At 38.6% G+C, this 288,358-nt stretch overlaps 2 protein-coding genes, 1 long non-coding RNA gene and 1 pseudogene across 22 annotated transcripts; 2 read left to right on the top strand and 2 right to left on the bottom strand.

Moving 5' to 3' along the window:
* Positions 1-40,391: 40,391 nt before the first annotated feature.
* On the bottom strand, positions 40,392-45,008 carry CHD9NB (CHD9 neighbor). 4 transcript variants are annotated; one of them, XM_072750242.1, is made up of 3 exons: positions 44,271-45,008; positions 42,674-42,859; positions 40,392-41,728 (listed from the first exon to the last, which is right to left on the bottom strand). In XM_072750242.1, exon 1 carries the CDS (start codon positions 44,878-44,880, stop codon positions 44,722-44,724), a length of 159 nt encoding a protein of 52 aa, XP_072606343.1. In that variant the 5' UTR covers positions 44,881-45,008; the 3' UTR covers positions 40,392-41,728; positions 42,674-42,859; positions 44,271-44,721. The 4 variants fall into 4 exon arrangements, with proteins under 4 accessions (XP_072606343.1, XP_072606340.1, XP_072606342.1 ...); XM_072750239.1 differs by having other exon boundaries at positions 40,392-42,859; positions 43,797-45,008; XM_072750241.1 differs by lacking the exon at positions 42,674-42,859 and having other exon boundaries at positions 43,797-45,008.
* Positions 45,009-52,813: 7,805 nt separating this feature from the next.
* On the top strand, positions 52,814-270,921 carry CHD9 (chromodomain helicase DNA binding protein 9). 17 transcript variants are annotated; one of them, XM_072750232.1, is made up of 40 exons: positions 104,620-104,745; positions 128,729-128,939; positions 130,059-130,351; positions 168,551-168,882; positions 180,799-180,910; positions 184,570-184,716; positions 185,840-185,908; positions 185,990-186,045; positions 186,851-186,968; positions 190,283-190,369; positions 190,577-190,714; positions 196,842-196,963; positions 200,224-200,467; positions 204,146-204,322; positions 205,589-205,732; positions 205,852-206,107; positions 207,206-207,416; positions 209,226-209,421; positions 212,011-212,178; positions 212,961-213,140; positions 219,220-219,330; positions 224,343-224,539; positions 224,998-225,197; positions 229,431-229,590; positions 230,025-230,114; positions 235,828-235,931; positions 236,430-236,547; positions 237,178-237,235; positions 240,066-240,108; positions 241,277-241,496; positions 244,182-244,384; positions 247,918-248,826; positions 249,771-249,931; positions 251,286-251,558; positions 252,293-252,461; positions 258,977-259,116; positions 259,440-259,661; positions 261,298-261,426; positions 264,145-264,249; positions 267,406-270,921. In XM_072750232.1, the coding sequence occupies exons 2-40, from the start codon at positions 128,894-128,896 to the stop codon at positions 268,285-268,287; spliced, it is 7,590 nt and encodes a 2,529-aa protein (XP_072606333.1). In that variant the 5' UTR covers positions 104,620-104,745; positions 128,729-128,893; the 3' UTR covers positions 268,288-270,921. The 17 variants fall into 17 exon arrangements, with proteins under 17 accessions (XP_072606329.1, XP_072606324.1, XP_072606325.1 ...); XM_072750231.1 differs by having other exon boundaries at positions 249,768-249,931; XM_072750228.1 differs by lacking the exon at positions 104,620-104,745 and adding an exon at positions 52,814-52,895 and having other exon boundaries at positions 128,729-130,351.
* Positions 91,652-106,203, bottom strand: LOC140597969 (uncharacterized). Its single transcript, XR_012000064.1, has 3 exons — positions 106,140-106,203; positions 97,513-97,573; positions 91,652-91,789 (listed from the first exon to the last, which is right to left on the bottom strand). It is a non-coding gene; the product is annotated as an uncharacterized lncRNA (long non-coding RNA).
* On the top strand, positions 247,547-247,678 carry LOC112929678 (U4 spliceosomal RNA; annotated as a pseudogene).
* Positions 270,922-288,358: the final 17,437 nt, after the last annotated feature.

Below are 288,358 nucleotides of genomic sequence, written 5' to 3'. Positions count from 1 at the left end.
GACAGCTTACTTGCAAATGATTTTTAAAAAGTTATTTGAACTGTATTTTCCAATTTTTTATAAGTTTATGGTGTGTCTGTGTGTGTGTATGTGTGTGTGTGTAAGAGAACTGGAATTATATCTGGGGTTTTGCCCATAGCACATGTACATTGCTACATATGTCACATAGCTTAACTGAGCCTTCAGTTTCCCTACCTGAAATATGAGTATAATAATATGTACTTCAACGCATGTGATTACACATTGATAGTAAAAACATGAATAGGCACAACCTCTGTAGAGGACAGTTTTGCAGTATCTTCTCAAATTTTACATGCACTTACCTTATGGCCCTTATAGCCTAGAAATCCTCCTTCTGGGAATTTATCCTACAACAACATGAAATGACATGTGTAGAAGACAGTCGTTATGATATTGCTTTTAATTACAAACCCTGGAAACAATCCAAGGTTCACGAATAGGAGATGAATTAAAGGTTAGTACCTCCATACAATGCAGCTGGAAGAAAGAACTAAGAAGTTATGTATGAGAAAATATTCAATATAAGTTGTTCAGTGAGACAATAAGAACCCACCTCACAGCTGTCAGAATGGTTAAAATTAACAACTCAAGAAAAACAGGTGTTGATGAGAATGCAGAGAAAGGGGAACCCTCATACACTGTTGGTGGGAATTCAAGCTGGTGCAGCCACTCTGGAAAACAGTATGGAGGTTCCTCAAAAAGTTAAAAATAGAGCTGCCCTAAGCAATTACACTACTAGGTATTTATCCAAAGAATACAAAAAAAGTGATTGAAAGAGGCATCTGCATCCCAATGTTTATAGCAGTAATATCCACAATAACCAAACTATGGAAAGAGCCCCAATGCCCATGAATGGATAAAGAGGATGTGATATATATACATATATTTATTAAAATATTACTCAGCCATCAAAAGGAATGAAATCTTACCATTTGCAATGGCATGGATGGAACTAGCGGGTTTTATGTTAAGGAAACTAAGTCAGAGAAAGAAAAATATATGATTTCACTCATGTCGAATTTAAGAAACAAAATAGATGAACATAGGGAAACGGAAGGAAAAATAAGAAGAAACAGAGAGGAAGACAAACCATGAGAGACTGTTTTTTTTTTAAATAAAGATTTTTATTTTTTTATTCATGAGAGACAGAGAGAGAGAGAGAGAGAGAGAGAGAGAGAGAGAGGCAGAAACACAGGCAGAGGGAGAAGCAGGCTCCATGCAGGGAGCCCGATATGGGACTCGATCCCGGGACTCCAGAATCATGCCCTGGACTAAAGGCGGTGCTAAACCACTGAGCCACCCAGGCTGCCCACCATGAGAGACTCTTAACTCGAGGAAACACACTGAAGGTTGCCGGAGGGGAGGTGGGGTAACTGGGTGATGGCATTCAGGAGGGCACTTGATGGAATGAGCAGCGTGTGTTAAATGCTACTGATGAATCTTTCAATTCTATTTCTGAAACTAATACACTATATGCTAATTACATTGAATTTAAATTTAAAATTTTTTTAATTTTTCAGTGAGAAACACAAAATACAGGACATGTATATAATTTTCTACCTTTGAGTTAAAAGAAAGAAGGGAAAATAGGAATATATATTCATATTTGTTTAAAGAAAATCCTAAGGACTCACAATCAGGTGTTAAAATGTGTTCTTATTTTGGGGGAGGATTTTTTTTTGAAGTGGGAACTGGGAACATGGTGACCAAGAGCAAGATATTTTGCTTATAATTATATATGTTTTTATTTTACATTGTATGAATGTATTCAAAACATAAGCTTTGAAAAAGACAATGTGTGTAGTGAGTACATCCATGGCACATGGTACAATATAAATAATGGAGGTGGTTATGGTTCTTATTACTACTATCATCATGATTCTAGCATTATTCTCTAGATCTGCACTGTCCAATAGAGGAGCCACTGGACACTCGTGGCTATTAAGCATCTGAAATATGGCTGATCCAAATGGAGATGTGCTGTCAGTGTGAAATACACACCAGATTTCAAAGACTTAATGAGAAGAAAAGACACTAAGAACTTTTATATTGATTACACGCTGAAATAAAAATATTTTTGGTAGATTGTATTGAATAAGATATACTATTTTAATGAATTCCACCTATTTCTTTTTCTTCTTTTTTTTTAATGTGCCTATTAGAAAATTTAAAATTGCCCATGTGGCTCACATTTGTATCTTGCACTATTATTTCTATCAGATAATGCTGCTGCTCTGTGGCATCAAGAACTGGGCTCACACAGTGAAGAGGCTTCATACATGTTTGTTAAGGGAATGAGTGAATAAATATCCTATGACAATCTCATAATATATGATAAGAACACAGAGGAGAGTTAGCCTGTTCAAATGGCCTCCTTAGGTTGAAAAGCATTAAAGCAGAACAAAACTCCCCTCCTCATCAGGGCCACTGACTGCTGTCATCGTGGGTACACATGTGTAACTTTAATTTAACAAATTAAAATGTTCTCTCAATTATAATCAGCAATTTCCTAGCACAAAAAGGATGTGTTAGCTTCTTGGACTGGATGGTTTGGAGTTTTTCAAGCACAGCTGCCTGTAGAAAATGCTCCCCTTCCTCTAGAGGTCTGTGAAAGCAGAGAGCACTTGCAAAGTCCTATCCAGAAAAATATTTTATTCTTTAGTTCAGGAAATGAATCCATCTCATAAGCCTCACAGATGCCACACACATCGCTACATCGGATGTGGAGCAAATAAAGGAGGAAAAACATTGGCTTTGGGGTTGGACAAAGCCGATTTCAGATTTGGGCTCTGTGTTAGTTCCCTAGGACTCTGCAGCAAAGTACTATAAATTGAGTGGCTTAACAGAAATTTACCGTCTCATAGTCGAGGCTGGAAGTCCAAAATCAAGGTGTCAGCACAGTTGGTCCTTCCAAGGGCTGTGAGGGAAGGAGGGAGGGATTTGTTCCAGGTCTCCCTCCTGGGCACAGAGATAGCCTCTCCCTTATCTCTTTACCTTGTCTTTCCTATGTGCACACACCTGCCCCCCAAATCCCCCTTTTATAAGGTTTGAATTAGGGACCATGCTAATGTTTCCATTTTAATCTGATTACCTCTGTAAAGGCCATATCTCCAAATAAGGTCACAGTTTGAGGTACCCGTGGTTAGGACTTCACCATAGGAATTTGGGGGTGGGGAGATACGATTCAACACACAACAGGCTCTACCCGTACTTGCTGGGTGACCTTCACTAAACTTCCTGGAAGCTTGGTTTCATCACCTGTGGAATGAAGATAATAATAGGTACCTGGCACACTTGCACTGGAATGGAAGATTATACACGTAAAATCAGTTAGCCAAGCTGGTAACCCTGGGACTGCTGGGAGTCATCTTTGCCACCAATTAGGAACATCCTGTTTGAAAATAAAGCCAACACCAAGAACACCAGGGATGGAGAAAGAGAGAGAGAGAGAGCGAGCGAGCCTGAGGATATAAAGCATCTGAGTCCAGCCATGTCTGGCATCAGTAAGTCCACGGAGTTTTCAAATATGTGAACAAATACATTTCCTTTTCGGCTTGAAAAAAATTCAACAAATTTTAAGAAATAAAAGAAAAACATTTCACCAGTGCCTATGATGTAATCAGTCAGCCTTTATAAAATGATGTGTATTTCTCATGTTCTACATAAGAGTAGGAACATCGTTGTTGAGCCCCACACTGTCACTTGTAATTAGATGTTGCCCCTAAGCTTTTAGGCAAAAGTTCATCCTCTCTGGCAGCTCCACAAAAATACCAGTGTTATTTATATGTTTCAGGCACCCTCATGAGGATCCAAAACATTTGCCTACAAAAGCAGATATCTGCCTCTGTTCTGTGTCTTTTCTCTTTCTCGAACCATCCTTTCAGGCATTCAGGAACACGCCCCCTGTCCTCTTATTCCTCATCAAAATATCTATATTCTTATCTCCCATGGATCCTAATGAACAAATTACTGTTAACAACCTAAAATTTTCACCCAGGTGTAACTGACCAATGGATCTTCCAGAAATATTTGCACTTTCACAGGGAACAATACCCTGACTCTCTGAGGGTGGAGCTCCACAAAGAATGGAGAAAGAACCTCTGGCACACCAAGGCCTTTCTGATTTCAAAAGAGGAAGGAAACAAAATTGAGCAGGATCATGCTGTTTGTGTGCTTTGCACCAGGCTCCCTCATAAACAATCCCCGTTTCAACTTGTACACACACATTATAAATTAAGAACCTACAAAGCTGCTATCATGCCCATTTTACAGGTGCAGGCAGAGCTCAGACCACGTAGCAGAAGAGCCTGGATGTGCTGTGAGATTTTCCAGCCTATGCAGAGCATCGCACCTCACTAACCACCCCTGCCCTGCCTCCCTCATAGAGCCCTTCAGTCCTGAGCATCCAAACCATTCTGAAAACCGTCTGGAAAATAAATATGAGGCTTTCTACAAATGCAAGACACCCACATTAGGCCACAGATCAATCTCTCAGATTGTGATATGGTACCCCTACTGGAATCGGTGACCTCTACAGTCGCTCACAGGCCTGGAACTTTCTATAGCCGTTTATCCTGGAGCTCCACAATGTTGCCAAGATCCAGTTTTTCCTTCTTTCAGTTCTGTCTTCCTCAGTTCAACTACTTCTTAAAACCGGCTTCCCTTGCGGGCCTCACAGGCTGCTAGCCCGCTTCACAGCCAAAGAAAAGGAAGAGTCCTCCCCCACCCCCCCGGGATCCCCTGAAATGGTCCAGAGGTTCATTCTGGTTGGTCAGCCTTAAATGATGCTCACCACCGCTCAACCAATCACTGTGGCCAGAAGGATGAGGTGCAGCAATTGTCTCTGTAGATCATGTGCTATGCTCATGGAGCCTGAGAAGGAATCGTTGACCCCAAAACAAGAGTGATTCCCAAAACAAATTAAAAGCTACTGGAAAAGAGGAAGGAAAAAAAATGCTAGGAAAGTACTCAAAAGATGTCTACTGTGAAGCGTTTTTACCTTTTCTGATCCCACAATGCCTGATTTGGCAACTGGTTTGGAGCTTCCAGCACACCCTGATCCAGCCCCTCATTAGATGGATTGCACCAGATTTTCTCATCCACATCTCTGCTCGCTGAGCACATCAGTCCTCCACTTACTCACTTTATGATTCAAATTAGTAAGACCCTTTCAATAGCTTAAATCTCTCTGCAGAACAAGCTAGTCTGTTATCTGGAAATATATGGTCACATGAACTTATTCAAAACACAACATTTTCTCATTATAATGAGACATGATTATTAATGGCAGAGTGCCCATCAGAAATGAAACTAATCCTTCATTTTGTTCAAAATAAATGTGCTCTAAAAAGTACAGAGATGGTAAAATTAATTTGAGAGTAATCAATTCCTGCATTTTAAATGAACATAATTATGTAATCATTAAATTATTTAATGGGCTTCATTAGGCTTATTTCTGGCTTGGGTGTCACATTTTTTTAACCCAATTAGCTCAAGTGCTAAAATTAATTTTTTATTACTGGTAAGAGTACTAATCCAAGTCAGGATGAACATAACTGGGGTCTGGCCAGCTCTACCTAGGGGTTAAGTTGGGTCATCCTTCCCAGATTCGCTGTATCAGTACAAATACAGCCAATCAAGGTGGAAGAAGTAAGTAGCCCAGGCTGGTCTGTGGCAAATGTCTGATCTGCTTCCAACCAGGTAGAACACTGTCAGATTCAACTGGGTGTTCCTTAGAAAGTCTTGCAGAAGAGATGTCTCCCAGAGGAATCTGACATGGTAGCCTCATGTCAATGCTGTACTATCACCAGGAGTGGGGCCAGGCATCAGCTAGAACAAGAGAAACTAGGGCAACTCACAGACCTAGAGTAGGTTACGTGACACAAAACAATTTATGAGACCTCTCTGAGCCTCACTTTCTTCATTGGTAAACAGGGATGACGAAGAAGTAATAGTTACTCAGAGATGATTATGAGGATTAGTGCTAATGTGTACAAAGTGTCTGCCATATCGTATTCACTCAATACGTGGTTCTCATTCCTGTTATCACAATCAGACATCCACTTGGGGTGCCTGGGTGGCTCAGTCAGTTAAGCCTGAGTCTTGATTTATGCTGAGGTCATGATCTCAGGGTGGTGAGATCAAGCCCCCGTCAGGCTTCGAACTGGGCATGAGCCTGCTTAAGGTTCTCCCCCTCCCTCTGCCCCTTCCCCCAGTTCGCAAGATCATAAAAAACAAAACAAAACAAACAAACAAAAAACAATCCGACATCCACAGATTTAGTCTTCAGGGATGCCAAGGTTAAGACACAGACTTAACTTCTTCAATCTGAATGCTAATGATGAACTATATTAATAACAAGGGATTCTGAGTGGCAGCGTTGCAAAAGAAAAGATTCTCCACAAAAGAAAAAAATATGTATATATTCTTTTAAGAAGACATTAAAGAATGAAGGTGTGCATAATTCCTAGGAAAGAGAGAGGCAGTATGGCTGGGGATTAAGAGGCGGGTCTGGAGGCAGGCTGGCTGGGTTCAAGTGAAACAACTTTTTCTTTTACTTCCTAGCTATGGTACTTTAGTCAAAACACTTAAACTTTTGAAATCGGGTTCCTCATCTCAAATCGAGGGTAATAAGAGAATTATGTTGTTGTGAGGGTTAAATTATATAATGTGTAGAAAGGCATTGTGTGTTATCTATTACCAGTGTTATTCATTAGTAATAGTAGTTGTATAGAAATACAGGACACCATCAAATATGTTTTCCAGACTTTGGGAAAACAAATATTCTAAAGTCAGATTAAAAAGACAGATTTGCTCCATTAAGCTCGAAAAACAAATTTTATCCATTCATTGAACAAACATTTATTGGTACTCACTCTATGTCAGACATTGAATTTAATTGCATAACAGGAGAGAGATACTGTGAAATTTTTCAAGCTTTATTACTCTTAATCTGGCCCTTTCATACCTCCCAAGTCAGAACATTTTCCCTAGCATCTTCTCAGAAGGAGGTGATAGGAAAAGGTCGTGGGTAAACCATTCAGAAAGCTACCTTCCCTGTTCATACATCAGACTAGCCCTGAGGTCACAGTTAGAAATGCAAATGAGGAGCTCAGTGTCACAGCCAGCATGGCCTTTCAGTAACTTGACATAGCCACACCAGGGACCGAGTGCTTCTGTGTTCCAGAACAGGTTCTCTTTGTTTGTCTTACCATATTACATCCATTATGGATGTCTAACATTGAAGGGATCCATCAAAATTTAAATTACACACAAAAGCCTAAAAAGCAATAGTCAACCTTTTTTTTATGTCTCTCCCTCCTCTCACTTGCTCTCCCTCCCTCACTCTCTCTCTCTCTTTCTATGTTTCCCTCTTTTTCTTTTCCTTTCTTTTTAAGTTTTAAAAACCAGAATTGCTCCCAGAGCGCAGATGAGTTTCTCTAAATCAAATCAGATGCAGATCTTGGACAGCTGGCTGGCCATCATGTTCGAGAAAAAAGAGACAGCTGACAGACATTGCCTAACGCGGGCTAACCCTGCACTGACTTCCCTGTGAGCTCTGATTTAGCAGAAGAAAGGCTGAAGTTCTGTCCCATTGACTTGGGTTGCCAACAGTCACACCTGCCAACATTAATTAAATAAACACCCAGTGGCAAGGCAAGCACTGAGCAGTTCATATGATCAGTTCTGGGGTGTGATGAAACCCCAGCTTTCTGACCATTCAGGTGCTCCAAGCTTTCCCTGTATGAAAAGTTTGTTCAAAGCAAATTAGGGCAGATTTCTGCAATCACTGGTTAGAATCATGTCATCAGAAATCCTCCTACACCAATGGCTAGACACAGAACTGATTAAGGATCCAGTTCAGGTACCATCCCTACAGGTATAGCTACAAGCCTTGCTAGGTTCAAGCAAGGAAGGTGAATATCTCCAAACTACATATTTTAGCCTAAGCTGTATATACGGAGCTCATTTCAAACATTCATCAAACTAATTAATGCTCACTAGATTTGCCAATAAAAGTCCATTTTTTTGACCAGTGTGCTAATTAGCAAACCTGTTGCTGGCGATCTTGAAGGGATAGGAGAAGGACATGTAGTGACCACCTCTGGGGTCTGATTCCATGGGACAGAATGGTAGCTGTCCATCCTAGACTGTGCACACTGAGATTGGGTTACCTGACCACCAGGCAAGTTAACTGGCATGTACCTACTACCATATTTATTATGATAAAGTATTTTATATATTTTTAATATTTATGTTTTTGAGAGAGAGAGAAGAAAGGGGGGGCAGAGGGAGACAATATCAAGCAAACTCCACACTAAGCTTGGTGCAGTGGAGGGGGCTCGATCTCATGACCCACAAGATCATGATCTGAGCTGAAACCAAGAGTCGGTTGCTTAACCAACTGAGCCACCCAGGCATCCCAATACTAAAGTATTTGCAAAGAAATTTGGCAGACATTGTAACATGCTGGAGAAAGAATGCCTGTTTTTAGTGACTTTGCACAAGCCAGGTAGAGAGGAGAAGCCTCAGAATAACTCTATCCCTGGAATCGGAGGTCACCAAGTTCTGAAGGATAAGGGGAAAAGAATGTCCCTGTAGCCTCCCAATGGATCCAAGAACCAATGCAAATTTGGAAGGAGACACATAAGCCTCTTTCCTGGGTGGATGTGACATCTTTCACTGTCCTGCCACAGGATTTGGAGAAGTGCGCTAGTTTCGTGGATAAGCTTCCCCGACCCTTTCTCAATGGATTTATAATCTAAATCCCTGAATTAACAAATGAAAAATCACTGGGCTGGATTCTAGACATTGGTGCCTTCAGGACAGATCCCACCCAGCAGCCCCCAGGTGTTTTTACTAACCTGATTGGAGTCCACAGCAACCCACAACCACTATGTGTTAGAGAAAAAGGCAGCTGGAAGATGGGTCACATCAGGACTAGAAGACTATTTTTTCTCTTTCTCCATTTTTATATATCAACACGCTGGCTTATTTTCGCCCTGTTCTTATTTCTGTGTCTTATTCTTCAGAAAAAAAAAAAAAGTTCTCTATTGGAGATGTTGGAATATTCCATTAATTTGAAAGCTATGTAGGTTGTCACATTTTAAAGTAAGAGAGTCTAATAAATTCATATGGCACTAAAACTCTGATTAACATTTCACCCAACAGTTAGCAAATTTTAATAGATTTAGCAAGATCAAGATTCCAACAGAGCTGAAGGGAGTTTAAAATAGTGAAAGATACTTTGGAAATACTTATCAAGAGCCTTAGGGGGGAAAAAAGTTTATTCCCATTTGATTCACTGAATTCATACCTTTGAAGTGATCTTAAGAAATGTTTAGAAATGTAAGTAAAGATTTGTTAGAAATATAAGTAAAGATTTAAAGATATGCTCCTTAAAACCATATTAACCATCATAGTAAGTTAGAAACATTTCAAATGTCCAGTAGTAGGGAAACCAGTAAAGAAATTATGACACATCTGTCTTAGAGACTCTTGTGTAGTCATAAAAATCATGACTTTTAAAACAATTAAAACAAGAAAATGCTCATGAGATAATATATGAAAAAGTCAACATAAAACTACAAACATCACACGATCCCTATTTTGTTTTAATATTTGTGAACACAATGTGCACATGATTTTTAAATATCAGAAGAAAACACCTCAACATATTAGTAACTAAGCTAGAATTAATGATGATCTCATCTCTGTTTTCTTCTTATAGTGCTCTGTTTTCTAAATTTTCTGCCACAACCACATTGTGCATTTTACATACGTGTAAAATACATATGTATGTGTGTGTGTGTGTTCTCTTGTGCTTAAATTCATCTCCTTTGACAAAACAATTCTAGGTCTAAGCACACATCATAGAAAAAAGAGATACAGACAGAGCTTTATGCTTCCCAAGGTCACACACTGCATTGCAATGAACCACAGGTTATTGTGCTGTGAATATATCGTACAGACACTTTTATTTACAGGGGATTCTGGTTAAATATAAAGGCAGATGATAGAGAATAAGTGATTCCTTCAGAAGGCTGCTGAATTTGCTAGAAAGCACAAAAATCACACACCTGGGAAGTGATTGAGACCCTTGAGATCATCTACTCTGGTGGTTTCACAAATTTTTAAATCATAGAATCCTTCTTTTAAATAAAATCCTGGGAGAAATCTTCAATACATAAAACTGACATCAGAGCAGCTACTCTGTTTGCAGTGAGGGAAACAGATGTAGAACTCCACTCATTTGACATCTGCTCTGAGGAAGTACCGGCCTCTGTGGAAAACCTTTTGAAAGCCATTTGGGACAAGATAATCTAGTGATCTGCTAACTTTTACTTGTTTGGTTTATATTTTTCCCAAGCAGGTCTTGGTCTGATTGGCCATAACAGAAAACCCTAATGGGTAGCTTATTAGCAATCGAAATTTCTTTCTCACATTCTGGAGGCTGTGAAGTCTAACACCAAGGTGCCTCCAGATTCCATGTCTGGTGAAGACCCACTTCCTGAATCATAGATGGTTGTCTCTTTGCTGTGTCTTCACATAGCAGAAGGGGCAAGAGGGCTCTATCCAGTCTCTTTTATAAGGGTGCTAATCCCATTCGTGAGGGCTCCACCCTCATAACCTAATCACCTCCCAAAGGCCCCACTTCCTAACACCATCACATTGGGGATTAGGTTTAAGCATATGAGTTTGGGGGGAACCCATTCAGTCTATGACAATAGACCCTTTTGCTTCAGGAGTTGTTGTTGGAAAGTCCAAAACTCAACTTGTCCACAAGATACTTCTCTTCCTGGATCTTGCATAAAGCTTTGATAAGATTATACCAAGTGTAGGAGCACTTGGATGGCTCAGTGGTTGAGCATCTGCCTTTGGCTCAGGTAGTGATTGCCAGGTCCTGGGTTTGAATCCCACGTCAGGCTCTCTGCAGGGAGCCTGCTTGTCCCTCTGCCTATGTCCTGCCTCTCTCTGCGTGTCTTTCATAAATAAATAAGTAAGTAAATAAATAAATAAATAAATAAATAAATAAATAAAATCTTTAAAAAGGAAAAAAAGAGTATACCAAGTGTAGCAGGAGGGAAATACAAAAGAAGAGATTCCCCAGGTTGGGCACAGGATGGAAGTCAGTGAGTCGGGTCTCAGACCCTATTTCCTTAGGTGGTCAAGCCTCAAGTCACACCCAGGATGACTGGGGACTGGGCCACTAGAGTTTTCTGACTGCAAGTATGGCATCTAAAAAGAACCATATAGGCTGGGAAAATGGGCATCCCAGAGATGGCATTGGAGAATCAATGGTGTGGACACTGGAGCAGCCTGCCTGATGGGAGTGCATTCTGAGATGCCACGGCTTTGAACACAAGAAACAAGGAAAGCTCCAATAAGCAGAGTGAATTTGCCACCAAGAAGCAAGGTGGGGGCTCAGCAGCAACAGAATCAGGATGATTTAATCATATCCATTAAAAGAAAATCAAGGAAGTGATTTTTTTTGTTCATATGAAGTTGGGCACTGTCTAACAAGTTATGATGATTAATTTTATGTGCCAAATTGATGGGGCCATGGAGTGCCCAGATTAAACGTTATTTCTGTGCCGGTTTCTGAATGAGATTAACCTTTGAGTCAGTCATCTCAGTCAAGTAGATTGCCCTCCCCTGTGTGGGTGGCTATCATTCCAACCTACTGAGGGCCTGAATAGAACAAAAAGCAGAGGAAGGGAGGACCCCATTCCCTTCCTCCCTACATGTTCAAGCTGGGACATCAATCTTCTCCTCCTCTTGGACTGAATTTATACATTATATTGGCTCCCCAGTTCTCAACCTCCATAATCTCATCAATCAATTCCTCATAACAAATGTATATAGTTTGTTTTATATATCTTTCCTATTGGTTCTGTTTCTCAGGAAAACCCTGACTAATATACAAGTCTGATCCCTTGTGCTGCAGACATGGGTGGATTCTTTCCCCAGGTCACATGTAGAGCAAGTTGATGTAGTGTCGGGCCTGGAACCCAGGTTCCCTGATGCCCCACACCAGATTAAGGACATTTATGAACAGGACGAGCATTTTATTTATTTTTTTTTTACATTTTATTTTTTTTAAGATTTATTTATTTATTTGAGAGAGAACACAAGGGTACATGAGTGGGGGGAGAGGGAGAGGGAGAGAATTTCAAGCAGACTCTCCACTGAGCATGGAGCCTGACACAGGGCTTGATCTCATGACCCTGAGATCATGACCTGAGCTGAAATTAAGAGTTGGGACACTCAATTGACTAAGCCACCCAGGTGCCCCCAGGACCAGCATTTTAAAAAGAAAGGAAGAGAGGGAAAAAGAAAAAAAAAAAAACATGGTTGGCATAGTAACAGACCCTCTCGTGTCCATGTCCTAATCCTATAACCTATGAATATGCTATCTTATAACACTAAAAGGACTTTGCAAATATGATGAAGTCAAGGATCGTGAGATGGACTGATTATCCCGGATTATGCAAGTTGCCTGATGCAATCATGAGGGACCCTTATATGGGAGAGAGAGAGAGACAGGAGAGTCAGAGAAGATGTGACAAGGGAAGCAGAAGTCAGAGTGACATGCAGGGCACCTCAAGCCAAGGAATAGAAGTTAGTTTCTAGAAAAGATGAGGAAACAAATTATCTCCTAGAGAATCAGGAAAGAACACAACCGTACCAATACCTTGAGTTTTTAGTCCACTGAGACTTCTTTTTTTCTAAGATTTATTTATTTATTAAAGATGGATGGGGGGAGAGGGGCAGAGGAAGAGAGGCAGAGGGAGAGAGAAAATCTCCAGAAGACTCCATGCTGGGCATGGAACCTAATACGGGACTCAATCTCACAACTCTGAGATCATGACCAGAGCTGAAGGCAGAGTCTTAACCGACTGCACCCCCAGATGCCCCTAGTCTACAGAGATCTCTGACCTATAGAATGGTAACATAACAAATTTGTGTTGTTTTATTTATTTTTTTTAATTTGTGTTGTTTTAAAATGGTATGTTTGTGATCATTTCTTAGTGGCAACAGGAAACCAATATGTAAAGGAAGAAAGGAGGGGAAGAACTATGGGAAGGGAGGATAGTGAGGAAAGGGAAAAGCCTATCATGTCTCCCCAGGGATCTCCAAGGCTATGATCACTTGAGCCTGGCATCCGGCCTGTGCTCAGCTCATTATAGGCATTAGGTTCTTTTTTTTTTTTTAATTTTTTTTTTTTAATTTATGATAGTCACACAGAGAGAGAGAGACAGAGAGAGGCAGAGACATAGGCAGAGGGAGAAGCAGGCTCCATGCACCGGGAGCCCGACGTGGGATTCGATCCCGGGTCTCCAGGATCGCGCCCTGGGCCAAAGGCAGGTGCCAAACCGCTGCGCCACCCAGGGATCCCGGCATTAGGTTCCTTGAATCAAATATTAGCAAATACATACACAGCCCTCATGACTTGCCAGGTATGGTCTTAAAGGCTCTGTTTACATTAATAGATTCAGTCCTCACAACACTAGAAAGAAGATACTATTAATATACCCACTTTACAGGGGAGGAGACTAAGGCACTGAGATTCTGAGGAGCTTGCCCAAGGTTACACAGCTCGTAGGTGCAAAGCCAGGTTCAAACACAAGTAATTGGGCTCTAGTTTTTTGTTTTTTTAGATTTATTTATTTATTCCAGAGAGAATAAATAGAGAGCAGGGTGGGGGAGGAGCAGAGGAAAAGGGAGAGAAGAGTCCCAAGCAGACTCCCTGCTGAGTCCAGAGCCCAACACGGGACTTGATCTCACAACCCTGAAATCAGGAGCAGAGCTGAAACCAAGAGTCACACACTCAACTGACTATGCCACCCAGGTGTCCCTGGCTCTAGTTTGTATACTTTCTTACTACTGCCTGTGCCTCTGAAGGGAGGAAAGGAGGGGGAAAGGAAGGTAAGAAGAGAGGAAAAATAAGGCTTTCTTTCCTCCAGGGGTTTTCAGTGTCTATCTGGTTTCAAAGGCAGTCTCCATATTGGAGCCACTCCATCCAACAGGTCATGGAGCATGGAGCATGGGGTCACTCAACTCCAGGGGTTCTATCAGCGAGCCTGCTGGTATTTATTGCCCCCATCCAGGTGCCTGGGAGGGACTGAGGAGACCCTGGCACCCAGCTCTAACAAGCATGTGGAAATGGATGGGTCACATATAAGCCAATTACAGCTGGCAGCCAGGTTTGGGGAAATCACTTTCCCTGGAACCAATTGGGAGCCCGTTTTGGAGATAAAAGGGACAGCACATTAGTCTCTGTGGTCAGAAGCAGCTTTCATGCATTTCACGGAGCAAAAGGAACCTGAAACATTTTGAAATGAGAAAATGGGGTACGGCCAAATTGCTCAGTCAAGGCATTTAAAGGGTCTTTAGCGTGACATTCCATACAGGACCTAGTAGCTTGTTCACGCATGCAGGTAGAAACTAACATCTGTCCATCTAGAATGTGTGCATATTACTTTCCTTACATGCCTCACATATGTCATTTAATGTTGTTGTCATTAAGACATTCCATCACGTATCCATAGAAATGAGGAGTAGGGAAGCCCTAAATAATTGAAATTCCCAGGTAAACTGAAACCTCATTATTCGCAATTAAACTTTCTTTCCCATCTGAGGTTTTGTTTGTTGTTGGTTTTTTTTTTTTCATCAGCATCAATTTCAGAAAGTTAAATACTAGCACTTCAATAAAAGCCTATGTTTCAGAATCATAGACTCAGAGAATTGCATACTTGAAAGGAGTTAGAAATCATTAAATCTAACCTAGAGGGAGAGTCAGACTGAAATGTTTAGGGGAAGCTTCAGGGCAAATCTGGAACAGGATGAGCATTTTTAGCTTAGAGCTGATTTTTTTGTCTGAGAACATTACATGGCCTATAATAAGTGGCCAGTCAGCTTCTGCTTGAATGCAACCAGTAATGGGGAACTCATTACTCAAAATGACTCAATCCAATCCTGTACATCTCTAATCTAAAGAAGAAAAAAAATCCTTTCTTGTATCAACCACTTTGAATATCTCCAATGAGGTCATGACTTCCTAAGGACCAATTGACTTTCAGAAATTGTCTCCAAGATGTGCCTTTAGTGTCTCCCTAGACTCAAGGTCAAAAGTGTAGTCACCAAAATACACACACACACACACACACACACACACTCTATCTATCATCTATCTATCTATCTCTATCTCTCTATCTCTCTCTCTCTCTTTTACTGGCCTGACATCTCTGCAAATAACCAGCCCAATTATAACATTAAAGGAAGACAAACAAGATCAAGATGTAAAGAAAGGGAAAGTTGAAGGAGGAGAAGAGAGTGGAAGAAGGACAAAGAAGAAGGGAAGAGGAAAAAGAAGGAAGAATAGAAGAAAGAAAAGGAGATGGGATGGTGTGCAGTTTCACGAGACCATGTGGGCACTAAGCTGCTCCGCTCTATTAAAAGGGAAAGTCAGATCTGGAGGTATTATCATTGTCCATAGACATTCAATAGAACACTATACAGTCTTTTATAAAAATCATGTTTTACAGGGCGCCTGAGTGGCTCAGTAGGTTGGGTGTTCAACTCTTAATTTCAGTTCAGGTCATGATCTCAGGATCATAAGATCAAGCCCCATGTTGGGCTCCATGCTAGAACCTGCTTAGGACTCTCTCTCTCTCTCTCTCTCTCTCTCTCTTTCTTTCTGCCTTTCTTTTAAAAAACCATGTTTTTGGGACACCTGGGTGGCTCAGCGGTTGAACACCTGCTTTTGCCTCAGAGTGTGATCCTGCTGTCCCGGGATCGAGTCCCACATCAGGCTCCCTGCATGGAGCCTGCTTCTCCTTCTGCCTGTGTCTCTGTCTCTCTGTGTGTGTGTCTCATGAATAAATAAATAATATCTTTTAAAAACTCATGTTTTAGGGATCCCTGGGTGGCGCAGCGGTTTGGCGCCTGCCTTTGGCCCAGGGCGCGATCCTGGAGACCCGGGATCAAATCCCACATCAGGCTCCCGGTGCATGGAGCCTGCTTCTCCCTCCGCCTGTGTCTCTGCCTCTCTCTCTCTCTCTGTGACTATCATAAATAAATTAAAAATTTAAAAAAAAAACTCATGTTTTACAAAAACCAGTAGAAGAATAAATATTGGAAAAATTCATAATAATATATTCCAAATACAAGTCGTGTAGAGCATAACTTTGTTTTTTAGAGCTCTTTGTTATTTCTTCCTATCTACACACAAAGTAGCTATTATTATCAATAAACATAGATTTATCTATATATGCAGTAGTTCTCTCTGGGTAATGGGGTAATGGTAATGGGGTAATGACACAATGATCTGAATATATACATACATAGATGATATTTTTAGCATTGCTTTCTTTGTTTTTAAAACTAAGATTACTTTTATAATAACTTTTTAAATATTAATTTAAAAAATTAAACACAGGGGTGCCTGGGTGGCTAATTTGGTAGAACATGTGACGCTTAATCTTACATTATGAGTTCAAGCCCCACATTGGGCCTAGAGCTTACTTAAACAATTTTTTTTAAGATTTTATTTATTTATTTGAGACAGAGAGAGAGTGAGCATGAACAAGAGGGGAGAGACAGAGGGAGAGGGAGAAGCAGACTCCCTGCTGAGCAGGGAGCCCTATATGGGACTCGATCCCAGACCCCTGGGATCATGAGCTGAGCCAAAGGCAGACACTTAACCAACTGAGCCACTCAGGCACCCCAACAAATTTTAAAAATAATAAAAATTAATAAAAATTAATCCCATCCTGAGAGAGAGAAACATTCTGTACTTCTGCTCTATACGCTAAGTTATTTTTGATATGGGAAAAGGGGATCCAGCTATTTGGGGTCCCATCGAGAATTGAAAAATTTCAGTGGTGTAAGGTGATTCTATGATGGTTTCATTGAATCCTTTCAGAAACATTGCAAAATTGAGTTCCAGGAATATAAAGGACCTGCCCAAACTCACACAGCTATAGTAACTGGCAAGTCTCTTGTGAAACCAAGGTTGCAACCACACAAAGCCAAAATACTTCTCTTCTTCAAGCATTGTGTGAAAAATTCAATTCGTGAGGCACAGAAAAGGGACCAGAGGGGTATCCCTTCCAGCTAGAAATGATGCCTAAACATCTATGAATCTGTATGCCCCATTTTAACCATGTCCAAACTGTGGCACTAGCCTTTAAAGCACTTAGACCACTGGCCAGGATCGTGGCATGTAGCCCTAACAGATGAGGACAGGCAGTCTGGCTATGGCTAACATCTACACACCACTTACAGTGTCCATGCTGTTAGATTGTTCAGCACTCCCTTAGTGATGTAAGGAATTTTTTGTAGACAAATAGCAGGGCTAGCTCCAAATACCCTTCAGAAACCATCCTGAAGCTTCCCCCTTGAGTACCAAGGGAGAGATCTTCAAAGATAAGGGCATGATACTTAACATGCTAACTCCCCCTAAAAAGCTGCAAGTCAAATCTACAGCAGGTCTGTATGCAAGGTGAAACTGATCTGTTTCAAAACTTGCTTTCTAATCAAAAGCAACGATAAAACCTTAGTCACACCATGGCAGGACTGGACTGGATCTTGAAAAACATCCAGCCCATCTCTTGCTTTACAGATGAAGAAACTGAGATCCTTCACTTCTTAGAGTCCACATCACCTCCATTGAAAGACCAATGTCTGCTCTCTTAATAGACTGTAAACTTCCAGAAGAAGGGGGGGCCATGTCTTTCTTGTTTGGTGTGATGGATCCATGGATGGATTCCCAAGATTACAAAGCACATTAAAGTCAGAGCTGAGACTAGCATCCAAACCTTCTAATTTTCAGCCCCGTTGTTCCCAATATTTTATAGTCAAACCTCATTATGTTGAGGACCAATGTTGCGCATATTGGCAATCTACCACCTCAGAACACTTGACTTAAAAGGACTGTTGGCTACATCCAAAAATGAAATCTACCCATGAAGGATAAATAGTTTCCACTTGTTGGAGTTTCAAAAGAAATATACATTTATTCATTCATTCAACAGATACTTTCTGAACACCTAATATGTGCCAGATCTTATGCCAGGCAGTTGCCACATTTTGTTAGGGAATTAGGATTATATACGATGTTATCTTCATTTCTTTATTTTCTGAACATTCTATAATGTAATATTTTATTTATGAATCAAAAAATATTCAAAAAGCAATCGAAAATAAATAACATTCTATGTGTTCAGCAAATTTTTTTAACTTTCAGAATAATAACAATATCTTGGGAGTGTCCTGCCAGGTAACTATTGGAAGACAAAGTTCATATTGATCTGTAAGTACTGATTCAAAAGTGGAAAATGGGTATCCTGATCCTAGACACATCTGTAATATTCCACCAGCAAAACCTATTTCTTGACATGGGACCAGTCTTTCCTAATTCTATAGAAAGTGCCTCTGTCTGGGCAGCCTTGGGTGGCTCAGCGGTTTAGCACCGCCTTCAGCTCAGGTCGTGATCTTGGAGTCCCAGGATCAAGTCCCACGTCAGGCTCCCTGCGTGGAGCCTGCTTCTCCCTCTGCCTGTGTCTCTGCCTCTCTCTCTCTCTCATGAATAAATAAATAAATAATCTTTAAAAAAAAATGCCTCCGTCAGAAGAGGCCCAACTGAGGCCAGCTACAGGAGTGTTAACAGGAACTCAAGAATGAGCAACTGTTGCCACTGACTCCATGCAATGGGCAGAGTTGTTCTTGCTTGAAGATCTCCCGACATAAGAGATGAGCATTTTTCCCCCAAAGGCTTGAGAACTGAAAGGATAGAGAAAGGAAGGAAGGGAAGGAAGGAAGGGAAGGGAAGGGAAGGGAAGGGAAGGGAAGGGAAGGGAAGGGAAGGGAAGGGAAGGGAAGGGAAGGGAAGGGAAGGGAAGGGAGGAAAAGTGAATTTCAAAATAATCAAAGGTAATTGAAGAGTGCCAGAGAGGTCTTCTGAACCTTTCTTTGGAACTCTCCTAATCACCTGAAACTAATCTCTCCTTGCAATTCCCCTCCTTAACACCTGACATCCCACTTTTATATAGGCTTATTGCTTTAGATAAGGGATTAGCAAACTACAGCCCACAAGCCAGAGTTACACTGTATCCTGCTTTGTAAATAAAGTTTCATTGGAACACGGCCATGCCATTTCGTTATCGTCTATGTCAGATTTCATATTATAATAGCAGAACTGAATCCTTGCAACAGAGACCTGGTGGCCTGCAAAGTGGAAAACACTATCTGGCCCTTTACAGAAAAAGTTTTCTAAACCTCACTTTAGATCTTTCTCTTTTAAAATATCATTGGTATGCAACACTTTATTAGTCAGTTATACTTCAGCATAAATTAGTTTATCCCAAGGGCGCTTTGCTGTTTTGATAGGGGAAAGGAAGAGAGAAGTTGAGGATGCTAGCTGTGTTGGAGAAAATGTCTGAAGGCAGAAAATGAGCACAGAAAGGAGAAAATGGGAGTGTGGTAAATAGATTCCATCTATTTTGCAGTCCTGCTTGCTCTGAGATTAAAATGGAGATGAGTCTAAGAACTAAGGACTGTCAAGGTTTGAATAGTGAGAATGTCAGACTTCAGAATCAAACCCAAATGGCCCTCTTTTTCAATTAAAAGAAAACTCAATATTCTGATTTTTCTTTCACATAACAGGTCTGTCTGCTTTCAGACATGTCACTTTACTTCCATTTCTCTGTGTCCAGAGTGTTAAAGAAATTGTTTTAGATTCCACCCATCCCAAGTTACACACTTCTGATTTTTTTTTTCTCAACTGACCTCATTTAGCAGGGTGGAAGGCAGCTTTTCCTAGTCTATTAAGACTTCAATAAAATCATCCATTTCTAGTTAACTGGAATAGTATTCACATTTAGACCTGCATATTAATTGGCTGATAACGAGATGATAAAGCTGCTTTTCTCTGCAGGTGTACCAATCAATTTCAATGAAACTGAAAAAATGAGTTCTTTTCTTGTTGCATCTGAAATTAAAAAGTGATTTATATTTTCTAATAAAGTGCTTTTCATTGATCTCCTTCTGAAAATGTATGGTTTCATTTGCACCCTTTTAAATTATAATAGTTTCCGTTTGTAAAAGAATGATTTTCCAATATCATTCCTGCTTTCAATTGATGATTAACTTTAATATAGATTTGAAGGAGAAAGTGGGGGTGTAGGTTATTAAGAACCTCCATCCCCTCTCCCCAAAATAACCCTGCTATTTTTAATGACCTTAATATCCTCGGACTACAGAATTCTTTTCCTAAATACAGTGCTGTCAGTGGAAGTTATGTTTTTCCCCCAAGAAATTCATTTTTCTATTTCACAAGTTTCCTTTTGTCATAGAATTTTATGCCTGTGTCAACTGTTTTCCATTTCTGTTATGTCAGCCTGGCTTCAGGGCAAATGTGGAAAGAAGAGGTTTTTTGGTTTGTTGGTTTTTGGGTTGTTTTTTTGTTTTTTTTGTTTTTTAATTTCTTCCCCCGTCACTGACAACAAATTCTGACTTAGAGGTGCTCATGGAATCCTGTTGTTATCAGCTGAGTTCTGGCAGATGTGAAAACTGGCAGAGCAATTATATTTCACTTTAATTTAGTATTATGATCTTCTGAGCCATAATAATTAAGCAGCCATGAAAGGAAGCTATATTCTGAACATGTGATGGAAAATTGCAGAGTCCAGGGCTGGACACTGTTGAGAAAGCAGGGTCATCTCATTTATCACCCAACCAGAGGCACCTGAATTCATATTCAGGCTGGAGATTCTTTGCAAACAGGTGTGGAGTGAAGTCAAGAGACCATATGGGTATTAGATCTAATTTAAAACAGATACCGAAGGCTTTGTCTGTTTATCCACATAGGAGATAAATGTTAGCTGATGAATGGATTAATGGATGGATGGATGAATTTATGAAAGGAAGATTATCTTTGCAGCTCTCATGCACTGATCACTTTTGTGATATGATTTGAGTGCCCCTTACACAAAAATATTTCCCTCTTTCCAAGTCTCACAGTACCTGTTCAGGTAAACAATTCCCCATTAGTCCCAGATGTTTGTGTTTAGATTAACTATTACTCTCTTCTAATTTCTTTTTTTAAATATTCTTTGGGGCATCTGGCTGGCTCAGTCTGAAGAGTGTGACTCTTAATCTTGGGGTCGTGAGTTTGAGCTCCATGTTGGAGGTAGATTACATAAATATATAAAACCTTTTTAAAAAGGTTCCTTGAAAGGACAAGACTTGGATGGCTAATTCTGCAGCATGGATTTGGTCATCACCTGCCTTCCCATGTACCAGGAAACTGGACTACCTAATGACAATGGGCATGACAGCAAGGGCAGGAACATGGCAAAAGGTGAGAAAAAGTGGTGCAGGGGTAGGTGGTGATGAAGAAATCCTCTCAGCTTGCAGAGGACTCTGTTTCTAGTTACACTCCCCCGTAGACACTCCAGGTGCTTCCCTGGTCTCCAGCCATCCTTTATCTTTCAAAGAATTGTCCATCAATTTCTCAGATCCTAGACAGTCAAGATCAGATAGGATTTATGACTTCTGTTCCTAATAGGAATTTTTTTAAATATGAAAAAATATATAAACAAAAATAAAATATAATTATAAAATATGTTATAATTTATACAAATCACGGGATCCCTGGGTGGCGCAGTGGTTTAGCGCCTGCCTTTGGCCTAGGGCGCGATCCTGGAGACCCGGGATCGAATCCCACATGGGGCTCCCGGTGCATGGAGCCTGCTTCTCCCTCTGCCTGTGTCTCTGCCCCTCTCTCTCTCTGTGACTATCATAAATAAATAAATTTAAAAAAAAATAAAGAGAGAAAGAACAATTTGGCTAATAAGGAGCTTTAAAAAAAAATTTATACAAATCACATATACACATATAATTATTTATGTTACATAATCATATAAAACAATATCATTATGCAGTAGTAAATAATATATTATATATAAATAAAAAGAGGGAAACCTGGGTGGCTCAGTCAGTTAAGTGTCTGCCCTACCGCTCAGGTCATGATCCGAGGGTCCTGGGATCCAGCCCCACATCAGCCTCCCTGCTCAGTGAGGAGTCTGCTTCTGCCTCTCCCTCTGTGCTCTCTCTCTCTCTCTCTCAAGTAAATAAATAAAATCGTTTTTAAAAAGTTATAAGAGCCTGGGTGGCTCAGCAGTTCAGCACTGCCTTCACGCTAAAGTTTGAGCTCCACGCCAGGGCATGGTCCTGGAGACCTGGGATGGAGTCCCACGTCAGGCTCGCTGAGTGGGGCCTGCTTCTCCCTCTCTCTGGCCTGTGTCTCTGCCTCTCTCTCTCTCTCTCTCTCTCTCTCTCCCTCTATCTTTCATGAATGAATGAATAAAATCTTAAATAAATAAATAAATAAATAAATAAATAAATAAATAAAGTTATAAGAAGACATAAAAAGGAGAGGAAGAAGTTTCATTGAGCACTTTTTGTATGCCATGTGCATTCTGTGCATTATCTGCCTCAGTCCTCAACATAATGCCACTCCTGTGTCCATCAGGGGAGATGAGCTGTTCCCCCAGGGCTGCACAGCAAGTAAAGGATTTGAACCCAGAAACACATGACTCCCTGATGTTTATGCTCCAAATTCCTTTTCCACCTACTTCACGCTGCTATTAAAAATAAACACCTTAGGGAAGTTCTAATAGGGCAAATAACTCATATTTCTTCCACAGATGAATTGCAAGGATAAAAGGAAGGAGGAGAGGTGCCTGGGTGGCTCAGTCAGTTGAGTGGCTGCCTGGTGATTTTAGCTCAGGTCGTGATGTTAGTGTTGTGGGATGGAGCCCTGTATCTGGCTCCACACTCAGCAGGGAGTCTGCTTGTCCATTTCCCTCTGCACCCCCTCCCCTCTCAAATACATAAATAAAATCTTTTTAAAAAAAGAAAGGTGGAAGAATCTGTAAATTAAAAGGGAACTAAAGAGATCTATCAACCAAATGCAATATGGGTTTTTCTTAGATTCCTACTCAAACCACTCATTTAAAGAGAACAGAAAGTGGGGGGTACCTGGGTGACTCAGTTAAGCACCTGACTGTTGATCTCAGCTCAGGTCATGATCTCAGGGTTGTGAGATAGAGCCTCATGTCTGGCTCCTTGCTGGGTTTGGAGCCTACTCAAGATCCTCTTTCTTTCTCCCTCTTCCCCTCTCCTCCCCAAAAAAATAAATAAATAAATAAAAGAAAGAAAGAAAAGAAAAGAATGGAAGGAAGATGAGAGAGAGAGAGAGAGGACTTTATGGGTATTTGGTGGTATGGATATTTGATAATATGAAAGCATTCTTGTTAATATGTTCTGGTTGATAGTAATATCCTGCTTATTTTCTTAAACAAAAGAGTCATATTTCAGTAGTATTTGCAGTCAAAATGACGTGTTATCTGATATCAGCTCCCAAGTCAGCCAGCGGGAAGGGAGAAGATAGATAAACAAGGTCGGCCTGTGTTCATTATTGCTGAAGCAGGGTGTTGAGTACCAAGAGTTTCATTTTACTAATCTTTCAATTTATGTATGTTTGAAATTTTCTATAATATAAAGATTGTAAAAACTAAATAAAATGAAAAAATAAAAGGAAAAATTACACTTTTTAAAAATGGATTGATGCACAACTCTATGAATATAATAAAAAGCATTGAATGCAATACTTTAAAAGACTGAACTTTACAAGATGTGAATTACAGCTCAGGAAAGTTTTTTTTAATCATGTAAGTAAAGAGACTAATATGAGGTACAGCCAATCACATCACTTTCCCAAATTTTCTTTTTTTAAAAGATTTTATTTATTTATTCATTGAAAGACACAGAGAGGCAGAGACACAGGCAGAGGGAGAAGCAGGCTCCTTGCAGGGAGCCCGACATAGGACTTGATCCCAAGACCCCAGGATCACATCCTGAGCCAAAGGCAGATGCTCAACCACTGAACCACCCACGCATCTCATTTTCCCAAATTTTCATCTAATATCTCTTAGTACACAATTCTTAATAAGCAAACAGCACATACACTTGGAAAAAGAAAAAGAGAACAACTCTGCCCTATTCTGGCCTATCTCGTGAGTTCCGGACTGTTACTGAAATGCTTTGGCACGCATCCACCACGATGTCTTCGGGAACTTCAAATAAATTCCCAAACCATAAAAACAAATGAAATTGCTAAAAGCACATACATTTCTCATTCCTCTTTGAAAGGGGAGGAGCTGGTGGAGATTTGATGTGCCATCCATAAGAGGCTGGGGAAAAAGCTGATATAAGAAGGTGCCATTGTTGAGTGTGTGTGTGTGCCCAGCCCTTGGAGGAACTGCTAACATGCCCAGCATGCTCAGGGAAGGGATCAGTTTCTGTCTGATCCAGCATTCTTTGGAGTTCCCACCTCATGCCTGTGGACAGTAATAACCTCCTACCTGGTTTCATTTCCTAGTGACCAGCCTACTCACATCCCCCTCCATCACACCCTGCACTAATTAGAGCTCTATTAGAGGATCCTTATGCTCTTAAGATAAAGACCAACAGTGTAACCATGGCCTAAAATGTCCAGCATTGTGTGGTCTCTCTTTCTCCAGTGTCATTCCATACCCATGTCTATCTCTCTCCAAGCTCCAGGAACACTCACTGACCTTCTTCACTCAATAGTCAAAAGTCTTGCCACCACAGGGCCTTTGCAAATGCTGATCCCTCAGCATGGTTAACACCTACCCACTCCTGAGATATTGAGAGCTCAACACCCACAAAGCTTTTCTCAGAATAAGCTTCTCTGGTGTCCTGCAGTCAAACTCCCCCATTATTGGTTCCAACACATTTGTCACAGTTGGAATACCACATTTATTTATTTGACTATTTGACTAGTGTCCTGACAAGGATGTAAGCCTCATGAAGAGTGAAATTTTATCTCCTTTTGCTCACCACTCCACAAAGTCTGGTATATGGTAACCACAGAATGTTCATCAAATAAAAAAAAAAGGAATTCATGAAAAAGGAATGAATGAAGGGATGGATCAATGAAATCTCCAAATACTGACCTCTGTGATCACTCTTTGTTAAGAACTTATACAGTCTTCATGAGAATATGTCCTCTTGCAAATTGGATAGTTTTCCCCAAAGATGCCAAAAAAAAAGAAAAAAATTCCACCTCCAAAACAACCCACTAAAAAGAACTCATCAGTGGCCTTCTCTCTGTGGCAAAAATCGATTTCATGGAAAGAATTTTTAGTACTTTAATGATGCCTTTTCTGCCCTATAGCATATGACAATACAGAGCAATTAGCTCTACAACTATAATATGAAAAGGTTCAAATGCATTGAAATTGGAATTGATTCCTATTTAATCCATGTTTTCATGGACAAAACTCAGGCTTTTCTGAGCCAGCTCATTTAGAAAGGATATGTTTGTAAGGCTTTGGGGATATTGAAACTCCTCCTCTCCAGGAGAAGAAGGGCCAGAACTCACCTTCATTCTAGCTTGATTTTCCCGAGAGTTATTGTTCCCTCTACAGGTATGCCCTAAATTTGGATCTTGACTCACCTGGGTTGTAAATGTCTGTTCCCAACTGTGATAACCCCTTCCATCTTACCCATGACTTTCATCCTGACCAAGATTATTGGTCTTAGGGAATCTATCTTTGTATACTCCAGGGCAGGGGCCCCAACACAATTGGGTACTTTCATACAGGTTAATGTCTGCCAGGAATGATGACCAGGGAGTAGCTGAGTGGGTAGGAGTCATGGCCTCATCTCTTTGGCCATCCCAGATAATAAAGATACTGTCTATCTTTGGTGAAGTGCAGATGTGCAATGGAATCACCTATGGAGCATTTCAAACCTACCCCCCAAGTCTCAAACCAGACTTGCAGGTAAGGACTGGATATCAGTGCGCTCTTAAAGTACCCCAGGGGTGCCTGGATGGCTCAGTCAATTAGACGTTTGACTCTGGGTTTCAGCTCAGGTGATGATCTCAGGGTCCTGAGATCAAGCCCCAAGTCAGGCTCCATGCTCAGCGCAGAGTCTGCTTGAGATTCTCTCTTCCCTTCTTCCTCTGCCTCTCCCCCCCACTCATGTTCTCTGTCTCTCTCTAAAATAAATAAATCAAAATCTTTTAAAAAAATAATAAAGGACCCCAGTGGTTCTGATGTACAGCATACAGCTAACGTTCAGAGCCACTGATCTATTAGTCTGCATCCAGTAAAGATCTCTCACCTTAATCCTAAAGGGTTAGCCACAGAAAGTAATGATCACCTTCACTGCACAGATATGAAAACTGTGCCTCAGAGAGGTTAAGTGACTTGCCCAAGAACACACAATTTGCAAGTGGCCTAATCTAGATTCAAAAGGTTTTAGCCTCAAAGTCCTCTAGTCTAGAATGAACTGATAGTATATACTCAGTAACCAATAAGAATGATGATTAAAGACAATATAGCCTGAGACTGTTTAGCTGTGTTAGTAATAGGTTGGTAGTGATTTTAACTCATTTTCAAGTATTTTGGAGAATAATCCATTTCTTGTCACCCTTCTGAGGAAAAAAGGCCACAGGTGTTCCTTCCAAAAAGTTGTGGTTCATAGTTCATGACCTTGCTGCCCTGTCCACACCTCTGATTGTAGCACACAAGGCCACTTACAACCAGATGGATGGTGATGAATACTTGCTCACTACCTAATTACTACTAATCAGCAGCTCAAAACAGACTTTGGCATAGGGCATGTAAGGGCAAAGAGGTGGGAAAAGGCAGCAGAAGGGAAGAGGTAGTTGCTGGAAGACAAAAATAGAGGAAGAGCCCTTGAGAAAGCAGCAGAGACAGAAGCCCCAGCTCCAACAGTATCACAAGATAAAGGACTAGCAGGTGCCCACTTTTAAGGGGCGACCAGATAGTCAGGTCATTATTGCTGTTGTTCCATCCTGAAATCATTCCAGTTGTCTGAGCTGTTGGAGTGACTGCTAAGACAAATTTTTTGTCTCCTTCACATTTCTGAGTATTTCTAAGACTAGGCATACATGCTGTCCTCCTTGTACCAGCAAGTACTGACCAGCACAGTTAGGGAACGGCGATAGTAAGGCATGCTCCCTAAGTACTTCACAGGAAGCTGCTTTAGTCTCTGGCCTCCGGAGGGATGTCTGGATGGCAGGATGCTTCCCAGAATCCTTTTCATCTCTGAGAAACTGCCAGGCATCCACAGTTCTCCTGGACCACTGCCTGGCGGCTCCACTCTCCGTTCCTTTGCCTGTACTGCCCTCTAGTGCTCACTTCCTACAGCTATCTTTGGGCAACTATTCTCAGCTGCTGAGTTTAGGAATTCAAAACCTGGAAAGAAACTTCTAACAGGACTATCACTTTGTGAAAATTTGCTGAACGCCTATGACACGTTCGCTTTTCCACATGCCCTCAATGCAAAGTATTTTAAAAGTCTATCCATTCACCCATCTATGAAATATTTATTGAGTGCTACCTTAGGATAGGCCTCCTTTTAGATAATAGAAAAGACATTTAGGACATCCAAGTGGATATGAGCCCATTCTGGCCCTCATGGAGACCTAGATGGGGACATTGACAATAGACCTCATAAGTGAATGGAAAATGACACTGTGACAGGGTTGCAAAGGACAGGTTCGTGGAGAATCGACTCAGCAAGGGCGTCAGAGAAATGAAATATGAGGGAGGGGATCCCTGGGTGGCTCAGTGGTTTGGCGCCTGCCTTCGGCCCAGGGCATGGTCCTGGAGTTCCAGGACTGAGTCCCGTCGGGCTCCCTGCGTGGAGCCTGCTTCTCCCTCTGCCTGTGTCTCTGCCTCTCTCTCTCTCTTTCTTTCTCCCTCTCTCTGTGTCTCTCATGAATAAATAAAAGAAAGAAAGAAAGAAAGAAAGAAAGAAAGAAAGAAAGAAAGAAAGAAAGAAAGAAAGAAAAGAAGGAAGGAAGGAAGGAAGGAAGGAAGGAAGGAAGAAAGAAAGAAAGGAAGAAAGGTAGAAAGATGAGGGAAGGGCAGAGTTACAATGTCCAGAAGGCTGGAGGAGGAGCAAATGCAAGATCTCAAGAGGGAATGGGAGACAGATAAAGAAGAAAAAGCAGTTCTGTGTTGCCGGAATGTAAAAGATAGGGATGTAACCATGAGGAGAGAACAGGCTGGAGGGGTAACTGAGGGACAGTCTTTATATGGCCTTCAATAAGAATTTTAATATTTATTAGAACTATCAAAGAGAGTTTATGTGTTTTGTTCATTTTGTGTTGTTGGCATCCATTGTGCGGGGGTGATCAGATGTGTGCTTTGAAAAGATCCCACTGGCTGTGGGAGGAAGCTGGGCTGCAGCTGGGTACAGCTTCATTGGAGACTAGTTCAAAGATTATTAATATAATCCAGGTGAAAGGGAATGGCAACCCAGTCTAGGTGATTTTGGCAGAAGTAGAGGAAAGGAGATGGAGTCAAGACAGTAACTGGGCTTGGCAGTGAATTCACATCAGGAGGATGATGAAGGGTGGGATGCATCAAGAATGAATTCAGATCCTAGTTTGAGTGGTGCTGTTTCCTAAGAGAGGGAACACTGGGCAGAGAAACAGATTTGGGGGAGCAGGTAAGAGATGAGAGGAGCTTGAGTTTTGTTTGGGCAAATTGACTAATATGTCTTTAGGACATTCAAGTGGATATGTTAGCCCATTCATTCATTCAAGAAGTAATCAAAACAAGTCATAGTGAGTGCTTAATATGTTTTAGGCACTTTTATAAGCTTTTTCCTTTATAATGTTTACATTGAGCTCATCCCCTTGCCTCAGCATAGAATCCTGCCCACATGTCCCAGTGAAAGTGTTAGCAGTATGCCATCTCAAAATATGCCACTCTGGCATAAGAATTATGTCGAGCTGAATGCACATGCATGACAAAGAAGCTGATACAGGACAAGCTTTCTGCCCTGCCCTTGTCTAGTTGGAAGCAGAACATAAATTCCCCTGTGAAGGTGTCCCCCCTTCCCACTTCTAGTAACAAGAGGGAGAGAACAACCTTCCTACCACAGACAAGATGGTGCTGAGAGAGTCTACACAAACAAATCTTACTAACTCGGATCAACCATTAGATTCCCCATACTTACCTTCCCACAATTTACCAACCATAGAAGTTGAGTCCTTTTCTTTTGTCTTGTTGCTTCTCTACAAAATTAGTTATCCTTTGTTAAAATGCTATATCAATCCAAATTCTAAACATGCCTTTGAGTTACTCATCACTGCCACTTCTCCCTTGCCCTCTGCCCCCTCTCTCTACTATTGCTTTCTCTCTCAAGTAAATAAATAAAATCTTTTTTAAAAAAATAGCAAGGCAAAATCGACATACATAATAAAGAGCAAGGAAGAAGATGGGGAGGGAGGAGAAGCAGGCAAGCCACAGGTTGGGAGTATGGGAAAGAGTTTGAGGGAATTTGGTAAGAAGTTCAAGGTTAACTCTGGATGTGGGAGAATTGAGTAGGAGAAAGGAAGGAATTTGGGGGTTACTGTGAGTTTTGACATAGACCTTTTATCTTCAATAGAGATGGTAACGATTGAAATTCTTTTATAATTAATTTTAGTTCAACGATTCTTGTTTTGAGTTTGTTTGGTTTGTGTGTGTAGTAGGCTCCATGCCTAGCATGGAGCCCAACCTGGGACTCCTGGAACTCAGGAACCCAATATCAGGAGTCAAATGCTTAATCAACTGGGCCACCTCGTGCTCCAAACATTGCCATTTTTTTGAATGTCATTCAGCTAAAACTGGGCCTCTGGAGCTGTGGAATTTTGGAGTCCTCTCCACTGCAGGTGGGTATTAGTCCAGGGCATCAAATAAAGAAAACCAAAAATTGTGCTTAAAGGGGACCCAGATATACCACCTCGAAATATGCCAACTGGGCAGAATAATTATTTTGAGCTGAAGGTATTTGAGCTCCTGGAATCCCCTTATCTGCCTTGTTAAAAGAAAAGCTGAGGTATATTAAAAGACTTGCTTTTGGAATACCTGGGTGGCTCAGCGGTTGAGGGTCTGCCTTTGGCTCAGGATGTGATCCTAGATTCCCAGGATGGAGTCCCACATCGGGCCCCTTGCTTGGAGCCTGCTTTTCCTCCCTCTGCCTGTGTCTCTGCCTCTCTTTCTGTGTCTCTCATGAATAAATAAATAAAATGTTTAAAATAATAATAAATTTTTTAAAATACTTGTTTATTTGAGCAAAAATCAGTTCAACTGGGGCAGCACCAAACCAGAAGTGATGAGGAGCACTCCTCTGACAAGAGCCAGGGGAAAGACAGAAAAGGTCAGGGTGGTGGCACCTGTTGGCTCAAGTCCCTTAAGCATCCACTCTTCATTTCCAATCAAGTTTATTTTTTAATATTTTATTTATTTATTCATGAGAGACACAGAGAGACAGGCAGAGACACAGGCAGAGGGAGAAGCAGGCTCCTTGCAGGGAGCCAGACATGGGACTTGATCCCAGGACCCTGGGACCCTGCCAAAGGCAGACGCTCAACCACTGAGCCACCCAGGTGCCCCTCCAATTAGGTCTTGATCTCAAGGTCAAGAGTTCAAGCTCTGCCCTAGGGCTTAAAAAAAGGTGGGGCAGCAAAGAAAGGACAGGAGCTGATTGGCTATAGCTTAAAGATTAGTTGGCTGCTTGTGATGGGTGGTCCTTAGTGATTCAATTTCATAACCTTGAGATCGTTTCAGGCTTAGATTTTGGTGTGCTTGTATCAGCTGCTGCAGCATTAGAGCCCCCTCAGTCTAATGCCCTCCTTGTTTAATTAATTTGACAAGCCAAAAGCCAAACCTCCCCCAAAATTCCCCTCCCCAGAGGCAAACCTAATCCTTTCTCACCACCACATCCAAACACACATTGTCACAAAACCATCCTAGATCTCATTTATTCTCCTAAAAGCTCACTCATGTTTCTAAAGTCATCTCCGTTCTCATCAGCGCCCTTTCTGTTTCCAGCCTCCCAAGAAGTCATTTGTTCTCCAGAAAGTGCTTCTCTGCCCTGCCATATCCCCTCTTATATAAGCAGCAAATTCTAACAGCCTCCTTGAGTCATATTTTTCTATGAACTCTCCCCATACCCAAGTGAATAAAAACCTGGCTTTTTTTTTTTTTAAGATTTTATTTTTAAAAATCATCTCTATAGCTGACATGGGGCTTAAACCCACAACCCTAAGATCAAGAGTCACATCTCCAGTGACTGAGCCAGCCAGGGACCTGAAAAACCTGTCTTGTGAGAGGGTTCAGGGCATATTACCAAAGAATATGGCACCTTAGCATGTTGAATATTGTAAGCTGAAAGAGTCTGAGAAAACAGCAGAAGCAGAGACATCTCTCTGATCTTCCCTTCCCTTTCCCTCCTGAAGCAGAGAGAGATTCATAAAACCATCACGTGAGAGGTGCCCTCCAGATATTTTAAGGAGAGGAGCATCATTATCTCCTAGATGAAGAAGCACCTTGCTTATTTGTAAAACATAAGAAAATGATGGATGTTTGCATATTAAGCTTGTATCCTGCAGCTTTACTGTAATTGTTTATTAGTTTGAGGGTTTGGGGGGTTTTTTTGTTTGTTTTTGTTTTGTTTTGTTTTTTAGTTTTTTGGTTGATTCTTTTGTTTTGTTTTGTTTTTTGAGAGAGAGAAAGAGGAAGGAGGGGCAGAGAGAGGGGGAGAGAGAGCCCAGTGCAGAGCCCAGTGCAGAACTGGATCTCACCACCCTGAGATCATGACCTGAGCTGAAATCAAGAGTCAGATGCTTAACTGCCTGAGCCACCCAGGCTCCCCTGGTTGATTCTTTCAGGTTTTTCTGCATGGTCATCTCTGTGAACAGTCAGTTTAATTTTTCCCTTTTCAGTCTGTATATCTTTATTTCCCTCTCTTATCTTATTTTATCATATTTCATTAGCAAGGACTTCCCACTACAATGTTGAAAAGGAGTAGTAAAAGGAGATATCTTTACCTTATACCTTACCTTAGTGGGAAAACTTCAAGATTCTCACAAGATTAACAATGATGCTAACTGTGGGGTTTGTACATATTCTATATCAAGATGAGGGCATTCCTCTGTATTCCTAGTTCAGTGAGAGTTTTTGGTTTTTTTTTTTTTTAATCATAACTGGGCACTGGATTTTATCAAATCCTTCTGCATCTAATGATATGATCATGTGATTTTTCCATTTTAGTTTATTGATATAATGGATTACATTAATTGGCTTTTGAACATTGAACCATCCTTGCATAACTGGGATAAATATCACTTTGTCATGATGTATAATGTATCAGATTAGAGTTGCTAGTATTGTTTGAGGATTTTTGCCCATGCTCATGAGATGTATTCATCTCAGTTTTCTTGTAATGTCTTGGTCTTGTTTTGGTATTAGAGTAATGCTGGCCTTGTAGAGTAACTTAGGAAGTATTCTCTCTGCTTCTATCCTCTGAAAGAAATTGTAGAGAATTAGTATAATTTCTTCCCAGTATCAAACATTTAGTTTGACAGAATCAAGCAGTGAACTCACTGGGCCTGGTGCTTTCTGTTTTGGAAGATTATGAATTATTGATTCAATTTTTAATAGATCATCTGTTTAGGTAATCATCCATTTCTGATAATGATAGGTAAAAGAATAGGTCATCTGTTCTGATCACCTGTGTCTTCCTGTGTGCGTTTTGGCAGATTGTGTCTTTTAAGGAATTGGTCCATTTCACCTAGATCATCAAATTTGTAGGAATAGAGTTTTTCATAGAATTATTTTATTATCTTTTTAATGTCTGTGGGATCTGTAGTGATGTCCCCTATCATTTCTAATTATTAGTCATTTGTGTTCTTTCTCTTTTTTTGTTGTTGTTGATTAGCCTGGGTAGAGGTTTATTGATTTTACTGATCTTTTCAAAGACTAGCTTTTGGTTTTATATATTTTTCTCTATTGATTTCTTGTTTTCAATTTCATTCATTTCAAGTCTAACTTTTTATTATTCTCTTCTGCTTACTATGGATTTAATTTGCTATTCCTTTTTCTATTTTTTTTCAAGATTTATTTATTTATTTATTCAGAGAGAGAGAGAGAGAGAGAGAGGCAGAGACAGGCAGAGGAAGAAGCAGGCTCCATAGAGGAAGCCTGACATGGGACTCAATCCCAGGTCTCCAGGATCACACCCCAGGCTGCAGGTGGCGCTAAACTGCTGTGCCACTGGGGCTGCCCTCTGTTTCTATTTTCTTAAGGTAGAAAATTAGATTACTGATTTCATATCTTTCTTCTTTTCCAATACATGCTTTTATTGTTATAAATTATCCTTTAAGTGCTGCTTTTGCTACAACTCACAAATTTTGTAAGTTGTGTTTTCATTTTCATTTTGTTCAAAATATTTTTTAAATTACTTTTCAGAATTCTTCTTTGATCCATGCTTTATTTAGGATTGTGCTATTTACTTTTTATGTATTTTGGGATGTTCCAGTTACCTTTCTATTATTGATTTCTAGTATAATTCCATTATGGTCTGAAAGTAGACATTTCATGATTTCTATTCTTTTAAATTTATTAAGATGTGTCTTATGGCTCAGAATGTGATCTCTCTCAGTGAATGTTGAGAAGAATATGTATTCTGTGTTCAATGGAGAAGAATACATACTCTGCTGTTCTTGGATGAAGTAATCTGTAGATGTCCATTATGTTTAGTTGATTAAGATGCTGTTTAGTGCAACTGTGTCCTTAGTGATTTTCTGCCTGTTGGATCTGTCCATTTCTGATAGAAGGGTGTGGATATTTCCAATGAGGATAATGGATTTCATCTATTTCTCCTCACAGTTCTATCAGTTTTTGCCTCCTGCAGTGTGATACTCTGTTGTTAGGCACATACACATTAAGGATGATTATATCTTTTTGGAGAACTGATGCCTTTATTATTATGTAATACCCTTCTTTATCCCTGATAACTCCCTGGTTTGAGGTCTGCTCTCTCTTAAGTCATTATAGCTGCTCTTGCATTCCCTTGGTTAGTGTTAGCATATTTTTCTTCATTTATTTACTTTTAATCTATGTGTATCTTTATATTTATTTATTTATTTTTTGTATCTTTATATTTAAAATGGGCTGTCTGGGGTACCTGGGTGGCTCAGTTGGTTAAGCATCTGCCTTCAGCTCAGGTCACGATCCAAGATTGAGCCCCACATCAGGTTCCCTGCTCATTGAGGAGTCTGCTTCTCCCTCTCCTTCCCCCTACTCATGCTCTCTCTCTTTCTCTCTCTCTCTCTCTCTCTCTCAAATAAATATTTTTAAAAATTAAAACAAAATGGATTTCTTACAGACAACAGTTAGGTCTTGTTTTATGATCCACTGTGCCTATCTTTATCTTTTAATTGGTGCATTTAGACTAATGACATTCAGGTGATATTAATACAGCTGGATGAATATCAACTATATTTGCTTCTGTTTTCTCTTGCTCTTTGTACTTGTTCTTGTCTTCTACTCTTTTTCTGCCTTCTGTGTTTTTTATTGAACAATTTATATGATTTTATTTTCTCTCCTCTCTTAGTACCTCAGTTATACTTCTTTTTATTATTTTTCCTTTGTTGACTAGTATTTACAATATACATTTACAACTAATTGAAGTCCACTTTCAAATATCAGGCTGGTCTGAATGTAGTGAGTTATCTCAATTGACTGTTCTGTCAGTTACAGATTGCAGTCCTTGTTCTACTTTTTCCCTGCTTCTCATTACTGCACTTGACTAGTCTTTAAAACACACACACAGACACACACACTGTACCACTTCATAAGTTGTGTATCTTATAACAAAATAATCTTAATTTTTATCTCTCATCCTTTTTACCATTGCTGTCATTCATTTTGCTTATATAAAATAAGCACATATATAAGCATATATATACACACACACAATACATACATAAGCATACGTAATTGAATACATTACTACTACTATTATTATTTTTAACAAACTATCCTATGTTAGATCAACTAAGAAAAAAGAAAAATAAAAGTTTTTATTTTATCTTTACTTAATCTTTCAATGCTCTTCCTTTCTTTGTGTAGATTCAAGTATCTGATCTATATCACTTTCTTTCTCTCTAAAAGAATCTATTTTAATATTTCTTGCAGCCTAGTTCTACTGACAACAAATTACCTCAATTTTAGTTTCTCTGAAAAAGTCTTTATTTTTCTGTTACTTCTGAAGGATAATTTCACAGGGTACAGAATCTTTGGTTGATCTCTTTTTTTTTCTCTCAACACATTAAATATTCATTCTATGCTCTTCTTGTTTGCACAGTTTCTGGGGAGAACACAGATGTAATTCTTATCTTTGTTCCTCTATAAGTACAAATTTTCTCCCCTCTCTTTTCTTTCAGGATTTTTTCTTTATCTTTGATTTTCTGTAGTTTGAAAATTATATGCTCAGGTGTAGTTTTTGGTGATTTTTTTTTTTTTTTTTTTGCATTTGTGTTACTTGATGTTCTCTCAGATTCTTGGATCTGTGGTTTTGTGTCTGATGTTTATTTGGAGAAATTCTCAGCTATTATTGTTTCAAATATTTCTTCTCTTCCTTTTTTCTACTGGTATTTTCATTATGTGTATGTTACACTTTTTATAGTTGTCCCATAGTCCTTGCAAATTTGTTCTGGGTTTTTGTTTTGTTTTTTTTTTTCAGTATTTTTTCTCTTTTCTTTTTAGTTTTCAGGATCTATTGCTAATATCCTCAAGCTCAGAGATGATTTCTTCCAGCCATATTCCATGTAGTAATAAGCCCATCCAAGGCATTTTTCATTTATGTTGTGGTGGGTTTTCTTTTTTTTTAATCTCCAGCATTTCTTTTTGGTTCTTTCTTAGTATTTCCATCCCTCTGCTTACATGGTCTATCTGTTCTTGTATGCTATCTATTTTATACACCAGAGCTCTTAACACATTGATCATAGTTGTTTTAAATCCCCATACTGATAATTCCAACATCCCCACCATGTCTGGTTCTGATGCTTGCTTAGTCTCTCCAAATTTTGTGGGGTTTTTTTTCTTTTAGTATGCTTTATTTTCTTGATAGCCAGACATGATGTACTGAGTAAAAGCCATTGTTGTAAATAGGTTTTTATAGGTAGTAATGTTTCAGTAAGGTGTGAGGAGAAGGGAAGCATTTTATAGTCCTATGATTATGTCTTGGTTTTAGTATGTGTGCTGCCTAGTGCAAGCACCAGGTCTCAGTCTTTTAATGACCCTGTGCCATTGAACTGTGACCTTCACAAGTGTTTCTCAGTTTTTTTCCTTCCCCTTTGAGTGGGAAAGGATGGCTATGGTGGGCTGGAGTTTATCCCTTCACCCAAGTGGAGGGCTAGAACTGACTAGCATTGGTATTTCCCTTCCCCAGGTCAGTTAGGATCTGATAATACCTCAGCAGGTTAAGCTCTGGTTAACCAGTTTCCCATGAGGACAGACCTTGTTGTGGAGGCTGAGAAAAATCAAGGCCATTCCACCTCAAGTTTAGCATTAGCACAAGTATAGTCATCTTAGGCCCCTGTGAATAAGAGGTGAACTTTATAGGAAAAACTGCAGAATGTCCTCAATGTCCTTGCAGGGAATCCCATATCAGAAGGACAACAGAGCTCAGAATTGCCCTCAGCAGAGAATCCCGTATCAGAAAGACAACAGAGCCCACACCCATGGTAGAAAGTCCCATATTAGAATGAGAACAGAGCTCAATGCCCTTGAAAGCCCCATATCAAAATGTAAACAGAACTTGAGAAATTCCTCCATCCCTTCTGAAATTCCCCTAGACCAGCCTATAAAAAACCCAGCGGCAATCCACTTCGGGGTCCAAGTCCCTGCTCCTCTGTGTCAGGTATACTTGGACCTAAAGCTTGCTAATAAACTCTCGTGCGCTTGCATCGGTGTCGGCTCCTCAGTGGTTTCTCAGATTCGCAATCTTGGGCACAACACTTGTCAACAGAGTATTCTGACATATTTCAAAATGATTCCTTTCCCCTCCCCATACAGGAAGCCTGAGGGGCTTTTTCTCTGATATTTACTGTGAGAACCTAGTTGAGTTCTTAGAGGTAAAATTCATGAAAGTGGGAAGACACTCCCCCGCCCCCCCCCCCAAAAACTGGCTTCCTCTAGAGTTTTTAACTCTCAGGCCTGTCCACATTGAGCTTCCAACAATTCATTAATTACAAGTTCAGGTTTTCCTTCCCCTGCACTCATTTCGAAGGCAGCTTCTATCCACAAGTCTCTGTTCAAGATAAACTGTGACTCCTGCATAAACCGGTCTGTCTCTCCAATCTTTGCAGTTGCAGCTTGCCCTGTGTCCTCTCATCATGGATCTAAAGAGTTGTTGATTTTTCAGTCTATTTAGTTTTGCACTTGTTGTTAAGATAGAGTGGCAACTTCCAAGTTCCATGCAGAACTGGAAACTGGAAGTTATTCCTTTTAATGAGAAAAAAATTTAAGTTCATGTAATAATAGAGAATCTCCGCATTTTCATCAGCATAATGAGGGTGTTTTCTCATGTTTTTGGGGGGTGCAGTTGGAGGTTAAGAAGAGAAGGGGACATGGAGACTTTCCAAAAAAGATTTAGAAGAAGAAAAGATGTGTCAGGAAGTTGTTTGACATTATTAAGTAACCTTCTTTTCAAAGTCTGAGTTTTGATGTTCAGTTGATTTGCTAACCAGTCCCTGGGCACAGTCATTCATATTTGCTCTTTATTGTTTCAAAAGGTGGAAGGAATAGGACAACACAGGCGACCTCTCTGGGAGGAAGCAACTATCCATAGAGCCCAGAAAGGGCCCAGTGGAATTACTCTTTTATGGAAAGAGTCTGTCTCAATTATCCTAATTATTAGCCCCATGACCAACCACAACCCACACACATCAGAAAAGGCCTGATTTAAGTCTCCCCATTATGGATAATGCTCTTGAGGTGAGTTGAATGCATGAATATGACACATTCTCATCACAATCAGTGGCAACGACAGCCATGGTGTGGAGGGTGACAAAAATTCTCTTTGACCTAACTAATCAGACTTCTCCAAGCCCTCAAGCCCTGACTGTGAGTCCTATCATTGGCCATTTAGTCCAATTTTAGCAAGAATCTTGCTGGGTCAGTTTAGCAAAAAAAATCCCCCACTCCTGATATCTGATCAAATTACCCTAACTTATCACCCTTGTCTGCCTTCAGCCAGAATCTTATTGATTCAGTCAAGCAAGAATCCCCCAGCCTTGATGTTTCCTCTTATTTCCATCCACTAACCCTTACCTTGCTCTTTGGCAACAAATTTCCACTTGTCCTTTGTGTAGTCAGAGTTGAACCTGATCTTTCTCTCCCACTACAAAACCTCATTGTAGTAGTCCCCTGAGTAAGTCTGTCTTACCATATTTAACAAACATCACAGATAATTTTTTCTTTAATGAGAGAATAGGAATGAGTCTTCTCCAAATCAAGAGAATGAGCATGCATACCTTGAAGACGCCTCAAGTGTGATTCAGAAACCCACCTTTAAAGGGGCAGGCTCTTTCTACTCTCCTCCTATCCCAACAATCCATCCCTCCTCCTGGAATTCACTGACATCACTCTCTTTCTAGAGTCTTCTACTCTGAGAAAGCCAGTGATAGCATAGCAGTTTTATTAGTTTGCTAGGGCTGCCATAACAAAGTGCCATAAACTGGATGGCTTGAAACAGCAGAAATTCATTCTCAGTTCTGGATGCTGCAAGACCAAATTAAGGTGATAGCAGGACTATCTTCCCCCACCCCACCCCCCGACCCCCGAAGGCTCTAGGAAAGAATCCTTCCCTGTTTCTTCCAATTTCTGGTGGCCCCAGGTGTTCCTTGACTTGTGATTTGTTGGCTCCAACTTCTACCTTTATCTTTGTATGGTCTCGCCCATAATGTGTGAATTTTACCTGCCTTATGGAGCTATTAGGAGGAACAAATTAAGTAATTTTTGTAAAATCTTTGTGCACAGCGCCTGGAATTTGGTAAGGGCTCTACACAGGACAGCCACTGATTGTCACCTTCCATTGGTCTGATCTTTCATCCCTCTCTGGTTTCTTTGTGTTTTTTCCAGCCCACCACCATTTAAATATTGTTTTTTTCCAGAGACCTTCCCTTGACACGTGTTCTTCTGCTGTGGATAGCTCTTCCCCTCAGGGTATATGAGTGAGAGGAGAGGGTGCTAATCTACTCCCCTCAGGCTTTAACTGAAAGTATTCTGATGACTCTGTTGGGAGGAAAACTTTACCTCTCCCAACTTGGATCCAGTGTTGGGGGCCTGAAAATTTAAGTGAAAAAATACAGATTAACAGAAGAAAACACAAGATTTATCTTCACATGTGCATGCAGGAGAGCTCCCAGTAATGGAAAACTCATGGAGCTACCCAAAAGAAAGGTGTATGTATACCAATTTTTTTAAGATTTTATTTATTTATTCATGAGACACACAGTCACAGAGATAGAGAGAGAGAGGCAGAGACATGGGCAGAGGGAGAAGCAGGCTCCATGCAGGGAGCCTGATGTGGGACTCGATCCTAGGACCCCAGGATCACGTCCTGGGCTGAAGGCAGGCGCTCAACCGCTGAGCCACCCAGGGATCCCCTGTATACCAATTTTTTAAAAAGGTCTTTTTAGGTCTTCAGTGGGAGAATATGGAAGTTCTTTGATGCCAGTGGGAATGGGAAATCTACCTTCTTGGCAAATGAATTTTTAGGAAACCCCCTAGGAGAGGAGTTAATAGCAGCTGTATTTTCAGAAGGCTATGCTTTAGGTGATAATGGAAGTTCAAATAAGAACTTAGTAGTAGAGCTTAGTCAGTGAAGCATGTGACTCTTGATCTTGGGGTCATGGGTTTGAGCTCCACATTGAGTGTAGAGATTACTTTAAAAATAAAAAATAAAAAAGATTTCTCTCTGCATCTTCTGCATCAAATGTGTTCAAATATTTTTACTTTAAAACATTTAAGATTTATTTATTTGAGAGAAAGAGGGGAGAGGAGCAGAGGAAGGAATTTTCAAGCACACTCTTTGATGAGCTTGGAGCCTTACACAGGGCTTGATCTCTCGACCCCTGAGATCTTGACCTGAGCTGAAAGAGTCATACACTTAACAGACTGAATCACCCAGGTGCCTCTCAAATGTTTTCACTTTTAAACAATCTTATACCAACTCTGGAGGTCCAAGAGGGTTCCCACAACTCCCAAATAAATTCTCATCTGCTACCCAACCTGCCAGTTTTTAGCTTTGTCCTTGAAAGCTAAAAGACCTGGGGTAAATTATTTAATTCCCTGGGCTTTAATCTGTAAAGTGAAAATAGGGTGGTTGTGAGGATTGGAAGAGACCTACAAATAAAGCATTTGGAACAATTCCCAGACATAGTACGAGTGACATAAATGTTTGCTGTTTTTTTTTATTGAGGTATACTTGACATGTAACATTCTATTAGTTTCAGGTGTACAACATAATGATTTGATATGTGTGTATATCATGAAATGATCACCATGTTAAGTTAAATTAAATCAATCATCAAGTTATTATTTTCATTGTATGAGCATATCAAACTCAACCGTTCCAACACTCAACTCCTCACTCTCCCTCTAGACCTATCCCTCTGCCCAGAGTCCCTTTCTCATATTGTGGCACCATCATCAGCCCGCCACCTGAGTAGAAACCTTGATTCCTCTCTCTCCCTTAACCCCAATGAAAAATCAATCACCAAAACTGGTTGATTTTACCTCCTAACTATTTCTTGAATCTGTCCTCTTCACTCTATCCCATTTGTGTCAGAAAATTGTTTAGCAAACATTCCCTCCTCCACCTTCCATGCAAAAGGATACTTCCTTAGACTCAGTCTCTTGTGCTCCTGCTACTTGTCATGTGAACACTCCTCATGTAGCCTGATCACCTGAGCCACAGGTGATCCCACATTTCTAACCCACAGACATGTGATCAAAAGAAGAGAAAGTTTATGCTGTGTGCCACTGAGATTTTGTGGCTGGTTGCAACATTGCAATAAATACTAACAGCTATCTAATATGTCTTTATTATTTTGGGCATTTGTCTTCTAACTTGTATTCTTGCCTCCAGCCTTATCCCTCTCACCTCTTTCAAACAGCTACCAAGTTACTCCACCTAAAATACACATCTGAGTTGATGTGATATACCCAGAACTCTTTGAAAATGATAGAAACCAAATTCAAACCACTCTCAGTAAGAAAAAAAAAAAGTGAGAATATATTGGCTTGTGTTAATCATCCAGGGATAGCATTAGCTTCTAGCATGGCTGGATCCAGTTGTCCAAACAAGTTCATCAGGAATAGGTCTCCACTTCTCTCAGTCCCAATCTCTTCTATGGTTTCATTCTCAAGGCCTTTCCTAGTAGGGAATGCCACTAAGAGATTCCAGACTTAAATCCTACAATTTTACTAACTCCAAAAGAAAATGGACACTTCTTCACTAATTGCTTCAACAAAAGTCTGGACTGGTTTGGGCCGGATGATCTTCCTTGAACAAACCAGGTACAAGCAGCACTTAGCCTGGAGCCTGAGAATGGGATCATATAAACTGTGAGGGGAAAGAAAAGTGTCCTCCAAGGGGAGAAGATGGGCTTTGTTACCAGAAGGTAGGATCCAAGCAGTCAAAAGCAGTCAATGTTCTAGCACTATTCTTCTTCTGTGGACTCTTCATCAGCATTGGGATGATCTCTCAGCCTCTTGATATAAAATACAAGGCCCTGCAAGACATGATCCTTTTTACTTGTCATGCTTCTCCTCCCTGTTATTATGTGGCATGCCCTTCAGGCTCCCACAACACTACACATCATGCCCCATGCAGCTTTCTATCTTGGGTCATCCATTCCCCTTCTCTTGAAACACTCATCTTCTTTCTCTAGCTAATTCCTCCTTACTTGTGAAGCCTCAGCTCAGGCCTCACCTGGGCTGGAAGGATTTCTCTGGACCACCCTGTTCCAGGCTATGCTACTGGAAAGATGCACATCAACTTTTTATTAGTGCTAAGAAGTTTGACATAGGGTAGCTACCCAGTAACTGCTGAATTAATGAATGAATAAAGAAAGAAATGAATGAATAATAGAGAAAAGTAGAAATTCAATTAAGTATTTGTTTGAATGGGGAAATTTATTGCCTCATATAAATGAAAAATCCAAGAAAGAGCTGAATTGAGAGAATGAGTGAGTGAGTGAAGTGGGATGGATGGATGGATGGATGGATGGATGGATGGATGGAAAAAAGGAAGGACAAGTGGAAGAATATATAGATAGGTAAGTTGATTAGTAAACAAAGTCCTCCTCTTCTAGTAGTTTGGGAAATGGGCCAGAGCAATGGCTTTCAAGTGATGGGCGGAGTCTGTGCAGACCTGTTTTTTAAAAGGTTCAGGTTATGTTTAAGTGGACATAATTCTGACCGCTTCACCAGGCATTTGAGCCTCAGAGGGAGACAGATAAGTGGTACCAGGTCCCCATGGAATAAATGGAATATCTTCAAAAAGAAACTGGGTACTTTTTCCCATTATCAGATGAACTTCCTGGCAAAATGCAGATGCCTGTCACAGCTGATAGTGGATAAAAGAATCTTACTTTTAAAAGCCCTCAGAGATCTTGAATTTACTCAAATGAGCATTTTTGTACCATCCCTGAAGGAAACAGAACAAACCACCCTACTGTCTGAATGTTTAAGGCCCTGGAGCCTCCTTCCTTCATTTGATTTGATAAGAAGCAGAATCTGAGTCCCGCCTCTCAGTAGCAGGTGAGATGAGCACCACCCAGCCTCAAAGCATCACCAGCAGTTGAGAACATTCTCCAGGAGTCCTGAGGGTGCATTGTGAGCAGCTTCTTCCCAGGCAAACCCTGTTTTGCAGGATGAATTTCCATTAGGAGGGAGAAAAACAGAATTGTCTTTTTAAAAAATTTGAAAGCAGTTACCCGAGTTTGGCCTATCCCCAGTAAGCTGTAGAAAGAGGCCCCAAACTTCCTGATCCCCAGCTGCAAGCCCAGGCCTGTTTCCTGGCACACTGAAAGTTTACCACCCCCAGGGACAGAGCAGGGCCTTGGGCCAGCTGACGAGGCCCCGTCTCTCCTACACTGTCTTTGGAAAATGTCAGGCTCTGCTGAGGCAAAAGGAACCGTTTTCAGGCTGAAGTGCATTTTCAGGCTGAATGTCTTTGCTTCTCTTCCTTCCTTCTCTTTAGCCTGGTTGCCTTGTCATCCCCAAAGAATCTCGTTCAGTTTCTGAGGTTTCTATGGCTAAAAAGAAGGGTCATTTGCAATAGCTTGGGCTCACACTTGTTCCCTCTCTCTTTCTCTCTGTCCCCCTCGATCCCTCCTCACCCTTCCATCCATCTCCTCCTCTCCATCAGTCCCTCAAGGCACCCAAAATGTGCAGTGCACCGACACCTAGCGGACCAGTTGCCTACTTCTTCATAGGTGGGTACACCCAAATGAGGAAAGAGAAGTGGCCCCTGCTAGGTGCAGGCCTTGATGGGACTTGCATCTCCATGTATTCACAGGGTAGACCTCCACTTCCAACAGGACTCGGCAGTGATGAACAGCATAAATTCGGGAGCCACGCTGAGGGGCCTCGGCTCTGGGCTCTGCCCTGTCCTAGATGGCCAACCTCAGGCAAGCGACTTAACCGCTTGGTGCCTCAGTTGCCTCATCTATAAAATGGGAGCGGCCGTGCCGGTTACCATAAAGCACCCCTGTAAACTCGTCGGCGTGGTGCCTGGCACAAAAAGAAGACTCTAGAGCTTCTTTTCTCACTTCTGTTCCACAGAGTTACACCCACCCCTTCTGGCTGGCCCTCTCTTCTCACATCCGCAGGCCTGTCTTTCACATGTGTCTGTCATCATTTATTTGCAAACATGTCCATTTGATTTCCAATTAAAACGCTTTCGAATTAAAAACAAAACACACTCAGGATTGGTGGTGGGGGAGCGGGTGAGGAAGAAAGGCTGACAGGCATGTTAGCAAACAGCGAAATATTTCTGAGGGCTGGATTCGGATAGCTCAGATGCTATAGAGTCCAAATTGACAGACTTTTGATATGAGGAGACACAGGGGTGTCAGCAGAGGGGCATTTGTCTGGGGGCTTAAAAACCAGGAATATGCACCCTCCTCCTTCACACCAGTGCTCCGGGCTCCACTTCCAGGATGACCAGGCCTGCTGCCTCCTATTCACTCTCTTTACAGCCCGATCCTGATTGTTCCCATAATTCACAGACAATTCTCCCAGTTAAATATTAAATTATTCATCACCAACCGTGTGGAGCCAGCCAAACAAAAACGACCCTGCTGGGGATGTTGGCTCTTGGGCCAGCTCTTGAAGAGAAAGGAGAGAAAGAGAGCAAACCGACCCCCCACACAGCCCTGTGGACATTTAGGAGAGTTCGGAAGGTGAGGCAGCTGGGGGTCCCCGGACAGTCTCAGCTCAGTAGCACATGGCTACAGAACATTCTGGCTTGCCCGTCTGCAGAAGCTGTGGACAAGTCCCACGACACATGAAGACTTCTTTTGTCCTCTCCATAGAGAGCCAGGGAGAATAGGATTCCCCAGAGCTCCAAAGAGCAAAGCCTGAGGAGGGAACCTGCTGAGATTTCTCTCTCCTCCTTGTATTCGGAGCTTCTCAGGACTGGGTTTGTCTCAGGTTTCATAGGCCAAAGACAGTTCCAAGAATGAAGAGAGGGTCCGGACCGACTCGAGAGGAAAACACCTCAGCTCTTGAGTGCAGGGCCCCCATCCTTTGATGAGGTGTCTTTGCCATCTGCTGCCTCAGCGCCAGCCTCCAGATTTGGCTCTTCTCCCTCGGGCTGTTCTCCAGGTTTCTGGGATTCCCCCACCACCTTGGTGCTCTTGCTTGTGTGGCATCCCATCTCACTTTGGGAGCAGAGGGCCCAGAGTTCTGGGCTGTTCTGAGGAGGGTCTGTGCTGCAGCTACTCCTACAGTGCCAGATTTAAATAACCCTTCCTCAGAGCACTGTTGAAAGAGAACTGGTTGGGTTTCTATGGTCACGGGGAGACGCCAAGTCTAATCTGCATAATAAAACGCTGACCCTCATCCATGAGGGGGGCAGGGTCCCGAAGGCTGTCCTTCCTGACAACCCAGCAGCTGGTTCAGTGCACCAGGTCCCATTCATCTCACCAGAATTCCCTTCATTTAACCTTTAACTTCTTTACAGATTATAACTCCTCACCTAGTTACCTGTAAACAGTAGCCAGTCTCTCCATACACAAAGTTACTATGCAACTAGCTATGGCCTCATTCCCTGTCCCAGAGTCACATTCAGTTCCAGAACTCACAGACCTCCCACTTGGAGACCATCCCCTACCTTAGAATGCCAACTCCACCCATAGTTGAAGAATAGGGAGTCCTAAGACCGTGGACTCCAGGGGATACCCAAACATGTAATGAAAAGAACTAGCAAGTATAGCGTGCTACTCTGTGCCAAGCAAAGTTTACATTCATTATCTTCTTTAGTCCCTACAACAACTCTCCGAGGCCGATTATGTTATTTAAACATCATTTAGCAGATGGTGCCACTGAGACACAGATATGGTGAGTAATTTATGGAAGGCAGTCACTAACAGCCAGAGCGGGATTCGAATCCAGGTCATCTGGGATTCCAGTCCCTCCATCACTATGCTAATTATATCTATTTGAAAGAGCCCATCAGACCATCTTCACACACTGTCCTAGAGGTCATCCGTTTGGTAAGCTTGTCATTGCTCTTTTAATCTAGGACACATAGGTAAAGGTTTTGGGAGTTGTGAGTGAATGATCTCAAATGTAAATGCCTCTTGAATGAAGCCCACACAGTAATGGAAAGGTATGGAACTGAAGTTAGCCACTCCAGCACTCTATAGTACTCTTGGTTTATTCTCTGACCACCTATCTTTGCTTTTCCTAAATCTAAAAGGAGCCCGATTAGTGGTACCTTTTGATATGAGGAGACACAGGCCATGATGGGACTGTGTGGCTCAGTTGGTTAAGCATCTGACTCTTGATTTTGGCTCAGATCATGATCCCAGGGTCCCAGGATGGAGCCCCATGTTGGGCTCCCTGCTCAGTGGGTAGTCCACTTGAGAATCCTCTCTCCCTCTCCCTCTGCCCCTTCCACCATGCTGTCTCTCTCAAATAAATAATCAAATCTTGGATAAAATAAAACAAAAGGAGCCTGATAATCCTGACCCAGCTCCTAGGAAGCTGGAAAGAGGATCAAGCAGGTCTGTGAAGTGGCTTTTCAGAGAAGTACAAAATTTATTCTTTCCCAGGTATGTGCAGAGCACTCAAAAGTGACATCAGTCCCGGTGCTCTTACGGAGGGCGGATGCATGAGAGCCTCAGACACATTACAGAGTCTTCTTGTGGACTCCTTATGATCCAATTTTCCTGTGGGGAAGTATTATTAATTCCACTTTAGAGTTGAAATAATTTAGTCCAGAGTGGTTAGGTCAGTTGCCTTAAGGTCATGCACCTGCTTAGCTGCCTCCAAAGCCTGTGATGACCCCACTCCCTGCTCCCTCCCACCCTTTGCCCCCCAGTGCCTCTGGCTAATACCATTCATCCTCTTGGACCTGGGCATTTAGTGATCTGCTTAAATGTGGTAAAACTGCCCATAAATCACCTTTCTTTGAATGAGCTTCTTGCCAACTGGGCTGGCAGAGAGACAATTAGAAGACATTATGGTGTTGCTGATTTATCTCTCCATGTAAAAGCCAAAGTACAAAAGTACTTTGGGGGTGTCAGGATGGAAGATGGAGCTTCCATTTGCCTTCCAAGTAAGAGGCCCTAATTAAGGCAAATCCTCATTTAGATACTGGGATCCTAGAGCAACAATCCTCTTGTGAAGCCTCCAAATTAATCATGCTTAACCCAGCTCAGCACAAAAGACAGGCTCCAAGAGCGCCCAGGAGCCAGGTATAACCCTCAGGTTGCACTTGGGTTTGTCTAGAGCTGTGGTCAGTAGGACCACATGAGGGCTTTTTGCTAAATAACTTAGTGAGAAGCCTTGCCCTGCCTGTGACCTCCTACACCCTGGACAGGTTACATAATTTGTGGAGGCTCAGTGCAAAGTTAAAATGTGGATCCCTTGTTCAAAAATTATTAAGGTGTACCTGGGTGGCTCAGTCAATTGAGCATCTGCCTCCAGCTCAGATCATGATCCCAGGGTCCCAGGTGTTCGGTTCCTTGCCCAGTGGGGAAACTGCTTCTCCCTCTGTCCCTCCTCCTCCCCGCTACTTGTACTCTCTCCCCCCTCCTCTCTCTCTTAAATAAACAAATAAAATATTTTTTAAAAATTGTTAAAAATTTCAAGATGGTGACAGCAGAAATTTAAATGATGCACAGGGCTCCTGAGGCCAGCCCTGCACATACTTACCCTCTTCCTCAACATTCTCAGAAATGGGTTCACCTCTAATGAGGACTGTAATATGCCAATCACTAACTGGTTCTGCCTAGGGGAGGAGGGATCACCCTAGGGATAGAATGAGGCTAAAAGAAAGATAAGAACAGAGAAATGGGGTATGGATGACTCCAAAGATGGATGAGACCTCAGTAGGGTACTTCCAAAATATTTCCAGCTTCAAAATGCTTCCTTAGCTTTTACAACCTACAAAACATAGCACATTAAAAAAAAAAAAAAAAAAAAGTCAACACCAATAAAAACTCCCAACAGTACCATGTGTTGACAAGGTTGCAGAGTGACTGGAACTCTCATATGAGGCTGGAGGAATGCAAAATGGTACAGCCACTCGAGAAATCAGCTTGGCAGTTTCTTGCAAAATTAAACATACACTTAGCACAGACTATTTCGTTGTATTAATCTGCTCAAGCTGCTACAACAGAAGACCACAAACTGGGTAATTTAAACAACAGACATCTTCTCACAGCTCCAGAGGCTCAGTCCATGATCAAGGTGTTGGCAAATGTGGCTTCTGGTGTGAGGTCTCTTCCCGGCTTTCAGATGGCCACCCTCCTGATGTGTATCCTCATGTGTATGGCCTCTCCTCTGTGTTCACAAAGAGAGAAAGCCCTGGAGTCCCTTTCTCTTCTTATAAGAACATTAGTTCATCAAGATTTGGGCTCCACCCTTAGGACCTCATTTCACCCTAATGACTTCCACAAAAGCACTATCTCCAAGGCAGTTGCATTGAGGGTTGGGGCTTCACTATATGAATGGAGGGGTGTGGGATACACATTCAGTCCATAACAGTATCCAAGGGAAATGAAGACCTGTGTTCACACAATAACCTATACCTGGATAGTGAGACCAGTTCTATTAGTAATCAAAAACTGGAAACAACCCAATGATAATGTGAATGGATAAATAAACTGGTACATTCGTACACTGGAATACTACTCAATAATAAACAGGAACGAACTATTGCTTCATGTAAGAGTTCCAGTAAATGGCAAAGACATTATGTTGAGTGAGAGAAGCAAGTCTCAAAAGGTTCCCTACTGTTTGATTCCTTTATACCGCATTTTGAAAAAGACAAAGATGTAGGAATGGAAAACAGAGCGGTAGTTTCACTACAAAGTGATGGTTTGGGGGAGTTTTGAGGGTGGTAAAACTATTCTGTATTCTTTTTTTCCTTTCTTTTATTATTGTTATTTTTAAGTAGGCTCCATACCCAGCATGGAGCCCAACGTGAGGTTTGAACTCATGACCCTGAGATCAAGACCTGAGCTGAGATCCAGAGTTGGATGCCCAACTGACTGAACTACCCCAGGTTCCCTGGAGCCGTTCTGTATTGTAGTTGTGGTGGGAGTTACACAAATCTGTACATGGATTAAAATTCATACATTCATACAGCAAAATTTTAAGGAGTCAAATTTACCGAACGCTAAGTGAGGAAGATTTCAAAAAAAAATTTTAAAGATCATTCAAACAAAAAAATAAATAAAAACAGTCTGCCAGGAATCTTGGGGCTTATTTGCCATCTGGCCCTAGTTCTCAAGATCATTTAAATCCTTTTCTCCTGCTTCTCACTCACTCACTCACTCAAGCAAACAAACAAATACACCTGCCCCTAATTTAGCTCAACAGCTGTTTATTGAGCTCTATGCTACAAAGTTCCATTTTGGGTGTTGCACAGTTTCTAGAACCAGAGGCAGAGAGAGCTGAATACAGAGTGTCACCTTACAGCTGTGACTATAGGTCAGGAGAGTGGCCAGCCCAAGGCACCCCGCAGAAAGAGAGCTGCAGGGTGCACCCCCAAGCCACTCTTTGTCCTCCCTCTGGTCTCTCTCAGGGCTCTCACTGACCAAGCTCGCCTTGAAGCCAGGGGGCATAGAAGCCTTCGGTCTCGCAGAACTAGGTCCCCCTCCCAGAACTAACAACAAGGTGGAGAACAATGGAGAGTGGATGTGGAAAGGCAAACATACAATCCAGCACAACCCATGTGGATCCTGCTCTATAGGGCATAGAATCTGTCAGCGGAGGCAATATCTTCACAGGGAATTAAACTATACAAGGAAAAGGCTACACTGGAAAGGGAGGGCTTCTTTGAGCTAGACCTAGAAGGATAAACAGAATATTAGCTGGTAGAGGAGGGAAAGGACATCGTGGACAAAAGGAAGAAATGCAAATCCCTCCCCAGGAGTTCAGTTTAATTCACATTTACTTACCGGGTTTCAGCCTGAAAGGAACCTGGGATTGAATGCTAACTCTACAGGTAACGTGCTCCTGCTGTGTGGACTTCAGCTAGTTGTTTAACATCTCTGACTCTTAGTTTCCTGGACTTTGGGAAATCAATGAGACAGTATATATATTTTCTGCCATTGTACCTCATAACATCTGGCAGGGTTTGCAGGTACAATTCATGACCAGAAAATAACCAGGCTTACTCCTGCCAATCATAGGCACATCGTGACCCCCAAAGTCAAACTGTCATTCAGTCCACATGGCCAGCCTGCCAAGACCACATGTCCCTGGTCTCTTTCATCTCTACCCTTCCTGTGCCAGGGTCTTGGTGCCACCCTGTCCATGCCCCTGCTGCCCCCATGTGTGGGTCCTTTCCTTTAGGATTCTCACCCTCTTTAAATTTTTATTTATTCGTGAGAGACACAGAGGCAGATGCAGAGGCAGAGGGAGAAGCAGGCTCCTTGCATGGAGTCTGATGTAGGACTCGATCCCAGGACTCCGGAATCATGCTCTGAGCCAAAGGCAGAAGCTCAACCACTGAGCCACCCAGGTGCCCAGATTCTCACCCTCTTTAATGGAACATCACTCTGGAAGATAAATATGCCCTTTCCTACTGAAAATGGGTTGTATCTCATAACATAACTATGAAATTGTTAAGAAAAAAAATAAAACAAAATTCTATCTGAAGGAAAACATGGACAGAACAAAAGAACAAGAGGGATAAAAACAAGAATGTGTTGTCTATCCTGCCCCATATCTAAAACATAGTGTCTGGTACATAGTAGGTGCTCCACAAATGGTGGTGAGGTGCTCAAAGGCACATATTCTGCAGCTGGGCAATCCAAACTGAAGTCCTGACCACACCATTGGCTTACTCTTCCCCCAAGGGCAAATTACATCATGAGTCTCAGTTTCTTCATCTATAAAATGGGAAACGTAGTAGTGCCTACTTCACAGGATTATTGTGAAGTTTCAAATCAATAGTTGATCGGAAATTCTTAGCACCTAAGCCATTGCCAACAATAATACTTGTGATTATTATACACATGACTTCTACCTATCCAAACACTATGCTGTCCCTCACAGAGACACCCCCCGCCCCCCGCACCATGAAGAACCCACCAAGAAAATGGACCTGTTGATAATTGCAGTTTCTGAAACACAGTGACGAGTGGAATGAGTGAAAAGGCAGGAGAACTCAGAGGGAAAGTCCTTAGGAAAACCTTTAACCCCATCAGGTGATGCCTGACGTCAGAATTCTAGGACTTTGCCCAGGCATGCTCTGGGGCACAGTGGGGTGAGGGGGAGGGAGCTCTTGCAAGGACTGGGGCAAGAATGATCTGGAAATGACTCAGAGACACTTTAAAGTGAGAGAATGGGAAATGTCCTTGTCAGCACTTCTCTGACCGATTCACCTTCACCAGAGAACACCAGCCGGCCGTGTATAAGCTGGGGACCAGGCCATATCAGTCACACACACACACACACACACACACACATACACACATACACTGCCCCTTGCCCTTCCAGGCAGTGCCCACGGGTGATACGTCCCCCTCCTCTTCCTCTGCCTTCGATGGTCACTGGGGCCAGAGCCTACCAGTACATAGAGGCCAAATATGAGGCAGGCACTCACACAGGTTGGGGGTTGGCATAGATCTCACTTTCACAAAGTGTCTCTCATCTTTCCACTGGTGATATTATCCCCAGATGTCATCACACAGATAAATGGCCAGGATAAGAAGGCATTTCACATACCACCTTGCAAAACCTGTGTCCATCACCAGGCCACTCTGCCTTTGGTGCCCTACACATTCATTTTTTTGCATTGTAAATCCTGTACTGATCCTGTGAGGAGCTCAATTCCATCGCACTGCATTTTTGTGGATGCTAAAAGTGTTAATTTGTTACATTAAATCTGAATTCAGTGAGGGCAGAGATTTTGGGGGGTGTTTTGCCCTTTGTCATATCCCTTGTTTTTAGGAAAGTGTCTGGGGCATAGTAGGTGCTCAGTTAACATTTGCAAAGGGAAGAAAGAAATGAAATGTAAACCCTTTAAATAGTCCACCATCTTTGTAACCCTGTTTTGCCATGTCTTCATAAAAAAATAATAAATACCAAGGACACCTGGGTGGCTCAGCATCTGCCTTCAGCTCAGGACATGATCCCAGGATCTTGGGATAGAGGTCCACATCCGGCTCCCTGTGGGGAGTCTGCTTCTCCCTTTAACTATGAGTCTGCCTCTCTCTCTGTGTCTCTCATGAATAGAGAAAATCTTTAAAATTAATAATAATAATAATAAATACCAGAAGCCTCAGGAAAGGGAGGTGGCTTAGGGTCCCCACTGCTCTCAAAAAGCCTGATAGTGGGACTCCTCTGGACATTGCTTAATTATCAGCTAACAGGTCCCCAGCCTAGGGCAGACCTACTCTCCCTTCCCAGCCCCCAGTGACTAAGGGGTGGCTACGGGCATTGAGTGTCAGGGAGTCAGGAGAGGTACCAAGAAAGCCCCAACCCACCCCCCCCCAAAAAAAAGCCATTGCAGCCGGCCGAGAAAGATGACCCGGTTTGCCAAGTCCTAAGGGACCTGTGTCTCCCAACTCTGCACAGGCTCTGCCCCAGCCCGGGAGTCTAATCAACTTCAGCCCAAGAGCCTGGAGGGCACCAGGCAGGAGGGCAAGGGGGTGGGGGCTGGGGTAGGGAGAAGAGGAGAGGGTTGGTGGGAGGGGAAGGGCCGGTCCCCCGCCTGTCCGGGGCTCCCACATTATTTCAAAAGGAGGCTGTGCCAACCTGGGCTGTACTGGAAGCTGGGGCCGCAAAGGAGGATCCCGAGCGCAGCCGGGGACATCCCAGGACGGCTCCCGGCGCGGAGCCCGGGCCTGGCGGGCCCTCGCGGCCGGGAGAGGAAGTTCACCCGGTCGGGGTCCCGGCGCCCCCGGGGGGGGGGGGGGGGGAGGGGGCGGGGCGGGGCGGCGGGGCCGGGCCGGGGCGCGCGACGCGGGGGCAGCCGCCCACGTGGGCAGGTGGGCCGCGCTCCCGCCCCGCCCCCGCCCCCGCCCGCGCTCCCGCCCCGCCCCGCCCCGCCCCCGCCCGCGGCCCCGCACCGCCTCCGCGCGCCGCTGGGTGGCGCCTGCGCTCCAGCGGCGCCTCTCGGGCGCGGAGGGGGGGCCCGCGGCGGGGCCGGCGGCGGGCGGGCCCGAGCCCCAGGATTCCGGGGACTGGAGCGCAGCGCCGGCGGCCAAGGTAGGACCCCCGAGCCTCGGGCGTTTCCCCCGGGCCCCCGCGGCCGGGGCGGGCAGCGCGGCGGGGAGGACCCGACACGTCGGAGCGGCCGCACGTGCCTCGCCTGAAGGGACCCGGCGGGAGCGCAGCTCGCCGGCCCGCGGGTCGCCCCAGCCCGAGCCTCTGCAAAGCCCGCCCGAGGCCCCGCTCGGCGAGTCCTCAAAGGAGAGAGTTCCCGGTGCCCGGAGCCACGGCGGCTTTGCAGCTGAGCGCGGATCCGATCCAGAGCACCGTCCTCAAACTTGGCTGCACGTTGGGATCTCTTGGGGAGCATGAAAGGACGCTGGTGCCCCGTTCCACCGCCACCCTCCCCACCCCGGAGACGAGTGTAAGCGGTCTGGGTTGCAGCCTGAGCATCTGGACCTTTACAGGCTTCCCAGGAGATTGCAACTGGCAGCTAAGTTTGAGGTCCCTTGATGTAAGGTTGGAGAAAACCCCGAGGACGTGTGTCACAGCGCCGCCGAATGCGGATTCTTCTCCCCCCCCCCCCCACCTCCCCCTCCTCCTCCTCCCTCCTGCTTTTGAAGCAGGAAGTATCTCCGCCTTTGAGCTGTCAAACCCAAGATAACAACCAACACCTCCCCTCCAATAGGGCTGGTTCTGAAAGGGTTAAACTCAGCAGCGGGCAGGGGATGGGAAGAGGCTGATGTGGAATGTGAGAGAAGACTCCTGAGCTGCCCTCCTCACTTTGGTAAATGCAGCTGAGGAGGCAGAGTAAGCTCCCCTATAACTAGTAAAAATGATCCCGTGTATTCTCATGAAACAGCAGAGTCGTTACCAGCATGGGCTTGGAGTCCCCAGAGCCCCCTCAAGAGCTCACGGTATCACTTCTGGTCTCAGTTTCCCCATCTGCAAAATGGGCACGATGGTATAAACCTCCTAGAGTTATTGTGGGAATTATTAACAATTAAGGTCATGTTTCCTGCAGGTACACCTGCACCAGGTGCTGTGCTCAATGCTTTCTGTGCATTGTCACATTTGACTCCTCATTATGGCCCACAGGATAGTACCATAATGACCCCATATGATGTTTGAAAAACTGGGCCTCAGAAAGGCCAAGGGGCTTGCTCAGGGCTATATGATTAAGAAGAGGCAGATCCCAGGCAATCTGACTCTAGGACCCATGTGCAAAAGCAATCTGCTGTTTCCCTCATGTTGAGAATGGAGAGAGAACACTTAGCACAAGGCAGGTCATGGCGCATTTTCCATAAACAATGGCTATCATTACTGCCAACAAGGCACTTTCACTGAATTGACTCATTTGTTCGTTCATGGCATATTCATTATTAAGAGCCTACTGTGTGCCACGCAGTTTCCCAGATGTAGACATAAAATGGTGAGTAAGACAGAGGTTAGCCAGCTCTTGGTGAATTCACACTCTGGTGAATGAGAGAAATGAGAACAAATACAGCGGATCCTCATTTTTTGCAGATTCTGTAGTCATGAGTTCTACTCTGTACAATTTATTTGTGACCCTAAAATCAATATAGACAGCGCTTTCGTGGTCATGCATGGACATGGGCAGAGTGCCCAAAAATTGGAGCTGACAAACATGCACATTCCCAGCTGAGGTCAACACAAGGCAACACTCTGCTTTCTGGTGTTAGCTCTCATATTGTAAATGGGTGTCCTTTTTGTGATCTATTTCGTGCCATGTTTTCTGCATTTTTTGTGCTTTTTTTTTGATGATGATTTTCAACTTCTCTGTTGAAAATCGCCCTGAAGCATCGTGCTCAAGTGCTGACTAGTGCTCCTAAGCATAAGAAGGTTGTGATGTGCCTTACAGAGAAAATATGTATAAGATAAGCTTTGTTCAGGCATGAATTGTAATGGTTTTGGCTGTGAGTTCAATAAGAATGAATCAACAATATATATTAAATTAGGTGTCTTTAAACAGAAACACACATAAAACAAGGTTAGGTATTGATCTGTTGATGAAAATGTGACGAAAGTCTCCCAGAAACCTAACTTTAGGTTTTTTTCCCTAGGTGCAATGGTTTGGTATTTGCTAATTCCATATTCACGGCAACTTCTTGGAATATAGCTGCTGCAAATAATGAGAATCAACTTTAATTAGACATTACCACCTGTACAATGAAAGAATCAAGGTGGAGAGGCATACAGAAGGGGCCTGCCTTAGATTGGGTGTCAGAAAGGTTAGAAGCAGAACAGGCACCCAGTGGGATAAGGAAAGAGTGTTTCAAGCAGAGAAAGTAATATATGCAAAGGCCAGGAGGTCGCCAAGAGCTTGGCAAGGTCAGGAAACTCAAGGAGAGCCAGTGTGCAGGGAACGTGGTGGGCAAAGAGAGCAGGAGTGCAATAATAACAATAATAACAGAGGCTGGGGCCAGGTGGCAGTGTGTTTTGTGGGCAGCTCTCATTTCATCCGATTAGCACAGTAATCCTGGCAGGCTTGGAGAGGATGGTTTCCACCTCCTGCGGAAGATGAAATTGATGCCTTATGTAGTTAAACATATTGTCCAAAAGTACGCCACTGGTAAGCAGTACCGACCTCTAGTACCTCCCTCTTAATCTGATGCTGAACAGACGTTTGAGTATTGATCAGAGATCTTAGGTCACTAATCCTGGGCTAGAGATTTGGTTTGGTCTGGGGAGGAATCAGTAACTCCGTGGCTACAGAAGCCATTAAGCATGGATGAAACAACTTGGGACAGTGTGCAGAATGTGGAGAAGAAAAGTCCTCATGCGTATTAAAAATAAAAATATTCCTGGTATAAAACCATTTAATGCCTCAGTGAAAGACTCCCAGTTGCTTGTAGGGGCAGGGGGAGTAGTGAGGGTGGTCCCAAAGATGTAGAAAAAGGAAATGTGAAGGTCTGATCCAAACTATCCCTGAGGGACATCTGGGTGGCTCAGTGGTTGAGCATCTGCCTTTGGCTCAGATCGTGATCCCGGGGTCCTGGGATCAAGTCCCGCATTGGGTTACGTGCATGGAGCCTGCTTCTCCCTCTGCCTGTGTCTCTGCCTCTCTGTGTCTCTCATGAATAAATAAATAAAATCTTAAAAAAAAAAAAAAACTACCCCTGAAATACTAGGTCTGGCACTGGGTCTCCCCATCCATGGGACAGCAAGGTCTCAATCTGTCTCTTGTCCCTGCAGGACGATGATCTTAAGTAGGGGTCAGCAAACTTTTTTCTGTAAAGGGCCAGATAGGAAATATTTTGAGCTTTGTGGACCATACAGTTTCAGTTGGCATCTACTCACCTCTGTGGTTGTAGAGTAAAAGCAGCTTTAGAAGGTATGGAAATGAGTTGTGTTCCAATAAAACTTTATTTACGGACACTGAAATTTGGATTTCATATGATTTTAATGGGTCACAAAATCTTCTTTTGATTTTTAAAAACTATTTATAAATGTGGGGTGCCTGAGTGGCTCAGTCCATTAGGAGTCAGCCTTCGGCTCAGGTCATGATCCTGGGTCCTGGGATAGAGCCCCATGTCGGGTTCTTTGCTCAGCAGGGAGCCTGCTTCTCCCTTGCCATCTGACTGCCTTTCTGCCTGCTTGTGTGCTCTCTCTCTCTCTCTCTCTCTTCTGTCAAAAAAATAAATAAAATCTTTAAAAATAATAATTTAATTTAATTTAATTTAATTTAATTTAATTTAATTTAAAATGTTTTTGTAGGGATGCCTGGGTGGCTCCACGATTGAGCATCTGCCTTTGGCTCAGGGTGTGAACCCGGAGTACCGGGATCGAGTCCCACATCGGGCTCCCTACAGGGAGCCTGCTTCTCCCTCTGCCTATGTCCCTGCCTCTGTCTCTCTGTGTCTCTCATGAATAAATAAATAAAATCTTCAAAAAAAACTGCTTTAAGAACAAGTTTTTGTAAATGTATCAGCCATTCTTCGCTCAGGCAGTGGGTCAGTGGGCTATAGTTTGCCGACCCTTTATCTAGAATCATGGGACCTCAGTGACATAAGAATACTAAATGTCCATCTAGTTAAATCTTTACCTGACCAATGAATCCCCATCAACTATTCTCTGCTATTTCTTGAGTTCCCATCAATAACATGGAACTTACTCACTGGGCACCTCATTCCGTTGCTAGAAGTTTGAACTATGTCATAGTTGGGGTTTCCCCAAAAACAGATCATGAGACAATGTGAGTGCCAGGACATTATTGGGGAAGTGATCCCAGAAAGTGCAGTGAGAGTGAGGTGGACCTGGGGAAGGGAAGGAAAACCAAAGAAGGATGTGTTGATAAGTGAGTTAGCACCCCGAGCAACGGCTCAGTCTCACTGGGGAATACTTGGAGAGATTGTGTGTCTCATAAAGAGGCAAGGAAGCTGGGGTGTTTCCCTCCCTCCTCAAGCCTCCCCACTTCCGCGCACTCTATCTGGGGGTATAGGTTTCACAGCCAGAAAATACATTCAGGCGGGAAGAAGAGGTGGCAGGTCCAACTGTCCACAGCTGGCCTCCAGGGAGTGGTCACCAACATGGGTGGGCTACAAAGTGTTTCTGCTTTGGGTTTTTTTTAAGTGTGTTTTGCCTATCACTGGGGACCTAGTGAGATGATTTAGTGTGGAATGGAGTCATGGAGCTAAAGAACCTGAAGTCTCAGACTAGGATAGGTATTCCCTTTGTAAACTGCCTCTCTGATCCTGCCCTGCTGCTGGGGCTCCCCAGTCCAGGAGCTGCCGGCCACACCGGCCTTGTACTTTGTTGAACTTGCCAGCCTCTCTTCTGACTACAGTCAACAGAAGAAGTCTTAGTGAAGGACTAGACTGGCCCGTCTCGGTTTTTCATGGAAAAGACAGCAGCCGTCAAATTCAGGACATTGAACAGGCAAGCATGGTCAGCTTAAATTTAGAATGTTGTTTTGTGTATTTCTGCAGTTTCCACCTATACATGGCAAGTGTTTCTGGCTCCGCATTTACAGTAGCAATATGAAGTTTTCTTTAAAATACATTTAAGGAGTGCCTGGGTGGCTCAGTCAGTGAGGCATCTGCCTCCTGCTCAGGTCATGATCCCGGAGTCCTAGGATTAAGCCCCACATCCTTGGGGCTCCCTGCTCTGCAGGGTGTCTGCTTCTCCCTCGCCCTCTGCCCCTCCCCCCACTCATGCTCAAGCTTGCGCTCTCTGTCTCTCTCTCTCTCTCAAATAAATAAATAAAATCTGTGGGACGCCTGGGTGGCTCAGCGGTTGAATGTCTGCCTTTCACTCAGGGTGTGATCTCAGGGTCCTGGGATCAAGTCTCACATCGGGCTCCCTGGAGGGAGCCTGCTTCTCCCTCTGCCTGTGTCTCTGCCTCTCTCTGTGTGTCTCTCATGAATAAATAAATAAATCTTTAAAAAAATAAAGTAAAAAGGGGGTCAGCAACCCGCGGGCTGGGGGGGGGGGGGCGGGGCCGGGAGGAGAAGCGAAAAAAAAGAAAAAAAATAAAGAAAAAAAATAAAGTAAAATACATTTACATAATGTATCTACTTAAAGAAAAATATGAAAAATAGCATAGGTAGAATGAGAATATGATAAAAATGATAGTGGCACTTATTGAGCACTTACTATGTGCTGGATGTTATTCTAAGCCCCTATATGCATAATTTAATTACTCCTAACCACAGTTGCAAGAGTTAAGCATAGGTACTATTATTAGCTGAGAAAACAGGCATAGGGGAGTGAAGAAACTTGCCCAAAGTTGTATAGCCAGTAAATGACAACTGGAAGGTAAATCCAGGTTGTCCTGCTCCACAGTTTATGTTCTTTTTCTTTTTCTTTAAAGATTTTACTTATTTATTTGAGGGAGAGAGAGAGCAGGAGCAGGGGGAATGGCAGAGAAAGAGGGAGAAGCAGACTCCCTACTGAGCAGCGAGGAGCTGGACTGGATCCCAGGACCCTGAGATCATGACCTGAGCTGAAGGCAGATGCTTCACCGACTAAGCCACCCAGGCGCCCTACAGTTTGTGTTCTTAATTTCAGGATGACACTGCTTCTCACAAGTTTGACAAAAGAAAAAAAATGAAGCTATTATTTAACTTACTGATGGTAGAGGAAGCCTACTGTAAGAGGTTCCTCTTTCTCATCCAGCTGAAATCTGTCTCCCTAAATCTGCTGCCCTTTGGTTGTCATACTTTCTTCTGGAGCCTCAGAGAACAAATCTGTCCCCTTTCTGTTCCTACAGTCCCTTCAGATATTTGATGACAGGGAACCTGCTGGCCCTCCCGGATCTTCCCAGTTCTAGATTAAACATTGCCAGTTCCTTCTGCTTATATGCTATCCTGTGTTCTTGGCATCTTCACCCAAGCACAGGGCCTCTTTCTTCCTTATTCTTTTGTATCACACAGAAGCATTTATAGCCAATTCTGGGCTCAAAGTGGATGCCTGTAGTTGGGGTGATTGAGGAGGCAGAGAGCAGCTAACCAGTGATGCCCAGAGGGAGACTGTCACTGAGAGAGAGTCCCCTCAGCCCCAAGCTAGCATCACAAGGGACTGGATGCTGGTCATGCTCATTCTTTGCAGGCTAGAGATGGAGCTTCCCTGGTGCATATGGAGCTAATCAGGCTGAAAGGACAGACTAGCCAAATTTACAGGAGCCTGGTAAGGAAGCCAGACCACAAATATATTAAATCACAATGGGACAAGCACTTCGAGGCAGCCTGAAAACTTGATGTCAGCCTGGGAAGCCCACATGGGAAGCCATGTTCCAGGTAGAAGTTTGGTATTCATGGGACCAGACAAGGTGTGCAAGGTGAATGATTTTAATAGCCAGGACAGCCTAAGATCCTTGTATCCTCTGAGGGATACAAGAGTCCACAGTGGCAGTTCTGCTGACCTAGGTCCCCATCCCTGTTCTCATGGTAGACACGACTCAAATCAGTGACCAAAACTTTGCCTCCCTGGACCAACCTTAAGATCCTTATCAAGAGGGTATTCCAGGATAAGATCCTCATCAAGAGGGCATCCCTGGCCAGCCTCTGAGCTGTCTGTAATGCTCAAGAGTTTCCAGAAATCCCACTGCTCTGGACAATGGGAAATAAGACTCTCAGAGACTTCTCTTTCGTACAATTTTTGCTGAGCTCCTCACACTTCACCATCTCTGTCTAGCTAATATTCCTGCATCTTATGTTAATACAATTGACCTTTTTTTTTTTTTTTTACTCCTTCTTATTGTCAGGTCTTGATTTGATTTCCAGGCCCTGCTCTTCCTGCTTTGTCCAGAGGCACATCCTGTCCTGTCTTAAGAACTTCTGCAGATCAGTAATTACAGTTATTGTATGTGTGGATTCTGCTGATATACTCTCCCTAGATTTGGGGGTGACTTGCTGTGTACCTTCCAGTAATAACTTCTTGCAACTGAGAAAAAGCGGTTTTCTGGGATGCTGAGCTCCATTACAGAATTGACAGGATCCCAGTTACTACTGTTATCACTCGTCCGTGCCTGGGGTCTGGGGTGAGAAGGGTCCTGGAAAGGAAGCATAGGGCAGTCAATGATCAAAAGATCATTGAGTTTGCTGTTATGAGCATTGATTATACTTCTCTGAGTGTTGAGAGACTATTATTTTGAAGCAAACCAACTTTTTGCCAGCTTTTAAAAATGTACGTTTTTCTCAAAATACATATGGAGAATCTGTGGCACCTGGGGACACTATGGGAGGCCTTCTTGACATCTTCCAGAGGGAAAGTGGGCCCTGCCCTCAGGGGCTTCCAGGCTGCTCAGTCTGAGAGGGGAGACCCAGTTCTCATACTAGGAAGGCTGCCAGTCTGATGAGAGAGGTGCTATTCCCTAGCCTCAGGGAGTCCAATGGAAGAGAGGCTTACCATATCCTTGGTGTGAACTATTTCCCCACCCCTGAAGACATCACTGATATCTGAGGCTTGTCTTCAGTCCATTAATAGGCAGGGAGTGGGCCTGCTTCATTTACCACTCAGATACACTTGTGCAGAGGCATAGCAGAGGGTCAGGGCTTCTGAGGGTTAACTTGGGGATTTCTTTTTAATAGACCTTTTTTTTTTTTTTTTTTTTTTTTAGGCCAGTAGAGATTTACAGAGAAATCAATGATAGTATATAGAGAGTTCCCATATACCCCACACCCAGCTTCCCCTATTATTTTTTAAAAGATTTTATTTATTTATTTATTTATTTATTTATTTATTTATTTATTTATTTATTTATGAGAGAGAGAAATCATACAGGGAAGGGGCAGAGGGAGAGGGAGAAGCAGGCTCCCCTGCTGAGCAGGGAGCCTGACTGAGGTGGGGCTCCATCCAGGACCTGAGATCAGGATCTGAGTTAAAGGCAGACGTTTAACCCACTGAACCACCCAGGGACCTCCAGCTCCCCCTATTGTTAAGATTAACAAATGTACTGTGGTACATTTGTTACAATCAATGAACCAATATTAATACATTCTTAGTAACTAAAGTAACTTAGTAACTCCATAGTTTATTGAGATTATTCTTAGTGTTTACCTAATGTCCTTTCTCAATTCTAAGACATCCGCTAGTATCTGGTATCTCATTTCTTTGTCACATCATCTTAGGTTCCTACTGGCTACAACATTGTCTCAGATTTTCCTTGTTTTTGATGACTTTCACAGGTTTGAGGGGTACTGGTCAGGTATATAGTAGAATATCCCTCTCATGAAATCTATCTGATATTTTTCTCAGGATTAGAATGGGGGTATGGGTTTTGGAGAGGAAGGCCCCACAGTGGTAAAATGCCATTTTTGTCATGTCCAGGCAAGCACCCCTCACGTCAGTACCACCTACCACTGTTGATCCTGAGCTCAATCACCTGACTAAGGTGGCATTTGTCAGGTGTCTCCACTGTCAAGTTTCTCTCTTTCCCCCCTCTCCATACGGTTCCATACTGTTCTCTTGGAAGGCAGTCATAACGTGCAGCTCATCCTTGAGGGACTGGGGGGTTCTCTTCTCCCTTCTTCAGAGCAGTGTATCTACATCATTTATTTGGAATTCTTCTGCACAGGTGATTTGGCTCTTCCCTCCCATTTATTCATTTCTCATTTTATTTATAAAAGTGTGGACTCAGGGGTTTTATTTTATTTTTTATTTTATTTTTATTTTTTAAAATTTTATTATTTTATTTGAGAGAGAGAGAGAGAGAACAAGCAAGGCAAGCAGCAGAGGGAGAAGGAAAACCGGGCTCCCCACTGAGCAGAGAGCCCAACACAAGGCTTGATCCCAGGACCCTGAGATCATGATCTGAGCCAAAGGCAGATGCTTAACCAGCTGAGCCACCTGGGTGCCTGGGTTTTATTTTATACTCTTCATAATAATTATACTTTGTAATCCAATACTTCCTAGTCTTGTTGCTCAGATTCTTCTGTCTTTGGCCACTGAGAATGGAATTTATGTTTTTAAACTAGCTCCTGTGGCATTCTTTCTGCGTATTAGAGTTTGAGACCCACGTAGGTCTGGGTTCACAGCCCGAGCTCCACTACTTACTGGCCTTGTGTGTGGTCTTGGCAAGGCGCTGCACCACTGGGACCTCCGTTTTCTCTGCTGAAACTGGAGCTAATGTTGTTACCTACCACTTAGGGTTATTGAGTGAGATGTACAGAGGAAGTCCTCTGTACACAGACATTGTCATTATTGTTAGTTTGGCATTCAAATTCCTTCTGGATCTCCTCCAAGAGGTTACAAACCAAGGCCAGCTAGGCCTTTCCAATACTTACCTTCCAATGTGACAGGCTTGTGCGGCACATGTTCCTGTACCTTCTCCCCCGGTCACCTCCTCTTCCTGGCCAACCCACATTCTCTCCCAGTCCCTGTCTCTCAGTCACCCCACACTCCAGCCAAACAGACAACCCATCTAAAGTGTCCTCTGCCAGTTCACACAGACACATATCCTCATTCCTTCAAAGTCCCCTGAAACACCACTTCCTCTGTGATACCACCTGACAGCCAAACAAGAAGTCCCCTCTCTTCCTGCCAACTGCCAGAGTGCCTGCTGTGCCCACTCTTGCCTTACAGCCTTTATCACTTTAGACCCTGCACCGGAGCAAGGGGACTGTCCTTCCTGAACAGTCCTCATCTCTATTCAATCTTGCCATCCCACCTGCACACAAGGGGCTCCCCACACCAGCTGGTGGTCTTGTTTGCCTGTGGTAAGTTTTGACAAGACAACGGGAGTAGGGGAAAGGACATATCCTGGGTGCTGACTGTGTTTAACTGGACAGACAGCTGGTGAGGGCTGAACTCAGAGGTCGAGAGTCTGACCCTGGGTCACATATGTAGATGTGTATATAAACATGCTCTTCATATCATAGCAGGGAAGGGGGGTTAATATATATGTTAATTATGGGAAAATATACATGACATAACAGAGTGGTGACTCAGGGGGACCAGCCGCTAGCAGCTGGGCACCCTCCAAACCTTGGAACTGGAACCCCATGCGGGAAAGATGGATTCTCCCGCCTTACACATCAACACCGGGCCACCTGCTGGCTGGCCGAGAGTGACCTTCCAAATTCCTGAGCTTCAGCAATACGGGCTCTTAAATAAAACCCTTTTGGCGTTAAAAAAAAAAAAAAAAAGACCATTTTAACCATTTTAAAATGTACAGTCCAGTGACATTAAATATGTTTACATGGCTGTAAAACCAATATTCACCACCACTCATTTCTAGAACTTTTTCATCTTCCTAAACTCATGAAATATGGGTTTCACTGTTTGATTAATTTTTTAAAAATATTTTATTTATATTCATGAGAGACATAGAGACAGAGAGAGGCAGAGACATAGGCAGAGGAAGAAGCAGGCTCCATGCAGGGAGCCCGATGTGCAACTCGATCCCGAGACCCCAGGACCACACCCTGAGCTGAAGGCAGATGCTTAACCACTGAGCCACCCAGGCGTCCCACTGTTTGATTAATTTTAATCTCCTCCCTGTTGCCTCCTTCCTCCAGCCTCGGACAACCATCTTTCTACTTTCTGTCTCTACAATTTTGACTACTCTAAGTTCCCTGAACACATGATATTGTGCAACATTTGTCCTCTTGTGATAGGCTTGTTTCACTTTGTATGATGTAGCAGGTGTCATAATGTCCTTTTTAAAACAGAATAGTATTTTATTGTATGCATACATGGCGTTTGGTTTTATCCACTCATCTGTCCATGGACACTTGGGTTGCTTCCAAATTTTGACCATTATGAATAATACTGCCATGAACATGAATGTACAAATATCCCTGCTCTCAGTTCTTTTGGGTGTGTATCCAAAGTGAAATTGCTGGATCATAGGGTAATGCTATTATTTTATTTTGGGGAGAATTGCCATACCATTTCCATAGTGTCTGTACCATTTTACATTCCCACCAGCAATGCACAAAGGTTTCTATTTCTCCATGTCCTTGTCAACATTTGTTATTTTCTGGGTTTTTTTTTTTTTATAACAGCCATTCCAATAGGATCTCACTGTGGTTTTAATTTGCATTTTCCTGATGACTAGTGGTGTTGAGCATCTATTCTTGTACTTTTTGGCTATTTACATATCTTCTTTGGAGAAAGGTCTATTAAGTCCTTCGCTCATTTTTGAATCAGGTTGAATTTTGTGTTTTTGCTTTTGCTTGTTTGCTGTTGAGTTACAGACATTCTTTATATATTCTGGATATTCATCCCTTATCAGATATACGATTTGCAAGTATTTTCTCCCATCCTGTCTTTTCACTCTGTTGATGGTGTCCTTTGATACAGAAAAGTTTTTAATTTTGATGAAGTTTAATTTGTCTATTTTTTCTTTTGTTGTCTGTGCTTTTGGTGTTACTCCAAGAAATTGTTGTCAAATCCAATGTCATGAGGGGTTTCATCTATGTTTTCTCATAGGAGTTTATAGTTTCAGATTTTATGTTTAGGTCTTTGATCCATTTTAAGTAATTTTTGTATGTGTTTATAAAGTAAGTATCCAGTTTCATTCCTTTGTATGTAGATATCTAGTTCTCCCAACACCATTTGTTGAAAAGACTGTTCTTTCCTCATTGAATATTTTTGATCCCCTGTTGAAGATCATTCAACCATATTGTGAGGGTTGATTTCTAGGCTCTGTATTCTATTCTGTTGGTCTAAATGTCTGTTTGTATACCAGTAGCACACTGTTTTCATTACTATACCTTTGTCATAAAATCAAAAAGTATGAGTGCTCCTGCTTTGTTTTTCTTTCTCCAAATCATTTTGGCTATTTGGGGTTTCTCAAGATTCCATATATTTTAGTATGGATTTTTCTATTTCTAAAAAAAAACTGGCATTTTTTTTTAGAAATTACATAGAATCTATAGATCACTTTGAGTAGTATTAACATCCTAGTGTTAAGCTTCCATATCTATGAACATGGGATGTCTTTCCATTTATTTGTATCTTCTTTAATATCTCTCAGCAACATTTTGCAGTTTTCTATGTACAAGTCTTTCACTTCCTTGGTTAAATTTATTCCCGAGCATTTTATTCTTTGATGCTTGCTTCTACTTTTTGAGGATCTTGTTATATTGAAAAATGAAGAAATACAAAACAAGATGCTAGAATGGTGCTCAACTTAAACTATATAATCCTCTTCATGTTTCTCAGGGGTGACATATATAGACAGTAGTAGAATTATATAGTGTCAAAGTGTAACTTTGAGTCCTTTCATCAGTGTGAGATCCCCCTGTCCACTCACCCCCACCATGATGGGAGGAAATGGGCTGGACGGTTCCTCTTCCTGGGATAGGATTGGGAATAGCATTATATTCCTCCAGGTGGGTCCTGCTGAGGGATCCAGCAAAGGCCCAAAGTCACCATAAGCCTAATCAAAGCATCTCCCCAACATGTGTTGCTGAGAATATTCAAACACCTTCGAAGCCTCATTCCAGAAGACCTCCAAGCCCCTAAGTCATGCAGGCTTTCTGCCTGGAACTGAAACAGTCACCCAGAAATGCAGATAAAATAGAACAACCAGCTTGCCCACCCCCACAGTCTTACCAACCCTGCGGGGATTTTGTTAGCTGTGTTTCTGGCCCACATCAGTTTCAGTTTGAGGAGTTTTGTGAGGACAAAAGGTGAAGGAGCACAGAGTGTGAGGGCTAGGCCCTGCTCAAGCATTTCCTTACCCCCTGGAAGTCTTTGAAATAGCAAGCCTCTTCTCCTCTGTCATTCAACTGTCTTAGGGCTTTCTTGACCTCAGAGTCTCCGGTAAAACTCTGTTCTTTCTCAGGCAGTGATTTATTTTGCTTCTTGGTTTTGTTTTGTTTTAGTTTTTGTGCCTTTGGGGATGCACAAGCAACACACACACACACACACACACACACACGCATGCACCATTCTCTGTCACTCCACATGTCTGCAGAACTCCTAGGCTGCAGGGTCTGGAGACAGAGTCTCTGTCTCCTCTCTCTTCCTCCTCCTCCTCCTCCTCCTCCTCCTCCTCCTCCTCCTCCTCCTCCTCCCTGCTAAAGTCTGTTGTTGTCTTATCCCCAGCCGGAAGCCCCTCTGTCACAGGGCCAGGTTCCTGGCCACTTGTTCTACTCCAGCTGCTGCTCCTGCAGGCTCTAGCCAACTCCTATTTCCATAGCAACTGAAACTCATTTTTCCATCCCTGCAGTTCCACTTTGGAAAGGAAACCCATAATAGTCTTTTAAAAGAAAAAAAAATTGAGCTACATCTGGCATAATCAACTTGGACTCTACAGAATTCCTAGCTCCCCCAACTCCCTGGTCCCCTAAAGACCCTCCCTTACTTCCCTCCATCAGCCTCCACCCCTCTGGCTCCCCAGGGCTCCTGAATCAAAAGCAAGTCCAAGGAGAAGTCTGTGTAGGTCCTTTCTGTCTTTAAATTAATGCAAGATGACTTTATGCGTTGGCAACCCAAAAAGAGGAGGTTAGAGGCTATATTCCAAAGCATCAGGTGATATTAACCTGCATCACCAGGGATGCCTGTTTATTTACCTTCCCCTTGGCTGGAGGGGGTCAGAGATTGCCTGAATATGTCATGTCATCTCTAAAGATGAAATTCCTACTCTCCAACTCAGGCAGCATGTCTCCAGATTGTTTGAGCAAGATTTAATGCCTATACTCACAGTGTGGTGGTTTGGCACACATTACACATACAGGAACCTAGGAATATGGTGTGAAGGGGGTATCTCCTCTCTCCTATCCCCAAAAAGACTTCCCTTATTGACCTAGTCCATCTTTGATTCCTAAAATTCCACCATTGGCGTGCATACCATTGGGCTCACACTCTGTTTTCTATTAAAAATGTAAAGTGCATGTTAAGTTGTTGTCAGCTCAGATACTTCCACCCCCAGCACTATACCTTGCACATAGTAAGTGCTTAATTAACATTCACTGGATTGAATTAATGTTTTAGCATACAGTGGTTCAATAGACAACTTTCTAATCTGACATCTGGCCAGAAGCACTTCTGGAATTGAACTCTGGATAGGCACATTTTGGCAAGAAGGGATTTTTTTTTTTTCTTATTAACCAGTTTTCCCACAACACCCTACCATCCACTACCATCGGGATGGATAACTGAGAGTCACATGCAAAGTGCATAGGAATCAGTTTCTAGAATAGCCTTTCATTCTTAAGGTTGCTCAGAAAACAACGTGTGCTGGGAAAATAAGGAATATCATTAAACACCTCCAAGGGAGAAATGCTGTTTGTCTAAATATGGGTCTTTATCTCTAAAACATGCTACCCCCACTGGCTCCTGCTGCCCATGTGAGTTGGGCTTTTTGAGTCACTGGTGATGTGTTTTCGAACACAGCGTGGGGGAAGAGCCCCCATGGGCTGTTGAGCTCTGGCTATGAAAAATACAAGCTGCGTTTGACTGAATGACAAAAAGAAATCTGTTGAGCCAGGAAGCGTAGTAAATACCGTGACTCTCTGCAAATGTGCACAGCCCAAACAGCTTTTTCCAGTCTGGAAAAATGAAGAGATTTGTCTGTGTAAAACCAGCCAACTCTCTGCCCCTCCTCCCTTTCCACTGCTCCACCCCCACCTCCTGGCAAGGCCTCCCACCCTGCCCCAGACATTCAGTCATCTGCTTTCATCCTTTGTGACTTGCTTTGCCCCAGGAAATAACATTGCCCAGGCTCTGGGGAGATACACCAGCCTCTCCCAAGCATCTTTGAGAGATGTCTGTCTGGTTGGGTTTTGCCAAGTCATTTCTGACCTTGGCCAGATGTGGCTCACAGCAGAACTGTCCAGGAGGCAATAGGTCTGGTGTCTCCTCTTCCTGTGCTTTATATTCCCTCTCCCAATTCCCCCTTGCTTTTCCTTTGAAAGAACCTTTATCCCATCCCAACTTCCAGGAGACGGTGTTTAGAGGGAACACTTGCAAAAAGTGAGGGTTTAAAAGCACTCTCTTTAGGCTAGTACAGAGGGTGGAGGTGGAATGGGAAAATTTTCAGTGACTCCAAGACAACCAAAACCAGGACAACCATTTGTGGGTATGGTTTCTATATGGGAGGGACTTCCAGAGAAAATCTGGGCTGCATCTTGCCTTGAAGATACATTTGCATGGCAACTATACTGTGTTTTCTTTGATGGTATGTTTGCAGGTGGAGTGCAGGCATGGGGAGAAGGCAGGTGGGGCTGATGCTGAGAAAGACTGTGGGGCTGTAAACACTCACCCACGGGTGCACTGCCCCGGAGACCACATATCCAACCTGCAGTTCAGTGTATTGGATAGGGCACTGGGATTGGAATCAGAGCAATGGATTTGAACCTTGGCTTCTATGAATAGGGAGTATCTGTCATTCATTTCCATATCCACAGCACCTAGCACAAGCCTGACAACAGCAGGTGCCCTGTTAATGTTTGTGGCGTCAGTGAGTGAATGAATGAGCCAATAACCTTGGATACTTTTCCACTGTGAGCCTCAGTTTCTTGCTCTCTAATTAAGAAATAATATAAAAAATCTAACAATTACTCTACCTAGCCTAATAGGTCGGGGGGGGGGGGGAGAGAGAGAGAACAAAAGTTGAACATTTTTTATTCTCTGTAAAGTGGAATTCCAAAGTCAGTTTGGCCTCAGGTTCTATGCCTTACCTTTAGTGTATATAGGTCCTTTATCAGGAGGAGGGGCTGTACTCTAGAGGTTCCCCCCAAACACTTCTCCATCCTATCATCTGAGTACCTTGAGGACAGGAGGGCATTTTGGGTGCTTTTAGCAAAGCAGTTTAAATCTGACAACAATGACTTTTAAGGTTCTCAAGTCTTGGTTTATAGCCACTGCTACATCAGTCCTATACTGGTCTCAGAATTTCCATGAAACCGTCCCCAAGAAGGCCCATGCCTGAGCTCAAACAGCAGATTTGCACCAGCAGGTGCTGGGGGAAAATCTGCCCCTGGATCTTTGTCCATGCTGGTTCCTTTGCCTGCAGCACCCGCCTTCCCTTGCCCTGGTCCAGCACCAACTGGACCTTCACATCCCAGCTTAGATCTCATTTCTTCCAGAATGCATTCCCTGACTTGTCCTCTCTGTCATTCAAGCTTAGCCTCTTCAGAAATGCCCTCTCCAGGTTCACTTTAGCTGTCCAAGTGCTTGCCCACTGAAGCACAATCTCCCTTTCACCTGTCTGCCTCCCTCTTAACCGGTGGGCCCCCTGAGGACTGGGACCAGGTCTCTCTTGTTCATTGTGGTAATCTCAGTGCCAAACCCCAGAAAGGTGCTCTGTAGATGAATGTTAATGAAATGAATAGCCACAGTGTGTTGAAGGAGATGGGAGACAGAGACCCGAGTCATGCAGATTTTCCTAGGAGGGTATTCCCCTGCCGCATAAAAACACTTCTTCCTACCAAAATGGCTTGCATACAAACTAAGTATGTGAATCTGTACACACCCAGAGAGATGCATGCACACACCCTGCTGCAGGCAGTCACTTGTGCAGAGCACTTTCCCTTGCTCTGAAATGTCTCTTTGCTGTCCTGTCCCACCCCTCTTCCTCACTCCCTGTGTGTAAGGAATTGCAGGAATAAAAGAATTTAAGTGGCCAAGTAAAGGTAATGCCAGGGAAAGAGATTTGATTAGCATGCCTTGACCTATCATCTTTCCTCATCTCTCTCTCCCTCTCTCTTCCTCTCTCCCTTGCATTATAGATTACACCCCACTGTAAAGCAATTCTACTTATCTCTCTTATGTTATAATTCAGGAAGACATCTAAACTTAAAAAAAAAAAAAAAAAAGCTGAGTACATGGTTCCCCTAGCTCTTTGGAATCCTGCCAAATAAATGTATCTTTAGGCAAATAGCTTTCAACTCTGTGCCTCAGTTTCCCTCTTATCTCTCCCCGGAGATGAGGACCAGAAGCTATCCTTCAAACACAGTATGTTTCTTGGTGAAAAAGAGCTCCTGAAGTCCCCAGAGTCACTGGTCATGATTTTGTCAAGTACGAGAGAAAGGAAGGGGTTATTTAATTCTTCAACAGGCAGGTGAATTATAAGTTGTTTTAAAAGTTGACTCCGATTTGGTCAGAGGTGGAGGTAGTGGCATGCCTTGCCCAAAGAGAGAGGTCTGGACTGCCACATGACCTGGCCTTGGAGAGGAGGAGAATGTCTGAAGCAGGTGGGAGGGTTGCTGGGAGGGACCCAGCTGGCCACAGATGCAGCGTGATAAAATGACAGAAGTCTGAAAGTGTCTCGTGAGCCCCGGGAACAGCAAGCAGCCCTACATCCTATGTGTGCCAGCCAAGGCTCTTGGCCATGTGGCTTCATCTGACCTCCTCTGGCCTCTTCCCAATGCTGTCTGCCCTGCGGCAGATGTAGAGGATCCGCTTCCTAGGTCAGGGTGGCAAGCGGAGTGTTGAGGTGAATTCAGACGGCTAAACATCTATTTGGCTGAAACTGTCAGCCTTAACAAAATTTTTCATTTAAATCCATTGTCAAGCTGGGAGACTTCATGTCAAATCCCAATCTCCACGTCCTTGAGAAACTGGAAGATCTGGCAACCCAGGGCTCACCTTCTTGAACAGCAATAACCAGCTAGAGGTGAGTAGCTGCAGCCCTTTCCAGGGAGGACTTGCTGTCTCCAGTCCCCACTGCCACTACCCACTGCTCCTCCTGGCTGAGCAGGGTCAGCTGCCTTTATCACCTTATCCCACAGGCTGTTTATGTTACCTGATGGGCAGCCGAAGGCACTTGATGGTGTGTGACCTCTGCCTGGGTGAGGACCTTGTGTCCCCTAGGCCCTTGCTGATGCATGGAACTGGCTGACCTTCCTGGGCCCGGTTGATGTTGATGTGCACGGTTTCAGGGCTGAGGGTTGGGCTTTTTCTGCCCAGAAGGGGTAAGGTGCCATTATTGTGAGGAAATACAAGGCCATGGGCTAAGGAGCAGGCCAGGACCTGTTCCTCCCTTCCCAGATAACACACTCCCACTTCAGCAGTAACCTTCTGGGAATTGTGCCTGCTTGTGACTTTTCTTGTCTCTATTCTATCAGTGACTTTCAAAAAGGACATTTCAGCCAGCTAAAGGGAGCAGATGGCACTGTATCAGGCCTCCTGCAGGCTGACTATTGGGGGGGGGAATCAGGGTTTTCCTGTGATTAGTTCTTGTACCTGGTAAGCTTTGATCTCTCAGGCTGTTGAGGTGTGTTCTCCCAAGGAAGGAATCAGGCCATGCTTAACCTTGATCACCGAAATCACTGTTCTCCTTGCCCTTCTTTTATAAACAAGGAAATTGGAACAGAGCTAAGAGAGGCTTTTTTCATACACTTTAGGAAAGAATGAGCAATGGAAAAAGGAAATTGAGAGCTTTGGGGAGTTTATAGGAGAGGAGCATTTGAGTTTGAAATCGGAGCTGGGAATCCATATGTTTGGAGGAAAGAAAAGAAAAGAACAGCCACACGCACCGAGCTTCAAGGGGAAGTGCGGAAACAGTTATGGGAAAGGGGGCAGGGAAGCCCACGTGGGTCTCCTTTTATCAACCCCAGATGCTCAGGCAACAGTCCTCAGGATGCCCATGAAAGGGTCCAGAGCCTGCTGTGTTAGACTCGGTGCTTTCTTAACTGCCAAGGAGCACGTGAATTCAGTGGCAGGGAGCTTTCTCCTGTGTGCTCCACGACTCCCTGAGGCCCCATGGGGGTCTGCACCACACCCATGGTACAGAGCCCAGGCTACCTCTAGAGATGGAAGTGGACAGCACTGGTTCACTGGGCACCCATCCCCGCCTACCCACCCCCATCAAGCAGGGGCCGCCCAGCCTGCCTCTGTTGACCCATGCCCCTGACTAACCCAGGTCCAGCTTGCTATTCCACCTGCACAAATGACTTAGCCTCTCCAGCCTCAGTCTTACCATCTTTAAAATGGGGGGGGGGGCATCGTTGGTGAGGTGCCTAATGAGATATGTGTAAAGGGTTCTAGAAAGAGTAAAGCACAAAACGTTTTGTCGGCTATTCATTATACTTTAAAAATTACTGTGGAAATTTCAAACATATGTGCAGGTAGACAAGATAAACCCTCCTACATCCATAACCTAGCTTCAGGAATGATTGACTCATGGCCAATCTTAATTCTTCTATATCATCCACTTTCCCCATCCCCGTGTTATGCTGAAGCAAATATAGGAGGGGTCTGGGAGGTATTTTATTATTTCATCTCATTATCAGATGTGTATCGCTGACTTGATCCTTCAACAGTTGAAACTTACCCACTCCTGAGATGTCCCTTTCTGCACCTTTTCCCCCTTTCAGCGTGCCACATCTACCATCCCCACCAGGCACCAAAACCTCTCAAAGCCATTATTCCTACAACAGTCATGACTGATCCTCATCACAGCTCAGGTTCTAAGCCCTGGGAGGCCTGGGATGTATTTGCATTTTCCCAGACTGTAGTATCTTCAGAAGAAAGGGTGGAACTCTAAAAGGGGGACACTGAAGCATCAGTAATCGAACACCTCCTCTTATTGGTACTTTTCTTTCAAGGAAGGAGTACATGGGGCAGAGAACACCAGTGGAATTATGGTGTTCAGCCATTGGCTGCAGGATTATCGGGGCTCTCCTCTCCCAGCAGAAGCCCTGTTGCTACTGAAGTATATGATGCAGCAGTGAGACTCATTCCTTCTCAAATCCTGATGGAATAGATAGAGTGCAGGTTCCAGAGACCCGGAGACCTGGTTCAAATTCAAGATTAAATTAGATAATGCTGTATCCATTAGGACTGTCTTGGTAACAAGGGACAGAAAGTCCAACCCAAGGTGCCTTTGGAAAAAAAAAAAGGAATATGGGGGCTTACCTTAAATCAAAATGTCCAGGAGGTGGTACTAGGGATGTGCATCCAACTTCCAACCTGTGTGTGGTGTGTGTGTTTATGGTTGGGGGAGGGGGAGGTAGTCCCACCACCAAGGAATTCTCCAAGACACCAGCATCCTACAATTCAACTCAATTCTAACATTATTTCACATGGAGGTAGTGTCAGATGCGTCAGATTAAAGGCTCAATCTTATAAGACTGCCCCCTACCCCTACACTTCAGAGGCCACTCACAAGTCCAGGTAGTCACCTGTGCTTCTGACCGATCAGCTATAAATTGGAGGTCCCCACAACCCCCTCCTTGGGTTTGATTAATTTGTTGCAGCAGTTCTCAAAACTCAGAGAAAACAAATCATTCACTTACTAGATTACAAGTTTATTATAAAAGGTTATAACTCAGGAATAGCCAGATAGAAGTGACCCCATAGAGCAAGATACTAGAAAGGGCACAGAGCTTTCATGCTCTCTCCAAACACATCAGATTTCCACATGTTCACCACTATGGAAGCTTTCCAAACCCAGTTCTTTTGGGTTTTTATGAAGGCTTCATTACATAGGCACAATTGATTAAATTGTCCGTTGTTGATTGATTCAACGTTCAACCTGCAGCCCTGTAACTTCCCTGCAGGTCAGGGGATTGGAATTGAAAATTTTAACGTTCCAATCACAAGATTGGTTCTGTTGGCAACTAGCCTCCTTTCTTAGGTGCTTTCCAAAAATCACTCATTAACAGAACAGAAGACACTAACCACCACCACCCCCATCATTACAGGAGATTCTAAAGGTTTTTAGGAGTTGTAAACCAGAAGCTATGGTGGTCAAGCACCAAATATATACTTCTTACTATAAATCATAACATCACAGGTGGACATGGCTTGGTATTTGGGATTCAACTGTCAAAATCAGGACTTGGTTTCACTCTACCTCTTGGCTCCAGATTTGTTTCAACTTTAGTTTGGGGTTAATGTGGTAACAAGACAGCAGCATTCTTCCAGGATCTCCATGGAGAATCTCCTTCCCAAAAGTTCTAGCAGAAGTCTCATTGACCTTGATTGGGTCACATGACCATCCCTGCAAGTAATCACTGTGGTCTAGGAGAGTGAGAAGCTCTCATTTGTTTAGGCAGTGTCCTGGATCTACCGGGACTGAGAGGGTGGGAGGAGGCGTGGTCCCTTGAAGGGAACTTGCAGAGGGGGCTGGGCATGGTTACCCAAGTGGAGGTCCATCAGTACTGGTGACAAAACTGAAGATGCTCGCTCCTAATGCTTAGCAAGTCTTTGAGTACATTATGGAAGCTCATAAAATAATAATTCCCTTCTATTTCATGGAGCCTTTTTTAAATCCCTTTTCATATAACTTCTACATATTTGATCTCATAACGATCCCATGAGACTGACAGGAGTGCAAGTAATATCTTCCCATATTACAGATGTGGAAGTCAAAGCACAGAGCAGGTAAAGACTTTGCCCACAGGGTGCCTAGGGTGGCTCAGTAGCTTAAACATCTGCCTTTGGCTCAGGTCACAATCCAGGGGTCCTGAGATCTAGCTTCTGTCAGGCTCCCTGCTTGGCAGTGAGCCTGCTTTTCTCTCTCCTTCTGCTCCCCGCCCCCACTGCTTGTCTGTGTGTGTGTGTGTGTGTGTGTGTGTGTGTGTGTATGCACAAACATTCTCTCTCACTCTGGTCTCTCTCTGAAATGAAATCCTTTAAAAGTAGATAAATGAAAATTAAAAAAAAAATTTTAAAGACTGCCCACAGTCACAAAGCAAGGTAGTATGAACTTGCCCTAGAGTTCCACGGAAACATAAAGGCCTCGGAATTGGCTGGCAGATCCACTGGAACTGGAAACTGGGATATATAGGGCCTGACATGGGGTTTATTTATATCAGCTACTAGGGTTCGTTCTAAGTTAGCCAGCTAGACTGGTAGCAGCCTGGGTGGCAAATACCCATTGTCGATGCCCTCACAGGTGGCAAGGGAAAGAGCTGGTTCATAGGCTGAGACACTGCCACCCCAGGGAAACCCTCTTGTGACTGACCCCCTTTACACTGGGAAACTGCGGACTTGGTTTCCCTTGTCCCAGAAAAAAACCCAAAAAACAAAACAAAAAAAAACACGCCAGTCCAAAAAAAAGCGTGGGGCTGGAGAGGCAGTGCTAGTTGCAGGGCTGACTCCTCCTAAGGGAAATTGGTCCTGGAGCCAAGAGTGTCCTTTGCCAAGATGTAGAGGGGGAGCAGAATCCCCTGGTCCCCTGGTCGATAGGAGTGGTTTGGCTGGAGCTCTCAGGATCCTCCTAAGTGTTGTTGGGATCTCCAAAGAGCCTTCCAAAAAACACCCCTCTTCCGCACCAGGTTCTGAACAGATTGAATAAAAAGACAAAGGAGTGGCAGAGAGCCAGAGTACCACCTCGATTGTCACTAGAGCTAGCATGGAGGCTGTAGCTTAGTGTAAGAACAAAATCGCCTTCCTAAGGGAGCCCAGAAGAAGGATGGAGCAGAGCAGATCATCGTAGTCAGCCTTCCAATCAGACAAGCCATCCCATTGCCGTGGGTAGTGAAAGTAAAGACCAAGAGCGAGTTTTAGGGAAAATCCCTCCTCACAGAAACCGGAAGCCAGGAAGACATGTGACCCTAGCAAGTTATTAATCTGTCTGGGCATTATTTTCTTCTTGGGTAATGTGGGCACCATAACAGAATGTCCCTCACGAGGAGGCAGGGGGGTTCCCAGGGATAAATGCGTCTGGCAGCCCTGGCATGTAGTAAGCACTCCGTGAAAGCTGGCTGCTTCTGTGTGCCGCCCAGGTCCGTGGCAGGTGGCCTCGTTGCTTTCTTCTCCAGCACGAAGCCCAAGCCCCCCCACCCATGTCCCACCGTGCTTGTGTTCTCTCTCCCCAGCTATAAAAATTCATGCTCATGTAGGTGTGCAGTGGCTTTTCCGTTCTTGGCCCCTTCCCAGGCTGTGTTCTCCCACTGGAGGGGGGGGCAGGGGGGGTAGGAAGAAGGCAGACGTCCTTTCACGGTGGTGAGTGCTGCTGCCACCTCTCCATGCCCTGTTCCAGCAGATCCTGGCTCAAAGTTCAAAGCCAAGGTGGCTTTGTTGAGTAATTCAGTGACACGGCCTGCCCACCCGCCATCCGCGGGTAAGTCTCACTCCCACACACCCATCTGCTGAGCATCTGCTGCCCTGTGTTTTGTGGTGTGGAGGCTGGGAACAGGCACGCCGCCCCAGCTGACCGCGTGGAGGCTGAGCTTCCTTCCTCCCCCCCCAACCCTGCTGCCCTTGGGCTCAGTCTCTCTCTCTCTCTCTCTCTCTCTCTCTCTCTCACACACACACACACACACACACAGTCCTGAACAGTGAGGTTTCAGATCCGCTCCCAGGCTGGTTGGCGCTGACTGCATCTGGATTCACACCAACCTCTTCCTCCTGGGGGTTCACAGTGTTCTTGGAAGGAAGCCTGGGAAGGGAAAGGCCTTCCCCAGCATTCCCCATGCCGCGGCTGGCTGACAGCACGGCCGGAGCTGCCAAGAGCAGTGGAGTCAGACAGACCTGAGTTCAAATCCCTGGGTGACCTTGGGCAAGCTGCTCTCTGCTTCAGTTTCCTTATCCATAAAAAATGTGATAGTAACAGGATCGGTCTCATAGGATAATGGCCAGGATTCAGCAAGAGGCTAACCATGGAGCACTCGCTCCACATCTGGCACACAGGACAGGCTTGAGAGGTGGTAGCCCTTGACCATCAGCGGGGTACCCCCTGGCTCCCTGGGGGGGGTACTCATGGAGAGGAAGTGAGTGCCATCTCCTTGGGCGCACCCTACCTCCCACATTAGACCCCTACCCCAGTTATCTGATGGGACCAAACTGATTTGCTCTTATGTACAATGTCTCAGTTGTCCAGTAACTCCCATGCCTGGTGTGGTGCCTGGCACTTCAAAAGCACTAAATGTTTGCAGTAAATAAGTGCAAAGTAAAGGGCGAGGGAGTGGCAGGCAGCATCTGTTCCAGGACTGTTTTCTGAACTCTAGGCTGTTCTTTCTGTCCCTATCTCCTCCCTGCCCCACCCCCCTTACCCCCCCACCCCCGCTCCCTCTTTCTGACCTTCCTCTTCAGACCTCTCTCTCTTTTTTTCTCGGAAGGAAATAGCTTCCTTCTTTCCTTTTCTTGTAATATCCAAGCTGCTAGAGCATCCCTTGAGAGCCCTTCACCCAGCCGAGAGCTGCGATTCCTCTTTCAAATTGAGTCTGTCCCCTGACTCATTCATTAAAATGCATAGGGCATGTGACCAAACTGCATAATGAGTCTCTCATGAGGAAGGCTCAGAGGCAAGAGGCAGGGAGATGCTGCCAACTGCAAGGCAAACGCTACCCCCTCCAGCCCCCAGCTGTGGATCAGGCTCATTGGCCGTCGTGCCCTGGGAAGGCTGGGGGCTGCCGTTCATCTCAAGTAAATCAGCCAAGTCCTGGAGAGCTGCAGCTTGGCAGTCTTGGAAGCTGTGTTGCTTTGGAGAGTCCAACCCATGACCTTTGCTCAACCTTCCCCCACTCCCGCCGCTTGAGTTTTTCATTTATTCAAATGTATTTCTTTTTTTTTTTTTTCAAATGTATTTCTTAACTACCCAGGTAACATGTGAATACATTTTTATCATAAAAAATTCAAACATAAAAGTGAGCCCCTTTAACAACTCCCAGTATCATTGCCCAGCTCCAAGACACCTCCTGGTCATAAAGCTGTTTACCTTCCGGGGTTTGGGCTGCTCCATCACAACCACCCCATGAAGGCAATATGGGGGCCCAGACAGCCTTTGGCCCTCCTGAGGTCCTAAGCCAGTTCTCTACAAAGCAGTCAACATGCATCTTGGACTCCATCTCAGCTCCCTTCCTGGCAAGTCCCCTGTCTGCCACATAACCACCACTCGCCCCATCAAATCCCATCCCTACAGAAGACCCTGCATTCTGAACTAAGGAAGCCAAACCAGATGATTCCCTGATTAGAAATTTAGGTTGAACTGCTTTCCAGAGGCACCTGCGCTTTAGTGTTGGAGTCCTGAAAAGTGAAAGAAGTGTCAAAATCCAGTGATCATCACGGTGGCTCCTCAGGTACTAAGGCCTCCTGAGCTCTACCTTTGGATGGTGAGCCTCACTGAACCCACCAATTCATTTCACTTGGCTTAATGACCTATTCCACAGTGGCCTGGGGAAAATCACTAACTTGCCTGAATCACATTAACCCACCTGCAGAATGGGAGTAACACTCATGCCTCCTTCATTGGGTTGTGAAGTTCAATGCAATTAGCTACATAAAGGTAACAGCATTTTGCCTGGCACATGGTCAGAGCTGCAATTAATGTTAGCAGTTGTCATACTTATCAGGATTTTTACTCTGATCTGTAATACTCTCATTCATTCATTCAAGAAGCATTTTTATGGAGCACCTACTATGTGCCAGGCACTGTTCTTGATTCTGAGAGGATAGCAGTGAATGAGTCAGACATGGCTGCTGCCCTCCATGGGCTCGTATTCTAGCACAGATGCATCGCACCTTTTTTTTTTTTTAAGATTTTATTTATATATTCACGTGAGACACAGAGAGAGAGAGAGAGAGAGAGAGAGAGAGAGAAAGGCAGAGACATAGGCAGAGGGAGAAGCAGGCTCCATGCAGGTAGCCTGATGTGGGACTTGATCCCGGGTCTCCAGGACCATGCCCTGGACTGAAGGCGGTGCCAAACTGCTGAGCCACCAGGGCTGTTTGCATCGCACCTTTTGATGAATGTTTGATGATGTTTGATAAGTGCTTTGTCTCCTATTGTGTCATGTGGTCCTCACTAATGTCTTTAAGTGAGGCAAAGGCAATATGAGTGTCCCCATTGTACAAATAGAAAACTAAGGCTCAGAGTATTAAGCTAATGAGACTGCTAGAAACTGGCCAGTTACAACCTGATCTGGGGACTGATTCCAGTTTCTGTGCTCTCATGCCATAGGCATTGATCATTATTCTGGGGTGCAGGAGGAGGGGGGCATGAAAGCAGTTCCCAGAGTTCTGAAAGCCTGACCCCACCAGCAGGAGCACAGAAAAGAGGTAGAACTACCCTTTGTGTGCCTGTGAGAGTCCTGGTTAGTTCTGTCCCTGAAGCGAATCAATCAACAGGGACTGACCCAATATTCCTCTGCCTGGTGCCAGTCTCAGAGACCCGAAGGAGATATTTTTCAATGAAAAAGCACTGTGGGGGCACCTGGGTGGCTCAATCAGTTAAGCATCCAACTCTTGGTTTTGGCTCGGGTCATGATCTCAGGATCGTGGGATCAAATCCCATGTCAGGCTCTGCTCAGAGTATACTTGAGATTCTCTCTCTCCCCCACTCTCTCCCTGCTCATGTGATAGAAAGAAAGAAAGAAAGAAAGAAAGAAAGAATCTTTAAAAAAAAAAAAAAAAGGAAAGGAAAAGCACTTGCTCCAGCCTGTAGTCTGTGGCCATGACAGCTGGCAGCTCAGAGGTCTGAGAACACTTCCCCCTGGGGTCCTCACACAACAGGAGAGAAGATGGCTGGGACTGTGGGCTCAGTGACCAAACTGCATCATCTTGGGGTGGCACCTGGAATTCAGAGCTGTAAGAGGGTTCTCTATCCATACCCAGCATCCCTCCCAGTCAAGGCTGGGCAGAGCAGAACTGGTACCATCTGAGAACACCACACACAGGAACCATGTCTGTATTGGGGAAAGTTGTAGGAATAGGTCTGGCAAAGATCCTTGGGAGAGGGCACTGAGGGCCAGCCATTGCATAGCAAGACCCATGACCTGAATAGGGCTCAACCAGGGCATTTCCCTGACCCCATCACAGTGACAGCTCACGCCTACCCTCTGACCGCAGGTGGTAGTACTGAACCCACACAGCATTATGTGACTGACAAAGGGGTCTCCACCTCCAAGGTCATCTCTGCCCAATCCTCATGGAAACACACACAGCCCTGCCCTTCTTTAGAATCTTTTACTTGCTTTCTCTCTTGACATGCCTATACCCTCCTGAGGTATCTCTGTACCTATCCCAAGGGTAGATTTGTTTTCTTTTTTTTTTATTTTAAGATTTTATTTATTTATTCATGAGAGACACAGAGAGAGAGAGAGAGAGAGAGAGAGAGGCAGAGACACAGGCAGAGGGAGAAGCAGGCACCATGCAGGGAGCCCAATGCGGGACTCGACCCCAGGACTCCAGGATCATGCCCTGGGCCAAAGGCAGGCGTTAAACCACTGAGCCACCCAGGGATCCCCTCTGTTTTCTTTCTTATTAAATCTAAGCACACAGGATTATTCATGATCGTTAGTAAATAACATTCTTTCATCTTCACTTAGACCTTGCACAAAATTATTTATTATTTATCTATGTTTACTTATTTGATTATAATATGGTAGACACCTGTGAACCCACTGCCCAATTCTTCCTGTGTGTTCCTGCCCTTTCCATCTCCCTTTGTCTGCACTTTGTCTCCCTTACCCCATCCTGAATCTTTTTTATTAAACATTTATTTATTGATGGGGGGAGGGGAGGAGAGAGAGAATCCCAAGCAGGCTCTGTACTGAGTCCACACTCAGCTTGACTCCATCCCAGGACCCTGAGATCACGACTTGAGCCAAAACCAAGAGTCGAATGCTTAACTGACTGAGCCATCCAGGTGCACCGCCCCCCCATCCTCAATCTTGAGTTTACCGTTCCTTTGCTTTTCTAATAAATAATCTTTAGTGTATTTTTCTAAAAGGTATATTGTTTAGACTTCAGTTTTCACCTTACACAAGAGAATATTCTGCTGTATGTAGTCTTCTAGAATATATTTTTTCTCATAATATTATATTGCTAATTTTCATCCATACTGTATTGTAGAGCTATGGTCCACTTGTTTTCATATTATAATCATCTCTATTATGTTCTAAATGTATTTATTTATTGGTCTGTCACTGGACATTCAAGTTGTTACCAGCTTTTCATTACTTTAAACATTCATGCACATGTCTCCTGGAAAGCAATGTGAATGTAGCAATTTACAATCCTACCACCAACAAATTTATAGAGATCCTATTGATCCGTACATATTCTTTCCAACACTTGGCATTATCAGACTTTGTAATTGTTTCCAACTGAAAGGTTATTAAATGGTTTCTCATTGTGGTCTGTTCATTTTTATTGGCTATCCCAGTATGGTTACAATGATCAGTGGTGAGGTGGGGATCACCCCACAAGGCAGCCATGAGGATATAATGAAGCACAGTAGGCTTGCAAAGCCTCTCCCAATTGGGATCATGTCATTGTCTTGTTCAACTCTGGGCTCCCAATAGCCCACGCAGGGCCTGGTACCTCATCATTATCATTATCATCATCAAAACAACAATAAAAATAATAGATAACATTTACTGAGTGCTTACTAAGTGCCAGGTGCTATGCTACCAAATACCTTTCTTTACTTTTATTATCTCATTTAATTGTTCCAGAAACCCTGCAGGTAGATTCTTTATTACTCCCATATGAAAGATGAGGGACTGATATTAAATATCTTCCCCAGAATCACACAAGTAGTAAATGATGGAGCCAGAATCTGAACCTTGGAATTTGATACCTGAGCCCTTACCTGTTCTATTAGAGGAGTCCAATCAATACCTGAGCGGTGCCTTTACCTATCCATAACGAGAGGCAGGGTCAGATGCCGCAGCACTTTTTATCGCCTATCAAATATATTTAAAATGTACCCAAGTTCTGCTTATAAACAAAGCTTAAAGATTTTTATAATTTTACTCTAGTCAAAGATAACTCATTTAATTTCTGATTGGCTAAAATTTCTTGGCAATCATTACACAGACAGAAAACTCTCACTGTCTGAGAGATCTAATGTACAAATTGTTCTCAAATGCCATGAGATGTTATAAATTCCTCCTTTACCGACAATTCCCCTAAAATTATTGTTCTATTTTTTTCCCTATCGATCACACTTATTATCTCGAACCTACCATATCCTTTACTTATCAATGTGTCATACTATTGATGCACAGGGCCGGAATAGTTGTCTACTTAGTTCGGTCTATATCTTTCATTGGTTTAGTACGTATGTATCCCTAGTACCTAAGATTGTGCCTGGCACAAAGAAATAGCCAACAAATATTTGCTGATTGAATTGAATAAAGTATGCTTCCGGGAATGAATGAATGAATGAATGAGTAAGTGGGTAAATGAGTGAGTGAATAAGTGAATAAATGAATGAGCGAGTGAATGAATTAATGAATGCGTGAATGAACTAATGTCTACTAAATCGAACAGTTAATGAAGATCGACTATATTATTTTGTTTTGTGGTTTTATTTTCCATTTTGAAGCCAATTATTTTTTCAGGTGTCAGGTTTCAAACATTTCTGTCAGCTGGGAGGCCTGAGATTTGGTGCCCGTATGCCTAAAGAATAGAACAGTCCTGAAGATTCAAAACAATGTTTCATTGCCTTTTCCTTTATCTCTTAAAAACCAACATCAACAATGAGCAGCCCGCCTCAAATGAGACTGTTTGGCAATGAGGCAGGAGGCTCTTAAAAACAAGGCAAAACAAAAAATTCCTGGCAGCTTGTATCTGGCGATTTTTCTAGCAACGTACATTGGTGTCCAGGTCCAGTGCACCTCATTACGTACGCAGGGCATCTGACAGATGTGTAACAGGCCCAAACCCCTGGCTGTTCCTCTTTCCAAACTGGGGTGCACTAGATAAATGCAGGAATCAGGAACCATCCCTCCTCGTCAAGCGTCTGTGGCTCAGTTCCCAGAGCCGGGCCAAACGGGTAATTATAGCTTCCCTCTGTGGTGTGCAGGGCAGGAGGCTGATTTAGTAAAGGAAGCCTGCTGTCTGTCTCCAGCCTGGCTCTGACTCATGGAACCAGGGAGTCCCAGAAGCGCTACCCACAGAGGGTGGTGAGCAGCTGGGGGGTGGGAGGTGAGGGTGGCCAGCGAGCAAGGCTGAAAGCCCCGAGAATGAGGAAACTCCCCGCTTGGCCTGGAAGAACCTGCAGCTGGAGCCAGAGGAAGTGAGGCTCAGACAGAGCAGCTGCTGTTCTAGCAACTGCATGGCCACGGCTGCAGCCTTGAAAGGGGGCCCCTGCCATGTGGGGATGCAAAATCAAATGGGTTAGTAATTCTCATATTCAAAAGTAATTGGGGGGAAAACCCGAATTGCCTCTACGAAGGATGGCTGCCTTTGTGTGATATGCCAGTGGCTTTGGTTTCTTTCAGGGAGGCTGGGTCCATGGAGTCTGGAGTGATGAGCACTCTGCTCGTTCGATTTCCCCCCTTTGGCAGGAGAGGCAGCTAATTAGGTCTTTAGGAGCCACAGAGGCAGACTGACCTGGGAGTGGCTTCAGCTACAGGCAGGGTAACAGGCCACTCTGGCAGGGATTTAGATGCCACCTTAGATAGGTCACCAGAGGTCATTTACCCTTCCTTCTGTCTCCAGCAGCTTCTTCCTCCTCCCCCGACAGGCAGCCAGACCTGACAGTCAGCCAGACAGAGACAACTTGACCTCCTCCTGCAGGCCCTGCGGGCCAGGAGATTCCGGCTCCTATCCCTCCCTTTCCCGCTGAGTCACCCACCTCCCAGTCAGGTGATCCTCCCCTGAGCCCTTCTGAGAGCACCTTGACCTATATTGCAAGCTCTCCATTACAGCAGATCCTAATTGTCCCGAGAGAAGGCCTGCCAGGCCAGCGGGCAGGATGCCCGAGTGTCGCCGGGGGCAGCCCCAGGCTCCAGACGAGACACCCTGGCCAGTGGGAGGGGGCCACTCCCACTCCCAGAACACGAACAACACCAGACAGGCCTGAAAGTGGAAAGCTGGGAGGCTGGAGGCTGTGTGTGCAGGGCGGGGGCGGATGGGGCGGTGAGAGTTAGCTGGGAAAGCTGACAGCCACTGGGAGACACGCCTCCTCCCCTCCTGCTCTGGGCTCCGTGGCTCTGGGCCAGGCCCTGAGTGAGCAGGCTGCTGGCTACCAGCGGTGAGGGGCAGATGCAATCCCCCTCTGGGGCTGGGTGACGTTGCTGCCCACGGGCAGGGGAGAGGTGAGAAACCATGCAAATCATGGGATAAGCCTCAATGACTCATCCAGATCGTCCCAGCCCAGAAAAATGGAGAAAACGTTCCCCCCAGCAGGGAACAAGTTCTTGTCCCCAAATTATCCACAAAATGGCCTCTATGGATTTTGTCTATGGGTTCTTTGTGCTGTGGTTGCCTGGGCAGTCTTTGTGTCCTCTGGATGTGGGGGTAATGGGCGGAGTGGGATGGGGTGGGGGAGAGCTGTAGGAAGGGAATTAAAAGGGAAGCGTTCAGAATCAAACATTAAGCCTTCATCCTTGGGCGTCAAGCCTGTACAAAGCGGTATTAACTGAAGATTCCAGTTCCTGTTGAATTATAACGTGAAGTCATTCTTCAAAGCCTGACTTTCCCAGTTAGTAGCTCTGTGACCTTGGCAAGTCACCCTAAGGCCTCAGTCCCCAATCTGTCTTATGGGTGTTTAAATAAGACTGTATTAGATCTGATAGCATGAGCACTAACATCAGGTGATGTGTATAAAAATATTATACCAATTATATAGAGCTATGCACAGCTACGTAATAGTCTTTTCTCTAGATTGTGAAGCCCCTCCACACTCTCCTCTGAGAGGATTATTTTTTTTGAAAGATTTTATTTATTCATGAGAGAGAGGCAGAGACATAGGCAGAGGGAGAAGCAGGATCTATGCAGGAAACCCGAGGTAGGACTCAATCCTGGGACTCTGGGACCACGCCCTGAACCAAAGGCAGACACTCAACAGCTGAGCCACCCAGGCATCCCAGAGAGGATTATTTTATTTGTTGGATGTCCCAAACGTAGAAGAGCCTACCTCTGTGTATGTTTCCAAATGTAAATAGGAAACCATAGTCCCTGGTTCTAGGAGGGTCTACCAAGGCTAACAGCCCCACATAGCATGTTTGCACATCACCCAAAGATTAGTTGTTCATCACTTTATTCTCTTAGATCAAGAAAAGCTATGCATTTATCATAACTTAGATTAAGAAAAACCTGCAGAGTAAAGCAAAGTCCTGTGTTTTTTTTAAGATTATTATTTTATTTATTTGACAGAGAACACAAGTGGGGGGAGGGGCAGAGGGAGAGGTAGGCTCCCCGCTGAGCAGGGACCCTCCCCCCCACCAAAGCAGGACTCCATCCCAGGATCCCAGGATCAAGACCTGAGTCGAAGGCAGACACTTCACTGACTGAGCCCCCCAGGCACCCCAAAGTCCTGTTTTTAAATCAGAATGTAAACATACGAAGTTATTGCCTGGTGCACAGTGGAGGCTAGATGTCAGAATGGGTGCCTGTGAGCTGGCTGGAAGGGAAGAGGGGTTGAAGGAGGGATGGAGTAGAGGGAGGGAGAAAGTTCAGCATCTCTAGGAGCACAGTTGGATTTACCAGGAAGTTAATTATGCTTGAACTTCAGGATACTTCACTTACATGTCTCCCTTTCAAGGCCTGGTACCTCATTTTGAAATCATGGATTCCTTTCCTAAAGAGAGCCCCTGGGGTTGTATATTCTTCAGGCCCTAGATCTGTCCCTCTATAGTAGTTCTCTGAAAGACCTAACCCTTGTTTACGTTAAGGATACATAAGCACAAAAGAAATGCAAGTGGCCTATGGGAGGTGGTGCCTTCATACCATCTCCACATCTGCCATTTGCAGGAAGATCCACATGTAGAGGGGCAAGAACAGCACCATAAGGAATGGGATGAAGAAAGAGGGTGGAGGTCAGGAATGTACAGAATTATGGGACCAATTCCAACTTCCAGAATCCCCTCTGGTACTTCCAGGGCTCTCCAGTTTGCTGGCTTGAGTCTGGTTGCACAGCATGGGGTGGTAGAGAAATGACTTGCAATCTGGAATTCTCTCAGCTAGTCCTGACTAGTCTTCTGGAGTCCTCGTCACTAACTAGCTGTAGTGGCCCTGGAGTTACTTAACCTCCTTGGGCCTACCATTTCTGGTAATGGTAGGTGATTGCAGAGCACCTTGCTGAAACTGCCTTGTCCACCACTGTATTCCCATGAGCACGGTGTCTAATAATTATGGTTTTACATTCATCGCACAAATTTACCTAGTGCTTCTAGATGAGAAAACTGAAGTAAGAGCTGTTACAGACCCCAGGTTACCCAGCTAGTAGGTAGTAGAGCTGTGATTCAAACTCACACAGTCTGGCCCCAGAGTCCCCATTTCCCTATCACTCTGCCCTATACACTCAATAAGTAACAAAGTCAATGGACTTTACTTTTTAGAACAGTTTCAGATTTACAGAAGAATTGAGCAGATCTCACAGAGAGTTTGATGAATGAAGTAAATGGAGAGTCCCTTGACTGAGACCATGGTTCATTACCCAGGGTACATGGGAAGGGAGCTCATGCTTGTGAGCTCTCTGCATGCCCAGTATTTCAGATGAGTTGCTCCACTTAATTCTCATAGCTGCCTCATTAAGTAGGTAACAGTCACCCTATCTTGCAATGAAAAAACTAAGGCTCAGAGAGGCTCAGGGGCTTGCCCTAGGTCACACAGCAGATGAAGGGTTAGGACCAGGACATTCTGATATGTCTGACCCTAAAGATCACATTTGCCCCTCTGAAAACCTCATAACAATCAGCAAAAAAATATTGCCTCATGTTTATTAACCTAACACTCCTCTCTAGCGCCTTGTCATTTAAAAAATACTTTGTAAGCCTTTTTGTCTTTTGGTCCTCACTACTGCCCAGGAAAGTAGGTGAGGCAGTGGTCATGATTCCGTTTTATAAAGGAAGCTATTCAGACTTCAACAATTAAGGTCATGAAGGAAACACAAATATGTTGACTCTTAGGCCATGTTCTGCTCTTCTCACTAATCCTTCCCTCCATCATATACTTCATTGTACATCAACTCTTACTTAAGCCTACACAGAGGAAATACCTTCCTTGTCAGATAAGAGTCCTCAAGGGGCTACCCCTCTTCCCAAGGGTCTTCCAAGAGAATTCTTCCAAAATCTAAGCTTTGACTGCACATAAGTCCTTTCCTACATGTTTGGCATTTTACCTGCTCTGTTGCCAAAGATTGGAGGTGAAGGGTTGACTGTGATATTTTTTGCTTTTCCCCTATATTTAACCAACACAAGAAGGAGTTGGCCATTTTCAGCTAAAGAAGGTTGTGTCTCATTCTTATGGCACACTCAGAAATTGCATTGTGGGACACCGGGGTGGCTCAGTGGTTGAGCGTCTGCCTTCAGCTCAAGGCGTGATCCTGGGGTCCTGGGATCGAGTCCTGCATCAGGCTCCAAGCAGGGAGCCTGCTTCTCCCTCTGCTTATGTCTCTGCCTCTCTCTCTGTGTTTCTGATGAATAAATAAATAAAATCTTTAAAAAAGAAAGAAAGAAAGAAAGAAAGAAAGAAAGAAAGAAAGAAAGAAAGAAAGAAAGAAACTGCATTGCCAACAATGAAAACCCACTTCATGGCAGGAAAGAAAGAATTTCCATTCTGCCCTCCACACTCAGGCCAATGTAAGTATACCTCTGAAGCAAGCAAATTATCTTTGACACTTCCCCTTTCTTGACAGCCTCTAGCTGGAGTCATTCAACTTATGACCCTAGAGCAGAGGATCGTGGTGGGTTTTTTTGTTTGGGGGGTGTTTTTGTTGTTTGTTGGAGGGTTTTTTTGGTAGTCATTCTTAGTTTGAAAAAATTTCAAACTTGTAGAAATGGTATAGGAATGTTACAATGAGGTCTCTTTTCTGTAACCTTTAGGTTAAGAGGAGTTTAATTAATTTTTTAAAATCTCATTAATGCAATTTTATTTCTCTTAAAATACTAATTTTATTTATTTTGAGCAGGAATTACATTTGTTCAAAATTCACAAGGATATACAGTGAGGAGTGTTCCCTCAATCCTTGTCTCCCATTGTCCAGCGCCCTTTTCTAAAAGAAATCAGTGATTTAGTGTAGTTGTAGGGTGCCTGGCTGGCTCAGTCATTAGAGCATGCAACTCTTGATCTCAGGGCTGTGACTTCAAGCCCTATATTGGGTGTGGAGCCTACTTAAATTTTTTTTTTTCATTTAAAGAAAATATAGTTGTATGTATGCATTCTTATTTTGCCCCCTATACACACCTTGGTTTTCTCATTTGAAATAATTCTAATTCAGATCATAAAGAATGTTTTCATTTTTAAAAAATGATGTTATTGTGTTCCATTGCATGGGCATTCTCTCAGTCTGGTTAACTAGGTCTCCAAGATAGCCAGTGAGGTTGTTTTTGAACTTTTATCATTGCTGCCAGTACTACATTGAATGACCTTATGAATCTGTTATTCTTTAGGATAGTTTGCAACTTTTAGTAAAGACCAGAGCTGAGATTCTACTATGAGGTTATGTTGGAAATGTCATCAGTTCAGGTACCTAGAAGGTAGGTCATTTCTCATCTCTAGGCCATATTCCCTTGATCTGAGGGTTGGTAACCTAATCTGACATGCTCTGGGCCTTAAAATTTTCACTGGTGATACCAACGGTGATAATTACTTTTCTCAATAGGCTATTTTCTTGCTCTGAAATGGTCTGTTTCTCACTGTTCTTCTGAGCCCACTTCTGCTCAACACGTTGGGCCTGTTAGTTCAGTACAGATAGCACATACACTCTGCCACCAGGAATCTTAACTGGTCTGGGATCTATCAGTCAATTTGTGTGCCAGGTTAAAACACTTGAACCAAAAGTTTGGATTTCATAATGTTTATATTTGGGAAATAAATCAAGGTCCCCCAAGTGTGCTGTTTGAGGAATTCAAAGAAGCATAGTAAAAAGGTATAAATACCAACAAAAACTCCACAATAAATAGCTCTTTCCCAAAGGACAGCTGGAAGGCAGTGCTGCAGAGTTAAGTAGCCAGGAACATCCTCTGCTTCGTTTTCAAAGTAGGTCTTAATACATGTATTTACTAGGACACATTTCAGATAAAGAACTGAACTCCATTATTATTCACTCAGAGGAAAGGAAGAAAAGTTCTAGTTAAAGATGCAACTGCCACACTACACACACACACACCCCTTACCTATGTTGTGGTTATACTGTACCATTTTGAAAAACAAAACAAAACAAAAAACTCATTCAGTGTTCTGCTTCCCAGATAAGCTACCCTACATCTAGTCTAGATTTTTTTAAAAGAAGAATGTAGGGGCACTTGGGTGGTGGCTTAGTTGTTGGGCATCTGCCCTCAGCTTGGGTCATGATCCTGGGGTCCTGGGATGCAGCCCCACCATCAGGCTCCACGCTCCATGGGGGAGCCTACTTCTCCCTCTGCCTCTGCTGTTCCTGTCACTTGTGCTCCCTGGTTCTCTTTGTGTGTCAAATAAATAAATTAAACCTTAAATATATATATATATATATATATATATATATATATATATATATATATATATTTTTTTTTTTTTTAAAGATTTTATTTATTCATTCATGAGAGACTGAGAGAGAGAGGCAGAGACACAGGCAGAGGGAGAAGCAGGCTCCTCTCAGGGAGCCCGACATGGGACTCGATCCCAGGACCCCAGGATCATGCCCTGAGCTGAAGGCAGACGCCTAACCGCTGAACCACCCAGGCATGTATATGTTTATTCCAAAATATGTGTACATAAAGGAAAGACAGCACCAAAACTTTTGATGTCCCTTCCAGCTTTTAAATATTCATCCACTCTCATCATCAAGAAGTGCTACTTTGTGTCTGTTAATTGTTGAAGTAATTGTCATCCTGGGCCTTGGGCCTGACAAGCCCATTTATTTAACAAGCCTTTAAGTGAGCATCTGCTATGGACCAGATACTGCCAGCACTGAAGATGTAAGGGACAGACAGAAATCCTTACCCCATGGAGCTTATGTTCTAGTGAAGGTAGAGGAAAAATATAAGTAAGACAGAGTGAGTGTATCATCTTTTGCTAAGTGATATGGAAAAGAATGAAGCAGAAGAGACACCAGGGAGGATGGGATGGAGGGAGGAGGGTCACAATTTTAATTTAAGGTGGTTAGGGAAAGCCTCACTGAGAAAGGGCTATTTGAACAAAGTCCTGGAGGAGGAGAAGGATACAAGGGTGGCCTTTTGGGTCAAGTAAATAAACCCCAAGGCACTAATTTGAGAATGAGGCCTTTTAAATCTCTAAATGTTCTTTCCACCTACTAATCTCCATCCCTAGAATTCTATTACTGGCCATACACACTTTTAGGTTGAAATGCTAAAGTAAAAATATACAGTTATCAACTATGGAAAGCTTTGAATTCGTTTATCTGACCCTTTTGTAAATACTAAGGAGGGAGGAGAGCAAGGTGATTGGACAAGAGGAGGTGTGTGTGGAGGTAACAGATCTGGGCAAATGCAGGGAGGAAGGCAGACTCTGCCGGGAGAACCTGGCTTGCCACTGCTGGAGAACGGGGCCTGAACCACTCTTCTTTCTCCTACCATGGCGGTGTGGCCCAGTCTTGGGAATGGTCCTGGGGCCCCTCAGCTAGCTCCTTCTCACCTAGGTGTTGTGGGATGCAAGGACAGGCTGATGTGTGGTCTAATAATGCACCTCCTGAGGGGCTTGGAACATTTGGAGTTGTGATGTAACTAGGGATACACAGGAAAGCGGTTCTGGGACTTGTAACTCTATTAGTGTATGGTTAATTTAACAGCCCTCAGAAAATAAATGAGTCAGGAAACTGTGAACGTTTCCTCTTTAATCAGTGCAGGAAAGCAGTATTCTTTATGATGACATCCACCTCATCTTTTGAAATTAGATCATCCCCTATATCTGTATCCTAGGTTTACCTTGTTCCTAGAAGTTCAGTTCTCAAAAATGCTTCGATAGACATAAGCTCTGGACCATGGATCACATACTCCGATACCTACAGGGAACAGACACCAGTGGCCAAAGCAGGTAGGGACCAGTGGGGATTACTACAAATGGGAGAGTGCCGGCCTCTCTCTACTCAGCTCCTGGGGATGTTACTGAGTTTGAGAGCTCAGTGTTGCTAGAATGTCTCATTCTCAATAGAAGGTGGAAATCCAAAGTTTTAGACAAGACCTTCTGATTTAAATATTGGCAACTAATTCAAGGTAGTGAGATGTACTGTGCAGACTGATTTATTGATCTCCAATGTAAACGGATAATTTTGGTACATCACGGAACATGATAGGAAAGGGGGCAAAGGAGGGACATCTCATCAACCTGACAGTTTGAGAAGGTCAATTTTTTAGAGAGTTGACCTTTGCCAAGCTGACCCCTTTATCAAGGGTTCTCCTTCATCTGTTTAACCAATGGGTTATTTTGGAAAAAACTAATAACATCTGAGTAGCCCTCATGGAGGGGGAGAAAATTCTGAGCTAAGAAGCCACAGTCCTGCTGTTGATTCTCAAAACTCACTGTGCAACCTTGGGTAGGTCTCAACCTCTCAGGGTTTCATTTCTTCGTCTGCAGAATGAGGGGCTGGATTTAAGGGTTTTCAGAATGTGTCCCTCCAAACCTAGGAAGACTTCAGAGATGCCTTTGAGGGGTGGGGAAGGGTGGAAGGATCCCAGGGCTGGCAGAAAGACAGCTCAGCCTTTGTTCTATTTTCTCTCTGGGGCTTCTGCTTTTCTGTTTTACATCTGGAGCTTCTGCCAAAAAAAAAAAAAAAAAAAATTAAACTTCTTGAAGAGCTTTCCCGCTTTCAAAAAAAGTTTCAAAATCACTGAATTAGTTTATCAGCTCTAGTATAAAGAGTTACTAGTTGGGGTTTGCAAACCATGAAGCCTGCTGCTAATTTGAAGGGTAGGTCTTTCATCCATTTGCCTACCACTGCTTGTCTGGTTACATTTGCTGCTTCTGGCTCCAACCTGAGGCATAAATCAAATCAACAAGTAGCCAACAAATATTAGGGGGGAGATTCTGACACATTACCCAGTTCAGTGCCTTGTTTGGGGGGATTTTCTTTCTTTATTTTGGTGAACAGATGTGTTCTTTTTGTGCTATTATCTTAATCATATACAATATAGTCATATTTGCTTCTAAAATACTTTTTCAGGTTCACATGGGTTGATAAATTTATTAACATTCCATAAGTTTGAATATCGCTCAACTTACTCTTAAAAATTAGTTATAATTTATTGATAACCTAATAGGTGCTGCCTTTGTGTATATCACCACTAAGCTTCAGACTATTAACCCTGCAAAGGTGATATTTTTGTGTCTGTTTTACTGACAAACAAGGAAACTGTGGCTAGGTGAGGTTAAAGACTTTCCTGGATCACATAGGTATTCAATCCATACCTGTCCCAGCAAATTCTCAGGCAGATAATCTCTCTAAGTTTGTTTCTAGCCTTGAGAAGTTAAGAGAGAAGAGCTCTGGGTACTTTAAGCTGTTCTAGGATCAACTGCAAAACTGGTTGTCAATTTTCAACTCCCCAGTGCCTCTCATCCACTGAAAATCTTGAGTGGAAGCTTGTTGAATATTTCTGGACTTGGCTAAGCTGAGTTCCTCCTGCTGCAAAGGAAATGGCTTTCCCTGTTTGTTGATCTACCTACGGTTCTGGTCTAATGGATTCAGTTTTCCCAGTAGTGGGTATATGCCAAGAGTGTGGCACAAGGCAAGCATTGATTGTGGATGATTAGTTTTTTGAGTTCTTTTGTTGTTGTTAAGCACTTTGCTGGGCACATAGTGTATCCAAATCAGTGTTTTTAACTACTGTAACCACTGGAATTTATTTTTTCTTAAAGGCTCACCTGCAAGACAGAAGACAGTAATTTTCGTTTGTACACTATAGCATTTTCAGAGAATGTTTGTGAAAAAGCAACAGTGTTAGACAGCAAAGGAGTTATGATTCTCGATTCTCATTTCCCAGGCATGAAAAACTGCTGATCCTTCATTCACTTGGTGAGTGGGAGAGCCTAGACCGTAATTCAGATATTTCTGCTTTGAATCCTGTGTCCTTTCCATTTTATTATACTCATTTGGCTCTTAAAACTGGAGGGGAAACTAATTGAGTTTTCAGCATCAACCTAGTTTTTGTTAACATCTCTGACGGTGATTTTGCAAAATAAAGAAAAAAGCTAGTTAATTAATTGCATGGCTTGAGAAAAACAACAGAAACTATCGTTTTTCCATTAAAAAAAAAAAAAGTAGAGGTCCTAATTATAAGTAAGGTCTTAAAGTTTAGAGTTTGCCATTATGAAAAATACGGGCAAGTGTTTCTAAGCCTACTACTACCTGGCCTCTGTCTCCACCAGAGAAGAGAGCAGAATTTAGATACTTCCCTCTTTGGGGAGCATTGGTTGTTGTTTGCTTTGTAGCCCCAATACTTGATTGATTGATTGCCTCTGACTTCTACAGCTATGTGAAGGGGTTTGTGTATGGCTTTCTTTTATGAAGTAAGTAGGAAGTGTGCTGGAACTTGCTCCCTTTGCTTTAAGGCTTTCAGAGCAGATACTAACAGATGAACCTAGGTTATTTGGATGCCTTTTCTCTTTTCTTAGAGGATTATTTTTCAAACGGTTTGTGCCTAATTCTGCCTCTCTGTGATAACGAGGCAGGTATTTAGAAGCCACAAGAATAGTCAGAAGAACACTTTGGGTTGCCCTAGACAGAGGTGACACAAGCAGGACTCACCCAGAGGATAAGAATTTGGTATTCAGGTGATCATTCAGTTCCATGTCACTTAGAGCAGTACTTTGCTACCTTGACTACACAAGCAATTATACAAAGAGCTTTTCAAATACACTAATGCCTGAGACTCATCACCTGTCGGTCAGGAAGGGCTCTTAGCAAAGGTAATTTTTAAGTTTCCCAGGTGATTTTTTTTTAAGATTGTATTTTTTTTATTTGAGAGAGAGAGAGCACAAGTGGGGGTGGGGTGCAGAGGGAGAGGGAGAAGCAGACTGCCTACTGAGCATGATGCACCCTCCATCCCAGGGCCTTGAGATCATGACCTGAGCTGAAATTAAGAGTCAGACACTCAACCAACTGAGCCACCCAGGCACCCCTCCCAGGTGATTCTAATGTGCAGTAAGGTTTGAGAATCTCTGAAAGAGGCTCCTAGTATTTCAAAATCAGGTGGGATAGTCCCAAGTAATAGCAGTTTATTCTGCAAGAACATTACAGGTATGTTGGATGGACAGTTCGTTCATTATAAAATACACATTTATTGAGCACCTGTGTTCTCAGTGCTTAGAATACTTCCAGGAACAAGACAGCCTGTCTCTGCCAACAGATGCTTTCTTTCTAGTGGGTGGAGACAAAAAATAAACACACAAACAGCGATAAGTATTAGGAAGAAAGCAAACTGTGGGTAGGGTCAGGGAAGGACTGCCTGAGAAGCCATTTTTTGCAGGACTTAAGGGAGCCAATGATAAGGCAGAGGGAATGGAAGGTGAAAAGGTTCCAAGACAAGGAGAGTGGTGTGTTTGAGGAACAGAAAAGACTGCAGTCACTTTCGTTTATCTAGAAAGAGGAGTGGCAGATAGTGAGCAAGTGCCAGCCTGACATTTCTTATAGTTCACACAAATCACTCAGTATGTTCTTGCCAAATAGGACACACTCTGCCAAGGAAACACAAAGAGAAGTATCCTCCAGGAGCCAGGGCACTGTGTACTGGACAAAGAAGACTCCGAGGTATTAGCCAAAAACTGCTGACTATGAGAAAAAACTCAGCAGTTCTACATGACACTGAGATAAGCTATGAAAAGGAAAAAATTCAATTATACATTTGATATCCAGAGGATTTGGCCTAATTCTTTAGTCTTTTATCTTGTTGCTAACCATCACTTGAATGCAGCCTATCAGTGTGGCAGAACTGGCCTGATTTTAGGACACATTCAGTTCTCTGACACAATATTTTTGAGGTCTCTACCCAACCAAACTTTCTGGAAGGAAGAATGCTTGTCAAATATGTGTAAGGTTGGAGAAGTCAACTCTCTGCCTGTATGAGACCTACATAATTCTATGAATTTCTTGTTTGAAGAAACAGAGACCCAGGGATGCCTGGGTAGCTCAGCGGTTGAAGGTCTGCCTTCGGCTCAGGGGATGATCCCGGAGTCGCGGGATCAAGTCCCACATTGGGCTCCTTGTGTGGAGCCTGCTTCTCCCTCTGCCTGTGTCTCTGCCTCTCTTTCTCTCTGTCTGTCATGAATAAATAAATGAAATCTCAAAAAAAAAAAAAAAAAAAAAACAGACCCAGCTCCCTTCCTTATTTTCACACAATATTTCTACTTAAATTGGGCAAGCTCACTAACTTCTTAACACCTAATGACAACCAGAGAAAAGAGCTACACTAATTTATTTTAAATCTTACTGTTTTTTTTTTTCTTAGTAATCTCTACACCCATTGTGGGGCTTAAAAGTCAGGACCCCTGAGCCAGCCAGGTGCCCCAACACTTATTTTTAGCAAAACTTTCTGAGGTCTCTCTGCTATTAAATTTAAATTGTTTTTTCAATCATATAACCTGGAATTAATTTTCCTGGTTGGCATGTTATTACTCATCCTCTATAAAACAAACCATGGGGTTAAATGCAAAGGAAAACAACTATAATTAATATATCTCCTCAACCAAAATGTCTAAGATTTCCAATAATTTCCAAATGCTTTTGCAAAAGAGCTCATAATGATGCCTTGATAAAATAGGAGTGCATTAAAAGATGATCTTAATAAGAAAGATAACCCTTCTTAAATTCATATGAGGCAAGAAAAACTTACCCATTTATATTTTTAAATGACTGTGGTAATTATTAAGGGATTTCTTTTATTTCTAACAATATGAGTTTTATAAGCTCTTCCCATGTCATAAGTAGGGAGCATGCAACTCAGCCAATGGGATCATGAAAAGATGGTCACTGGATCATAGTCATGGCTAGTATGAATGAAGAAAAACAAGTCAGGAAAATATTCAGAGGAAACCTAGTACAGTTTTTTCTTTTTTGAAGCTTAGATGGATTTAAGACAAGACAAGATGGATCTAAATTGCATCATGAGGGTTTTCTTCTTGAAATATGATGCCCCTAATGGGGGATTCCTGGGTGGCTCAGCAGTTTAGCGCCTGCCTTTGGCCTAGGGCATGATCCTGGAGTCCCGGGATCCAGTTCCGAGCATAGGGCTCCCAGCATGGAGCCTGCTTCTCCCTCTGCCTGTGTCTCTGACTCTCTCTCTCTGTCTATCATGAATAAATGGGTGAAATCTTAAAAAAAAAAGAAAAAAAAGATGCCTCTAATGCCTATAAAACAAGCCCGTTGATAAGATATATTCATGTTTATGGTTTCCATCAATTCTTCAGTTATGTTGTAGAGATCACATATGGCTTTTTAAGCACAACAATTATAGTACCTGTAAATGAAGGTTAAGTATTACCAAAGTTAATAAAAAATAGTTAATTAGTGGGTATTTACATCACAAAATAATTGTCCATGAGGCCAGAGGACCCTGTCTGTCTTGTTCATTGTTTTCCCAGCACCTAGCACTGGACCTGACACTTCACGGATACTCTTCTAATATTTGTTGAATGAACTCATTTTTCAAGTAGCAGCTGCATTGCACGCCTTGATCTCTCCAAACTTAATTTAGAAGTAACTTCTCCTAAAGGAGTGCTTGCCTTACCCAAAGAGAAGCAGATGCACAAAAAGAGGGAATGAAATGCTCAAGGATGAGCAAGGATGCCTTATCAAGGAAAACAGCAAAAACTCTTTTTTTCCTGAAGACCTTTTAAGATTAGGACAAGCAGTTGTGTGTAAAAGCAGGACGGTGGAAGATTTGAACTGTCAAGCAGGATTGTGCTTTGAAGTATATTCCTGGCTAAAGCAGGAGATAAACTAGATCAAACTTAGAGGCTCTAAGATCTGTCCCTGATTAAATAGGCCTAAGAGTAGAGTCTGAAGAATGGCTGCCTGGCACAACACAGCCTTTGAATATTGTTATTAGCAGCAGCCTCCAGATTTGAAAACAGTGCTATACACATGCTTTCAAACGATCTTTGAGGTGCTTTAAGTTACAGCTGAAAGCTTACCTAGCCTTCTTTTCTGTTTCCTTGAACAAGAACCTGAAAAAGAAGGTTAAAGAGCTTTCTAGTGATGTCCTTCACTCCTGTCCTAAAAAGAACCTCTGTTCTTCACTGAGTTAAGGAGATTTCACAACTCCCAGAGGATAATGTGAAGTTTTTGCTCACTGCTGAACCAACTAAAGTTCCTTTCAAATTATTTTCCTGGACTGGAATAGTGTCTGAGCTCTTCAAGCTATATTCATTATTGCAGAAAGATGGAAATTATGTTATATTATATAATATAATGGGGCATAAAACATTTAAATAAGAATTTAAATTTAAATTGACATAAAATGTGTAAAAGGTTAAAAAAGCATACCTTAGCGTTCACAAGTACTTATCATTGGTCTGTGAAAGAACATTTTCTTTAGTGCCTCAACCTGTAAGTGAAAATCAATAAAGATGAATGAGAAGATATTTTATACACACAGTTTTTCATATATATTTTATGACATATTTATTATTAATAATTTATTATTTATGTGGGGATAGTAATCCCTTCCATAATTGATAGTGCACCCAGCCTTGTACACATATATGGTGTAGGTATTAAAATGCATGTAAATTAAGTAAATTATACCAAAGTCACAAAACTGGCAAGTGCAACTTGAGAAGTAACAGTGCTACAATCAGCAATCTTCAGACTTAAAAACATTATTTGCTGCTTAACTAATTTGAAAAATTAATTAATATATGTCTGCGCCATTTGTCCCAACATGTGTTCATATGTGTGTGTAAATAAATATATATATATACACAGAGCCTATATATATGGATTTAATGTATATAATGCTAAAACAAAGTTGGAAGTTGCTGGCTGGGCATCACTTTTTAAAATAGCTTTATTGAGGTAGTATTCACTTATCATAGACTTCACACTTCAGTGGTATTTGGTATATCCATGGACTTGTACAACCATTATCACAAACTAATTTCAGAACATTTTCATTCCCCCCAAAGTACTGTTACCAACCACTCTCCATTCTTCACCCCTTCCCCCTCGACAACCACTAATCTACTTTCTGTCTCTGTAGAGCTTATTCTGGACATTTTACATAAATGGAATTATTCAACATGTGGTCTTTTGCATTTGGCTTTGATCACCCTACATGTTTTCAAGTTTCAGCCATGTTGTACCCTGTATCAGGACCTAATATTTCTTTACAGTTAAATAATATTCCAGTGTGTGGAAAAACCATTTTTGAATATCTATCCATCAGTTGATAGACATTTGGTGTGTTTCCATTTGGGGGCTGTGATGAATAACGCTGATATGAAGATTTCTGTGCAAGTTTTTGTGTGAACCTGTTTTCATTTGGGGGGAAGGTGTTGATGGAAAACTTTTCAAAGAATTGTTTTCCAAAATGGCTGCACCATTTCACATTTCTACCAGTAATATATGAGGGTTCCAACTTCTCCACATTCTCATCAACACTCGTTATTACCTGCCTTTCTTATTAGAGCCATCCTAATGGATGTAAAGTAGTATCTCATTGTGGTTTTGAGTTGCATTTCTCTAATAACTAATAATGTTATGCATCTTGTGCATATTGGCTATTTGTATATCTTCACTGGAGAAATGTCTATTCAAAGTACACTTAAAATACTTTATTTTTACATTGGGTTATTTATCTTTTTATTGTTGAGTTGCAAGAAGTCTTCATACATTCTGGATTCTGGACCCTTATCAGATGTATGATTTGCAAATATTTTCTCATTCTGTGGGTGTCTTTGCACTTTCCTAATAGTGTCTTTTGAATCATAAAAGTTTTTCTATGTTGATGTTCAGTGTATCTATTTTTTGGTTGCTTTAATTTTAATGAAGCCCAATTTATCTGTATTTCCTTTTGTTGCTTGTGCTGTGGTGTCATGTACTGTGTACAAAACCATTGCTAACCCGAGGTCCAGAAGATTTACTCCTATGTTTTCTTCCTAGAGTTTTATTTTTACCTCTAGGTCCATGATCTCTCTCTCTCTCTCTTTTTAAAAGATTTTCTTTCTTTCTTTCTTTCCTTCTTTCTTTCTTTCTTCCTTTCTTCCTTTCTTCCTTCCTTTCTTTCTTTTCTTTCTTTTCTTCTTTCTTTCTTTCTCCATGAGAGACAGAGAGAGAGAGAGAGTCAGAGACACAGGCAGATCCTGGGATCATGCCCTGAGCTGAAGGCAGATGCTCAACCACTGAGCCACCCAGGGGCCCTATTTATTTCTTTGGGAGACAGAGTGAGAGAGCACAAACAGAGGAAGGAGCAGAGGGAAAGGGAGAAGCAGACTTCTTGCTGAGCAGAGAGCTGGATGCAGGGCTCTATCCCAAGATCCTAGGATCACGAATTGAGCTGAATGCAGACACCTAGCCAACTGAGTCACCTAGGTGCCATTGATCCATGATCCGTTTTGATTTATTTTTTTCTGTATGGTATAAGGTAGGGATCCAGCTTCATTCTCTAGCATTTGTATATTCATTTGTCTTTCTCAACTTGCATGTCTTAGCACTCTTGTTGAAAATAAATTGACCATAATGTAAGTTTATTTCTGGACTCTCAGTTCTATTCCATTGATCTATATGTCTATCCTTATGTCAGTTCCTCAGTGTAGCATTGTACGTTACTGTAGCATTGTAGTAAGTTTTGAAATCAGGAAGCATGAGTCCTTCAACTCTTTTTTTTTTTTTTTTTTTTTGATGGATTTTTTTTTTTTTTTTGATGGATTTAAAAAAATTTTTATTTTTGTTTTTTAAGTAACCTCTGTCCCCAGTGTCAGAGACACTGAGCTCACAACCCTGAGATCAAGAGCCACATGCTCTATGGACTGAGCCAGCTAGGTGCCCCAAAGGATTTTTCTTTTAATCCAGTGCAGGTAACATACAGCTATATTCATTTCAGTCTTTTTTTTCAAGGATGTTTTGACTATTTTGTGGGCCTTCTTTTTGCAGGTCCCACTGAGATAGTGTCTAATGCTGAGCTTTGCAGGTCTAGGCCTTTAAAAAAATTATTGAGGTAAAAAAATGAAAAAAAATTATTGAGGTATGATTGACATATAACATATTGGTTTCAGGTAATGATAATGATTACCTGAAACATAACAATGATTCGATATTTGTATATATTGGGAAATGATCACCATGTAAATCTAATTAACATCCATCACCATACATAATTACAAACCTTTTCCTCTTGGGATGAGAAGATTTATTCTTTTACCAATTTTCAAATATGCAATACAGTATTATTAACTGTAGTCACCAGGCTGCACATTACATTCCTATGGCTTATTCTGTAACTGGAAGTTTGTACCTTTTTTTAAAAAGGTTTATTTATTTGAGAGAGAGAGAGCACATGAATGGGAGAGCCTGAGTCAGCCTCTGTGGGGAGTGCAGATCCTGACTTGGGGCTCAATCTCAAGACCCTGAGATCATGACCTGAGCCGAAACCAAGAGTCGACTGCTCAACTGACTGCATCACCCAGACACCATGGAATTTTGTATCTTTTGAACCCCTTCACCCATTCTTCCCATCCACTACCCCCTCCTCTGGCTGCCATGAGTCTGTTTTCTATATGTATGAGTTTGGTGGGACTTTTTTTTAAAATTTATTTTAATTTTAATTTTTATTTTTAAAATTTTTTTGGCTTTTTGGTTTTTTTTTTAGATTTCACACATAAGTGAGATCATGTGTCTTTCTCTGACTTACTTCACTTAGCTTAATACCCTCAAGATCCATCCATGTTGTTGAAATGGTAAGATTTCATTCCTTTTTATGGTTGAATAATATCCCATTGTGTATACATACCACATTGCCTTTATCTGTTTCTCCATTAATAGACACTTAGGTAAGGGCACTTGGGTGGCTCAGTTGGAAGAGCACTGGACTCTTGATCTCGGGATCTTGAGTTCAAGTACCACGTTAAGGGTAGAGATTACTTAAATAAATAAATAAACTTAAAAAAATAGATACTTGGGTTGTTTCCATGTCTTGGCTATTGTAAATAATGCTATAGTGAATAGAGGGCTGGGGGTGCAGATATCTTTTCAAGCTAGGGGTTTTGTTTTCTTCAGATAAAAACCCAGAAGAGGAATTGCTGGCTCATTTGGTAGTTCTATTTTTAATTTTTGAGGCACCTCCATACTGTTTTCTATAGTGGCAGCACCAATTTACATTTCCATTGACAGTGCACAAGGGTTCCCTTTTCTCTGTATCCTCTCAACACTTATTTCTTGTACGTTTGATAATAGCCATTCTAACAGGTCTGAAGTGAGTTTTAGGATATCGAGTATATCAGTTGTCCCCAAATGTGAACAGGTGCCAGAGCATTGGTTCATATTCCTCCAACTTGCCAGAAAACGTCATTTGATGTATGCATTTTGGGATATTTCTTTCTTGGTGTCCCGAACCAGAATGCCTACCCCCCCCCCTTCTCAGATGCCAAATTAATAACCAAGAGGTTGCTTACTAAACATGGAATCAGAAACTATGGCTGAAGGGAGGGATATAGTATAATGGTTAAGAGGTACAAGCTTTAGGACCAGACAGCTCAAAGTTTGAATCCTACCTCTGCTACTCAGTAATTGTGTAATCAATGCAAGATTTTGGTTTTATTCATCCATACAGTAGGAAAAAATCATCCCTTCCTTATAGAGTGGTTGTGAAGGTAAAAGTGAAATAATAAGTGTAAACCCTTAACACTGCCTAGGACTAATTAAATTTCAGTAAATGGTACCTATTGGACTTGAGTGGTTTTCCTGCAGAGTATGAAGAACTGCTCTTGGTCATGATACAAGCTTTCTGGGGACTTGAATCATTGCATCTGCAAATAGAGGACTTTTTTTGGTTTGAAAGTCACTGGGAAGAACTAGAGCCATTTTTACTCTAGAGTGGAATAGAGGAATCTGGAGAGCATTGCTACCACCGGCCTCTGGACATTCCATTGCCTGATAGAAATGGTAGGCCAGTGTTGCTAGATTTTGAGGTTGTTGATGACAATTGATTTTTGTTCATGTAAATTGCAGCGGGTAGGGTCACCTGTCTGACTCAGTCAGAAGAGAATGTGACTTTTGATCTCAGGGACATGAGTTTGAGCCCTCCATGGGGTATAGCTATTGCTTAAACAAAACTTTAAAAAATAAATTGCAGAGGATAGTATTTACTGATCTGGCTTCTTAATTCTGGGATTTAGAGCTATTCTTTGCAATAACTTTTTCAGGATCCATATACTCAGAAACCTCAGTTACCAAGTTACCAAGAATACCACTAAGAATAAGAAATAAGTTGAACAAAATAGATGTCACAAAAACGCACTTGTTAACCCAGGAGAGAATCTCACAGAAAATCTTTACTTAAAACCAGAGTCTAAACTAATAAAAGTTTATCAGTGTTTGTTTATAGTAGGATAGAAGGAGGAAGGGAGAAAAGAAGGAAGGAGAGGTTGCTAGATTAAAAAAATAGAGAAATATCAGTCCAGGAGTGAGGAACGAGACATAGAAACAGGCAGAGGTAAGTTTAAAATAACAACAGCTATCTAGAGGCCATTTTTCATAAGGACAAATAGATCTACATATTTCTGAGGGCATTCATTGATCATAATAGAACACAATAATGCTGATACTGATAATGATGCTCTTTAATCCCCAAGTGTAAGTCATGTTCAAAGATTCCAGGAAACATGAGTTTTCTTGGGGAGAAAATTCTGTAAAAAAAAAAAAAAAAAAAAAAAAAACCAAAAAACAAACAAACAAAAAAAACAAGTAGCTGAAGTTTTAGACAAGATATGGAATATCCTATTCTCTTTTTGATGCCAGATAAATGAGATGTTACTGGCCTTAAATTCGATTCAACAGGTTGGATTTGCAAATGAAAGCAGTATCCAACTAGGAAGTACCGTGGGGAGCTCAGGGGTGGACTGTGTCTGTGCATTCTCCTCTTAGTGTGTGGTTGTTATTAAGCATCCTTGAGGGGAATGGAAGCTGTAATTGTAAGGTCTCTCTCAGCAGGGTTCCCTCCCAGGCCCTTCAGCATCTGAGCTAAATAGACTTGTGTCGATCCAAGCTGGAGGGCCTGCTCGGGTACATAGAGAGTGAAATGGCCCGGGGGCGGGGGGGGGGGGCTAGCACTCTGCCTCCCGTAGCCATTCCCTTCCGCTCAGGCATCAGCAACCCCAGGGGCACTGCTCTGTGCTTCTTTGTGGACTCCACATTCCAGACACTTCCGTCCCCTGCAAGGTGAGTGCTAAATATCACCCACGGTGGATCTGAAACAGTGAACAGCCTCCAACAAACATGAGGCAGACTCCAGTCCCTCCCAGCATCCCCTTATTTTGTCTATCTCTAATTCCAATATGGATTTTAAAGCTTTAATTAGACACTAAAAGCCAGCCCAGGGCCTGAAAAAAGAGACCCACAGAATTTTAGAGCTGGAAGGCTTTTTTTTTTTTTTTTTTTTTTTTTTTTTTAGAAAATGTGTCCAGCCTCTTCATTTTACAGAAGGACCCGGGTGTCCCCACAGGTGCGTCGGCCAGTGGTTTTCTACTAGGCCACCTACTCCTACCCCAGTGCCCCCCCCCCCCCCCCCGCGCCCTTCTCGTTCCTTCTTTCTCTCCCCGCACAGCTGTGCAAGTCGGGCCGCGGGCCTGGACCTCGCGGAGACTAGGTGTCCGCCGCGTGGGGGGCGTCTCCTCAGCCCGGCGCCTTCCCCTAGCAGGTGCTCGGCACCTGGGCGGAATCGCTGCATCATCGCGGCGCCCCTCTCCTCGCTCCCGGTTTCACGGCACAGGCGCGTGCGGCGGCGGGGTCAGAGCGGAAGAAGACACGGCCCCGGCTCCACGCTCAGGACACCTGGCCCCGGGCGGGCGGGCGGGCGGACCCGGTGCCCAGCGCGTGAGTGACCTCGGCGCCGACCCCGCCGCCGGGCCGCTCGCGGCCGGGGCGCGCCTGCCGGGCCTGACGTGGCGGCGGGGCCGCGGGGAGGGGAGAGGCCGTCGCGAGGGCGCGGCCTGACGTGGCGGCCGCGGCGGCGCGGCGAGGGGAGCCGGGGCCACTGCACTGCCCCGCGCTCCGGCCAGAGGGCGCCCGGCCCCAACACTTCCCCGCCCCGGGGCCGCCCGGGCTCCCGGAGTAACCGCACCGGCGATTGGGTCGGCGGCGCGGCGGGGCCATGTTGGAGCGCGGCGGCGACCCCGCCTCCCGCCGCCTCCCGCCGCCCCCCGCCGCCCCCCGCCGCCCCCGGCCGCCCCCGGCTCCGGGTCGAGCCGGGCCGCGGGGGGAAGCGGCGCGGCGAGGGGGGAGCCTCCCTCCTGGGTCGCCCGACGCGGCGGGAGCGGCGGCGGGAGCGGCGGCGGTCACGGCCGCCCCCCCCAGCCCGGCCAATCAGCGGCGCGGGCACAAATATGCAAATGGCGCGCCGGTGCTGCCGGAGTGCCGCTCGCAGGGGCTGGTGGGGTCGCGCTGGGGGAGTGCACCGGGCCAATCAGGCGGGTGCGTGGCGGCGCGGGGGAGGCGGTGCCCCTTCACTCCTCCCTCCGCTCCCTCCCGGCCCCGCGCTGACAGGGGGGCCTGGCCGCGCCGCCGGTAAGTGCCGCCGCCGCCGCCGCCGCCGCCGCCCGCCGCTGCCACCCGCCGCCGCGGGCGTGGGGAGGAAGCCCGGGGGCACCGCAGGGCAGCGGCCGCTGCTCAACTGGTGGGGAGAGGTGGGGGCGGGTTCTGTCAGCCGGGTGGTCGCCTGAGGCCGCCCCCGCCCGGCCAGCCGCGCGTGTCAGTCTCGGTCGAGGCGGGGGGCGGCGGGGGCGCCTCAGTCATGGCGAAGCCCGAGAGCCAGCGAGCGGCGGTGAGTACGTGCCGCCAACGCCGCCGCCCACGCCGCCGCCCGGCCGGGGCGGGGGTGGGGGTCGGGGCCGGCCGGGCCGGGGCCGCCGCCGCCGCTGCCGCCGCCGCCGCCGCCGCCGCCGGAGGTGAGGGGCCCGCGCCCGGGGGCGGCGGGGCGCGCGGGGAGGCCGGGGAGGGGGCGCTGCCCGCACGTGCGGCCCAGCCCGCCCGCGGCCCGCCCCGCGCCTGTCATGGCTGCGGGCTGCTGCCCCCGCCCCCCGGCCCGCAGACCCCGGGGTCGGGACCCGGCCGCCGCGCCTGTTGCGTCGGGCGGAGGTGAGGGCAGGGCGGGCAGGGCCCGCTTCCCCGCCGGGCGCGAGGTCGGGGCGTGGGGTCAGCCCGCTTCCCTCCATCCTGCAGCCTCTTCCCCCGCCCGCCGGCTCTCGCCTCCGTGACTCATGACAGGGCGTCCCGCGCGGGCGCTGGTGCCCCCGAGCCCGGGACGCCCCGGCGCCCTCCCGGGCCTGGCCTGCCGGCCGCGGCCGCGCTCCTGCCCTGGGAGGCGGCGCCGAGGGGCGGCCCCGGGGGCCTCTCCGCGCCTGCGGCGGGGTCGGGACCCGCGGCCGCCCGGCTCTCTCGGGCGCCGGCTGTGGGACGCGGTGGGTGGTTCCAGGGCTGCCTTCGCGGACATCCATCCCGAAGCCAAGCGCGACCCGGAAAGCCTGGGTGTCTCGCTGGCCTGTCGTCGCAGTCGCCAGCTCAGAGTGGTTTCTGTCTGTTCCTTTTTTGGTTCTGTTTTCCTTTTTTCTTTTTTTTTTTTTTTCTTTTTTAAGAAATAAAACTTTTTAGAACAAAGTAGACGAAACATTTCTCCAATTGTGATACTAACAGTGTTGTTACACAGTTACTTTCCTGGGAGTCTGGGATTGGACATTATGATGACTTTTCTCCATTATGTGAAATACTCCTAACTATACCCCAGGATTGCCCCGTATTTAAATAAAGTTTATTTTCATTAATAAAATCACTATCACAGTTTAGTTTCTCAGTTTTGCATGCTACTTTTCACCATTTCTTTTTCTCTGATTTCAAACTCCAGTTCTACTTAACCAACTAGGATCTTGAACAGAAAAAAAAACAACAACAAAAAAAGGGCTTACCTTGTGTAATGTTGCTCTGCCTGAACTGTGCACAATTGTACAGGTACTTTGTAAAAGAACGGCCAGGTCTGCAAACACTTAAATGTACAGAAGGTGAACTTACCCGGTCAGGGGCGGGGATTCCACATCGCGGAGGGGAGGGTGTGTGTGTGTGTGTGTGTCCAATCACAAGTGTGTGTGGATTTTGGGTTTTGGGGGGAGGGGGTTTCAGTGCAAAAGAATTAACATAGTGTGTCTTCATTTCTGTTAGATTTACAGAACTTGAAATTAAGTAGGAGTTTTTGCTAATAGCACAGAGCCTTCCATAGGATAGAAACCGGATAAATATTTGCTCTAAGCAAGTTAAACATGTATTCTGTATCTTTCAAGATTTTGTCTCTGCTTTTATTGCTTAGACATTTCATATTAAGTAGGTATAGTGTACTACAAGGTATTAATAGGTCTCAGTTCTTGGTGAGTTTCCTATAAACTACAGGTCATATAATATAGACATGAAATGCTCTGGGGGAAGAAAAAGTAGTTGCCTCCCATATTTGGTTGGGGTATCTTTGTCATCCTGGACAGTTTCAGGGGAGTGGGTGTTGTAAAGTTAGAAAACAAAAAACCTTGTGATTGATTAACTAGGAGAAGATGTCCTAAGGACATAGGAAATAGCAATCGGAAGAAAAAAATTGTGCTGGTGTAACTAGTAAAGCCTTCTTGACTTGAAAGGAGTTCTGATTGGAGAGAATCAGGACTTTGTCACTTTACTAGCTATGTAGTAGTCAAGTCTCTTAACCTCTGTGAACCTAAGTTTTCTTGAATTTTACAATTCTCTGATTATGAACGCCCCATTGGATCTGTCCTCTGAGATATAAAAATTATGCCTGGGTTTAAGTGTAAGAAAAGGCAGAGGTTTTGAAACAAATTGTGGTATAGTTGGACTTACCTGAAAAGAACATTTTTAAAAGAATAAGCTCAAGTAGGCAGGTATGAATAAAGAAAGCAGTGTTGTTTAAAAGGAAAAAAAAAAAAAGCTCATGACAAGATGAGATTAATAAAATCCTAGAATTTTCAACTTGGAAGTATCTTTTAATTCCAAATCCCTTTTCTAATGTAACTGAATGCCTTCTCTAAGACATTAAGCTGGACCTTGGCATAGAACTGAAGGAGAGAATGTATAAATTTAAAAGGTACCAACTGAAAAAGCATTGCAGACTTTAAGATCTATTGAAGTTTCAATAGTAAAATAAAAACTTTGGCACATGTGAACATATTAGTTACTCTGAAGAGTTAGATGTGTTGGGGATCCCTGAATGGCTCAGCGGGTTAGCGCCTGCCTTTGGCCCAGGGTGTGATCCTGGGGTCCCGGGATCGAATCCCACATTGGGCTTCCTGCGTGGAGCCTGCTTCTCTCTCTCTCTCTCTCTTTCTCTCTCATGAATAAATAAAATCTTTAAAGAAAAAAAAAGAGATGTGTTAATCATTCATGTAAATGTAGTGGAAGAAAAAGTCAACTAAATACTTTGATAGAGAAGACAAAATTCTGGAGAGGTCAAAGTATAAAGGAAAAATAAATATGACTGAAATAATCTGGGGAAATTCCATTATATTTTAGTATAGTGAGTACAGAACATTGGTAAGAATATGGAAACTTATGGCATTTGGTTAGAGTGAAATGAATTATGAAACTAATGTCATAAATGTTTGAAAAACTTTGAATGCCAAAAATTGGAATCAGAAGAGATTTATGGACACTGAGAAGATAGAACCATTTTATGGTTTTATTGTAACCTTTTAAATGTTTTGTAGCTGTTGTGGTCTTAAGATGATAATCCTCTTAACCATACAGATTTCTTTTCTTTTTTTTTTTAATTTATTATTTATTATGGTCACACACACACAGAGAGAGAGAGAGAGAGAGGCAGAGACATAGGCAGAGGGAGAAGCAGGCTCCATGCACCGGAGCCTGATGTGGGATTCGATCCTGGGTCTCCAGGATCGCGCCCTGGGCCAAAGGCAGGCGCCAAATCGCTGTGCCACCCAGGGTTCCCAACCATACAGATTTCTTACATAATAGAAGACTTAGCTTTTTTTCACTTATTTACTTTGTGAATGTAAGTTGCCACATTCCAGTTTTATAACTGTCTTCTAACACTGTGTTTCTGTTTACTTGTTTGGCCTTCACTCCCATCCATTCTACCCCTGAATTTTACCAGTCCGTGAATATTGAGGTCAAACTCCACTTTGCGAATAAGATAGTCTCTTGTCATTGTAGCCCCTAGGGATTTCTCCTTCCCATGAGACTATAGTGTTATTATTTGTCTCACTTATTTGACATATCACGTACAACTTCCTGACCTTCCCTCTACTGTATTGCTTTTAATTTTGCAGGAACACCTTCTGCCCCTCCCTTTTAGAAACAGTTGGAAAGCTGATCACGTGATGAGGGAAACTCAAAGAAGTGGAAGCTACTTTTTTTTTTTTTAAGATTTTATTTATTTATTTGACACAGAGAGCACAACTAGATAGAGTGGCAGGCAGAGGGAGCGGGAGAAGCAGGCTCTCTGCTGAGCAAAGAGCCTGATGCAGGGTTCAATCCCAGGACTCCAGGATCATGACCTGAGCTTAAGGCAGATGCCTAACCAACTGAGCCACCCAGGTGTCCCATGGAAGCCACTTTGAACTATAATTCATTCTCTGAACTCCAGGTCACTCACATCCATTCATTCATTAAACCAATTAACTTATTGTTTCCTTTATTAGTCAATTTCTTATATAAATTTATTAAGTGATTCCTACCTTTGTAGAATTTATAGTTTAATAGTAGAGACAGGTAATAGGCAAGTAAATAACAAATGTAAAATTGCAACTTGTGATGAATTCAATAAAGGAAGAGAACAGACTGTTGTGAAAGAAAAATGGGGAGGATTGTAGACTGCGTGGTCAGAGAAGGCCTCAGGTGACGATATTTAAGTACAGACAAAGAATAAGAAGCTAGATAGAGAGTTTCTTGGAAGAGAGAAGGGTATGTATGAAGGCAAGAAAGAGCTTAATATGTTGGAAGAAATGAAAGAAGTTCAGTGTGGCAGGAGTATAATAATAGAGGAAACTCATGCAAGTAAAAGGCAGAGAGCAGATCATACAGGGCCTTGCAGGGCGTGTTGAAGACCTGGGTTTTACTAACGATGATGCAGTCAATCACTGATGATTTTGAAGTAGAGGAGTACTATGCTTTCCATTTTAAGAATGACACTGGTTGAGAATGGATGGAGGAAGGCAAGGGTGAAAGCAAACACTACTACAGTTGTTGAGGTAAGATGATGGTGGCTGGCACTAGGGTAGCAGTATAATCTCATGGGAGTGGCAGGGGCATTGACAACTTCATGACGGATTGGATGTTAAAGGAAAGATGTCAGGGTGACCTCCAGGTTCCCGGCTTGAAGACCTAGAAAGGTGATGGTAAGATTTACTGAGATGAACATGAGGGGAAGAATAATAGGTTTGGCAAGAAATTAAGTTTTGAATACCATTTCCAGACAGGAGCATGGCAAGGGGATGTCCTACCTTTATCTGAATGAATGAGAGATGCCTCAGTCAGAATAGGTTTAACTATATATGTGATGCCATATTATGACATAACGTATGTTTTGAGAAGAGGCAGCTTCATATTTGTGTTGAAGGATTAGTAACTGAAATGATCTTTTTAACAATACAGTTCAGTTTTTGAAAGTTTATTTGTGAAAATTTCCTTGATATAGATAATATTAGATAAAGTTTGAGGAAAAAAATCTGTATTAGATGGGTTCTGATATTTGGGTCATGGTGCAGAATTCAAAAGTCTTATAATCTTTTATGTTTTCAAAAAATGGCACTCTTCTAAGTTATTAGCTTGTAGGCAGCCTGATATTTATCATTTTTAATGAGGCTTCTGGTGCTTATGAGTAAAAATTATAAGTGCAGGCCATTAAGGAGCTATTATTCATCAAATAACTGTAGATACTGATGTTTCTGTTTAATTTGTCATTATTAACTAAGCAAATAGTAACTTTTTTTATTGTACTTTAAAACTTTTTAACCAGTAATTTTAAATGTTATTGCTACGAAGAGAGACAGTTTCAAATCTGAAGGGAAAAAAAAGAAAGATTATTTTTCTTGTTCAGTAGTCATTTCAGTTTAGTTTACCTGACTAAGCAGCTGCAGTGTAAAGTATATTAAATTTTATTCTATTGGAAATCAATGGCTGTGCTTCTGAAAGATAACTGCTAATATATTTTATTCTTTCATAAGAAGAAGGAAAAAATAGGATAATGGTTAGGCTTCATATATTTTGTATAAAGTTTGTTTTATCTTAAGGTTTTGTGGTTTATTACACATTACTCAGTAAATTCAAAGTTATCTTTTTAAACTAGAATTCATATAAATGTATTTATATTTTTGGCAGGTATTTTACAGTGTTTATCTTTTTTTTTTTTTTTTTTTTTTTTTTATGATAGTCACAGAGAGAGAGAGAGAGGCAGAGACACAGGCGGAGGGAGAAGCAGGCTCCATGCACCGGGAGCCCGATGTGGGATTCGATCCTGGGTCTCCAGGATCGCGCCCTGGGCCAAAGGCAGGCGCCAAACCGCTGCGCCACCCAGGGATCCCTACAGTGTTTATCTTTAAAACAGCAATTAAATATTCATTAAATTTTTTTCTTCAATTAAGGAACTGAACAGCTTTACATAGTGTAAATCTAGAAATTCAAGATTATAGATTTGGTACATTTATTTAGTCTGTCTTACAGATGAAGAAACAGAACTACAGAGAAATGGAGTTGCCTGAGCTTTCTAGTATTAGGGACTATTTTATTTTGGAGGTTGCTTAACTCACTGAATTCACTATATATCCAAATAACAAGAATACATTTAGTTCTGATTTGGTAAACATGTATCCAGATCAGTATACAGAGTTTACTTAAGTCCTTTCAGAAACCATCCTATATTTGCTTACCAGTATTATTTTGAGTGGCATGTACTCTAAATGGTAACTTACAAATATTTACTTTTTTATGATTCATCTTGTTTCAATTAGGTTTTTAGTTTTTTTTTTGATAAGTTATGACATTCAGAAAAGTATATATCATACGTTTATAACTCTGTAATTTATTACAGAGTAAACGTATCTCTGTAACCACTACCTAGACTAAGGAATAGACGCTCCTCTCATACTCCCTTGCAATCATCACTCCCTTTCAGCCTCCCAGAGATAACTACCATGCTGACTTCTAAAACTATAGAGTAGTTTTGGCTGGGTTTTGAGCTTTATGTAAATTAATTCATATACTATCTGTTCTTTTGTTTAATATTATATCTGAGACTAATCTGTGTTTTTCCATATAGAAATAGTTCATTCATTCTCATTGCTGTTGATTCTAATGTAGGATGAACATGTTTTCAGTTTGGAACTGTTATGAACAATACTGATAAGAGCATTTCTGTATGTGGCTTTTGGTGAGCACAGATGTACACACATTTCTGTGGCATATGTTTTTCTAGAAGTGGAAAAACTGGTTATGGATATGTGTATATTCAACTTTACCAATAATGCCGGATCATTTTCCAGATTTGTTGTTCCAGTTTATATTTAACAGTGTATGAGAATGCCAGTTGCTTTATATTCAATTATGTAGTTTGATAAAACACCACTATACAGTATTTGAAAAATCTTGTGCTCTTTTTAAAAAGTCTCCAAAGATGACTTTTTGGTGATGGATAGCTATTTCTACCTAAAAGAGACATAAATGAGGACCTATGTTGTGCCTATTGGATTACAGTATATTCAAACAAAGCATAGCTTTTTGTTTTCAAAGTTATAACCAAATAAGATATTGTCTTTTCTCAATCCTTAAAAATGTTTGGTTTGAAATACAGTGACTAGTACAGCATTATAGGGGCTATGGTTTGGAAAGAACAAAAAAATAACATGTATCTATAACTTAAAGAAATTTTGAGGGAGATAGGAAAAAACCTTCAGTCAAAGTGAATTTCATAACTATTAGGTGCACGGTACTTTAAAATAAGACCCTGGGGAAGGAGGAGGGGGAAGTATTATAAAGATCTATATTATTCCTGAAATGAATAGTGTTATGTCAGAAATGACCAAAGCTCCCAGGGCTACTGTGATAGGGTTTTGCATCATTTTGTATATAGATAGGGACCCAGGCTATTGCTTTCTCGGTATGCTTTTGGTCAAAGACTTCAAGGAAGGCAATGAAATGCTCTATGGTCTCATTAAAGTATTGGGGAATTGAATTTTATATCTTTATTTTATATAGTAAGAAGACATGTTTTTAATAATTTATGGTATTCCAAGAAAAAATGGAATTGAGTTTCTAAAGGATTTGAATGTTGAAACCACATCTTAGAAGATATGTTGAGGAAGAAGTGTCAACATTTGACTGAATTTGAAATGCTAAGTAAATGGATTTGATAGAAATGAAGTTACTGCATAGAATCTTATGCCTATTAAATTACTTTAAATGAATCAGAAAGGTAAGGAAAGCTATAAAAAAGAAAATCTAAGATAGTGTAGTATCCTAGAAGCAGAGAGAATCCCCAGAAAGCAGAGGGGTTACTTGAACTGAGTTCAGGAAACATGTAAACAGCTTTTGTTATAGGCCAGACAGGGTAGTAGTTGGTACCGCAGATGAATAAGTCATGGGCCTTGTTCTTGAAGCATCCATTGCCTAAATAGTATATGATAGATGAGATGCATGGATGATTGGAAGCATCATATAGAAGATGGCATTTTTGAGTTTAGCTTCTGTCACTTTTTGTTAGTGGTGGCAAGTGTTTCTTAGTGGTCAAAGACAAGGATTGAGAGAACACTTGGATTTGTCCAAGAGCTCATTATTCACCCTTGAAAGTATAGTTGCAGTAATTTTAACAAGAGGTTAACAGGCAAGTGGGTATTTGTGTCAGTATTTGTCATTGAATGAAAGGATAGATATAAGATGATTTTGTGTGTACATTTTTGTTAAGGTAGGAGAAACACTGCCTAAAGTTAGAAGGGAAGCAGGTTATTTTAAGGGATGATTAAAGATCCTAGACAGAGATGGAATGTATGTGGGTGTAAGCTAGATGAAATGGTATAAAGAGGTGAAAGGTTTATCTTTGGAATAAAGTTATGCTTCCTCTTCTGAGAAGAGCTAGAAGAAAACAGATAGAAGCAAAGAGAGATACCTGCTTCTGAAAAGATGACTGGTGAGTTTCAGTTGGGAAACCTTGCAAGAGTAAGAGGCAGAATTTTCCTTGGGTGAAATTAGGGAGGTTAGGGTTGAAGGCTTGAGGAAATAGCCTAGAAGCATAGGGAAATGTATTTAAACACTTTCTAAGCAAAAGCAAGGACCACATTGAAGGTACAGATTGTTATTAACCTTGTAACAATACTGTGCCAGGGTGCCGGGCATATAACAAATATTATAAATAGGCAGAAATGTTCATTGAATTGGATTGAGGTCTAGAGGTCACATTACATTGGTGGTGTTAATAGAATATGGTGGGTTGAGTGAATTGAAAATGGTCACAAGCATCCCTGAGTGGCTCAGTGGTTGAGTGTCTGCCTTCGGCTTAGGGTGTGATCCCAGGGTCCCAGGATCAAGTCCTGCATCAGGCTCCCCACAGGGAGCCTGCTTCTCCCTCTGCCTGTGTCTTTGCCTCTCTGTATGTCTCTCATGAATAAATAAAATCTTAAAAAAAAAAAAAAAGGAAATGGTCACAAGGGTATTGAAGCATTAAAGATTATTAGCAGAAGAATCTGAGGCAGTCTGGAGAAGCTTAAAAGTCATAAGAGAGTTTGAATGACTCTTGGGAAATCAGGAGTGAGATGACAGGTATGAGAGGAAAAGCTACATTTTATTAAATGCTTTCTATATTTTAGGAACTTTGTATTTCTAAACCATGTATATTTCTAAAGTGTGCAACAGCCCTGTGAATTAGGTGGTAATAGTTGATGTGTGTCTCAATTTTTAGTGTATTTCAAACTTTGGAAAATTGTGCATTTAAATAAATTTCCTTTTTAAAATATTAATTGAAATTTATTTGGTTTTATAATATGTATTTATACGTAACTTGGCTAGGGGTATGATTGATGTTCAGGACTACTTCAATGAGACAACTTGCCCTGACTCATTAGCAGCTAGGAAACTTACAATCTATTTTCAGTATCAGCCCCAAATTAGTCTCAATCATCTTTTACCAAGAGTAGAGATGAGATTATGTTTCAGAAATTTCTCTGTGAGATTTACACTAAATTAAGTGTGAATGCCAGCAAACTAAGTAATTGAATTTAGTAAATCACTATCTGCAGAGGGAGATGTTAATATAAACATTAAATAACTGCATTTATTACTGATTTTCAGGTCTTTCAAAAGCAAGGAATCCTTTTTTTTTTTTTAAGTAATCTCTACACCCAGTGTGGTGCTCAAACTTACAACCCTGAGATCAAGACTTGCATGCTCTATCAACTGAGCCAGCTAAGTGCTCCAGAATTCTTTGTTTTTTGAAACTCCTACTCAAAAGCTTAATCTGTAAGATATATAAAGGCTGAATATTTAGGGTGAAATCTTTTGTTGGTGAGGAAATGGAGGAAGGTGAGATCTGAAGCCCTCTCTTCCTTTCAGTGGCTAAAGATTACCCAGTACTCCAAAGAGTATAGATTGAAGACTGCTTTCATGGTGTTTTATGTGGTTTATTTTACAGTAGTTCTATGAGATCAATACCGTTACATTCCTCATCTCGATTTTTTGTGTGTGGTAAAAAATATATAACATAAGATACACTATTTTAACTATTTTTAAGTGGACAGTTCAATGGGACCTTCTTAAAGTCATAAAAATGACATATTATTGCTTAAAATAATGAATCTCTGCTTTTGGAGTGATTATTAAGGATTGAGGAGTTTTGTTTTATGTTATGACACTGTTGAATTTTGAAAACATTTGAGCATTTCCTATGTGCCAGGAATTGTACTAGTAGATGCTAGGGGTACAGAGATGAATAAGAACCAACCTCTGCACTCATCTTTAGTAGGGAAGACAGATTTAGTAAATAAGATCTACTAAGTAGACATTCTAGGTGTACTACTAGACCAAGAATGATAATATGGTGTGTAATGTGTGAGACGCAAAATATGAGTGCCTACCAGTTTGAGGAGTGTGTGTGTCTACATGTACTTGTAGGCTTCCTAGAGATGGTAGGACTTGAGTTTAATCTCAAAGACATTACTTTATCAAATGGAGGAAGGTGGGAGGTGGAGGGCAGTGTTATAGGCATAGAAAACTTATACATATTAATGGAGATGTGAGTATGTTTGAATTCAGGCAATATTTCAGCATGGTTGAGCACAGGTTACCTATGGGAGAATAGAAGCAAAAAGAGGTGGATGTCTTTAGGAAGGGAATAAAATGAACAAGTATATATGTTGGGAGGGCAAAGACAAATTTAGGCATGTGATGATACCATTGATTTGTATAAACATTTTCTGAATGAGTTGGAAACTAAGTACAATTAGATATAACAGGCTTGGGTCTTTGTAATTTTTGAGCAAGTTAACATAAAATTCTGATCTATATTCCCACTTCTGTGGGCCATTGAGAGTGAAATACATATTTACCAAGCATTTACTATGTTTTGGGACTTTGGATATATTCTTCTGAACTCTGCAGTAGTTGCCAAGTAGATGATTATCTGAGGAAAGTGGACTGAGAGATTCCGAGAACTGCTCAGGGTTACACAGTTTAGAGAGATGGTAGAAACCTGGGGTTCTTCAGCTACGCTGTTACTCATTTATATTTGCCAGGTATTTTTCTAATTGACAAGTGAATCTTTTATTATTAAACAGTTGAAGTTATATATATTGTAGTGAGATTAATCCAAAACATATGATACATAGAGCAGAGTTAAGGATGGGACTTAATAGAATAGTGTAGAGATTGGAATATATGACATTAAAGTCTATTATCAATGTGGGCTTCTGTAATGATTTTGTGTATTAATAGAATGATCTAGGAACTTAATTATTAGTTCGCTGTTGGAAATAATTTAGAAGGATGTCCATCTGGACAGCTATTTCAGATTGGTTTATATTTCTCTTGGGTTCTAATTTTTGCTAGTATTCATGTTGTTATATGTTAAGGTCATATTAGCCTGAAAATTTTTAAAAATGAGGATATTCCTACAACCTAATATAATGACTACCTTTGACATACTTTTAAAGGGAATTTTAGGTATAGAACCCTGTGATTGGGACATCTGGGTGGCTCAGTGGTTGAGCGTCTGCCTTTGGCTCAGGTCATGATCCCAGGGTCCTAGGATCAAGTCCCACATTAGGCTCCCTCCTGGTTGGGAGTCTGCTTCTCCCTCTGTCCATGTCTCTGCCTCTCTGGGTCTCTCAAGAATAAATAAATAAAATCTTTAAAAAAAAAAAAAAACGCTATAATCAATGTCTTCAGGAAGAGAAAAAAATTGTGGTCTTTTTTTAAATTAAAAAGTATTTTAAAAATTTAATTTTGGCTAAGTTTTTATTTTAGAAGGGGGGACCCACTATTTTATGTCTTCTTTGCATTTATTCCTTAATGAGAATTTTAAGCTTCTTTTTCCTGATGGAGCTTATATCTCTAGTTTTGTTGAGATAGGTGTATATTTTTTCATTCCTTTCTTGGAAGTCTATAGAGTTTTTAAACATTTATGAACATGTGAATGGAAAATAAACTATAGTATAAAATGTTGAGTTATAAGGTAGCTTTAGGAGCATCTCATCCAAACCTATCATTGATGAGGAAACTGAAGGCCAGAGAGCTAAATATGTCACACATTCAGTTAGAGATTACAATTTTGGTCTCCGAATAAGGAAAAACAAATAATATCAATAGGTTTTAGTCGATAGTTTGGGGTAATGAATTTTCTCTTTTGGATCCTTTTAGCCTATTTTGAAAGTGTCTGCTTAGGTTTATAAGTAACTATTAAGTAAATTAAGCAGAGATACAGTTGATGTCCTTATTAAAGAATTGCTTTCAGAATACTTTGGTTAGAAGTTTTCCAAGTAAAGACTGAAAATTGGGTCACAGTTTGTGATTTGCTATCCAACATTTTTTACTCCCATTAAAAAAAAAAAAAAAGAAAAAGGCTAAATATACTACTAAAGGGTAGATTCTATAGCATATCATGCTTCTTGTTCAAAATGAACTTGAGAAATATTGAGGGAAAAACAATAAAAACCAGACCATAATATACATACAGTGGAATATTATTCAGCCTTTAAAAAATGGACACTTCTAACACATACTACAGCATGGATGGGTCTTGAGGAAATTATGCTCAGTGAAATAACCCAATCACAAACAAATACTATATGATTCTACTTATATCAGATATCTAGAAAAAAAAAAGATATCTAGAATAGTCAAATGCATAGAAAGAGAAGATAGAATGTTGGTTGCCAGAGGTAGCGGGTGGGGAAGATTGAGTGTTTAATGGACGCATGGTTTCAAATTTGCAAGATAAAAAAGAGTGGTTGCACAATGAATATACTTAGAAGTATTGAATTGTACACTTACACATAGTTATGGTGTTTGTTTTATTATCTATGTTTTACCACAATTAAAAATAAAAAAATGTTTTTTACATTGGCCATAAACTCAATGTCCAGATAACCAATGTTGTCATTTTATTTATTTTTTAAAAGATTGTTTATTCATGAGCCACACAGAAGCAGAGACATAGAGGGAGAAGCAGGCTTCTCACAGGAGTCCCAATGTGATACTTGATACCCTGACCCAGGATCACGCCTGAGCCAAAGGCAGACCCTGAACCGCTGAGCTACCCAGGCATCCCCCAATGTTGCCATTTTTAAAAAGTTTCATGTAAGATTTTTTTTTAATGATAAAACAATTTCTGCCTTATATATATAGCATTCCCTCCTCCCAACCCAAAAAGAAAAACTTATTTGTCCATTCCATGAGTATTTATTGACAACTTACTGTATTTTAGATACTGTTTGTTTAAGAAGTACCAGGGGTACATCAAATAAAAATTTTTTACTTAGAACTTATATTTTATGGGAAGCATAAGCTTTAAACATGATAAATGTGTAAAATATATAGAATGTTAGCTAATATGAAGGTAGAAAAATAAAACAGGGAAGGGGAATATTCAGTGTTGGATAGGAAATGATGACATTTTAGAGAGAGTGGTCAGGAATGGCCTCACTGAGAAAGTTACTTTTGAAAAAAGAAGTGAATGAAATGAGGGAAGAGTGTACATAGCAAGTACAAAGGTCTTATGGAAGGTATGTATCTCGCTCTTTTAAAAATGAAAATTAAAAAAAATAAAAATGAAAATTATTGTTAAATCTGATTTTTTAAATAATGTGTTAAGTGTGCAATTTAGTGGCATTCTACTCACAATATTGTGCAACCATCTATCTTCCATTTTTTTCCCACTCCCCCAACAGAAACCACTTATTAAGAAATAAGTCCTTATTTCCTTCTCCACAGCTTCTGGTAGTGTCTAATCTTTTTATCTCTATAAATTTGCCTATTCTAGTTATTTCATATAAGTGAAATCATATAATATTTTCCCTTTTGTGTCTACTTATTATATTTACCATAATGTTTTCAAGGTTCATTCATGATGTAGCATGTATCAGAACTTTATCCCCTTTTCACAGTTGGATAACATTACATTTTAGGTATCTACCAGATTTTGCTCATTCATCTGTTGATGGATGCTTGAATTGTTTTTGAACTTTTGGCTATCGTGGATAATGCTACTATGATGGACATCTGCGTATAGGTATTCAAGTCCCTGTTTTTAATTCTTTTGGGTGTATAGTATATGTCTAGGAGTACAATTGCTAGGTTATTTGGTAATTCTTTGTTTAACTTTTTGAGGAACCACCACACTTTTCCATAGAGGCTGTGCCATTTTATATTATTAACAGCAATGTATGAGGTTTCCAATTATTCCACATCCTTTCAAATACTTGTTATTTTTCATTTTTGAAATAATATTTCTAGTAGTTGTGAAGTGATATCTCATTGTGATTTTGGTTTGCATTCTCCTAATGAGTGATGTTAAGTATTTCTGTTTGTTGGCCATTCCTGTATCGTCTTTGGATAAGTGTGTATTAAAGTTCTTTGTCCATTTTTAAGTTGGGTTGTTTATCTTTATAGTGAGTTCATAGGAGTTCTTTATAAATTCTAGATATTAAACTTTTATCAGATATATGATTTGCACATATTTTGTCCCATTCTTTGGGTTGTCTTTTTATTCTCTTAATAGTATTCTTTGGTGCACAAGTTTTTAATTTTTATGAAGCCTGATTTATCTGGGTTTTCCCCCCCTTTTTTTAACCTATGTTTTTGGTGTTATATTTAAGAAACCATTGCCAGTCCAAAGTCATGATTTGCCCCTATGTTTTCTTCTAATAGTGTTATGATTTACTCTTAAATTTAGATCTTTTGATTTATTTCAGTTGATTTTTTTTTTTTTTTTTATGGTATCAGGTAAGAGTTCAAACTTGATTCTTTTGCAGGTGGCTAATCTGATTTTTCCAACATCAGTTATAGAAGAGACTGTTTTTTCCCTATTGAGCGTTCTTAGCACCCTTGTCAAAAACCATGGGAGGGTTTATTTCTGGGCGTTCCCTACCAGCCCATTGGTCTTTATGTCTATCCTTATGCCAATAGCACATTGTTTTGATTACTGTAGTTTTGCAGTGAGTTTTGAAAGTGGAAAGTGTGGGTCTTCCAACTTCGTTCTTTTTCAAGATTGTTTTGGCTATGCTAGGTCCCTTGGAATTCCATATAAATTTTAGGATGAGTTTTTCTACACATGCAAAAAAATCATTGGGATTTTTATAGGAATTGCATTGAACGCGTAGATTGCTTTAGGCAGTATTATCATCTTAATAATATTAAATCTTTCAATGTATATACACACGATGTCTCTCCATTTATTTAGATCCACTTTAATTCCTTTCAGCAGTGTTTTGTCTTCAAAATAATGTACAACTTTCAGTGTACACATCTTACATGTCCTTCAATTTCTTATTTTTTTTTTTAATGCTATTGTAAATCAAATTGTCTTCTTTTTTCCTTTCTGGAATGTTAATTGTTGTCTTACAGAAATACAACTGATTTTTCTGCAGAGATTTGTATCCTACAATTTTGCTAAATTTATTAGCTCTAACAGTTTGTGTGTGGTGTGTTTTATTTGGTTTTCTACATATTAAGATCATGTTATCTGTGAACAGAGATAATTGTACTGCTTCCTTTCTAATTTAGATGCCTTTTATTTTCTTGCCTATTTTTTCTGGCTAGATCTTTCAGTACTATTGGATAGAAGTGGTAAAATTTGACATCCTTGTCTCCTCCTGATCTTGGGATGAAAGTTTTCATTCTCTTACGTTGACTTTGATGTTAACTATAAGTTGTTCATACATGGCCTTTGTCATGTTGAGGAAATTCCTTTCTGTGCCTGTTTTATTAAGTGTTTTTATTATGTAAGGGTGTTGGAAGGGTGTTAGATTTTGTCAAATTCTTTTTTTGCATCAATTGATGTGATGTGCTTTTACCTTTATTCTATTAATGCAGTGTATTACATCGATTGGTTTTTGTATGTTAATTACCTTTACACACTAGAATAAGTCCCACTTGTTCATATAATATACTGTATATGAATGTCTATGTATAATATGCTGCTGGATTTGGTCTGCTAGTATTTTGTTGATAATTTCTGCATCTACATTCATTAAAGATATTAGTCTTTAGTGTCTTGTTCTGCTTTTTGGTTTTGGGGGTTTTTCCCTTGACATTACAAGGGAAATGGCTTCATTATCAGGGTAATGTTGGCTTCACAAAATGAGTTCGAGAGTACTTCTAACTTTTCATTTTTGTGGAAGAATTTGAGAAGAATTGGTATGAATTCTTTAAATATATGATAGAATTCACCATTTAAGCCATCTGGTCCTGGGCTTTTCTTTATTGGGAGGTTTTTGGTTACAGATTCTATCTTATTTGGTTTAGGTCTATTTAGGTTTTCTACTTCTTTTCTGATCAATTTTGGTAGTTTATATGACATACAATTTGTCCATGTCATCTAGGTTTATCCAATTTGTTGGTGCAGTTCATATTATTCTTAAAAGGACTTATGATTCTTAGGTAAAAAAGGACTCATAAAGTCTATATTGTAAAGTAAAAGTCTGTATTAATATCTTCTTTTGATTCTGTTTTTAGTAATTTGGATCTTCTGTCTTTTCTTAGCCAGTCTAGCTAAAAGCTTGTCAATTTTGTTGATATTTTCAGAGAACTAATGTTAAATTTAATTGATTTTTCTCTATTGCTTTTTTCTTCTTCATTTCATTTATCTCCACTCTAAGGTTTATTATTTCTTTCTGCTTCCTTTGAATTTAATTTGCTCATTTCCTTAAGGTATATACTTAGGTTATGAATTTGAGATTTTTTTTAATGTAGTTGTTTACAAGTATGACTTTCTCTTAGAGCATTGTTTTTGCTGCATCTCATAGTTTTGCTATGTTGTATGTTCAGTTGTATTCATCTGAGGGAATTCTCTAGTATCTCTTTATGTTTTAGATAAGATTTTTCACATTTCAATAAGCTGGAAATATTTTGCCTATAACTTTGAAAAGAGAAGGTATAGGGAGACCTAAGTCTTCAAGAATTTGAAAGTTGCCATTATTAGGTTTATTTTAAATAATCTCAACATAGATGCCTAGTAAGGCAGGAGGAAAATTGAATATTTATCTATTTATTTATGAGAGACACAGAGAGTGAGGAAGAGACATAGACAGAAGGAGAGGCAGGCTCCTCTCAGGGAGCCCAATGTGGAACTCGATCCCAGGTGTCCCAGAAAATTGAACTTTTAAAGAACTTTTTAACAGGTATTCAAGTATAGTTTGGATACCTTTACAGGTGTTGTTCTAGAAGTTCATAGACTTTTTTTAAACAAAGAAATGGTGAATTCAAATTTGCCAGCTTTTGGTTTTGCCAAGTAAAGATATTCCTTAAAATGATAGATATCTCCTATCATTATCATTGTATTCTTTTTTTTTTTTTTTCTTCATTGTATTCTTTTTAAAACGTTTTCTGGGTACAACTTAAGTGTTTTAGTCACTGTCATTGAGAGTTGCTATTTGCTATCTAAAAATAACTTCAAATGTTAATAGCCACCAGTGATAATAATTTTACCACAGTAAAAATGTTAGTCAAGTATTACACCAGAGAAGAAATTTTAAACAGTGCAATAGCTCCCTATTGCCTCTAGGATAAAGTCCAGATTTCTAACCTGGCTAATTCAAAGCCTTGAATATCTGACCTCTGCTTGCCTGGACATCTCTGTCTGATTGGTAGTATGCTCTGGCCACACTATACTATTGAGTGGCTCTCGAAATGCTGTGTCCTTCCTTACCTCTGGCCATTTCTTGTAGTGTTCTTAACTCTTATCAGTTTTAGGAATACTGCAAGACAGTAAGGGGATTGTAAAAGACCTATTTCTTCTCCTAATAGGAGTTACTGCTTCTTTTATTTAGTACTTTATAATTCCCCTTTGAGGCTGACAGGACTGTAGTTAATAGTTTATGTTGTTATTTTTTGTTTTTTTTTTTTTTTTTTACAGATGAAAACAAATAATATGTGGTTTTTCTCAAAGTCCTACAGCTAGGAGGCAGAAGAGCCAGGACTCAGGTCTATTTTTTGTTTTGTTTTGTTTTGTTTTGTTTTTATTTAAATATTACATTCTTTCTAATCCCTAAGCAGTTATTCATTGATTTAGCAAAAATTTATTGTACATCTGCTATGCTAGGCAACATACTAAGGATACAAAGATGACAAAGGTGTTCCTTTTTTCCAAGGCTATAGAGTGGAGAGAAAAAAATCTAATACATTATTATATGAAGTGTTATTTGTAGTATGTACAGGTTATGACACAGTTGAGTCAGAAGAGGCCTTCTATAGAAATTGAATTCGAAACTGAATTTTCTCCAAGTATAAATTTGAAATAGCTATGAGTAGCTCATAATAAAGTAAAAATTAATGTAGCACAAATTTAATACTGTACAGAAATGCTGAAGAGATGACTAATAGAAAACTGAATAATTTGGTAGAGCTCAATGCTGTAACTCAATGTGTGGAACTTAACCAAGAAGACTAATTCATTTAGTAGAAAAATATTGAGGGATTTCTTTGGAGAATATAGAGATGTCTTAGACAAAAAGCCACTACTAGACATTCAAGATGTCAACTTACCACTGAAGAAGGTGTGTGTGTGTATGTATATATGTATATATATCCTGTTTGGGAACATACTCAGTAATTTTATTTTTACTCTGAAGGCCTAGTTCAAATGTTACCGCATCTCTATGCCTTTACTCATCTTTCCCGGAAATAATTAATTACAATCTAATCTGTGCTACCATAACATAGTGCCGTGTATGCATCTCTGCTAAGGCATATGCCACTTTTTTGTGTGTTTTCTTCCCCTCTGGATTAGGACCTTTGGGAAGGCAGGGATTCTGTCCTATTGATGTATAGTCCTCATGTCATCTGCATCCAATAAATGTAGAAATGAAGATCAACAAGTAATTTTATTTTGATTCTAAATACTCATCTCGGCCTTAGAAGAATTCTTTCCCCCAGATATTATTTTACTGTGCTCAATTGATAAAGTCCCTACAGCAGTGCTCCAGCTTACATTTTTGCCTTTATTTTCTACTTTTCTCCCTTTGTATACCCACTGCAACAGTTGTCCTGTTCCCTAAAACTTCCTCTCTTGCTGCTCCAACCTTATTCCTGAAGTCTTTGGCCTTCCCTTCTAATCCTTTTAGAAGACTCCCTCAAAGGTGAACTGTTGGAAGAAGCTTTTCCTAAGTAACTTGCCACGTATGTTCTTTTAACTTTACAAGTTATCTTACAGATGAACTTGTACCTCTCTTCGGCCATAATTATCGTATTTTATTCAATATGTAATGTGCTTTTCTGGTACATTATTCCCTGCCTCCATTTAGATTCTTAACTTCTTGAGGGCAGAAACTTTTGTAGTTTCCACAAAGTTGCTTTGGGATGTAGTGGACAGTCCATAAGTATTTGCCTAATTAAATAGCAAGTTAAAATTAGATTGACGTGCTATTTTCGTAAAGTTAGAAAATGGTACCTTTATAGAATGAATTACAGCAATAGATCTTTAAGTGGAACTTAAGGAGCATTGTGTCAGTTGTAGAATAAACTGTTCAAATCAGAAACAAGGCTTCATGAGATTTTATGGGCATTTTTTTCATTGTTTGCCTTTAGTCTCTATTTTTATAACTAAGTTGACTACTTACAAATACCTTGTCACAAATGGAATGTGTCTCTTCTTAACATAGTATTGGTGTCTATATTCATTTTCTTAACCATGAGGTGTTCCTTTTTTGTACTGACTTTAGCAAAGCACAAGTAGCATGTACTGATTATGTTCTAGTTACATGTCTCAATTCTCTTTCAGAGATCAATTTTAACTCATCATCTAAGGGCCTGGAAGTTCTTTATCAATAAATGTTTATTGAGTGAAAAAATAGCAAAACTGTTTTTTTGTTGTTTATTTTTAGATTGTATTTATTCATGAGAGACACAGAGAGAGAGAGGCAGAGACACAGGCAGAGAGAGAAGCAGGCTCCATGCAGGGAGCCTGATGTGGGACTTGATCCCGGGACTCCAGGATCGCGCCCTGGGCTGAAGGCAGGTGCTCAACCACTAAGCCACCCAGGCGTTCCACAAAACTGTTTTCTTAATTAAAATTTCTTTACCTCTCTCATATTTTAGGTAAGCCTCGGGTTACATAAATGTAGAAAACACTCCACTTGAGCACCATTTGCCATCATGGGCAAAAATTCGAGGACAATACCACTTCTTTCCTGTATGGACTATTATTACTGCTCCGATGCATCATATATTTCTTTCCAGGGCAATTCCTAAAGATTCTTTAACTGTTTTTTAGGAATAAAAGAAGTGCATAGACATGTAGCAAATCTTTATAAATTCAGAATGTTTTCTATTTGTGTTTAAGTTCACTGTTAATCACAATAAATAGAAATATATGTCTTATCTTTCCAATAATTTACTTTCAACATTCAGTTGGGCAGTAGATTTTTACAGTTGTGGGTTCTGAACTCTTAAATTAATACATTCTAATTATTCAAGAAATTACTTTAATCATTCTAAGATGTATATTTTTTTCCCCACTTTTAATATCTCTGAAACTGGTGGGGTGCCTGAGTGGCTCAGTCAGTTAAGTGTCTGGCTTTTTATATCAGCTCAGGTGTGATCTTCGGGTCGAGATTGAGCCCTATGTGAGGCTCTGCAGTCTGGAGTTGGCTTGAGATTCTCTCTCTCTCTCTCTCTCTCTCTCTCTCTCTCTCTCTCTCTCTCCCTCCCTCCCTCCCTCTCCATTTGCTCTCACTCTCTCCCAAATAAATAATCTTAAAAAAATCTCTGAAATTGGCATGTGTCTCAGTATCTGTCACGTGGGGATCATGGAGCAAGTTGTGCGTACACACATGGAGTCATAGTTATTTATATATATACATTTTTGAAGACCTTATTTATTTATTCATAGAGACACAGAGAGAGAGAGAGAGAGAGAGAGGCAGAGACACAGGCAGAGGGAGAAGCAGGCACCATGCAGAGTCCAACAGGGTCTCCAGGGTCATGCCCCAGGCTGCAGGCGGCGCCAAACCGCTGCGCCACCAAGGCTGCCCTATAGTTATTTATATTACCATCACTTCAGATGGGCTGTGTACATTAGTACTACACATGTTTGTTATTTAAAATGTCTTTTTTCTTTTTAAGTAGGCTTCATACCCAGCAAAGAACCCAACACAAGCTCAAACTCACAACTGTGAGATCACCCTGAGCCAAAATCAGGAGTTGGGCACTCAACGACCTGAGCCACCTAGGTGCCCCTAAAATATCTTTAAATAAATACACTACTTTTCAAGTATTTAACCAAAAAGCTGTTGATTATGCAGAGGCACAGAAACAGGGTCACAAAGCATAAATTTAATATTAGCGAAGCAAAAATTTTTGTGGAAGAAATGACAGCAATTCACATTTACTTACAGAGCAACAATCAAGTATTTTTGGATCAAGCAGAGTACCTCCAGGGGGAAGAAATTGCCAAATCCTTTGGAATAAGATTAAGTCTAAACACCTTTGAAATGGTATAATGCCAGTCTGGCAATATTTTTTTTCATGTTGTATCAACTAATGTGCCTCATATTTGATGACATACTGGACTTGGTAACTTTCATTATATTTCTTTTTTTGTGTTCCTCTTGACAATCATACAACCATACAGAAACATAAAATATTACTTTCCTGATTAATAACTTAGGTGTACATAAATATTCCCTAGTCTGGAATCTGAAGCAGAAATTAAGATACGTTCCAGAGGAGTGATTTAACCTACCTTCTGTTTTGCTAAGGGCTTTGTTCAATTCAGACTACATAGTCCTTCATCTGCTCTGTCTCACAATTATAAGATCTGGAAAAATAATCTTTTTGTATTTTACTTATAAAATCATGTTTGTTAAAGGATTTAGGTACATACTAATGTAATTGATAATAAGTCCGTTTCCAGTTAAAATTAATATGGACTTTGGTAGTTTTTCTCAGAATTTTTCAAAAGTATTTCTACATTAAAACAGTGAGCATTTGGGTGCCTGGGTGGCTCAGTGGTTGAGTGTCTACTTTTGGCTCAGGTTGTGATTCCAGGGTCCTGGGATCTAGTCCCACATAAGGATCCCTTATAGGGAGCCTGCTTCTCCCTCTGCCTATGTCTCTGCCTCTCTGTGTTTCTCATGAATAAATAAATACAATCTTAAAAAAAAAAAAAGAAAACACAGCATTTTGTTAAGGAGATTTTTATTTCCTGATACCTCTCAAAAAAGAAGTTCTGAAAAAGTTTCTTAGGCCTTTGCTAATTTTTAAATAAACTAATATGTAGAGGAACAGGAACCTCCATTTGTGATTCTCTATGCAAGACGATAGGACAGAGCCATAAATTACCTATGTTAAAAATGTTTGTAATAATACAGGCCTAGAACAAAATGAGCCAGCCATTTCATATTAACAAGTAACCTATTAGATCCTTTCCACACATAAATAGCATGTATGTGTATGTATACATATATTCACATAAATATATCTCTTTCTTTAAACACTATAAGACTAATTCATTGCTTAGCTCAAGCTACTGTTTATTTTTGCCTCAGCTTGATTATCACCATACATTTATTTATTCTGTTTAGTAAATAAGCAATATTTATATTCCAAGTGATTTAATGAGGCCAGGGAGAGACTAGGGACAGAGTAATGTATATAACCATTAACAGGAAGGTCCTTGCTTTTGCTGTATAAGTATCAAAATCAGTTGGCTTTGGGAAGGCCGATCCAAAAAAAAAAAGGAAGGCTGATCTTCCATAGAGATGAGCACCACAACCATGGTAGCAATATATGGGAACATACCCAACATATCACCTGTCTGCATTGTCTGTCACCTGACCAGATGGCTAACTCCTCTCATTTGGCCCGGTTTAATATGACTTCATACAATAATAATAATAATGTCGTTGTCGTCTTCTTCCGATTTTTTTTATATTTATTTATTTATTTATTTATTTATTTATTTATTTATTTAAGAGAGAAAGAGTGAATGGGAGGAGGAGGGAGAGAGAATCTAAAGCAGACACCACACTGAACGCAGAGCCCAACACAGCTTTATCCCCCAACCACAAGATTGAGATCAAACTCTTTTGGTTTGAGTTGAAACCAAAAATCGGACACCCAACTGACTGAGCTGCCCAGACACCCCATACAATTGTTCTTCTTGATGTATTTCCACATGTACTGTATAAAAAATAAGATTTATCTGCTTAAGAGGTCTACAGCAAAATATCACAACACACTTCTTAATCTGAGAAGGTCTGGTAGCAGCTATCTAAACATACCAGAGCTGCTGGGCTGTGATGGTCATTTCATGGTATAGGTGAGAGCCTGACATACCATTCTCAAGTTTGCATTCTGTCATCAAAATACATGAGCTTTGGCGGTGCCTGGGTGGCTCAGTCAGTAGAGTGTCCGACACATGATCTCAGCTCAGGTCTTTTTTTTTTTTTTTTTTTCCAGCTCAGGTGTTGATCTCATGGTTGTGAGTTCAAGCCTTACATTGGGGTCCGTGCTAGGTGTAGAGCCTACTTTAAAAAAAAAAAAAGAATATATATATATATATATATATATGTATGTATGTGTGTCTAAATATATATATGTATAAGTATATATATATTTACATCAAAGTGAAGTAATAAACCTTATTACTTTTAAATGCATACAGTCATGTCCCATGCACCAGAATTTTTTTCCTTGTAGGGAATATCAATGAGGTTTTTGCAATTTTTTAATCATTCTGCCAAAAAATACTGTACACTGAGATTGTATATTTTTTAAATCATATATAAACTTTGGAGAACTTTAATAAATACTCATCATTAAACTTTAATTGTTTTTCTTATTTTCCTAGGATTCTGACACTTCATGACATGTCATTATCTAGAGCAATAATGAACATTGACCTGTTTCGGATTAGTTGATGACCTTTGGAAATGATCCAATAATATCCACTACAGAGAAGCCGAATATACTTCATTTGGAGTAAGCAGTGCAGATTGTCACTGGATTTTTCAAGATGACAGATCCAATGATGGACTTTTTTGATGATGCCAATCTTTTTGGTGAGACCTTAGAAGGTTTGTCAGATGATGCATTTGTACAGCCAGGACCTGTTTCACTAGTTGATGAATTGAACTTGGGTGCAGAATTTGAACCTTTGCACATAGATTCACTGAACCATGTTCAGGGTACTCCAACACATCAGAAGATAACTGATTATGAGCAGTTAAATCAATTTGATTCAATGAAATTTCACCAAGTCAATCAGCCTTTTGGTAGCCCAGCTGAACATGTGTTATCTCCACACTCTCAGTTTAATTGTTCCCCGATTCACCCCCAAAACCAGCCCAATGGTTTGTTTCCAGATGTAGCAGATGGCAGTCCAATGTGGGGCCATCAGACAGCTACCAGCATTTCCAATCAAAATGGGTCTCCTTTTCACCAACAAGGACATTCTCACTCTATGCATCAAAACAAAAGCTTTGTGGTACACCATGACTTTGCCTTATTTCAGGCCAGTGAACAACAAACACAGTGCACTTCACTACGCTCACAACAAAACAGAAATAATCTTAACCCAGGGCAGAATTCTCTCAGCCAGTCTAAAAATTTTATGGATGTTAATGTTTCTGGTCCACACAGAGTCAGTGTTAACCACCCATCACAAATCACTAATGCATCTACATCACAACAGTCTCTTTCAATGCAGCAATTTTCCCAAACTTCAAATCCTTCAGTTCACTTCCTCAAGTGTAGCAACCATCAAGAAGGGAATTTTAATGGACCTTCTCCAAATATGACTTCTTGTTCTGTCAGTAATTCACAGCAGTTTTCTTCACATTATTCCTTTTCCAGTAATCATGTCTCACCAAACAATCTTCTGCAGGCCTCTGCAGTGCTTGCACCTAATCATACAAATCAGACTTTATCTGATTTTACCGGAAGTAACTCCTTTTCACCTCATAGAGGAATCAAGCAAGAATCCACTCAGCATTTGCTAAATACCAATACATCGTTGAATTCAAATAATTTCCAAATGTTGCATTCATCACATCCTCAGGGTAATTATAGCAATTCAAAATTATCTCCTGTGCACATGAACTTCCCAGATCCTGTTGACTCAGGAACTCAAATGGGCCATTTCAATGATCACGTAGAAACTAATGGCTTTTCATCTTTAGAAGAGAATTTACTTCATCAAGTGGAATCTCAAACTGAGCCATTCACAGGACTTGACCCAGAAGACCTCCTTCAGGAGGGTCTCCTTCCCCAATTTGATGAGGCAGCATTTGGACAAGATCATTCAAGTCATGTTTTAGATCATGACCTTGAACGGCAGTTGACTTCACATCTTGTAACTCGGCCTTCGGATATGGCTCAAACTCAGCTGCATGGTCAGGCTCGGAGTTGGCACTCCTCCCTTTCCAATCATCAGCATTTACATGACAGAAATCGCCTTTATTTACAGCGACAGGTATGTGGCTCTTTTATTTTGGTGATTTGGGGTAGGATGGGCTTTTACTCATTGAGTTAATTTTGTATGAGACACATCTCCGACTTCTCCAAACTCAGGCATATTTTGACATTGGTTTCTATTACTTTAACAATTTTATATTTGAAAGTGATTTACTGATGTGCTCAAAGCAATACATTAACTTCTATATGTAGAAAATTATAGTTTTAAGACCTTTTTTGTAACTTTCAATTATAATTGCTTTTAACAGAATGATTTATTATCAAAAATGAAAACGTAACCACAATTAAAAGGTCAACAATAGACTGAAAACATTTTATTGCAAATATAATGGACTTCATGTTAATATTCCTACAAAAAGCTCATATAAATTGATAAGCAAACTTTTAGGACTTTACTTGATAACTAGTTAAAGCATGGGAGCTAGAATTCACAGAAGGGTAAATTGAGTTAATAAACAGAACATTCAGAATAATATGTAACTAATAATTCAGTTTGCAACATGATTTTATTTTTATGTATTAGAAAAAATTGTTAATGCTTAATGCTGGCAAATTTATGGTGAAGTGAGAATTTATATAGCTTTGTTGTTTGATTCAAATATTTTGAAATATAGTTTGGTAGTAAATTTGAATGTAAAAATACTGTATTACAATACCCCAAGCATAGCAAAAGTAATATTAACCCAGAGATATTTATCTTACACTATACAGGACAACTGGAAGCAGCGAATTTTATCATAACATATTAGGTGGACTATTAACAGGCATTAAAAAGTTTGAAGACTGGGCAGCCCGGGTTCTCATCGGTTTAGCACCGCCTTTGGCCCAGGGCGTGATCCTGGAGACCCAGGATCCAGTCCTACATCAGGCTCCCTGCACGGAGCCTGCTTCTCCCTCTGACTGTGTCTCTGCCTCTCTCTCTCTCTCTCTCTCTGCCTCTTATGAATAAATAAAATCTTTTTAAAAAAAATGTTTGAAGACTAACACTGACAATATGTTAGTGATGGGGGAAAAGCATAATTCAAAATTAAGATCACAGTAAAGCGCTTAAGAGTACAGGCTCAGGTACCAAACTACCTGGTTTAGAATCTTGGCTACTGTTACTTATTAGCTCTGTGACTTTTAACCAGTTAGATAATTTCATTGTGTCTCGTTTGCTTCATCTTTTAAATGTGGAATCGTAACAGGATCTACTTAATAAGGTTTTGATAAGGATTAAAAGGGTTATAATATGTGAAAGTACTTAGAACTGTGCTTAGCATATAGTAAGCAATTAATGTTTTTATAGGTACACTTATTTTCATAGCAGTATGAAAATATGCATATGGAAAAAAATACTGAAAGGAGATAGGTTGTTTTAGGGTCTTGCCATTATACTTTCCTTTGTTTTCTGTAGTTATTGTCACATTACTGTGTTGTTTCTATAATAAAAATATTTAATGTAACATGTTACCATTTGTCTGAAATCTTGTTATATTAAGGATTCCTAAAATGCTTCAGAACCTTGGTTACCTGTGAGATCTGATGGACAATGTAATATATCACAGTACTTGAAATTAAACATTTAGGGACCATTATTCATTTCAACGCCTTGAAATGTTTGAAGAAGATAAAAATCTTTATCTTTGTCTTTAGCTTGATTTTATTTGTTTCAAATGGTATTTTCAGTACATTTTTTTAAATGTCTAGATAGATCTTAAGATACTTAAAAGGTACTCTTAAATCCTCCCTCCTATTTTTGTGGCCTGAGTAGAATATTATGATTTTGCTCCCTCTACTGGAAGAGGATCAAGCATCTTCTTTAGAAAGACCCTGGGAAAAACCTCTACTGCTTGAACCTGGGGTCAACTATCCATGTAATATGTAGATTTCTGACTAATTGGACTAGTCATTTTGTCTAGCATATACTTGAAGGTATGAAGCCCAAAATTTATTTACTTTTTACTTTTCTAGGGCCTTTTCATCATTTTAGTTTTTTTTTTAATTCATGTTTTCCTAAACATGTTCTACAGATTTAGAATGAATAAAGGGTAATTATAAATAACTGAAGTAGTTCCAATGCTAGCATGTAGGTGGTGTTATCTGAGAGAAATTTTTTCAGACCCATCCTAAGCAACCTTTCATAAATCATCGTACTCAACTGATAAATTCATAAGGCTTTGTTTCAATGTACTTACCTTTTTGTTTCAACATTTGCTTTGTATTGCTAACTTCTTGTTTATATTAGATGTTCAAAAGTAAGTAAAGGACAATTGGTTTGGGATACTTTTTTGACTTATTAAGAAGCTGTTTTTAAGTTTCCTGTTATTCTTAGTGCCAAGAATGGTATTTGAGGAGTTGTTGATTGTGAGGGTGAAAAAGAGAGATGGATTTGGTAGAGAAGGTAGAGGATTACTATGATTGAGTTTCATGAATTGTATATAGATTTTATATGTACTGAATTATAAGTCACATGTTGTAAATATGTGAAAAATCAAATGATTTAATGTATGTAATGTTTCACAAATTTTGGCAGAGCTTACAAATTGTTTAATTTTTGGCATGTTCTGAATGGTTTTGGTTATTACATAGCAAAAATGTATTGATAAGGAGCTCTTCTACATTATTATGGTCCTTCCTCAGATTCTATAGAAATAGATTTTTTTCTTTTAGGTTTTTCTTAAACTGTCTTAATTGAAGTAATTTCATTTCAGACTAAATTAGCATTGCTAAATATGTATAGACGTTTAGAGATTAAAAAATAAAGGGGCGCACAAATCTTGGTTTATCAAAATCAAAAAATGAGACACAATTTGTTATAGCGAAAACAAGATACTCTTTAAACTAATGTGTGAAAATTCATGATGGCACTCTATTCAGAATTCTAGAAAGCTTCAGTGAGAATGTTGGATATGTAAAGAATACTTCTAAGCCTTGCTTTTTCTTATTTCCCAGCTGAGGTGGGGTGGTCATGGATATAATTTCAAATGTCTTGATGTAAGTACTCTTAAATCTGTGTCAGTCATTAAAAACAGCGAATATTGCTGATAACATTTCTTCTATAATTGACTCTAGAATTTTACCACTAAAAAAGGGAAAAGAAAAAAGGTAAACTAGCAAATGTTCCTAAGTATAAGTGCTCACAAAACATAGTACAGAAAATACTAGACTTGTTTTCATGTGTAATTTTTAGAGCAAAGGAATTTTGAGAAAATAATTCAATAAACTTTTCATTGCTACCTTATGACAAACATTTTCTGCTATTTTGTAGCACAAAATCTTTCATTTTTGTCTTATTAGTGAAGTAGACATAGAACATTATGTGATCTCTCAAAGTTTATAAATTTAATGTAAAACTTAGTGGTAGAGAAAAATATGTGGGATAGCTAAAATAGCAATCAAAACAGAAAATAGAACTTTAAGATATACATAATTACACATAATTCCTTGTGGGCTTTGTACTCTGATGAATTTATTACTTTCTTTAGTATCTTGAATTTTTATTTCATTTTCTTCCTGAATATAGGGTAACCTAACATTACTGATAGGCTTTTAAAGAAAGAGAAAGACAGGTTTGAACAGCCTATGTAAGACAGTTTTTTTTTTAAAAAATGGATTATTTTCTGATAAAAAATACATAGTTATTTAAAAATTGGCCCATGTAGAAAACAAACAAATGGAAAATAAGTTGTAATGTCACTACCAGTGATACCACTGTTGATGTTTTGCTGTATGCATTTCCAGTGAGATCTGTGGTCTGTCTCATCCCTGTCCTCCAGTGACATATTTTTGCATTTTTAAGAAAATCAGAATCATAGTTCATGCTTTTTGGCAAATGGCTTTTTTAACCTTCCAATTAATGTGTTGCAGACATTTTTCATGTCATTACCTGTTTTGCTAAAAATGATTTTGAATGAGTAGTTTACCATTGTAAGGTTGCTAAAGTACCATGTAAAAAATAAAGTTATTATGGAGATCTGGAAAAGTCTGAATCAAGTTTAATTAAAATATCTTTATATTTTTCTTGCATATTTTACCATAATTCAATTTAATGTAGATGCACAGCAATAGAAAAAATTATAATGACTAATACAGAGTACGTTTACTTTGTGCCAAGCACTATACAAATATTTAACATATTATTAACACCTTGATCCCTCACAACATTCCTTTTATTTGGTTATAGTTATTTCCTTGAATTTCCATGGGAGGAAACTGAGGTACAGAGGAGTTAAGTAATATATCCCAAGTCAGACAGCCAGAGTGAAAATAAACCAGTGGCCAGACTAGATTTAAACAAGTTTGATTCCATTATATATGGTCTTAACCACTTTCACTTTCCTTCAAAGTAAGTTAATAAATATGTTGTAATATATAGTAATAGTGTACTAAACAATTCTTCCGTACTCACTCCTACCCCTTTCAAAAAGTCTACCCTACTGGTGAGGCAAAAAATTGCTTTAGAATCTTTAGGTGGAAAAGAGAACATGCATCTCATGTTTTCTGGTTATGTTGGCAAATAGTTTATCCATTACCAGAGGGGAAAACAATCCCAAAGCAAAGAGAAGTAAATCAAAATAGCTATTGCTTCCAAAAGTGTTGAGTCTCTTTTTTTTTTTTTTAAATAAAATTGCATATAAGATAACAAATGCCGTAAAGGTAAACCTGATCATTATCTTCAAGTGTTTGAAGAACTTCAGAGATCAGAAATAGGCCTACTAAGTAAAAGTTACAGAAAAGCAGATTATCATGTGATATTAAGAAGTTTGAAATAAATCCCTTCCAATGAAAGCAGGTAAATAGAATGGCTCAGATGGGTCACAGAAAGAATTCCTGTAATGGGTGTAAAATGGACTAAGTTTAAGTTGGTAGGTTGTTTTCAACTCTTAAGACTCCGTGGTTGTAATTTTGGGTTTCATTGCAAGACACATCATTCCTATTGCCTAGTTAGCTCCTCAGTGGTGATTACAAATAATAAAGAAAGGTAAAGAAATATGACAAGTTCTCTGCTATCCAGCAATGTCAGGAATTTATTATAGATAAGTAAATTTTCCAGATAGTTGAAATGTATTCTATTAAGCGTGAAATTCTTTAATTTATATGGCTCTCCCTTTGGCCCCCAGAGGGCGATGGTGATAGGGGTTGAATGCTTGATTAGGAAAATATCAGGAGAAATAAGAGTTTTATAGGGAGGTCTTGGTATGTTCAAATGTGTAGTAGTTATTCTTACACCTAAGAACACTTACATAAAAATCTGTCAGAACACATTAGATATATAAAAATTATCTTAAGCAGAAACATAGCTAATTCTGTGTATAAGCAGAGTTCTTTTAAAAAAAAGAGAAGTGGGGCAGCCTGGGTGGCTCAGTGGTTTAGTGCCGCCTTCGGCCCGGGTCTGATCCTGGAGACCTGGGATCAAGTCTCACACCGGGCTCCCTGCATGGAGCCTGCTTCTCCCTCTGCCTGAGTCTCTGCCTCTCTCTCTCTCTCTCTCTCTCTCTCTCTCTCTGTGTGTGTGTCTCTCATGAATAAATAAATAAAATTTAAAAAAAAAAAAAAGAGAAGGGGTACCTGGGTGGCTCAGTTGGTTAAGCATAGGACTCTTGATTTTGGCTCAGGTCATGATATCAGAGTCGTGGAATCAAGCCCTTCTTGGCATTCAGCATGGAATCTCCTTGAGAGTCCCTCTCCCTCTGCCCCTCCCCAACTTGGTCATGCACGGGTGTGCTCCTGTAAGTAAGTAAGTAAGTAAATAAATAATTTTAAAGAGAGAGAGGAAAATCTATGTAAAACTAAAGCAAAATAAATAAAATCTTTAAAGACAGGAAAATTTATGTAAAAAAAAAGAAAAAGATTCGCTGTATGTTGCTCATACTCCTTGAACTCAGAGGGTCCCAAGTTCATTGCTGGGCTTTTTTTTTTCCTCCCAGTGGCAACTTTTCCAAAGTTAAAAAAGCAACAGATATATGAACAGTTAAAAAACTTGTCACTCCACTTATGCTCTAGACAAAAGAAGAGAAAAAACTAAAGAATTTTTAGATTGTCTCTTTGAACTAATTAAAAATCTTATACCATCCCTCTATCAGAGTTTACTTAAATCTTTATGCATTTGGCGTGGTATTGCTTATAAGAAGTTTCAGAATTCTTAGTTGTCTAAGCCAAAAACACAAAATAGAAATTCTGTACAGGAATTTCCCGTTTAGTTCTTTTTTTTCCCCCCGCTCTGTTAAAGTGGACTAGTTTTTGGTTTTGATATTTCTGTCATGTCCTTGGGATTAAAATATTCTATTTGAATGGGGAAATTTGTATAATATTAGCTAGTTCTAAAATACAATCTTAATTATTGAGCTATGTACTATGTATTGGAGAAGAGTTGAGCTCTGCCCCAGCCTGCCAAGAATCAGAGTAACAGAAACTCCAGTCCTTTAACAGTAGCTTTAAGGCTGTTGACCTCTACCACGCATACTTAAGGGTGAGAGGTGAACAGGAAGTGAATTCCAGGGGTGGGGAAGAAGCAGCAGTTGGTGAGAAATTTGTGGATTAGTGCAGTATGTGAAGAGCATGAGATCCAAGCCAAACTTCAAAGTAGGTCTAACAAAATTTTGTTGTATTTAATTTTATTGCTGCGATTCATTCCCAGCTACCTTAGGGACTACTCAGTCATTTACTTATTAATGTCTGAAATTGAGAACAATGTGTTAGGGCTCCTGAGCCATCAGACTTTATACCTATTATGATAACATGAATACACAGTTGTTTTGGAGTACTTCAGTATGGGTGATCAGATTTCTTCATTTGGGTATTTGGGCTGAGATTATTTTAAATTAAGGGAATATTTTAGCACAATGCGTCATGGGTAATGTATGAAAAGAGTAAGCGCATAGTTGGGAAACTTGGATTGCAGTTTCATTTAAATAAAATCTGGTAATTTGCTATGCTCGACTATGCAAATAATACGTTGCACATTTATTATGCAAGGAGTACTTTGCAAATTATGAAAGGACAATCTTTAAAGCAAGGGTTTTTTTTCCTATATGAATATATTTCTATACTTGAAAGCAGTACAGGTTTACATTGACCATTTCATGAAATCATAGGATTTTAGAGTTGGAGACGATTTTACCCTATTCTAAAAAAAAAAAAGAAAAAAAAAAGAAAAAGAAAAAACAGTATTAGAGAAGTCATAACTTACTAACTAGTTAGCAGATTCCCTTTGTAGTTTAAAGTCTACAATGTTTTAAGAGTGATCAAAAATGAGTGATACCACAGTATGGTCACTTACGTTAACTGTATTGTGTTATAAAGTACAATTATAAGTGGTTGTCTCCAAATTGAGAAATATGTTGTTTTGAGGTTTTTTGTTTCCTTGTTTGGTGTCTGTAGCTTTTAATGTGCCATAAATTTTTAACTATATCTTTAGTCTTAAAAAAATGCACCCTTATTGTTATTTGCCAAATGTGGGTATAAATTGTATATCCTAAGTTTTACATAACATCTGTGTTTTGGAAGTGTTGCATTTTTAATTTTTATTTGTTCAGAATTCACTATATGTTCCTAGGTGTATAAGATTATGCTGGCCGTGAAGTTGCAAAAATGAACAATATGACCCTTTGCCTTTGAAAAGCTCACATTGAAAATTAAGTCATACTTTCCTATTGATCTATATTATAATTTCAGAGCTGTTTTCTTTTAATTTCTGATTCAGTTTCAATGAACAGGTTTCCAGCACTTTCCCTTAGCCCTCTAGCTAAGTGACTTGGAATGAGTGATTTACAAATAAAAAATTAATTTCCTTGACCTACCCTGTTTAAAGGTGTTGTAGTTTCTAGGTTAGCTCCTTGTTACATGATGTTTTAGCAATCTGTCATTATTTGATTCTTCATATACATATAATAATATATGTGCTTATAATATAGAACTGTCTGAGGTCCAATTGCTTTATAAATGGCAGATCTAAGAAAGCAGACCTTTTTCTTTTGAGCTTCTAATATATTTATTACAAACTATTGCTTAACCCTTACAAAATTGTGTGATGTATTCAACTTTGAGCACTATTTTTTTGGTCAAAAAGACATTACTAGTTATTGACAGATATACTTAGAAGATGATATTGCTAGATAATAAATTTCCTAGTACTTTTTTCTCTAAATACCTCAAATGAAAGTAAGAAGTATTTTTTTTTTATTCATGAGAGACACAGAGAAAGAGGCAGAGACACCGGCAGAGGGAGAAGCAGACTCCCTGCAGGGAGCCCGATGTGGGACCCCCAGCATCACTCTGTGAGCCAAAAGGCAGACACTCAACCACTGAGCCACCCAGGTGTCCCGTAATTTTTAAAAAATTCATATGGTTAAACATTAAGAGCATGATTAGAGAAAGAGATAGTAAAATTTTCAAGGTATTTTAAAAAGTGTCTTTGTTAACATTATTGGAGTCTTTTAGGAATAATGGGAGGTGTATACAAATCAGTATTATTACCTAGAATTTGCAGGTCAAGTATTTGAGGTGTTGGGAGGGAAAACAACTTGTCTGAAATCAGACCGCTACTAAATTGCTTAGCAGAAACAACACATGTTCCTTGAGCACATGCTATTTGTATATCAGGTGCTATGCTAAGTTACTAAAAGTACAAACAGAAGGAGACTTCTAAGGGTAGGCCTATACTTTTGTTATTTTACAAGAAAAAAAGAAGCTCCAAATTAGCTTCAGTGATATTAGAAATGTCAATATTATGAATTTCTCCAAACTATTTATTTTGAAAGTATCATTTATTTTTTCTAACTTTTTATTTTGTAAAGGTAATTTAAACTTACAGAAAAGTAAAAGAATAATACAATGAACATCCATATTCCCATTTACATAGATTCACTAATTGTTCATTTTTACCAAATTTGCTTTCTTGTTTTATTTTTATTTTTAATAAAAGGTACTTTTACAAAGTGTTATTATTTAGCATCACCAGTAATGGCATATCATGACACTTTACCCCCAAATACTTTAACATGGCTCTTCTCAGAACAGGCATATTCTCCTATAAGAATGCAAGCCTTTTATCACAATCAGGAAATTAGCAGATAGTAATAGTAAATACCATGCTAATCCAATGTAGTCCTATATAAATACTACACAGTCCAAATTCAAATTTCTTAAATTATCCCATAATATTCTTTAGAGATGTATTGTTGTTTCAAAATCCAGAATCCAATTAAGAGCCAGGCAGTGCATTTAGTTTTTCTGTCTCCTTAAATCTTTAACCTAATACAGATTTTCTGGGCCTTTTTGTTGTTCTTTCCTGAACAAAATTGACATTTTTTAAAAGTCCAAGCCAATTCCCTGTATTTGTCTAATTGTTTCTTCATAATATAACATAAATCTTTTTTTTCCCCTTTTGGTAAGAATGCTGCATAGATGATTTTGTGTACTTCTTTCTATTGAATTACGTTGGGGGCATGATGTTAGTTTGTCCCATTATTGGTGATGCTAAGTATTATCACTTAGTAAAAGTACCTTTCCCCTTTGTAATTAATAAGTGGAAATTTTCTATCAAGGGTTGGACCCTTAGATTTAGGAAAACACTAAATATGTTATAAGCCATTGCCCTGCTTATTCTTTTTGAATATTCGGCCAGTGAGAATGCTTTCAGGCCAACTCCATGCTCTTTTAACATGTCCTCATCAGTCTCTAATTCCTTGTCTTCTTTCTGGTGCAAGATGTTTTTAATTTCCCTCAGGCCTGGAATCAGCCATTTCTTTAAAGAACTCATTTGCTTTGTTTATCCTATGTAATGCCATGACCTCTCAGAGTACTGTTGTGTAATTTCTTAGCCATGTTTTGTGTTTTGGAAGCTTGTGATCATATGAACAAATTCCGGAAATCTTTTATTCAGTTTCATAAGTACTTTGTCAACCTCTGTGATTTTTGCATGGTGCTGTGCTGTGTATGAAATAAGAAATGATCCTTGCTTGGCATTTGATTTAAGTTAAATATATATTGAAGAGAGGGATTTAAGTTTCTTAAAAAGTTGAATACAAACTTTTGAGAACATGCTGCGTGCTAAGCACTGAGGTAGTTGTAATTTTAAGGCAGTTTTGTCTATAAGACATTCATTTATTGATGAATCCAACAAGTATATTTTTAATACCTGACACATACAAGACAGTATGGTAGAGGCATTCTGCTTTTTTTTTTTTTTTGTAACTCACAAGGGATATACGACCCTTATAATAAATAGGCATGAGCCTCCCAAATCATATATTGTCAATAGTATATGCCTAGACATGATATATAAATAATAAAAAATGGTGGTGGATACAAAAATACTAGTTTATATAGCTTTGTAAGATATTTTAGTGTGTTTCTTCTTTGGGAATTTGTAATAGTTCAGATTTGATAATGAAAATTATTTCTGGCATTTACTGACTACCTAGTATGTGAAGAGATAGAGACATTTGACAGCTACAAAAGTAAAACATGTTCATTGAAAGTACTTAGAAAAAATTTAGAAAGTACAAGCAATAAAAGACTCCCCCCATCACGCCAACTAGAAATAATCTATTTTTATATTTGAGAGATCTATACTTTCAGTCTTTTATTTTTTGAAGTTGAGATACTGACCCACAGTATATGTTTTTAGTCTTATGTTGTATCTATTTACATATTTTCTGTATCAAATTTTCGGCTGTTAAACTGACATATAATGAACTGAACATATTTAAAGTGTACAGTTTGCTAAATTTTGACATACATATACCAGTGAAACCATCATCACAATCAAAATAATGAACATACTCATCACCCTAAAATGTTTCCTGTTGCCCTTGTCTTCCATTTTCCATCCCTTTGCCCCACCAGAGATAACCACTGATCTCATTTCTGTCACTGTAGATTAGTTTGCATTTTCTAGAATGTTATACACATGGAATAATAAAGCATGCTCTCTCTTTTATCTGGTTTCTTTTACTCAGCATAATTGCTTTGAGATTCATCCAGTAGATGCAGGTATAGTAGTTTGTTCCTTTTTATTGCTAGATAGTATTCCATTATATGGCTTTACCACAATTTGTTTATCCATTTGCTTATTGGGAGATAATTGTTTCTAGTTTGGGATTGTTGTGAATAGAGGTGTTATGAACATTTATGTACCATTTTTATGGGGGCTACTCTTTTTTTTAATTTTTTTTTTTTTTTAGGACTAAGAGCATTTTATTTCAACTACTGCAAGATTCACATCTTTCATGTTTTAAGACCTCTGAAACTGGGATACATCTTTCAATTCATGGCATTTTATAATCTCTGTTAGGGAGATGGCAGTTGTGAAGTGATTGGAGTCACCTGTGTGTGGATTCAAAATGTCAGAGTGTCAGCAGCATGGAAGAAATCCCAGAGACAGGAGCAGAGAGCACTCTTTTAGAGTGGTAGAAACCAATTGTTCCAAGTGCTGGCAATATTTCTAGAGCCAGAATCAAAGAAAATTAGCTCTATATATTTACAGAACCATGTTCAGGAGACTCAGCAGAGGCTTTTCATGATATTACAGGTTATTTTAGGACTTCTCATCACTAGCACTTCTCATGGCATGGAGGATAATTTTATGTGGCAGAACTTGGATATTGAAGACTCTAACTGGAAAAGTGATAAAGAATTAGGACTCTGAATTTGGAAGCAGTTTTTAGGAATACGTTCACCGATTTATTTCACTTATATTTTCCTTCATGTGTATGCACAAAGATGTGGCTTACGAATTAAAAAAAAAAAAATCTATGTCTGATTAAACCAAAACTCTGCCTTTCATTTTGGATTTTTTGTTCTGTTTTGGGATAGTTTTTATTAGAATATATTCACCACCCTTTCTTCTGTTGTGTAATCCCCATCCAATGTATTTCTTAAATCTTGTTTTCATTCATTATAATGTCTTATACGCCTCTACTTAACATGCTCAATCTTTCCTCTAACTTACTGAATATTTGGAAGTATAATTATAACAGTTGTGCTACTATTCTTGTCTACTACATCTATCATTGTTGTCATTTCTGAGTCTACTTTTGATGATTGATTTTTCTCCTCAGTATGGTTTGTGTTTGCTGCTTTGCATGGCTGATAATTTTTGAAAGGATGCCAGACATTTTGAATTTGACCTTGTTAAGTGATGGAAACTTTTACATTTCTATAAATACTCTTGAGTTTTGTTCTGGGATACAGTTACTTTGAAATTGGTTTATGTGTATAAGATTTGTTTTTAGGCTTTGTTATGTTGGACTAGAGCAATCTTTAGGGTTAATTTCCCCCACTACTGACACAATAGCCTTGTGAGTTCTCTGTCCAATGCCTTGTGAAATACATGATTTTCCACTCAGGCTGATGGGAAGATGAGCTATTCTTGGTTCCAGTGAGATGTCAGCTGCTTTCAAGTAGTTTGTTCTGGGCTTTGGGTAGTTTCTCCACAAACTAGTAGTACTGATCAGTACTTACCTAAAGCCTTTGAGAGGGGACTTCTGAAGCTCTCCAGAGGTGTTCCATGAGGCTCTCTCATCTCCAGAACTTTCCCCTGCAAACAGGCTGGCTTGGCTTTCCTGGACTTCCAGCTCTATCTCCTCAACTGAAGGAGGCTGTAAAATTGTATGTGGCTTCCTCCTTCCCTGTCCCGCAGCTCGGAAACCCTCTCCTTGAAGTAAGCTGGGATAGGAGGCAGTCTTAGCTTATTTGTTTTCCTTCTCTCGGGATCAGTGTCTTGGGTTAATTGATGTCCTGGGTCTAAAAACTGTTGTGTTACATATTTTGCCTGGTTTTTCAGTTGTTTCAAGTATGAAGGTAAATCCAGTTCCTGTTACTTCATCTTGGCCTTAATTGGAAGATTTACACTGCCATTTTAATGACTTCGTAATTATTTATAATGCAGAAGAAGTACCATAATTTATTTAACTAGTTTATTATTCTTGGATAATATAGTAAACACCTTTGTAGACAAATTGTTGTGTATACCCGTGATTAGACAGATTCCTAGAAAATTAAGGTAAGTACACAGACTTTCCTTTTAAGGCTTGTATAATTGTGAATAATAATAAACATACTAATAACCAATAAACACTGAGAAGTTATACTCACATTCAGGGCTTTACATATGTTTTCTCCTTTAATTGAAACAATTCTGTGAGGTAGATCTTATCATTTACTCTTTTTATAGATAGGAGCTAGAAGCATGGAATGGTTAAATAGCTTGTTCAGGGACATACAGCTAGTAAATGGCAAAGCAAGGTTTCAAATAGAGCAGTAGGATTCTGGAGCCCACACTGTCCTCTGTTGCCTTAGAGTTAGTAAATAGTAAAGCTGGAAGTGACCTGTAGTTATGTAGCAGTTTCTTATTGTTGCTGTAACAAATTATCACAATTTGGTGTCTTCAAGCAACATTAATTTATTATATTATATTCCTGGAAATCAGAGGTCAAAAATGGATCTCACGACTAAAATCAAGGTGTTGGCAGGGCTGCATTCCTTCCTAGAAACTGTACAAGAGAATCCATTTTCTTGCCTTTGCCAGTGTATGGAGGCTGCCCACATTTCTGTGGCTTATGGCCCCCTTCCAGCAACGGCTGGTCAAGCTGTTCTCTCATTGTATGACTGTCTTCTGTCTCTGTCTTCCACTTATAAGGACCCTTGTGATCATGGTGGGTCCTTGGACTATCTAGGATAATCTCCTCTGTTTCATCTGCAATCTGAATTCCCTTTTGCACTATAACAACATATTCACATATTTGGGGATTAGGAGGCTGATAGGGTCATTTTTCTGCCTTCCACAAGTCATGAGGCCAATTTAGAAGATATAACTTTAAAGAATGCATCGATGCAGGGAATTATGCTGAGTGAAATAAGTCAATCAGAGAAAGATAGTTATCATATGGTTTCACTCATATGTGGAATATAAAAAATAGTGAAAGGGACCATAAGGGAAGGAGTGAAAAATTAGAGAGGAAGACAAACCAGGAGAGACTCCTAATTCTGGGAAACAAACAAAGGGTTGCGGAAGGGGAGTGGGTGGGATGATAGGCATTAAGGAGGGACACATTGTATGTGCACTGGGTGTTATACTATATGTTGGCAAATTGAATTAAAAATGAATCAACAAGGGCCTATTTTATGACTTTATTACCTCGCCTTACAAAAAGTCTGTTTGAGTAACTTACCCTTCAGTCTTTTCTGCTTCTTGTAGCTAGGAATTATCTAGGGAATCTAGATTGCAATGATTTGTAGTTGACTATCCAAAACATAAAATTTCAGATTTCCTAATAATGCATACTTAACTGATTTAATAAGTTCAAAAAATTTTTAAGAAAAACAATTTTTTACTCATTCAGCAATTACTTAGTAAGCTCCTGTCCTCTCCCAGGCATTTCAGTGGGTACGTTTTATATGTCACCACATTTTATCTTCACAATGATCTTATGATGTTAATAGTGGCATCTTAATTTATAAACGAGGAAACTGGACTCAAGGTAGCATAGTTCATAAATCACAGACCTAAAACTTGAACAAAGATTCACTAAAAGTAGGTATTGAGAAAAGATAAAGAAGTTATGATTTTGTAACATACAATCTGCTATTTTTACTTGTTTTAATCATTTACATTAATATTGATTACAAATGATTTTACACAATTTCAGGTTAAGTCATTAGGTAACTATAGTACTACATGAATTGGTACTATTTTTTCCCCTGGATAATCTGATTTCCAAAGTGTTGCTAGATTTTATTTCTAACAATGCTATTGTTGATTCTGTTGCTTTATATCATGTGCTTTTAGCACTTTCTTCAAGTTATTTGTGTGGTTGTATCTTACTGAATTGAGGTATAATACCTGAAAGTTGAAATGAGCTATTTATGAAAGAGCGATATAAAATTTTATCTTTGTTCTTAGCATTAGTCACTTGTTTCTCAGTTCGGTGTAGGACACCAAATCTTTTGGAAGAGGGTTTTCAGGTGGAAGTTTTTTGATAAAGTGGAAAAGGCAGTGCATTTAGAGTCTGGAGGACTGGGTTCAAGTCCTGATCCTGTCATACTATCATAGGAGTCTTAGGCAAATTACCTTCCTTATAGTTTTCTCATCTGTAATATGTGGATATACATTTTTGGAATTTCTGGTTAATATGACAATGAATTTGAAAATGGTTTTATAAATTATTAAGTCAGCTTGTTTAATGATTCCTTGTTTTAAGGACTTTTTTTTTAACTTGAGAACTAGAAGTAGTTTTAATCATGAATCAATTTGTTTAAAGTTTACATTTGTAGAAACTGAGGCCCAAATGTAAAGTTTAATTAGCTTTCTCGTGGTATAGTCTGAAAATGATTCCCTGATCCTATTTCCTTTTTATTGTTTTTTTCTTATATAACCATTTCTTTTGTATGTAGCCTTGTCACCTAATATTTGTGGGTCTCAAAGAAAGGACAAATGGAAGCTCTTATTGTATGTCAGAATATTTAAAAGTTGTAAATAAAGCCAACAAACTGTTAAATATGTTCTTTCCTTCTTCCTTGACAAACAGAAGCACTGGTTTGAATTAGAATTCTTGAACTCTCTGGGGTTCCACATCCAGAATACAACAGAAGTGGACCATTCTACTTCCCTTCCAGCCCTGGTTTTATCCTGCACTTTAAAGGGCCTCGTGAACACACACATGGACTTCTCAGCCTCCACTACAAGCTCCACCTCCCTTGCCACATCTCTTTGTTCTAAGCAACACATACTGGCAATATATGTTCCTTGCCCTACAAAGAATTCCTTGAGAGAATAAACCTAGGGAATAGACCCAGATGGGTTCCGCAGGTAGGTATGAGACTGTATTAGGTAGAGAATTCCTGCATTCCTGGAGCATGTTTTGGAGGAGAGGAGGGATAATATATCTTTTTGGCCCTGAGGAGGAGTGTAGCAAAGAAACCAGACCCTCTAAATTGTGCAGCCCAAGGAAGAGGACCCTTCTTGCCTGATTCAAGTGGCATAGATTTGTTCTGTTAGTTGGTGAGAGCTGGTAAATTAGTGAGGATTGTGGATAGCTTGTTTATGACCAGGAGAATTATTTTCTCTCTGTGGAAATCATTATCTAAACATTGGGATCTGTATCAATTCAAATATTGTCAATTTATGAAATACTTTTAAGAGTTTATGGATGACCATACAGTTTTAAAATTTTCCTAAAAACAAAACTGACTATGTTCTTGGGATTCCAGACTTTAAAGTGAAATCGTCCTGAGAAAACATGTATTTCCTCCAGTCAGTGAGTTGTTAGTATGGCAGCAAGTCAGGAAAGCTATTTTCTCTGTTTTTTTTTTTTTTAATGAAAAATATTCAGTATCAAAAAAGAAAGAAGTGTTCAGTATCCAGAAAAGTAAATAAGTGAAGTAAATAAATGAAAGAATAGTAAATAAATGCATTTCACTTGAATAAAATTGTTAATGCTTTGCCATGTTTGTTTTATTTTCAATTATAGATGAGTATGTAGATTTTGTTGGTTTTGGCTGTATGATTTGAAAGTAAATTGTAGTCATGAGACTTCTAAATACGTCATCACCCATCTCCTGAGAATGAGATTCTTCTATACAACCAGTATCACAGCTATGTTAATTAATAATTTTACATGTCATCTGAATCTAATTTATATTCAAGTTTCCCCACTTGTTAGGACAAGCTACTTCATTTTTTATCATTTTCACTTAAAATATGCCAATGAAATGTTTTAACCCTCTAGTTTTGATCATGACATAAGAATTTAAAATATGCCCAGTCTTATTTTGTCATTTTAAAAAAATTACTAAGTAAGCCTGGCAGACAGATTTTTATGTATTTTCTCATTGTTAGGATATCCTTTGAGGAGCAGTAGTCTATAAATGACTGAGTTTCTCTCTCACATTCTTGAAATCTGCTCCTTACCTTTATTTTAATGTACTTTCTAAATTTACTTTATCTTTCAGGGAAAATGTTGGCTAAGACTGGGATAAATTAATGGGATTTGCGTAATTTGAGGAAGACAAGTGAGTTGCCAAGGATCTCTTAGATTTGTTTTACCTTTAGGGGAGAGAAGAATGAGAGAGATACATATCTGAAAACTGTTAGTGATATATCAAGGAGAAATACAGATGACAGTCCTTTTAGTGGGAGAAAGCATCTAGACTTGTCAAAATCTACATAAGGGATACAATTGGTTTTCAGCACTGTGGATTTCTGAAGTGCATAGCAGCAGCATCCTAATATTTATTAATGATATGGTTATTGAAATGGATATCTTTAATGAGTATGAAAACCACAATCTCTTGAATTTCTCATTTTAGAATTTTAATTTTTGGCTTATTCTATTTTTGCTTATCCTATTTTTAGGATAAATAAATTGTACTTGTCTTGTAAATTTTTTTAGGAATAGTAATTACTGTCGTGTAATAACTCATACTTAAGCAAAAATTGGAATGATTATATGACAGTTATAGGAATAAGCAGAGTGATATAAAGACTAGAAAAGATTACAACTAAAAGAATATTTATCTTTTGCTCAATTACTGTATAAACCAATTTTTTTTTTTTTACATTGTTCAGATACACTTTTGAGTATTAAATTGCCTTAATGGAGGAGGCAAGATGAAATGCTTCTTTAAAATTTTTTCCTGGGGGCAGCCCAGGTGGCTCAGCGGTTTAGCGCTGCCTTCAGCCCCGGGCCTGATCCTGGAGACCTGGGATCGAGTCCCGCGTCGGGCTCCCTGCATAGGGCCTGCTTCTCCCCCTGCCTGTGTCTCTGCCTCTCTCTCTCTCCCTCTCTCTCTCTCTCTCTCATTAATAAATAAATAAAATATTTAATTTTTTTTTTTCCTGGGGCACCTGAGTAGCCCAGGTCATTAAGCATCAGACTGTTGATTTCTGCTCAGGTCATGATCTTAGGGTCATGAGACCAAACCCCACATTAAACTTTGCTCTCCACACAGTCTGCTGTCCCTCTCCTTCTGCTCCTCCCCTCGCTCATGCGTGTACATTTGCTCTCTCTTTTTCTGTCTCAAATAAACAAAATCCTTTAAAAAATAAAATTTTTCCTATATGTAAAACAAGCTTAGTGTTTCAGCATGATATTGGATGAGTTAACATCTAAAGCACTATTTAATTCCTTTAGTTGATAGTAATAATCCTGGAAAAGTTTTTGAGAAGTGTTATCTCTAATTAAAAATGGTAAAACAAATATTTTACTAGGCATGATTAATTAACCACATAGATTCTCATTATAATTTGTTACTTTAATTATATCAGGGTATTTGCTATTGTGAAACATTTGATGGATTTTTTGTTTTTAATTGTTGATTTTATTCCTAGTTGGTTAGTCTGATTTATTGTAACTTCAGAGGATAATATTTTGGAGATATTTTCATGGAAACTGATGTTGTTTTGGAAGAGTATTGATAAGCTCTGTACATTTGGGTTTAATGTAATTTGTGTTGTCATTTCCATAATATATTTTAGTTAAAGTTCCTTATATTCTAGATGAGCCAGATGTTTTTTACATTTCTGATTTTTAGAAAAGCCCTTCATTAATCAGTCTTCAATACTTGTATGTACATAGAAATCAGTCTTTAATACTTATTGTATGTACATAAGAATTTGAGCTAGGAAGAAAAAATCTGGCCTAATTAGATGAAAAAAAAGAGTTTATATTTTATAATTATTTAAAAGGATATTTCATACATTTATGTCCTTAATTCTATGAATAAAGCATTAAGTATATAAAAAGACCTATTTTTCATTAAAATTTATTACATGGAATTCTAAATCCCCAGTAAGATTAAGCATTTTAAATTAATACAGTGTATATATGAGAATGTGTTTATTAGCTAACTTTGTTTTATGAACACAAGTCCTTTCAACAGTTACATTCAACAACCATCCACCTACTACATAATACTTTTTTAAAAGCTATTGGGATCAGGGGCACCTGGGTGGCTCAGTGGTTGAGTGTCTGCCTTTGGCTTAGGTTGTGATCACGGAGTCCTGGGATTGAGTCCCATATTAGGCTCCCCCATAGGGAGCCTGCTTCCCCCTCTGCCTGTGTCTCTGCCCCTCTCTGTGTGTCTCTCATGAATAAATAAATAAAACCTTAAAAAAAAAAAGCTACTGGGATCAAAATGATGTGCCGCTTAAAAATATCCATTTCTAGACTAAGCCTTGAATCAGCACATATCAGCATTAACCTATATTTTCGTACTTTTAAAGAAAACTTAGCTGTACAAAAAAACATAAGAATATAGAAGTATTATACAGATACCCAAAAATCAACCACCTAGGTTTAACAAATATACTTGTTTGAAACCTGTTTGTTTTTTAAGAATAAAACACAGTGGGTAACCATTGAAATCCCCAGTCCCATTCCTCTTTCCAAAGCAAGCCACTATTCACACTTCACCATGTCTTTTCAATATGTGTTTCTGTAACTTCATTACAGAGGTATATATATCCATAAACATCTGGGGAAAGAAGGGAATGGGCAGAAGAGGAATAGTTATATAACTTTATTTAAAAGACATTTAAACTAAGGCAAATATTAATATCTATTTAATTTCATTTCATGGGTGTTTGTTTTCTCTATGTTAGAAATGTTATATAATTCAACATTAACAATAAAACAAAATAGTGACTTTGGAATTAGCTTTGAGTTTAAAACTTGTTTCTTGGGATCCCTGGGTGGCGCAGCAGTTTAGCACCTGCCTTTGGCCCAGGGCGCGATCCTGGAGACCCGGGATCGAATCCCACGTCAGGCTCCCGGTGCATGGAGCCTGCTTCTCCCTCTACCTATGTCTCTGCCTCTCTCTCTCTCTCTCTCTGTGTGTGTGTGTGTGTGTGTGTGTGACTATCAAAAATAAATAAAAATTAAAGAAATATATAATAAATAATAAAAAAAAAACTTGTTTCTTCTGCTACTTACCTGCCATGTAACCTTGGGCAAGTTTGTTCATCTTGCCAGACTTCATTATCTTCATCTATAAAATGTGAATAATATTGGTACCAACCATGTAAGATTGTTCTCAGTATTAATATAAGCTAATCCATGCAGTGCTTGTTGTGATACTTAATGGTTTTTTGTGTGCCTATTTTCTAAACTCTTTATAAATTATTCTGTTTAATCTTATATTTATCAATCACTAAAACATGAACAGAACTAAAAGGGTGTGTGTGTGTGTGTGTGTGTGTGTGTGTAATTTGTAGTTAAAGATTTTTAAAGGAAGGGAAAATATATTTTAATGAATGAGTGATACTTATAGAAGTGAGAGATGATTTGGGAAGTTAGCTGGGTGCCATGTGTAAGACCTTAAATGCTGGGCTAAGTGAAGACTTAGGGTAGGGAAGAACCTACTATTAAGTAGCATTAACCTGCTATTGAAACGGAACAGAGCAAAGGCAGTAAGACTGCTTTAGGTGAAGAAGTCTACATTCCACTGAAAAATGTAACACTAGATTTCAGAAGATACTTACTTTGCAAGTATCTACTACAAAGTGATGGTTTGAAGGTATGATACATAATATGGTAACTGTATAGAGTGAGAAGACAGAGTTCTGGCCAGAATCCTGGGGAACCTGCACTTGTGGGGTAGGAGGAAAAAAGAAGAAACCAATAATTAAAGAAAGAATAATTAGATCTAAGACCTTGTAGTGTTTTGGAAGCAATAGAAAAAAGTGATGAGCAACAATGTCAAAAATTAAGATGCTGAAGTGGTAAGAAAAGATACCATCAGTAGACCACTCTTGAGATACCAGATATGAAAGGAAAAAGAAAAAAGAGTTTTCTTGAAGGTTGAAAAGATGAGAAAAGTAGAAATGAGTATTTTAAATGTTAATATATACTAAACTTCTAGGGATATGATATATAGCTACTAAGTTAACATTGAAAGCTTCTGATTTCTGTTTTGGGAAACAAAATATATAATGCTATATTTATGCAGAAGAAATTAATCTTGGTGTTTTGTGCAGTCTTGCTTCATTTTACCATATACTTGAGTAAGTTACAACTTTTAATTTGAGATAAAGGTTATGTAGAAAGGCCCTGTATGTGAAACAGTTTCTTTTAATTACCAGGGAACTTGCTTGGTATTTAAGTGATTAAAAGAATACATTAGAAAAAAGAAACACGGTTATTTAAATGACCATAACAATACTTTATAGGAGAAACAATGTAAATTCTGTGTAACTTTGCAATCCTCAACAAAGCAGTAAGAATAAAGTTATTTTATTCCCACAGAATTCATTATTGTAATTAAAGCCCTAATGAGATATAATTCATGTATTGTACAATCTATCCATTTAAGGTATAGAAATCAATAATTTGAGATGTAATTCATGTATTGTACAATCTATCCATTTAAGGTATAGAAATAATTAATTTTTAGTATATTCACAGAATTATGGGTCTGTTACCATCATCGGTTTTAGAACATTTTCTGTACCCCCAGAACAAACCCCATACCCATTAACAGTTACTCTCTAGTTCCCTCACTACTTCAAGCCCTAGCCAACCACAAATCTACTTTATGTCTATGGATTTGCCTATTCTGGACATTTGAAATAAATGGGATCATACGACATATGGTCCTTTGTGACAGGCTTCTTTGATTTAGCATAATGTTTTCAAAGTTCATCTGTGTTGTAGTATGTATTGGTACTTCTTTTGTTGTTGTTGCCAAATATTCAGTTGTATGGCTAGGCTGTACCACATTTTGTTTATCCATTCCTTAGTGACGGATATTTGGGTGGTTTCCACTTTTTGGCTGTTATGAATAATGCTACTACAAACATTCATACAAGTTTCCATTTCTGTTGGGTATATGTCTAGGAATAGAATTGCTGGATCATAAACATAATTCTGTGTTTAACCTTTTTGAGTAACTTTCAGACTATTTTCCAGTGCAACTAACTACACCATTTTACATTCCCACCAGCAGTATATGAGGGTTCTAAGTTCTCCATACTTGCCAACTCTTCTCTTTCTTGGTGTAGCCACCCTAGTGGTTGTGAAGTGGTACTTCAATGTGGCTTTGATTTGCATTTCCCAGATTGTTAAAGATGACTATCTTTTCATAGGCTTATTGGTTATTTATATTTCTTCTTTTTGGAGAAATGCCTATTCAATCTTTTGCTCATTTTTGAATTGGGTTGTTTGTCATATTGTTATTAGTTGTAGGAATTCTTTATATAATGTAGATCTAAGCCTGTCAGATACGATTAGCAAATATTTACTTAGGTTTTTTAAAATATAAAAGATCATGTCTTCCACGTATAGTGTTGCTTCTTGCTTTCCAATCTGTATGCTTTTTCTTTATTTTTATTTCCTAATTGCCCAATAATGAATACAAATGGCAAGAGTAGGCATCCTTCTCTTGTTCCTGATCTTAGGGAATGTATTCAGTCTTTTACCATTAAGTATGATACTAGCTATGAATTTTTTGTAGATGTCTGTTACTAGATGTGGATGTTCCCTTCTACTCCTAGTGTTTTTATCATGAGGAGTTGTTGATTTTCAACATCAAATGCTTTTTCTACATTACTTAGAATGATCACGTGGTTTTGATTATTTATGCCATGGATATATTTTGTGTTACTTGATTTTCAGATACCTTGTATTCCTGGATGAATTCCATTTGCTCATGACGTATATGTTTATATATATTTGCTATTATTTTGTTGAGGATGTTTGTGTCTATATTGATAAGAGATAATGGTCTATTGTTTGAATTCATTATTCATTGGGCTCCTTGCATGGAGCCTGCTTCTCCCTCTGCCTATGTCTCTGCCTTTCTCTCTCTCTGTCTCTCATGAATAAATAAATAAAATATTTTTTTAAAAAAAATTATAAGACCCATCAGTAGTTTATAGAGAGAAGTCTAATTAGGCAGTTGTATGGGATTAAGGAGGTCTCGTCACATATGTCATAGGCTCTTGAAAGCAAAAGAGTGACCATCCAGAAATCTAAGAGATCTAAGAGACAGATCTATTTAAAGGCACTATTTAGAGACAGATAATAGTCATAGGGTGGGGCTTCAACGACAGCTGGGGGGAGGGTAGGAGAAAGGGATATTAAGATACTAACCTAGGGATGCCTGGGTGGCTCAGTGGTTTAGCACCTGCCTTTGGCCCAGGGCATGATCCTGGAGTCCTGGGATCTAGTCTCACATAGGGCTCTCTGCATGGAGCCTGCTTCTCTCTCTGCCTATTTCTCTGCCTCTCTCTGTGTGTGTCTCTCATGAATAAATAAATACAATCTTTAAAAAAAAAAAAAAAAAGACAACCTAGATCTCGAGGTCTAGTGGTATTAGCTTCTTAATATGGGAATTGAGGCCTAAAGAACATAAATCATTTTTATGTGGGTTTATTGAGATATAATTTACATCCAGTAGAATTCATCTTTATTAGTGTAGAGTTCTTTTTTTTTAATATATTTTTTAATTTTTTATTTATGATAGTCACAGAGAGAGACAGAGAGAGGCAGAGACACAGGCAGAGGGAGAAGCAGGCTCCATGCACCGGGAGCCCGATGTGGGATTCGATCCCGGGTCTCCAGGATCGCGCCCTGGGCCAAAGGCAGGCGCTAAATCGCCACGCTACCCAGGGATCCTCTCATGCATCTTTGTAATCAGTCTTTCCCCCAAGCCCAGACCTTGGCAACCAAAAATTAATTTTCTTTCTTTGTAGTGTTGCCTTTTTGAGAGTGTTGTATAAATGGGATGAGGTGGCATGTTGTCTCTTTAGTCTGGCTTCTTCCACTTAGCATAATATATTCTTGGTCCCATGTTACCAGTAGTGTGTTCTTCCAGGACCCTGAGTAGCATTTCATCATATTGATGTGCCAAAGATTGCAAATATATTTACCAGTTAAAGGACATTCAGGGTGTTTTCAAATTTTGGCAATTATCAATAAAGCCTCATAAACATTTGTGTACAGGTTTTTGTGTTACTAAATGTTTTCATTTCTCTTGGGCAAATATATCACAGTGAGATTGCTGGGATTGTATATTAAAAGATCTTCTATTTACCTTTATAAAAAGCAATCAGTTTTCCAAAATGGCAGTACTATTTTGCATTCCTATCAGCAGTGTGTAAGAGTTTTAGTTGCTCCTTATTGTCTTCACCACTTAGTACTGTTAGGTTGGTTTGTTTTTTTAATTGTTTAACCATTGAAACAGGTGTGTAATGCTATCTCATTTATATAAGGACTATTAATCTTGATCACAGTAATTAACGTTAACATTTACTGACTGCTTTTTATATGTCAAATACTGTTCTAAGATTCTTTATTTGGATTGTCTCATTTAAATTCACAGCAGTTCTGTTAGGTTAGGTACTATGGTTATCCTCATACAGATGATGGAACTGTATCAAACACTGGCCAGGTTTTAGAAATGCAAATTGGGGATCCCTGGGTGGCGCAGCGGGTTAGCGCCTGCTTTTGGCCCAGGGCGCGATCCTGGAGACCTGGGATCGAATCCCACGTTGGGCTCCCGGTGCATGGAGCCTGCTTCTCCCTCTGCCTGTGTCTCCGCCTCTCTCTCTCTCTCTCTCTCTCTCTGTGTGTGTGACTATCATAAATAATAAATAAAAATTAAAAAAAAAGAAATGCAAATTGAATATGACCTTGATTTGTAAGTAATTACAATATACTAAAGCAAATATAGCAGCAAAATTACATATTGTAAAAAACTGAGTTTTACATAGATGTTTGCTAGGCTACCTTTTGGAGAAAGGACACACTTGACAACTATAACATGTCTTTTTTAAAACTCAAAGTTCAGTATTGCTGGGATATAAAGTAAAATAAGTGTTTGAAAATTGGACATATAACTGGCGAGAAAGAGATGATGCTCATGTTATTCAAAAGCATAACCTACAGTGAGTACAGGCTTCAACGTTCTCTTTTAGTTTTCTGTCCTTCACGTTTGACTGTGGATTTTTAAAGGGCTTCCTTTGCTCCAGCTGCACCCTCCTCATCATTAATACCATTGGTCAAAGTAACTCTCAAACCTCTTTCAGCATTTTGTGGATTTCTTCTCCTATTAGAAGAAATATGTAATATTAAATCTTAAGCTCTCATTTTTTATTAATTAAACTTTTTAAGATAATTGCACATTTGCATGCAGTTGTAAAAAAAAAAAAACTACAGAGAAATCCAGTGGATCCTTTGCCCAGTTTCTTATTACATGGATGTTTTGCTGTGTACAGATTTTTTTTAGACTATTGTGTAGGAATATTTAGTGAAGCAGTTTTCTCAGTTCAGATTTCCTACAGATGAGCTTCTGGTAGAATGGAATCATTACTAATCTTAGTTTTCATTCTTTCATGATTCTTACAAAAATTGTGAAATTTTTTTTAAGTGGAGCTCACATTTGAAGATACTTTTCAGATCAAGATCTCTTTACTTTCTCACCAAACTTTTTTTTCATTGAATAGTTTTACTCAAGAGTAATCACACTGGAAAATTAACACAATTCCAAAAACTGTCCTCACTTCTGATACCAACTGCAAATTCTAGGGGTTCCCAAAGCCACCCTTAGTTTTAATAATATGTTAGCAATAACAGAACTCACTGAAAGCCATTATACTTGTGGCTATGGTTTATGATGGGGTAGGTTACAGGTTAAAATTAGCCACAGAAAAAGACACATGGAGAAGTCTTGGAAGCTCTGTGCTACCACACAAAACTTTCCCCATGGAGTCAGGTCCCGGCATTGATGTGTAATATTAGGCATAGAGTATTTTCTACCAGAGAAGCTCACCTGAACTTAATTGTCAGTTTTTATTGGAGGTCCATCAAATAGACATGACTGATTGCACATGGTTGATCTCAGCCTCCAGTTGGACTAATAGATGATTCAAAGTCCCTCACCTTAAATCATGTGATTGGTCTTTTTGGTGTGATCAGCCCCATCATATGATCTAAGATGGGCAGCTCCTGACCCTAAAGATATTCCTATCAGGTCTGACATAAGTTATCCCCCAGAAGCTAAGGGTGGAGGCCAAACCTCTCTTTGGGTAAGACCAAATTCTTTACTATGCTTACTGTTAGAAAAATAAGGTTTTTTTTGAACTTTATTCAACCTTTACTCATTCATTCATCAAATGTTTTTTATTGTGTAATATATAGTATGTTGGTCTCCAGGAATACATGGACATAGTCCCTGCTCTATATAGAGATTACTTCTAGTGTAAGTTTAGGATTTTGTTTCTTTGATTCTGTTGATTCTGTTAGCCAACACTTCCAAAATAAAATAGACCAAAACAATAGCCTGGGTTGAACTCTATGAAATGAAATTGAAACATTCATTAACCTCTCATAACAGTGTTTTTCAAACTTTTTGAACTGGCACCAAGTATAGAAGTATGTGTTTATGAAATGTTTGTGGTATGTATATTTGTAAGGGTGTGTGTCCATTAAGATATAACCAATGTTTTACAAAGCACTGATCTACTTTAAAGAATGTTGGGACACCTGGGTGGCTCAGTGGTTGAGCATCTGTCTTTGGCCTGGAGCATGATCCAGTGGTCCCACAGGGAGCCTGCTTCTCCCTCTGCCTGCGTCTCTGCCTCTCTCTGTGTGTCTCTCATGAACGAATGAATGAATGAATGAATAAATAAATAAATAAATATTTTTTAAAAAAAGGACGTTAATGACTATTCACTGAATTAATGACTCAAAATGAGATTTCAACTCAGTTCAAAAACTCTCTCTTAAACAATGAGACCATCAAGAATAATGATGGCATATTTTTTAAAGATTTTTATTTATTTATTTGAGAGAAAGTTAGCAAGAGCGAGAGGGAGCATGAGCAGGCTAAGGGGTACAGGAAGAGGAAGAAGCAGACTCCCCCCCTTGAGCAAGAAGTCCAATGAGGGACTCAGTCCCAGGACCCAAGGGTCATGACTTAAGCCAAAGGCAGACACTTAACCATCTGAGCCACCTAGGTGCCCTAATGATGGCCTGTTACTAGAAGGAATCAGCTTAAAAATGTAGGACCTGAGATCTGAGGAGAAATTAAGGTGCAAGAGTACCCATTTCCATGGGATAGGCTCTAGATGAACAGCCTGGGAAGTATAGTATGGCTAGTGGAAATGTTATTCAGTAGGGAAACTTAGGAAGACAAAATTAGTATGTTGTTTATTTTGCTTTGTAGCTAATTTCTTATCCCTGCTTAAGATGATTTCTGATTCATCTTTTCTCTGATCTTTGCTTGGCTGGCCTTTCTTTTCATTCAGATTTCAGTATAAATGGTCTCCTCAGTTAGATCTTCCCTGAATCCACTCTAAAATGATCACCCTACCACTTCTAATCATATCATCCTATTTTCATTCTCCGCATAGCTTTTACCTTTACCTGATGTTTTTCCTATTTTCTTCACTCTCTCAACTCTTAATCTACATTAGAGCAGCAACTTCATCATCTTGTTTATTCTTTTATTCCCAGCACATATAACAATGTCTGACAGGTAGTATGCACTGAAATAATATGTCTTGTATGAGTGATCTAGCTTATGTTCCTCTTAAGCCCAAAACAGAATACATTTCTCTTGGTGAAACTAGATTATACTGTTATCTTGTTCATTATACCATATTTCTGTTTGTGCAGTAAGATTGAATTCGCTTTTTCGGCAAGCTCATGACACGATACATTCATTTAGTTTAGAGTGAGCTAAAAGTCCCTGGTATTTTTCACATGAGTTGCTAAGGCATGTACCATTTAATTTTTACTTAAGTAGTTGTTTTGTGTATGTGTGCAAGCATGCCCATTTATAGATTCAGCCTCATAGGATTTTTTTTTTAAATCAGCATTTTTAGGTATGTGCTGAGAGGGAGGCTAATTAAGAACTAATGATAGGGTGGGTGAAGAGAGATTAGGCTGAAATGAAAGGCCAGTAGGAACCAGGAGATTGACCAGATGGTACCAGTTCACAAATTTAAACTGAAAATGTTCATTTGGAGAGGTTTAAGCGCAAGCTGAGGAAGTAAAATCTATTGGATAAACTTTGGAAGGGCTCACTTGACAGGATTAGATTTGCTTCTTCCTTTTCTTAAAAGAAATGTACCCTGACTCCACCAGGTTCACACTTAACATCAGGATAACACCCTATCTGAATTATGCTCTTGTCTTCTTTCCCTACCTTCCCTACCCTTCCTTTCCCATCCATCCCCCTTTCACACACGGTGCCCTCAATATCCCAGCTGTTCTTGTTCAAAATAGTCAGTGGAACATTTTTAATTGCCCTTAGTCATTTATCAAACCTTAAGTCATTGTGGACTTCACAACACACTTCTTACAGGTCAGTGCTTCTCGTGTTGTTACTAATTCTGTCTTCTGTGCTCTGCTCCTTAAAATCTGGATGGCAGTGACCAGTACTTTTAGAGACACTTTCTCCCCCACTTAGAATCACTTCTACTTATACTGTTGGAATTTTGTTTTGGAGTCCTGACTTGAGATATGACATTTCCTACCTTACTGATCTATCTATCTGTCATTTTGTAGTTTCAGGTCACATGATGATACTTTTTTTTCCCCTATAACTTTAAAAGTTCTCCCTTTATAAAGTCTGTGACACACAACTGCTATGCCTAGACTGTCATAGACCCCAAAAGGGCATTTTAGCATTCTTATACCATGTTCTCCTCACTTCTGCTTCCACAAATAATTTTCTTTTTCTTGTGGTTAGAATTACACCCAAAGATACAGTTTCTCTCATTACTTACTTTGCATTCTGTAAGGTGAAATTTTAATATGGCAAAATTACATATACTTTGTGATTTTAAAAATGCTTTTGACTTTTTATATGTTGCTACTTTTCAGCATCTAGTAAAATTATATTTCTTTTGCCTACAAATGTAGATCAGGTTTAAATGCCTTACTTTGTCCTTATTGTAAATGTATTTATATTAACTTCCCCTTCATGTCATTTGTTTGTTAATAATCTCTTTGAGTATTCTAGTAGTTTTTTAGAAGTTATCTTAGGATTCTGACAATTAAAACTAGTTTTTTGTAATACAGGATATACAAAAACTAAATGTCTTTCAACATAACTCTCAATTTCCTCTTTAAAAGATTTGAGAGAAGTGTTTTCCTTTGTATTTAGTTTATAAATACATACAGAAACAATGCCCCCCAAATTGAGATTGTAATGGTTAGTGTTATCAAGCCAATTATGCAACTGCTCAGTTAATTTGCTTACACTGTTGCCCTTCTACTTTATTAGGACCTGTTGAGGCTGTAAGTATACTTCACCTTTGGATTTTGTCAGAGTGCCACTGCCACACTCTACTCTCTCTCAGTCTGGGAAAAAAACCAATGATGGCGACTTGATAAACTGCTTTGGAAATTGGAAAGGTTACTGATTTGTTATAGAGTATCATAAATTTAGTGCTTTATGAACTTTATTTTTTTAACTTATTTATTTATTTATGAGAGACAGAGAGAGAGAGAGAGACAGAGAGAGAGAGAGGCAGAGACACAGGAGGAGGGAGAAGCAGGCTCCATGCCAGGAACCTGACGTGGGACTCGATCCCAGGACTCCAGGATCATGCCCTGGGCCAAAGGCAGGCACTAAACCACTGAGCCACCCAGGGATCCCCTACTTTATGAACTTTAGATCAATAGTCACCTATGTGGGAATGGTAGGCAATGGCAATGCTTAGCAAAATGATTTTTAAGAATTGAGCTCTACTGTTGTTTCAGTGTCATAGACATATACTTGTCCCATCTGTGCCTGACCTCTTTCATCTGCAGTTAGAAATAAGTTTTGATTTTATTTTTAACCACATAGGAATATCATGAAATAAGAAAATATACTCAAGATTATGGAAAATTTGTGTTGTAAAGTAGTTTGTGAATTAACATATTCCGAAGTCTTTTTAAGACACTTTTTTTGAGGGCTCTGTGTGGCTCATGTTGGAAGAGCGTGTGGCTCTTGATCTGAGGGTCCTGAGTTCAAGCCTCATGTTGGTTATAGAGATTTAAATAAATAAACTTAAAAAAAAAAACTTAAAAAAAAATTTTCCCCCTAAAAATCATTTTAGAAAAGGTGGTATGAGGAAATTAATATTATTTATCAAAGTAATACTTATCTATAATATTTTAATTTTTTTAATTGATGTGATATTTTGAATTGTCTGGCAATGGCCATACATATTTAAATGGCCAAAGCTGGGATAATTTGAACAACACATAAATAATCATAGTACCAGATTATAACCATATAATTAAATAAATATCCATGAGTCTCTACTATATATAGTATATGCTATATATAAATAATTGAGTGAATGAATAGAGACAGCTTTAATTTACAGGAGAATTCCAATTGAAAATGTGGGAAGAATGCTAGAAATAGAACATTTACATTAGGCAAATACCACAATAATTGTTACAGGCAAGAACCATCAATGCATGCTGAAATTACTGGGCAAATGTATATGAGAAACGTGGTATTTGCTTAGACTCATAAAATACTAATTATAAAAGGAGACATTTATAGTAGAGAATCATGGTAGATACCAGTTTAATCAAGCAATCAAAGTCAACTAGTAAGTGATAAGGTATACTGACATCATATACCCCTGATATGGATGATGCACTGAGATGAGCACAGTGTCACATCACAGCAACAACAATAATACCTAACATCTCTGAGTATTTGTCTGCCAGACACCGCACTGCACATTATCTGTTAGGCCTCACTGTAGCCCTCATGTTACAAGGTACTGTTATATTTCCATTTTACAGATGAGGAACCTGAGGCTCAAGTAAATGATGAAAATGGGACTAGAACCGGGTCTGACTGACTCTAGAGCTTAGTCCCTAAATCACAGCATTGTGCTGAGCATAGCTTTGTAGTAGCATGGCTAATTTGTAGACTGAAAAATGCAGTATATTTAATGTTGTCAAGTAAGTAGTAAACTTTGTGAGGTTTTGTGGTTTGATGTTTTTAAAATATACTTTCAATTTATCTGGAAGCAAAAGATGAACTTTTAAACAATATAGCATTAAAATACACACTAACATAAATGGTTAAATAATACTTGTTTTCATATCATGGATGGCCTTTTTATAAATAAAAGTTTTCAAAGACAAAATAAATTTTTCTCAGATATTCAGGTATTTTTATTGAAACCACTTAGCAACCCTAAATCTAAAAATTGGATCAAGTTCTCTATATGTAATCATTTATTGATTCTCTCATTCTTTCAACATAAAGTCCAGATATTTTATCATAACTTACAACACTTCTGATAATCTAACCCATTGCCTTTCAGTCCTTATTACTTATCATTCTTCTATATGTACCTATTTTCTTGTTAACACCAAGCTACTTGTTACTTCCAGAATATAACTTTTTAAATTTTATTATATAAGATTTTAAGTACACCAAAGTAGGGTATGTATCACCCAGCTATAATAGCCATCTGTTATAGGCACTGTTTCATCTGTATGATCCTCTAATTATTATTCCCACCTCCTCCATGGATTTTTAAGAATTTATTTATTTATTTATTTATTTATTTATTTATTTATTTATTTAAGAGAAAGAGAGCAAGCAAGTAGAGGGAGGGGCAGAAGGAAAAGAGAGAGAGAATCAATCTCAAGCAGACCCCCGCTCAGCATGGAGCCCCAAGGTGGGGCTTGATCCCATCATCCTGAAATCATGACCTGATCTGAAATTAACAGTTGGACACTTAACGAACTGAGCCACCCAGGTGCCCCCTCCATGGATTATTTTGAAGCACGTCTCAATTGTATCATTTCATCTATAAATATTTCAACTTACATATCTAAAAAGACAAAAATGTTTGTCTTTAAAATACCACTGCAAGATTAGTTTTTATACCTAAAATATAATTCCTTCATATTAAAATGTATGGTCAAAGTTAAAATTTCATAGTAGTGTTTTTTTTTTTTTTAGTAGTTTAATAAATTTATTTTTACAATTGATTTTTTCCAGGTCTCTGAAAACAAGGACCACTCATTACATTTGGTTGATATGTATTTTAAGTGTCTCTCTTTTTTTTCTCTCTCTCTTTTATTGTTTAGTCTTAAATCTCTTTGTTTTGTTCCTTTGTTGAAGAGACTGAGTCATTTGTCTGTAGAGTTTTCCACATTCTGGACTTGCTGATTACAGCCCCATGATGTCCTCTAATATATTCTCCTCTCTCTGTATTTCCTGTAAGTCAAAAAAACAAATTTGTCCTCTAATATATTCTCTTCTCTCTGTATTTCCTGTAAGTCAAAAAAACAAATTTGTATTTAGAAAAACATGGCTTTGTGAAGATGTACTATCTGCCTGAATTGCTATGTGGGTGATTAAAATAGACAATACTTTTAATAGTATTACCTTATCAATGTAAAATTCAAGATTTATGACACTAAAAAAAAGAAAGGAATGTCATAGTTAGCCAAAAGTAGAGACCTACGTACTATACTACAAGTACTATACTACAAGTCGCAAGATGAGAGTAGGCCTTTAAGTTTGTGAACATGGCACTTCACAGATGTGAAGAAAGCAAAGTAAAATCATTACTTTGCTTCCATCAAAAACTCTGAAAATAGAGCTAAAGGTAAAATTCAGAAAAAGACTTTGACAGATTATCGTTTGCTCTTGGGTCAATTTCCCCCCTTCTTTTCTCTTTAAAAGCAGGTCTTTATTGGTAGCTTGTGGAAAAAATGCAATAAATAGAAAACAAAAGAAGTCACCACATTGTTTGACACCTATTACTAAAATTTACTATAAATTTATTGTTTTTAGAAGGTTGGTTTTATATGAATATTTAAGTAAATAATATAAATCTTCTTAAAAAGGTTAAAAACTAGCACACCAACTTACCGTAAACAATTTAAGAGAACTAAAATGTCTTTTAAGCTATATTTATAATACTAAATTACTATATTTACTTTCCTATATTTACTGCAGAATTTTTAACTCTCTCCTCTTGGCTTCCACAACACTGCTCTTTTGCTGATACTGTACCATTCTTGTAGTTTCTTTTTGTTTTCCTTCATTAGCTACTCTTCATTTGCTAGTTCCTTGAACTTGGTGTTTTAGGGCTTCCCTCTTGGTTCTCTTCTGTTACTTCTACATTGTCTCTCTAGGCAGTAACACTCATTTTCGCTCAAGGCTTGCAGTTCGTGTTCTGTTTCATATTGTCTTCCCCTGGAGTCTCTGTCCACCTCGACACCTAGGCTCAAAGCCTGACAGTCCTCTACTGAGAAGGGTTGGAAGACTTTTAGCTACCATGCAGTTTCATCTATGTCATTGAAAATTTCTTGTTCTGTATTTTATTCTTACTAAGGAATTGTGTCTGGTTTATTATTTGAGGCCTTCTATTCTTTCATAATACTTAAAACATACATGAAATGGGGTGCCTGGGTAGCTCAATTAAGCATCTGCCTTCAGCTCAGATGATGATCTCAGGGTCCTGGGATAGAGCCCTGCATTGTCAGGCTCCCTGCTCAGCGGGGAGTCTGCTTCTCCCTCTCCCTCTGCCCCTCTCCTCTGCTCATGCCCACAGGCCATATTATCATTCTCCCCTTCTTTTTGGAAATTTGTAATTTCCATTCCTATCCACCACTAGTAATTCAACAATATAAGTTATTTATATGCAGCTAAAATAGTACAAATTGACAAATTCCCACTATGGGTTGGTGAGTACATAGCAAAATCATTCCACCAAAAGAAGAGAGATCTGACTTATCTCTCAGATTTTAACACTTCTAATTTCTTTTCTTTTCTTCTTTTTTTTTTTTTTTTGTATTTTGCTGTTTCTGAATTTCTTTTTTTAATTTTACTTAAATTTAATTTGCCAACATATAGTATAACACCCAGTGGACACCTTTAATTTCTTGAACAAATCTCTTCTTTCTCTCGTGCTGATCTGGACCCACTAAATATATATCATGAGTTGCCATTACATCATGACCTGTGGTTTGAAAAATACTCATACCACAAATCCTTGATTTTCCCATGTATGGGTATATGACATAGTAGATCTTCCATCTATTCCTTTCAGTTGCTATCAACATAATATATCACATATAAAATCATCTCTATGTTTTGCTATGACTTCTTTGTCTTACAAAAATTTAGATATGATATTAACATATATGCCTTCTCTTTGTATTTTTTTTGGTCATTTACCGTATAGGTTTTTGGAGAACAAGACCTTTGTCTTTGTATTTGATTTTTAAACAGCTTGTGTTTAAAAAAACATTTTGGAATTATGACAAACTTACAGAAAAATCACAAGTGAAGTACAAAGAAATTCTTTCACTTCGTAAAGAATTGGAAAGTAGATTGCAGACTTGATGTATCATCACCACCAAAGCCTTTAATATATATTTCCTACAGATAAGGGAGATATTTTTCTCTATCACTACAGTGTAACCATAACAAGTGGGAAGTTGATAGAACAGGAGCTGTGGGATGAGGAGGAAAATAGAACAAAATACAATTAGGTAGACTTGACAGTTTGATGAGTGCTTATGTAAAGGAGAGAGAAAAACTGTAGCACTGAGAAAAGCATATCAACTACCCTTTTGTATGTGTGTATGTGTGCATTGGGAAATGTCCTACATTAAAAATGTTTAGTTACTTAAAACCGTGATACGATGTTCTGTGGGAATATAATTTTAAAATACTGTCTTTTAATAGCAGAAGAAATATTTGACTAGGATTTCTCCATTGCTGTCTACTCTTAAAATTTATCATTAAATAATTAGAATTTTGAGTCAAGTAATAAAATTTTGAACAGCTTTAATGGGAGAAAGTGAGATATTGTGGAAATCATCCTAGGTTCTGAGGATAGTGTCAGTGAGTTAAGGTTATAGAAAGAAAACTGGTGTCGTCTTTTTTTTTTTTTTTTTTTTAACTGGCATCTTCTATTTCAGCCCTGACTTCTCTAAGGATCCAGTCTAAATTTTCAGTTACTGGAGCTTTTAAACTTATCACATACACATACACATCCTTTCTTGACTAGATATTCTATTTATTTTACCTTCTCCTGTGCCAGTGTTGGTCTAGAAACCAAGCATTGACTCTTCTGCTCTTCACCTACCCATATCTAATTGATTTCTACATCTTGGAAAGGGCACAGGAGAAAACTCATTTCATACTAGCTTTATATTACTAGTGTCTCTGAAATTTTGAGAAAGTAATTTGGATTCTTTTGTATTCAGATTAATCTGTGTACATTATGATATTTGAACCACGTATTAGCATGGTTTTCATAACGAGGTGCTTTGCTTCATCAGTCAGTCGCTGTGTGATCTGGGGTGAGTTACTTCTTCATGCCTCAGTATCCTCAGCTATAACTACATACCTCACAGGGTTATTTTGAAGATTAAGTTGTTATATAGTATGAGGAATAGTGCCTGGAACACAGTAAGGATTAAATACGTGTCAGCTGTATTATTGTTATCATTATGATTTTTTTGCTTGCTCTCAGGTTCTAGCATTTTATAATACTGCTGTAAGAGGTTATCTACCATTTGCTACTCTTCTCTCCGTTGTTGCTATTACCCTATTTCCATTCTGAATTAAATTAGCTATTATGTGAGAAATGTTTAGAGTAGCAAGCACTCAGTAAGTGTTAGCCCTTACTATTGGTTATTGTGATTTTTATGTAGATGACGCCTCAGGGCAGTCAGATCCTTTCCTTTCCATTAGTGGTTCTCCAAATTTTAACTTTTCCTGCTGTCCGCATTGGTCTTTCCTCTACACTGGACATATAATGTTGTTCCATTTTGAGACCTTTGGTGCTTAAAAGGAAAGAAACAAAAAACAAAGAAATGTGAGATAACTTGCCAGGAGCAATTGAAAAAATGGTATTAATGAAAGAAGCAAATTTGAATTTTGTAGCTATTTAGGTATGTAAGGGCACTGCTTATTAAAATAATCTCATTTTTTATAGAAAGAAAAGTTGTATAGATGAAATTCAGGAGGACTTGTTATTTATTTTTAGCAAGCGACTGAAACTAAAATTTTATCTGAAAATTCCACAGTTCAGTTAAAATAGATTCTGAAGGGCAAAGGTCAGGAAGGTTTTATGAGTTTTTTGTTAGGAAAATAAATTAACATATTTCTCCTGGTTTAAATAAGGAAAAAATGTAAGTGTCGTTACTTATTCTCTGTAGGCATACAGGCAGCTCTCCGGTGTTCTTTTTGAAATCTTAAACTTCTCTTTAGAATTTAAATGAAAATAGTTTCATTCCTCTGCCTTAAAAACAACATTGTTAGCTTTTTGTCAGAAGAATCAAGAAGAATCAGAAGGGAACTTATCTAATTTCTCAAAGAGAAGTCACTTGTTCTATGTTCATTTGCATGATCTGCTCTTTAACCCTTTCCTCCTTATCAGCTATTTTCCTACTTCCAGTATTTTGTGGTATCCTGGAGAAAAGTATTTTTCTCCAGTAAAAATTGCGTCGCATTTTGTTTGTTAATATTGATAGCTCCATAGAGCCATTTCTCTACAATTTTAGTTTTCAGACGAGCTCTTAAAATCAGGTTTTATGTGTATTTTTTAAAACGACTGCAGGAAGTGGCAGAGTGAGAGTTAATGTGTTACATGGAGGGAAGAACAGTCCATCGGGGGTTAAATTGCAGAGTCTAATGGAATAATAACTGGTAGCACCATCTGCTGGCCTACTTCCGCAGAAGGAGTCAGTATTTTTAACGACATCTCTAATATTCATGCTGATGCATTTTGATGCTTTGTGCATTCATTTCTTTCTGTGCTTTGTTGGAATCTGGCTATCTGCTTACAGCTATTGAGGAAACTCAGCTTTTTAGGAGGGGTTTACAACCTTTTTCGTATCTAAATAGGATGAACAGTGGCTATAAACTTGCCAAGGCAGAAATGTGTTGATAAATCACAATGTGTGTTTGTGGAGGGTTGTGCATCTCTTGGTTGCAGCTTGCTAAATAGGCCATTTAGGAATCTTCTTTCAATGCTTTTTTCTTGAGCACTGCCTGGGGTGGTGAAAAAGCAGAGGGCAAGCCTTTGTCTGACGCCAAAAATGTCTTCAGTGAAGAGGCCAAGAGGAAGGGTAAGTGAAAGCCTGAATGAGTGGGAGGAGGAGGGGTTCTTTGGGCTAAAAGGCTAATGGGATTGAATAACCTTCCTTATTACTGGCTGCTGCTGCGGGAGTCGTACTGCATCGCCATCTTGAGCTTGTTGCTGTTTTCTCGAGTCTTGGTTATTTGTTATAGCCTGTAGGCCTTAAGGTGGCATTTTAGTGAGCATTCTAAACCCTCCTTCCTTTCTCAGTGCTGCAGCACTGCTATGAAACCTTTGATGAGGCAGGTATAGAAAAGATATCCAGTGAAGCACACTGGAATCAGCATGAAAATGTGTGTGGAAATTCCTGGTGGTTTTTTCCTTTGCTATAGTCAGAGGCATGTTTACGGGTAAGAACATAACAAAACTGTGATCTAAGTATATGTGGATGAATGCGTGTTTGAAGAGGATATTCTTTTTTAAATGCTGTTGATCTGCTTCCTGTGATATTGCTAAAATATTAATAATTTTAATGTAAAACTGTAAAACTTGGAGGGTTTTTTTTTTTTTTCAGAATTGCTTGAGTGAAATAATTATGATACAGAAAGAAAAAAATCCACATTTAACTCTTTCACGGAAAAACTAAAACTTTCTCTAATTTTAAGTATGAGAATGTTTACTAACTAGCTATGTTGCTGCATAGATTGCACATTAAAAAATGATTTAAATGATTTCAGGTTCTAGTTCTAATTTCTTGTAAAGCAGAGAAGCTTTACATTTCTAAAAATTATAATAAACTAAGGAGTAGTCATTCTATATTAAAATTGCTATTTTAGATTTATTAATAATTTCCAGAGTTCTGGAGTGAAGAGGAAAGAAAAGACTTTTATTTCAAATGTCCAGAGTATTTATAGGACGGAATTTGAATCAACTAACTAATCAAGAACGCTGTGAATCTACCTTATCCTTCTTTAACCTTCATTTTTAAAAACAGTAGTTGAGCTTCTCCTATTACACCTACACTAATTTCTAGATCAGCAAACTGTTACAATTTTAAATTTGTTTGGAGTACTCACATATTGGCTCACGTATTTTACTTTATCTTTAAACGCAATTTTAAATGTTCATGTATTTATGTTAATTGTTTTAGGTGTACTATGATACGTTGTATAAAAAGTCTTCTGATCTCTCTAGCCCCCATCTTCCAAGAAGAGTGATGGTTCTGGGACATATACTAAGTTGCAGAATACCCAGGTGAGGATCATGTCTGAAAAGAAGCAGAGGAAAAAGGTGGAATCAGAAAGCAAGCAAGAAAAGGCTAATCGGATAATATCAGAGGCCATAGCAAAAGCAAAGGAACGTGGGGAGCGCAATATTCCGAGAGTAATGAGTCCCGAAAACTTTCCTAGTGCTTCAGTTGAAGGAAAAGAGGAAAAGAAAGGTAGACGGATGAAATCCAAGCCAAAGGACAAAGAGAGCAAAAAAACAAAAACTTGTTCTAAGTTAAAAGAGAAGACAAAAATTGGGTAAGTTGGTTAAGAATTTAATTTAATTCCCTTTGTATTTTTTTGCCAAAGTACGATCTGTCTCATCTTTCACTTTTGATGTGTGTGTAATGTATTTACTCCCTCTTTGAAGTTTTGTAAGATATACTATGTGTACCTTATTTCCTTTTCTGGAATGAATTGAGGAATATTCCAAGATTTACTACATTTTACTATTCTGTGATCATAGCTTTTTGCACATTAATATTAGCAAAAGGAATTTAAAATAGAATATTTCATGGATAAAACAGAAAAAGGAAAACAAACAAAACCAAGCCCATTTCTGTGCCAGTTCCAAATTCACTTTCTTTATATAAAGTGCATTAAAATCTTGTTTAAGATTTCTTTACTATGTTTTAGTTTTACTTCATAGAGCATCTTATACTTTGGAAATGTGAACTACAATCTTTTCTCATAAACCCACAACTTTGGACTAAATGGAATGACAAGAAAACTAACCATTTAAATCAACCATGAGCAGCTCTCGGCTCTTACTGGTCTCTCTCACTGTCTTTCTGATTTACTTTATGTAATAAAGAGGCCAGGTGAGGATTAATGCTCCAAGAGAATTATAAAGCCAAGGAATTGCTCTAGAAGGGTACATTAATCCTTGGTGTTTTTGACTACTCAACTGACACATTTTCAAAAAATAAAACATAATGTTAATATTTGTATTATATTTAAATTTTTGCATTCCAGGGTAAAAATAACCTAAGACCAACAGTTTAGAATTGTTTTTGCAGGAATATTTGGTCACTTTTGAAGGTTTTATTGAAATTTTAGATAAAGTGTTTCATCTGTCTTTTTTTTTCCAAAGTACACAGTATAGAATTTCTATATTTTGAAAATCTCCATTTGCCTAAGAAATAATTGATACATTATACAGATATTTAGAACTAATACAAATTGGTAAAAACAAATTATCAATCAGCATTATAAATGTAGTCACCAAACTGAATTATAGTGTCATATCCTGACTCCTTTCAATCCAAATCATTAAATAACATGGGCTCTCTTGCCATGATAGAGCAGTGATTAATGTTTGTGATTTTGCATTTTATTTGCAGACAGCTAAAATGAAATTTGTAAGTTAAATTCTGCTCCTTTTATATTTAAAGGTTTTTGGCATGAAAGTACCTTATTTTTCCAGTATTTTATCTAGTTTTAATTAGGAAAATTAATTAGGAAATTCCATATTTAATCCTTTAATGTATTAAGGTATAGTATAATTAAAGTTTTCTAGTTTTAACTTAAACAGAGATATAGGCAAAGTGATGTACTATTTGGAAAGGCATTAAAAAAAATAATGCACAAACCAAGAGAAACTGGTAGAAAAACTTCAAAAGTTACAATAAGTTTAAATTTGGAAGGAAATAGAGGCAAAAGATACCAGAAGTGAATCTGGTTCAAGAAAAACAGTGTACATAAGGGGAAATTAGAAATAATTGTAATAAGAAAAAGTGGATTCATGAAAATGAATTTAAGGATAAGTAGTATAATACACTAGAATGTCTGACTTATTGTGATATTTATATTAGAAAGATTATTAATAAATGATTTTAATATTGCTCAGCATTGATCAATTTAGTACTTGTTTTTAGAGTGTTCTTGAGAAAACAGGTAGGTGAGCATTGTATTGGAAAGAAATACATGGCAAGACACTGAGCAGTTGCTAGAGAAAAACTCATTGAGAGGATAAGAGCATTCTTTTGATAGAGGAATTTATGAGTGGCAACCAAGTTAAAGTAAAATGAAGTAAAACAGAAGCTTGCCCTGTTTATTGCTATTAAGCTGTTGGAGTAAAACAATAACTTCTTGATCATCTTTATCAAACAAAGACAAAGATTGTCATGTTGGAGGAAAAAATGTAGTTGGAAGTGAAATTCACATACAACCTAGAGTTCCTGTACAAGTCAATTGAAATATTACTGTACTTTCCACTAAGCCACTACATGTAAATTTTGAATTTACCAAGTTTTTAATTTCTTTGTGAAGTCACTTAAATACTTTAGTTGCATAATTTTAATTAATAGCTTTTTATGATATATTAAACATTTTCTTATGAAAGTTTTATTTTTCTGCTAGTTTGAGAAAAATTGGGCTATTGCTACTACCAAATGTCAGAAACCAGGTAAAGTTTAAGGGAATGGATGCTAGAGCTTAACCACCAGCAGTGTGAAATAGAAATTTTAAGAGTAGCTAAATTTGTAAACAGTTATGGTTGATGTATAGTCAGAGTTGGTGCTCATTTCACCGACATGTGTGATTTGAGAGAGTCTAGAAAGAAGAAAACCAGTACTGCTTCTACTTGCTGGTGTGCTTGAAACCTTATCATTCCTGTTACTTTTGTAGATTAATTTTTTTTTAAGTACAAGAAAAGAAGGACCCTTTCCAGTCTCACTGCATCCTCACACCTCTGTGAATTAGGTTGGCACACAGTGTGCCAATTTGGTTAAGTTCTTTGACTGTGGAGCCAGGAGCATTTGTTCAGATCCCAGTTTTGTTACCTATAAGCAGCATGACCCTGACAAGCATCTCCAAGCTTTAGTTTCCTCCTGTGTAAAAAGAGGATAATGATAGTACTTGCCTCGTGGTGTTACTTTTGGGGGTGAAATGATTTAATAGTGCTTAAAGCATATGGAGCAGTACCTGGAGTTTCGTAAATATTAGTCATTATTTTTTGAAAACATAAGCCATGCCCCTTTCTCCAAGCTGAAACTTTCATCCATCTGCCTAGGTTCTTTTTCAATTAAGGCTCAGTTCCCAAATAAGACCAGTTAAAAAACTTAATCAGATAGTGCACATTTCGGTAGCACACCTACTTAAAAAAGAAAAGAAAAAAAAGAAACACAAGAACAGTTGCTAATTGTTAAGAGGGGTCATAAGTTAGCTTATTAATGGCTTTTTTCATATGAGTATGCTTCTATTTATCAGGTAGCTAGGGTAGCATTTAGGAGAGGTAAATTTTGTTTGAAACATGCCTGAAGCTTGAAAGGGTTGCCCATGGTTATGTGGAAGGGGGTGAGTTGAAATGGAAATGACAAGGGTAAAATAGTGAGGTAGGACAGGAAACAGCCTTTTTGTACTTTAATGTTGGTCATGATCTTGGCAGTCAGGTTCTAACAAGCTGCCTTCCAACTAGAGTAGCAAATAATTCTTTAGTAATAATAGGTGCATAATAGATGCTCCATGAATGGAATGGAATCAATTTTATGGAATGAATGGGTAGAAGATAAAATATTAAATGTTACCAAATGGTTGAATTTTATTTGTTAAATAAAAAGAGAAATGGCAAGCTAATTCTGCACTGAAACCACAGGGACATAACTAATGATTTAGTAATAGAGAGTTAGATTCTAAAATAAATTCATACTAAGACTTCGAGTACAGTTTTCTTATGGTTTTATGTATGATTTGAAATTATATAATGGAATGTCACATGGTTCAATTGGAGCATTTTAAAATTTATGGTTTATAGCTTTAACATCTAAATTATGGTTCCATGTTGTCAATTAGAATTTACCTGTGTGGGACACTTGGGTGGCTCAGCAGTTGAGCGTCTGCCTTTGGCCCAGGGCATGATCCTGGAGTCCTGGGATCAAGTCCCACATCGGGCTACTTGCATGGAGCTTGCTTCTCTCTCTGCATATGTCTCTGCCTCTCTCTTTTTGTGTCTTTCATGGATAAATAAAATCTTTTAAAAAATAGAATTTACTTGTGTGTGTTACAGGCTATTCGATTGGCATTGATAGAATGATTTTGATACTTAAAAAATTTTTAAGATTTTATTTATTTATTTGAGAGAGAGAGAGAGAACACTAGAGCAGGAGGGGTAGGGTAGAGGGAGAAGCAGACTCCCCAGTGGGTCGGGAGCCCGATACAGAACTCCATCCCAGGATTATGACCTGAGCTTAAGGCAGACGCTTAATGCAAACGCTTAACCAACTGAGCCACCCAAGCATCCTGATACTTAAAAATGTTTTGTGGCTCTATAAACTTAATCAGTAATAGTCCTTCAGAATTAAACTTACTGTTTCTTTTTTTGTATTATTCATAATTTCTCTTTCTGTATACTGGATGTCAGGTGGCTAACAATAACTTCTCTCATTAATTAAAGTAGAAATAAAGGATTTATTTCTAAATAAAGAAATATTTATCAAATTCAAGTAGAATTTAAGGATGTCATATTATAAACTTAATATAAAAGGATGTCATATTATAAAGGAAAACAATGAAACATAATTAAATTTTGAAATTATATTGTGCCCTTTTTCCTATAGTTTGAAACCCCAAAAAGTAGGAAGGAAAATAACATTTATTGATTGCTTCACATCATATATATATACATATATATGATGTATGTGTTTTTCAAACCAAACTAACATGTACATTTGTCCATGTGCATGTCCATAGCGATACTTTCACATCTAAATACTAAAATATATAAGGAAAAAATGAATTAACAAAATCTGAGGGAAAATATAATGAATCATTAGAAATTGAGAATTATCAATTTATACTCCATGTTATTAATAAAGTGACAAATGAGACCCTGATTGCATGTATTAAAATAGTAAAGGGATCCCTGGGTGGCGCAGCGGTTTGGCGCCTGCCTTTGGCCCAGGGCGCGATCCTGGAGACCCGGGATCGAATCCCACATCAGGCTCCCGGTGCATGGAGCCTGCTTCTCCCTCCGCCTGTGTCTCTGCCTCTCTCTCTCTCTCTGTGACTATCATAAATAAATAAAAATTAAAAAAAAAAAATTTAAAATAGTAAGAATGTAATATCTGTTTAGATAAAATATAAATATATTAATTGTTTCTTGGCATATTGACAAAAAACACTTTGAAAGATGTATGGTATAAATTTATTGTGTATTTTTAAGTGTTAATCATATGCCATTAATAGTCTGTAGAGGTTCTATAATTTTTAAATGCCAAACAGGTAAAATGTTTTACTGATTTCACTCCTTCGATCTAAACTTAAACTCAGTGAAAATCTTTCTGCAGTCATCTGCAGAAAGAATTAATATAGCATACATTATTTTTTATGAATTTAATGAAGATGTGCAGTTCCATTTTTAAGAAGTATTCCTTTACATTAAATGTATTAGTAAGATCTGTCATTAGCAAATAATGTGTTGTATGTATTTTATTGAATCTAAGATATCATTGATTATGAGGCACACCATTATTTTATGTGTCAGTAAGAAAGGAAAAAAAATATATTGCCAGTTAAAACTATGGCATATGTGTGATCATTAAGTGAATCTTGATTTCATAGATGTTAATATGTGGGGAAAATATATATCTTAGAATCACTGAAGTAAAGTTTTTGATTTAGTGCTCCTACTCTGTCAATATTTTTCAAAATAAAACTTTTTTTGAAAAAAGTACTTTTTAAAAATATGAAACTGCTGATAAATATATTGACTACAATTAATATTTAGCTAATACTTGTATCTTTAGTAACTCTATGAAACAACTCAGTGAATTCAACTTTTTGAAAAACTCATACCTGTCCTTAAACAGGAAGTAATTTATAGTCCAAGTTACCAAGAGCATACAAGACAATGTTACTTTCATAAACTGAAGGATTAACTAAAATAAAGAACGCTTGTAAAACTTGTTTTTCTCAGAGGAGTTTAAGCTGGAGTCTTGAGTTGACCCTTAAGTTGGAGAAATTTCACCAGATTAAAAGTATTTCTTTAAAAAAAAGTTTATATTTTCTTTTTTTTTTTTTAAGATTTTATTTATTTATTCATGAGAGACACAGAGAGAGAGAGAGGCAGAGACACAGGCAGAGGGAGAAGCAGGCTCCATGCATCCCGACGCGGGACTCAATCCTGGGTATCCAGGATCACACCCTGGGCCAAAGGCAGGTGCTAAACTGCTGGGCCACCCAGGGATCCCAAGTTTATATTTTCTGACTTTAAAAATAGCCACAGTGTCTTTCACTTGGCTTATGAAGAAAAACATTATAATGTGAAATAGTATTTTTGCTTGTTTCCTTCACTTATGATGAATTGGATGCATTAATTACACAAATGGACTAATTGGGGAAGATTCATTGTTTGTCCAATTATTGCAATGAGAGAATCAACAGGGGGCAATTATAGATTGACACTGTGTAGAATGCAGCTTGTTACCCAGCCTCTACTAATAAACATGTGGGCAGGATTCAGATGAGTGCATAAATTACATCTGAAAATCAAATATAGATGTCAAGTATAAACATTGAGGTTTTCTAGTGCAAATGAATTAACATTTCAAATTTATACTTAGTTTGAAATTGCCCTTTGCTGTCTGAAACAAGCTGTGTTTTGATATTTAGTTCTTTTACTTGCTGAATGTATCTGTTGCTACAATTTGCTAACATTGATAACAGATCTTTAATGTTTAAAAAAAACTTGCAAAAAGCCTTTATTATTAATATATTCTGTATTTGGCTCTTTGGTGATATTTCTAAGAATAGCAAACTGTAAGCTTATTTGAAGAATATCTATAATGAAATTTTACTTTCATTTATAATATTTTATTTTAGAATTCATATAGTCGACTCTGTGATCCATGATGAAGGAATGGAATGCTCTTTGGTAATTGGGTATTTCACTTAACTGATTTCATTTTATTTTTCCTACTTTTGGATCACCTGATTTCCCTCAGTAATATTTATGGCAAACATTTGTCATTATACTGGCAGTAGAGTTCTGGTTGTTCAATAATCAGATAAACTTTAACCTTAATAATTTACTAAAAAGATAATAATAGTTTCATATTTCTCTGTATCCATTAAACTGTGTATATTTATTAGGTATCTCTTGACTGGTTGAAGTATAGTTTCATTTTATTAAAATCAGCAAGATGTTAGAAATAGTACAGTAGGAATAAAGAGCCCTTTATTGTCTTTTACTTAACCTGTGACTCAGGCATTTTATTTATTTCACCTTTTGGAGCTAAAGCTTCCCTATTAGTATAGTGAGACCAGCACCTTATCTGTCTCAGAGGTTTTCTCAGGATCGAAGGAGATACTATAGGCAAAAAGTACTTTGGTGTTTTAAGTGCTCTATAAATATAAAATAATTTTATTATCCTGAATATTCGTTCTTAAGAGAACTCTGAACCATAGTTCCCAAATCTGGTGGAACATCAGAATCTCTTAGGGAAATTTTTAGAAGTCTGATTGAAGTCCCACTTACTAGAGCAGAATCCTGGGGTTGGGCCCTACAAATCTGTAATTCTTTTTTTTTTTTTTTTAATTTTATTTATTTATTCATGAGAGACACAGAGAAGCAGAGACATAGGCAGAGAGAGAAACAGACTCCATGCAGGGACCCCGATGTGGGACTTGATCCCGGGACTCCAGGATCATGCTCTGGGCGGAAGGCAGGCGCTTAACTGCTAAGCCACCTGGGCATCCCAAATCTGTAATTCTTTTTAACTTTTTACTTTGAACTAATCTCAGACTTGCAAAAATAGGTCAGAGTTCCTTTAGGCTCTTTACCCAGCTTCCTCAAATGTTAACATCTTATATAACCAAAGCAGGATTATCAAACCCAGGAAAAAGCACTTGCACAATTCTATCAATTTAGAGACCTCATGCAAATTTTGTTTGTTGTTCCATTTCATTGTGTTGTCATTTCTCCTTCCACTCCTCCAATTTGGGATGATTCCTCAGTCTTTGTCTTTTATAAATGTTTTCAGTTTTGAAGCATACTGGCCAGTGATTTTGTAGAATGTCTCTCAGTTTGGGTTTGTCTTATATTTTCTGATTAAGAATCTTTATTTTTAACAGACAGCCTTCTAATGAAGCCTATGTCTCACATATTTAGGAATTACTCATCAACACCAACCTAATCTTTGTTCCCCTTTGTAGTATCACCTATATACCATTTTAGAACTTTACAATAAACCAATATGACTTCATTGTTTCCAAGAATCAGTATTCTGTGTAAGTAACCCTAGTTTTTAAATCTTAAAACATGTCTGTATTTTGCTCAGAAATATGTCAGTAGAGCATGACTTAATGTTTTGGAATCACCTTTTTCCTACCATGGAAATGTACTGTGTTTGAACAGAAAGGACATGTGTAAACATTTTGAACTTTTAAAGGTTTAGTAAGAAACTACTATATCTGAAATATCTCTTATAAAGTTAGGATTTAAGAAAGATTTTTGCATAGGTTAAGAGTGGTTAATGAGTTTGTGAAATCAGATGATATTCCAGGCCTACAGAACAACATTGGAAGAAAATGCAGAGTATATGGAAAACACAGTTTAAAAGATCTTTTTTTTTTTGTTTTGAAGAACATTTTCAAATAATTCATATAATGAAGGTTTATCCTAAGGTATTACAGGAAATGTTTTTACTAGACTTACCTCCCTCCACTAAAAAGGGTAGGAAAAAAAAATAAAAATAAAAAATAAATAAAAAGGGTAGGTATCTAAGATTGATAGGGCAGCACTTACGAATATTTCTTTTCTAGAGATTTAGGCAATATTTATCTATAAAAATGTTTGAGCAAAAGGAGGAGTGTATCAAATATGTATTTCTCCTACCTAATTTTGCTTAGTGTTATCCCTGATCTTGCTACTGACAATCAGCTGCACAATTGCCTTAGGCTGTACTGTGTAATCACAAGGAACATCATGCTTACCCTTAGGAGGAGGTTTTTATTGGAAGAGGAGACTTCTGGGAACTTATAATGCCTTGTTTCTTGATTTAGAAGAAGCTGGTTACACATTTATGTTCATTTGAGAAATTCACAAAGCTATTCTCTTTTGATGTGTAGACTTTTCTGACTTGTATAGTATTTTCATATTAATAGGCTTAAGTTTAGGGAAAGTGAGGGGTTGCATTTGGGAACAACCTAAGAGCTTCAGTTCAAGCTCTGGAGTGAGGTATACTGAACTTTTATCTCTAGTCTTGCTATTATTGTGACTTTGAGCAAGGCATACACTTCCCTAAGCCTCCGTTTCCTCTTCCTATAAAATGCTGGTATTTGCCTCTCAGAACTATATGAACTTCAAATGAAAGAATGCCTGTGAAAGCAGAGACTGCCTCCATAAACACTGGGTAAATGGAAGCTTTGAAAATGAAAAGGAGTTCCAAGAGTTGAGATAATAGTGGGTTGAGGACTGAAAATGAAGCAGTCTGGATAGACAGCTTTTTTAGGAACTGCGGATGAGGAGGAGGAAGGACAAGATCATGAGGTATCTAATAGTAGATATGACCTCAAGGGAGAGTTTTATTTTAGCAGGGGAACCAGAGTAAGGAAAAAGGACCAAAAGAAGGAATAAATGACCAATAAAAGTGGTGAGAGGGAATGAAGTATAAACATGGTTGCTTCCTTAATGTTGTTTCTGAGTATCTTTTTGTACCTTCTCTAATATCCTGGTTCCAACATAAGCTGTTCTTTTATTTGCTTTCTTCACATACTCTGAATAGTGCAGGTGAGTAGATACCAAGTAAAAATTATCTGTCTCCTGTTGAAGGGGGTAATCGTGCCATGCAAGAATGATCTGGGAGTAGCTCTTTCTAGAAGTTTCTTGTCTCCCATCTAACCATCCAGGCAGTGACCATGTCTCTTGATTCTGCCTCCATAATAAAACCTGTGCCTTTCTTCACCTCTTTATCCACACAGCTATGGCCCTGTGTTGCATCCTTCATGTCTCACTCGGGTTGTCATTTGCCTGAGGGCTGATTTCCATGCCTTGCATTTCTCCTCTAGTTGCATTGCTTTCTTGTTTGAAATTCTCCCTCCCCGCAATTTTATTGAAATATAATTGACATACAACATTGTATTCGTTTAAGGTATACAACATAATAATCTGACATATGCACCTATTGCAAAGCTACTGCCACAAAAGTATAGTTAATATCCATCACCTTACTAGTTACAAATTTTGTTAGTGATGAGAACTTTTAAGATTCATTCTCTTAGCAACTTTCAAATATACAGTGCAGTATTGTTAACTGATCATCGTGCTGTATATCACATCCCTAGAACTTATTTGTGTAAAATTCTCATATCTTCCAATTGTTTTTTTTTCATTTATTCCGAATATCTCTGAGCCATTTGTTCTCAGTGATGAACAAGACAGATTCTGTTTCAATTCCTGCCTTGTGGAGTTTAAAAGGATCTTCTGTGATCCTCACCTTATCTAGAAGACCATCTCTCCTTCCTTCTCCTCTAGTAGTTTGTGTATCTCTGACATGCTCTTGTCACTGCACATCTCTCTCATTCTTCTATAATATCCCTCCAACCTGGAATGTACCCCACCCTATTCTTTCACTACCAGTTGAACACCTTGTATCATTCATTTCCTATCTCAGACTTTACCTTTTCTGAAAAGGTATTCCTTTACAATAGACATAAGCACTTCAGTACTCTTCAGTAGACATAAGCACTTTTGTGTTCACATTACATCCGGTACTAACATCCACTTTTGCGTTTGAACTGTGTTTTCATATTTTAACAATGATACTTCAATGTTAGGGACTGTGTCCACTTTATCTTCGAATCCTAGAACCAAGGAGTGCCTGGCATATAATAATTAGAAGTTAGTTCAGAAATTACCGTGTCAGGACTTTGCTAAGAACTCATTTGCATTATCCCACTTAATTCTCAACAACAGTAGAGGTAGCTATTGTAGTATCCCTATTTTCCAGGTCAGGAAACTAAGGCTAAAAGAGATCAAGTAATCGGCCAGGTGTCTTACCGATAGGCAAATGGTAGAATCAGGTTTAAAATCTTTGATGCTGCAATTTTGGAGTATGTGCTCCTAACCTCCAAGTTCTCCGATGTTAATACATAATTGTTGGGATGCCTGGGTGGCTCAGTGGTTAAGCATCTGCCTTTGACTCAGGGTGTGATCCTGGAGTCCCGGGATTGAGTCCCACATCGGGCTCCCTGCATGGAGCCTGCTCCCTCTACCTATGTCGCTGCCCCCCCCCCCCCGTATCTCTCATGAATAAATAAATAAAATCTTTTAAAAATAAGTAATGGTTGAAGAAAATTCTTCTATCTTTATGATACATCATACTTAAAAATATTTTGGGAAATTTTCTCTGTTTGGAATATAGATATCTAAAATAGAATTTCCCTGATTAGCAATTAGCATGATTTGTGATTAGTATGGTGCTTCAAAAAATCATGCCCTCTCATCTGTTGACCCAAAATAAGGAAATGTGGAAGATCTGTACTTTCCACCTCTGATCAGGAAAAAAAAAAAAACAAACCACATTTTCATTTTAAACATTTGTATTTGATGTGTGTGTATAAACATTAATTAATACACATATACACATATATATGAGAGAGACAGGCAAACTGTGGAAATATAGAAAAAGACTTTTTTAACTCTTTAGGAACATATAGTACAGCCAAGATAAGCCTTAACGTAAATGAAATAATTAACAATTGTTAAAGTATTTCAAGTAAGGGAGAAATTAGGGTAAAAAGTAGTAGAGGATTCTAGGGAATGGGTGGGATATAAGGACATTAACTAGAATTTGAATTTAGTAGGAGGTAGAAAGGGAAAAATTCTCATTCCAAATCTCAAAATAATAAATGAATTATTTTAATTACTAAATACAGTTATATCACCTGACATTTTTCCCATGAAAAATAATTTTGAGCCTGAGAAACAAGCTATAGAACTTGACTGCCTTTCTATGCTTAAAACTATGTTAGCTGTAACATTGGTTTGTGTTTGTTCCATTAAAATGTAGTTCTTGTCTTGAAAGTGTCATTATGAAGTTCATGATAATTATCCTCTTTGGTTGAACATTCACATAATATGAAATGGAAAAAAGTTTATCATGGCCATCTTAGTATGACCACAAATGGAGAAAAGGCAGAGAGTTCATAGTGTTTACTCTTTTCCTCTTGAAACAGCAAACTCATTATTACATTGGGTAAGAAACAAAAAAGAAAGAATGAATCTTCAGATGAGATATCTGATACAGAGCAGATGCCACAGCATGCATGCAAAGAGGAAGACTCTCAAGTGAGTATCACGTTTTTTTTCTGAGAAATGAAGAACTGATAGGATTATTTAGATAGCCTAAAACTGCTTTATGGTTATTCATATTGTAGTTTAGTAGTAAAATTACATTTTATTATATGGTAGGACTTGAAGACAGCATTATGACAATACGCTCCTGGTAGTATTACCATAGAATGTTGGATCTGGGAGGAAACTTACATATTCTTTCTAAACCCCTCATTTTTCATATAATGAAGCCAAATCCCAGAGAGGTTAAATAACAGTCCAAAGTCCCTGATGGCTTTTAGCATGGAGAAATATCTAGTGATATTATCCTGTACTTAAAGAGTGCTTTTGAATGAACTTAATGATGGAGATACTAATTTTTAGAATCACATACAATGATAGAGCAAATGGATTGAATCATTCCTAGAGATAATTCCTTTGGTCTGCTTCTGTCAAAGAAAAGATAACCAATTATATTAAAAATCCCGTAATGTAGACAAGAATACTATGCATTTTGCCTTTTTTTATAAATGGATATTCAAAATAACTGTGTGAAGTTAAAAAAAATATATATATATACATATATAGTAAAGGTCATAATTCAGGCCACCCTCTCCTCTTTAATAATTAAAGTACAACTCTAGGCCGTATGGGTGGTGGCAGTTGTTGAATTATGGGGCCAGAAAGCCCCTGAATGGCCTTTCTTCTTCCTTATGCAGCTTATCCAATGGGAGAGTAGTGGCTCAAGGCTCCTGGGCTGCTGCAAGAGTTGAGGTAAGGGCAGTGACTGAGCTCCTAATATTATATGGCCTGGATTTTCTTCACATGTTACTCTTCACTCAGGCAAACTTGCAGTTACCCTATTCACCATGAGAAAATTCAATTTAATTTTTACTAGCATAAGGCTGGCCATTTTTCCATTATGTAATTACCAAACAATGAAATGGTAGAATAGATTAACATGCACATTTCTTCCACACCTTTCATTGTAGTATTAGGTTGCTCTACTAGGTATGTTGCTTTAACAAAAATATACACAGAGAAGGAAAGAAGTATTTTCTAATAAGCAATTCTAAATCTATATTATTGATATATTTAAACATATCATATGAATGATGGAAAGGTCTGTATAGCTTTCAACCACCAGGGACTGTCAAGATTTGAAGGCTGAAAACTTTGTCTCAAGTTTGGAGTCAGGTGGAAATCTAAAAATCTGAATGTGATATTTAATTTTTTACCTTTAATCTTAATATAGAGTAATTCAGCAGTCTGACTGTATTTGCAGACTTAATTTTTTTAAAAACCCCTGCAGTACATTATATTAAGATTATTGTAGGAAACAAGTAACATGTTATCATAATGAAATATTAGTCACTTAAGAGTGTATTTCTGACTGCTTATGTGAAGTGTTGTGGGCTGATCCATTGAAGCCTCTAAGACAGAAGAAAAAAGCTGGAAAAAAGAAATTGAAAGAATTTGTCACTATTTTAAATCGTGCTTTGAATACATTAAGAGAAAGAAAGCCAGAAAAAAACACATTAGCCAAAATGTGTACACCAAATTAGTTTTTATATTTTTAAAGTGGTAGTGATATTACATGACAGAGAAAGATAATTTGATGAGAGTGGCACTTCATTTGGCTTTGCTTCATGTGTAACTGGGTACTCTAGTAGAATATAATTTATTCCACTGTAGTGATTCCAGCAATGATCTTATAACTCAGACTTTTTAACTAATCTTTTAGACTGATAAAGTTTTCATGAGGGTGCAGTTTACAAATTTATTGCTCATTTTATCTGTGAAGAATCAACTGAATTTGCACTTTTAAGAGTTCAAAGGATTCTTTCAGGCCACTCATTTACAATTTACTAAAGACCTAAGTGAGGCATTTCAAAGAACTACTAGATGCCTAAATGACCAGAAAGTGCTGGAAACATCAGTCTTCTAAAAGTATATTGAATTATTCTTAAATGTCATTATTGAGATTTATGCCCAATAAGACATAACATTGGTAATACATGTTATTGTTAGAATACTGAATGTTACTGTTTATGTATTAAACTATTCTTGAATATTCCGAGCCATATGATGCTCATTGTAGAAATCTAAATATTCCTTTAGCCTTATGTTAGAGGTCCATAGAGTTTTTCCCTCAAGTAATAATAAGAATTACTTTTTTTTTTTTTTTTCAAAACAAGATGAGGAAAATTTGGGCTTCTAAAAGTCCTTTCATTATAACTTTTATAAGCCACCTTCCTGAGTCCCATGTTAAAAGAAATGTTATTTTGAGTTTTGAAAATGTAAATATCTTCATGGCCACAGATGGTAAGACTCATCCTAAATGAGCCAAGAAGTTATCTACTGTATTTGGCTAAGCTAACTCACCATATTAGTGCCTTTCTTTCTCTCAGTATTCCACAACTCAAAAGAAAGAGGCAGAGGCAAGTTAAAGGCCACTGCACCTTTTTGGATACAGATAACATTTTCTCTCCATCTGCTGTACTGATTGAACCATCTTTGCCATGGCTATGGAAGTAGGAAAGGCCTATGAAATTGACATTGGCAGAAACCAAAAGGAGAAGACATGGGTTATTTTGTAGGTTACATTATGAGGGAATGTCACAGTAGTTACTAAATATGTAAAACAAAATGGCACAGAAAAAGGAAGAAGGGGGTAGATTTACCAATTATTAAGCAATAGAAAAGTTGGCTGAGATGCCTCCACCCTTGAGATTTTAGGGAGGTGGAATAAAGCAGACCTAAGTCCTTTGAAGTCTTCAAGCCAACGTGAGATTTTGATTTTATAGTGGGGAGCAGCAAATATTAGATCTTTAGGGAGGTAAGTAAAGCCATCTGTATTTGATACCTGATTTAAAAACACTTAGATTATTTTAAGATTATGGTACTACATGTAATACTTTTCAAAAGGCTTACCTCTGGTTTTGATAGTGATGTTCTTTATTTTTAAGGGAAGCTAGTAAAGTTAGTAAAACACTGGTTCCTCTTTCATACACATTTAATTATTTGGTAGATATACTTGATTGTTTTATGTATCTCTTTTAAAACATTTTATACTCTTTATTCTGTTTTAAACATAAGTTCATGGGTTTTATGGTAAATATTGTTTAATTTATTCCTCTAGTTATATGTCCCCAGTTAATTATTTAACCAGTATTCATCTGATGTACTTTTTAGGTTTGGGGCAAAAACCATGAAAGTATTAACAGTTTAAAACACCTGTTGCCCAAAGTGTGAAAAAGCTAAATAAAACATGTTTTTACTCTTCTTAATAATAGTTTCTAAAGAGAAGTAAACAAGCAATAAATGTATTACTAATAAAACAAGTTTTGCCCAAGGTGTGGAATAGTTCAATAAAACAAATCTTTTTATTCTTAACAATTTATAAAGAAAAGTAATAAAGATATTACTAATCTTTGTTATTTGAAAATTTAGGAAGTAAAACCAAGATTCTAAGCCTGTGGCAAAGGGCAAATTGTAATCTTCCTTTAGTTAAAAGGAAAAATGAGAAAAGATGAATGTTGAATACAACTTCAGAAATTTAACGTACAAAAAAAAAAAGAAATTTAATGTACAGAATTACACTAAAAGTAATTATTTAAAAAATCTTTTCTTAAAATCTGTCATATAAACATCATCCTTATGGTTCATTACAGAAAAGAAGATCAAATCGTCAAATTAAAAGAAAAAAATACGCAGAAGATGCAGAAGGGAAACAATCTGAAGAAGAGGTTCAAGGTTCTATGAAAATAAAAAAAAATTCAGCTCCTTTACCTGGTGAACAGCCTTTACAATTATTTGTGGTAAGACAGATTGGGGATTATGACTACAAATCATTTGAAACCAACATACATTTTTTGAAATCTTGTTCCTAAAACCTACTCCAGCTTTCCCTCCTAGAATCCCTGTTGTGGTTAATAGAACCGTTAATTATTCAGATCAGAAACCTAGGAATTTATCCTCTCTGTTTTCTTCTTTTGCTTCTTCCTCCAGTGTATCCCCACATTTTCCACCCCCTAACTATATATTTCTGAAACTCCTCCACATTCCAGCCTTTCTGCAGAATATATCTAAATTACAGGCCTGGTCATAGTACTAAAAAAAAAAAAGAAAAGATTTTACTTATTTATTCATGAGAGACACAAACAGAGAGAGAGAGAGAGAGAGAGAGAGAGGCAGAGACACAGGCAGAAGGAGAGGCAGGCTCCATGCAGGGAGCCCAACGTAGAACTCCATCCCGGGTCTCCAGGATCAGGCCCTGGGCTGAAGGCGGCGCTAAACCACTGAGCCATCCGGGCTGCCCCATAGTACTTTTCTACTGCAAACTCCTCTAACAGCTTCCCAAGTCCTACAAAACATAATGATGCATTTTTAGCACATCATATATGTGTATGGATTTTTTTTTATCTTATCTCCTGCCACTTCTTTACAAGCACTGAATGCTCTGACCTTATGAACATAGGTGCACTCTGCCTTTGCATATACATTTTTCTCTTTTTGTAATTCTTTTAATCTTCCTTATCTGGATTGTGAACCAACCCCTCATCTGCCAGCTGAGCTATCTGACACCTTAGGCAAGTACTTATGTTCTCTGTGCCTGAGCTTCCTAATCTGTACAGTGGAGATAGCAATGGGTACCTACCTCATAAGATTAAATTAGTTAATGTATGTAAAGTGCTGATAATAATGCTGAGCCCATTAAGAAGCATAGTATGTTTACCATGATGATGCAAATGATGACTAGGACAATAATGTCAATGATTTGTTTTTCCATTTTTGTATTTCCATTTTGTATTCCTCCCACAGTGCCTGGCACATGTGTTAAATAAATGTTTCTTGAATTTTAATGTGTTCATAAACATACAAAGTGGCAACTAAAGGAATTTTTAGAATGTGATGTCTTATTTTCTTTCCTCCCTCCCATAGGAGAATCCAAGTGAAGAAGATGCTGCAATTGTAGACAAAATACTATCTTCTAGAATTGTAAAAAAGGAAGTAAGTAATCACACATGACATTTTACGCATTATATTCCATGGCCTGATTATCAGTCATAAGTATTGATTTTATGTTCTTAGGTATCACCTGGAGTGATGATTGATACAGAAGAATTTTTTGTAAAATACAAGAATTAGTAAGTATCTGAGTTAGAAAAACAATAGAAAATGCTGATTCATATTTAAATTAATATAAATATTGGTATTAATAATTTTATTAATTATAAATGATAATAAATTATTTAACAATTATTATAAATTGTTTTATTGTTATAAATTAATTAAATATAAATATTTATGTTTATGTTTATAAAATATAACTTAATATAAATATATTAAGTTAAATTGTCTTTTTAAATTTTACCTGAATGTTAAAATGTTTTATTAGTTCAAAACTTCATATGGTAAAATGTAAGCAAATATTTTTCAGAAAATGTTCATTATTAACATCAAAATACAAATAATAATATAAAAGTCTTTATAAAAGTCTTTATAAAATATTCTTTTACAAATTATAGACAGTTATATTTACATTGTCGAACTTTCAGATGTTCTTCAACTTTTTCCTTACCTAAGTAAAAGCAAATGTTTAAAATAAAATTACATGGGTTTCAAAAGAGGTTAGCTTTCTTTCTGATCATGATGAAATGGTTACAGTGAGGAAATAAATAATAAATCATATCTTGTTACCCTTACACCTTTGTTTACCATTCTGTTTCTCTGTGGCAAATTGCTCATCCTTATATGATAGTCTTCTTAGGATAGAGTGATCACAGTGGCTTTAGAAATTGTACACAATCTATTGATGTAAAGTGAAATGATGAGCTACCTCTTCATAAAGTTGAATATTTTGTATTGGATGCTGCGATTGAAAATAAATCCCCCCCCCAAAATCATGTTTTTCTGTGTTATTCTAATACACTGCTTTTATAAAAATTTTAGCTCCTATCTTCACTGTGAGTGGGCCACAGAGCAGCAGCTGTTGAAAGATAAAAGGATCCAGCAGAAAATCAAACGATTCAAATTGAGACAAGCCCAAAGAGCACATTTTTTGGCAGACGTAAGAAAAAGAAATAAATGAAACTGTGATATGTTGAACTCTGAACACATGTAGTTATTTATCAAAAATTCAAGTATTATTCATTTTAATTTTTAGGCTTCTGAGTTAGATATTTGCATACAAATACCATCTATGTAGAATAATTTTCTCTTCCCAAGTTAGCTTGGAAACTAGCTGAAACAGGAACACAGATGATTTAGATTGGTAGATAACTCTTGTATTTTTAAATTAGCATGTATTTCAATACTTAGAGTTGAATATGAGTGGATTAATATCTCAGAGAATTTTATTTTATTTAAAGATTTTATTTATTTATTTATTCGTGAGAGACACAGAGAGAGAAAGAGAGGCAGCGACACACACAGGCAGAGGGAGAAGCAGGCCCCATGCGGGAAGCCTGATGCAGGACTCAATCCCGGGACTCTGGGATTACACCCTGAGCCAAAGGCAGACGCTCAACCAGCGAGCCACCCAGGCATCCCTCTCAGAGAATTTTATCAGCAAATGTATTCAAGTAATGGAAATGGTAATATAGCAAGTCAATGGAAACTTAAGATCTTTCACTACATAAAATACATAGCCTATTTTCTGTGCCAGGTTTATGTATGTGTGAATAAACCATCATAGGAATAATTCATTTTAAAGGCTTCACCAATTAGTTGATGTCCTTTTCTGCTCTAAATCTTTGACTTTTTTCAATAGGCTTGTTTTAGAACGGTTTGAGAGTCATCTAAAATTTTTTAACTTAAAATAAATAAATTAATTAAATGAAAATAAATTTTTTTAACTTTTTAATTTGAAGATTTTGTAGAGTGTTTATTTTGAAAAATCTAAGTTGCAAAAATAGTACAATGAATTCTTACATATATACATATGTATATATATGCACACACACACATATATAAATAATTGACAGTTTCAGGGATACAACATAGTGATTCCCCTAGTCTGTATGTTATCCTGTGCTCACCACAAGTGTCACTCCCATCTGTCATTAGACAGCTCATTGATTATAATACCATTGACTATATTCCTTTTGCTGTACATTTTATTTTCCTACATGTATTTTAATAAGATGCCCTAAATGTTAATATTTAACAGTTGGCCTGATGATTCACATTTTCCCTCTGCCTGTGTCCTCCTCTCTCTCTGCCTCCTTCCAAAGCACATAGGTTTTTCTCTCTTTAAACCATTTGAAAGTAAGTTGCAAATACTTCAGTATTGAATTTTTTTAATTCTGCTACATACTAATAGTATAATTAATATTGATGTAGTACTAGCTCATCAATAGACCAACCTTATTCATATTTCACTAATTGTTCCACTATTTTTATAGCCCAAAAAAGGTGGTTTTGTGCTTATTGTGGTCCAGAATCCAATTTAGCATCAGATGTTGAATTTAGTTATCATGTTTCTGTTAATTGGTCTTTCTTTGGTTTTCATTACTTGGACATTTTTTAAGAGTATAGGTGGTTTATTTTGTAGAATGTCCCTAATTTTGGGGTTGTCTCATGTTGCCTGAGGATTCAAGTCATGCAGTTTTTTGAGTTACGTATTTTTTAAGAGAACATTACTGTATTATACATCCGAAACTAATATAACACTGAATGTTTACACTGGAATTAAAATTTAAAAATAAAAGACCACCACAGAAATGATACTGTACCCTTCTCACTGAATCATCAGGAGGAGTATGAACTCATTTGCCCTGTTACTGGTGGTGTTCACTTTAACCACTAGATTATGGTGGTATCTGGGAGATTTTTTTTCACCATGAAATTACTGTTACTTTTTTGTAATTATAGATCTCCTTCAAAAATTTGATGATTTCGATGACCTACTCAGTTTATGGATGCTGGGAGGTCAAAAACTTTTCACATACTCACTCCAGTACAGAGGTTCCTAATGAGCTGAAGATTTTAGAAGTACTTAACTAATAATCTTTTAATTTTTCACAAAGACTGATTTTTCTCACTTGACTCAGGTACAACATAGATTGGAGCTATGCAGATTGTCTTAAAGTACCTCATTACCATTCTGATGTTGGGCAATGTTCTTTGTTATCAAGAGATCCTGAGATGATACTCTCGTTCAGGAAGGATTTGAGACAGTAAAGAGAACTAAAAAGAGAACCATGGAGCACTACAGTACTTAGAGGTTAAGCAGAGGAGGAGAGGCAGCAGAGATAGCCGAGAAGGGCTATTGAAAGTAAGGCGTTCAGGAATGAATAGGAAGCAGCCAGGCAGACAAGAGAAGGAACAACAGTCTATTCAGAAGAGAGAAGAAGGAGTATAAAAACATGGAGGTGTGCCATAACATGGAGTTTGAAAAGCCTGTGTTTTTGTACTTTGGAAGCATGAAATCTGGGGGACAGCTGTGCCAAGCAATAGGAGATGAGGCTGGAGGAAAAAGGTAGGATCCTGCTTATTCCACAAAAACCAATGTGGGCCTGATCCCCAAAGAAGGGAGGGTCAATGAAGGAATTGAAGCAAGGGGGCAATAGGTAAGATTTATATCTGAGAAACATCATTCTAGGGTCAATGTGAAAAGGGATTAAAGGGAGGCAAGAAAGATAGTTGAGTACTATCAGGAGGTTTTCAAGGTCCAAGTAAGTGATGAAGCAGTGAGAAGGAGGAAGGAAGAACCAGTTGGAGTTGGAGTTGAGGGCAGAATCTGTAAGAATTGATGACTTATTAGATGTGGGAGATTAAAAAAAAACACAAAAAGATAGAATCTGAGCTGACTTCTCTATTTCTGACTAGTGTAACTGGAAGTAAGGTGTGGAAGGGGTACTCTGTTATCATTAACCCAGTAGAAAAACCACAGGAAAGAAGGTAGAAGAGTGAGTGCCATTCAAGGTAGCTCAAATAGAGTTTGAATTCATTGAAGTAACTGGGTTCTGAGCACAGGAATCAGCAAATAAAGAATGTTTGATGCAACTGAGTGAGAGATGAGCCTGCAGGTTGGGTGACTGGTCTCTATCACATAGACCTGAGTGAGGAGAGTGGCACAAGACAGGTACAGAGGCTCTTCTAGGAAAATGTTAGAAGGTATCTTCTAGAGTAAGTCACTTGTGTGAGGTACCTTATTTCTTGATGGTACTCAGATGGTTTTATTATACATAACGTGGTAATTCATAATATAGGCAAATAGATATCTTTTGGAAATTAAAACAGAAGAGTCCCATTTATTGAAAATTTAATTGAAATCAAACTTCAGTTTGTTCTAGAAAATAGCTAGTAAATTTGCATTGATTTTGCTTTTATCTTTTTACTTCTTTGTCAGTTATCCACTAAGTTACTTTTTAATTGTAGATGGAAGAGGAACCATTTAACCCAGACTACGTTGAAGTAGACAGAGTGTTAGAAGTCTCTTTTTGTGAAGATAAAGACACTGGTGAGGTAAATATTTAGGAAAAAAAAAAAATTTAAGTAGGAAAAACCTAAAACTTTCCAAATGTTAAAATGTACTGCTTTTTAAAAATTAATGACTTAAAAACACTGAAAAAAAATGTTTCATTAGTTTTTATTAATGAAGGTTAGGCTTATTTAAGCTTTCTCTACTCTTTTTCAAAATGGTAAAGTGAAAAAAAAAATTTTTTTTTACAGCCTGTTATTTACTACTTAGTAAAGTGGTGCTCATTACCATATGAAGATAGTACATGGGAACTAAAGGAAGACGTAGATCTTGCAAAAATAGAAGAGTTTGAACACTTACAAGCTTCAAGGCCTGACACAAGACATTTGGTAAGAACTGTGTCTTAGACAACTTCATAAAATCTTAGCACTTTTTTTATTCAACAGGTTTAATGTAATCTTTGCATTTTTAATTTCACTTTTGGTGTACAATGAATACTGTATTTTAAAAATTGCTACATAGTATCTTATGTATGTTAATTTAACTATTCCTCCATTAGTGAATATTCCATTTTTTTGCTGTCATAAACAATGCTACATTGAACATTGAGCCCATGTACGAGTGTCTGTAAGACAAGTCAGAAGTGTAATGCCTTGGCCAGAGCATATGTGCATTTATAATTTTGCTGAGTATTTCCTTCAAATTTCCCTCCAGACAAGTTGCAAATGCTTCCACCTCATCTCTGAATTTAAGAGTTTCTGATGACGATTTCTCCCAGATCATTTATAAAAATATCAAGAATATCAGTTTCAGCTTGAGGTGGAGGTTTTTTATTATCATTATTATTTTAAAGCTTTAATTTATTTATTCATGAGATACACAGAGAGAAAGAGGCAGAGACATAGACAGAGGGAGAAGCAGACTCCTCTCAGGGAGCCTGATGCGGGACTTGATTCCCAGACCAGGATCACGCCCTGAGCCGAAGGCAGATGCTCAACTGCTGAGCTACCCAGGTGTCCCTTGAGGTGGAGTTATTAATTCTCTATTTCTACAATAAGGAAAAATCCTTATTATACCCACATTTTCCTTCTTTTCTATAAACCAGTTAATTCTCCATAACTAAATCATTCATCTCCTTCCATAGGAGCATTATTTTAAAAGAACCTTTTATATGGAATATTGTTAAAAGCCTACATAAATTAAATATGTTCTTTTTTTTTTTTTAATTGACTACACGCATATCTCTTCCCTGGTCAAAAAATAAGAAATCTAAGTAGGTTATTGACTTTTCTAGTACGGAAACTGTAGACTTCTAGACAGCTAAGGCAAGTTGTGATATTGCTGAAAATTATATAATTTTTACTTATATTTCCTAAAATTGTTTACTTTAAATCCTAAAACATAGAATTATTGTCATGTGAATACAATTTTGGGGGGCCAATGAAAAGAAATTCACCATGAAGAGACCTGTTATGATTTTATTTAATATTTTGCCATGTTCTCTTTCAAATGTAATTTAATCACAGAAATTTCTTATTTCACTAAAGAGAAAAAATTTATACATGAAAAGGCAGGAACAGATCACTTTTTGATTAGCATCAGGGTGAGGAAGAGCTGCCATGAAAAATGTGGAGATGTGATGGAAGAGAAGGAAATGAACTAATAATGTTCATGGAATAGATCATATTTTGATAATCATTTTTTTCTGTTCTTCTTATTTTCTGTTCTTCTTAAGTAATCTCCCAGAAATATCCATATGTCTGTTACCAAGAGAACAGCAGCTTACCTCCATTCCTTTGACTTTTCAATGCCTTTCCTTGTTCTGGAAAACAAAAGTGCTAACTAATTAAGGGAGGAATGAGTCAAGGGAGATCGTGGAAGGGAAAGGTTTTCTTTTTGGAGTGGGGACTATGTCTCAGTGATAATCTGATCTCTGGCCTCATCCTGTAAGCTATTTCTCTCCATCACTGATTCTCAGTTGGAAGTACGTATCAGAATCATCTTGAGAACTTTTCAAAAATTCAAGATGCCTGATTCCTTGTTCGTGCCTTCTGAATTAGAATATTTGAGAGCAGCCCCGGGCCTATTTGTTTTTAAAAAGATGATTTTGATGCACATGTCTGAGAAAAACCACTGCCTTAGACAGATAGATATGGTGTAGTCCTTGGTAAAGGGAAATCATCCCATGGAATTAATCCCCTTAATTACTATAAAGTGGACTTGACAGTAGTGCTAACCTATCATAGTTAAATACTGTGGGAGGTAAGTGATTTTTTGCCAGTCTATTATGATTAAATAAAATAACATATAAAACATGTATTTTTAGAGGTTCTGGAAATGAAATTTCTTTCTGACTCTAATGAAATATTAAATAATGATCGGATTGCTGAAAAGAAAATTGTGGAGAATATGACTTAATGTGGAAATATTTTAAGCAATAATTAAATAATTATTATATGTTAATTATTTTTAAGTTCATTGCATACCATTGAAGAAATATTTTCTGTATTCACCCTAACTATATTAAGTAACAGTAAAGCTCCAATAACCAGTTGTTTTCTGTATACTGATGGCCTAATTCAGTTTTTCATTCAGAATTACCATACACTGACCCTGACCATCCTGGTAATTTTTAGAGGTGCAATTTTGTTGATTAGTACCAATATAAGATCATTTAAAAGTAAGAGATCATAAGAAACCTTGTGCTTGTTTCTCAGAAACGTATTTATCCTCCTGAGACCCAGACCCTACTAATTTAGGGCTGGAATAATGTTATCCTTCCACCTATTCAGCAATCTTAAGAAAGTTTGTGTCTTAGCTATCCAGAATAATTCATAACAGAGCTTTTTATCACTGAGAAAGAAAAAATATATTTGGATAAGTATGACTAAATTATATATGTAAATGAATTTTTTTTTTGCATACAGTGTTATGCTTCTAGATTTCTTTTGAAAGAAATACTTTGTACCATGAATATCAAAGGTGGTATAGAGATGTACGATAGATTTAAAATGTATGAGAGAAAATTCGATACACCTCATCCTTTTTAGTCGGCTGCCTCTGCACTAGCCCTGGGGTGTAGCCAGGTGAGTCCACGTGAACACTTTAAGAATAGTTTCTCAGTTCACCATATATAGCCTTGTGGGTTTCGTGGACGCAAGCCCTGCTGGGTTTCAAAGATAGATGTTTTGGGGGCTCATCTCTCAGGTTCGGATCATAAAGCTGGGGTGCCATATGTGGGGTTTAAACCATTTGCTTCTCAAGGAGAAGCTTAGAGTTGTAAATTCTTTCCTGATTATGGGTCACTACACAGGGGGTTGGGTTTATGGTGAGATTGTGTCTTAGCCTGTTTTACCTAGGTTTTTCTCATTTGCCTGATGTATGGAAGTCACTCAACTAGATTTCAAGTTGCTTTCAGAGGAAATTGTTCCATATGTAGCTTTAGATTTAGGGAGTCTGGGAAAAGGTAAGTTCAGGTTCCTCCTCTGTCACCATCTTGAACCAGACCCAACTGCATCATATTTTTTAAAGATAAATTTATTGAGTTTGAAGCAACATACAATAAATTATGTGTATTTGAAGTGTACAGTTGGATAAGTTTTGACATCTGAAACCATCAGTATAATCAAGATAATGAACAATCCTTCAATCCCATATTCTCATGCCCCTTCGTAATCCCCCTCCGAAATCTTTCTTCCTCTACCCAAACCCCCCCTGTAGGCAACTACTAATCTTTCTTATGTCACTATCCATTATTTTAAATTCTCTGTAGTTTTATATAGACAGTATAATGTTTTTTGTATAGCTTCTTTCATGCAGTATTCAAGATTCATGTCATTCATTACATGCATCAGTAGTTCATTCCTTTCTAATACTGAGTAGTATTCTGTTGTAATGTATATCCCACAGTTTGTTTATCCATTCACCTATTGATGAATACTTATATTGGCTATTAGAAATAAAGTTATTAGGAATATTTGTGTGCAAGTCGTTATCTAGGTATGTGCTTTCATTTCTCTTCAGCAAATATCTATGAGTAAAGTGGCTGGGTCATATGTTAGGTATATGTTTAATTTTTTAAGAAACTGCCAAGTTTTTTCCCTTTGGTTGTACCATATTACATTCCCAACAGCATTGTATAAGAGTTTTAGTAGTTTCACATCCTTGTCAACACTTGGAACAGTGTTTTTAATCTTAGCAATTCTAATGTGTATATAATAGTATGACATTGTGATTTTCATTTATATTTCCTAATGAATAATGATGTTGAGAATCTTTTCATGTGTTTATTTGCCATTAGTGTATCTTTAATAAAGTGCCTATTCAAATATTTTGCCTATTTTTTATTGGCTTATTTACTTTCTTATTATTGGGCTCTAAGAATTATGTATATGTTCCAGATCCAAGTCCTTTATCAGATATATGATTTTCAAAAGTTTTCTCCAAGTCTTTGGCTTGTCTTTTCACTGTCTTAACAATATCTGTAAAAGAGCAGAAGTTCCTAATTTTGATAAAGTCTAGTTTATCTGTCTTTTCCTTATGGATCGTACTTTTGGTGCTATAGCTAGGAAATCTTTGCCAGAAGTTTTTTAGTTTTAGGTAACATTTAGGTCTATGATGAATTTTGAGTAATTTTTGTATATAGTGCATGTATGAATCAAAGTTCATTTTTTGTTTATGGGTGTCCAATTGTTGTAGCACTAGTTTTTGGATAAAAAGAAAAAACCGTCATTACTCCACTGAATTGCCTTTCCTACTTTGTGAAAAATTAATTGAGTTAATACATGTGGGTGTATTTTCGAACCCTCTATTCTGTTCCACTAGTCTGTTATCTTTACACCAATTCTACCCAGTCTTGATTCTGTAACTTTTACAAGTCTTGAAATCAGTATAAATCCTCCAACTTTATTCTTTTTCAAGTTGTTTTGGATATTTCTGGTCTTTTGCATTTCCATATGGTTTTAGAATCAGCATATCAATTTCTACAAAAACATACTAGGATTTTGGTTATGTTGAATCTGCTGTTCAATTAGGAAGAATTAATAGGGATCCCTGGGTGGCGCAGCGGTTTGGCGCCTGCCTTTGGCCCAGGGCGCGATCCTGGAGACCCGGGATCGAATCCCACATCGGGCTCCCGGTGCATGGAGCCTGCTTCTCCCTCTGCCTATGTCTCTGCCTTTCTCTCTCTCTCTCTGTGACTATCATAAAAAAAAAAAAAAAAAAAAAAAAAAAAGGAAGAATTAATAACAATGTTCAGTGTTTGAGTCCACGAAATTCCACTTGTTTAGGTCTTCTTTAATTTCTCTCAGCAGTGTTTTGTAGTTTTAAATACACCAGTCTTACACAACTTTTGAGAGATATATTCCTAAATAGGTCATATTTTAGATGCTATTATTGATGAAAGAGAAAATGGTATTATCTTTTTAAATTTGTTTCTACAATATAGAATACAGCTTTCTGTATATTGATCTTGTATCATACAACCTTGCTAAAATCATTTCTTAGTTTATCTTTGCTATAGATTCCATAGGATTTTCTGCATACAAAAATGAAGTCTTTTTTTTTTTTTTAAAGATTTTATTTATTTATTCATGATAGACACACACAGAGAGGGGGAGGGCAGAGACACAGGCAGAGGGAGAAGCAGGCCCATGCCAAGAGCCCGATGCGGACCTCGATCCCGGGACTCCAGGATCACGCCCTGGGCCAAAGACAGGTGCTAAACCACTGAGCCACCCAGGGATCCCCCCAAAATGAAGTCTTCTGTGAATTAAGATGGTTTTACTTTTTCCTTGCCAATCTTAAAGCCTTTTATTCCTTCTTTGTTTTTGCTTTATTATACTTCTTAGAATCTGCAGTATAATGTTGAATAGAACCAGTGACAATAAACATGCTTGCCTTTTCCCAATTTTAAGAAGAAAGCTTTCAGTTTTGAACCATTAAGTATGATGTTAAGCTTTGGCTCTTTTCATAGATGTACCTTACCAGGTTGAAGAAGTTCCCTTCTATTCAAAATTTAATGAGAATTTTTATTAGGAATAGGTGTTAGAGTTTTTAAATCCCTTTTCTGCGTCTATTGAGATTGTCATATTTTTGTTTTTTATTTTGTTGATCAACATTGATTAATTTTCAAATTTAAACACCTTCCATTCCTGGAAAAAATCTACTTGGTCATGAGGATTATCCTTTCATATATTGGATTCCATTTGCTAAAATTTTGTTATGAATCTCTGCATCTGTATTCATTAGGGATATTGGTGTGTAGAGGGGTTTTTGGTAATATCTTTGATTTTAGTACCTGAGCTTTGTGGAATTAGTGGAATGTATGCTGCCTTCTTCAATTTTCTGGAAGAGTTTGTGCAGAACTAATTTGGCCTTTAGATGTTTGTAACATTTCATCATAATACTATATAATGTTAGCTCCTTTAATTATTTTAAAAGCATGCTTTTATCATGTATGAGTTTTATGAAAGATTAAAAAATCTGAAATGCATCATTCTTTGTTTTTCCACAAAGGATCGTCCTCCTGCTAATATTTGGAAAAAAATTGATCAATCCAGGGACTATAAAAATGGCAATCAACTCAGGGAATATCAACTGGAAGGACTCAACTGGCTCTTATTCAATTGGTACAATAGGTATGTAGTATATCTTAATAGAAAAAAAATTTACTGTGTTGCTTTTTTTATGTGTGTCAAAATATATTAAGTAAAATAGGTACTGATTTGCTATATTATTACTGTCATGGGGTCTTTGTTATTGAAAGTGAGGTTACCTCAGAAGGATGTGCAAATTATAATTTAGGATTTTAACTTTAATTGCTTCCTTTAAAGATGTACGCCAATCAGAATAGAAGAAAATTGATAAGATAATTAGTAATAAACACTGAAATGTCTTTTTTAACATTGTAAAACATCTGTTATGTTACAGAATATTTTTCAACTTACCAACTTACACTGCTATCTGCCAGTAATTGAATCTAGTTAGTAAGTGTGAGCAATAATATCAGTATGAATTAGGTAGGTCTGTTAAGTCTTCAGAGAAGCAGATTATTAGCAGTTGATGAGGAATAGAAATCAAAATATAAGAACCTAGTAATGAATTTACCTCTTTATTAATTATTTATTTTCCAAGTTCAAAATGCTGAGTGGAACATTATTTTACTTTTTGCAGTGAAAAGATAATTGCAAAAGAAGTATAAAATGGAAATAAAAATGATTGAGAAAGCATAGTGGCATATACGAGAGAGCAAGCCAAGATTGTTATTAGTAATAATAGAACAGTTTGATGACACTTTTTATTCACAGTCATTCTTCCATATTTTTACTTCTCACATGATTCTTCTCTGAGGTATTAGACTCGGTGATGGTGAGTCCTGAGACTCAGTCACCTGAGGGTAGGGGAACATGTTAACCCCTCCCAGCTCTCTTCCCCCTAGTTTATATTTTCTAAATGTTAACCATCATTTTTCCCAAGAGACCCTTCCAGGTAAAAAAGTTAACTGTTTTGCTTAAATCCTCTCATCATTGCCCTTTCCCATTTCCTACATGGCTTGTTTTAAACTTACAGCACTTTCCTCGGGCTCTCTATCACAGCCCTACCCTTTGACTCCACGTGACTGCTCCATAGAGAAGCCTAGGGCCAGTGGTTGAGCTTGTTCAAGTTCTCGTCTGCCTGACAGACGTATCTCCATTCTTAGCCTTTCTTAGGAATCCTCATGTACCAGAGGTTAAAGGTGCCTCCCCATTACCAAGATTAATGTGCCACCTCTGTTCTTGACACACACCTCCTCCAGGCTTCTCAGAGCCTCACTTCCATCAGCTGTCATCCTGCGCTCTTACATCTTCAAGCTGTCTCGAGACTAGTACTGTCCCTTCACTCTGTGATCAGTTTAACCTACCATAAAAACATAAGAAAGAAAAGGATAAACTCCCTCTTCTTGGCTCTGTTTTTCCTTCTAGTGACCTTGAGCCCTCTGTCATTTCTAGGAATAACAGCCTACAGGAGCTCTTCCGTTTCCTCATCAACTAGCTTTAAACCTGTTGACTGTATTTGATTCTGTATCTTTAAAATGGTTTATTTCACAATCCATGGGGTATTTTTTCAGCCCTAATTTGCTGTTTCCCTGCTGCTGTAGGTAGTCACTCACTCTGTAAACTTTCCCCCATTCTCACTGTCAGCAGCTTCCACAGTGGGACTGTCTCCAGACCCTGTGACTCTCGGGTCTGCTGGTTTTCCTTCCTCTACCTGCCTTTCAGTATTGCTTTTCCTTCTAACATTTCTCTGTTGCACTCTCCTCCTAGGACAGGTTTGTTCTTCATAAGCTCTACTCCACACCCCCTCTGCCTTTGTTTATCAATAACATCCTAATAGTCTCATCTCTTAATCTCTAAGGCCTTGAAATCCAAGGCCATATTTTTCTTTGCCCTTTGCTACTTTAAAGTCTATCTCACCAATTCTTTCAACACAAAATTCAAAATTAACCTTATCATTTCCTGTTTCCTCTGTACCAAACTTGTTCTTCCTCCATATTTTGTGTTTCACCTAAGAATAACACAATACAGGGGTGCCTGGCTGGCTCATCAGTAAGAGCACGCAACTCTTGATCTTAGGGTCATGAGTTCAAGCCCCACGTTGGGTGTGGAGCCTACTTTAAAAAAAAAAAAAAAAACATGATTCACTTAAGTCAACCAGATTGAAATCTGACTTTCATCCAACACCCCATATATCTGGTAAGCCACTGAGTTTAAATCATTCTAAGTCATAATTAACTTTGGAATCCATTCTCTCCTCTTAGTCCTCCTCCCTTAGTCCAAGTGCCCGCCATTGTTTTCTGCATTCTTGCAGTACTTTCCTGGTTAGTGTCCCAGCTTCTAGGCACCTCACCTTCTAATAGCCATGGTGGAGCCAAAGTAAACCTCAAAACACAAACCCAATTGCATCAGGTTTCTTTAACATTTTCAGTGATTCCTGTTGCATAACAGAATGATGTCTAACCTCTTTATTTCTGACCTCTTCGTATCTTAGTAATACTCCCTCCTTTCACCCTCATCTCCAAACTATGTTTTTAGTCTCCGTGTTGAGTTCTTTATACCTCCACTCCTTTGCTGAGCTCTCTGGCAAAATCCTACCTATTATGGACCTCCTCTTTGGAAAATGATCTCATCTCCTCATCTCTTTTTGCCACAAGTGGACACTAACTCCTCTGAGCTTCAGCAATAAACTTAACCCTGAGGATTTTCAACTGGCCATGTATTATAATCATCTGTGGAACTTTAAAACAAAAAGCTTATAGCTGCTTTTATCCTACTCCATACACATTGAATCATAATGTGTATGGGAGAACCCTTTGTGTCTGTGCTTCTTTCAGGCTTTTAGATTCTTCTAGTGCCCAGCCAAAGTTGAAACCAGTGCTTTATTTGCACTTCTGTGATAGCACACTGCATGACTATTTATTTATTTATTTACATGTCTGCTTTTCTAATAGATACAAGCCCCTGGAAGGCAGAGAATATGCCCTATTTCTTTTGTATCCCATCTTCCCATACTCTCCCTGAGATATAGAAGGTATTTAATAAGTGCTTCCTGAATAAATATGTTTAGTTTGCCTTACTTGTGCTGTTTCATTCTTTAACAAAATCATGCCTCTAATGGGTGATATCTTTATTTTGGAGCTACAAAAATCTATAGTTTTCCCTATGCAGGATTATAATAAAATTATAATTTCCTATTTTTACAAAATAGTATGCTTAGTGTACACTTTGGCAACTTTTTATGTTTTTATAAATGCAAGTATCTTAACTTGATATTTGGTTATTTTTGTATATTTATCTTTAAAAACATTGTAGTGTACAGAAAAATCCAATGTATACATGGATGATATATTTGTTTATTTCAGACGAAACTGCATTTTAGCAGATGAAATGGGTCTTGGCAAAACCATTCAATCAATTACATTCCTCTACGAAATCCTTCTGACTGGTATAAGAGGACCTTTCCTGATTATTGCTCCACTTTCTACCATTGCAAACTGGGAGAGAGAATTTCGTACATGGACTGATATTAATGTTGTGGTTTATCATGGGAGCCTGATTAGCAGACAAATGATACAGCAATATGAGATGTACTTCAGGGACTCACAGGTGTGTTACTGATGATTTTGTTTGTTGTTTGAAAGGTCAAGTTTGAAAAAGCCAATTATTATGTATTAATTATTTTCAAATTTGAGATGGTTTTTATTTGCCTATGTACATCTTGGTTCGATCTCTTTTTTCATTGTATTTATTTTACAATAAACTTTAGTAGCTGAAGAAAACAATGACAAGGAACTAGGGTGATGTTCCGGTTCACTATAAAGTATGCTGATCTATACAAAGATACTAATTTGATTGTATCCCTAATTTTTCAACTAGAATAATTTTACTCATTGCTTTTAAATACACATTAAATTTATTTTTAGAAAAATATCTGTCTCTTTGATCATCCTCCATTATTTTCCCTCCATTTCTAAAATTCAAATCTTCACCCCTGGTGAGTACTGTGGGTTTAAATGCTTACTGAGATAAAACCATAGGTTCTTTTCCATGTTCAAAGGACTTTGATTTTAGACATATTTTAAGTTTGGTTTATTTGTTTTGTATGCAGAGTCAGGCATACCTCTCTATCATTTTCCCTTTTGAATTGGTTATTCCAGTGCTCTGGTGATTTGGTGGTTTTCTTCTCCTCTATATCCTAAAGGCACATTTTCCATTTTACTTTGGCCTCTTTAGGAGGAAATTTAGTTGGAGATTTCTTATTTTTCATCTAAATACACACATCATAAAATTAAGAGTTAGCATTATAATAATGAATTTTCTAGCAGAAAGTTAAGAAAGCAATTAAGGACCAATTAGAGTTTTGAGTGGTTACAGGACTCTTTAAGAATTTTATTAAGAAATAGTATCAGTAAAAACATAGTTCACACAAACGTATACGTTTTAATTAGAATAGGTTTGTTGGCTAACATTCTACCTCAGTAGCACCTTAATAATTTATTTTTCTTTCACTAGTTCTTTTGTTTTATAAGGATCATTATAACGTATGGCCATGTATGTGATATGATGCAGGTTGAAGTAAGGTAATATGCATAGCCTTCTACTGCTTTTCTTCCCAGTAGCAACTGATTTTCTACCTATTTGAAGCTGAAAATGAATTAATTAAGTTAGTTCCTTCAGCCTCATTGTCCCTCTTACTTTTATGATTGAAACAGTTACATTCTTAGGAAATTAAGCATCTATATAACGCTTTAGTTATTCCTCAATTTTAATGAAACTGTCACCTTTGTATTTTCAAGCCTTTGACATCTCAGATTATAGTTTGATTCCCTTCCATAGTGTTTTATTCTTCTCAATCATACATTTGTAGATTTTAAGAGCTGTATGGTATCATAAAAATGATTATGACTGACTTAGTTCAATCTCGTTTTTTTTACAGACAGTATAATTAAAATATTAGGAGTTTAAGAGATGTTTAAAAGTTTTTATATATGTCCCATATGAGTTTGGTATAAACATGATAGCCAAGAAGCTAAAAGATTCTTGATGTGTTATGAACTGAATAGTATATATTAAATATTATATATTGTGGTAAATGTTATACATTCTAGAAGGATATTATCTGACAGGCTTAAAATTTAAAAAGATAAATCTCTACATAGATCTGTGCTTAGATACACATTTAACTTTTTGAGTTAATTCTTTTGGGTGTATTTTAATATAAATGAATTGAATATTTGACTTCTGCTTTTTCAAGTTATTAAATAGCCCGACATCATAGTAGTAGTAAAATATGCTAAGATTTTCTGAATCACCCTGAAAAAAGTAACAGATAATAACACTAACAGTCACAATCATTTATTAGTATTTGCCATGTGCCAGGCAGTCCACCAGACATTTTAGAATTAGTATTTCCCTGAATCTTTGTAATGCCTGCCTTGTAAGTAGGTAATAATATTAGCCCCATTTGCAAATGAGGAAACTGAGGTATAAAGAAGTTATGCAGTTTCCTCCAAAATCCCAACAAAACTGGGATTAATAAACCCAGGTAATTAGAATCAAAAGCCCTTGTTCATAAACACTGTGATATCACTTTACCTGAATGCCTTCTGCCTGCGGTTGTTAGAGCTATATAAATGCCCTAGACTTATACTTTACGCCTTTCTAAATAATATCTATTGGATCTGTTTTTCAACTTAGTAGCCATTGCATATAATTATGGATTAATCTAATTAAGTTAGTAGGTATTGGGCACCTGGGTGGCTCAGTGGTTGAGTGTCTGTCTTTGACTGAGGTCATGATCCCAGAGTCCTGGGATTAAGTCTCACATCAGGCTCCCTGCAGGGAGCCTGCTTCTCCCTCTGCCTATGTCTCTGCCCCTCTCCTCTGTGTCTCTCATGTGTAAATAAATAAAATCCTTTTTAAAAAAAAGTAGGAATTAAACTCTAAATCAGAATACACAATCTTTCTTAACCCTTAATTTCTCCTAATCCCTGATAGTTTATAGTTTTTAGTCCCATTTAACATTTTCTTAGTTTAGATTCCAGGATTTGTACTGTCCTATTCCTTCTGAAGCCCCCTTTACTGGTTCCTTTGTACCTTCTCTATCTAAACTTGGAGGTGACCCAGGGCTCAATCTTCAGACTCTTTTATATCCATATTCTTTCTGTCAGAGGTTTCATTCAGTCACACAACTTGAGTACCATCTATACTGCTAGAAACTCCCCAAATCTTATCACCAACTCTAACTTCTTTCCTGAATTCCAAAGAGCTCTCCAAATGCCTATTCATCTATTCCACTTGGATATCTAAGTAGTTTTCTCAAACATAACATGTCCAAAATCCTGAATTTTCTTGCTGTAGGTAGCAACACCACATTCTAATTGTTCAAGCTAAAAGATTTTACACGTAAACTTGAGTCTTCTTTTTATCCCACTCTATGCCTATCCATTAGCAAATCCTGTTGGCTCAACCTTCAAAATGCATTCAGAACTGAATACTTCTCATGACTTCCAATGTTAATCTCTTGCTTGAATTACTATGACAGACCCATATTGGTCATCTCTATGATCTGTCCTTGGCCTCTTTCAGACTATTTTTCTATGGCCACCAAAGGGACTCTTAAAATACATGTCACTTCTTGTCTCAAAACCCTCCAGTAGCATCTTGCTTAGAGAAAGAGCCAAATCCTTAGCAAACTTTCCAGTCCCAGGACAGCTTCATCTCCTCCACACTCAATGAGTTTCAACTTCTCTGACATTCTTACTATGTGAAGACTGCCATAGATACTCCCACCTTAGGGCCTTCACACTTGCTGCTTCTTCCAAGAATGCTTTCTACTGTAGAGCTGTAGGTATCACATGGCTTTCTCCCTCATCTTCAGAACTTTGCTCATAAGTAATAAGCTTATAAGTAATAAGCATTAAAGCTGAAATTTCACTGTCCAGATTTTGTAATGTCTCTTAAAAACTATAAAACATTTTATCAAGGAATACTGATATATTGAATTATTATATATTGAATTATTGAATATAATTATATTCAAATTATAAATTAAATAATTGTGTTGGCATAATTTTTTGCATTATTCTTGAAAACACTGCAATTTAATCATTTTAATGCTAAACTTCCTCATTATTTAAAGGGCAGGTATGCATATATAAAAATTTCAGTGGAAAATGTTTTGTGGCAGATACCGTTAGATATATTTTTATGCTATTTGATAGGAATTAAAAATTGTGATGAAGACATTCTAGCAAATTATTGTATTTGATAATAAATTTCTAGGGACGTATCATTCGAGGAGCTTACAGATTCCAAGCCATCATCACCACTTTTGAAATGATTCTGGGTGGCTGCGGAGAGCTTAATGCAATTGAATGGCGATGTGTGATTATTGATGAAGCACATAGGTTAAAAAATAAAAATTGTAAACTTCTAGAAGGTCTGAAACTCATGAATCTGGTAAGTAACTTATTATTTGACTTAATGCAGTGTCTTAGTTACTTAGTGAAAGGTCAGATAGAGACAGAGAACTAATGCTAACCTCACTTTTTAAATTTTAGAGTATAGATCAGATTCTTATCTGTGGCAATTGAGGGTTTTTTGTTTTTTATTTTGTTTTAATTACTAAGGAAAAAAATTCCACATGCTCAGCATAGGTTGGTTATAATTAATGGGTTTTTAAAAGTCATCTTCTTACTCGTGTGTTTGCTTATTTCAAATCAGAGTCTTTTAACATTTTCATTTAATTGAGATCACATAATTAGTATATAAACACTTGAACAAGTAACTCCAATATGCAGAGCTACATACCATAAAACTGAAGCATTCCTTTTTACTATCAATGCCCACCTCAGTTCTACTCCCCACTCCAGTATTTATAGATTGTTATGCATCTTTCTAGACTAAACTTTTGCCAGTATACACATATATATGCATATATAGTGATACATGTAGAAATATTTAGCTTAGGAATTTAGAGATGTTGTTAGATTTTAAATGATAATTTGTACTGTCATTAAAAATATTTATTTCCTATTACTACTATGTTTAATTTGTAATGCTGCTCTAGTGTAGAAGCATATTCCAGTCAGCTCTTCATATTGTTATATTATGGCCTTAATGATTTAAGAATTGTTCTTGCATGAAAAGTCAGGTGATTTTAACTGCTCTCTCTCCCGCCTCAGAGAGGCCTTGGCTCACAGCCTCTTGGGGGGCTAGGAGCAGTCCTCCCAGTCTGGAGACCCCTTGGGGTACTGTGAGAAGTGTTTAAAATAAACACAGGTGGATTAAAGGGCAAAAAAAAAAAGTCAGGTGATAATTAGCCAAATTATAAAGAATGAGAACCATTTTATATACAAATTACCATACCAAAAATGGTGGAGTACAAAAGAAACAAATACCTTCTTTGTTCTTGAAAGGTCTGTTTCTTTGAGAAAAATCTAAAATAGGCTTCTTAATTATTTAGAACTTTTCTTTTAAAAGCTTGAGTAGGTAAAAATAACATACAAAGTGTAGTATTACAATAATGATAGAGTCTTTAAAAAGTAATTTGAGAAAGTAAATTAATGAAGATTCATGAGTAGAGATGTTTTTTGAGATGTCTCTTGAAAATTTTAGTTAGAAAAGTACTTGCATTTGAAACACTAAACATTTAATAACCTATGTCAGCTTTCATGTAATTCTCAGACTGTGGTGTTTGACATGGATTATTCTTGCTTTATGTAGGAACACAAGGTGCTTCTGACTGGCACACCTCTCCAAAATACAGTTGAAGAACTATTCAGTCTTCTTCACTTCCTAGAACCTTTAAGGTTTCCTTCTGAATCAACATTTATGCAAGAATTTGGGGACCTGAAAACAGAGGAACAGGTATCCTCACTGGTCTTTGTAAAGAAGTGCATCAAACCTCTTATCTCTGTGATTGTGTGTGTGTATTTGTAACTGAATGTGCATACATGTTACATTTCTTTTCATCATTTTTTGTGTAGGTGCAGAAACTTCAGGCTATCTTGAAGCCGATGATGTTGAGACGATTGAAAGAAGATGTGGAAAAGAAGCTGGCACCAAAGGAAGAAACCATCATTGAAGTGGAACTTACTAATATTCAGAAGAAATACTACCGGGCTATTTTGGAGAAGAACTTTTCATTTTTGTCCAAAGGAGCAGGGCAGACTAATGTCCCTAACTTGGTCAATACTATGATGGAGCTCAGGAAGTGCTGTAATCATCCATATCTTATCAAAGGTAGCTAAAAAGGATGGCAAACAAAAACTTACTTCTTTAAACAAGTACTCATGAACTTTAAAAAACAAAAGCAAAAAAACACTACAGCTATAGTGGCTGTTACAAGAAAAGGCAGTGATGCCCATCTCTTCACTCTGGTATTCTGGGGGCGGGTTATGAGTGTTTTCAGAATCAGGGTGCCCCATGATCACATGCCAAGTTCCAGAAGCAGGACTTGCATTCAGTCTAATGTGGACTGGAATTCCTCCTCCAGTTGAATCCTCCTCCTGTGCAAAGACAACAAAGCCTACTTTTGGGGCTCTGGATTTTTTTTTTCCTGGGCTCTTCCAGTCCAGGTCTCAGATTACTCTGTTTTTGTGCTGTGATAATGTTACTTTTTAAGGTCTTGTTAGGTTCTTGACTAGCATTGCCTCTGTGTATCTTTTCACCAATTCCTGGGAATATACTCCCATCTTTATCCAGGACATGTGGTTTCTTAGCCCTGTAAGTAACTCTCTTGCCATCCCATTATTCTTTAATGATCAGATGAATGGAGGGAAGGCAGAGAGCCTTTAATGCTGGTTAGACTCTCTGGAGGAAGTATGTATCACAAGACCTATAACTTGACTTCCCTTTTAATTGTTCTGTTTCCTTGTTTTGATGGCTGGCCGGATACCCATAGACACATCCAGATTAATTATGATCACCATTCAGTTATGATCACTGTTGTATTGGTCTTTAAATAATAAATGTTTGTTTAAAAATATGTGTTTACTCATGTAGGTTAGGACCACATTTTCATTAATTCTTTCCCTAATAGCATTCATTAAACATTTAGCCAACATAAATTTATATAAGGCATTATGCCAGAGGTCTGGAGAGATAAAAAGATGCTTTAAGACATTGTCCACATCCTCAGTAGAATTATAGTCTGATGTTGATGGGTGTTTAGCCACAAACATAAATAATTCCAATAAAAACAGTATACCTGTCATCAGAAAAATTTAATGTGTTACAGAAGCGCAGAGGAGCACTAATTTTGATTTTTTTTTTTTTTTAAGCAGCTGGGGGTTGCCTGCATCTGTGCATTGATGCTATCTTCTTATGTTTCTTTGACAGGTGCTGAAGAGAAAATACTTGGAGAATTTAGAGATACATATAATCCAGCTGCTTCTGATTTTCATCTTCAAGCAATGATCCAGTCTGCTGGCAAATTGGTCCTTATAGATAAATTGCTTCCCAAAATGAAAGCCGGAGGTCATAAAGTGCTCATATTCTCTCAGATGGTACGCTGCCTTGACATCCTGGAGGACTATCTCATTCATAAAAGGTAAGGTTTATGATTCATCTACTGAATTATACTGTGAATTATACTAACTTTATGCTATTAAGGATTTTGCATCACTGAACTGTAACATTTGTTGACTCACATCTTTATCTAGGTAAGACTCCACTTAAATCTGAGTAAAGATAGCTTAGGATTATGTGTCAGGTGTTCTTCTAACCTACATATGTTGCAAATAGTAGACAGAGCTAAGGAGACTAAGAAAAGCTTGTAAATTGGCAAGTATTTATTGACCTAGGAATTGATTTATTAGTGTCCATTTTACTTGATCTGTAAATCTTGCAATAATGACAGTTTAAGTGGACTTATAGCCACCTTCCAAAAAAAAAAATGGTTACCTTTTCAGATCTTTCATTATCATAATTAGAACCTGAGCTTGCCGCGCTTTGATTCTTACCATATACCATTTGATATTTATTCATGCTTTTAATCTTTTCATTTGTTTAATGTGGGGCTTGATTTTGTTTTGGTGTATGACAATAAATCTTCAATATTGTCTGATCAGTATTTAGATAAATAAGATATTTATCATAGGTTATTTTCTCAGAACATTAGTTGTCCAGTCAGATGCCAACATACTACTCTAAAAGGGAATCTAAAGATGTAGCTGTAGATTTTAGTTCAATGGATTTTGACTCTTTTAATAGATAACTAAAGGTCTATACTAATTTAGATTTTTCAGAAATTGTGTAGTTCATTTTTATTTTTTATTTCTAGTTCTGTTTTTAGTGTCAGTATTCCACTCCTTTAGTCTAATTCCAAAATGTATATTATTCTCAACTTTATATCATAGAAGTAAAAAAGAAGATAAAATTGTAATATTCTTACATTTCCTTGATCTGATACAAAGAACTTTATAAAACAAAGATGAATTTCATGGAAAACCCCAGATTTCGTTAATGTCAGGTTATTAGAAGTCACACCCCATTTCACAGGTACTGCAGACAAGAGTGAGCTCCTGCAGAGTTTCTAATAAATTATATGTGTAAAGGAGTGTCTTGAGCCAGGAGAGGTATGGCAAATGTCATGTGTATTCCCCTTCTAATTCCTAAATTTTTATAAATTTTAATTTTATTAATGTCTATCAGTTTCTGAATTTTATGTAAATGAGGAAAGAAATTAAAAGTTAATTACTTAAGAGTAATGACTCTAAAGAATTAGGATTCTAAAGCATGTTTTGGAATGTTCTAGAAAACTTTGGATTTTTAAGTAATTATTAGTGTTTCAATTTCAAATATTGTTAATATCTTGAAAATTTATTAAATGAGGTTAAAAGCCTTATTGCTATTTTCAGATCCTTTCAATAAACAGACTTGTTTAAAAAGTTGAAAAAAAAAAAGGATTAGCATTCTAGTTTTCCCTTGATAGATACATAATTTAAACTCAAGTATCTTAAAAGAAAAACATGATTGAGACAGGGACATTGTTAAGCTCTTGAAGTTTTATAAAAGTCTTTGCTTTAAAAAAAAAAAGTCATTATATACCATCATAATGAGATCAGCAAGGCAGTTTTGTGTTTTTTTAATTCCAACTTCTGAACAATAGTCATTATGATGATACTGTACCTATACATCAAGAATTCAGAGATTCTGTATCTTTGTATTACTTTGTATTTCCTCCCTAACCACCACCACCATGAAGAATTATAAAACCACACAAACTAGTTGTGATGATACTGCTTCTTAATTTTATAATAAACATAATGTTGCAAGGAAACTGACTTTACATTTGATAGAATGTGTCTTTATTTTCATTATATTCATCTAACTAAATTTATGACATTTCATTTGATAGATATTTATATGAGCGAATCGATGGACGAGTCAGAGGGAATCTTCGACAGGCTGCTATAGACCGATTTAGTAAACCTGATTCAGATCGATTTGTTTTCCTTCTATGTACCCGAGCTGGTGGGTTGGGCATCAACCTAACTGCTGCAGATACATGTATAATTTTTGATTCTGATTGGAATCCTCAGAATGACCTGCAGGTAAATACATTCCCTGGCTAAAAGAATTAAATTTCTTTTTTCACTCCTAGAACTATTTTTTATACTCCACCTCTTTTATTCTTATCTGAATAAACTAACATATATGTTTCCCTAAGAAATATCTGTGCCTAATAAAATAGTTTAAATTATCTTAATTTAATGACAATAAAATATATTTAAATTATATATCTTCTGAATAGGTTTATCTACTTGAGTACAGTATATGTTTGAAGTATATTGTGTAAATTTGAGAGAACCTAACTTTTAAGAATGACTTCTTTGTGTGGGGCACCAGGGTGGCTCAGTCAGTTGAGTATCTGACTCAGTTTCAGCTCAGGCCCTGATCTCAGGGTGGTGAAATTGAGCCCCGAGTTGGGCTCCACACTCAACATGGCACCTACTTGAGTTTCTCTCTGCCTCTGCCCTTCCTCCCCCAGGTACACTCTCTTTCTCTCTCTCAAATAAATAATTTTTTTAAAAAAAAGAATGACTTATTTATAATAAAAATTTTAGAATCTTTCTGAAAAATAAATATTTCTCCTAATTTCATCTTTTCAATCATATAGTATGCATAGAATTAAGAACTAATAGACTATGCCTTTTTATGAAATACTGTAAAAAATTTATATATACATCTAAGTTAAGACAGCACTTGGACCTCTAGAAACAGGAATATTAATATTTATAGAGTGATCAAATAGCATCAAAGTTTGCAGAAGATAAACATTTGAGAAAGATATAAGAACATAAAGATTAAAAGAAATTCTTTTATTGTTCATGATAGTCTTTATTGCAATTAATGTTATTACTGTAAGTAGTTATAATACCAAATATAGAAAATTGTTACTGAGAATATACCTGACAATAAAAATTAACCTCTCATTTGTACATAAATGTATACTATATGTAAGCTATTTCAAAATCTTAAAGATCCAAAATTAATAGATTAAACCAGGAACAAACTCTTTCTGTAGAAGGCCAGTTAGTAAATATTTTAGGCTTTTGTGAATCACACAAGGTCTCTGCCACACAAGCTTTGTTGTTTGTTTTCATGGTCCCTTAAAAGAGTAAAAGACATTCTTAGTTGGTAGGTCAGATATGGTCCACAGGATGTAGTTTTCTAATCTCTAGGATAAACCCAAATTATAATTACTTGCCTTTTGGATGCATATTTAAACTCACACTGTCTGCAGCACATGTGATGTTCTAAAAGTTAATCTAAAATAAAATCACATTTTAGAGCCCAAGGAGGAACCAGAAAAACTGTAAGGTATTCCCCAACTTCTCCCTCTCACTTGTGGTTTTTCCTACTTACTGCTAATGTAGATCTAGTCCTCATAGACTAATGAAAAATTTGGCCTCTTATACTTTCCCTAGACCTGGAGCAAGGTTGTTCACTCCCAATTCTGAGTTGTAAAGAGCACAGAGGTGATATAGAATAAAGATGTCAGCAAAGTATAGCATCAGGGCCACCTATAAATTTTAAAACCATAATTTATGATGTAGTCTTCTGAAGATAATGGGAAGGTAATTAATAATTTGGGAGAAAGACCACTGATTCTGTGGAACCTTTGGAGTCTAAATGTATCACATAAATTTTAAGTTTCGTAGAACCCCAAAATAAAATATGAAGCTCTTGGGGCACTTGGTGGCTCAGTTCATTAAGTGTCTGACTCTTGATTTCAGCTCAAGTCACAAGCTCAGGATTGTGGGATCGATTCTCACTAGGTGTGGGACCTGTGTAATATTCTCCCTCTCCTTCTGCCCCCATCCCCCACTTTCTCTCTCTCCCCCTCTCCAAAAAAAAAAAAAAAAAGAAAATGAAGCTCTTATGTAATCTCTGAGGTCTCTACTTCCAACTTGTATGTATATTAATTAATTAGTTCTTTCCATGTTTAAGTACAATTAATGTCTCCAGAGATACCTTTAAGTTTTTATCCCCCTTCAAATTACTCGGCTTAACTAAAATGTATTGAAAAGTTTGCTGATAATATAGCAGAATAAAACTTGAGAAATTCGTGGTTAGGTTTTAAGTTTAGAGGTTGAGTTGCCACCAGCTAAAAACAATCTGTTCATAGAGTTTGTATTCCTGTCTAAAATCTTGATGGGACGCCTGGGTGGCTCAGCAGTTTAGCGCCTGCCTTTGGCTCAGGGTGTGATCCCAGGGTCCTGAGATCGAGTATCACGTTGGGCTCCCTGTGTGGAATCTGCTTCTCCCTCTGCCTGTGTCTCTGCCTCTCTCTCTGTGTGTGTCTCCCATGAATAAATAAATAAAATTTTTAAAAAATAAATTAATTAATAAAATCTTGATGATGCCCTCTTTAAAAAACAATAATTCTCCATGGATTTATATTCTCTGATAACATAAGCTTAAATTTTAACTTACTGATGATTATGGAATCATTTCTCATTTTAATAAGCACTACCTCCATTTCTGGAAAAATGTTAGAGTTAATTCAGTAGCAAGAGTTTCTAAAAATTCTTCCATACTTCTATATTCCATCGCAATACTCTTTTGTTAAATGCCTTTTGTGTAATCCCTTTTGTGCTTTGTAAAATAAATTGAATCTGTAACTTCATTTTTTATAGGCCCAAGCTCGTTGCCACAGAATCGGTCAGAATAAAGCAGTTAAAGTCTACCGACTAGTAACTCGTAACTCATATGAGAGAGAGATGTTTGACCGAGCCAGTCTGAAGCTGGGTCTAGATAAGGCTGTGTTACAGAGCATGAGCGGAAGAGAAAGTAATGTTGGTGGTGTATGTATATTTTCCTTTCATTTGAAATTTTTGTGTTCTTACTTGCATTTAATTTTAACTTCAGGTAATGTATCATTTAATTTTGATCCATACCACTAAATAGATACTTTTATGTAAAGAGGCATTCAGAATAGAGTTATATTTAGTTAGTTAATGCTTGTGAATCCTGTTCTGTTTATATTGCTCCAGTGCTTGTGAATTCTTTTTCTGTTTTGGGGGGTTTTTTGTTTGTTTGTTTGTTTGTTTGTTTGTTTGGGCTTTTTTGCTTGTGAATTCTAAGAATGTTTTCAAGGCAGAAATTCTTGGCTCTGCTTTAAGGGTTAATATTAATGGCACAGCAAAGCAATTTGTGAATTCTTCTGCATTATTTCTATAAACAATTTTTCAAATATTTTGTGTGTGTCAAACTACTACCTTTGGCTTTGTTTTGTTTTAAGTGATATTTTTTGGCTTTTTTCCCCCCCTCAATATTGTTGCCTTATATTTTATGCTTGTAACAAATATAGAACCCTAGTACTGAAAAAAACCTTGAGAGGTTACCTGCCCCATAACCTTTGTTGTAACTTAAGCCTTTATTAGAGGCACATGGCAAATCTTATTTTAAAGATAGTAAGAAGGAAGTCAACAACTTCAGTGTATTCTTTTAGAGGATTCTGTTTTCTATATATCTTGAACCCCAAATGCAGTTTAAACCTGACTCTGTGTACTTTGAAATTTCTTAGGGATACTGTTTCATTTTAGGAACTTCAAAATAACTGTTACCAAAATTATTTTCTCTTTAGATTCAACAGCTTTCTAAAAAGGAAATAGAAGATCTGCTTCGAAGAGGTGCTTATGGTGCCATTATGGAGGAAGAAGATGAAGGCTCTAAATTCTGTGAGGAGGATATTGATCAGATTTTACTACGTCGGACAAAAACTATTACAATTGAGTCAGAAGGACGTGGGTCAACATTTGCCAAGGTAACAGTGAGTGTGATATTTGATAAATACACCAGTAATGTTTACAACTAAAAAAAAAAAAAAACCCTCTTTATTTATTTGCAGAGTATCTACTTAACGTTTAAAGTGAACTATCTTAAAAGAAAGAGGTAGTATATTATTTTCCTTCATTTTTTTTCTGGCCTCTCATATCAAATTTCATATGTACCCTTCTGATCCTAGAAATGAAGTGTAATAACCAGAAATAGTTCTATGCATTAATCTGAGTAGAACATCTAGAATCAGATTTAGTAATTAAAGAACATATATGCCAAAGTCAGAGCAAGGTGTGAATAATAGTGTAGGAGGTTAAATCATCTTACATTAACTGACAATAATTTGAAGTAATTTAAAGAAAAGATTTCTAATTTCATCTTAAATACTTAAATCTAATTTGGGGAGGGTAAAATGAAATTTGTATCTTGAAAGGAAGTGTTAATACCTATCTACCTTATTTTGGGGAAACATTTCAAAAGTTTACTAACTGCCTTTACATTTATGCCCCCCTCCTTTTTTTACAGAGATATGATAAACCTATATCTTGTATTCATCTGATAAGTTTATTATTGCAATATTCTGTGTCATTTGCACTGATTCATACAGGTTTTCTCTTTTCCTCTTCACTTCCTTTCTGTATTTCCCCCCTCCATACTCACCCCAGAGGTCTTTTTTTTATCTTTATGGAGAACTCTGTGTTAGAGCAGGTAGCATAGACACTGCACCCAAAGCAGTATCAATCAGTCTTCCAATGAAAATTTTTGTTTTGCATTCATTCAGCAAACTAATGAAATCAGTGTCAGGTACTTTGCTAGATGTTGGGAATACTAAAATGAAAGGATTCTAGTTGCTGAAAAAAGCAAAGAAAGAAATAATTAATTTTACATGAAATAGAAGAGGCAGAGAATCAGGAAAGCCTTTGTGGAGACAATCACATCTGAGCTGAGTCTTGAAGGCAGTGTGGATTTCATTGTGTTAGTCACAGAAATGAATCGTGTGTTGCTAAACTACAAGGAAGATTTTAAGGAATATGGCATAGGCATGTATAGATGCACAGGATGAACTAAATGGAGATGAAAAGGGATTAGGGAGGTCAGACCTAAATTGTGAAGGGCTCAAAAAAATTCCATTTGGAGGAATTTGAACTTGATCCTGAGGCAGTTAAAAAGCTTTTAAATCCCTTCAAGCAGAAAATGGACATAATGAATGCAGTTTAGAAATCTAACTCTAGCAGCAGTGTAGAGAATGAGTTTGAAAGGAGAAAAACTGGAGGCAGGGATACCGGATAAGAGGCTTATATAGGATATGATGATGGATGAACTACAGTAGTGGAGCACCACTTAAATCAACAGGAGATGATGACTAGTTAAAAGTGTATGAAAGGGGAGTCAGAAAGGACTTGAAGATTTCTGGCTCAAGTAGGGAGGAGGGTCATGGAATCATTAAGTAAAGTAGAGAATGCAAGAGAAGGAAGTTTGTGGAGAAAACAAAATACTGGGGCTGTGTATTTGTGGTGCTTACAGGGCATCCAACAAGGGATGTCCAAAAGAGTTGCCTAGGATACAGACAGAGATTTGAGAGTTCCCAGAGAATAAATCAGAAGAAAGTAGTATCTTGGAAACAAAAGGAATACTGCAGAATTATAAGGCTGAGAACTACAGCTGGTCGCAATTGGGTAGATACACACTGGCTCCAACTTCTTTCCTAAGAAATCATGTTTACTTGGGATTCCTTGGCTCTACCCAAGTTGTCAATACACTGTGTACAGAGATTATAGAAATCACTTTTGTTGGTTATGCTATGCCTAGAGATATTCTCTTTAAAGTTTTTTTTTTTTAATTAATGTAGACATGTATAAAGCGTTTAATGACTGCAGGTGTTTCCAAGGCCTCCTCATTTATGGTATTAATGAGAATCATTATAGAAAGCCAGACTACCAGAGTTTGAATTCTGACTCATCAACTGAATGACCTTGGACAATTAATCTTTAAGAGTCTTTCTTGTCTTTAAAGAGTAAAGTGTCATAATCTTGTGTGGCTTTTTTTTCTACTTTATAATAAACTGTTATATGAGTATTATTTTATTCAAGTATACTCTTATAGGAGCCAGCTGTGCTATAGGAATATGAAATTCTTAAGCATTAAAATTTCTATTTGAAACCCTCAGACCCTGGAATAACTTGTATTTGAAAAGAGGGCTGACTAAAGAGGTACTTCAGTAGATGAGGAAGTCCAGAGAGTTTGCCTATAGTCATCTTGGAAAGTGTTCATTTCCACAGTTGTGTGCAAATGCCCCTATATAGTGGACATTTAGCATATTAAGATATGGCACCACTGTATGGTAGCACTGAAGGTGCAAAGTTGATAGTATTTTATACTTTTTCCTGGAATTTCCAAAGACTTCCTCTATGCTTAATTGTTTTAAGTAGTTTGGATAAATGAAGTAATTCCAGTCTGTTTCTTTGCATTATCAAATAGTTTTTTTTTAATAAAAAGCTATTTATGAGCAGAGTGCATAATAAGATTATTTATTTAGACTTAGTACGTGTCCGTCAAATAAAACTCATTATTAGTAGCTTCATTTATAAGTGGTTCTTATCACCTAAATCTTGTTTTGAAATATTTTCATAAGGGCAATCAGGTGAATCCGAGAAATAGAAAGTTTTCTCATCCAATTTCTTTATTTTCTGGTAGAGAACAAGGCTTTGAATTGCTTAATTCACGAAAACAAAGCAGTCTGTATCAAGCTTTGGTGGATTGCTTATTTGTAAGGGCCCTTCTGTGGCACCCACTATCTTTCTGCTATTTTTTGATGTAAGAAGATGGATTTCTGCATTTAAAAAGTCTTCCCTTGTAAACAATAAAGGGATTTTAATGATTGAGGGGAAACATTGAGAGAAAAATATTTTAGAGGAATTAGGATATTAAGATTTAACCTTTGAAAGTAATCAGTAAACCTGTGCCTGATGATTTCTTCTACAATAGGCGTTTTATTTCTATAGACATTCATTTGTTATCACCCTTGAGAATTTTAGAAGTAATTTTGAAAATAGGTTATATGTGTTTTAACAATAGCATCTAGAATTATTTAGAAATATGTTTTTATTTTATTTGAAAAATAAATGTATCATTTTCTTACAATGAATATAACAAAAGCTATTTAATAGTAAAGTATAATTTCTTTAAGATAAATTATAATTATCAGCAATTATCCGGTAGCAGAATAGAAGCAATTATCCACTGCAACATAGAATTTTTTTTAAGATTAGCAACTGTAAGCTACTATGTTTCAAAGATCTAATTGTTTCCCTTTAACGGATTTTCATATTAAATGTCCATGTAAAGCAGATGTTCATTTGCCAGATCTGTGAAATCTCAAGAAGCATGTATCAATGAAACTGTAGTACAAAATAAAACCCTATGAACTTCAGTGAATTTTCCAATGTTCAAGTTTATATTAATGAAGATTTGAAACTTTGGATGTCATATGTCTTCAGTTATGAGAATTTCTTTTCTGAATTAACCAGAGTCTCCTCATGGTTTAGGAATTACTTGAGCAAAGTTAAATGTCTGTTCCTTTACTCATTCATAACACTTTGATTGTTATCAGATACTTTTATGCAGATGATAATGGATACTACTTTTCATTTTATCAAGCTAGTTAGCCTATGCTCTTTAAGTTGGATATGAGTTTTTATAATCATTGCTTTATCATTAAGAGGTGTCTCATTGTATTATTTCCTGTTGCCACTGTAACAAATCACCAAGAATACAAATTTATTATCTTATTGTTCTGGATGTCAGAAGTCTAAAATGAGTCTTACAGTGCTAAAAGTCAAGGTGTATGTAAGGCTGGTTTCTTCTGCAGGGTCCAGGGGAGAATCTGTTTATTACCTCTCCCAGTTTTCAAGTGCCTTCATTTCATGGCTTGCGACCATATTCCAATCTCTACTTCTGTTGTCACATAGCCTTTTCCTCTTATTTCCTCTTATAAGGACAGTTGTGATTATATTTAGGGCCCACCTGTATAATACAAGCTTCTCTCCCCACTTCAAAAATTATTAACTTTGTCACATCTGCCAAGTCCTTTTTGCCATTAACGTTCACAAGGATCCAGGAAATGGGACTTAAAAATCTTTGGGAACTATTATTCAACCTATCACATTCATCATTTCAACAAGTTAAAAATTACTATTTAAAAAAATTCCTATTTTCAGTAGTTTCCTAATTATAGTTTAGAACAAGCAAAAAAATTTTAAATTCATTTCATTAAAACATGTGTTTTCATCACTTGTTTCATAAAAATGCCTGTAAAATGCACATTTTAAACATTTATAATATTTCAACACTTGTTATACACAAGCATCTTAATCCAGCCTCAAAAGAATGTTTGGTGGAATGAATGTACTTATTACTTGGTAAGCAGTGTCATGAACAGAGTCTTAATGTTCAGCAAGAGGCATTTAGGATTTTAATTTTGTTTCTACTCATTTGTTAGACACAATACCAAGATTCAAACTACAAATGTTAGACAGTGGTATAATGAAACGTGCATTTGTCACCCAACTTCAACAATTATCAACTCATGCTAAGCTTGCTTCATCATTACCTGCTCCATCTTTCATATAATTTTAAAGGAAATCCTAGGTATTATACATACAGACATATAGATATTGTACATATGAAACTTCCTTTAAGACAACCACAATACTTATTATTACATTTAAAAATAAAATTATCAGGGTGCCTGGGTGATGCAGTCAGTTAAGTTGTCCCACTCTTGATTTCAGCTTACATCATATTCTCAAAGTCATGAGATCCAGCCCTGTATTGGTATGGATCCAGTCTGCTTGAGATTCTCTCTCTCCCTCTCCATTTACCCTTCCCCCTAGTCACACACATGCACGCTCTCTCTCTAAAATAGATAAATCTTTTAAAAATTAAAAAATGAAAATAAAATTACCAATAATTCCTTCATATCATCAATTTTCCAGTGTTCAAACTTTCAGGCTTCCAAACTTCTTGAATGTCATAAATGGTTTGTTTGCTTATAGCTGTTTTATTACCCCTTTAATGTGTAATTTTCTGCATTTTAAAATTCCATCAAGATGGGTTTTTTAATGAAGATTTTTATCATTTGATTATATCTCAGATAATTAGGCATTATCTTAAAGCCATTTTCCAATTATATTCTCCTTTGAAAATTATGTGACTATATTCTCCCCTTGAATTCTTGTAAGTGTTCCCATGCATGTTTCAGGCTCTTTCCTTTTTTTAAAGTACCATGTATCTTCACTGCTTATTTCATTTTTATAAAGCACTTTGATGACTTTCTTTGAAGTAGCATTTCTGTTTTCAGGAACTTAGGTTGCAAATAATGGTTATTAGTTTGTAAGTTCCAGTGTTGAGCTATAATATCTAAAGTTCCAACTAAAAGATTGTGTAATTTCTACAATATTTAAGAAAGTAAATCTGTTATATTTTCTTTTTTTCCTCTATAATCTCTTAAATTTTTACATTGACTATGTAGTATTTTTGTTGTAAGGAAAAGCATTTTTAATGTAAAGACAGTGATTTTTTTTCTCATATTCTGTACTGCATTTTTTAAGAGACATATCTATCTAAAAATGTGATAGAAATAAAGTAGCAATATACCAGAAAATTAACTATATAGGGCAAGCAGGCTTAAAATTCTTGTTCTGACCTAACCTAATTTCTTAATATTCATGTAGTGTCTCTAGAAAGTATGTCACTGTCCTGTGCAGTTCTTGACCAAAAAGAGTTGATCCTTACTTACCAAAAGCTTGAGTGAAACAACAGTAATGACTTCTTTAATCTTTTCCTAAAACTCCAGCCTGTGTTGGCAATGAGCCTTTTGCCTTGAGCAGATGCTGTGCTGTGTTTCAGGCTGTCACATTTAGAACGTCCTTTGAATGTATGTATGTATGCTGAATTAAAATTCCATCCCCAGTAAATAGGATAGGATAATGTTGTAAATATACCATGATAGGTTTTCCACTAAGCTTCAAAACCATTTTGAAAAACTGCCATGTTATGTATTTCAGGCGAGTTTTGTGGCATCTGGAAATCGGACAGATATTTCCTTAGATGATCCCAACTTCTGGCAAAAATGGGCTAAAAAGGCAGAAATAGATATAGATGCCATCAATGGCAGAGTAAGTATTTCTTTCCCTTTACAAAAATTACCTGTTGGGATACTTTGGTAATATTATTATCATATTTTAAGGTATTCAACTGCATATTTACTGAAATAAATTCATCTGCATAAATAAATTGATGTGGGGTGTTAGAAAATCACCTATTGAGTCAGACGCTACTTCAATTTAATACCTCGGATATCTGCCATGGTAGGTGGTAATACAGCAAAAGTTTAAATTTGGATATTTATATTCTTAAGATTACAATATGTTTTTCAATTTTTAAAATGTCTTCAAATCCTCAGTTACTTTTATTTTGCTCTTTAACTTTGTTTTCTTGGAGTCTTTTCCCTTTAATGATGATCTAGTCAGAAATAAAAGAAGAAAGACTGTCAAGAAAGTGGCAATTTTATTTATTTATTTATTTATTTATTTATATCATAAAATTTATTTCTTTAAATTTTTTTAGGTTTTATTTTTGTATTCATGAGAGACACAGAGGCAGAGACAGGCAGAAGGAGAAGCAGGCTCCATGCAGGGAGCCCAGTGTGGGACTTGATCCCAGGACCCCAGGATCATGCCCTGGGCCAAAGGGAAGTGCTCAACCACTGAGCCACCCAGGCATCCCAAGAAAGTGGGAATTTGTTGTTTTTTTTTATTGGAGTTCAGTTTGCCAACAGATAGCATAACAAACACCCAGTGCTCATCCCGCCAAGTGCCCCCCTCAGTGCCTGTCACCCAGTCACTCCCACCCCCGCCCATCTCCCTTTCCACCACCCCTTGTTCATTTCCCAGAGTTAGGAGTCTCTCATGTTCTGTCTCCCTTTCTGATATTTCCCACTCATTTTTTCTCCTTTTGAAAGTGGGAATTTTAAACTTTCTTTTGTAACTTCCCTTAGAGTTAAGAAAGGGTGCAGAAGCTAAAATACAGTTTGTAGAACCAATAATAACTATTTACTTTAAAAAAACTCTGTGATTATTTTTATTAGGAATCAATGTTTGTGCAACATCCATTATCAAGATAACAGCTAAATGATAAAAGGAATTTTATATTAAGCATTGATGCATGGGACCTATTTTAACAAATAGCCTTTTAAAATGTAAAAATTTACAGTAAGAAATAACATCACTGCCATACATAATCATTACTATTTAATATATTTCAGAAATATAAGTAATTCTATATGAAACAACTAATTTGAAAAGATACTTATAAAACATCATTGTATGTGGCATGTGTATATGTCTAAAAAAGCAATGGAATCTTGAAGCCATTATTAAAATTAATAAATTAGTTTAATGAATTAACTGGCTAAAAGATAAATATGCCAGTTAGCCTTCCTAGATATCAGTACTAACAGAAGTAGAAAAATATAATGGAAGAAAACCTCTATTCACAGTAGGAAAAAAAAGATATAAAACATTTAGGGGTATACCTACTGGCAAATGTATATGATTTCAGTAAAGTAAATTATGAAATTTAATTGGAAGATTTGTCAGTTGGAAATTGAAAACTACATATTTTAAACACTTTAAGAATTTATGAACACTAAAAAAAAAAAAAGAATTTATGAACATAGAAATGCAACCCAAATAAAAATGTTAGCAACTTTTTCATATAACCAGGCAATATCTAAAGTTCCTCTGGAAAAATGAATTATCAAGAATGTTAGGGCAGCCCGGTGGCTCAGCGGTTTAGTGCCGCCTTCAGCCCAGGGCGTGATCCTGGAGACCCGGGATTGAGTCTCATGTCAAGCTACCTGTATGGAGCCTGCTTCTCCCTCTGCCTGTGTCTCTGCCTCTCCTTCCTCTCTCTCTCTCTCTCTCTCTCTCTCTCTCTGTCTCTCATGAATAAATAAATAAAAATCTTTATAAAAAAATTACAAGAATGTTAAATGTAATTTTAGGAACCTGTCTTAAGCAATAATCACACATGTACAGTGATAACGTAGTACAGTGATGCTCATTGCCACGTTTTTGTTTTAGAAAAAACTTGTAAACTAATTCAATCTCTTATGATAGAGGATTAATACATCTATTTCTGTCTAATGCATTAGGTAAAAATAATCATGTATATCTTTATGTACTACTGGCCTAGAAAGAGCTCCAAAAGACTTAAACTTAAAAAGAAAGGAAGATACAGAACAATACTTATATTAATATTTGTTTGTGATTTTTCAAAAGGATATATTGGGGATCCACAAATATGCATTTGTGTGCTAGTCCAGCTAGAGCCCATTAGGAGTTGAGCACCGTTTTCACAATAGAGCTAATATTGCAGAAGACAGATCAACCCCTGCTTTTATACAGCTTTATGAATTCTGGTGGATGAGACAGAAGTAAACAAATATGTAAGACAATTGCAGAGAGTGAAGAAAATAGGATAGTCAGATGATAGAGAAGCTGGGAGATATGGAGACAGCATTAAATTAGGTGGTCAGAGGAGGTCACTCTGACGGGACAGCTGTGCTGAGATTGAGTGAGTAGAAAGAGCCAGCAAAGTAAAGACACGAGGAAAATCCTTCAAGGTATAGAGGATAGCAGTGAGCCATTGGTGGAAATAAGCTCCATGTATTCCAGAAATAGAAGCGACGTTATGGCAGAATGTGGGTGGTTAATGAGGAGGTGATAAGCAAGGTCAGAGACCGTGGGTATGGGCCATATCATAGGGCCTTGAAGATTACCCTGACAAGTTAAGCACATTATATATAAACTTACATAAGCACGTACTCATTTAATTGTACTTGTAAATTACATTTTCTTATTTATAATTCAAAAAAAAAATTTAGAGGTTTTCCAAAAATGAAGTACAGAGAAAACAGACTAGTGTTAAAACATATTAAAATATTATAAAGGAACCATAATTCAAACAACATGATACTGAGAAAAACATATAAAGAGCAAAGAATAAAAGAGCAGAAATTGGGATCCCTGGGTGGTGCAGCGGTTTAGCGCCTGCCTTTGGCCCAGGGCGCGATCCTGGAGACCCGGGATCGAATCCCACGTCAGGCTCCTGGTGCATGGAGTCTGCTTCTCCCTCTGCCTATGTCTCTGCCTCTCTCTCTCTCTCTCTGTGTGTGTGTGACTATCATAAGTAAATAAAAATTTTTTAAAAAAAGAGCAGAAATTAAGAAAGAATAGTTTTAATAAAGAAATAGTATTAGAGAAAAAGGAATTATATAATAATCATGATTAGGACTGAGAGCAGTGAGAAGACCTTATAATGATATACTCCACACCAAGTAAATTCCAGTTTGTGATGAATTTTTAAAAAATTTTTGAAAGCATGAAAAAAATTAAAAAACTAGATTTCTATTTTATCAAATACTTGGTAGGAAAATATCCTAAATTAGAAAGAAATCACAAAGGAAATGATTGGCATACTTAAATATAGGAGATTAAGAAGTATGTAATGGAAAATAGAAGGGTAACCAGACTGGTGACATTTATATATGAAAGTTAATACCTTTATTATATGAAAGCTAACATTAAGTGTTCAGAAACATATCAAAATCAGGGGCACCTGGGTGGCTCGGTTGAGCATCCACTTCTTGATTTCAGCTCAGGTCATGCATGATCTTAGAGTCCTGGGATCGAGTCCTACATTAGCCTCCCCACTCAGCATATAGTCTGCTTGAGATTTTCACTTTCCCCCACCCCTCTTCTTGTTCTCTCTCTCTCAAATAAATAAGTAAATCTTTAAAAAAAAAAATAGGGGAAAGAAAGGAAACATCAAAATCTCAAAAGATCATGGGCAAAAAATGTTTGAAATTTTACTCAGAAAATACAGTTAAGGGTTTTTTTGTTTAAAGAAACTGAGGCAGGGTAAAGGGTTAACTCTTTCTAACTGAAGAAGGCTGATTAACAAATACAGAAGGAATAAGGGAGAAATCCTATCATTGACCTACCACAGTTATAGCTGTAGCAGACAAGATCCATTGATGAATTCTAAATTAGTGGATGAGATTGAAGAAGAAACAGATTTTTTTACATGTTCTCAAAGTATATCTTCCTAACTTAGAAGTTTTTCATTAAAGATAAAAAGCAGGTCAACTTAAAAGTTGTTTTGAGGAGTTGCCTGAGTGGCTCAGTCAGTTAAGTGTCTGCCTTCAGCTCAGGTCATAATCTCGGGGTGCTGGGATTAAGGACTGCATTGGGTTCCCTGCTCAGCGGGGAGTCTGCTTCTTCTCCCTCAGCCCCTCTTAAGAGCTTGTGCTCTCTCTCTCTTTCAAATAAAATCTTTAAAAAAAATAAAAGTTGTTTTGAATGAATTAAATTAAATGAACATCATGAACATCATGAGGTTCATACACCTATTACCTTGCTTTTTGTCTTTTAGAAAAGCCTAAAACATGTTTCTAGATCTATAAAATGCTTATATCCTTTGACCAGTATTTTCATTCCTGGATATTTTCCCTTTTTGGATTTATCTTTAGAATAAACTTCGATTACAAAGATTTATTTGAGCATTATTTATTCTTTAAAAAAAATTTTAAAACAACCTAAACTATGAATTAGGTAAAGAGAAAATTAAAATGCATAAATGTAGTTTAATAATATATTTTATGGTTATTATAGAAGCATAAAACAATAACTTTCATATTAATAATAAAGCTAGACACCAAATTCTTTTCATTTTTTTTTTTTTTTTATCTATAATAGTCACACACAGAGAGAGAGAGAGAGAGAGAGAGAGAGAGAGCAGAGACACAGGCAGAGGGAGAAGCAGGCTCCATGCAGGGAGCCTGACATGGGACTTAATACCGGGACTCCAGGATCATGTCCGGGGCTGAAGGCAGGTGCCAAACCGCTGAGCCACCCAGGGATCCCCTGTAATAAGGATTTTAAAGAAATATAAAAACTTTTCAGTTGGTTTGATAGGTTGATGAAATTGTAATTTCATCAGATTGTAATCTGTTTTCTGGTTTTTTATAATTATCTTTGTACCATTTGAAAGGTGAAAATGTAAAAATGCTGTTGTAAGCAAAACAGGGAAAGGGCCTTCGAGTAATCGCTGTTAAATTTTACAGAACAGCTTGGTTATTGACACTCCAAGAATTAGGAAGCAAACAAGACCCTTTAGTGCCACAAAAGATGAATTGGCTGAATTATCTGAAGCCGAAAGTGAAGGAGATGAAAAGCCCAAACTCCGGAGACCCTGTGACCGTTCCAATGGCTATGGAAGAACTGAATGCTTTAGAGTAGAGAAAAATCTTCTAGTTTATGGGTAAAATACTATTTTTAATGTTTCTTGTTAGTAGTCTGGTACATAAAGCTACAGAAAATATACACTATATTCTACTTTGTTAGAATCAACAAAATCTGTTTAAAATGCCCTAAATTTATTATGTTTAATGTATATTTATTAGCAAAATAATGGAGTATTCTTAAATTGTAAATTATAAACATGTCACTGAAGTCAAATTCCTTGTTCTGAGATTTGCATATTCAATAATATAAAATGGATAATCTTGTTATCCATGGCTGAATAATATACACTCGAAATCACTCTACCATAGTTCTGCATTTTACTCATGGGGCAGGCTGGGTGGGGGGGTATCTTTATTATGTAAATCCTATTAATGACCAGATATGTTTTTTGCAGTTTTCAAGCCTTTTGTCCACAAGTTCTGTTTTACTCTAGAACTTGACTCAATATTAATGTAAATACACCTTTTTAACCAGATGGGGCCGATGGAGAGAAATTCTGTCCCATGGCCGTTTTAAAAGACAGCTGAATGAACATGATGTAGAAATAATTTGCCGTGCCCTCTTAGCATACTGCCTTGTTCACTACCGAGGAGATGAGAAAATTAAAGGCTTCATATGGGATCTTATCACTCCAACTGAAGATGGGCAAACACGAGAGCTACAAAATCATCTAGGTAAGAAGATTCTTGCTTTTCTTAAAATTTATTTTTAGTTATATAGATAGTACATACCACAGTATCTTGTTAAGTATTGAAGCATTACAGATAACATTAAAGAACCCTTAAAGTTCACTCTCAATTCAAGTTCTGACTTAGCAAATACCAACTTATTGATTCGGTTGGGTTGGGTTGTTAGATATGTATCAGTTTGCAGCTTGTTGCCTCAGAACTTCCCATCTGTGTTCATGTAGATCTGTCTCATTTTTAAAACTCCTTTTTAGTAGTTCATAGTAGGAGTAGTCCTTAGTTTATTTAGCATCTGCTTTAATGATTGGCACTTAGGACATTTCTAGTTTTTAGGCGGTTGAGAAAGAAAAGTTTTAGTGACTGTCCTGCATTTTTCCTTCTACATGTGACTAAATCTTTCACTAAAATAAATACCAAAAAATGTAATTGTTGAGGTATAGCATCTATACATCCTTAGCACCTAAAATGTAGTGCATAGATTAATAGTATCATTATCTCCTGGAAGCTTCTTAGAAATACAGAATCTTAGGTGTTGGACTTACTGAATCAGAATCAAACTTAAAATGTTTTCATAAATACTTTAATTTGCCACCAGATTGGCTATACCAATTTGCCATTCTGCCAGGGGTATATATAAGTACCTTTTTTTTCTACATCCTTTCTAATAGAAGGATGTAGCAACATCTTTTCTGCATAAAGTAATTGTTTCATAGCATAAAGTAATTGAATTTTCTGTAAAGATAAAAAAAGATTACTATGCCCTAAAACTTGCATTACAGTTTTGTTCTATTTAATCAACAAATACCTGCTACAGTGCCATGTGCTTCTTGTGCAAGGTACTGAGAAGAGAAGAAGAAACAGGATCCCTGAGCTCATGAACTTTCTATTCTGGCCAGATAGACAGACATAATAAGAAAGTAGATAATTACAGAATGTGATAAGTACTGTGAAGTAATAAAGTGCTTAGATGGAGAAGAACAGAAAGCACCTATTTTGGATTAGGGTGGTCACTGGAGGCTGTCTTAATAGAGGGGCAGTGAAATTAGTAATATGAAGAGTGGACCTCTGGTAAAGAAGGAAGACTAACACAAATGTAATTTCACTCTTCCTTGAAACCCCACTTACATGTCAATAAAGAGAAAGAAAATAAGGCATAATGCTTGATAAATTCTACAGATAGAAGTCTTAGTTTCTTCAACAAACAAATAGGGGGTGGATAGACAGGCTATCTATAAACCAGTGGTTCTGAACCAGACATGATTTTGTGCCCAGTCCTGCCACCATTCTCAACAGGTAAAGGTCAACAGGGCACAGACAGCCCACCACAGTGAAGAACTATGCAGCTCAAAATATCAATAGTGCTGAGATGGAAAACCCTGTTATATAGCCTCAAAGATTTGTAAGTCCTCAACCAGTTGTAGTGTGGGGGCCCGATTGGTTTCCTGGCCGAAGCAAACAACCCAGGGGATTTTTTAATTATTTTTATTAGATAATAGTAAATTTGAATATCAAATATTAAGGAAGTATTATTGCATTTTTTGGAGCTGATAATGGTATTTAAGAGGAGACCTTTTCCATATCACTGAAAGATACTCAGGTATTTATTAATAAAATGACTGAGGTCTTAGACAAAATAATATGAAAGGTTGAGGAGGGAACAGGGTAGGTATCGATGGAAAAAAATTGGCCATGAGCTGATAATTATTAAAGTTGGATGATGGGACATAGTGATCCATCATATTATTCCATCTATTTTTGAATATGCTTAATTCCATAATTAAAAAATAAATAGGCATAAACCCTCAAAAGGAGAGAGAGAGAGAGGAAATAGCAACACAATTTTGGAAGAAAATAGATGAGTGCCTACTAACTCAGCCAACAAGAGAAAGCTAAATTCTCAGATCAGCAGGAAAAGGCAACAACCAACCCATGTGCTTCACAGATTATCCAAAAGTTTCAATTTGTGACACATCAGGAACCTCTGAAAAGCATGAAGGACAGAGATTTTGACTAGAAGTTGTTTAAAGAGAGTTTTTTTTTTTAAGGTTTTTTTAAAAAAAAAAGATTTTTAAGGTTTTATTTATTTTATTTATTTATTCATGAGAGACATGAGAGACACACAGAGAGAGAGGCAGAGTGAGAAGCAGACTCCATGAGGGAGCCTGATGTTGATCCCAGGATTCCAGGATTCCAGGATCACACCCTGGGCTGAAGGCAGATGCCCAACCACTGAGCCATCCAGGGATTCCCTTAAAGAGAGTTCAGATTGCCAAACACCCTCTTCAACCCTGAGTAGCCAAAATGAAGAATGATTGAAAGTTTATTCTCTAGTGGCAGCTGGGTGGCTCAGTCCACTAAGTGTCTCACTCTTGGTTTTGGCTCATCTCGCCATCTCAGGGTCATGAGATCGAGCCCCACATCAGGCTCCGTGCTGGGTGTGGAGCCTGCTTAAGAGTGAAGAGGACTGGACTATAGGATGATATGAGTAATAACATAGAACAGAGTACAATTTAAGGTGGAAGGCATTAATAAAGATCAAAAAGAGACTACACAATAATAAAAATGACCCATAACTAAATAAAGATATAACAAGGGGTGCTGGCCTGCCCCTCCCCTCCAAAAAAGAAAAAATAAGTATAAACTTTATACATAAACAAAACAGTCTCAAAATAATAAATGCAAAATTGTCAAAATTTTAAGAAAAAATGGGCGAGTCCACATTAAGCTTCTACTTATCATTGTGGTAAAACTCCTAGCTGGTAGAATACAGCAAGGAAAAGATATATGAGATAAGAATTGAAAGAAGTCAAAAGTATATTTTTAGTAATTGTTAAAAATTATAAGTGAAACAACTCTACATCATTGAAGATTAATAGGCAAGCAGTGGTATATATTCAATAATAGTCATACAATAGATTTTTATACCATGGTTGATATAAATTATATTCTCCTGAGTCAGCAAGTATAAATCTCAAAAAAAAAAATACCAAAGCAATCAATAAATTGCAGAATTGCATTTGTAATATAACATCTGAAAACTTAAATACTAAATATTTCTCCAACCTGTGAGTACAAACAAGCATAGAATGACAAGACAAATTCAGAGTACTGGTTATCTCTGGGAAGGAAGAAGTAAATTGGACTTCAGTATGCATACTTATTTCCTTTAATGAAAAACCGACCAAATATGGAATATGTAAAGATTAAGAGTAGGAATACCTTGTTGTATTTTTGAAATATTTCAGGAGTGCCTGGGTGACTCAGTCAGTTAACTGTACAACTCTTGATTTCAGCACAGGTCATGATCTCATGGGTTGTGAGATTGACCCCCTCATTGGGCTCCATGCTCAGTTCTCTCCTTGAGGGTTCTCTCCCTGTGCCCCTCTCTCCACTTGCACCCGTTCTCTTTCTCTCTCAAATAAATAAATCTTAAGAAAGAAAAGAAAACAAAGAAAGATAGATTTCAGAGGCATCTGGCTGGCTCAGTCAGTGGAGCGTGTGACTGTTGATCTTGGAGTTTTAAGTTCAAGCTCCACATTGAGTGTAGAAATTACTTAAAATCTTACAGAAAAAAAAATATTTCACAAAAGTGTCAAATAAAACAAATTTAGCTCTCTTAAACAAGAACCCACAAAGACTACACCTAATCCAGTTTTGAAAATCAAGAAGGTAAAACTTACTATTTTATAACTAGGGAAGCTAAAAGTAAAGCCTAGCAGGTTGGAGCTTTTGGTTTTTACATTTGGGGGAAAAAATAATGAGTTTTGGAACAAAAAGTAAGAGTGATCAATTTCAGATACAGAATTGGTGGGTACTTGGCCTCTTGTGTCACTGTTTTCATCAACAGAGAGAGAAATAAAACTGGCCTCCAAATGATCTCATTATATCTTACTTGGATATTAAATTATGATGATTGTGAAGATTTTGGAGAAACCTATTTTACTATATATGGTAGTAATGAGACTTAATCAGAGTAATTATTATTGTTAATATGCATATACATTATGTTAATATGCATAATTGTTAATATGCATATACAACATCACATTGACTTACCTTGCCTTTGGGTCAGTATTGTTAACCATTAATATTTTAAAGATCTCAGTATAGCCTGCACAGACTTCTAAAGTCTCCAGAAATTTCTTGCATTGAAAAAGTGTTTCAAATTCCAAAACTTTACACAATTTATCCCTGATTTCATGTGTCCTTCTCTTTTAACAGGCCTATCAGCCCCTGTGCCCAGAGGTCGAAAAGGGAAGAAAGTAAAAACTCAAACAAGCTCATTTGATATACAGAAAGCAGAATGGCTTCGAAAATACAATCCTGAACAGCTACTTCAGGATGAAGGATACAAAAAACATATAAAACACCACTGTAATAAGTAGGTAGTAGGGTATTTTTAACACAACTCGTTAAAAGTTTATATTTCTGAATTTATTAAAAATCTTTAAGCATGCTGATTTTGAGTACAGAGACAGTGTGGTCTAGGACCAATCCTAATCTTAATCTTACAGGGTATCCTTCAGCAAATCATGGTACCTCTTGTGTCACTGTTTTCATCAACAGAGAGAGAAATAAAACTGGCCTCCAAATGATCTCATTATATCTTACTTGGATATTAAATTATGATGATTGTGAAGATTTTGGAGAAACCTATTTTACTATATATGGTAGTAATGAGACTTAATCAGAGTAATTATTATTTAATTATAAAAATTCTGTATACAAATTCTTTTCCAATTTTAACCTCATGGATGAATTTTCTTTAATGATTAATATCTTTGTGTCTTTTGATTTCTTTTCCCTCATTTTTAGGGTTTTGCTTCGTGTGAGAATGCTGTATTATCTAAAGCAAGAAGTCATTGGAAATGAGTGTCAGAAAGTATTTGATGGAGTTGATGCAAGGTAAATTAAATAACCTGTTTATATTCTCAGTTATATAATGAGGCAAAAGTTATAGGACCAGAAAATTGTACATTAAGTGACTCCTTATTCAGTGAAGTTCACAAAATTCCACCACATGTAGAGAATTCACCCTTGCCAATTTTTGCCTTTCCTCCATTAGTCTCAATCTTTGGCTCTGTCACTAAAAGCTATAATAATCATAACAGCAGTTAGGAGTAAGCTTCCTGCTGCCAGATCTAAAACTTAACCTTTCTATGCTCATTCTTTTCTTCCCTCTTATTCCAGTGGAAGAGGTTGTATGGCGACTGACTTTTATATCCACATGTGATCCATCCGATGCCCTGGTCTCTCAGTTCCTTATTCTGCTTCTCCTTTCTTCTTGAAATGCTGTTTTTATTTTTACCTTTTTTTCTTTTCTGAGATGCTGTCTTCTGTAGGCATTCATGCAACTCTACCCACCTGTTGTCCTTTTTCCTCAGTGGTCTTTTCCTCTTCGTGTACCTTTGTGAGCTCTTATATTGGATTAGCCAGGAGCTCTGCCCTCAGCTCTCTTTCTTGTCTACACTCTCCTTAGGTAAGCTCCTGCAGTCTCAGCATACCAAGTCTCAAGAAACAGATGACTCTCAGACTTGCATGTTTCATCCCAGAGCTCTAACCTTAGAGAGCTGCCTCCCAGCATTTGCACTTGAAAGTCTAGTTGACATCTTTAAACTTTCCCTGGCTCTCCAAATCTTTTTTTTTTTTTTTTAAGATTTTATTTTATTTATTCATGAGAGACACAGAAAGAGAGAGAGAGAGGCAGAGACAAAGGCAGAGGGAGAAGCAGGCTCCATGAAGGGAGCCTGATGTGGGACTCGATCCGGGATCTCCAGGATCATGCCCTGTGAAGGCAGCACTAAATGGCTGAGCCACCCAGGCTGCCCCAAATCTTCTGCCTCCGACCCTTTCCTCCCACATTTCCACACACAGGCCTTTCCCATTCTGCTAAATGTACCACCCAGTTGCTTGGTGGCCATTCTTAATTCCTCTCTTCCTCTTACACCTCTCAGGAAGATCTGTGAGCTCGACAAATTAACAGCATATGTCCAAATCTGAACACTTAGCACCACATCCTCTGCTAAATCTCTAGCACAAAGCACCACTACGCCACGTTTAGACATTTGCAGTGGCCTCCTAATTAGATCTCTCTCTCTACAGACTGACCTTCACACAGTAGCCAGAGTGATCTTTCTGAAGCAAAAATCAGGCCATGGTGTTCCTCTCCTTCAAACTTTCCTGGTGCTTCTCATTTCTCTTAGAATAAAGTCCACAGTTCCTATGGCTCTACATCACTCATGACCTCTTCCTTTGTTCTGTCCCTCACTCATGATGCTGCAGCCACACTGGGTTTTTGTTTCTCCAGCATATCAGGCTTACTCTGCTCTCTGCCTCCTGGTACACACTTGCACCTCATCTTCCACAGAACTGTCTCTTCAAGTTTTTCGGGTCTAGACTCAAGTTTTACCGCCTCCCAGAGGCCCCTCTGTAGCTAAAGCAGCCTACGAGTCACTTACTACTGCTTAACCTTATTTTATCTCATTCATGATGCCTATTACTATTAAAGGTATGTTTATTTGTACACCTTTCTCTTTCCATTACAGTTTAAGCTGCTTAAAGGTTAAATATGCTGTTTTATTGATCTTTATTTTCACAACCCAAAAAATACTTGTTGACTAGGTGACTCCCCTTTTCTCTTCGACTAACAGGATCTAATCCATTTGTAATTTCCCAGGAACTATGTTCTGCAAATTTTCCCTACATTTTCTGCTTTCATTAACCTCCCCCTCTCTGGATTCTCATTTGAATTTTCACATCTTCACATCTCCCTCAGACACTGACACACACAAACACAAACAACACTTTTGTACCTAGCATCTCATCTCACTATTTTATGGTTATTCTCCTTGATTTCACAGCCAGACTTCTGCGTTTGTATCTCCTTTTTCTCCTCTCCGATTTCTGATGTACTCCCCACCCCCCACAGTTCAGCCTTTACCCCTCATTCCACCACCACCTCCAAGAAATCCCCCCCAGCATGCTTGCTGCTAAACCCATGGATATATCATAATGTTTATCTTACTTTACCTTTTTCTTTTAAGATTTATTTATTTGAGAAGGAGAGAGTGGGGAGGAGGGGTAGAGGGAGAGAATTTTCAAGCAGAGTCCCGCTGAGTGCAGAGCCTGACATGGGGCTCAGTCCAACGACCCAAGCTGAAGCCAACAGTCAGACGCTCAACCAACTAGGCCACCCAGGTGCCCCTGTCCTACTTTACCTTTATTGACTGCTCCCTTCTTCAAATGCTTTTGTAATAGCATTCACCTGCAGATGTTCTTTTTTAGCTTTCTGCTCGTTGCTTTGCTAGCTCCTTTTCAGGCTGTCTCTGAAATGTCTTCTCAGGGATGCTCTCTTCTTGTCACCTCCTTTTCCTGAATGCTGTCATCTTTTCTGTGGCATCAGTTCTTATTTCTATACTCTACTTGCACACCTATCTCCAGCTCACATGTTTCCTCTGAATTTCAGATCCACATCTCTCACGTGTGCCATGATTACTAATGCCTCCAGGCCTTTGCAGTCTTTCAGAACATTTCCTCTCCCATTTTCCTCCATTCTCCCCCGCTCACTGCTCAGCTCGGCTCAGCCTTTCCTGGCCTCTTAAGTCTGGGTCAGGCATATATCCAAGTGCTCCATCACAGAGCTCACCATGCAGGGGTGCAGGTACCTCTTCACAAGGGCAGGGAGTGACTGCCTTATTATTGCTATTATTAGCACATAAGGAATGCTGTTTGAATGAATGATCTAGCCTGGAGAAGTTAAAGGTGGCTTTATGCAAGAGGAAGCACATGAACTGAGTCTTCAGAAACAGAAATCAACAACGGGAGCACATGCAGCATATTATATTCCTTTCCCTAGCAGTTAACAAACATTTAACATGCATTTGGCCCTTAAACTGGAACGCTGGGTAGGTATATGCTCTTTACAAGCAGGAAATCTTTCCAGCTCTGGTGATTATCACAGTGTTTTGGGCTTAAAATGCCACCTGATGGTTGGTGAGGGGAATTACCTGACCCTCTTATTTTCTTTTCCTCTTACCTTCATCTTTTGGTTCTTATGCTTTCGTTAGTCCTGGTCAGGAAATCAATCAAAAATAAATATCTTCATTAACTGTATTTTCCCTCATCATTTCTTCAGTTTTCATTGTATCACAGGAAAATCATTCTTTTTCTATTTTCCTACATTAAGCTAGAAAACTATATGATTGCAACCCTTCTGTTTTTAAGAAAAATTAGAGGTAATTAGATATTCAGTTAAGTGCAGAAAACTTTAAGAATCTAGAGAAATGTCTCCATCCTTTTCTCCATATTCCTTGGGTTAAAAACTGTTTGCTGGCAAAACACTTAGGAAAAATAAAAAGTAATTTTCTATCTATTTATCATGTTTTATTTACTTTTAAGACTTGTAAAAGTCTTTTGTTTCCATTACCATTGTCCTTTATTTCCACTATATTAGTATTTTCCACTGTATTAGTAAAAATCAGGTTCTTGTGGACTAGCTCAGGAACATATTGACTATCAGTTTATTGCTATATGATAAGTTCTTTTGAGTTCCCAGACAGTGAGCTTACAAATGAACTTTTGCTACACAACTTAATTGTAAGTAGGAAACTTCCAAGTTTTTTCAAAACAATAGGCTTTTGTTTATTAACTTATGAAATTTTGATGCTAAGACAAGGAGATGAAATTCTGCTTAATTTTGTTATGTTTTGTTATATCTCTGATTCCTTGAAAACTGATAATTCACAAATATCAAATAGGGAAACTCTCAACTTGAAAATTTGATTTCCCAAGGTAATTTATCCTATCCAGTTTCCAATATTTATTTATTGGGGCACCTGGGTGACTCAGCCAGTTAATCGTCTGCCTTCAGCTCGGGTCATGATCTCAGGGTCATGATCTCAGGGTCCTGGGATTAAGCCCCGCGTCGGCTTTCCCTCTTCCTCTCCCCCTCCCCCTGCTTGTGCTCTCTTTTTCTCTCAAATAAATAGATAAACTCTTTTTTTTTTAATTTTTTTATCTGAGGGAGATGCAGTGTAGAGGGAGGAGTAAAGCGGACTCCCCATTGCGCTCAGAGCCTCACGTGATACTTGATCCCACCACCTGAGATCCTGACCTGAGCCAAAATTGAGTCCGATGCTTAACTAATCAAGCCACCCCAATGCCCCTCTACCTTCTTTGTTGAGTAAAATATAAGAATGATGCGTGTGCATTTAAAAATTAATGATATTTGTTCGATAATTATTGTCAGATGTTAGTGATCTGCTAGGCTGAGGAAGACAGTGGCTTGAATCATTATGTAAAGAAGTAAATGTTTCAGTCCTTCCATGCGTGGCATGTTTTCATTTTTAGCAGTGATGTATGTGTTACTTATAAAAAGTTTCTGGGAAAATAATAATTTCAAATGATAAGCAAAGGAAGTTATGTTTGCAGAATTGTTTTTTTTTTAATTTTTATTTATTTATGATAGTCATAGAGAGAGAGAGAGAGAGAGGCAGAGACACAGGCAGAGGGAGAAGCAGGCTCCATGCACCGGGTGCCCGACGTGGGATTCGATCCCGGGTCTCCAGGATCGCGCCCTGGGCCAAAGGCAGGCGCCAAACTGCTACGCCACCCAGGGATCCCCTGTTTGCAGAATTGTTGAGTGCTCTTTAGTAGTTGTTTCATACTCATGAAAACAGCCAAATTACCAAAGCATCATGGGTTTATTATAGTTTTCTTACTTTATCATATTGTCATTTTTAGGCATGATATTTATATACAGCATAAAAATAGCAATCTGAGTATTTTAGTCAAATTATGAATCAAAAACTTGCCATGTTCCTTCACTTGTAAGCAATGCTTAATTTTTCAGTGGCATATTCTTACCAATAGCAGTCTAGAAAATATATAACTTGTTTTGCAGCCTAAAGCAGTTAATTTGCCCTTCCAGAGCCTCAGGCTCCTCATACACAAAATGAAATAGTTGAGCCAGCTGATTTTTGTCAATTTGCTGACAAAAGATTCTACTTTCCCATAAAATGCTTTGTTTATATCTGAAGGAAATCAGAAAAAAAAAAAAAAAGAAAAAAAAATAATAATAAAAAAATAAAAATAAAAAAAATGAAGGAAATCAGTAGAAAGAATGATTCTTTAAGAGTAAATAAAGTAAACCTTAAAAAAGATTCAGTAAACCTATTGAAAAATGTCTTTTGTTGAGTTTAAGGATATTAATTCATTTTTTGGTAATTTTGTTGGTGCTGTACAATTTTGTGATTTTAATTGGTGATAATCGTGGAAAATTTTTTTAAAAATCAGTGAAATAAAATCTTAACCTCTTTTTCTTAAAAAATGTAATGCTGGGACGCCTGGTTGGCTCAGCAGTTTGGCTCCTGCCTTCGGCCCAGGGTATGATCCTGGAGCTCTAGGATCGAGTGCCACATCATGCTCCCTGCATGGAGCCTGCTTCTCCCTCTGCCTGTGTTTCTGCCTCTTTCTCTCTGTGTCTCTCATGAATAAATAAATAAAATCTTAAAAAAAAAAAAAAAAAGCAATTCTTTTTACAAGCTAGGTAAAGTCTGCCTCCTCTTTGACTTGTTTGTAATTATTCATAGTGCCATATCGTGATTTTTTTTTTTTTAAGTGATATTGATGTTTGGGTCCCAGAACCAGACCACTCAGAAGTTCCTGCTGAATGGTGGGATTTTGATGCTGATAAGTCACTTCTTATTGGAGTTTTTAAACATGGTAAGTGAGAAGTAAAGTAGGTAGTCCTCTTCTATGTATAATGTGATTCAACTAGTTCTCAGTTTAACGATTCCCAACTGTAGCTTCATTCCGGTAACACTGATGCTATTATACATATCATGGAGGGCACACAACACCAAATTATGTGTCCATCACTACACTTCTTCATGAAAAGGCTGGCATACATGACCTGCCCCCTCCTGGACAGAGGTCTTACTACCCCTCAGGAAGAGTTCGTGTAAAGTTTGTTGTATGATCAGTTTTCCTCTTTTTCATTTTAACTGATAAATTTAATATAAATTCTTAAATATACCTATGCCAAATCATGTAATATTTATTATAATTTCCAGAAAATCTGCTTTACCCTGTAGTTTTTAATATATGGTTCCTTTAGTCCAGGAACATCATCCACTATAAATATGAGGAATGCTTATATTCATACACCTTTTTTCTTTTTATCCTTTTCACTTTCTAATTGGTGATCTCCCCCCTCCCCAGGTTATGAAAAATATAACACTATCCGAGCAGACCCAGCATTATGCTTCTTGGAAAGAGTGGGAAAACCTGATGAGAAAGCAGTTGCTGCTGAACAGAGGGCAAATGATTATATGGATGGGTATGTGCACTTCAGAGACGTGATTTTTTTCATATAGCTCTATCAGCAGCAGCATATTCTGTTGGTGATGTTTATCTTTAAATAATGTAGTAGTAAGACAATTGGAGTTTACAATCTAAAAGAGTTAACAAAACTCTAATAAATTAGAATTTATCCAGTGGTGTGATCAAAGAAGAGACTCCACCTGCCCTATACCCATTCTTGTGGTGAGTCCTTCATTTTTCCATTCTTCTCAGTCATGGCCATTAAAGCCATACAATTCTAAGGGCATAGAAGAAACTAAGAATATTACAATTGAAGAGAAATAGGATGTTTGTTCGTTTTATCTGTTATAAGGTCTTTACTATCTTTGTTTTCTTACCAAAAGATAAAAGTAAGGGACTGTTGTTGAGGTTAATATTGCACATTTAAAAGTGAACTTGATAGTAAGACTCAATTAGAAGTAGCTTTCTTCTGACTTGCCACATAACTACCTTCATGCTGTGGCTTGGCTAGCTCCTCAGGCTAACGAACAGAGATTTCAGTACAAAATCACATTAAAACGTCCTCCCCACAAGACTCTCATTTGTCCTGTCAAGAGAAAGTTTAAGTCCAGCATGATAATTGTAGTATCTGTTGGTATTTTAACAGGGATGTGGAAGATCCAGAATACAAACCTGCCCCAGCTATCTTTAAAGATGATATAGAGGTATGCTTTGGATCCTATTTTAAAATCCTCAATTCTTATTCCATGATTTCTTTTGTTTGCTTTTTCTTTTGTGTGTTTTTTCCTTCATATGTTTTCCTTATACATAATTCTCTTCTTCAGAAGATTAGCTAAGTTAGTGAACCACTTGGGTTGACAGATACCACAAGTAGTCCTTCAGAATATGCCCGATCTCCCTTCTAGACAAGCTGGAGGCTGGGGTGGACATATGGATGAAATGGAGCTTTCCCACATGGTGCACTACTAGGATCTAAGAAGCACAGTGTCAGGGGAAAAACCAGAAGTAGATACTCGAAGTACACAACAACAGATAGAAACTATACCTACATAAAGGGCTTAAAATAGAGGGTAGGGCCTAGAGGAATTCTGAGCTGTTCTAAGTGTTCTGTTTATAGAAAGTCAAAAGGAAGAAGCAGAGTTGGGTGAAAATACAGAAGATAGTCTGTGGAGTAGAGAAAGGATGTGGAAAGGGATGAGAGATTCTGTAATACTTATCAAGGCGTGGAGAGGACTAGATGGTGCTGTAACTGTCAGGTAAGGTGTGCTGGTCTCAGTGGCCAAGGGGTTTGGATATTGATGCCTGTGTGAGGACTAGAGAGGGTCCAGGCCTGTGTGTGGCAGTGAGAACAGAGACCCTGCATAGAATGAGAACCCTCAGAGAGCAGTACTGCCTGACAAACACACAGGGAAACAGCAAGGAAATCTATCTCCATGAGGGTGCTGGCTAGGGAAAAAAATTGTTTGCTTTGAGAATTCATAGCCAGAGGCCTGCTTTCTCTTGAGCTTACTGGTTTTTTTATATCCTCTGCATGATCCAAGAACTCTTGAGCCAATAAAATGTAATATGGAAAGGTTCCAGGCTAGTAATACCCCTGAGATACCTAGTAGAAACAAAAAGAAAAAGAGTTGTGGAAGAATCAGCTTCAGTGTAGACTGTACTTGAGTCCTGAAGATAAAAGCCCTCCATAAAATGAAGACAAAAATCCAAAATTTAAAATCTATGAGGAATAATTTACCATGAGTGAATGTTAGCAAATACAACAAAGAACATGATTAGACCTCTAAGAACTTCTGATGGAGGTCTATTAAAATAGAAAATAAGTAATTTTTTAAACTGTCAAAAACATTAAAGAAAAGACCCAAGAACAAAAAAGAAAGATACATGATTTTTAAGACAAGGGACATATGAGAAAAGAATTTTTTATAACTTTAGAAGTGGAAAATACAGACATTGAAAGTTAAAATTCAATGAATAGGTTAAACACTGTGCCGAGGAGGCAAATTAAACACAGATCTTGAGAAAAGAAATGATTTAGAAAACAGATTTGAGGAAAGGATCCATAATGTAGCACAATGGCTCAGTTTAGCCCAATCAGGAGAAAGAAACCAACCACATAGTCATTTGAGTAAAGTTTAATGTAAAGAATTATTGACTATAATAGGGAGATTTAAGTAGAGAGGACTAGCTACTACTCCAGGGCTGACACAGAGCCGCCAAGGAAGAGCCCCGTCCCAGGCAGGGCTGGATCCTCATCTCTTTTGAGAGGGCATTAGCCACACCTCATTGGATGGCAGAACAGTTGCTGTGATGCCCCACTTGCACAACTTGCTGGAAATCCACCTGCCAAGGGAGCTTTTACTAGGGAAGCGTCTCACTGGAGGCACTCTGCTATGAAACCACCACCTGAGGCCAAGGCTGCTAGGGGAAGCTGCTGGCCAACAGGCCCTTAAAGAAACTGCTTGAACTGCAGAAGTGGGCCTTGGGGAAGCTGCATGTGCTGTGGGAGGTGAGCCAGGGAGGAGTTCCCCCAAACCAGAGAAGTAAAACCCTTTTCCTCCTACAGTGTCTCTCTGGTTGCCATTACTGAGAAAGCTTAACATCAAACTGGCTGGCAAAAAAAAATATTTAAAGTGCCCAGATCCATTTTCTTAGAACCAATAAAAGGTGTGAGAGGCAATGAATTTAGGGCTAAGAGACATTAAATCAATATGAAAAACTCTTTAGAGACAAAGAGGATAACATAATGATGTCTGGCATATGTCTAATAGGTATTCCAGAGGGCAGAAGGGAGACCTGTTTTAAGAGATACCCACTGAGAATTTTTCAGATTCAGTGAAAGACATGTATTCTGAGAATCAAGAAATAAAGTGAATCTTGGCAAAATAAACAAAATTAAATCCACTCAAAAAAACATCCCAGTGAAATGGCAGATGTTAAAAGCAACCAGAGTAAAAAGACCCACTTACAAAGGAATGATGATAATTCTAACTTCAGGCTTTTCTAAAATAACAATAGGAAATAATAGTCATTGGAATAAAACCACTAAAGTTGTGAATATGTTTACAGTAGTGTTGGATTATCTGACTGGAGATTCTCTGTTGACAGATAAAAACTAGATATACAGCACAAGCAAACTGTTCAAGGCTGAAAGAGAAGAGTTTTGCAGGTTATCTAATTAAATATGAGAATGAATAAATTATGAAAGTTGTTATATATATAAAAAAAAAACCTATTAGTGATGAAACCTAGGGCATATTTGCATTTAGGGTGAAGGAAAGGCACCTGGCCTAAGTGTAATCATGGGAGAGGAAAATTTTAGTGGAAAGTAGGTCTAAAGTGTATAAGGCAACAGAGAAATGTAAAAGCGTGGGAATTGAGAACAAGATATTAAGATTTTATTTTTACTAAATTTATCATTAATTCTATTGCAAAAAGTTGTCTATTACTATATTAAGAGGTTTGATTCTCTTTTCTTCTTTAATGTATCTTGATCCAATCACCCTGTGACAAATTTAAATTTTCTTTTAAAAGGATGATGTTTCTTCACCAGGAGATCTTGTTATAGCAGATGGAGGTAAATTGCATTTCTCTTTATACTTAATAGTGGAAATTCACATTCTCATGATACCATGAAATCAGTAAACTGTCACGCTTCTATGTTGTTTTAGATGCATATGAAACTTTTATTGAAGACTATCATTATATAGGACATACTAGTTGACTGGGATTTTAACAATATTTTTAGTTGCAAATCTTTATGCCGTGACTCACTGCTTTTATGGAATCAAAGCTTTCATGATTTTATGGCTTGATAATTAAACTTATGTATGAGATTTCATCATCAAAGAACTGATTCAGTAATGCATTCAATAGCTTATCAATTCCACATGCATATTAGGAACCATCCTTTCTCACACCCCTTTTCTGCAAAGCCTTTCTTTGCAGGGTCTTTCTTCTCCTTCCTTCTGATTATCAAGATAAAAACATGCTGTCACCAGAGTACAGTCACTCCCAGCTGACACCCAAGGAGAATAGGGCCTTCTCCTCTCATAGTTTGACTAGGAAGGAAAAAGTAGTATTTGCTTAGCATGAATGCCGCTTAATTATGGTATATGTAATTATAAGATTATACCCTGGAAATAGAAAGCTAGATCCTGCACTTTATTAGGTGAACAAAATCTTAAAAGTGACAGCATTGTCGTAGAGAATTTTTTGTAATATATGTTCCTCACTAATGACCTTTAAACTGTTTTGATTCTCACATAAATTGAGATAGATTTAATACAGAAGAAGTCTTTAATTGTAAGAGTTTACAGTATTCAACTTCTCAGGGATTTCAGTTTTACTTTTAATTCATTTAAGTTTAAGGCATTTGAATATTTGCCAGCCAGTAAAACATATTAGACCTGGAAATGCAAGAGTTGTATTTTCTGTGCAAGTGATGTTTGGTAGATACTATTGTGGTTCTTTATCCACTGTGACCTACTTACTTTGAGCTGTTTTTTAAGTTTGTTGTGACGTTTTTAGAGCTGTAGTTAAAAGAAAACTTTTTTATAATGAGATATTTGGCTTTGTGGGTTTTTTCCCACATAATCAGATTGAAAGAAAAAAAAGTTTTAAGTAAGGAAATTTGCATTTTTTAAATGAGCTTCATTTTAATATCTATTTAGTTTTGTAGGGCAGGGTTTTCTGTTTTTAGTTGCTTTCATTATTATTATTGACATGAGTTTCTTTAAATATAGATGGTCAACTGATGGAGGGTGATAAAATTTATTGGCCAACTCAGTCAGCTTTAACTACACGTTTGAGGCGTCTCATCACTGCGTATCAGCGTACTAATAAAAACAGACAAATCCAGCAGATACAGCCTACTTTCTCAGTGCCTGCCAGTGTAATGCAGCCTCTTTATGAAGAAGCCACTCTCAATCCTAAAATGGCAGCCAAGATAGAAAGACAGCAGAGGTAAGACAATAGCCCTAAATTTTTAATATTAGTATAATTGTATAAATGTAGTTATTCATTCAGAAGGTTGTTAGAGTGTGAGTATCTCACTTTATGAAAAACATAAGTAGAGAAGCTGCTCAAAGCAATGTTTTATGCATGCACACACGTACATAGATATATACTCATACACATATACACACAAATATGGTCAAAGCACATATATACACACAAATATGGTCATAGATTATTGCATTTTGTAGTTCCTAGCCATGCTTCATATTTAATCATTATTTTGTCATGCTTATGAAGTGAGTTAAAAAAATTGAAGTTGCAATGCAAACTCAAGAATTAAATTATTAATAAAGCAAACTTTTAAATTACATGAAATAAAATCCATTCTACCTTATTCTTACATTATGACATCTATGAAATAGAAGAATGTATGGAAGACAAGTCTGTTTATGCTTTATATAGAGGATGAACCCTTGGAACTACTGATATCAAAGGGGAAGAAAATGGGAGACCTTTTTGCAAGAGAACTTGTTAAGACAGGCTTCTCTCTTCCCAAAAGCTTTAACTTCTTAAAAAAGAGTATGTTGAAAAGAATAGCAGTATTTTTCAATAAGCTGGCCTTGTGGGGCTCCTGGGTGGCTCATTTGGTAAGCGGCTGCCTTTGACTCAGGACATAATATCAGGTTCCTGGGATGGAGCCCTGCATTGGATTCCCCGTTCAGTGAGAAGTCTGCTTCTCCCTCTGTTCTCCCTCCAGCTCATACTTGCTCTCTCTCATCCTCTCTCAAATAAATAAATCTTAAAAACAACAACAACAACAAAAAAGCTGGCCTCGTTGTTAAGCCTGGGTCCTTGGATGTTCTCTAGAAAATATATCAGTTTTCTTTTGTATTTGCAGCACAAAAAATTCATTGTAACCAGAATTTAATCAGTCTGAAATTTAAGATTTTTCAATGTCCTAGACATAATCTTCTTCAAATACTACTACCTCTGTAAATACACTGTTTCAGTTATCTATAATTGCATAATAACGCCCACACACATCCCAAAACGTGATGACTTAAACATGAGCTTTTTTATTTCTCATAATTCTATGGGTTGACCAGGTGGTTCTTCTCTCCATGGTATTGGCAGAAGTGCTGAGATGGCTGGAAGGGAGAGTGGCCTCACCCACATGCCTGGCAGTTGGCACTGGGTTGCCAATTGGAAGCTTGAATGAGGGAACATTTCCAGTAGCAAAGGCAGAAGAAGCTGCAATTTCTTAAGGCTCAGCCTCAGGGTTACAAAGTTTCACTTCTGCTACCTTCTGTGGGTCAAAGAAGTCACAGGGTCAACCACGATTAAAGGGAGAGGAAAGAGATTGCTCTTCTCCCTGGGAAGAGTGGCAGAGAATTCATGGCCATCTTTAACCTCCCACATGCATTTTTCCCTTGGTTGGTCAGATCTGGATTCATCTTCCTAAAAGTCCAAATTTATCATGATAGTTAATGGCTCCTTATTTACTACAGGTATAAAGTTTAAATTCTTAAACCTCAGTTCAAGAGTCTGCAGTTTTTGCTATCCACATGCATTTCTAATTCTATCCAGTATTGTTCCCTCAGCCATAATGTCCTATGTATTCTTGACTCAATATCTTGCTTACATTGTTCCTATCACCTGGAACACCCTTCTTCCTACTCTTTAATACTGATTGGTTTCCTAGGCTATTTTTACTTTATTATCACATTAATCTTCTTACTGTAGCACTGTGATGAAAATGGCCTGTTGATGTTTTTCAAAGGTCTCATATATTCTTTCTCATTCACACAATTCCATGACTTAACCAGGAAAAAGTGTCCCTAAATTAGGCTGTGTTTGAGATCTGTGATGCATAAAAATATTATTACCCTCTTTAAGTATCTTTAGGAGCTCTCTACTGAATAGAAACTATTTTTAGCCAGTATATAAATTATTTCATAATCTGACCCTAACCCTATCTCCTTCTATCCCCAATATGAGCCATATCCTTGTTGATCTGGATCTGGAATGCTCATCATACCCCCAAAATAAAGATTACTTCCTACTTTGCTTATACTGTGCCCTCCTTCTATAATTCCCAGGCCGATCTTAGCCTTAGTCCATCTTAAATGCCACTTCTGTGATGCTTTCTTGATCGCTCAGGTCTGAAGTGGTCCTCCCATCTTCTGTGCTCTCCAAAAATTCTTGGTTTCTATAATGCATACAACTAACATGCTACCTTATACTAGAAATATGTTTGAAATCTTTTATCTTTTCCCTAAAGGTAGGGTCATCATGTTTTACATATCTGCTACATATTTTCTTACATAGCAGATATGCAAAAAACTATTATTGTCTGAAGGAAAAGAAGTGTGATTGGATAGATGAGTCAACTAGCATTTTTTAAAGACTGTTTATTTGAGAGAGAGAGAGAGAGAGTGCCCAAGTGGGAGAAGGGGCAGAGGGAGAGAATATCTAAGCAGAGTCCTGCTGAGTGCAGAGCTCAATGCAAGTTTTAGGTACTTGAAATGTTTTAAATTTTATTATAGGCATTATATTCAGCATTAGTAAATATTCATTTTAACATCTGAAACTAATGATGTATCCTATGGTGGCTAATTGAATTTAAATTTTAAAAAAAGAAAAATATTTTAGTGACCAATGTGACTTCTTTTTTAATCTGATTCAAAATAGATGGACAAGAAGAGAAGAAGCTGACTTTTACAGAGTTGTGTCTACATTTGGAGTGGTATTTGACCCTGATAGAGGCCAATTTGATTGGACAAAATTTAGAGCTATGGCTAGGCTGCATAAGAAGACTGATGATAGCTTGGAGAAGTATTTGTATGCATTCATGTCTATGTGTCGGAGGGTTTGTCGTCTTCCTTCCAAAGAAGGTAGGTATAAAATTTCTGTCTTTCCTAGTTTTGGTCGAAAGAGCAAAAACTAATATTCAGAAATTTCCAGTTTGTTTATTTCAATACTAATTCAACACATCAATAATTTCTCAGAATTGCAAATAAACTATGCTAAAAAAAAAAAAAAAAAAAAGCTATGCTCAAAGGTCTCCCTATTTGTTAATCCTGCTATTAAAATAAGATCTAGGGATCCCTGGGTGGCTCAGCGGTTTAGCGCCTGCCTTTGGCCCAGGGCGCGATCCTGGATTCCCGGGATCGAGTCCCACATCAGGCTCCCGGCATGGAGCCTGCTTCTCCCTCCTCCTGTGTCTCTGACTCTCTCTCTCTCTCTCTCTCTCTCTCTCTCTCTTTCTTTGTCTGTCATAAATAAATAAATAAATCTTTAAAAAAAATAAAATAAGATCTAAAACAAATAGTTACACTTTGAGTTTTGAGGAATGGCCAGTGCTTACTCAGTATTAGGCTGATGATCAGGGGGAGGTAGAAGGTAAATGGTAGCTTGTGATAAATAGAACTAACCTGTATTTTTAGTCCATCTTAAAGGAACTGTGTTAGAGGGCTTATTTACATGAATAATTTTGCAAAGAATGAGGCCTCCATTCAAAAGACATTTTAAAGAATTTTAGTAGGAAAAAAAAATCACCTAGAGCCTTAAAAAAAGAATAATCAGAGGTGCTAATGCTCAGCCAAAGCCCTGGTCTGGGGTGAATTTATTTCATTATCTTTGAAGCCCAGAGAAGTAGCTCATCCTGCCAGCAGCCCCTCTCAGTAGTGCTATTACAAGCCACTGTCTTGTAGTTTGTTGAATATGATTTCCGACTGCTAAACCAGTGGCTTCCTACTCCTATTTCATACTAAAAAATATAAATGGTTAATAAAAGGACATAAATGTGAGTTTGTTTGCTTGCTTTTTATGTCCTAACAGATCTGTTGTCAGTCTGCCGAATAGAGAAGCCCATCACTTGATTACCCAAATACCAGATGATTCAAAGTAGATTTTAGTCTACTTAAACAGCTTTTGCAGGAGTACCTGGGTGGTTCAGTGGTTGAGCATCTGCCTTTGGCTCAGATCCTGGTCCCAGGGTCCTGGGGTGGAGTCCTGTACCAGGCTCCCCCCAGGGAACCTGCTTCTCTCTTTGCCTATGTCTCTGCCTCTCTTTCTCTGTGTCTCTCATGAATAAATAAATAAAATCTCTTTTAAAAAAGCACCTTTTGTAAGACTATCACTGCTTTAAAAAGATAAAGCAAAATATTGTGTCTTCTGATATTTATGGTTACCAAGAGGCCCTTATTTATTTATTTTCTTAATTCCTACCAGCAGAGTATAAAATGTAGTGAATCAATGAACCGCTTCTGACTCTAGTTTTAAAACAAAAAGGAAAGGGTTAATTACTAAGTATTGATTGAAAAGGTAGTGTTTTCTCATTGGAAATGGGAGTGAGGTTTTACTTAGATCAGTTTTCCAAATTTCCTCGGTTCATAGAGCCCTTACTGTCTCTAATTTTTCACAGCACCTGAGGCTAAAAGTTCTGTTTAATGAATTGATCCAAACAACTTAGTAAGTATTTATGTCCAACAGTCTGGTTTGAAATTACTAGATCAAATCAATTGTTTGAGACAAATCAACATTTTGATCAAACAGATTAATTGAAAATATAATGTAAATTGAAAAAAAGGAAAAAATACTACCCTTCTTTATTAAATAGTTACACTTACTTACTAATGGGATGTGTACACCTGTCAGGCACGCTACAACTCTCAAACACTGGAGGTAGAATGGATACTCCCTCTCTGTTTCCCATTCCATACTAATGTTTGTATGGTCCTTGATGTCTTTTTTTAAAAAAAAAAAAAAAAAAGATTTTATTTATCCATGAGAGACACAGACAGAAGGAGAAGCAGGCTCCATGCAGGGAGCCTGACGTGGGACTTGATACTGGGTCTCCAGGATCACACCCTGGGCTGAAGGCAGTGCTAAACCATTGAGCCACCTGGGCTGCCCTTCTTTTTTTTTTTTTTTTTTAACTTTTTATTTTGAACTACTTTTAGACTTTCAGAAAAGTTGCAAAAAACTATAGAAGTTTCCATGTATATCTCACTTTTCCCCCCCCACATGTGAAATCTTACATGACTAATTATAGTATTATCAGACTTGGAAACTAACATTAGTACAGGCCCATTATAAACTGAATACCTAGTCAGATCTTAACAGTTTGCCACTGATGTCCTTTTTAGTTGTAGGATCCCACATTGTATTTCGTTAGTCTTTCCCCTTAGCTTCCTATAGTCTGTAAGAGACTCTCAGTTTTTCTTGTCTTTTATGACCCTGATACCTTACAAAAATATTGATCTGTTATTTTACCACAAATCCCTCAATTTGGATTTGTCTTATGTTTTCATATGATTGCATTGAGGTTGTGCATTTTGTCAAGAGTACTGCAGAAATGGTGTGTCCTTCTTGGAATGTACCATGAGTTCAGGATGTCAATATGTCCAACACTGATGATACTGCCCTTGATTGTTCGGCTATGTAGTCTATGCTGTTTCCCCAGTATAAAATTGCTGTCTTTTCCCTGCAGTTAACAGATATCTTTAGGAGATACTTTGAGATCACACAAATCCTGTTTCTCCTCAAACTTTTACCCATTGATTTCAGTATCCATGAGTAGGTCCTTGTAATAGTTTTTACTGTGGAATTCTGCTGCAAGCAGACTGTTGCTTTGCTTTCATCTGCTGATCAATTATTCATATCAGAATGGACTCATAAATACTTATTTAATTCTGTAGGTTGTAACCCAATACTGTCATTATTTTGATGCTCAAATTATACGAGCTCTTTTAAGTGGCCCCTGCATTATTTCAACAAATGCTTATCTTTCTTTTTTAATACTTCTAAACTGCCAGGATAGCAAAATCTAATGTTGAAACTGAACTAGCTCAAGCCATTACTTCACATAGCATTTGAAGTTTCTTCATTTCCCTCAAATTTAAAGAAAGCCTTTGGTGTTCCTTTGAGTTCACTGCAATGTACTGAGTTACCCTGGTGCAGCTAGGGTTTGTTTATAGAGTATGATTTAACAGTTTTAATTTTTACTTATAAATGATTCCAGTAAGTGTTCTTCTCTTTGATTAAAGCACAGAAGCTTTGTGCAGTGGCAGTATTGTAGCCAATGAGGTTTATCTGAGGCACGATTATTGCTAATTGATTAAGGCATAGATTAGTAAAGACATAGCTCATAGGGAATTTCTTAAATTCTTCTCTATATTCACATACTTCAAAAAAAACGTTATCTATCCTTTACTTACTTTCAGAAGATCCAGTGTTATGTGTATGTATTTTGGTACTTCTTTTTTAAATTTTTATTTTTTCTCATTTATAAATTTTAAAAAGAATTTCTGGAGATTACACACTAATACTGAGTAGATGTACATTTTAAGAAGTTGCATTATTTGTTTTAAATCTGTAACAAAGTGTTTTTGAGGTTAACGTTTATATTCTTGTTTTAATGTAGAATTGGTGGATCCAAATATTTTTATCCAACCAATCACAGAAGAACGTGCTTCTAGGACCTTGTATCGGATTGAACTTCTAAGGAAAGTACGAGAACAGGCCCTCCGACATCCACAATTGTTTGAACGCTTGAAGCTTTGCCATCCAAACCCAGACTTACCAGTCTGGTGGGAATGTGGCCCTCATGACAGGGACTTGCTCATTGGAGCTGCTAAACATGGGGTGAGCCGAACAGACTATCACATTCTTCGTGATCCTGAACTCTCCTTTATGGCAGCTCAAAGGAACTACAGTCAAAGTAAGATGGCTCATTCAAGGACTTCTACCCCACTTTTACAGCAATATCAAGTAGCACTTTCTGCTTCTCCTCTTACCTCTCTACCTAGGCTCCTAGATGCTAAAGGTATTATTCTAGAGGATATGAAAGTTAAAAGTGAAAATCTTAAAGAGGAGCCTCAGTCTTCTGAAGAAGAATCTATGTCTTCTGAGGAAACCAGGACACTAATAAAGTCTGAGCCTGTAAGTCCAAAGAACGGTGTTCTACCGCAGGCCACTGGAGACCAGAAATCTGGTGGAAAAGGTGAAACAGACAGACGCATGGTTGCAGCCAGAACAGAACCCCTAACTCCAAACCCAGCTTCTAAGAAACAGCGAGTCCACAAAAGAGGATCCGAATCTAGTTCTGAGTCTGACTCTGATTCTGAGAGATCATCCTGTTCTTCCAGATCATCTTCTTCCTCGTCTTCCTCCTCTTCTTGTTCCCACTCTCGATCAGGCTCTAGTTCTTCTTCTTCATCCTCTTGTTCTTCAGCATCGTCTTCATCCTCATCCTCATCCTCTTCCTCATCATCCTCCTCTTCATCTTCATCAGAAGAAAGTGACAGTGAAGAAGAAGAAGTCCAAAAGCGAGGTATATGCATAAAGTGCTTTTCTGTTTTATGACATTTCAAGTGAGAATGAAAAGAATTTGGTTCAGATAACTGAAGCATGTTGAAAATGGTTAACTTAAATTTTATACGTACAGATTTGCATAGGAAGCACTAGTGAAAAGGGAACTAGAATTACTGGTGCACATACCTCTATTCAATATTCAAGGTACTGCAAAATGGGTTAGTCAAGCAGAAATTAGGCATTTTACACAATAATTTTAGTTCCTTGTGATCACCATCAATTTAATGTTGCATTTCTTCTGAACAAGTTGATCAGTAAACAAATCAGGATCGTATTCTATAACAGCCATACTTAGCAGCTATCTACTCAGAGCAATAGAGGATAGGTATGACATCTTGCCAGCAGAGTGGTGTTACATGGCTCTCTCCTGCAGGTGTACTCACCACAGCCTGTAGTTCAGGTACAAGGCAATGAGTTGACATTGAGTGGGCACAGGAGCCAGAGTCTCTTGTAACAACTCTATGGACACAAGTTTCAGGGTTGCCACAAGGACGTGGCCAATTATAGGAATCCCCTCCTTGGAGAATTTTAGTATGCCTGTCAAGTATTTATGGTCCTCCCAGTCCAAATATAGTTGATCAGTCAGGAGTTTATCTGTTTCCAGGGAAGCAGACCTACACAATTAACTGAGGGTCACATTTTCATGCAGGAAGGGATGTTTTGTAAACCTCTTCCCCTTAAACTTCTTAGTGCTGCTCATTTTGCTCTTATGGTAATTTTTTAAACCATGAATACTTTATTGTATCCTAGGTGAGTTTTTCCTTTTTTTTTTTTTTTTTTTTTTTTACCATTTGTTTCACTTCTAAATTTTTCCTTTTTAAATATATCTAATTAAGATTTGAAAAGTATATATAAAATTGTTTTATGCAGTCTTTTTGAAACAGTTATAATTGTTCTCAGCAGAAGGTACCCCTCACGTGAAAGCCTATGATGAAGAAAGCGTCGCATCACTGAGCACTACCCAGGACGAGACACAGGATAGTTTCCAGATGAACAATGGGACGCCAGAGTCTGCTTACATCTTACAAGGGGGATACATGCTAGCAGCTTCATATTGGCCAAAGGTAAATGGATAGTGTCCTTTTGGAACAGATCTTTTTTTGAGTATTTTTGTTGCTTTAATGGTAGATATTCTTCTCATATGGAAAAATAAGTCACTGTAAAACGTAGGTGGCATTTTGGTGTTAGCATGAAAAGTATCAACTACTACTATCAAGTAAATAGGTCTCCTGGGATGTTTATGTTTCTCAACATAATCTTAGAATGTTTAGAATAAGAGATAATGAATGCTTACATTCATAAACAAGTTAATATTCAAGTATTTGTTTATGAAATAGGTGCTTTGAGCTGAGTCTCCTTAAATAAATTTACCATAGCCAATGGTGACTTAGAAAAAAAGTTCACTTAGGTACATGTGCTTCCAGTGGCAAAAGTTCAGGTTGGATTCATATAATTCTTCTGTCAGTATGTGGCTAGACTAGTGTAAGAATACTTAACCTTTAGGAGAATTCTACTCAAAGCACATGGGTGGTGCAGTTGCTTCAGCATCCAACTCTTCATTTCCCCTCAGGTCATGATCTCAGGGTCATGAGATTGAGCCCCACATGGGCTCTGTACTCAGCATGGAGTCTGCTTAAGATTCTCTCCCCCTCTCGCCCTCCTTCCCCCATTGAGTGCACATGCTCACTGTTGCTCTCTAAAATCTTTTAAAAACTTTTTTTTTTTTAAGATTTTATTTATTTATTCATGATAGTCACACACAGAGAGAGAAAGGCAGAGACAGAGGCAGAGGGAGAAGCAGGCTCCATGCAGGGAGCCCGACGCGGGACTCGATCCCGGGTCTCCAGGATCGCGCCCTGGGCCAAAGGCAGGCACCAAACTGCTGCCCCACCCAGGGACCCCAAAAACTTTTTTTTTTTTTAAGATTTTATTTTACTTATGAGAGACACAGAGAGAAAGAGAGAGAGAGAGGCAGAGACACAGGCAGAGGGAGAAGCAGGCTCCATGCAGGGAGCCCAACGTGGGACTCGATCCCAAGTCTCCGGGATCATGCCCTGGGCTGAAGGCCATGCTATACCACTGAGCCACTCGGGCTGCCCTAAAAAACCTTTTTAACAAAAGGAGAACTCTACTCTTACCTAGTTCTCAGTTGTTTGAATTTTTACAAGGAACCTGTATTAACTGTGTAATTATAAAAATAAAAATAATGGAAGTCTATTGTATAATATTTTTGAACTCCAATGGAAATATGTACTTGAATTCTTACAGAATTATGATATGGGTATGCAACTGTGTATATATACCAAATGTATATATGTTGTACTGGGATTATATCCATCAAGACCCTGAGCCATTTCATCTCCAAAGGTCTGTGGTCTGATTGTTGAAATCACACTTTGATGTGGCATGCTCTTCCAGGACCGTGTGATGATCAATCGGCTGGACAGTATTTGTCAAACAGTGCTGAAAGGGAAGTGGCCTTCAGCTAGAAGAAGTTATGATGCCAACACAGTGGCTTCTTTCTATACCACAAAACTGCTGGACAGTCCTGGCGCAGCTACAGAATATAGCGAACCTGGTGTACCCACTCCCCCAGGTGCCGGTGGTAAAGAAGAACATGATCAGTCAACACAGATGTCAAAGGTGAAGAAGCATGTACGAGAAAAGGAGTTTACAGTGAAAATCAAAGACGTATGTTTATTTTTATTGCCCTAGGACCCGATTGCGATTACGTGTGCAGCATGCTTTTTCTGCAAGTGGCTGCCTGCTCTCACTCTTACTTCCTTCACATACTTGTTTTCTGGTATTTGGATTGTTTTCTTTTTGAAATCCAGGTTATTAAACTTGAATATTCTACTAGAAGGATCGTCATTAAATATGTTTCTCTACCTGTACTTCTGAAAATAGTCCTTCTGCCAATCAAGAATGCTTTTCTTAAGCAGTCTGACAAACTCTAATTGTTTTGATTCTTTTATGTAATACTTAAGTGGTATGTCGGTGTACTTTCTCTTTTAAACATTTAGCATGCCCTGTTATCAGTAATATTTCATTTCTCAGTATGATTTTTGAAGCTAAATTGATTACTCCATGTCTAATACATGGGTAACGTTCTCTGAAATGTCATCTGAATAATGTACTTAGAAATGTATGTCCGAAGCTGATAGTACTAGTCACATGAAAAACTGTTTTGCTCAGAAAAGTGTATATAGTACCTGGATTTTTTTCTTTTAAGGTGGAAGACTTAATATTCATTATAGAAATGAGTTGATTTTTTTTCTTCTTTAGTTGATTTCTGAATAAGAAGAGAACTTGATTAATGTTTCAGGGTTTTTAATTCATTTTTTTCTAAGTAAAAAATTTCTCCTAATAGCTGAAATGAGTTTTTTTTTAATTGTTTCTTTCTTGATAATGGTGTTTGTTAACAGGAAGGTGGTTTGAAGTTGACATTTCAGAAGCAGGGGCTTGCTCAGAAAAGACCATTCGACAGTGAAGATGGTGCTCTGGGGCAGCAGCAGTACCTCGCTCGGCTTCGCGAGCTACAGAGTGCATCAGAGACCAGCCTCGCCAATTTTCCCAAATCCATGCCAGTATCAGGTGACTGTGATGATGATAATTCCCTTAGCATGAAATACTTCTGCTGTCATTTCCAAATTCTCTTTTATTTATTCTTCTATTAAAAATTAATTTGTCCTCTAATGTTGAGGTCTCTTTTATGTCTATAAATATATAATTTTAGGTCTTAATAAAAACCTACTGGGACTTTTAATCTGATGTTTTAAAGCAGGGTGCAATCTTGTTTTGGGGTCCTAAATATTTGGGTAGAAATAATCTGTCAAGTAGTTTTATATGGGTAAAAGTTCCAACAGCATTTTAATATGAAAGCAGATTGTGAATGTGAAGGCAAACACCGAAATCACATATTAATGGTGATTAGTGGAGGAAGTTAAAATGAGAAGTTCTGGAAAGATTTTAGAGACAGTGTTGTCCAGTCATCTACAGGATACGGGATTGTCATGACTAACCCTGAAAGATAACCCTTCAGTCTCATGGAATATTTGCAGGAAAAAAGATTGTTCCTACCTTAAACAGCCCTTTATATTACTGGGCAGCTCTGATTATCACAAAATTTCTTCTTATTTGGAAGCAAATTTTGCCTGCAGCTGGTTTTCCTTAATGATTGAAATTCTGTCTTTAAAGGTATCACAGAATCAAGCTATTCCTGTCTATATGATAATCTTAACATTCTGAAATCCGTGATCATATCTTCTCCTCTTGGGACTGTGTCTTTTCTAACCTTTTGATAATTTGAATCAACAGTATTTACTAAACGCCAAATTGGAGCTATGTGTTGGGTGCTCTATAGGCATTGAGGAAACCATACGAAGTTTGTTTTGTTTTGTTGATCTTGGGCTAATGTGCTTTAATTTGTCTGTGTTCCTTTTAAAGTGTAGGACCAAAAATTGAGAATTTTACTTATGGCCAGCTGAATCTTTAAAAGTACAAGTTGTCAATTAAAGCAGATTAAAGACTTGAATTTCTATTATACCTTCCATTTACATAAGGCTACAGACTCTGTTTCCGTATTCTAGTACCCCCAGTTGCCATGCAGTACTTGGAAACATTTCACAAATTCTGTTGTGCTTGTGCGCAGTGTATGGAATTCCTATGATTTGGGAAAATAATGCTTTATTATAAGTGTTAAATTGATAACTATTCCCAATTGCTACTATCATGACTTTTTAATTATAAATTACAATTAAATTATAAATTAATATCATCAGCATTACTTGGTCTCTTACAGATTCATTAACCATTTGTTGTAATTCTCTAGTTCCTGGATTTTCAGACACGTGTAGATTGCAGTTCAAAATAAGTCAGCCAGGGATCCCTGGGTGGCGCAGCGGTTTGGCTCCTGCCTTTGGCCCAGGGCACGATCCTGGAGACCCAGGATTGAATCCCACGTCGGGCTTCCGGTGCATGGAGCCTGCTTCTCCCTCTGCCTGTGTCTCTGCCTCTCTCTCTCTCTCTCTCTCTCTCTCTCTCTCCCTGTGTGACTATCATAAATAAATAAAAATTAAAAAAAAAAAAGTCAGCCATGCTTCTGTTACTGAAGTATAACTTCCCCAAACTGTGCTTTTCATATATTTAGGGAGCTCTTTTTTTAATAAGAAAATGGGAATAGATGGGGAAGATAAGCTATGGACTTTTTTGAGTAACCTACTTGGAGTTTAGAAATACCACTGCTTGGGGCATCTGTCCCCAAGTTAGTTAAGCATCTGTCTTCAGCTTGTTTTCTCTCTCTCTTTATCTCCCTCTCTCTCTCTCAAATAAATCTTTATAAAAAAAAAAAGAGGGGAGAGAGGAACTGGGTGATGGGCATTAAGAAGGGCACATGATGTAATGAGCACTGGCTGTTATATGCAACTGATGAATCACTGAACTCTACTACTGAAGCTAATAATATAGTAGATGTTAATGTAAATAAAATTTTAAAAATACCACTGCTTGTACTCTGATAACTTGGGTTTTTTTTAAGATTTTATTTACTTATTCATAAGAGACACAGGCAGAGGGAGAAGCAGGCTCCATGCAGGGAGCCTGATGTGGGACTCAATCCTGGGATTCCAGGATCACTCCCTGGGCTGAAGGAAGTGGCTCAACCACTGAGCCACCCGGGAATCCCTGTACTCTGATAACTTTACTATAAAATGGAATTGACATTCCTATCATCTGAATGTTTTATTTCTGTTGCAGCTGAAGGATGTACAGACTTTACCTTTAACTCTTAGATAAATAATAATATCTTTAATAGTATGAGCAGTAATTGTAACACAATCTGCAGCAATACAAAATATTTAAAAGCTTCAAGCATTAAAACTAGATAGAGTTATTATCTAAGCATCAGTGCTCATCCATCTTGCTAACTGCAAAAGTGAGGGGATCCCTGAGTGGCTCAGCAGTTTAGTACCTGCCTTCGGCCCAGGGCATGGTCCTGGAGTCCCGGGATCGAGTCCCACGTCGGGCTCCCTGCATGAAGCCTGCTTCTCCCTGCTTCTCTGCCTATTTCTCTGCCTCTCTTTCTGTCTCTCATGGATAAATAAAATCTTAAAAAAAAAAAAACTGCAAAAGTGAAATCTAGATTTTTCTTCCAACATGGATCTTAGGAAATCTGTTAACAATTTTTTGCCTTACGTTTCTTATTTGTGAGACAAAGAGTTGGGGTCGGAGAGTGGTAGCATTGTTGGGTAGATTAAATAATATATGCAGACTGACTACTATGAAGCCTGGCACTTAATTAGATGCTAAACCTATGTTAAAATCTAAACCCCACAGGTTTTAGAATTAGATACTAAACAAATTAGTATAATTCTTAATATCCAAAGCCTAAGCTCTTTTTACATCTATGTGGGTACCCTCTGAATTTAATCTGAAAATTTCAAGTAAAGATACAAGTTGAAATGTAATTTAATTAATGGAAGGAATAGTAATATAGCATAAATTACAGTAGGACAAAACTAAAGAGCTCATTAGAGAAACTATCTAGAATAGTGAGCAGAGGAGGATGATAGAGTTGCCAAACAACCTGGGATTGAATTCTCTCATTTACCAGCTGTGACATTGGGCCAGTAACTTAATGTTTCTGATCTCATTTATAAAATAGGCTTAATAATACCTCTGTGTTTTGTGGCTTTGTTTTTGTGAATTTAAGAAAACATTTTTTAAACCTAGTTCAGTGTATGGTACCCAGTAGGCATTCAGCAAAAAGAAGCTATTTTTAATATTGTTATAATTACATCTAAGATGAAGACAATACAAACTTTTTAGAGTAGATTAGGTTAAATTTTCCATTTCGGATTCTAGCTTAAATCAGTAATGTTTCTAAAAATCACTCAGAATAAGTCAAGGTAGCTGGGTTGTTTTGTTTTTGTTTTTTACGAGAACTTATTTATTTGAGAGAGATAGCAAGAAAGAGCACAAGTGTGTGGGGAGACAGAGAAGCAGGCTCCCCACTGAGCAGGGAGCCAGGTGCAGGGCTTGATCCCAGGACCCCAGGCTAATAACCTGAGCTGAAGGCAGATGCTCAGCCACCTGAGCCACTCAGGCACCCTGGAATCTGGGGCCTTTTCTTTTTTTTTTTTAATTTTTATTTATTTATGAGAGAGAGAGAGAGAGAGAGAAGCAGAGACATAGGCAGAGGGAGAAGCAGACTCCATGCACCAGGAGCCCGACGTGGGATTCGATCCCGGGTCTCCAGGATCGCGCCCTGGGCCAAAGGGCGCGCCACCAGGGATCCCTATCTGGGGCTTTTTAAGTAAGAAAAGAAAGGAAGGAAGATATCACAATAGTATATAATTGGCCACATAGAATATGTTTATGAATGGTCAGATAGGATATGTTAATAAACGTACAGTTTGTATACAATTGTATACAATTTTTTTACAGTTTTTAAATTACGTTTATTTAGCATATGTACACATAAAAGAAATCGCCCTCTGATCCCACCCAGCAGAAAACATGCACAAACCCAAGGTATATGTGGAGGGAAGGGGCCCCAGCCCCAAGTTAGTGGTTGGGATGGTGCAATCCTGGGGGTTCCAAGCCCCAGTCAGGAGAGGGCTGGCCCAAAGTAGTGGGCAGTCCCCCTGCTGCCAGCCCTAAAATAAGCGTGCGCCATAGCCAAAGGTCTGTTTGAGGCCCTCAAAGTAGTACCGCTGCCAACCCTGACCTCTCTTCCTCAGGGGCAGGGATGCCTCTGCCTTCATGCACAGCTCAGTCTCTCCATTCTTGTCAAGGAAGGTCAAGGTGATGGTAGCAAAGTGCCCTTCTGGCCAAGATTTGTATAAAAATTGTATACAATTGTACACATTTGTATAAAATTGTGTTTCCTGAGGTAATTATATTAAATACTTTCTTATATAATATTGGAATAGCAATAAAGGGAAAGTAAAAAAGAAATGAAAGACACTGTCTGCCTTTCAGTTGCTTGGTAGACAAAGACCTACATGTTAAAATATTAGTCATTAAAAAAAACAAGATAATATGTTTTGCTACACAATGCAGTATAGTTAAAAAATACTGGAGAAGGGGAAAGTCTCTACTGTCTAGAAACTTAGGCAAAGTCCTGGAAGAGGTAGAAGTGAATAGGATCTATAAGAGGAAGACCAAATAATGGCCTTTCTGGAAAGTGACCTTCATGGCAGAGAAGGATTAGCAGCAAGGAATAGTATGGACCAGAGACTTGATACTATGGTTTTGTGATAAGACTGACCTAGCTACTGTGTGAGTTCCTACTGGAGAGAGATTTGTATGAAATCAGAGCCTGCTTAGAAAAGGTGAATGAATCTAGATTATAGGCAGCATGAAAACTGAGCTGGGACAGGGGTTGAGGGTTATGTAGGAAAGGGGGCTGATGTAAGGTATTTCATTCATATTAGAATGAATAAGAAACCATGAGAACTTATAACATAGAATACTTTTAAAAATGATACTTTGGGAAAGTTGGTTTATTATAGCTAAAATATATGATAGTGAAAATATTTTCAAATCATATTTATAATATTTCATTGATCTCCTTACAATAAAATTCATTTTGTAGATAATGAAAGGTTTTTTTTTATAAAGTTATATCATATTCCTATTGTGCTTTTATATGCAAACACAGTTTTTAATCATTGTAAGTAGCTATTCCTTACCATATGAATTAAGGTGCCATTTTGAAACTGAGGTGTGGTGAATGTAAGTGGCTTCCATTAGGTTACATGACCAGCCAAAGGGCAACTCCTTATTCAGGGATACACAGGACTTGCTCTAAAAATTCTCTTTGATTGAAAAAGCATTTCTCACTATAAGCTGTGAACTATTTTAAATATCTCATCCTTAATATTTTCTTTTTTTTTTTAAGATTTATTTATTTTAGAAAGAGAGTGGTTGGGAGGAGCAGAGGGAGAGGGAGAGATTGTCTTAAGCAGACTCTACACTGAGCACAGAGTCCAACATGGGGCCCAGTCTCATGACCCTGATATTCATGACCCTAGCTGAAACCAAGAATCAGATCTTATCCAGCTGTGCCACGTAGGCACCCAATATTTTCTTCTAATAAGAGAGTTGTAGATTTTGTACTTTTTGAGGACAAGAACTGCATTTAACTCATCTTTGAACCATCATAGTACCTCATACCTATGTACAAGCTATTTGATAAATGTTTACTTATTGGGAAAATTGGCTGAATGCATGGAACTATTAGATTCATACCTCTTACATTTTTATTGAGAGTCTACTGAAATGAGGAATGATAAAGGTCAGTTTAATTTGGCAACTAAAAAGTTAGTGATATCTTAAAATAGTTTAAAAAGGCTGGCATGGGAAATGGGAACACACTATGGGACATTGAGAAATGAGTTGGTCATGAAAAATAGGAGTATATCAAAGACCAACCTTTCAAAAGTTTTGAAAGTTATAAAAAGGCTGAAAGAGGTTTATTTTTTGTTGACATGGGCCATGTTTTTAAGTTGAGGAGAAGACTCTAATGCAAAATAAGATATTTTGGCACAAGAAAGTGAAGATACTTGAAAATAATAAGCTTTCAGAAAAGGTAGAAATTAGGGGCACCTGGGTGGCTCTGTTGGTTAAGGATCTGCCTTCACTCAGGTCATGATCCCGGGGTCCTGAGATTGAGTCCTATGTCAGGCTCCCTGCACAGCAGGGAGTCTGCTTCTCTCTCACCCTTTACCCTCCCCCCACTCATGTTCACTTGCTCAGTCTCTCTCTCAAATAAATAAGATCTTTTTTTGAAAAGGTAGGAATCAATAGGTTCAAAGAAAGAGGAGGGATTTGTCTTGTATATGAGAAAGACATGTTTCTTCCTCTAAAATGGAAAGATAGGTGTGTGAATATCAGAGTAAAAAATTTGAAGAGACAAATCAAAAAGTGGCTTTATAGTTCTCCAAGTTCTTAAATGAGGAATAGGAGTGGTTTTAGCGCAAAAATTACTTGATGTAGGATATGTAAAATAAGAACTAACACTTTCATATATTTAAAAAACTTTCTGCTTTTTATTTGCTTAAGATTTACATTTTGATCACTATTTTGCATTTTTTTAATATGATTAGGTACTTCCATTCAGTCAACCCTTGGTGCCAATGGAGTTAGATTAGACAACCAGCCCATAGTCAAAAAAAGGCGGGGAAGGAGGAAGAATGTCGAAGGTGTTGACATCCTCTTTTTTAACAGAAATAAACCACCTAATCATGTAAGTAAAAACTACTGATCCTTGAGTCCAAAATTCAATCCTAGTAAATATATATGTAGCTGCTTTGTGAGCATCTTATAGAATAAAAATATTAATTAATTCTGAAATTAGATATTTTTGGATTGTATCTCAGAGGAATCTAACACTGCCCAAGATTCATAAAAATTTTAAATTTGAAAAATATAGCAAAATTTTATTTATTTTTTTTTTCAGAATTTTAAACAACTTACTTTTTTCCTCTTCAAAAAGACTTGCTTTTATTGGACCAAAAATCAAATGATAAAGCATTGAAAATAGTATTTTCATTTGGTGTTTTTCTACAGGTTACTTTAGGCTTAACCACCTCACAGATTTCTACAGGGATAAATCCAGCACTGTCCTATACTCAACCTCAAGGAATTCCTGATACAGAAAGTCCAGTTCCAGTTATTAACCTCAAAGATGGGACAAGACTTGCAGGCGATGATGCGCCAAAGAGAAAGGATTTGGAAAAATGGCTTAAGGAGCATCCAGGTTATGTGGAAGATTTGGGAGCTTTTATTCCTGTAGGTGATGGCTTATAAATCTTGTTATATTTTATTTTTGTGGTTTATCAAATCTGCAATGATGAAGCATACATTTTTACCCACTTATGTAAATATGTGTTCTGCCCAAGAGTAAGGAAAATGAGCAGAAAAAAATATGATCATTTTTCCCATGATACAACACAGTGCCATTTCCATTTTTCCATTCTGCATTTAATAATAAAAATTGCCTCCAATATACAGAGTACTGTGTTAGATCCAGTGAGAGTTGTAAAGGTATAAGATTTCCAGTCCTTTTCCTCAGGGAGTTTATTTTAAAATACTAATGATCATATTAAACAAGAAGAGTTTTTTTTTTTTTTTTTTTAAAGATAGCACTATAAGGCGTGTTCATAAAACAGCAGCCAGTCTGATATTGCAGGATATGTGAGAGATTGAGTGGGGTAAAATAGTAACTGGATAGAAAAGTGAATTTAGGTCCAGGCTCTGATGGGATGGGTCTGCCATGCTGAAGAGTGAGCATTCATCTCTTGCAATGTTCTCATTGGTCAGAAATAGCTATAAACATCAAGCCCTGCTTTGTTAAGTTGTAGAGGTAAGCGACATGGTTTGATGGAAAGAGTTTCATTGCCAGATACTACCACTTGCTGGTTGCATGATCTTGAGGAAGGTAACCCCTCCACACCTTGATTCCCATTTGTAAAATAATAGTATCTTTTAATATTGTGAAGATTACTTGAGGGGAGATAAGCAAGACTATTAGTGAGATGAAGAGAAAAGCCCCAACTAGCACAAACATAGATTGTATCAGCACAGAAAAAAATCTGATATTTACGATGAAATCTATCAGGAAAAAAAATAAGGAACTGTATGATTTAGAGGAGGCTGCTCCAGCATTATTGGCAACTCCTTCAAACATTAGGAACACAGTGGTCTGTGAGAGCATTTAAGGAAGGACCTCATTTCAGGAACCAGAATGCATGCAGAATGATAGTGTTTTGATCATATGATGGCCTTGAATATTTGTTTAAATATATAAGGAAAAGATTTATGTAATCCTTTTTAAAGTCATATTTAATATTTTATTATACTGTTGACCCTTGAATACCACAGGTTTGAATTGTGTAAGTTCACTTAGACTTTGATATTTACAGTACAGTACTGAGAATGTATTTTCTCTTCATTATGCTTTTCTTAGTAACATTTTCTTTGCTTGAGCCTACTTTGTTGTAAGAATACTGGATATGATATAAATATAGCATATTACATATTTGTTAATCAACTGTTTATATTATCAGTAAGGCTTCTGGTCAACAGTAAGTTTTAGGGTAATTGAATTATATGTGGATTTTCGACTATGTAGGGGCAGTACTCCTAATCCCCATGTTGTTCAAGGATCAACTATATTAAATATTAAAATATTTAAAGCTTAAATATTTTTAAATTATATATTTTTATATTATATTTTTAAAGTGTAACTAAAGAGTAAATTCTTTAATATATTAGATATATATTGAAGGTAAAATATATGTATCTTCAATATATGTAATTTATATACGTATCTTTAGTATTATAGAATTAAATTATTGGATCAGCTCTTTTATACTGTTTGCACAAGTAAGGATTTTAAAGCAATTTCTTTGGTTATATATTTTAGAGAGTGCAGCTCCATGAAGGGAGGCCCAAACAAAAAAGGCATCGTTGCAGAAATCCTAACAAACTCGATGTTAATAGTCTTACTGGAGAAGAACGTGTTCAACTGATTAACAGAAGAAATGCCAGAAAGGTATATATACATTTATTGTTAATCCTTTATATTTATGAGAACTTAAGAACACGACTTCATTATGGAATATTTCCTAACAGACATGGAAATGGGTTAAGACTAGCAGCTTTGTGGGAAAAGACACGGACTATAATTTCATGCAATCTAACTTCAGTTCCCACATTTTTGGCTAAGCTGTGGAATAAAATAAGCAAGTCACTTTACAACCTGTGCCTAATCAGTGTGGCACTACAAAAGGACACTACCTTCAAAGCAGTGGTTCTCAATAGGGGGCAGTTTGGTCTTCCAGGGACATTTGGCAGTGTTTGGAGACATTTTTGGTAGCTACAACTTGGGAGGTGAGGAGATAGGTATTGGGGAGATAGCAAGCAAGGAGAAGAATGCTGTTGACATCTAACAGGCAGAGGTTAGGATGCTGCTAAACATTCTACAGGATATGGTACGGTCCCTCACAAGACCCATCCAGAATATCCATGGGGCAAAGGTTGAAAAACTGATGAAAGAGGTGCTATTCTCATCAAGCCATTGGAGATTTACAATTTTTTCACTGTAATTTCCTATTAGATGGCCATAAAGTATCTTGTTCCTTTAAATTAGCATATTACATAATTTTCTGACAGGTGAAAATGAAATGTCTTAAACAAAGATCCCTAAACAGAATAAGGGCACTGTAATATTTCTCTTTCTGCTTTTTTGACTGATGAATGCTAAGAGTCAGTTTTTGCAAATTCTGTTTCTAAACCAAATGTTCAACATTTGTTTCCCCAAATTATTTTTGTTTATGGATTGATAGATGTCTCCTTCACCTCAAAAGTAAATGATAGAACACCTGTGGCACTCTTTTGTAGGCTTATAGAGCTGATGTTTTTATTATGTTTTTTTATGCGGATAAGCATGTAACAAAATAAAAAAGATGGCCTCAGAATAAGAACAGAAGATTTCTCATTGAGTTTCTTCACTCAGAAATTAAATTACCTTTACAATTGTTTTAAAATTGTTATGTGCACCAATTCATTAAAATTAATACTAATTTGTCCCCAGTTTTATGGAGAGAGCTTATTCAGCTTTTGTTAATGCTTTAAAATGATGTCATAGGGAGATTAGGGAAAAAAACAAGATGATGTTTTAGTAGCATTTTACCTAATTTTGTGCTTACATAGATGATTACAAATATTTGCACTTCATCTTATAACAAAAGTTAGCATTAGCAGATATGAATAAATTAGTCTTAGCCAATTTTAAGGAAATGAAACAGTTTCTTATCTTTATCTGTTAGGTATTAAACACTCCTAATCTTATCTTTAACTGTGGTAACCAGACAAGGGGCCTGTTCATTTTCCTTAATTTGTAGTTATCTATTGTTCTGAGTCTCTAACATATAGGCTTAAGGATTGAAAAGAATCTACCTGCTGAATCCCCCATAAACCACCCACAGGGCCTCCATTTAAATTGGAACTTAATGAAAGGGATAACAAAAAGGAGAAGGCAACAGAAACCATAGAGACTAAGACTATAGAAAATACTAAAAAAGAATACTTCTAGGTATTATAAATGACCATATTAAAATCCTGTCTATATCCTATCAAGAAATAGTATATACTCAGAGAGGTCTGGAAAGAGGAATTACAAAGTACCTTTAGACTCTAAAGGAACATTGAATTGGTAGATACGAATCATTTAAGTTTTAAAATATTTTAATTTTCTACTGATTAGTATATGTAGTTTTTAAATCTTTTCATAATGTGATTAGTTGGTTATATCACTGTTCACATTCCAAAGATGTTTATATTTTTATACTTCAGGGTTTTTTTGTTTTTTTTTTTTTAATTTTTATTTATTTATGATAGTCACAGAGAGAGAGAGAGGCAGAGACGTAGGCAGAGGGAGAAGCAGGCTCCATGCACCGGGAGCCCGATGTGGGATTCGATCCCGGGTCTCCAGGATCGCGCCCTGGGCCAAAGGCAGGCGCCAAACCCCTGCGCCACCCAGGGATCCCTACTTCAGGGTTTTAATTTATATAATAGATAAGAACATGAGTTTGTGAGACCAGAGTTTGAAAGCTGCCCCTAACGCCTACTAGCTGGCATAGGTGACTTGTATAAGTTCTCTGAGGCTTAATTCCTTCATTTGAAAAACAGAAATAATACTATCTCAAGGATATAGTGAGAACTAAAATAAATTTACATACTTAAAGTCCTTAGCATGACACTTGGCATATAATCAGAAGAAGAATTTATTATTTGTTATGTGCCAGATGCTATCCTAAGGCACTTAAATTGTTTCATTTTATCCTCATAAAACCCTGTGAGGGAAGTGTTATTCTAATCGCCATTTTACAGATCAGAAAACTGAGGTTCAGAGAGATTTCCTGGTTTATCCCAGGTCACATAGCTGGTAAGTTTGACTCCAGAGGGTATATGCCCTTAACTAGGATATATTGCTTATCTAGAAGAGCAAGTAAATGGTAGTTATTCATTTTATTATTCCAGTCACTTTACTTAAAGCATTTAAAATTTACATTACCATGTGTCTATATAGGATATTAGCAGCACTTTTGGCTTATGGTAGTCCTTTTTAATATAGTAGAGAATGTCAAAGATGATTTAAGAAACACCTGTGTTTTAAGGAAATAAACTCTGTATAGCCCAGAATAAAAGCAAGAAATATCTTCATATTTAATAGTGTTTTTAAGTGTCTAACAATCTTTTTTATTTGCAGGTTGGAGGTGCATTTGCTCCTCCTTTGAAAGATTTATGTAGATTCCTGAAAGAAAATTCAGAATATGGAGTAGCTCCTGAATGGGGAGATGTTGTTAAGCAGTCCGTGAGTATTTCATAAATACTAACTCACACATCATCTTAAAAATTAGATGCCATTTAGTCAGACTGAGAAAGACAAATACCATATGATTCCACCCATAAGTGGAGTCTAAAAACAAAAAACAAAAAGCAGACTCAGATCTATAAATGCAGAGAACAAACTGATGGTTGCCAGAGTGGTGGTAGGTGGGGAGATGGGCAAAATGGATGAAGGGGAAATGGAGGTACCGGCTTCCAGTTATGGATGAATAAATCACGGGAATAAAAGGCCCAGCATAAGGAATACAGTCAGTGATACTGAACAGCAATGTACTGGGACAGATGGCAGCCACACTGTGGTGAGCGCAGCATAATGTCTAAACCTGTCAAATCACCAAGTTGTACACCTGAAATTTAATATAATGTTATGTGTCAACTGTACTCAAAAAGGAAAATTAGCTGCCATTTAATTATATCAGAGATGAAATTTTAAGAATTAACAGAATAATGTGTAAACATGTGCCAGTGTTGAGTTGACTGTTTTTATTTTGCAGTACACATTGCAAATTACTCAGATGCTTATTGAATTAGATTGCAGAATCAATATGTACTGATCTGTTTCTATTTTAATCTCTAAGATAACTATTTGACCAAGGCCATAAAGAATAACCAAAGATGTGGGGAAAGAAATATATAAGGATATTCATCATAGTATAGTAGTAAAAAATTGGGAATATATGAATAGCCCATTCATATATTGGAAAGCTGTGCCACTGCCGGTGCCATAGCTTAGCTGATTAAAGTGCCTGTCTAGTAAACTGAAAAACTGTGCCACTGTGCATAAATTATATCAGAAGAACATCTAATGACAAGGGAGAAAAAGGTCACAATATGTTAAACGGGGTAGTAATTAAGCTCTTGGAAAAGCAAAGCCTAACTATGTGGTAAATGCTAAATAAAGAACAGCTATTATTTCTATAAGCGTCCAAATGAAGAGGGCAGGCTATAAACTATGTTCATTGTGATTCTATTTATTTTAGAAATGAAAAGTGGGAAGAATTATAGTCTGTATATATGCACAAGGGAAAAATGAAATATACTTCCTAAAATGTTAGCAATGGTTTCTCTGAGTGATAAAATTATGGATGATTTTTTTTCTTTGTATTTTTTTCATTGTCTTGTTTTCTGCAGTGAGCCCTAGTGCTTTTGTAAAGAAAACAAATAAATTGATCAGTTCAAAATGAGATTTAAAAATAGTACCATGTAAAATAAAAATATATTTTAAAAATTTAGAAATAAAAATAGCACCATGAAAGGAGCACCTAGGTGGCTCAGTTGATTAAGCGTCTACTTTTGGCTCAGGTCATGATCTCAGGGTCCTGGGATCAAGCCCCATGTGGGGTTCTGTGCTCAGTAGGGAGCCTGCTTCTCCCTCTCCCTCTGCCATTCCCCCTGCATGCTCCCTCTCTTGCAAATAAATAAAAACTTTTTTAAAAAGTAAAAAATAAGAATAGTATCATGAAGGTCTTTGAAACTGCTGTCTAGGGGGGGTCTGGCTGGCTCAGTTGGTAGACTATGCATCTCTTAACCTCTGGATTGTGAGTTCAAGCCCCACCCTGGGCATGGAGCCTATTTTAAAAAATAAAAAAAGAGAGGCATTGAAACTGCTGTCTAGAACTGCACTGTCACAAATAGTAGCCACTAGGCGTATGTAGCTGTTGAGCACTTAAAATGTGGCTGCCTGAATTAAGGCATATACATATTATTATATAGTAAGTATAGAACACTGGTTCAGGATTTTTTTTTAATATAGTTAACACACCATGTGACACTAGTTTCAGGTGTACAACATAGTGATTTGACAAGTTTATATATTATGTTATGTTCACCACAAGTGTAGCTACCACCTGTCTCCATACAGCCCTATTACACCATCACTGACTATCTTCCTTATGCTGTGCTTTTTATTCCTGTGACTTGGGGAACCTGGGCAGCTCAGTCAGTTAAGCATCAGACTCTTGATTTTGGGTCAGGTCATGATTCCAGGGTCATGAGGCCATGTCCCACTTTCGGCTCTGCACTGGGTGTAGAGTATGCTTAGGATTCTCCCTTTCCCTCGGCCCTTCACTGCCCGCCCCCCCTAACTGGAGCCTGTGTCTCCCACTCTCTTTCACTCATTTTGCTCATCCCCCCACCCTGGTTTAGGATTTTGAAGATAAAATTTGGAAAAAATAGAAAATATATTTATTTTCATAGATTACATATTGAAATAGTAATGTTTTGGTTAAATTGCGTTAATAAAAAAATTGTGTTAAATAGACTATATTACTAAAATTAATATCACCTGTTTCTATTTTACTTTATTTTTTTTAAGATTTTATGTATTTATTTATGAGAGACACAGAGATAGAGGTGGAGACATAGGCAGGGGGAGAGGCAGGCTCTTCTAGGAGCACGATGTAGGACCCAATCCCAGGACTCCAGGATCACGCCCTGAGCTGAAGGCAGACACTCAATCATGGAGCCACCCAGGCATCCCTATTTTACCTTTTTTTCATGCAGCTACTAGAAAATTTTAAATTATGTATATAATTTGCATTATATTTCTGTTGGACAGTGCTGATCTAAAGGTTCTAAATTCCCATCACTTCTAGGAGTTCTGAGCACAGAAAGTCATGGGAGAATCATTTGAATGTTTTCAGCATGGCTTTATCTCCCTTATTCCCATTATTCCCAAAGTGACAAAGATTCACATGAAGAATATCATTGTAATCTTAACCTTTTACTTTGTCTATCCTTTCCTTATTGTTCTTCTAGCTTGGAAGATGGGCACTTCTTTAGTCTTTTAGAGTAATTAGTGATGTGAAACATGTAAGGGTGTGGAAGTAACCCTCATGAAAAAATGCCTTTGGACCTTCTGTTTGCTAGAACTCTTCTACAAATGTATGCCTCACAGTATGGAAGAAAGCTAGAGACCTCTTTCTGCTCTCTTACCCTATGAAAAAATGAGAAGTGGAAGAACTATTTCAAACCACTACTTATAATATGAAACTGGCTATTTTTTCCATAATTGGTTATGTTCTATCAATACAGACTAAAGTTCATGAATAATTACCGATCTTATTGGGATAGCTATTAATTTTATTCTAATATAGCTATTGTTGCTGATTTTTTTTTTCAGGGATTTCTTCCAGAAAGTATGTATGAGCGTATTCTCACTGGTCCTGTTGTGAGAGAGGAAGTCAGCAGGCGAGGGCGACGGCCTAAAAGTGGAATTGCCAAGGCCACAGCGGCAGCAGCGGCAGCGGCAACTGCCACCAGTGCGTCAGGCAATCCTTTGTTAGCCAACGGATTACTTCCAGGTGTGGATCTCACAACCCTTCAGGCCTTACAACAAAACCTACAAAACTTGCAGTCCCTGCAAGTAACCGCAGGGCTAATGGGAATGCCTGCTGGCCTTTCTTCTGGAGGAGAAGCTAAAAACATGGCCGCCATGTTTCCCATGCTGCTGTCAGGAATGACTGGCTTACCAAATCTGCTGGGCATGGGAGGACTCCTGACAAAGCCTACCGAATCTGGAACAGAAGAGAAAAAGGGAAATGACTCAAAGGAGCTAGAAGGAAAAAAAGAAAGGACAGAGAGTCAAAATTCAGAGAATGGGGGAGAAAACTCTGTGTCAAGTTCTCCTTCCACATCCTCTACTGCTGCATTAAATACAGCTGCAGCTGCCAACCCATTAGCTCTTAACCCACTACTGCTATCTAATATACTCTATCCAGGGATGCTGCTCACTCCAGGCCTTAATCTCCATATGCCAACTTTGTCCCAGTCCAATACTTTTGATGTACAGAAAAACAAAAACAATGACTTAGGCTCATCTAAGTCCCTAGAAGTAAAGGAGGAAGATTCTAGAGTTAGAGATCAGGAAGACAAAGGGGGAACTGAACCAAGTCCTCTCAATGAGAACAGCACAGATGAGGGTTCAGAGAAAGCCGATGCTTCATCTGGATCTGACAGTACGTCATCGTCATCCGAGGATTCAGATTCTAGTAACGAAGACTGACTCCCAGACTGCACTTAAATTATGAACTGATTTTGGATTTTTTTTCTTTAATTATGAATTGTAAATACCCCAGTGTTGAGTGCATCAATAACTTACTGACCGAACATTTCAGTTATTTGTTTAGAAGTGCAAACTGCTTTCAGAGACGTTTTGCATGTAATATTTCTTAAGATCCATAAGTTTCTGAACTCGTATGTACTATCAAATACATAAAGGTGTAAAATTACAACAAAAAGGCATTATAATTTTGTTGGGGGTTAATTTTATGAAAATTATGCTCAATAAGAGTTGTATATTTAATATATTTGCAGTGAACACAGAATACTTTATGCATATTACTGATTTAATTTGAATATAGTTTTACAGCCTCCTTGACACCTATAATTTACAGATCAAAACTCAGCAATAATTTGGGCAGCTAATGAATGTCATGAAAGCTGTAGAATCTACATCACCATCCATTGCTTTAATTACATGAAAATGCTCTAGTGTTGTGATGCACTGCTGACGTTTCCAATTCAGGTACAAGTGTGTTTTAAAGAAGAAATAAGTTTCCCAATCAGCCAATTTAACTGGCTACCTGTTACCTCAGCTGAGTTAGTTTAGAAAGTTTACATTCGTTTCTAATTCTATACTTGTTTTCAGGGGTTTTTTAAACACATCCTATATATCATGTTAATCTGGCAAGAAATAGGACTTGCTTTTTGCTGAGCTTAACTCTGATATCAGTAAAATTAAGTCATAAAAGAATCTTGTGTCATGTGATTTTGGCACCCTCTAGACATACTTAGTTTTACTTATTCAAAGTTTGGCCTCCTATAAGAAATCATTATGTCTCCAATGAGTAATGTCTGTTTCCAGGGTTCAGAAAAGGCAAACTCATGATATACCACTGAGAAGAACCTTCCACACAGCATACTTCATGTAAAAGAAACCGTTTGTTTGCTTTATTTGTGTAGATTTCTATTTGTGTTTTATGTCATGGAAATATTCCAAGATTAACAGATCCTAGTGATAAAGTAATATGCAGAATAGTCTAAATTCATTTCTTTTTTGAGTTTCTAGGTATAAGCAGACTAAATGTTGCCCAGAATCAGTGTTGGGTTGTCAGTTTATATTAAATATACTGAGTTGGCCCATTTTGAATATGCACTTTGAATAATCTCAAAAAATATATACAAGCTATACCCGTAAACCACAAAAATGGAGCCCAAGGCTTCTGATCAATTTCTTAGAACCCTTTCTCATGTAAAATTTGTCCGATATTTGATTTGTGATACAGTTTCTTCTGCTAAAGCTGCTATTAATTCCGACAAGATGTAGAGATCCGCAATCACTTTCATGTACATTTAAAACAATTAGGACTGAATTGGACATAAAATATCATTTACACCCTAAGGAGAGAAAGATGTTAGCATTTTTCTGGTACTTGAATAAGTCAGTGATAAAGTTTGCGAGGGAGTAAATTTAGGGGGGGAAAGTACCCCACTTCTCTCCCACAGGAAAAAAAAAATAACTTTCAGTGCGTTTTGATAGCACTCTGTTTTGTCATAAATCCATCAAATTCTATTGGACTTTCCCAGGTCTTTACCAGGAAATTATGTTTCTGTATGTAGGATAACTAATCCCTTATTATAGAGACAGTGTTATATGTATTTACAAAATCATATAAGTTCCATCAAGATTGTATTGACTTTTTTGTATTTTTCCCAAAATAGTACTTTGAATTGATAGTTCTTTATGCAATGTCTTAGCAATAGTCACTATAATGCCCATCCAGGAGAAGTGGGTAGTAATTCTTCATCATGAAAATGATATATTACATATTTAGTATCTTCCCTTTGCAGTATTGCACTTTTGTTTAACTAGAATACACCTATGAGATAGCCAAAGTTTTTCAAACACAGTTAACTTAGTTTGCAGGTGGGGTATTTCAACACCATCCATATTTCCCTCTCTCCCTCTAGTTCTACCCACATAATCTTTATTCCTTTCTTTCCCCCAATTAAAAAAAAAAAAAAGGGAAAAAAAAGCCCTAGATCTTGTCACTAAAAATCTAATTTATATCAAATTTATGAGATAAAGTATTTTCCTAAGTATGATCAAATGAATTTGGTTAACATCTTAGTGATTCTCTTTCTATGTAATAAGGCAATTGCAGTTTTCAAAGCATTAAGGCTAATACTAACTTTAAACTTTCTCTTGGGTTTCAAGACACTTCTATTTAGTATTGATTGGGGAAAAGTTGTCCAGCTGTCAGCTTAAAAAATGCAAATATGGTTGTGTAAAGTTAAGGGTTATAAGGAAAAAAAAAATCAGTAGAATTACATAATACTAAAGTTGCAGTTGAAAGGATATCCAAGTATGTGTTGGTAGTTACTAAAAGAATTATAGCTGTTATTGCCTTGTATTTATAGCCCTTGTTTCAGGTTTCATGATTCAAGTCTTAGTCCAATTTTTCTTTTGGACATTTGCAATATTTACCAGTTGTGTTTTGTGTAGTCTGAATTTGCTTTCTGTAGTTGAGCAAACGTCTTAAAAAGTCATTTGTAATTTATTAAATTACTTTCTATGATGTTCTATAGAGCAAATGGAAGTTTAATTATTTTTTATTAAACATATTCTTTGACTACCCATGATGTCAGCCTCTGTACATGACAATACTCCTTTTTTTAATTGACTTTTATCTGTAATTTATCTTAATTCATTTGTGAAAGCAACCATAGTCCTAAATCTCTAAAAGGAAAGTATACCTCGGAAGAATTTTTAAAAGACAGAAGTTGGCCATAACTATATTCACAATATCATTATTTCCTTAACTTTTCTTCTCCTGACCTTTAAAATTGTCCAGAAAGATGTACATAACCTCATAAAGGAGTATATTTTGGATATCAGTGATTATTTCTCCCCTTGGTCTCAAGAGTCTTTCCTAATTCATCACTATTGTTTTCAGTGTTTTTGTAAACATGAAAGAAATTTAGTATTCCCCTAATTAGAAAGATAGAACAGTAGAGTCTCATCATGCACTCATTTAACTTGGAACCCATTCAACTATACTTTCATGCTTAGGAAAACTTTGTTTTTGTACAATATAGCATGTAAACACAAGCCAACTACTTTGTCTAGTGCTCACCTAGAGGAACAGTAATCTATCTGTACCAGTGCTAGAGGAAGAACTGGCTATGTTAGATGTTTTTGAAAGAAGATACACTATGTACAAAACAATGTATTCTGTAGTTTGTGAGCTATAGGAGAGAGAGTGATTTTTTGACTACAGGTAAATGTTCATCTTCTGCAACAAATTTAGAACTTAGTCTCTCCATAAATACAACTCCAGCACATAAGCTATTTATTTTAAGATGCAGAAAAGCACAAAGAAAAAATACTGAAATCATCATAAACCCACACTGAGATAAATACTGTTCATACAGATATCCAGTGTTTTTATATGTGTATTATCTACATGTAGTGGGTTGAATCGTGTCATACAAAAATTTATTCAACCCAAAACCTCAGTATGTGACCTTATTCGGAAATAGGGTCCTAGCGTGTGTAATTAGTTATGATGCCATTATACTAAGTCGGGGTGGGCCCCAAGTCCAATGACTGGTTCCTGATAACAAGAGGAGAGGACAAAGGGAAGAAAGTCAAGGGCCAGGCAGCAGAGATTGGAGTAATACAGATGCAAGCCAAGGAACACCCCAGGATTGTCAGCAATGCCAGAAGCTAGGAGAGCAGCAGATTCTCCTTCAGAGCCTCCAGAAGGAAGCAAGCTGGCCAACACCTTGATTTTGGACTTCTGGCCTGAATTGTGGGAGAATAAATTTCTGTTGTTCTCAGCCACCCTGTTTGTGATAATTTGTTATGGTAGCTCTAGGAAATTTAGACAATACATCTTCATGTAAAATACTATTTGGGACATAATATTTACTGTTCTGCCCTTAATATACTGACCTATGTCATTAGTACCCTGCGTTGTGATGCTTAATACATAGTATTGTCTCATGTCTACGTAAGATGTAACTTATCTATGTACTTAAAAATGGACATTTGAGTTTCTATATGCATCTTTTGCATTAATCCCTATGACTTCCTTAATCCCTAGAAGTGAAAGTACTTCCTCTGTTTTTAAGGATTTTGATTTGTGTTGCCAAGTTTACAACGATGCCATTAGTAGCAATTTATACTTCCACAGCAGCATACATTTTGTGCATGCTCACCCCAAAATCTTACCAATACTGTGTATTGTCTTTTGAAGTAATCTTTGCCAAATTAATAGGCAAAAGTACCATCTTGATGAATTTTTAAATTATTCTTCCTTTTTCTTACTAAAAAATAAGACATACATATTCTAGAAAATTGGGGGATGGGGCATTGAGGAGGAGGAATTGGGGAAGCACAAAATAAACCAACCCCCCCCCCCCCATAATGTTGAATGCTCAGAGATAACTGTTAACCTTTGGGTCATTTTTCTTTGCATATACATATTATATATTATTAAGAATGGAGTTATACTGTACATACCACTTTGTAACCTCTTTCATTTACTATATATCATGATAATTTTTTCCATGTCATTAAAGAATCTTTCACAGCATTTTTAAGGACTTTCTCATTCCACTATACAGATGCAACATTATTTAGTGCCCAATTATTGAGCATTTAGATATTTTTCAGTTTGAGGCTATTTAAGCAATGATATGTTTGTAGTTAAATCTTTTCATACACTTATGATTTTTTTTCATTAAAATAAATACCTAGGCATGAAATAGGTATGTTTGAATTTCAAGACCAGTTGGATTGTATTGTTTTCTACCCCAACAGCAGAGCATTAAACTACTTCCTTTTCCGTATCTCTTTAGCAACCCTGGGCATGAAAATATTTTTTAATCTTTGTCAATTTGATATACAAAGAAATAGATTCTTATTTTAGTTTACATTTCTATATTAGCAATATAAAATTTCGTATCTCTTCATAAGGCCATTTGTATTCTGTGTATTAACTGTTCATGTTCTCTGTGCAATATCTGTTAAATAAGTGGTAAATATTTTTCTCAATTTGCCTGTGAGTTTTGTTTTTGTTTTTTAATGTGCAAGTTTTACATTTTTTGTGGTCATTTTGATATTCCATTTTTTCACATTTAAGTTTCTGACATTTTTCCACAGAAAAATCTTTTCACCCCAAATTCTATATATGTTTACTTTTTTTTAATATTTAGTACCTTTGTTGACTTAGAATTTATTTTGTAAATTTTTTTACAAAAAAATTACGTATAGTATAAGAATCATAATTTGAATTTTTAAAAAAAAATTATGCAGTATCCCAGCATTATTTAGTATATGATGTCTCCACTGATTTGACATGCTTTCTCATTGATTATAATTAAATAATTCATGTATGTATATGTGAATTATTTAGATATATATGAATTATTTAGGTCATATCTATCATAAATATGCATGATGTATCTATGATATATCATGTAAACAGTAAACATAAGAAAACTGGAGTATCTATACTAATAAAAGATCAACTTTGAAACGAATGTTGCTAGAAATTAATGAGAACATTTTATAATGTTACAAGGGTCATTCCATCAGGAAAATATAAGACTTATACAGGAACCTAACAACAGAACCACAAAATACATGCAGCAAAAACTAACAAAATTGAAAAGAAAATATACATGATAATGCTTGGAGACATAAGTATCTCACTTTCAATAATGGATAGAACAAGTAGGCAAATGGTCAACAACAAAACAGAAGTTTAGACAACACTATAAACCAACTAGACCTAAGAAGCATGTTAGACACACCACCAGGATTTTTAAAAAATTATTTTAAGGCACACAAGACAATTCTCCAGCATAGACTATGAATCAAGTCTCAAATTTTGAAAGATTTAATAATACCAAGTATGTTCTCCAGCTACAATGGAATGGAATTTGAAATCAGTCACAAAGCATGGATATTCACAAATATGTGGAAATTAAATAACACATTCATAAATAACCAATGAGTCTTAGAAATCTCAATCTCAAAGGAAATTAGAAAATATTTTCAGATGAATGAAAGCAAATACAACATACCAAATCATATGAGATGTAGCCAAGGCGGTGCATAAAAGGAAATTTTTAAGTGTGTTTATACTTATATTAAGAAAAAAATCTCAGATCAACATAACCTTCTCCTTTAAGAAACTAGGAAAAGATCCAATTAAACCCAAAGCAAGAAGTAGATAAAGATTTCAGCCTGATTAATGAAGTAAAAATTAAAGAAAATTTACAAAATTAAAGGTAGGTCTTTTAAAAAACCAACAAAATTGACAAATCTTCAGCCAGACTGATCAGTAAAAACAAAGAAGCTTCAAATTACTAGATTCAAAGATGAAAGGATATTCCTATCCTTACAGTAATAAAAAAGGATCATAGGAATAATATGAATATTGTATGCCAATAAATTAGATAAAATTAGTTGAAGTGGCAAATTCTGAGACACAAACTAGTAAAACTGAATCGAGAAAAAGTTGAGACTATAATAAAGAGCATAATAAAGTAATGAGACTGAATTAGTAACAGCAACAAAAATACATAATAAAATCCCTGGATGAGGTGGCTTCATTGAGGAGAAAAGAAAAAAGAGCACCTATTCCTCACATGCTCTTCCAAAAATGGAAGAGGAAATATTCCCCAATTTGTCTTATGAGGCCCGTACTATCCTGATACTAAAGCCAAAAACACCACAAGGAAACTGCCGATTGATAGCCCATATGGCTATAAAATGCAAACTGAATCCAGCAACATATGAAAAGTATTATACACCATGACCAAGTTGGATTTATCCCAGGATTGCAAAATTGCTTCAACAGACAAGAAACAACTGATGTACTATTAACAGAAAAAAGGAAGGGAAGCCTCATAATTGTCTCAATAGATGCAGAAAAAAACATTTCATAGGGAAATGAGTGGGGGGATGGGCTAGATGGGTGGCAAACATTAAGGAGGGCACTCATAATGAGCACTGGGTGTTGTATGCAAGTGATGAATCACCAAATTCTACCCCTGGAACTAATAATACACTATATGTTAACTAACATGAATTTAAATAAAACCTAAAAAAATAAACTGATTAAAAAAAAAAGTTTTGGGATCCCTGGGTGGCTCAAGGGTTTGGCACCTGCCTTCGGCCCAGGGCGTGATCCTGGAGTCCTGGGATCGAGTCCCGCATAGGGCTTCCTGCATGGAGCCTGCTTCTCCTCTGTGTCTCTGCTTCTCTCTATCTGAATGAATAAATAAATAAAATATTTTTAAAAAATTTAAAAAAAAGTTTCATGAGATCCAATACCCTTTCATGTTTTAAAAACAAAAAAAATAAAAATAAAAAATAAAATAAAAAATAAAAAAATAAAAACAAAAACAGTAGGGATACAAGAGAACGTCCTCAACCTGGTAAAAGGCATCCATAAAATACCCACAACTAACATCATACTTAATAAAGATTGAATTTTTTTTTTTTTTTTAAGAAAGAGAGTGAATGAGGGGGAGGGACAGAAGGACAGGAAGAGAGAAAGACTCTCAAGCAGGGATCCCTGGGTGGCGCAGCGGTTTGGCGCCTGCCTTTGGCCCAGGGCGTGATCCTGGAGACCCGGGATCGAATCCCACGTCGGGCTCCCGGTGCATGGAGCCTGCTTCTCCCTCTGCCTGTGTCTCTGCCTCTCTCTCTCTCTGTGTGTGACTATCATAAATAAATAATAAAAAAATAAAAAAAAAGAAAGACTCTCAAGCAGGCTCCACTTGCTGAGCCCAAAGCAGGACTTAATTTCACGACCCTGAAATCATGACCTGAGCCAAAATCAAGAGTCCGTCACTTAACCGACTGAGCCACCCAGGTACCCCAAGATTGAATATCTTCTAAGTCATGACAAGACCAGGGTGTCCACTCTTGGCACTTTTACCGAATATTGTCCTGGAGGTTCTATTCAGGGCGATAAGGCAAGAAGAGGAGAAAAAGGCATCCATACTGGGAAGCAAGAAGAAAAACTGTTGCAGATGAGATGATCTTGTAAATAGAAAATCCTAAGAAACTCACTATAAAACAAATACACCTATTAGAACTAATAAAAATTTTTAACAAGGTTGCAGAACACAAGTTCAACATAAAAAAAACCATTGTATTTCTATAACACAAGCAAAAACAATTGGTAAATGAAATTAAGAAAACAAATTTATGGTAGCTTCAAAAAGAAAATATTTAGAAATAAACTCAACAAAAGAATACAAAACCTGTACACTGGGCAGCCCTGGTGGTGCAGCGGTTTAGTGCCGCCTGCAGCCAGGTGTGATCCTGAAGACCTGGGATCGAGTCCCACGTCAGGCTTCCTGTATGGAGCCTGCTTCCCTCTCTGCCTGTGTCTCTGCTACTCTCTCCCTCTGTCTCTATGAATAAATAAAATCTTAAAAAAACAAAAACAAAACCTGTACACTGAAAACAACAAAACATCACTGAAAGAAATTATTTTTCTTAAAGATTTTATTTATTATTGAGAGAGAGAGAGAGGCAGAGGGAGGAGCAGACTCCACGCAGGAAGCCCAACATGGGACTAGAACCCAGGTCTCCAGGATCACACCCTGGGCTGAAGGCAGGCACTGAACCTCTGAGCCACCTGGGCTGCCCCACTTAAAGAAATTAAAGAGGACCTAAATAAATTACAAGAATCCCCAAACTGATGTATGGATTCAGTGTAGCTCCTATCAAAGCCCCAGCTGGCTTATTTGCCAAAATTGACGACTGGATCCCAAAATTCATATAGAGATGCAAGGATTCAGAATAGGCAAAATGATTCTTTAAAAAAAAAAGATTTGTATTTATTTGAAAGAGAGAGACAACGCACAGAACTTGGGGAAATATTTGCAAGTCATGTATCGGATAAATACCTTGTAGCAGAAAATAGGAAGAAATCGTACAGGGGCGCCTGGGTGGCTCAATGGTTGAGTGTCTGCCTTTGGCTCAGGGTGTGATCCTGGGTCCTGGGATTGAGTCCCACATCAGGCTTCCGCAGGGAGCTTGCTTCTCTCTCTATGTCTCTGCCTCTCTTTCTCTGTGTCTCTCATGAATAAATAAAATCTTTTTTAAAAAAATCTTACAACCCAGCAATGGAGACAAAAGCCCAGTTGTAAAATGGGCAAAAGATTTGAATAGACATTTCTCTAAAGAAGATATACAAATGGCTAATAAGCACATGAGAATATGCTCAACATTGTTAGCCATCAGATAAATGCCAATCAAAATTAAAAACTTTATAACCCTTAAGATGGACAGAATCAAAATGGCAGATGATAACAAATGTTAGCAAATATGTGAAGAAATTAGAACTCTCTTACACTGCTGGAGAAAATGTACAATGGTGCGCACATTCTGGAACACAGTTTTGCAATTGCTTGTGGTATTGCCCTATGACTCAGCAATTCTATTCCTAGGTAGAGACCCAAAGAAATAAAAACATACGCCCACACAAAAACTTTTCAACAAATATTCATATTAGTGTTCATAGGAGCCCCCAAGTATAAAAAACCCAAATGTCCATCAACTGATAAATGGATAAATTAAATATGAATATTAGTCACCAATTAAAAGGCATGAATTTTTTTTTTTTTTTAAGATTTTTATTTAGGGACAGCCCAGGTGGCTCAGCAGTTTAGCGCCGCCTTCAGCCCAGGGCATGATACTGGAGACCCAGGATCGAGTCCCTCGTGGGGCTCCCTGCATGGGACCTGCTTCTCCCTCTGCCTGTGTCTCTGCCTCTCTAAATTTATTTATTCATGAGACACAGGCAGAGGGAGAAGCAGGCTCCATGCAAAGAGCCTGATGTGGGACTCGATTCCGGGACTCCAGGACCACACCCTGGGCCAGAGGCAGGCGCTAAACTGCTGAGCCACCCAGGGACCCCAAGCTCCGTCATGGATAAGCCTTGAAAATATTTTGCTAAATGAAATAAAAGATCACATAGTGTATGATGCTGTTTATATGAAATGTCTTGAATAGGCAAATTTTCTGTAGAGATGGAAAGTAGATTAGTGGTTGCCCAGGACTGGGAGCATTAGACTGCTAATGGGTATGGGGTTTTTGTTTTTGTTTTTATGAAATGATGGAAATGTTCCAATAATAGATTTGAGGTTGTTGCTTAAATATGAATATACTAAAAAAACTACTGAATTGTATGGTGAATTGTAAAGGGGTGAATTGTATGGTATGTGGATTTTGTCTCAATAAAATTGTTTTAAAATACCGAAGGTAAAATTTATGAACTCAATGTAAAATCTTTTTAATTTTAACCTCAAAAAACTCAGTCATTTTCCCCCATCACATCTTACACAGCCTGGCCTCCATGGAGCTCCTGAGATTATGGAAACCACTGCTTCCTCTACTGACCTCTTTTGCTGATCCTTGAGGTTTAGACTGGCTAGCAGCTCCCGCTACTCAAGAGCAGGCCCTTGGGACAACAGGAAAAGCAAGGGTTCTGGAACCTCTTTTGCCCCCCTGTGCATTTACTGCCAAGATGAGACCAGGAAATTTCTCTAATCTGTGATCTCCACTTCAACTCCAGCCTAGAATATCTGGTTGGCTGCATGACACCCCCATCTGCATGTCCAAACCTAGGCTCCAAACCTAGATTACTCCTCACCATACTTTTAGATGCTCAGACCTAACACAGGTGTCATCCTTGACAACCGCCACCCCCCCCCCCATATCCAATCCATCAATAAATACTGTTCCGTATTCCCATTTTCCAGGTCCAGGGAATGAACCCAACATATGCATATAATTTTGCATTGTCACCAAATCCACTAAATTGCAGTAAAAGGAATTCTTTTAAATGACAACCCATAGTACAGGGAGAATAGGAAAAAAAAAAAAAAAAAAAAAACCTCCACACAGTTATAAAATTTTGGAAACTGAAGCAGACCACTGAAAATTGACCAAAGTTTCCAGAAAAAAAAAAAAGCTAAATCCCAAATTGACAGTAGGAAACGCTGAAAACTGGGACCTCCTTTCCATTTGCTAAATGGGAGGCTGCCAGATTCATGTGTTGCTTAATAAAGCTGATTAGATCTTCGGGAAAGAAAGAAAGAAAAAAAGAAAGAAAAGAAAAGAAAAAAAGGAAAGAAAGAAAGAAAGAAGAAAGAAGGAAGGAAGGAAGGAAGGAAGGAAGGAAGGAAGGAAGGAAGGAAGAAAAAAAAGAAGGAAGGAGAAAGAAGGAAAGAAAACTAAAGAAGAGGAAAGAGAAAAAAGAAAAAAGAAAGGTAGGCTGAAAGTTAATCCAAGTTACATTTCTGTATCCCAAAACATTTTAGGATTTAGCAGCCCCAAATTCATCTACAACTAAGAATAAAAGAGTGACTATTAACAGAAAAAGTGGGAAGCCTTTCCCCACTCTTGGCCACTGACTGTCCCCCTGGCGTCTTGGTAAAGGTCTGGAGTCTGGAAAGTTTTTCTGCCCTGGGCGCCTCCAGGCACAAGCAAGGACGTGGCCGCCCACCGTATGGAAACAAAAAGATTAAGTGACTGCTACTAAAGCTTACTATCCTGAGCCATTTCCCCCAGTTGGCTCCCAGAATTCTGGCATCCAGACATTTTGTAGCAGGAGATTCAGACAATTCACTGGGGACTCTATTTTTTTCCCCAAGAAAGCACTTTAAAAGCTATTTTCATGATGGTTACCCAACAAATAGCACACTTTGATTACCCTACACAGTGTTTCTCAGTGGGGGGCAATTTCTCTCCCCAGGGGACATTTGGCAATGTCTACAGACATTTTCAGTGTCACAATTCGATGACGGGTGTGTTTCCCACTGGCATCTGCTGGTAGGTATCAGCGATGCTGCTAAACATCTTACGACGCTAAACATCTTACGACGCACAGGACAGTCCCTACCTCCCACCCCACAACAAGGAATTATCAGGTGCAAAATGTCAGTAGTCCCAAGCTTGAAAACACCGTGTCCTACAGTCATCAAGCCTCATTTATGTACTGAGAGCTTCCTAATAGCTTAAAAAAAAAGCTTTATTGAGATGTAATTTATATAGTACAAATTCACCCATTAAACATGTACAAATCAATAGATTCTAGTATATTTACAGAGTTGTACAGTCATTACCACAATCCTGTGTTATTTTATATTTTATGATTATCGGGGGGGGGGGATTGTGGAGAGGCAGAAGGAGAGAGAGCATCTTAAGCAGGCTTCATACCCAGTGCGGACCCCAATGTGGGGCTCGATCTCACAATCCTGATATCATGACCTGAGTCAAAATCAAGAGTGAGATGCTTAACCAACTGAGCCAGCCAGGCGCCCTAGGACCACAATCCAATTTTAAAACGTTTATATCGGGGATCCCTGGGTGGTGCAGCGGTTCAGCGCCTGCCTTTGGCCTAGGGTGTGATCCTGGAGACCTGGGATCGAATCCCCGGTGCATGGAGCCTGCTTCTCCCTCTGCCTATGTCTCTGTCTCTGTGTGTGTGTGTGTGTGTGTGTGTGTGTGTGTGTGTGACTATCATAAATAAATAAATAAATAACTTCTATTTAAAAAAAAATAAAATAAATAAAACGTTTATATCACCCTAAAAAGAAACCTCGTGCCCATTTACACCCATCAGTTCTTTTATCCCCAAAGTTTTAATTATGAGCAATTGCCAAGATCTATCAGACATCAGAGGAAAACTTTTAACAGAGAAGACAGACCAAACAGACAAACAGGGGCACCTGGATGGCTCAGATGCTTAAGCGCCTGCCTTCGGCTGGGGTCATGATCTCCAGGTCCTGGGATGGAGCCCCAGGTGGGGCTCCCGCTCAGCAGGGGATCTGCTTCTCCTTCTCCCTCTGCCTCTCCCCCTGCTTGTGCCCTCTCTGTCTCTCAAATGAATAAATAAGAAATATTTAATCAGATAAACAACAAAGAGCAGGGAACAGAAACTGCCGAGAGAGGAAATCTTACCAAAAGTTTTCAAAGAGATTGAGAATTGCGTCCATGGAGAGAAAGAAGATGAGGCAAACAATGCATATTAGCTTACGTGTAATATATAGAGCAATAGAATATATTTCTACAAATTCAGAGAAGAAAAAGTCAGTAAAAACATGTTAGCAGAAATGAAACTTCAACAGAAATGTTAAATAGGAGTAGTTAGTTGAGACAATGTTTCAGAAAATAGGCAAAGAGACGGAAGGTAAAGAAAAAAAAAATTCCAAGAGCAATTTAGAAGGTCCAATATACAATTAACAGAACAAAAAGAAAGAATATCTGTGACCTAAATAATTCAAGGAAATGTCCCAAGATTGGACATTACTTATTGAACGTCCAGCACTATGAATAAACATAAACCCACCCCAGAACACTTCATCAAGTAATTTCAGGATTCTGAGGGTGATACTTCTAGATCCTCCGGCTGCTATGAATGCTCTACTTCTCAGGACTCCCCCAGTGACCTTGACCCTGACATCCTAGCAGGAACCCTTACAAGCATCCAAAAGGTAAAGCCAAGACCGAGTTCCTTAGGCCCTGTTCAGCTCCCCTGCTCCCGGGAGGCTGCGTGTAAGATGCAGAGGCATAGTTACCTCTCCCTGACACCACTACACTAGTGCTCACCTCCTAGTCTCTCAAAACCCAGCACTCTATTATTTGGAGGTACAGATATAAGCAGCGCAAGTATAAAGAAAAGCAGGGGAGGGACACCTGGGTGGCTCAGTGGTTGAACGCCTGCCTTTGGCCCAGAGCGTGATCCTGGGGTCCTGGGATCGAGTCCTGCATTGGGCTCCCTGCAGAGAGCCTGCTTCTCCCTCTGCCTAGTCTCTGCCTCTCTGTGTCTCATGAATAAATAAAATATTTTAAAAAGAGAGAGAGAAAAGCAAGAGAATCATTAATATACCAATTAAGTTAGTGGTTACCTCTAAAAGAATGGGGAGGACTGTCGTATGCGGCCATCAGACCCTTCTAAGGCATTTATAATTCTCAACTTGGGTGGTGGTCATGTGAATATTGGTTTTGTTATTTATTCTTCTTTCAGCTTCTTTGTTTACATATATTTTGTTTTATATACATCTACATGTATAAATTATTTTTCTTTTTTTTTTTTTAAGATTTTATTTATCCATTTGAGACAGAGGGACACAGAGAATGAGAGAGAGAGAGAGAGATTGAGAGCACGAACAGGGCGAGAGGAAGAGGGAGGAGAAGCAGACTCCCAATGAGCCAGGAGCTTGACACCGGGCTTGATCCCAGGACCCTGAGATCACAACCTGAGCCAGAGGCAGATGCTTAACCATTGGAACCACCCAGGGACCCCTATAAATTATATCATAGTAAAATGTTGGGGGAGGTGTATCTCCTGAATCTGGGCACCTCCCTACCTCTACTGTCTCCATTCTGGTTCCAACCACTGTGATATCTCATGTGAACTATTACAAAACCTCCTAAGTGGTCAACCTAATCGTCTGTTCCACCTACAGCCCTAAACCTTTAAAATCCTAAATCAGGGACCCTGAGTGGCTCAGCGGTTGGGCATCTGCCTTAGGCTCAAGTTGTGATCCCGGAGACCCAGGATCGAGTCCCACATCAGGCTCCCTGTGGGGAACCTGCTTCTCCCTCTGTCTCTCTCTGTCTCTCTCTCTCTCTCTCTCTCTGTATGTGTGTGTCATGAATAAATGAATAAAATCTTAAAAAATAAAATAAAATAACATCATAAGTCAGATCAAGCCAGCCCCCACTCCGGCGTCCCACTGCAATGCAGCGCAAGCCAGAGGCCTCACCTTGACCCCTGAGCATGCACGAGAGCAGCCTCCGCACCCCTCTGACACCAGTTCCTACCACTCTTGCCCTGTGGCTCTGCTCGGGGCGCGCTGACGTCCGGGCCATTGCTGCGGCCCACCGAGCACCCTCCCACCTCAAGCCCTCTGAACCCCGCGGGCCTCGACAGGGTGCTGCTCCCGCTCAGCATCCCCGCTGGGCCGCTCCGGCTGCGGCCCCAGGTCAGGCCCAGGGTCACCGGCCTCCACGCACCCTGCGCCAAGCAGCGCGTCTCCTGCCCTCGCTGAGGAAACGCAGCCCCTCCGCGCTCTGCTTACCGGGCGGCGAAATCCACGGCGCTCGGGGACCGTGACCGGGCTGAGGACCCGGGGCGGCGGCGGGCCTCGGGTGGGGGGGGGGGGGCAGGACGGGGGGCGGGGGGGCAGGCGGCGGATCCTGCGCGGGCGCTGGCCCGGCTACTCTGCAGCGTCCCGCAGGTGGAGGCGGAGCGCCTGGGGACACAGGTGTGCCCCGGACACAGGTGTGCCCCGAGACGCCTTGGCGGGGCAAGACGCCTTGGCCGGGGATCCAGGCTGCGGGCTGGGTGAGCTGCCCAGAAAGAGAGGGCCGGGCCGGGAGAGAAGAGCTGGGGGGCCTGGGGACCGAGGCCGGCGAACGGGGAAGGGGCGCAGCGGGGCGAGCACACAGGAGGGGAGCCGGGAGGGGGTTCCCCGAGGCCGGGGGGCAGAGGGGTCGCGGAGGGGGAGCGGTTACTGCTGGCTGCGGCTGAGCGCCGGGGCCGGACACCCCTCCCCCCGTGTCCCCGGGGTGCCAGGGTCAGAGGCGCCCAGCCGGACACCCCTCCCCCGTCTCCCCGGGGTGCCGAGCTCAGAGGCGCCCAGCCGGACACCCCTCCCCCGTCTCCCCGGGGTGCCAGGGTCAGAGGCGCCCAGCCGGACACCCCTCCCCCGTCTCCCCGGGGTGCCAGGGTCAGAGGCGCCCAGCCGGACACCCCTCCCCCCGTGTCCCCGGGGTGCCAGGGTCAGAGGCGCCCAGCCGGACACCCCTCCCCCGTCTCCCCGGGGTGCCGGGCTCTCAGAGGAGCCCAGCCGGACACCCCTCCCCCGTCTCCCCGGGGTGCCGAGCTCAGAGGCGCCCAGCCGGACACCCCTCCCCCGTCTCCCCGGGGTGCCAGGGTCAGAGGCGCCCAGCCGGACACCCCTCCCCCGTCTCCCCGGGGTGCCGAGCTCAGAGGCGCCCAGCCGGACACCCCTCCCCCGTCTCCCCGGGGTGCCAGGGTCAGAGGCGCCCAGCCGGACACCCCTCCCCCGTCTCCCCGGGGTGCCAGGGTCAGAGGCGCCCAGCCGGACACCCCTCCCCCATTTCCCCGGGGTGCCGGGCTCTCAGAGGAGCCCAGCCGGACACCCCTCCCCCCGTCTCCCCGGGGTGCCGGGCTCTCAGAGGCGCCCAGCCGGACACCCCTCCCCCCATCTCCCCTGGGTGCCGGGCTCAGAGGCTCCGGAGCCGGACACCAGGAAGCGGCAGGGGCGGCCAGGATTGGTTTCGGCGGGGCGGGAGGCAGGGAGCCGAGGCCTGGCTGGGCTCCCACGGGATCCGGAACCCGTGCAGGTGTGGGGTGTCGTTAGGGAGCGTCTTGCGCGCGGGTGGCCGCAGCAGGAGGCCCCGGGGGCGCGGGAGGGCGGGCTTCGGGGGCACAGGTCGGGGATGCGTCGGCGAGGAGCGGCTCCCTCTGCTCCAAGAGGACAGGAAGCAGGAGCCGAGGGGGTCCCAGTTCTGAATCGTTTCTACCAACACCAAACATGCTCTGGTTGGGTTTTAAAAAATATTTTATTTATTTATTTTTTATGAAAGAGCCAGAGGGTGGGTGTGCATGCAAGTAGGGGGAGGGGCAGAGAGAGAGAGAGAGAGAGAATCTCAAGCCGACCGGATGATCGCGGAGCCCCATACCTAGCTCCATCTCACCACCCTGAGATCATGAGCTGAGCTGAAACCCAGCTTGACAGACTGAGCCACCCAGGTGCCCCTTGTTTCTTTCACCCCTAACCTAACAGCACATGAAAGAACAAAACAGAACTCTTCTGACCGCACATCCTCTCTGGCTCCTGTACTATTTTTCTTCTCCCTTTTTCAGGAAAACTCAAGGATTCTCTACATTCTGATTTGTCTCCTCCCAAACCCTCCCAAACCTACCTCAATCTGGTTTTCTGTCACCACTGGCCGAATCGTCCCCTGGTGAGCATGACCAACCAGTCCAAAGGACATTTGTGTTTCTTCTTGTCTCATCAATATCACTAGACACAGATGCTCGCTCCGTTTCCCTTGAGGCTCTTTCTTCACTTCCAGGCACCACACTGCCTGCCTTTTCCTCCTTTGTTGCTCACTTCCTGCCTCTTCTCTTCCTCCTCCCCTCAGACCTCCGAACCCTGGAGTCCATTCTTCATCCTCTTCTCTTCCCCACTCATCCACTTGGTGATCACATCCCAAGCTCATGACTTTACAAACACCATTCATGCCTGACACATCACAAAGTAAGGCATTTTGTACCTTTATTCATATAGGCTGCAATGGCAGAAGTAGAGAGGGGAAGGGTAGCAGGAGATGTGCTTGAGGAGGTAGGTAGATGAGGCTGATCCTAAAGGACTTTACAAGGCCATTTTCTTGACTTTGGTTTTTATTCTGAATCAGATGGGAAACATTGAGGTATTTTGAGCAGAGGAGAGACAAGATATGACTCACTTTTTAAAAATGTTACCTTAGGGCAGCCCGGGTGGCTCAGTGGTTTAGCGCCGCTGTCAGCCCTGGGTGTGATCCTGGGTCTCCAGGCCTCTCATAAATAAAGAAATAAAATCTTTAAAAAAAAAAAAAATGTTACCTTAGCTGCTTATTAGTCAGGCTTCTCCAGAGAAGCAGACCAATAAAAGAGAGAGGCAGAAAAAGAGAGAGATAGAGATTGATCAATTTTAAGGAATTGGTTCACATGACTATAGAGACTGAAAAGTTCAAAATCTGCAGGTGTCCCAGCAGGCTGAGGACCTAGGGAAGAGCCAATGGGTTCTTTAGGGGGTTAAAGTTCAAAAGCTGTCTCTAGCAGAATTCTCTTTTGCTTGAGAGAGGTCAGTCTTTTTGTTCTATTGAGGCCTTCAACCGATTGTACGAGGCCCACTCACATTACAAAGGGCAATCTGCTTTACTCAAAGCACAGCGATTTAACTATGTATCACATCCATAGGTACCCCCCCAGAATCATTGAATAATGTATGACCAATGTCTAGGCACTATGGCCCAGCCAAGTCAACACATAAAATTACCACCACAGCTTCTATATTGAGGAGAAATTGCTGTAGAAGGAAGAAGAGAGGCAGGGAGACCAGTTGGGAGGAAAATGCAATGATGCTGGTAAGAAATGATGGAAACTTGTGCTGGAGGAATGGCACCAGAAGAGATGACAGTTGGTTAGGTTCTGAATAATTGAAGTCTGAGTTGACAGCAATTGCTCATGAATTGAATGCAGGAGGTGAGGAAAAGAGGAATTAAGGATGACTCCAGGGCATCTGGGTGGCTCAGTTGGAGAAGCGTCTGCCTTCAGCTCAGGTCATGATCTCAGGGTCCTAGGATTGAGCCCCACATCAGGCTCCTGGCTCAGCAGGGAGTCTGCTTTTCCCTCTACCTCTTCCCCTGCTTGTGCGCTCACTCTCTCTCTCTCTCACTCTCGCTCTCTTTCTCAAATAAATAAATAAATCTTTAAAAAAAAAAAAAAAAGGATGGCTCCAAAGTTTTTTGGCCTGATCCACCAGAAGAATGATGATATAATTTTCTGTTAGGAAAAAATGGAAATGATGGGCTTAGAGCATGAGATTCAATGACATGAGGAGTGAGGGCCTGGTGGGCACGGTGGGCACAGTGGGCAGCAGACAAGACACAGCCCCTCCTCCTGGCCTGAGGAAATGCTAAGGGTTCAAGAGGGCACAGCAAAAGGACAAGTCAGGGGTGCCTGGGTGGTTCAGTTGGTTAAGCTTTGCCTTTGGCTCAGGCCATGATCCCGGGGCTCTCTGCTCAGTGGGGGGCCTGCCCTCTTCCCTGACTTGTATGGTCTTTCTCTCTCTCACTTGCTCTCTCAAATAAATAAATAAATAAAATCTTGAAAGAAAGAAAAAAAAAGAAAGAAAAGATGGGTGAGTGGTAATAAAGGAGAGGGAGATTTCATCTTGGCTGAAGTCACTCAGAGAGAGAGAGAACTGGAAGGGCTTGTTTCTCTTTCTCTCTCTCTCTCTCTCTCTCTCTCTCTCTCTTTTTAGGATTTATTTATTTATTTGAGAGAGAGAGAGTGCACAGGTGGTGGAAGGAGCAGAGGGAGAAGGGCAAGCTGACTCTGTGCTGAGCAGTGCAGAGCCCAGAGCACGGCTCCATCTCACAACCCTAAGATCATGACCTGAGCTAAAACCAAGAGTTGGCCGCTCAACTGACTGAACTACTCAGGTGCCCCCAGAGTTTACATTCTTTTTTTTTTTTAATTAAATTTTTATTTTATTTTTTATTTTATTTTATTTTTATTTTTATTTTTAAAGATTTCATTTATTTATTCTTGAGAGACAGAGAGAGAGAGAGAGAGAGAGAGGCAGAGACACAGGCAGAGGGAGAAGCAGGCTCCTCAGGGAGCCTGACGTGGGACTCAATTCTGGGTCTCCAGGATCACACCCTGGGCAGAAGGCAGGCGCTAAACCACTGAGCCACCCAGGGATCCCCCCTAATTATGTTTTTTTAAATGAGATATAATTGACATATAACATTGTATTATTTTAGGCATTTATCAATGATTTGATATGTGTGACTACAAACGATGACTACAATAAGTTTAGTTAATCCATAACCACATACAGTTACACAGTATTTTTCTTGTGATGTGAACTTTTAAGATTTACTTTCTTAGCTGCTTTCAAATATGCAATAGAGTATCATTAGGTACAATCACCATACTATACATTGTATCCCCAGAACTCATTTATTTGATAACTGGAAGTTTGTACCTTTTGACCACGTTCACCCATTTTGTCCACTATCTATCCCCTGCTTCTGGCAACCACAATTTTTTCTTTGTACCTATGAGTTTGCTTTTAGATTTCACATATGAATGAGATCATACAGTATTTGTCTTTCTCCACTTGACTTATTTTACTTAGCATCATGCCCTTTAAGGTCCATCCATGTTGTTGTAAATGGCGGGATTTCCTTCTTTTTATAACTGAATAATATTCCATTTTATATGTACATA

This window comes from Vulpes vulpes, chromosome 2 (assembly GCF_048418805.1).
Source record: "Vulpes vulpes isolate BD-2025 chromosome 2, VulVul3, whole genome shotgun sequence".
Classification (NCBI taxonomy): domain Eukaryota; kingdom Metazoa; phylum Chordata; class Mammalia; order Carnivora; family Canidae; genus Vulpes; species Vulpes vulpes.
This window is presented reverse-complemented; position numbering and strand designations above follow the sequence as displayed.

Coding starts and splice junctions, on each gene's coding strand:
- CHD9NB (XM_072750239.1), bottom strand. CDS start 44,880: ATGGGATGCCACACAAGCAAGAGCACCAAGGTGGTGGGGGAATCCCAG.
- CHD9 (XM_072750223.1), top strand. CDS start 128,894: ATGACAGATCCAATGATGGACTTTTTTGATGATGCCAATCTTTTTGGT. Junction 196,964..200,223: donor TTATTCAATTGGTACAATAG/GTATGTAGTATA, acceptor TGTTTATTTCAG/ACGAAACTGCATTTTAGCAG. Junction 259,662..261,297: donor ATTTGGGAGCTTTTATTCCT/GTAGGTGATGGC, acceptor TATATATTTTAG/AGAGTGCAGCTCCATGAAGG.